The sequence below is a fragment of the Tachypleus tridentatus genome, chromosome 13 (genome assembly GCF_004210375.1).
Source record: "Tachypleus tridentatus isolate NWPU-2018 chromosome 13, ASM421037v1, whole genome shotgun sequence".
Taxonomy (NCBI): domain Eukaryota; kingdom Metazoa; phylum Arthropoda; class Merostomata; order Xiphosura; family Limulidae; genus Tachypleus; species Tachypleus tridentatus.
This window is the reverse complement of record NC_134837.1, coordinates 200,377,445-200,582,755: the sequence shown is the minus strand read 5'-3', so window position 1 is coordinate 200,582,755 and position 205,311 is coordinate 200,377,445. Positions and strand designations below refer to the sequence as shown.

The 205,311-nt window shown below is 32.5% G+C and overlaps 1 protein-coding gene and 2 long non-coding RNA genes across 8 annotated transcripts; 2 read left to right on the top strand and 1 right to left on the bottom strand.

The window, feature by feature from the left end:
* Positions 1 to 9,113: 9,113 nt before the first annotated feature.
* On the top strand, positions 9,114 to 161,766 carry unc79 (UNC-79 domain-containing protein). 5 transcript variants are annotated; one of them, XM_076483500.1, is made up of 53 exons: positions 9,114 to 9,202; positions 11,115 to 11,205; positions 11,713 to 11,833; positions 13,985 to 14,145; positions 16,645 to 16,815; positions 17,434 to 17,523; positions 19,344 to 19,399; positions 20,197 to 20,326; positions 21,357 to 21,421; positions 23,560 to 23,721; positions 25,468 to 25,682; positions 26,571 to 26,760; positions 28,095 to 28,161; positions 28,520 to 28,557; positions 29,321 to 29,424; positions 32,715 to 32,802; positions 33,627 to 33,715; positions 37,316 to 37,439; positions 40,067 to 40,333; positions 43,443 to 43,673; positions 47,586 to 47,919; positions 48,743 to 48,912; positions 52,260 to 52,408; positions 54,052 to 54,209; positions 65,178 to 65,359; positions 66,685 to 66,886; positions 74,123 to 74,299; positions 80,099 to 80,224; positions 81,613 to 81,734; positions 83,422 to 83,481; positions 84,791 to 84,873; positions 86,302 to 86,344; positions 92,175 to 92,357; positions 93,934 to 94,072; positions 99,460 to 102,585; positions 107,341 to 107,446; positions 110,936 to 111,193; positions 115,842 to 115,889; positions 116,158 to 116,273; positions 121,934 to 122,019; positions 123,234 to 123,476; positions 123,772 to 123,882; positions 124,275 to 124,379; positions 124,627 to 124,710; positions 125,556 to 125,645; positions 127,506 to 127,681; positions 136,127 to 136,316; positions 138,734 to 138,784; positions 139,726 to 139,866; positions 144,530 to 144,544; positions 154,426 to 154,503; positions 156,473 to 156,517; positions 161,440 to 161,766. In XM_076483500.1, the coding sequence occupies exons 2-53, from the start codon at positions 11,184 to 11,186 to the stop codon at positions 161,617 to 161,619; spliced, it is 9,768 nt and encodes a 3,255-aa protein (XP_076339615.1). In that variant the 5' UTR covers positions 9,114 to 9,202; positions 11,115 to 11,183; the 3' UTR covers positions 161,620 to 161,766. The 5 variants fall into 5 exon arrangements, with proteins under 5 accessions (XP_076339615.1, XP_076339617.1, XP_076339616.1 ...); XM_076483502.1 differs by lacking the exon at positions 115,842 to 115,889; XM_076483501.1 differs by lacking the exon at positions 144,530 to 144,544.
* A 3,954-nt stretch (positions 161,767 to 165,720) lies between these two features.
* LOC143239072 (uncharacterized) lies at positions 165,721 to 185,221 on the bottom strand. Its single transcript, XR_013021013.1, has 2 exons — positions 184,854 to 185,221; positions 165,721 to 166,324 (listed from the first exon to the last, which is right to left on the bottom strand). It is a non-coding gene; the product is annotated as an uncharacterized LOC143239072 (long non-coding RNA).
* Positions 179,579 to 191,942, top strand: LOC143239073 (uncharacterized). 2 transcript variants are annotated; one of them, XR_013021015.1, is made up of 3 exons: positions 179,579 to 179,884; positions 180,854 to 181,250; positions 190,895 to 191,942. It is a non-coding gene; the product is annotated as an uncharacterized LOC143239073 (long non-coding RNA). The 2 variants fall into 2 exon arrangements; XR_013021014.1 differs by lacking the exons at positions 179,579 to 179,884; positions 180,854 to 181,250 and adding an exon at positions 189,136 to 189,217.
* The last annotated feature ends 13,369 nt before the right edge of the window (positions 191,943 to 205,311 follow it).

Below are 205,311 nucleotides of genomic sequence, written 5' to 3'. Positions count from 1 at the left end.
CTCTTCACCTGTTTTAATGTGTACCCATCCCAGATCTATATATAAGCTCTTCATTTTTGTTACTGTTCATTTTTCTTGATGGTGGAACATTATGACAATGGTTTAATGTGCTTGCTGTGGATTTCTCTTCAATATTAAAAGGATTTCCTTATAATACTTACACTTTAGACAATTCCCCCTTTTTTTCAGATCTGACTCTTTGGGTCTGGAGTTTGTTGTCTCTTTTCTTTAATTTGCAAAATAAAGAAAATGAAATTTCAGAGTAATTTCTGCAATATTTTGTATAACTTCTCTTCTTTGTCGGGCACCCTTTTGCTATTTCCATTTGGAATATATTTGGTGGCAGGTGTTGCATGTTCAAGTATGCTTTCTTCCAAATCTGCACTACTTTTCAAAAAAAAAATGTTGTCCACCTATTGCAGTGTCTCCAGAGCATCATTCCTTTGGATCCCCTAACATGGCACTCCCCTCCCATTTCTTCTAGTGAAGTGTTTGTGTCACTGTAGTGGTGGACAGAGGTTTATTCTTCACGAGTGATGTTTGAACTCAAAATTCCACTGAGAGAGAAGAAAGTGAAGCTACTAATGACTCTGTATGGTTTTCCCAGAGGTATGATGGGAGTAGGACCAGCTGATTCCAAGTTTGGTAATATTTTCTGTGGGTTGAGTTCAGCATGACAGGTCCCATAATTCTGAGTTCAGTTTGTCACATATTGCACTTCTTCAGGGTTGGGTGAGGGTGTGCCCACTTTTCCATTGCTTACATTCTATTTTTAATTCCAGTGATTCAACTTGCAACATTCTGTAACTTTCAGGTTGGGTTTCAATAATACTACATTACTATAAACACTAAGTCAACAGTAGTGCTTATGACCTTGCTTCCTATGCTTTGGATTTATATTTTGGTCTAGAGCCCTATAATTCCAATGATAATTTGTGGGACCTCGTCCACCTGACTGGGGTCTGGAAGAATACTTGTTCTTCTAACAATGCTAACATTTTGCTTCTGTGATTAGTCAACCTATACTGCCTAGGACTTAAATTTTATGTTATTTGGGTAAAGAGCATGCATGTTCCAGAAGTAGTGTCGACCCCACTAATGTGCTGTTACTACATCTTATTTTTGTAAACTTATTTTCTATGCAGATGCTTTCTCTGTGGATCTTGCCTTCACTGTCATCTCAATCTTGTCAGTGTTGGATTCTAGCTATAGTGTGAGAGGGGGGTGAGTGTGTTTTAGAGGTTAACATGTACTTCCTATAGTTTTTAACTCCTCCCACTCTCCTTCCCACATGAATAAGAAGTAATAATGCAGAGTTTATATAAGGATCTGGTATAGGGGTGTATGGATGTTGGTGGAGAGAATCAGAAGATTTAACGTATTTTGAGCAATATAGTGGGGTATAAAAACTGGAACAAGTGAGGTAAGATTCATACCAATGCTTAGATGGGTGGAGAAGAGAAACTTTCATTAAGACAGAGCTATAGGGTGAGAAGAGATAAGTATTATTGGATAGACAATTTTGATATAGGAAACTGTTAACTAACTGACAGTGACAGATAGACTTAGTTAGCCATAACAAAGATTGTGCAAGCACAAATTACTGACAGTGCAATCTGCCTTAACAAAGACAGAATGAGCAAATTTAGTGGTCATGGAAATAAAATCCAGAACCCTTAAATCATCAAAATTGAATGAGCTTCAAGTAAAGAAATTAACTACTTACAAGACTGTAATTGTACAGAGCTTAGGTAGCTAATTATGCAGCTTTGTGCTTAACAACAAATACACAGTTTTTGGTTACTTGGATAGTTAGTATAATCAGAAACTAATTTTGTTTAGTTAATTATTTGTGTGATAACCAACTTAATTTTGATTACTCATTCAGTTTTTGTGAATATTTGATGTAATCCTTACCAGCTGTATATTATGAAATGACATGGTTTTAACTTCTACTCATGTAAAAGTAGATGTTTGCCAGAATGTCCATGTGGTACAGGAACTGTGTTACTAAGTTGACAGCATAAAATGAGATGATGTCGAACAAATGTTTTTAGCTATGATGTACTGTGAAAAGGTTGGGTTTTCAGAGATAAGTTTATCAAAAGTCATAGGCTAGCTTTGTTTTAAATTAACTAATAAGGATGGCACATGAATATGTACATTTATTAACACATTCTCTTATGGGTTATGTGGGACCTAATGGTTACTATAAAGAGGTAATTGTTTGTAATTCATTACCATAAAAGTATCAATTTTTGCTTTTGAACTGTGGGTACATTACAGGAGTGATGGTCAAATTCTAGTGTTCAATTACAGTAGTCCAAGAAATGGTGGTGGGTGCTGTTGACTAGCTATCACACTACCTATTTTATTAGATCTAAATCATAGATGGTTAACAGAAAAAAGCCCTTGTTTATCTTTCAAGAATATTGGAAACAATCAATCTATCATTTATTGATTTTGGTTTACTATGGCTTTAGATTTTGTGTCTCTAATGTAGAGGAAACCTCTGAAACGTATTTTTAATAAGTATTTTTTTCTTTTAGTGGTGTAGGTATATGCCATGTCATCCATTCATTGTATGTTGGTTTCTACCACTGTTCTTTATTGTTAGTACAAGGCAGTTTTCAGTATGTGAATCATGTGGTTGTTTCCATACTTGTATGTGATCATGTGGTTGTTTCCATACTTGTATGTGACCATTAATTTCACCATACTTTCATAACTCAACATTTTTGCTTACCCTTTTGGCAAAATTCCAAATGTTTATGCTCCTTGTATGGCCAGGCAGTGGTATACATCATAGGATGGAATGTGTAATGATCACTTTTTTAGACCTGTTGAACTGTCAGATTTTGTTTAATGCTAATTGCACAGTTTGTTTTGATGGTATTTGGTCACAGATCATAGCATGGACCTCAGTGAAACTGACCTTTCATCATTTATTGACCACTTATATGAGTACATGTTTATTTTATGTTGATGTCACTGAACCTCTACCTGGATGTTACTTAATTGTGTTTTTACCTTCAACTATTTCTCTTCATAACAATGATGCATGGTGGCCATATGATGGTCACTCATTGCCCTAATTATGCATACTAACCTTCCATACATATAGCAATCCACAGTGACTCTCTTGTCTAGTAAAGTTGAGTGCCTGGGGCATTATATCAGTTTTATACACTACTTGATATCTGATAGTAGCAGTATGTTGGCCAGCATTTATAAAGGAGACATCTCTTCTTCCTTAGAAGATCAGCCCTGCACCCAGAAGGATGTCTGTATACTTTTGGCAGGGTGGTGTATATAGTTAGTTCAGATGTTTAATAATTTAAGACAATAAAACCTTAAATATGCTGGATGTGAAGTCAGGTTTACGTCTAAGGCAGCACATTACTTATAATTTATGTTCATTGTTGTACTTGTGTATCACCTATGATTTATGTTCATATTTATACCTGTACAATAGTTGAAACTTTTGTTTACCTTGCTTTTTAGTTTCACCATAAGCAACCAACCCTGTTTTTACAGTAATAAGCTTGAAGGATTATAATGCTAAAATTTAGTGTTTGACTCGTATGTAGATAGCCAACTGTGCAGCTTTGTGCTTGAAACAAAACAGAATTTATATAAGTAATTTTTAGGAGTGAATCCCATGAAGGTTTAAAATGCAAGGAGTGGACTACACTAAATTAATACCAGTAAGTCGTGTTTCAAACACAATGGATATAAAGCCATGTATTAAAACATTTTAACATTGTACATATTGTGGTTTTACTTTTGGGAAGGTTTTATATTAGCTCTTTCTAATATAAAATATTCGTACGCCCAAGAAAGACTTGTTCAAATTGAAAATTTAGAATTTCCAAGATGAGGATGCTATTGAACTCAATGGAAATAAAGGAATGTTGGTTAATTTGTGCCAATAAAATACCCCCCCCCCTTCAAAAAAAAAAAAAAAAAAAAGAAGAAGAAGAAGAAAAGAAATATGGATCAGCTATCAGCATTAGGGCCATTTAGAAAAGAATACTCATCTGCAAAAGTGACACAAGTAATGCTACAACTGGAGAATTAAATGGGAATTCATATAAAGACATACTATTCAAAATTACCTGATTTAGTGCCCATGTATTTGAGTGAAATTGGACTGTTGAAACAGGTGATGAAAAACTGTCCTCATTGTACACCAGATGATCTGTGAAGGATGAGCAGGGAGGAGTGGCATTCTTTCAAGTTGAGAAATTTGTACAGAAATCTTTGTAATAGGAACCATGTTGCAGTTCTATTGCCAAGATGCATACTCATTAGATATGGACTGAATATAGTACTATGTATTGTAATGACATAGCAAAGCACCAAAATGATTTGGATATAATGTACATAATATCTGTAACAATTCTATCCAGTTTGTGTTCACTATATCATTTTCTGGGAAAACACCTCTATTTGACAGACTTTTCTCATTTTAGTGTGAAAAAGCTTCAGGTGATAACTAAGGTGAACAACTCATAACAATACAAAACTATGTTATAACTGTACACACCTGTATACATAAAAACACATCATCACCTGAAAATTACACATTTTTTGTCCAAACCATGTCTGTGTGTGTATATGTGTAAAGTATGGGATACCAATGACATGCACAGAGAGTGTATGGTTGGGCTCAAGTCCTTTCTCCTTGCACATGTGCCTTAAAAGAGCACTTTTTTTCAATCATAAAAAAGTTCCACAGTTGCTAGAAGACAGTTGATTATTCAGTGTATACCAGTTTCCCTCAACACTACCTCCCAAAGTCTTGCTGTAAGATACTTAAAAAAGTACCGTTTTTTTTGTCAGAAATCTGTTGTATGTTATTGTAGGATACTTCTTGTCATAATGATTTAACAGTTACTAAATATGTCTATATACCTGCAGGAAATTATTATATTACAAATTAAGAGAAACTCATGCTTCAGCTGAATCTCTTTTGACACGTATTGGAAAATAAATTAATTTGGTGGAATTTTTGCTTTTATGATGTGACCTTCCCTTCTTTCTAAAGAATTTACTGTGATTTTTGTACTAATGTCAAGTAATAAGTATTGAAGAAAATGTGAGCAAATATTACACTTGTGATAACATTTTTTCCAAGAACACTGACACTTTCTAGTTATACTAAAGATGATATAAAAACAGGTTTACTATATTTTATTATCTTACTTCAAGAACTATTTTTCTTTTATTTGTCATCTAATAACTGTGTACAATACCAAGAGCAGTAAGTTATGTTTTCATTATTTTAATTTAGATGTTCAATACATGGAGGTAATTGTGGTGATAATGATGCAGAATTATACAGAAAATTCATGGCGACACAATAATTGAAAAGCTTCATGTGATGTGTAGAAAATGAGTACTGCTATAAATACAACAATCAGTAAATGAATGAGTTCATGATCTGTGTTTCATATCAGTGTTAATAGAGGTATCTTGTTTATTCAATTGATTATTAGCAAAACAAATTTGTAAGTAAGTTATTTTTAAGTTGGGCATGAGTATCATTAGTCTCAGAATTTCTGTTGCAAAGTTGTTTGTGTCAAAGTGAACACAGCCTGTAAAAAGCTTTGTTGAATAAATAAACTATTTTATTATCATTAGGTGGACTGGACTTGGCACTATTTTCACCAACTAATAACATAAAACCACCTAAAAATAGAACACGTTATAACATTTATGTCAGAAGCAAGATTATGATAAAAGTGAATTGGAACATAGTTCTTGACTAAGATTCAAATGTTGAGATGACAACCCAAGAAAAGAGCAAGATCTTGCATCTGTTGGAAGTAACTAAATTGTGGAAATAAAACTAGAAAAATGAAGTGGAAAATTTTAAAAAATTGTAGAAGATTAAGAATACATATATAAAAAATTGACAGAAATTCAAGAAAGGGGTTAACAGAAAGAGACATAATATTTAAAGAAAAATTAAGGACAAAAATAAATATGATTGAGCATAAGATCCATGAATGGAGGGATTACAAATCTGAAGAAATGCAGAAAGAAATCAACAAAGTATTGGAAAGCTGTAGTAAAATCAAAAATATTGCAAAAAGGTATATTTTAGAGGTATAAAAGAACATTTTGACCAAAAAAAAATGGAAAAGGAATCTGTAGATGTCGGAAATCAAGTAGGCTGAACTTTTCTTTATCTGCCAAAAAGTTTTACCGTTAGACACGTTTATTAATTATGCAAAGAAAAAACATATTTGATCCACATCTGTTACCACTGCTGCTGTAACTGCAGTAACTTCCTGGACTACTCTGGCAAGAAAGCTATCAAATTAAGCTCTATAATTTAACTGGTAAGTTTAACAATATTTCACTATAATTGAAGGGTACCATGGGAAGCATATCAAGCAGGCTATCAACTGGCCTGTTACATTCAACTAATATTTATACAGAAATAAAAAAGGAATCTCAAAAAGCAACCTCAGTTTGAAATTGTTTCAAAAGTGAACTGGTACAATAGTGAACAAAGAAAGTACTTTTCTTGTGTCTATTTAAAAAGACCACTTTTTACAACATTAAGTAATATTTTTGTTGAGCGATGCAACAATTATCAAGTATTGGTAATTGCTTTACCCAATAGATTTGGAGTGGTATCAAGGAAAGTAGAGACTTTGAGTGAACTTATAGAAAGGCTTGTCCTATTATCTTATCCAAATACTCCTAATTAATTATGATGGATTTATTAGGATTGCATGCAGGTTATAGCTGTTGTGATCATAACAGGAAAAATATGAGAACTGAGTTGACGAAAATTTTCCTTTTGGTAATGGAACTTGAATTAATTAAAGTTGCAGATGTCAAAACTAAATCCAGGATTTAGAAGTTACAGGATGTCATATGGACTAGTACTGAAGCACAAAGTCTTTCTGGCAATAGTCTAAAAGGATTATTTAGAAAATGAATCATACAGAATGGAGGAAGTAAACTATACAATGATCATTGTTTCAAGTATAACTTAAAATGACATATTGCCCAGAAGTGCAGATAAAAGCCTTTAATAAAAAATAACACCTCCTAAAGGAAAACAGAAAGAGGGAACTGAAATAAATGTTGAACCTGGCTATTACAGCAGATACTGTAGAAAATCAACACTGTTATTAAGCCAAAGGACAATGTCTCAAGGGTGTATCTCAGAGTACAACCACTAAAGGGACAAGAAAAGGCTAAGCAGATATGAAAGAAATGGTTAGATGGTTCAAGGAGTTATCATAAGACTGAATAATAAAAATGTTATATGTGACTTTAACCATGAAAGGCTTATTTTAGTTTGTGAAAACAAAAGGTCAGTATAATGTTAAATAATACTTATTTCATAAGATGACACAATTTGGATAAGGAATTATCATTGTAAAAGAGTTAGGACTTCAAAGTCACATAGGTGTTAAGAAAAACCACTTACTGCACTGAAAAGATTTGATTATGTGATTTACAAAATCTAGAAGAACAGGTACTTTAAGTCAAAGGTCATCCTATATGAAATTTTTGGTAGTACTTTGATGATAGAATTGTCAACTGGGTAACTCCAGAGAGGATTTGCTAGCAGAAAGTAAATTTATAGAAATCACCTGGTTTGATTTGTTTTGAATGTTGTGCAAAGCTACATGAGGGCTATCTGCGCTAGCCACCCCTAATTTAGCAGTATAAGACTAGAGGGAAGGCATCTAGTCATCATTACCCACTGCTAACTCTTGGGCTATTTTTTTTACCAACAAATAGTGCGATTGACCATAACATTGTAAGATCCCACGGCTGAAAGGGCGAGTATGTTTGGTGTTAAGCGGATTCGAACCCGCGATCCTCGGATTACAAGTCGAGTGCTTTAACCACCTGGCCATGCCGGGCCCGAACTCATCTGTATAACAACTCTAGGAAGAGAAAAAAAAAACACCAAAAGAATTAGTGAATAGACAGTTTAATGCACTGTCTTATTGATGTATTGGTATTGTACGATGGATTTTATAATTAAACAAGGTGGAACATTATAACCTATATTTTCAATATTTTAATTTACAATTTTGCCAGAGAGAAAGTTCATAATGATGTAATAATCGACAAGGTTTGTGTAATATGTAGAAAACATGAATGATTATAAATACATGAATTATTGAAGCAGTGAGTTAACGTGAAATTAATGATAATTGGTGAGTGTTTCACATCAATGTCAGTTGTGAAAATAATCACGTCTAACCAGTTAATCAATCATCAACAAGGAAATTTTGTAAATAAGTTACTTGGAAGTTACGCGTAACCATCATTGATGTCGGAATTTCTATTCTAAAGTTGTTTGTGAATTTAAATCTACAACTTAGGTCAAAGTGAGCAGGCGTTGTAGAAACGTTATTTTTTTCGGCGGGATAGTGCGGTAAGCGATAAACTCAGGGGTTTTATTCCCCTCGGTGAATTATATTGCAGAAATAGCATAACTAGTCCAATGTTTTTTCTTTAAGAAAAACACACATATAAAACGTTATAGAATAAATAAACTGTTGATTTTCGTCACTTGGAGTTGTCTTTATTTTCCATTATAATTATAAAGCACGTGAACAAAGATAGAACACGTTACATCAATATATTTAAACACAGACAAACACTGAAAACATACGCATAATATCGAATTAAAAATGGCCCTGGAAAATTTCAAACGTTTCTAAACACTGTCAGTAAACTATATGACAATCTTGATTATTTTTATTCAAGGATAAAAAACACACTTGCTTTATTTCATGAAATTTTCTCTGTATTTGCGCATTACGAAGAATGTTAACTATAAATGTGACACGACATAAAACACTATAGTTTTCACTGAGACGTGCTAATTTTTTTGTTTTACCTTTTACGTGAAAATCAAGTGTAAGCCAAATAATTTAATTGATAGAGAGTAGAAGACGTTGAATTATTTGATTTTGCCACATCAAAAAATAATTGTCCCCGGTGGGACAGCGGTAAGTCTTCGGATTTACAACTCTGAAATCAGGGAGTCGATTCCTGATGTTACTTCATTATCTGAAAACGCATGTAAACCAATTGGCAAAAATAAAAAATTGACAGCAGAGGGCGCTAAATTAGTATAGATTATATAGCAGGAATAAGAAGTTAAAGATGTAAACATGTTTTGTTAATAATTTATTAGAACTAAACTAGAAAAGTAAGTGTTCGTTATATTGTACAGAACATATTTTCTTTTTCAGTTTTCTATTAATAATGTAATAACTGAGGTTAACTTTTGAAAGTGAAATATGAGGTTTTTGTTACGACTTTAGATACATCGGTTTGTATGTCTACATTTTTGACAGATGATACATTGCCCTAACATAGACATGACATTTTGTTAAGCGTACGACATCAGAACTTCAAGTGAAATACTTTAGTAGGTCTTCAGTTTTAAAACCCATATTCTACAATGCAGCATATTTGTAGTCTTACATCTTCCCCAGTGCACAAACTACTGTTTACTTATAGAAACGATAATTAAAACTGGAAAACACAAATATAAAGTACTGAGTGAATCACTGGTATTCATTGTAGTTTTACTTTTAGCTTTGGAATGATACAAGATCGTTATGGAAAGATCAGTGTTTCTTTCATTGTTGGTTGGTCAATGGACAGACGTCTGAGCTTGTGCTAAGTGTGTTTTTATAGTGAATGATAAGACTGGAAATTATGATCGAATTAGTTTCCATCTCTCTAATGGGAAAGAATTCTAGAGGGAGTTATAAAATAAACTTGGCAAAATCACTGATATATACGACAATCATTTTTTTTTTTTTTTACAAGAAAGTGAGTATGAATTTATCATAGAGGAATCTTGTCTTAGTTATTTGTTAATGTTCTTCAGGAAGTTACTTGTTCTCTGGGTGTGATGTACTTAATATTTTCAAAAATATGTTGAAATGAACTGCAGAAGATAAATTATACTCTGTCCTCAATGTTTGTGTACATGGTGATGTCTTCTTGCTTTTAATTTTTTGTTCTTATCTTTATGCTCTTTCTGTTGAGATTATTAGCACTGTGTAATTCAGTTGATTACTCAGTTATGTTCAATTATATATGAACAGCAGTTATATTGATAAGAGTCATGTAAACAAACTGATTAATTGAAATTACAATTTAATTGTTTTGCAAGTAAATAACTAATTGAAATTCAGGTTTCAGATTATCACAATTTTGGATTATTCTAACTATCCAATTTATTGAAAGACTGATATGTTTGTTTGTTTTTAAGCACAAAACCACATAATGGGCTAATTTTAAATTACTGACTAAAGGAAAGGCAACTATCTTGTAGTACTTGATGCTAACCTCCCTGTTCTGTTTTACTTGTACATATCATGGTTTGAGGAGCAGTGTGTTAACTGAATGGGTGTTATTCTTCACGGATAGTACTATAATTTCAAACAGAAGCTCATTGTTTTATCTACACTAGTCACTCCACCATCTTATTCACACGAGATTCTAGTTCTTTGTTCTGCAGAAAGGTGAGTTTTGTTTCTAAAGTTAACATTTTTCTTAAAATGTATTTAGACAGATACCTATCTACAAAACTGTCTACCCTTTCTCCTCACTTTTATTGTGTTTGTTTTGACTTTACAGTGGGTTTACTGTGCATACACGATATGTCACCCTCCTTTTGATGAAAGAGTGTAGTCTAATAATAACATCACACGATGGAATAGTTCATGTTAGTATGTAGGAAGGAGTTCCATTCGTGGCTTGTGGCACACACACACACACATATCATTCTTGCTGATGTGTGTTGTAATAGCTCTTTCTTCTGTAGAAAGGTATCTATCTGAAACAGTTTTTCTGATAAGGAAAATGTTAACTTTGTGTTGTTGTTCAATGAAAGAATGGAGTGGATTGGGATTGATGGTTTGTGTTGGGAAAGCTGTTTATTTGGAGATAATTGTTTATTTTTATTCCATTTTTCTTTCAAAGGTATCACTTATACTAACAAATAACAGAGCACTTAATGCTAACAAGTAGAACAACTCAAAGAATTAAATATTTTTTTTTTGTTGTATAATCTGTTAGAGTTTCACACATGTTTTGTAATATAGGAAACTGTGATAACACAGGAGCTATATTTATGTTGAAAAACTTCACCAAGATTTCCAAGAAATAAGTAGATGGGGACCCGAGCTGCAGCATGTAAGTTAGAAGCATTTAATGATCTTTGATGACTATTATTTCTTGTGTCTTCTTATTTTTAATATTGCAATTGAATGTTTTGAGTGAAGTTTTAAAGCATAATATATGTTATTCATCTTTCAAAATGCTCAGATATTGAAATTTTTCAAATTCTCATTAAACTCATTTCATTTGTTTGTTTAACCAATCTACACAATTAATTGTTAGACCTAATACCTAAAATTGAAACAGTGAAATTTTCTTATAAAGTAATATTCACTAACAGGTGATTTTAAACGTAACTTCCATTCCTTTTCCTTCAAAACCCAGAGAGTTTGCATTGAAGTAGACCTCATTCTTCATGTATAGGTGACTAAACCATTGCTCTGGCTTGGAGGTCAAGTTTTTCTGAAAGTTCTTTATCTGCTCTAATATAGAGTAATTTTTATGAAGATCACAATATATATATATGTGTGTGTGTGTGTGTAAGTTTTTTTGATATTCATTGTTAGGAGTTTTCTTTTTTAGTTGCAGCTAAAATCAGAAACCTTCAGGACTACCACACAAGAATACAGAAAGGAACTGTTCCACTTCCAAATGGCATTGATGTTGCTAATACTTTGAAATACTTTTCACAGACACTGTTAAGGTAAATATTTTAAATTTTCAAAATCACTGTTCAGGTAATCTTTATTTTAAATTTTCACAATCACTGTTCAGGTAATCTTTATTTTAAATTTTCACAATCACTGTTCAGGTAATCTTTATTTCAAATTTTCACAATCACTGTTCAGGTAATCTTTATTTCAAATTTTCACAATCACTGTTCAGGTAATCTTTATTTCAAATTTTCACAATCACTGTTAAGGTAATCTTTATTTCAAATTTTTGCATGCAATACTAAGATATCAATTATTTTAATTTTTTACAGAGACTTTTAAAGTAACCATTGTTTTAACATTTCATACTTATTTTTAAGGTAATTATTGTTTTATCTTTTCCATAATTGTTGAGGTAACCATTATTTCAACTTTTGGAATAATTATCTTAGTAATGTTTGGGAAAACATAATTACCATCCACTGATGAAATAGCTATTTTTTGACATTGACTATCCGAGCATTGGTCTTGCATGATCCAGTCCTTCATACCCCACTTACGTGTCCTTGGCTATATCTAATATTCTAATTTCTCCATCCTTGTCAGTGCCCCTATATCCTGGTATTGTATATAAGCACCTTGCATAGATAACAATCACTTTTTATCAATAAAGAGTTGATCACTGATTTCTCTGGTGAAGTTTATGTTGTGTACTGTTATGGGTTGCAATTTTTTGTATAATTTGTCACTCTCCTATCTTCTACTCCTATATCTATTGCTACTCTTTTATTTCTATGTGAGACTGGTGAATGGAGGTTAAGACTGAAAGACGGTGTATTCCCATAGCAATGTGGGTCCTACTTCAGCAGTCACCTCCAAAATCTAGGGTACATCTTATAATTACACATTATAGCTTGTACTCTGGGATATTTTCAATTAGTGCAGAATTTTTTGTTTAATTTATTTTTTCAGCTTGTTTTTTAAGCTGTAACAAACTAATATAGTTAGTTAGAGGTTTGGATTTGCTATTTTTTATGCAGTCTTTCCTTGTTATTTTGCTCATTTAATTTCATTAAAATGTATTCATTTTCACTAAAATATATATAGATATATGTACACCTAACATCAGATGGATTTGATATATACACACGACACATTGGTTATGACCTTTATTAGGCTTGGATCTGCATGGTTTTGCAATTTGTTTTTGGTGCACTTTCTCAGGTTGATGTGTATGTGAAAGTCCAGTTGTCACAAAGATAGTATGTTCCTTTTGTGAATGTGTTTCAACTGTCACAAAGATAGTATGCTCCTTTTATAAATGTGTTCTAACTTTCACAAAGATAGTATGTTCCTTTTGTAAATATAGAACTAGCAGCTTAACTATACCAACACATTCAGGGATGATTTTTTAAAATTAAACATGAAACTATACTTGGAATAACATTTGGTAATGTTGCTTATTAAAATCACACCAGACACTCAGTTCATTACTAATTTGGAGTATGTGTAAGTGCTAGGTACACAGCTAAGTGATTAACATAGGAATCACACCATATATTTAATTAGTTAATATTGTGGGGTGTATGAAGTATTAGGTACACACTGAAGTGATGAACAGAGAAACCACACCAGACATTTATTTGCTTGATAATGTGGAGTGTGTGTAAGTATTAGGTACACAGCTAAGTGGTTAACACAGGAACCACACTTGATATTAGTTTTACAACAATAACAACAACTTGTTGTTAGTATGAGATAAAGTTATTTTGTTATTGGTGGAAGACTAAACCATCGTGTTGTTAGTATGAGATTAAGTTATCTCTTTTCTGATAAAAGATTGGTGCTTGGTGCGAAGTTAGTATTTTATCCTGTTAGTTATTCTAGGTTATTCTACCATTGGACTTGCAGCTTAATTACTTAAAGTGGTAGCAAATGATTTTAAAGGACTTCAACTGTTCTTGCATATAGTTCAAGTATACATGAATTAATTAGATACCTCACATATTTATTAGCTTTAATAGGGAGATAAAAGGGTTGACATTAAATCTTTAAGATAAGACAATAACCTTGCTTAAATTGTGTTTCTTTAAATCAATCATTGATATCAAGAGAGAAAAATGATGGGTTGATAGTTTTTAATTTATAGAATAAAATTTTACTAATTGAATAAAACTGATGGATTAAATTGTTTTCCATAGTGTTTTGAGGGATGTTCCCAGTATACCACTCGAGGTCTTACAGGCACCTGATAAGGATCATAGCCGAACAACTCTTTTCCCTAGTCTTGATTATAAAGGTCTTTACCATGTAATAGTTCAACTTGTGGACTGTGTTCCATTAGTGCAGTATGGAGCACACGGTTTGTTGGTTTTTATATGTTTGTAAATTTTTGAGATATTTGAATTTAATTATAGCTCTAATCATGTGTCACCAGTGATTTTAGTTTTTGTTTGTTTATTTTCATGTACAAAGTTACACATTTTGCTCTCTGCATTATATTCACGAAGAATATTGAACCTAAAGTTTTAGTGTGATAAGTCCACTGAAACAGTGAGTGAGTGGTAAGTTGAGTTATTTAAAACAGTGCCAAAAGAGGAGACCTAGCTGTCTTAGATTATATCTTCAAGGTTTCTAAGGAAAATGCTTTAAAACATGTCTCAGTATATGTAGGTACCTTCTGTTTCGTATAGTGAAATCATGCATTTATTAACAAAATGTGAATAATTCAAGTTAAAAAGTGGGATTAAAATCACATGTTTAACCTCAACAATATTTACTCAGATCTGTATTTTTTCTTTAATTTCATTGGTGATAATTTATTTTTCTGATTGAAGATCATGCTAACTAAAGGTGAGGAGGTAGCAATTAAGCCCTACATAATTATTTTGATGTTTAGTCTTAGTTATTAATAAGTTAGGTGGAAGGATATTAGTATACATTAAAATGACAAAAAATATGAGTTGAAATTTTTATTTCTTGAAATAAAATGTTTAAAAAGATTGGCTTGACATACCCTAGTGACTAGTGGACCTAGATTTTGAATGCTGAGATTTAGCCATAGAAATGTGTTTGATATCTTGGAGTCATGAGTACTGTAATATTGTTTTTTTTTTCATGTCCCACTATCTGATCAGATAATACTAGCCAAGGAGTTATTAATAGCTGATATTTACTGTCTTTCTCTAGTTTATTAGTTGAAAAAGATGGCTTTGTTTATATAACTTTTAGAGTAGTTTTGCACAAAGAATCAGGAGTGAACAATGATGAAAAAACTAACTTCCCAAACAGTTTTACCTTTACTCACAGAAAGTTTCCTTGATTTTGGACTGCCTTCTGAGCGTTGCTAAAATTTTTTGTTAACAGTGCACCAGTCTCTTAAAACCCTACAGTTTTGTACCATTTTACAACATGGTGATCATGTGACTGCCCTCCACCAATCATACTGCACCCTCTATACTAGTGCAGCTAGCTCCCTCTACTATTCTAGAGTAATGCTCACTTTCTCGATTGGTATTCTAGGGTGTAGATGTGTTTTGTAACTTGCTTGTGATGTGACTACAAAACCTTGATAATGCTTGATCACAAATTTACCTGAATTTCAACTTTAAGTTTTGACTTTTTGTGTTTGGTTCCATTGTTTCTGCTTGTTTGTTTTAGAAATATTTCTGTTTTTTTGAATTCTGTTTTGTTTATATGAATTAAAAATTAAATATGACAAATGATGAAATTCCTATGATAGTCCACAGTGGTTTTCATGAGTTCACAGGTCTCAGGGTTGACAATGTCTCCTGGAGAAGTACAGCTTTAGTTTGTGAGGAGCTCATGTCTTATATTCAGCTGATGAATCCTTTTTTTTACACTCTGATCTTTTGTGTGGATGGATATAACTTCTGAGCAGAAATATCTTTCTACTGCACCTTCCACCCATTACTGTGCTTCCTTTTAAACTCCTGGGTTAGATATTGTTCTTTTTCCCAGGATATCTGTTTTCATATTTCCAGCATCCATTCCTCACTTCCTGTGGGTATACTCATGTTTGCCAACCAAGTTGATGTGAGCTTGTGGGGATTGACTTACCTTCCTCACACAATAATTTAGGTCTTTCATGTCTTCCATGCTCATTATCGTTTAATTTAGATTTCTATAATTCTTTTACCATCTAAGTTACTTTAGTTTAAATTTGCTTTTGTAGTTTAATTATTACTTTGTGTTCATTTAATGTTCAGTGTATGTATAGGTTTTGTGTGGTAGTACTGTTTTGGTAATTGTAACTTTGTCCAGTTTTGTAGGTGTGTTAATTTGTTATTTGCGCTTCCTTTTACTGTTTATGTTCCTTAGTTGTAAGTTTCTTTTTTCTTAACTACTGGTCACCTCTCATTGGGGAGTAGATTTGAATCTTATTTTATTATTGTTAAATGGGTGCCTTTTCATTTTTGTGTTTCTTCAGAGTGGGTTTTACTTTTGAGTTCTTTGTCTTGTCAGTTCTTTGAGTGGGCTCATAATTTTGATATTTACATGAATTTTATCTTCTAAGTTCCTTTAGTGGTTTTGTACTTTAGGTGTTGCTTATTGTTTTGTGTTTTAGGTCAAATTTCATTGTTTTACAAATTAATTACATTTATGTACTTGTAGACTATAAATTCAGCATAAAGATTACTGGAAGTCTGAGATGTTGAGTCTTGTGGATAAATAAATCCTTGCATTTTAATATGTTAAATTTCTTTTTATGTTCATATATATTAAGAATAAATAAAACTTTATATGTGATAACATACCAATACAGTCTGTAAAGTAGATAGTTAAATTCTCTGTCTTTTAAAGAGTGGGAATCTAGCTGTATTTTGTTTTTCTACTGTAGCCTTAGGTTCCAATATTCTACAGACTCTTGCCTGTCTTGTTCCATTTCTGGAACATGAATATATAGATACCCTGCCCTACATAGTTGCTTCTTCCTTGGCATTATTTCCGCCCTCCTTACAGGATGGTATTGTGGAATTGTTGTGTTATCACTTGCTTCCATTTACAATTGGTAAGTAATACTTTGTGTTTTCCTCTTGGAATTTTTCAGTTTTAAGTCTGTTGTTGTTCACACTATTATTATGAAACTATAAGTTTGCTCCTCAGTGTGGTTATTAAAGAGAAACATTTTACAGTTTAGCTGAGAAAGAAAGAGAGAGACAAACTAGCTTTTTGAAACAAATTATTGGGATTTTTAAAGCAGATCATTATATTTTTTTGCTATGAAAAACAGCTGTGGATTTTAATCCATGTAACTTTTCTGAAGTAAGAGGTATAATAGGTGTGACAGGAGTTGTTTGTCAACATGTTAAAAAACTTACTCTTTGTCAAGTTTCTTTTGACTGATAAGATGATCTTAGTTTCAACAATATCTATTTCTGTTTCCTTTCTACATTCACTTCCTAGATTAGCAGCTAATAATTCTTTCCAGTTAGCACATTGTGCTCAACCATAGGTGACCCAGAGAGAAATTTTCAGTTGTTTTTTAAGAATCCTAGTTTTTTTCTTACTAATAGCCAGACTGATTTGTGTTGGTTGTTTTTTTGGTTTGTTGTACCTCAGTGTTCAAGCTGTTTTTGCAACTTAATAGAAATAGATTTTTGTGACAAAAAGTGTTTCTCTTCTCTAGTTGCTTCCAGTGACTATGACAGCCAAAATTATGCAAATATGTCCACTCCAGCAGTAATCATGATGGTATTTCAGTATGCAGAGAATCCAGGTCAGTTTAGTAGTGTTGGTTTTTATTCTATATGTTTTATGTTGCAAATGTGTATCTAAAATTTTGAAACTGATGTGACTTACCTTAATCACCACATATATATTTAATTGGTTTGGGTTGATCTACTAAACAGTTTGCTAGACTGTCATCACTTGACTTAAAATCATACTCAAGACTTTAGAGCCTTGGTGATATTATTAAAGTGACAGTCAAATCTCACTCTTCAATTATATTAGCTCCAGAGCTGGATGTAGTTACTGTTGATTAGCTGGCAGTGGGTACTGTTGATTAGTTGACAGTCAGTGGATACTGTTTATTAGCTGGCAGTGGATACTGTTTATTAGCTATTAGTGTATACTGTTTATTAGCTAGTAGTGGATACTGTTTGTTAGCTGACAGTCAGTGGATACTGTTTATTAGCTGACAGTCAGTGGATACTGTTTGTTAGCTGACAGTCAGTGGATACTGTTTATTAGCTAGTAGTGTTTACCCTTTATTAGCTGACAGTGGATGCTGTTTATTAGTTAGTACTGTTTACTGTTTATTAGCTGGCAGTCAGTGGATATTGTTTATTAGCTGACAGCCAGTGGATACTGTTTATCAGCTACCAGACTGCTAGTATTCAGAAGAAATAAAAACTTTGTTTCTCTTAGTTTCAGCTTTTGGTTTTCTTTATGTTTGTTAAACTTTATAGCTAAATGATAGCTAGTTTAGTTCTCTATCATGTACATCACCTTGAGCTTGAAGAAACCATAGTGTTATATCCAAGACTGGGTTAAGATATTCTGGGAGCCTCAAGCCAAGATAGAGCAAAGACCCTAAATACAGGCCCAAGTGTATGACAAAAAATATTTTTATACAGACAGTATTTGCATGTTCAACATTCCAAGTTAAACAAATGAAAACAGTAAAACAACAGCACAAAATTTATATTCATGTATAACATGTATATATTTAAAAGAACAACATTATATTTGATGTGTCTTTTTATAGACAGTAACATGAAACTAGTTTTTTCATGAAAGGATCAAACATGAAAATTATGAACCTTAATCATCAGTCATACTACTAGAAGACATTTAGGACTCTGAGGATGTTCCACTTTTTTTTGGTAGTGATGGTTAGGGTATAGCTTGGTTAGGTTCATTATTTCAGCTTTAGTTATGTCTTGGTAGATACTGCTGTTTTCTCTGCAGAATACATTAATTTTCAACTACAGTCTGTATATCAAATTTTGTTGAGAAACAATAAACTAATTCTAAAGGTGCATAAATGAATATAATTTATAAAGTACTACAGTACATAGGTAAGAAGAAAATCTAAAGTGTGTGAATCAAATGTTTTTGGTAAAGTGCAAGAGTGTTTTGTTAAAGATTGTATATGAATATATAAGCTATTACTTTGTACCAAACATGCACCAAATTTAAACACTCCATTTATCGAATTTTTAATAAACAAATACATGTATTGCTAAATCTTGTGTCTTTAATTTCATCTTAGAGTTTGTAGAGACACATGTTACTCATTTAAGCTCTTTACTTTATGAAGTTTAATTACTGACAGATATGAGCTAATGTTTATTTGGAGAGTATCTCTTTTATTACAGATAAATTGTAAAAATATGAAGTATTTTTTTGTTAAAATCATTGTGTTCAATTCTGTAAGAAAATAATGTAGAAGTGTGTGAAAAAAATGTGTATTTATGTATATATAGGTTTTTAAGGTAATTAAGGTGACTTACTTGCTAGTACATAATTTATGTGTAATTGAGTAATGTATGTGTTAAAATTTTTTCACACTGAAAGTGTTTACACTTTTAGCTCATCATGCACATCTGTTGGAATGCTTAATGAGTCTGAAAAGGAATATAATCAAGGTGAGGAAAACAGTATTTGTCACACAGATTAGGTTTAGCTTAGAATCAGAGCATTCATTTAGTATGTGGTGAAATTAGGTTTGAGTTTTGCAGCATCTATTATCCATATTGTAAAAATCAAACTTTGGTAATTAAAGCTCTGTCTGTTAGTCAGCCATGTGGCACCAATTAATTCTAGGCTGATTAACACACTATCTTTCAGCTATGCAGTACAAACAAGGTGTAGATTGTTGATCATTATACTGTTTGTTAGTCGTGGGGTGTAAACCTTTGCATAGGTGTTTGATTATCATAGCATATTTATGCTACATGGTACAAGCTAGTCCTGTGTTATTATCAGACTGTATGTCAGATATGTGATATACAAATTAGGCCTAGGTAATTTATTATTACACCATATGTTATCTTTCTGATACAAATTAAACCCATGTGTTTCATCACAACCAATCTTTGTTATATGGTACAATCTAAGTTTAGGTGGGTATCACACCATCTTTTAACCATTTGATACAAATCTGTTCAAGGTAATTATTGGTGAGGTTTCTCAATATTATTTTTATGCTTTTTGTAATTCTGTATATTTTTAAAACTTAAGAATTAAAACACTTTGGTATTATCATAGGGTATCAAGTAATTAAGGTAATGAAATAAAATAGGTCCACCTATAAGTACTAATTCAATTTGGAGAAACATAATTTGTATGTCCTTAAATTAAATTTAAAAATACAGATGTTTTTACTAAGATCCAAGTAGAGGTATAAATAAGCTTATTTGAGTACATCATTTTCACTGTGCAGGATCTGCTGTGTGTGATTGGTCATGGAACTGCTGATGCCAGGAGACCTGCAGTTGAGTTACTGTTTCACTACTGGCCTTCTTTGAATCCAATGATCCAGGAGAGGAGAAGTACCAGTATTAGACATGCTGGTGAGTAATTAAGATTGATTTTCAGTTTGTAAACTGTATTGGTTTTGTGTTATTTTGTTTTTGTTTTCCATACAGATTGTGAATGTCTATAAGTTATAACATGTTATTTATTTAATCACAAAAGTTGAACATGCCACAATATTTAGTGTACCAGATTTTGGTGCTGAGACTTTGATAATAGGGGCTGAACATACCTTAGTGGTTAATTTACGAGGTTCTGGTGCTGCATCTCCACAGTTTATATGAGTAACAGTCAAATCATTCTATTCTGCCAGACAAGAATAGTCTAAAGCTTTCTGGAGCCGACTACATTCCCTTTCATCAATAATTTCAAAATTAGAGCTAGTTAGTACTGATACTTTGTGTACTGTTGCACCAAATATAATAAATGACAACAGACAGACAGAAAGATTGATAGAAAAATTATTAGATAAGAAAATACTAAGCTTAAAGGTAAACAAGTTTATCTCTAATGGAGAAAAGTTTACTTTTTGAAAATCTTGGATTCTGGGTTTCTTTTTTTACTTTGTTAAGCTGATAAAGTAGGTTTTGTTTAAACATGTATTTATGTAGAGTAGGGCTATTGTATACATCAGTTTATCTTGTAGGAAGGTGCCATCAAAGGTGACTGTTTTTCAGCTATTAAAGATAATACAGTTTGATATATTATTAAAAATGTTCTAATAATAGTGACATACAAAAATAAGTTCTAAGTATGAAAATAAATCTAAGCCCTACATTTTAAGAACTATTTTTTCCCAGCTTATAAAAGCTTTGGTACCTCGGTCTTTTCTTTTCTTAAGTAAAAGCATGTTGAACACAACATCAGTGAGAGTTTTAAAACAGCCTGTACTGGAGTAAAACTTTCTTTAATAAAACATGATTTCCAGTGTGCCAGTGTTGAAATTTAGTTTTCCCTAAGAATGAGTGGATTTTAAGTCATAATAATGTTAAATGTGGGATTTTCTTTAAATTCAGTCAAAACTTGATGATATGTATTGTGTGTACTGACTGTTCTACTTGTTTTCAGGATGGAAACCACTGGTTTGCCAAAGAGAGAATTGTGTGAGCACAGTAAACAATGATGCTGTCAAGGCAAGGAGTTTATTATATAAGTGCATATATTTATAAATAAATTCAATAGGATGCAGATAAACATTTTGGTTCATAGGAAATCCTGTATTTCCATGTAATTAATTCCAGATATGGACACATTTTTCCCAAAGACATATATGGAGTATAACTGTACATAATTGGACAGTTAAAATTACACCTGTATTTTGCCATACTATTGTACCTCATATTGTACTATAAGTGTACCTCATAGTGCTGGTTTTAATATTACACTTTTATCTTAACAATCAAACTGTCTAGGATTATTGTGTCTAATTTTAACCACCAAAGTAACTATGTGGGTATCAGTAAATTTTAAAAGTCTCTTGTACACAAAAATCAGATTTTTCATTAAGTATTTCTACTGAAATTTTAGAACCAAGCTCATTTAAGGTGTTGACTAGTCCGAGTACAAAGTGATTTTCATGTTAAGGTTAATAATAGTTTTATTCACTCGAAAATTGTTAAATTTAATTTGTATGATGTTGAAAACATTATATAAATATCAAACTTTTGTTTCATGAAAAGTTTGTATTATATGTATTATTTTCTTTTCCCTTACTCTTTATGGGGTTGGTCAATATGACCAACCTCATAACCACCATAGAAATTAGGAAATAAATCTAATTTATCTTTTTTTTCCTGAAAACTGCACATTCTAACAGAAAATTGCAGTTGTTTATCCTATATAATTTAAAACACATAACAGTGTACATTTGTTTCTATTTGAATTTGAACTGTTAAACTACTAAATTGCAAATAACTCATTGAACATATAGCACATCTAATAGCATAATACACGAGCTAGTTGTAAGCTGCTTCTAAAGAAAGTTTATTATTGCTATTTTTCTTTATCTTATGTGACCCAATCTTATAACCTAAAAAGTTTCTAATTTTTTACATTGTAGTCACTTTTATAATAATAATTAAAGGATAGACAACTGTTCTCAACTGTCACTGAAACTTAAGTCTAATTTTTGGACTAATGATATTACTATACTAAATAATTTTTATTTAAATGGATAATACACCTAAGAACACAGAATATTAACATGTAAAAAGAACTTAGTGTCCTGTAACTATCATAATATTTTTGGTATTCTAAATTCTTTGATAAGTTTCTTTTAAAATTCAGCTAAGCTCATTTATGTGTTTCCAATGGGAATAAAGTTAAATTTGACATCCTTTTTAAAGTCTATATCAGTGTTTCTCAAACAGGTTTCTATGGTGGTCATGAGCTTGAGGTGTCTGAGAGGTGCATATGCCACTGTTGTTATGAACTGTATCTAAAAACACCAAGAATTTTTTTCATTCCTGTAGAAATAATGGGGAGTTGAAATGACCAATGCTCAGATATGTTGGTCATTTGACAAATTTAGCAGAGAAATACTGGTGTATATGTATGTCTAGAAGTAGCAGTTGGAAATTAAATTATGATATTTGAAACCATTACACTTACTATATAAATAGCATTTCATAATACTTTTTGTCTCTCATCATCCAGCTCATCTGAAGAATTCTGGTATTGAATGAAAAACCTATTGGGCAGTGATAAGTAGGAAACAAAAGATAGGCCTAAATTGCTATTTTTTTACACACCTCTTATTTCAAGTTGAAATGGATAAATTAAGAGGAATTAAACAGAAACAACAATAAACATCTGTATTAATTTATTTTTATAATAATGATGACTAAAGTTAACTCTTTGGGTGTGCCAGTCACCACATGGTGACCACATAATGTAGTTTGAAGTTCCTGCTAGAACTCCAATTGGAAACCACTAGACAAAGCCTGATCTGCACAGGTGATGATCCAGTTGATAACTGATGCCTAACGTGACATGTGTTGCTATTCAAAACATCAGTAATATTTGCAGCTTAAAGTTAATTAATTTTTGTGAGAAAACTTACCTGAAATGACATCAAATTGTTCCAGTGTTTTCACACCTGAAGAAACAAACTTGTACAAATGGAGAACAGTTTTGAGTTTGAACCTAAATTACCTATCAAACAATGATTTTGAGTGTGACATGGTTGATAGAAAAGTACTCACCTAAAGAGTTAATTTGAGTTGAGAGTATGAGATGTATCAAAGTTTGAGCTGTCTTCTTTGTGTTATAGTTGTGCATGGACCACTCGTTGTCTATTGGAACGGGAGAACACCCTCCACCATTATATGTGTGTCAAGGTTGTGCTGATCAGATTCATCGGGAGAACAGCACAGAAAACTTGGTTAATGTCCTTCTTCCTCTTCAACAGGTTGCTCTGCTTTGTGAAAACAAAGTTAGTAAGATAATGTGGTGATTTTTTGAGTAGACTCATAACATTAGTGTACAACATTTGTAACTAAAAATAAATAGTCTTATAATATTAGTGTATGAGGTAAGTGGTTGACAATGAAACTGTGTAAGAGCCAAGTTGGTAGTAATGTAAAGTAGTTTAAATTTTTAGTTCCATTAGTAGAGCACTCATCTGGCATTTTGAGTCTTGCTAGTCCTTCAACACAACTGCAACTGTTACTGGTTCTTCAACACAGCTGCAACTGTTACTGGTCCTTCAACACAGCTGCAACTGTTACTGGTCCTTCAACACAGCTGCAACTATTGCTGGTCCTTCAACACAGCTGCAACTGTTGCTGGTCCTTCAACACAGCTGCAACTGTTACTGGTCCTTCAACACAGCTGAAACTGTTACTAGTCCTTCAACACAGCTGAAACTGTTGTTGGTCCTTCAACACAGCTGAAACTGTTACTAGTCCTTCAACACAGCTGCAACTGTTGCTGGTCCTTCAACACAGCTGCAACTGTTGCTGGTCCTTAAACACAGCTGCAACTGTTACTGGTCCTTCAACACAGCTGCAACTGTTGCTGGTCCTTCAACACAACTGTATTCTTATTAGTCCTTTTTTGCATGAACATTTTCAGGTATAATAAAAACTTTAATATAAGGTGTTTGCCAGAGCAGAACAGTGCCAGATAGGCAAAAATTCTGGTCAGGAAAGCATTTTCCTTAAAATATTTGAAATGTTTTTAGAATAATAAATGAAAGCAAAAGTGTAAGTTGTATGAAAAAAATTATGATTACACCATTTTAAATGTGAATCACAGAAAAAGCAGGCAACAGCTGGAACTTGGTGGTGGGAAAGGATGCATGAAAACTGCAGTAGTACCACTAAACTGCAGTGAGCATTTATATCTGGAGACATTGAAATTTCTGGTTGCAGAAACTTTCTGGATGCAAAGATGCCAGAGAACAAACCTTTAGATTCTTGATGACAAGAAACCCACTTAAAGTATGAAATGTATATTAGAATGGCTGGTATGGGTATTAACAGTTTTACTAATAAAGATCGAAACGTTGTTCTCTGCTTTATTAGTAAAAGTGTTAATACCCATACCAGCCTTTCTGAGACACATAAATCTTTCGATTAATTGTGGGTTATAAGTAGATTCATTAGTTTTTTTTTTTTTCTAATGAAAAATATGTTAGTGAAATGGGTGATTTGATTGTTTTCTGTGAGTTTGGGGTAACATGTCAAAAATATGTTTTATAATGATTTATATCTAATTTGAACTGGTCTGTTCTCTTGCTGTTGTAGTTAGTGTTGCTTTGTTTTAAGTACAGATCCAAGATGAAACTCACCATACAAACTAGAATCATATACTTAGACTTATTTTTATGTTGGTAATTTGTTTATAATCTAGGTTACTTTTGTTAAATAAAACTCAGTTTCTACTCATTACATCTATCTGATCTTCAATTATTTTTCTCTTCCACTTTCAGCTTTGTTGAGATCTTCTTTTCCTTTTGGCACGTAAAACAAAAATGTAGAGTAAATCATTATAGTTTGTCATTTACTTTTCAATACTAGATTACAGAATAGGCTGTGTGATTGTTAAAAAATGATCCTTCAGAGGTGCTACATGTAGCTTTTTTTGTTGCATATTTTGAAATGAACACAGCATGCCTGCTGATTAAGTTTACTAATAGTTAATGTATTATGCTTTAAATATTTATTTTGATATACAGAATTGTCAGAGCATAAACAAGAAGGCTACAGTAACTTGCTTTTCCATTGAATGTTCAAGTTACAATGGAAATCATCCAATTCGTTACTGTATCCAGTGTTATAACTTACGGCATAAGGGCAAGCAGGGAAGTGATCACGTGGTCCACGGTGAAGTTCCAAATCCCTGGACAATGGATCCTGAAACCCAGTCGTACATGGTGGAAGCAATAGTAAGGTATGTAGTGTAGTTTTCTTCATTCATACTATGAGAATAGGGATCAAGCTCAGTCTGACACCAAATACAAAGTTTATAAAATGTACACTTCCATTTGATGCATCTAGAGTTAATGTGACACAACCTAAGCCCTTACTCTAAATCTTGTAATTTATTAGTAATCATAAATAAAGTTATTATTCTGAGGAACTATATTTTTCTATTTTAGCAGATTTAGAATCAGTAGAGTAAAAGTAATTTAACCATCTTTTATCTCTCCTAGTTTATTACAGTTATCTTTAAAGACAACCCATCTTTCTAGTTACTATTCAATTTAAAACTCCTATTGATTATGTGATCCTTATTGAAATATGATATTTTGTAATTATATTTTAAATGTTATCTACATTTATTGGCAGAACATCTAAGAGGGTTAACCTTTGTAATATATCAGATGACTTTATTTGGCTGTAGAGTGTAATACAAAAAGATATATGTAAGAAGTTGATTAAATTCTGCATTTTTCAGTTTTTCTAGTCCCTCAGCATGTCAAAATGTTGTTTGAGCTTGAGTTTATTTTGAAGTAAATAAATTAGGTTTTAATCTGAGACTTTGTTTTACTGTAACTGATTGTTTTACACCTGTTACTAATTATTAGTTTAACTTAGTCCTTCATTTAGGTCAACAGTAAGTTTATGGACTTACAGCATTAAAATCTCTAGCTGTATTTCTACTGTGAACAGAACAGGGCCCAGCAAACAAACAAATAAGTTCAATTATTGGCTTAGAACGGGGTGATGAGAGGGTTAGTGAGTGTTAAAAAACATCTAATGTACAGTTCTTGATGGACGTACTGCTAAGGATGTTATCTGTGTTTTTCATTGCATTATTACATTGTTAAATTTCCAGTTTGCTACAAGAAGCCCGTCCATTTTGTGAGAATGAAACACAGGTGACCACAGATCGTTATACTCGAGCAGGGGTGTTGGAAAAAGATGATAGTATGGAGTTTCTTGCATTAGAAGAAAGACAACTTTTGAGTCGATATGGCATTTGGTTACTGAAAGGGCTTTGTACACCAACTGATGACACACCTGTGGTATGTAAAAGATGTACTGTAAGCCTAAACTGATAACACATTCACTTACAAAGAAAAATTTGGTGTATGACTGTAAAAGTACGAGATTTGCAGCTAAAAGTATAATCCTTGTAAAAACATGTCAGAGTTTTGGTAAAGTGTAGCAAAGTTTCATTATTATATAAATTTTTGAATCATAATTGTGATTCATAAACACTCTTTGTGATTTCTGTGTTTATGTGTATAATGTTTCAGAGTGTTATGTTTACTGGGTTTAAGTGCTTAAACTTATTCTAAGTATAATTTATAGTATTACCATTAAACTGTTGAATATGAAACCACAAGGCAAGTCAAGGACAACTATAATTTAGTATAATATTAACTTAATCTGTTGAATAGATAAAACTACCCATCAAGTAAGAGAAAACCATAATTTAATATAGTATTACCTTAATCTGTTGAATAGATAAAACCACAAATCAAGTCAATTACAACTATAATATAATATTAACTTAATCTGTTGAATAGATAAAACTACCAATCAAGTAAGAGAAAACTATAATTTAATATAATATTACTCTTAAGCTGCATGAATAGGTAAAATAACATATCAAATTTGAAACAGCTACATTTGATTCTGACAGGTAATAGTTTTATATATTACTACCGTTAATTAGAGACTGTGATTTAGTTATGTATATCTTAACTTGTTTGGTTTTTAGCTTTATATATTACTACCCTTAATTAGAGACTGTGATTTAGTTATGTATATCTTAACTTGTTTGGTTTATCAGTTAATTTAGTTTTGTGACTGTGTGTATGTATGAGCTTAACAGAAGAAAGACTCCACAGGATTTGTAAATGAATACCTTTGCAAATAAGGATTTCTGAAGAAACACGGAACTTGAAGTTATTTTTATCATTCTGAGAATGTTTCAGGTCTTTATATTTTACGACTCGTCCTTTAGTCAGTAAGATCTAGTCTGATATTGTATCTAGCTGTTCCACTTTTAAACAGATGTATCAAGTTATAAACAGTTTTATGTAAACTTTTAATTAACTTTAAAATCCTCAATACAAACATTTACAGCCAGTTTATTGAATGTGTCAGAAAGTTTATTAAACCACATGGTATCAAGTTATCACTACTCTCCAGACTTGGTTGGTGGACTTTTGAGAAGGAACAGTATTACTGAAGTTATTTATGAACACATTTTTCAAATTTAAAACCCATTTTTTTTTATTTTGACATATTTAGCACACATTTCAAAATCTCTATTTTTGTAGGTGGTGAAGTTTCCTTTAAGGTTTAGTGCCACAAAACTATTAAAACATTGTAATTTTATTTATTGTAGGAGACTCTAGGGCGTCTTTTGAGTGTGTTGTTTCAGTGGTTCCATTATACTGCATGTTTACCTGATGGTGAGTCTTAACCTCGATTTAATAGTAAATAATATTGATATCTCATAACAGGTAATTTTAATATTTTACTTTTGTGTATCATTACTACTGAAGACTGTTTAATAGTGGTTTGTTCTTCTAATTTTGGTAGATCTGTATTTTACCAAACAGCTCAGTAATATAAAAATAAATATGAAACTGAATCTGTCACTAGGTTCAGTATTTACCACAGAGCTTCAGTGATTCAGCTTGTCATGAGTAATCCTTGACAAGGACATCTCAAAAGGACAAAAATAAGTAGCATGTTTTATATGAAGGGAATTCATATATTGTATATTTAATTTAAAAGGATGTTTAAATTGTTTATTTCCTTTTACAGATCATTCTGGAAATGCTTTAGAGAGGTTGAAAACAGAGGTATGTAAACCAGAAGTAAATAAAAAATGTGTGAAGTCATTTGTGATGTTGTTAATTCTGATACTCAATGTATACCTATCATTGTTTGGTTGCTACTTGTGTAGTTACTTCAGCATTTTCTTACTTTTCATCATTGTATTTATCTTTTATATTTTTAACTTTCTTTTAGGCTAGGCCTTGTTAGAAAAGATTTTTTAAAATGCCACTCAGGATGTAAGGAGAAGCTGGTTTTTTACTGTCTCTTCTAGAATCTAAAGTTAACACAAATGTTGTATAAACTTTATAAATATAAATAAACAACCAAATGAATTCTGAAATAATAAGAAATATATTTCCTGGAAAGTTCAAAGTTGTTAACCAAAGTAGGTAATGGATAATGTCATGCCAGCTTCTTTTTAGTGTGGTAAAAGGTCAAAGGAAATGTCTTGTGTTGCTAAATAACCAATTAAAGGTGTAATCATTTTTTGTTTTACAGTTGCAAGAACCTGGTAATATTTTCTTTACAAATCAGTAGCAAATTTACTGCTGAGATCACTTGATTGAGAGGAACTAGGAGTGGCTTAATTGTCATTATGTCCAGACAATGAATTTGAAGGTGTGCTGTGAGAGTGACAGTCAAGTATAGGCTAATAGTAAATTATTCACACTAATTATTGCTGCTTTCCCTCTATTCTGACAACTGAAAATTAGGGGTGGCTCTATAGTTGGTAGTTTTTATAGTTTGACTTGTGCTGAAGGAATGTTATATTTGTGTTTTTTCTAGTACATTCAAGGGTGGCTAATGGAAATAATCAAGTCGCACTTTGAAGTTTTTGTGTCCTGTTTGCTTCCACATCCTGCAGAGTATGCTTGTGTTGGAGGTTATTGGTAAGTAACACAACTTGAACCAGTCAGAAGAAAGTCCATAAATGTATAAGTGTGTATTTCACTTATGTTGACAAAACTAATAACAATAGATTAAGTACTTCATTTTATAATGTAGGTCAGAAGATGGTGTAGAATTATAGAAACAATGATACAGTAATTGATCATCTTAAATCCAGATATTCAGTAATGTATATCAAACAAAATAACATAGAAATTTCCTCAAAACATAGTTTTAATTTTTTGTTGTAGGAGCCAAAAAAGTTAATATGCTTTGCATTGCTGTGAACAACACAGACAAAAATAAGTGAACGACACGTTGGAACTGAAGTTCTTTACTAATGTGAGCTGCTAAGGTACCTTGTGATGTTGCATTTTAATGGTTATATCGGTATTTTGTATTTCCTTGAAAAAATTATGAAAAGACATACAGAGTTTCAACTTGTATTGGTAATTATTTTTCTGATTCTGATCTGTTTATTGCTTACTCTGAAATTACTGACATTGCAGTTTTTTCCCTTATCTAAAATTTGTATCACATACATGTTTAATTTGTGTTTGCAGATAATAGAAATTCAGTTCCTTAAAGGTTGGTTCACAATATAGCAAATACATGGTTTAGTAACCAAGAGATTTAGAAGAGGATTTTAAAAGAACTTCTCCTGATGGCTTTTACCATCATTTAGTGACAAAGAAACAGATTACTCTGCATTGAACGTCATTATTATAACATTATAATTTGAAGCTTTTATTATTGATAATTATTCAAGTGTTGTTAAAATTTGGCATGTTGAAAAATTATACTTCCTTGGTGGCTTGGTGTTGTCATCAAGAAAAGGTTAATTTAAGTTTCCATGCATGGACTTGCTTATAAAACCATACTGTTAACTTGTATTGTAATAAATGCATCTTCACAAAATTTGGTAAACTTTTGCAAAATGATTTTCTTGTTAAGATTGAAAATACTCTGTTCATCTTACTTTTTTAATATTTTGTGTCCATAACCTCTTAAAACCTCCTAAATTAATGTTTAGTTTTTTTTACAAATAAAATTATATTTTATTTCCTCTCTTCTTAGACTGTATAAGGGCTTGGTCCATTTGACCTATCTTGTAACCACGACGTAATAATATAATATGAAATAAATGTTTGTTGAAAACAACTGATCTTAGTGGAGAAGCTTTGTATAACAAAGGATCGAGCTGTATCTCAAGATGGCTGGTATGGGTATTAAAATAAAGTAGAGAACAAAGTTTCAACCTGAAGATGACCTAAAAAGGTCAAAACATTGTTCTATACTTTATTTTAATAAAAGTTTTAATACTCATACCAGCTGCCTTGAGATACATATTTACATCAAGTGGGTTTCTCGTCATCATGAAAGGATTGAGCTACTAGCACATCTAGAGAAATTACTACCATGATTATTCTTATTTAATTTTTCATACTGAATAAGTTTCCAGTTTAATATTATAATTACAGCAATAAATAAAAAATAAGCATAAAAAAACAAGAACTTTAGTATGTACATGAGGGTTTTGTACTTTTTTGCTCTCTAAGTCTTTATAAAAGTTAACCCCACTTTTTGGTAGGATTGATGGTAGTAATTTATTTAATTTTTATTTATTTCAAATATGCAGTTTAGAACACAAATTATTAATGCATAAAACGTGCAGTATTTTAAAACTAGTATAATGTAGGTTGTTATAAGTGGGTTAAAAAATAATTTTGTTATCTGATCTTGGTGATAGCAAGAATGAAACTGCACTCTGAATAATTGAAAAACTGTCGTAAGAATGAACTAGTCTTACATAGAATTCAGTACTTGGTTTATAAATAATTCAATGGCAAATGTCAGAGAAAATTACTGACATTCTTTGAAAGACAGGATGTAGTTGGAGAAGGTGGAATGTGTGTTTCATTTTATGGTTTATATCTTGGTAAAGTGAGGAGATTGTATTTTATGAATTAATATTATTATGTCCAAGAAGTATCTATGTTACAAGTGTGAAATACTGTTGCTAAACTGAATAGATCATACAGGGGTAGAAAGAAAATTAAAATGGATAATTCAGACTGAACAAGTACATCACAAGATACGGAAGAGTAAAAATTGAGAATTTCTTTAAATATTTTCTCTTGAAATTAAGAGATTAAAATGTAGATAATATTCAAATTTGAATTATAAGTTAAATTTTTATGCCAATCATATTGACATGTGTTGGTAGTAAAGTACTTCAAAGAACTTTTGAATTTAAAACTGCAAAAAGATGTGACATACAAACTTTGATTTACAGGCCCTGGCATAGCCTGGTGATTAGGGCTCTTGACTCACAACCTGATGGTCGTGATTTTGAATCCCTCTCCCAGGTTTGCTGATTCAGCTGTGGGGGAGTTAGATTGTGGTGGGCAATCCCACTATTTCTTGATAAAAGAATATCCCAAGATTTGGTTGTTAGTGATGATAACTATCTCTTTTCCCGTAATCTTTCACTGCTAAATTATTGCTGTCTAATTCAGATAGCTCTTGTGTAGCTTTTCATGAAGTTCAAAACAAACACTTTGAACTACACTTATCCAGAAGGATAACACCTTTATCTTTAGTGTTAAAGATGTCTAAAATTTATTTGTCATAAGTTCCACATTTATTTTCTACATTGTAGGAGGGTTATCAGTACATAGAAAATATTATGTAAGTAATTTTAACATCTAATCATAGCAACCTATCTTCATAGACCAGAACTAATGAATAAAGCTAATTTAATAAAGTGTTGTTTTATGTTCTCTCAATGATTACTGTACTGGTAATTTTTATGATTCCATAAATACTGTTGTCCAAAGTTAACAAAGTTACTCATTATTCTGGGCCTGGCATGGCCAGGTGGTTAAGCCACTCGACTTGTAATCTGAGGGTCCTGAGTTTGAATCCACATCACACCAAACATGGTTGCCCTGACAGCTGTGGGGGTGTTATAATGTGATGGTCAATCCCACTATTCATTGGTAAAAGATTAGTCCAAGAGCTGGCAGTGGATGGTGATGAGTAACTGCTTTCCCTCTAGTCTTACACAGCTAAATTAGAGATAGGTAGCACAGATAGCCCTTGTGTAGCTTTACACAAAATTTAAAACAAACAAACAAACAAACAAACAAACCTTTTATACCTTGTTGATATTTAAAAGTAGTTTTGGTAGGAAAGAAATTACACTGTTTTTTAAGTAAAAATTAGTTTTATATTTTGTGAAGAAATAGAGTTATTAACAGCTTAAAAATGTTTAATTCTATTACTTTAGGGAGAAATGGCCATCTCAGATGAACTGTATTAAAGAAGGATTTAAGAGGCTGCTTTGTTTGGTACCTTATGATATTATTACTCTGGAGGTAAAGTTTTTTATATCTTATAGATACTTTTGACAAAAGTTAAGGTACCTGTTTAAATCATTACTCTAGAGGTATAGTTTTTGTATCTAAAAGATATTTCTGGTAAAAGTTAAGGTATCTTTTTATGTCATTATTCAAGAGGTATAGTTTTTGCATCTGAAAGATACTTCTGACAAAAGTTAAGGTACCTTTTTATATCATTGCTCTAGAGGTATAGTTTTATATCTTATAGATGCTTCTGACAGAACTTAATGTTGTTTTATGAATTATAATATTCTGTTTTAAAAGCGATGAAGTTGTCGTTGTCTATTACAGACTCACTTATTTGTTATTTCTTCAAAAGACTAATTGAAGTACTTTTCTCTTGTTCATAAGCACTAGTAAGATAAGTTTTTTTTAAACTTAATTTGATGTTTTGAATGAAACTTTTTATTACACAATCTGACATTTCCTTCAAAGTTATACATGTACTGTTGATACACTTCTGGAGGATTTGAAATTACAAAACCTACTAATGTATATGAGACAGAAATGGTTGAAGAAATGTGCTAGTTTCTTCAATTTTAAGTTTTCCAATAGTCTGTTCCACTTATTGTAGTTTGTTATTAGTTGTTACACGTGATATTGTGTTCTTTTACTTGTAAGAAGTGTAATTAATTAATTAATAATATTCTACATTAAAATAAGAAAGTAATAACTTCATGATTTTATTTCTCTTGGTACATTAAACAAAAATAAAGTTTCAGTATTATACTATTTTTTTGTAGTTTTTTGTTCATCATGGTTTGACTTGCCTTTGTAAACTTTCCGTGTTCACCTGACAGGTTTGGAATTACATCATGCCGTACTGGATGGAAGCATTTCGCAGTGAAATGTCAGAGGAAGAACTGTCTGAAATGAAAATACTCCTCAGGTAGTGTGAAATAAAAAAGTATGGGTGAATTATACAATAATTAATAATTGGGGTGGGGGATTGGAAATATGTATTGGTTAGCTTCTCTATCAGTTGGTATAGTGTTTGTACCAGTTAGCATGCATATTGAGTATTGTAATGTTAGTACCAGGTAGCATGTTGATCAAGTGTTGTAGTGTTTGTACCAGTCAACATGTTGATCAAGTGTTGTAGTGTTTGTACCAGTTAACATGTTCATCAAGTGGTATAGTATTTGTATCAGTTAACATATTGATCAAGTGGTGTAGTCTTTGTACCAGTTAACATGTTCATCAAGTGGTATAGTATTTGTATCAGTTAACATATTGATCAAGTGGTGTAGTGTTTGTACCAGTTAACATGTTCATCAAATGGTATAGTATTTGTATCAGTTAACATATTGATCAAGTGGTGTAGTGTTTGTACCGTTAACATGTTCATCAAGTGGTATAGTATTTGTATCAGTTAACATATTGATCAAGTGGTGTAGTGTTTGTACCAGTTAACCTGTATCAGTTAACATACTGATCAAGTGGTGTAGTGTTTGAGACATGATAAGACATCCTTAGCACAGTTTCCAAATGATTGGATTAGTTGCTGTTGCTGCTGATTATCTTTCTCTAATCACTAGAACAAAAGTGGAGCAGCTGTATTTGATGTTGTGTAAACTGTTTGGTTTATACACTGGAACAGCTATAGTTGATGTTATATAAACTGTTTGGTTTATACACTGGAACAGCTGTATTTGATGTTGTGTAAACTGTTTGGTTTATACACTGGAACAGCTATAGTTGATGTTATATAAACTGTTTGGTTTATACACTGGAACAGCTGTAGTTGATGTTGTAGAAACTGTTTGTTTTATACACTGGAACAGCTGTAGTTGATGTTGTAGAAACTGTTTGTTTTATACACTGGAATGAATGTAGTTGATGTATAAACTGTTTGGTTCATACACTGGAGCAGATGTAGTTGGTGTTATATAAACTGTTTGGTTTATACATTGGAACAACTGTTGTTGATGTTATATAACCTGTTTGGTTTGCAAACTGGAACAGATGTTGTTGATGTTATATAAACTGCTTGGTTTAGTTTATCACTTGGTTCAGGCACTGTAAACAGTGGTGTTGTATAAACTGGTAGTTTAGTTTATCACTTGGTTTATATATTGTAAACAGTGGTATTCTATAAACTGCTTGGTTTAGTTCATACATTAAACAGTGGTGTTCTATAAACTGCTTTGTTTAGTTTATCAATTGGTTTACACACTGTAAACAGTGGTGTTGTTATAAACTGGTGGTTTTGTTTATCACTTGGTTTATATATTGTAAACAGTGGTATTCTATAAACTGCTTGGTTTAGTTCATACATTAAACAGTGGTGTTCTATAAACTGCTTGGTTTAGTTTATACACTAAACAGTGGTGTTGTATAAACTACTTTGTTTAGTTTATCAATTGGTTTACACACTGTAAACAGTGGTGTTGTTATAAACTGGTGGTTTTGTTTATTTTTTGGTTTATACAATGTAAACAGTGGTATTCTATAAACTGCTTGGTTTAGTTCATACATTAAACAGTGGTGTTCTATAAACTGCTTGGTTTAGTTTATACACTAAACAGTGGTGTTGTATAAACTACTTTGTTTAGTTTATCAATTGGTTTACACACTGTAAACAGTGGTGTTGTTATAAACTGGTGGTTTTGTTTATTTTTTGGTTTATACAATGTAAACAGTGATGTTCTATAAACTGGTTTATACACTGTAAACAGTGGTGTTGTATATACTGCTTGTTTTAGTTTATCACTTGGTTTATACACTGTAAACAGTGGTGTTGTATAAAATGGTAGTTTTGTTTATTACTTGGTTTATACACTAAACAGTGGTGTTGTATATACTGCTTGGCTTAGTTTATCAGTTCGTTTATACACTAAACAGTGGTGTTGTATAAACCGCTTGGTGTAGTTTATCACTTGGTTTATACACTAAACAGTGGAGTTGTATAAATTACTTTGTTTAGTTTATCACTTGGTTTATGTGCTGTAAACAATGATGTTTTATAAACAGCTTTGATTAGTTTATCACTTAGCTTATACACTAAACAGTGTTGTTGTATAAACTACTTGGTTTAGTTTATTATTGTTTTTGTTGGATGGTCACTAAATGTTCATATGTAGAATATAATGTTTTGGTTGGTGTAATCACTAGGGGATCATTGTTTATTATTGTATAATGTTTTTAACTGTAAGGTTTGTTAGCTAACCTTTTGTTTGTTTTCTTGACTGAATCACCTGAGTTACTAACTGTTAGTGTATCGCAAGTTTTAGTAATGTAGTGGGATGATAATATATTGAGGGTTTATATATAAGCTATAAGGTTGCTTTTAATTATAATTTGTATTAGCAGCCATCAGAGTGAACAAGTGTGTTTAATAAAAAGATTGATGATGAAGAGAACTGAGAAGTTAAAACAATAATTCTATGGCATGACCAGGTGGTTAAGGCTCTTGACTCGTAATCAAGGGTCGTGGGTTTGAATCCTCGTTGCACCAAAAATGCTAGCCCTTTCAGCTTTGAAGGCATTATAATTTGATGGTCAATCCCACTATTTGTTGGTTAAAGAGTAGCTCAAGAGTAGACATTGGATGGTGATGACTAGCTGCATTCCCTCTTGTCTTACACTGCTAAGTTAGGGACGACTGACACAGATATCCTGTCATGTAGCTTTTCACAAAATTAAAAAACAAACAAACTACTAACTGTAACACCAATGTTACCATCGGTTATGTGAGCAGTTTTTTACAGCAGTGCTAATCATGGCAAAAACATTTCCTTTCATAACACAATATTATAAATATATATTATATGTTATGTAGCATTATGGTTTACACCTTTTTACGTCTTCTTCTATCATTGAATGATAAAACCATTTTACACCTAGAAGGATTGTGTATTTTGTTATGTATTGCCACAGGCTATGTCATTTTTTAATGAAGATATGCTATCCTTCTAGGTACGGATAATATTGTATTGGGTTGAGGAATAATTCGTGAGCGTTATTTCAAGTTAACAAAATATATTCATAAATGAAACGCTTTCGCAAAATATTTCATGTCATTTGGTAGATAATTTTTTGCTCTAACAGATGGTGTGTTTGATTTTCATATGTCTTTAATTTTTGCTTTCATTTTCAGCTCATAAATGGAATGTCAAGTGGACAAAATCGAGCATTTTCGACACCATCTGCTTTTCACATTTAATTTCTTGTAATTTCGTTTCAACAATGCATACTATATACCTAGGTATTACATGAAATAAAGTATCATAATAAATGTTTTGGGTGTAATGTGTTCATGCATTGAAGTATTGTATAGTCTTGCATGTAATGCTTGAATGAAATTATTTAAAAACGCTCACGAATTATTCCTCAACCTAATAGATATTGTTACTGTAATGGACTGAACATCAAGTATCTTATATAATTCAAGGCTACCCTGTGTACTTGTCTTCAGTCTTATCTTGTATATGTTTATTAATATTTTGAATAATATTACTAATGAGCATTGTCTTTTTCTTTACTTTAGCAAAGTCTTAGATCCAGACCTCAGCCCTCTTGGTCTTAACACAACCCAGATGTACAAGTTTTTGAGTATAAGATTTGAAAGTGATTCACCTCTTGTACAGGAACAGGCATTACACTGGTTACAGGTTAGTATTACACATCAGTGGTTACAGGTTAGTATTACACATCAGTGGTTACAGGTTAGTATTACACATCAGTGGTTACAGGTTAGTATTACACAGCAGTGGTTACAGGTTAGTATTACACAGCAGTGGTTACGGGGTAGTATTACACATCAGTGGTTACAGGTTAGTATTACACATCAGTGGTTACGGGGTAGTATTACACATCAGTGGTTACGGGGTAGTATTACACATCAGTGGTTACGGGGTAGTATTACACATCAGTGGTTACGGGGTAGTATTACACATCAGTGGTTACGGGGTAGTATTACACAGCAGTGGTTACGGGGTAGTATTACACATCAGTGGTTACGGGGTAGTATTACACAGCAGTGGTTACGGGGTAGTATTACACAGCAGTGGTTACGGGGTAGTATTACACAGCAGTGGTTGCATGTTACTATCATGCAACAGTGGTTACAGGTTATTATTAGATATCTGTGGTTACAGAGTAGTATTACACAGCAGTTTTACAGGTTAGTATTATACAGCTGTGGTTACATCCATGTGTGAATAGTGCCTCCTAAAGTCTGCTCCTCTGTGTAAGTAGAGCTTGTTAGAAATACTTATTTTTTCTGGTAGTTTAACAGTGGTTACCCTTATAGTAGTTCCTTGCTAATATGGGAAGAATAACTTTTGGCATATTTTGTTTAAGTATGGAGATACTCAGTGTTAAGATGATAGCACTTATGACAAGATAAATAAAGGTTATTTAAAGATATATCAAGGTATCTCTCAACAACTATTAATGTGGATTTAAAAAGTTGATGTCTTAGGAAACAAAAAAACATGTTAAAAGGTGACTTGGAGTAATCTAACAAAAGTTGTCAAATTGTCAAGTTCACTAAAAAAATATTAAAACAACTGCTATGTTCAACTGATCATTAACCAGTTTAAACATGGGATCTTTGAGTGGGAATTAGCTCTAGACTAGTTTCATGCAAATCTCATAGGCAGATGCATGAAGGAATTCTGTATAGAAAGGTGCATATTTAGTTGAAATACACTTTTGAGTAAGGAAAATGTAAACTTCTGTCTGTCAACATGTTTTTGTATTGCTTTTTTACAATTGTGATTTTTTGCTTTTTTACTGTTCCTTAAATATCATGAACCATGGTAGTTTCACAAAATCGTAATAGGACATTCTGGTAAAAAACATCTTAAATAGTAAAGGTTTAGTTCAAGCAACACTTTGAAACCTTTAATATTGACTATTAAGGTTGTACACATAGAAAAATGCACAAAAAAAAACATGTATGTTAATCTTACAGGGAAAAAAAATCTGTTCACAAATGCTGTTTCTCTTGCCACACTACAGCACAAACAGTTTGGTATGTTGCACCTAAATCTTTTGTGTAATATTAAACAAACATAGTGTGAAGGTTATAGGGGTGTTTAAAAGTCGATTTGTTTCTTCTGTATTTTACATAAGATTAAAAGCATCATGATACTAATGTAAACGATGTTATAAGTGCACATTGAAATTAGCTTTTGTACATATATTTTTGTCCTTTAAAAAACTTACATATAGGGTAAAACAAGAATTATCCAGTAATGGATGAACATTAGATGACTGTAACGTAGATATGCAATGCTTTGTACACCATACAGTTGGTGTCTTAAGGGAGTTAATCATTTATAATATGTATGAAGTGAAGGAGTAGAAAAAAATCATTACACATAGTATTAAATTTTATTAGACAAATTCATAAAATAATGATTTTAAGAGACTTGAATGTTTATATAAATTGATGTTTAGGACATACCTGTTTTATTTAAAATAATGCTTGTGTAATGGTAAAACTATACTTGATTAGTGGAGATTGTGTTGTAGTTTAGGCAAATATTTCCCAGTTGCCGTGCATTATAAATGGAGAATTTAATCGGACAGAAACTATAAATTTTTACTGTATTCCCAAATAAATCTCCATGATAATCTTCACCTGCAGCTTAACATTTTACATCTTGAATTAATTTGATCAACTAGTCATTAGCTACAGTAAATCATCATGAACTATGTCAGCTAGCTACTAGCCATGTTTATTATCATTACAGTGCATAAAGTTAACTTTCATATGAAATAATCTTTTGTCCAAAGTTGAGCACAAAAAAACAGCAAACAAGATTAATAAAAAGCTTGTAATTTAAAAACTTACCAAGAAGGATTGTAAAAAAAGTTAGAAAATAATGCTATAGATATTATAGATGTTATTTACTCAATCTATAAATTCCTATTTTCACTCAACCAAATGTAATTCTAGGTAACAGCATAGAGCCAAAATAAAGATTTGTAGTTTGAATAAATAATACCTACCATGTCTCAAGCCATGTCCCTTACTTTTTTAACAATCTCTGCTTGTGAATTTTTAAATTTACAGTTTTTATTTACCTTGTTTGTATATTATTTGGAAGATAATAACTTGAAAGTCAAATATTTTAAGGTTTTTGTGATAAGAACTAGTATTTGAGAAAACACACATAATGCCAAAGCTGAAGAAATTTATACTATTTCTCTGCTTTTAAGGTTACTTGAAGTAAGATTTTGTTATAAAAAAGGGCTCCAAGAACTTGTATGTTTTTTATTCTTGTAGGTTTTGACTATGCTTGAAGTACCTTTTCCTTTGAACTTCTTGCTCTGCTTATTTTCATCAGGCATCGAGTCTTTTAAAGGGACAGAATTAGGGAAAGCTAATTCGGAAAAGGTTGTTACTCAGGGGAATATATTGTGGCCTGACTATGATGGAGTATGTGGTCACAAGACAGAGATTAGTTGCCCACAACAGCCTGCAGAGGGCAGTTCTGATATGGATATTAATGTTAATTGCTTTATTCTCATGTTAGATGTATTCATTAAACAGGTAATTTTTCAAACAGCAAGGGTATTGTAGTTTTGTGTTTTTAATTGTCACAAAGAATACGTTATCTTTAAGTGCTGTTGTAACACTAGTTGTTAGCTTAAAGTACTGTTGTAACACTAGTTGTTAGCTTAAAGTACTATTGTAACACTAGTTGTTAGCTTAAAGTATTGTTGTAACACTAGTTGTTAGCATAAAGTACTGTTGTAACACTAGTTGTTAGCATAAAGTACTGTTGTAACACTAGATGTTAGTTTAAAGTACTGTAGTAACATTAGTTGTTAACTTCATGTACTGTAGTAACACTAGCTTTTAGTTTAAAGTACTGTAGTAACACTAGCTGTTAGTTTAAAGTACTGTAGTAACATTAGTTGTTAACTTCATGTACTGTAGTAACACTTGCTATCTTCAAGTTCTGTTGTAGATTTACAGAGATACCAACCATTACAATTTGAGCGTAATCATTATGATTTTGGTGTATAAATTACGACTATACACTCATACAGACAAATATTACAACTTGTTGCAACTTCCAAATTATTATATATTATATAAGCCTATACAATAAAGTGATAAGTTGTTCCCCCAGGGCTTGAGAGGGGTGAAAAGAAAATTTTTAGTGAGATACAAATACATTTTGGTAATAAATAAAAGACATAGTCCAAATGGTTACTTGCAATAATCATGTTTGTGCTTGAAATAATAAAAAATATTTGTATCTCTGACGTCTACCAATAGTTTGAGTGCGGTGCTTTTCCATACTGGGTACGTGGGGGAATCCATAGTTACGTCATCAATACTTGTCAGCCAATCAGCGCTCACATAGATTGGTATTTCTCGTTTTCTAAGCGGCATAGAAACACCAATGCAGTCATTCACAAGATAGAAAAAAGTAGGCCTCGTTCACCAGATTGTTTTGTTTCTTGCAAATTTAAAAGGACTAAAACTGTGAATCAAAAATTTAGGAAAGAGTATAGTGCAAAATATCCGGTTATTGCATCAAAAGTCAGTGACAGTCGTGTGTTTTGTACAGTTTGTCACATCGATTTTTCTGTGACCACAAACTGACAAAGAGGAAAATTCCATGAGAAAACTGTCTTAGTTTTTTTTCAGACAATGCCTCAGTTTTGTCTGGTATAGGTAAAGGTGTGATGGGACACATCTCAAGACGACAGCGTAGCATTTACTTCATGGGCTGTGCCTGTCACTTTATGAATATTGCTGCCCAGAAAGCTTCCAGAGAACTGCCCTGCCAAGTTTCTGATATATTGATAGATATTTACTATTTTCTGGACAAAAGTGCTTGCAGAAAACAACATTTAAAAGAGTTTTTAAGGACTGTATGACAAAGAAACAGGAAAATTTCTACAACTTGTTAACACAAGATGGCTATCAATTGGGGTGTGCCTCAACAGAATATTGGATATGTGGAAGCCATTGAAGACGTATTTTCACTGTGAAAAGGAAAAACTAGATTCAAAAGGATCTAAATGTGCAGCTCAGTCAGGCAGCAAGACTTTTAACAGTTAGGATATCCTCTCAGCCACACAGGGACACAGTCAAGACACTCTCCTAGCCACACAGGGACACAGTCAAGGCATACTCTCAGCCACACAGGGACACAAGACAACAGTCTCCAAAAGCAGACAAAGAAACATTTGATATAACTCAATATATGTTTAGGCAGTCTGACCTTGAACTAAAGAAGAGACAATCAATGGAAAAAAGAGAAGAAAACGAAAGCTGGCAAGGAAGTAACCAAGAAAAGTTATGCATAGAGCAAGTTAGATAAGTTAACAGTTTTCTTGGACAACAAAATGAACTTGTTATTTTCTCTTTTTCTTCAGTCTGCAATTCCTCTATTTGAGCAAGCCAATTTGATATTGCAAAGAGAAGATCCTTGCATACACATTGTGCATAGAACTCTGATTACACAAGTTAAAAATATACTTGTCAGATACATCAAGCCAGAATATCTTGAAGGCAACATCGCTGAATTTGACTACAACAATGAATTTTTACACAAATCTGATGAGGCAGTTTCTATTGGAAATGCTGCCAAGGAAAAGGACCTGGACCTGATCAGCTTCTACACCAGTGTCAAGAAATACTATATTGCAGCTACAAATTACATGATGAAACATTTCCCTGTAAGTGATGAACTTCTGCTTCACGCAGAGGTTGCTGATCCAAAACTGAAAGTCGGCAAAGATTTATCTTTATGCTTCTTCACAGACAGGTATCTTGTCCTTGCCAATACATATGAGCACAACACTATTGACAAGTTGGAAGGGCACTATTTGAACTATCAAATTGATACTTTCTCCGAAACTCTTCTTCAGTTGAATGTTGACAAGTTTTGGGTTCGGCAGTCTACAGTTAAGGATGGAAATGGCAACCAGAAGTATGACATTCTGTGTGGGGATATGCTTTGAATTCTTACAATCTTCCATTCTAATGCTGACAGTGAAAGGATATTTAGTTTAGTGACTAAAAACAAAAGCAAGTTCAGACCAAACTTGAGCACCTCAGTTTTGAGCAGTATTATAACACACGAGATGTGTATTTCGTCAAATGGACAATGTTGTTATAACTCCCAACCATCCAGAGACATTCTCATGAAAGCAAAGGCTGCAACAGCTGCAAAGCTATTAAAATAAGTGTCATAAACATGATATAAACTAGTTCTTACACAAGGCTTTTTCTTCATACTGTTTGTGCATGTTCAATGTTGTTTTACCAGTATGTTTGTTACTCTGAACTAAATAAAAGACATAATTTCAAAAGAATTTTTTAAAATTTATTTATTAAATACACAAAAGACAGTTATAAATGAGCAATCTATAGCAGTAATAAATAATAATAGTTATAATAAGAATATAATAATAAACAGCTTAGAGACATTGGTCAGGCCTAGTAGCCGCAAATGATAAAGGTCTCTGTCTAGAATCATTATGCTCAGTCATTTGAAATAGTTGGCATCTCTGGATTTAATATACTCTGTATTTAAGATTAAGTTTGCTTTTGAGTACAAAACATTATAGAAATCAAAGTTTTTTTGTTGTTTATATAATGTTTTAATTTACTGATTTGTGAGTTTTTTTTTCTGAAGTTGGAGTTACAAGAGGTGTCACCCCACAGAGGGTTAGAAGGGAAGGAGGCTCAACAATCCATGACAGTAATGAGAAACATGCTGAAAGCACCTTGGCAGGGTATACATACATGTCAAGAAAAGACAGATGACTCCCAGTGTTCTTTCTGTGAGCTTTGTTCCATATGGTATCAGCTTGCCTTGGCTTTGATAGAATACTTCTGCCCAGTTATGGAGGTTACTATGTCAGATGTAAGTGCTTGGTAACATATTTGTCCAGGGGCCTTAACAGCTCCATATGGACTTAAAGTAGCCTAATGGTTTTAACCTCCCCCCAAAAAGTTATATGTTCTTATATTATATTAAAACAATATTACAGTATTGAAACACATTTTTTTAAAACCTTTCTTGTGATTATTTAAGTATGAAAATATTTTAATAAACATTAAAAGTAAGCTAATACAGTAAAATAACTTTTATGAACAACCTATATTTTGTGTTTAATGGATGTGATGATTCTGATTGGGTTAAATCTGATTTTATCTTACCATGAACTGAAATATATAACCATTGTTTCTTTATGTAGATCGACAGCTCAACTATGCAAAGAAAAATTTACAGAAAATCAAAATAAAAGACTGATTTACTCTCTAACTAGTTTTGTTTCATACTATGAATGATAACTTTTTGAAACTGAACTGAAAATTAATTTACGTATAAATTTAAATGTCCCCATTTGTGCCAAGGAGTACATAGGCTTGTCCAGCAGGTGGTTAAGTGCTTGTATGGAACAAAAAAGATAAACCAGTAGTTTCTTGCAGTGCTACAGAGTGTTCTCTGTATGTAAATGTGAGGTTTCTGATAATTTTTGTACATTAAGTAGAGCTACTGATTATATTTATGGGTGGAACACCTGCTGATTTCTAATCTAGGGCAAGCTTTAAGTTAACCAGGTTAAACTTTTTTTTACACTGAACTGTAAGTTGTTTATAATATTGTTTTTATGCTGATGTTGTAAAGTATTAAGTTTCACTTCTAGTTTCCTTTCTATGTACATAAATCAGTAATAAACTACAGTACATTTCTTCTGAAGTCAAATTACCAGTGAACAACTTCTCTAAACTTTTATAAAACTAAAGTGTAATATAATTGATTCTGCATATACTTTAAAGGAGAACTCAAGAATTCTCAAAAGAAGAGAAATATGAAATTGTATGTTGTGTGTTTACAGGGCAACTGCCGTTTTATCAAAAACACACAGAGGTACTTATCAAAAATCCGTTTGGAACATTGAATTTTAAACATATTTCTACAAGAAATAAAAAAAAATGTGTTAGAGCTGTAGTGTGAAAGATCAGTTATGGGTTCCTCCTGGTGGGTTGACACTAAGTTCCCAGACTTAGTGTTCAACTCTGGGGCTCAGATGGTCCATTGTATAATTTTGTGGTAAATGAGGAACAATAAGTGATAGCATCTCTTTATAAAAATGCTAATTTATTCCTGAGAAGTTCCCATTATAGTTTTATGTGAATTATTTGAAAAGATCCTTAATAATCACTAGGATTGTTCTACCTTGACATATGACAGTGCACTGCATGCAGCTTTTCACATACAGCACATGCTACAAAATGTTTTAATAGCTTGTTCTTATTTAGTTGTTCCATGTTGTGTAAATGTCTTTTGTTTCACTGTTTAGTCAAAGCTGCATCTTATATATGTAAAAACAGCTCATTTGGGTTGAGAAAATATTTTACGTAGAGGAGCGAACAATGTTTCGACCTTCTTCGGTCATCATCAGGTTCACAAAGAAAGAAAGAGGTAACTGACCAATAGCTGACCACATGTTTGAAGGGGGTTGTTTAACTGAGTGTTGGAATTTAGAGGGCGTGCTTAGATGTTGGAATATATAATTTTATATTATTTATTTTATTATTATTACTTATTATATTATTTTTAATATAGGTATAAAGGTGTTTTTTGTATTGGTTTATTTTGGGCTTAAGTTGTTGTATAAGTAAGGCTTCTTTAATTTTGCATTCGTTTATGTTTGTTTCTTTATTTAGTATTTGAGTGTTTTCTATGGTAATGTTGTGTTTATTTGACTTGCAGTGTTCGAAAACGTGTGAAGGTGATTTTTTTTTATGTTCTTAGGGTAAACCAATACAAAGGAACACCTTTATACTTATATTAAAAATAATATAATAAATAATAAAATAAATAATATAAAATTATATATTCAAACATCTAAGCATGCCCTCTACATTTCGACACTCCGTTACACAACCCCTTTCAAACATGTGGTCAGCTTCCGGTCAGTTACCTCTTTCTTTCTTTGTGAACCTGACGATGACCGAAGAAGGTCGAAGCGTTGTTCGCTCCTCTACGTAAAATATTTTCTCAACCCAAATGAGCTATTTTTATATGTATATTTTTCCCTACAAGTGGGTTTTCTTGACATCACTGAAGCTGCATCTTTTATTGGTTTAAGAGAAGACCAGAAAGCCCTTAATTCATGTTCATAAGGTGCATGGTAATTTACCTTTATATGCAGACTTATCTATTCTTTATTTATGCTTTACTAAAAAAATGATATCTGGATATGAAAAACACAGTCTGGTTAATCAGTGGTTCTCCTTTCTTAGGCAGTTATAAATAAAAAAATATTTGCATAATACAAGAGAAAAACTGAGAATTTCCAGAACAGTTACTTGTACTAAAATTATGTAATGCTTAATTTTCTGTTCAATAAAGGAAGAGTGCTTAGTAGTTAGCATTACATCATTTTAATATAAGTAACTAACTGTTGAGGAAATTCTCAGTGTTTCTCTTGTATTTTGTAATGAAATATTTGATATACAAGTATCAAATATTACTGGCATATAATAGATTACTTTAATCCCATCATGACTGGCATTCTTTAGTGTGCTTGTCATGAGGTTTTAGAGACTTACATTCTACCTTTTATTAATCTAATTTTTACATTACACTAGTTAGTATAGTATAAAATCTTAGCTAGTAACCAATTTTTTCAATAGTAAATAAGTTTTAAGTTCTTAATTTTATGAGGCAATATTTAAAAAAAATCTTGAATTTCACCTAGGGTGACACATTTTATCTATTTTATCCACCAAAGCTTGAAAGAATAAGAAATTAAATGTGAGTTATTCACTATAGAATCGTAATTACTCATAGAAAACAATTTTGTTTGGTTACAGAGCAGTCAAGTAGAAAATCAGAACCCTCTTGCCACACCCACCTGTTACGTCTCTTTCAGGATTTTATGATAGTTCTTTCTTATGTTTAATTCTAAATTATTCATAATCAATAGAGAGCCAAGATTTTCATCTGTCAAATTACATTGAATCATGTAGAATTGTTTTGTGAATGGAGAATTATCAGTTTCGTTCTTAGTACAGGTTTCATTCCCACGGGAAACATAAAGACTGACTTGGATAATTTTATAATTATGACAGTTAGAGGAAATTATCTACTTTATGCATGTTATTAGTTTATGTTGTTTGGTGTATTATTTAATTAAACATAACATATTTTGTGCATTATTACCATTAGTATAAAAAAGCATGGTTAAATGTAATCAACAGTGAGAAAAAAGATTTGGTGTTTTATTTCTTGTTTTTCATGTTTATTCTTTATTAATTATTATGAAAGTAACTTAAATGTGAAAACATTGTTTAGGGTTAGGTAAAATAAATAATAATAATAATGTTTCACAAGGCATGCGTGTGAGCAGCTCGTAGGTAACACAGTTCGATAGTGTAACATGATCTCCATGCTTCCCAAATGAGTAACAACTTATAATAGCATAAGTAGTAGTTAGATACAGTTCAAAGGGTAATGAAACTTAGTTATAAATATACTGTTATGAGTTTAAAACTACTTAAGATAAAGGAATGTAGACATCCTTTTGAATGATGTTTTACTTTCTGATTGACCTACTTGAGAAAATGTTACTAATGCTCTTCTACTTGTGTAGTAGTATGAAAATAAAGTGTATTTTTTATTAAGTGTAATTCAGTTTTATCATCAGTTAATAGAACATTTCAAGTTTATGTTGTAAATTTTTAAAACTTGAATCTGAGAGGATTTGATATTGAAGGTACATTAAGATTTCTAGCCTGTTTCTGTAATGTGTTTTAATGTTAGATTCCGTCAGAACCCCTCGTATCAGAAGGATTCACAGGCATTTCTCCAAAGCATGCTAGCAGAAAAAGTGATTCAAGAAAGATTAGTTCTCCTCTGTTTGAAAGAGAACAGAAGATAAACGAAGAAACTGTGTCATTAGAGATTTTAAAGCCTAGTGAAGTTACCCACTCGGAGGAAAAATCATTAGGTAGTCCAGGTGGGGACTCACTTCCACCAATCATGACTGCAGTAGTACAGGAGTGTGAAGCAGAACTGGATACAGTGGCTATAATGCCAACAGAGCAGGTGGTTACAGCCTATGCTCGAGCAGTTACTCTCACAGAAGATGATGTAGGTACGTTTTATCTACTGGCATGAAGAGGTATCAAGCAAATAATTAATGTTTTAAATAATTTTTATAATCTCTATTATAAACATGACCAATCAGAGAGATTACATTCTGTTGCCCAACTACTTCCTTTTGAGGTTATATGCATTATATTAGATAACATCAACTTTCACCTTCTTAAACTTAGAGAATCTATCTCAGATCCAGAATGATTAATGATATGGACCTTTTTCTGTTTTGTGATGAACAGTCTTGATCTTAAAGTATCTGAGAAATTTGGTACAAATCCAATCACACTTTATGGAGTTGTTAACCTAAAAGCATAAAAATTCCATATCTTCCCAATATAAAAATACTTCAAAGTGATCAAGAATCTGGACCATATTTGATCTCATGCTGACTCTCAATCATGTGTAAAGTTTTTGTGCACACTGGTTTATTAACTTTTGAGATATGGGCATGGAAATGTAGACAGTTGCTCACTAACTGGATTGTAATACCCCTCCTCTCACCATTATTTAGGTAATATACTACTGTACACATAGTATGACTATTTTATTATTTTCAAATGTAGTTTTTAAAAACATATTTTCATGGAAGTGTGAGATGTGCTGAGGGTGAAAGTTTTACGAACAGGCAGACTGATTTATGTTTATTGAAAAGTTTAGCAGGCTTGTTTTTAACCCATAATGAAAGGTTTTAATAAATAATCTCTATATTGAAGTACTATTTTCAAGTGAGTGGTAGTTGTATTTTCAGTGAAACTTTCATTTGAAAGCATTTTTAAAAAGACAGTTAAAGTAACTTTTAGTTTTATCATCTTTTCCAGCTGTGGCTAAATGTAATGTAACGTCAGCCACCCTTGTAGATGAGAATGATCAGACGGTACTTCCACAACAGGATGATGATCACATGTTTTGGCACACTTCACAAGGAAAATTTAAATTCACTTTTGATGAGCTACCAGCTCAACTGCAGTTATTATATTTCATGTTGAAAGTAAGTTTCTATTCAGCATATTTTCTTTTAATTGGAAGTAATGTTAATTCATGATTGGATTCTCTTGGAATCTTTATTTGCATGCCAATGTTAGTAGATTTCTGTATTCTTGGATAAGCAATGTTTTGTTTAAATGACATATGAGTTCCAAGGTGAGTACTTGTGATTGCCTTTTATTTACCACTAATCACTAGTTCCAAGAGAGAACTGTCGATTACTCTTTATTTACCACTAATAAATGGTTCTGAGGTAAGCATTAGTAATTACCTTTTATTTACTGCTAATAAATAGTTTGGAGGTGAGCACTAGTCATTGCATTTTATTTACCACTAATAAATGGTTTTGAGGTGAGTACTAGTCATTATTATTTATTTACCACTAATAAATGGTTTTGAGATGAGTACAAGTGATTATTTTTATTTACCATTCTCCTTGATGACCCATTGCTTTCTCCTGTTGACATATGGATGTTGTTGTTTGGATGTATTTGCTATTTATGTCCACCATACCTTGTTCCCCAGATCCCATGTAGTCCTCTTTCTTGATTGTGCTTTTTTGCCTAGAACTTTGGGTATTCGGGAGGATAATTCAACCTCCCCACTTAACTACCTTCCTGCCATATTTCGCAATTCAAATTCTGATTGACTCCTCTTTCTGGTCAGAGCCATCTGCTGATACATGGCAAACACTGAATCTTTCCATGGTTCTCACTCCTCATTCTTTATTCATTGGAATCTTTCCCTCTCCTATGATCTTTCTCCCATTTTACTCTTGTGGATTGGAATTACCAGTTTGATCACCTGGCTTACTCTTCCCTTTCACTTTAAAATTGTCGTTTTTTTTATATCTTCCAATCACATTTGTCACCATACCACGTCCCTGATTGCTCATTTCCTTCATCTATTGAAGGATATTATTAGTGCCAGTATGTGCTCATAATCTTCATTATCTAGCTGTTTCTTCCTCTGTGGGGTGTTGTCTTTCTCACATCACTATTTGGTGCTCCACATTGTCTTTCTGGGAAGGTAACTGTTCCTTTTTTATTTCATTTTCTTTGGAGGAGCTTTTATCACATAGTGGATCCTACTAAGGGTTGAATATTGCTTGACCAGGTTCACTTATTTTTAAATCTGCACTGTAAAATCTCTGTGCCATATATGCCCACTGTTGAGATGGAATGTTCTGCAAGATCACTTGTAGGATGCCTCATGATGTTTTGCTTCATAAAGATATTCATCCTGGACCATACACTCATGGGCTAACATTATTAAAGCTGACAGAAATTACTATTCATCCTAAACAATCCATGTTACAGGATTGATCTGTTTTTCATTTTTGGGTATCAGTCACCCATTGCACTATGTTGGGTACAGACTGTTATCGGACTTTCCAATGTACTGTTCCTTCAGTCTTCCAGTGGTGTATGGGAGACTTTGCTACTTACTAGTTAGTAACTACTGAGGTGGTGGACTGTGGTGGCTTCCTGCTGAGTGTGGTCAATCCTATTCAGTTGAGAGTTGTCCATTGGTGTACTGTCAATGTAGTTAGCCTTGTTGCTCTTTCTGTCATGCCACAGATGTTGGTTTCTGAAAGATATGGTGATGGTTGGAAGTGGACTAGCTATGTAAGTTCTCAGTGCTGTCTAGTGATGGACTGGATGTACCTCCACTTTGCTGTCTGTCTTTTACCATCCCCTGGACTTTGGTTCCTGGCAAATGTGGCAATGGTTTGGTTGGATGAGTACATGTTTCAACTGAGGAGGTCCCTGTTTTGTTTCTTCCCCTTTTATAACAATTTTTCATGTAAGTGAAGAGTATAACTTAACTCAGAAGTGATGTTGTCTCCCATGAGTGTGCTGACTTTTATTTGTACCTCCCATGATTTTCCTTTTAGTGCTTTTTAAAGGGGGATAATCTTACCAGACCCTCTCCCAACATAGTGTGGAATTCTAGTTTTTTGTGGTAAGATATTGTATTAGAAGTTAAAATTTCTCCAAACTAAAAATTTACTTCTGATAGATACTTGCATCTTCTTACATTTCCATTCTGTCTCTCCAACTGCTAGTGTCGGTTGGTATGTTACTGCCCAATTTTGTAGTGATTGCATGTTACATGGAAGAGAGGGTGCTATTGATGTATTATTTTGTTGAACACATGAAGTTATTTGCTGCTTTATCTCTGGTAATGACAATTTTTGTGTGTGTCTGTAAGGAATATCTTTTTGATCAGAAATGTAATTATGATTATAAAAAGTGTTTTCTCAGTAATATGATCTACACATTTTAAATTACTTTAGTTCAATCCCTGGAGATAAACCAAGGTTAGCAACAGTACCAGTACTCAAGTGTCTCCAATCATCAGACTTGAGCAGTTAAAATTTATCACTTTTTCCCAGTATGTTCTTGTGGGAAAATGTTTTTTCACATCAAACTAAACTGTCAGTTAGATGTAAGCCTACATGGTATGATGATTATGGCAATGAATCAGTTGAAATTTAAGTTTTCTATTCGTTATGAATTTAATAGGAGTCAATGCAGAAAAACCTGTTAACAAACTAAATTAAAGCATGTCATAAGTAGGCGTGTAAAGTGGTTTCTGAGTTTTTTTGATTGCTCTTTATTTTTATAAGATAAAAGAATATAAAAATATTCTTAGAATATTGATGATAAAATTATAGAAAATATTTTGCATTACTCTTTATAGTTTTCTAGGACAAAAAAATCTAGGAGAGATGGCTGAAGAACAGATATCCAAATTCTCACACAAGGGAAAGTTGAGGTGTATATTTCCTTTTACACTTACATTAAAATTTGATTTATTTTCTATGGCTTGATGTCAAATTTCTTCATATACCATGATAATTAAGTAGTTTAATTAAATTTTCTACGTAACTCACTGAAATGTTACGACATGCGCACTTTGACAAGCCCAAGTGCTAAGGGTTAATCATGCAAGCACCTACTTAATGTGTAATCAATCATGTAAGCACATTCAAATTCTCATGCTCTTGGTAGTTTTCAGGACACAATTTGCTTATTGACTGAAGTATGAAGTTAAAATTACCACACCAAACATTTATAATTCTGTGCAAAGCAAAGCTGAAATACCAGAGGAGGCATTTGGTTAAAACTTTGAAGATGGGACCTGATAACATATATTACTCTCAACATATGGTATACCAGAAACCACTACCAGTACTGCCAGTGCTCATGGTGTGGAGCCAGTACCAGTTGCAAAACCTTAGACGCATTTTACTTGTTTAGAAGATTCCAGTTTAATTTTATACACTTGCAAGTTTGGAACCTTAGAAAATGCTGTATACATACTTATGCTGTATTATGTTTTCAGGAATTGGCTAATTTTGATGATCCAGATGTTCTTTACCATTTGCTTTTTTGCCTGAAACTATTGTGTCTCCATGCTGAGGTCCTGAATAAAGCAGCTCAAGACCATAAAGGTTTCTTAATATGGTGTCAAGAGAATCTTCTTGTTGAAAGGTGAGAGACTTTATAGATGGTGTAAATGTTTACTATTACTTGATTTTTTCTTCCCCTGACTCGTTAGGATAAGTCTACTTGCACAAACTAGTCCTTTCTGACATATTAAGTCCTTCTTCAGACTGAGTCCATTAATACAGTCTGGTCCTTCTTCACTGACTGAGTTCACTTACAGACTAGTCCTTTTTTACTACTCTATACTCATGAACAAAGTAGATCAGAACCATGAAGGATTTTTAATATGGTACCCACAACCCATTATTTATAGGAGCCAGTGTTTACTACCAGTTGTTTTTGATTATTCCAATGTTTTCTATTCTAAGTTTTATTGGCTGCATCAAAAGAACAAGAAATGTATATTGTAAGTAATGATTATAATGTAAATTCAAAACAGAAAGGACGTGTTAGTTTCTAAGCTTTCAGATCAACATGCTGTATGTGGGAATTTAGCTATATGCTATTTTCGTTTTTTAATTTTTTTAAATTTAATAAAAAATCTTGCTTTGTTCTATATTTTGGAAACAAATAGCCTTTCAAAGTTTACAAGAGTAAACTTGTTTATTAAGATATGTATAAATCCTAGTTGATGACAGCAAACCTTCCATAGTTCACCTGAGTAAACTTATTTATCATGAATTGTATCAATCATAGTTGATCACAAGGAACCTTCCATAGTTAACCAGAGTAAACTTGTTTATCAAGAACTGTATAAGTCCTGGTTGATCACAACTAACCTTCCATAGTTCAGCTGAGTAAACTTGTTTATCAAAAATTGTATGAATTGTAGTAGATCACAATGTGGTAAAGCTGTATATCTAGAAATGTATATAAATCCTCCAGTGGATCATTGTGAGCCTTCCCAGTTCAAAACTTTAGAGTTGTATCTCAAGATGTATATATAAATCTAGTGGACCCAGTTGACCACTTTGAAGTAGTTATTAAAATCATCTTTTGTTTGTATATATAAATCCCAGTTGATCACTCTCAAGTGGTTATTGAAATCACTTTTTGTTTGCTCACCTGATCAATAACAAGCTGTTGTTTGGAAGTGTTAGGAGTTGGATTAGTTGTATTTCCATAGAGTGATTTCAATATGTGCATGATACTATACATTGAGGTATTTTATGTACCTACAGTTGGAAATTACAGAGATCCTTCATAACTGTGTTATAACATGTACATTAGTAGCTGTACCCATTGTTGGAAGATATAATAGAGGATCCTTATAATTTGCTATAACATACATTGGTAGTTGTATCCACAACTGAAAGATACAGTCACTGTATGAATAGTGGTTGAGATTTTATTCATAAGATGGCTGGTATGGGTATTAAGATTTTAATTAAAATAAAGTACAGAACAATGTTTTGACCTTCTTAGGTTAACAAAGAATGTTTGCAACCTAAGAAGATGAAATGTTGTCTTGTATTTTAATAAAAGTTTTAATACTTGTACCAGATGTCTTTAGAATACAGTTTTTACTTCAAGTGGGTTCTTGTTTTTATGAAGTGGATGAGATTATTTTATGTTGAGATTTAATTATTTATAACTTAAATTCACTGCAGAGTAATCCTTTCCATAAAGATATATATAGTAGATATAAATACAGCATTTGTTCAACTTTGGCACGTTTAATTTGATAGCATATGGAAGCTTCTGCAGACAGAGTTTTCCCACATATCCCAGATTGCTGTCCCACTGCTGTTACATTGTGTTACACTACCTTCTGGTGCTGACATGTTTTGGAAAGTTGTTGAAGATGGCTTTCATAGTAAAAGCTGGAGATCAAGATTTGCTGCAGGTAAGAAAGCAGTTTGAGAATGTACTCCAGTTTTGTTAATTTAATGAAAAATCTTTTTATTTAATTTTGTTGGTAATTTATTTAATAATAAGTTATGTAGGGTATAAGGCTAATAAAGGTGCTAGCACAAGTTTCATAACATACTTGCTTTTTAAGGTTGTCAGGTTATTTCATTATGTTAACACTAGCTAGGTATGTAACAATTTGTGATTTTTCAGAAATGTTACATGTTTATATTTTTCTTGGGAATCTGTGAGTTTTGTTGGCTATTATTTTTTTTTTTTGACATTTCTCAATATTTTACCTAGTGCTAGTATAATGTTTTGTACTCCATGCTGAGTCCTTCTTCATATACTTAGTCCACTTATAGAGACTGGTCCTTCCTGACATACTAAGCCCTTCAGAACTGAGTCATTTATACATACTGGTCCTTCCTGACATACTAAGCCCTTCAGAACTGAGTCTACTTGTACAGACTGGTCCTTCCTGACATACTAAGCCCTTCAGAACTGAGTCTACTTGTACAGACTGGTCCTTCCTGACATATTAAGTCTTTCAGACTGATTTCACTTATACATACTTGTCCTTCCTGATTTGTGATAACATTTGTTTACTTATGTGTAAAGAATGAGTTAATGTTAACACTGGAAGTAATAAGACTAATATTATGGTAACAATAATACTTCTAGACTATAATGTTTTAGTACCATCTTGTGTATAAAACAACACTGATTTGTCAGTCTGTTTGAAGTAATCCCTGAGTAAAAAGTTGAATTGTGAATAAATTATTGTTGGCTATTTGTTTGGTAATTCAATCTATTACACAGTTACCAGCTCACTGGAACAAGTAGAGATTTAAGGAACTTGTTTGAGTAAGGACAGATGTAGTGGTAGTAGTGGACTGAAAGAAACAGAACATAATGTGAAATTAAACTCATTACTTACTGAGGATAACTGAATAATGACACTTTTGTCTTAAGAATAGTGAATTGAATGAAGAAAACCATTTAAATGGATGAAGATGATTTAAATTTAAACAAAGAAACACAATCATCAAGTATTGGACAACCCAGAAAACAGAGAAACATGCAATAAACAAGTGTTGGAGGACCCAGAGATCAATGAAGCTCATAATCATCAAGTTTTGGATGACCCAGAAAACAAAGAAACACGCAATCAGTAAGTTTTGGAGGACTCAGAAAACAAAGATGAGCCTTTTAAAACAAGTCTAGACACTTTCCTATCAGAAACAAATTTGTCTGAGGAGGTCAAACTACATTCACCTACTCTCTGTTACAAACCAATCAGAAGACTGGACCTCCAGAACCTGGAAGTATCTATCCTCTGTGTGGTGATCTTAGAGCATTTCTTTCTGCAAAATAGTACCATATGGAATGGTAAATAGTTTCCACAATTTTATGTTGCTACAGAAAGTAATACCTAGAGGTGAATTTATTCCATGACATTGACTAATTTAGGATGTTTCAAGTTAGAACTGGAGGAGAGGTATTTATATACTAAAGTTTCAAGTGAGAACTGGAGGAGAGGTGTTTATGTACTAAAGTTTGAAGTGAGAACTGGAGAAGAGGTGTTTATGTACTAAAGTTTGAAGTGAGAACTGGAGGAGAGGTGTTTATATACTAAAGTTTGAAGTGAGAATCGGAGGAGAGGTATTTATATACTAAAGTTTGAAGTGAGAACTGGAGGAGAGGTGTTTATGCACTAAAGTTTGAAGTGAGAACTGGAGGAGAGGTATTTATATACTAAAGTTTGAATTGAGAATTGGAGAAGTATATATATACTAATGTTTAAAGTTAACTGGAAGAGAGGTATTTATATACTAACGTTTGAAGTTAGAACTGGAAGAGAGGTATTTATATACTAATGTTTGAAGTGAGAACTGGAGGAAAGGTATTTATATGCTAAAGTTTGACGTGAGAACTGGAGGAGAGGTATTTATATACTAAAGTTTGAAGTTAGAACTGGAGGAGATGTATTATATACTAACGTTTGAAGTTAGAACTGTAAGAGTGGTATTTATATACTAAAGTTTGAAGTGAGAACTGGTGGAGAAGTATATATGTACTAACGTTTGGAGTTAGAACTGGAAGAGAGGTATTTATATAGTAATGTTGGAAGTTAGAGCTGGAAGAGAAGTATTTATATACTAAAGTTTGAAGTGAGAACTGGAGGAGAAGTAAATATATATATACTAATGTTTCAAGTTAGAACTGGAAGAGAGGTATTTATATACCAATGTTTCAAGTTAGAACTGGAAAAGAAGTGTTTATATACTAAAGTTTAAAGTAAAAACTGGAGGAGAGGTATTTATGTACTAAAGTTTGAAGAGAGAATAGGAGGAGAGGCATTTATATACTAAAGTTTGAAGTGAGAACTGGAGAAGAAGTATATATATACTAAAGTTTGAAGTGAGAACTGGAGGAGAGGTATTTATATACTAGAGTTTGAAGTGAGAACAGGAGGAGAGGTATTTATATACTAAAGTTTGAAGTGAGAACTGGAGGAGAAGTATTTATATACTAAAGTTTGAAGTGAGACCTCGAGGAGAAGTATTTATGTACTAAAGTTTGAAGTGAAAATTCGAGGAGAGGTATTTATATACTAAAGTTTATGGTGAGAAATGGAAAAGAAGTATATATATATACTAATGTTTCAAGTTAGAACTGGAAGAGAGGTATTTATATACTAAAGTTTGAAGTGAGAACTGGAGGAGAGGTATTTATATACTAAAGTTTGAAGTGAGAACTGGAGGAGAGATATTTATATACTAAAGTTTGAAGTGAGAACTGGAGGAGAAGTATTTATATACTAAAGTTTGAAGTGAGATCTGGAAAAGAAGTATATATATACTAATGTTTCAAGTTAGAACTGGAAGAGAGGTATTTATATACCAATGTTTCAAGTTAGAACTGGAAGAGAGGTATTTATATACTAAAGTTTGAAGTGAGAAATAAAGGAGAGGTATTTTCATATTGAAGTTTGAAGTGAGAACTGGAAAAGAGGTATTTATATACTAAAGTTTGAAGTGAGAACTGGAGGAGAGGTATTTATATACTAAAGTTTGAAGTGAGAACTGGAGGAGAGATATTTATATACTAAAGTTTGAAGTGAGTACTGGAGGAGAGGTGTTTATATACTAAAGTTTAAAGTGAAAATTGGAGGAGTGCTATTTATATACTAAAGTTTGAAGTGAGAACTGGAGGAGAGGTGTTTATATACTAAAGTTTGAAGTTAGAACTGGAAGAGAGGTATTTATATACCAATGTTTCAAGTTAGAACTGGAAAAGAAGTGTTTATATACTAAAGTTTAAAGTAAAAACTGGAGGAGAGGTATTTATGTACTAAAGTTTGAAGAGAGAATAGGAGGAGAGGCATTTATATACTAAAGTTTGAAGTGAGAACTGGAGAAGAAGTATATATATACTAAAGTTTGAAGTGAGAACTGGAGGAGAGGTATTTATATACTAGAGTTTGAAGTGAGAACAGGAGGAGAGGTATTTATATACTAAAGTTTGAAGTGAGACCTCGAGGAGAAGTATTTATGTACTAAAGTTTGAAGTGAAAATTCGAGGAGAGGTATTTATATACTAAAGTTTATGGTGAGAAATGGAAAAGAAGTATATATATATACTAATGTTTCAAGTGAGAACTGGAGGAGAGGTATTTATATACTAAAGTTTGAAGTGAGAACTGGAGGAGAGATATTTATATACTAAAGTTTGAAGTGAGAACTGGAGGAGAAGTATTTATATACTAAAGTTTGAAGTGAGATCTGGAAAAGAAGTATATATATACTAATGTTTCAAGTTAGAACTGGAAGAGAGGTATTTATATACCAATGTTTCAAGTTAGAACTGGAAGAGAGGTATTTATATACTAAAGTTTGAAGTGAGAACTAAAGGAGAGGTATTTTCATATTGAAGTTTGAAGTGAGAACTGGAAAAGAGGTATTTATATACTAAAGTTTGATGTGAGAACTGGAGGAGAGGTATTTATATACTAAATTTGTAGTGAGAATTGAAGGAGAGGTATTTATATACTCTAGTTTGAAATGAGAACTTGAGGAGAGGTATTTATATTCTAAAGTTTGAAGTGAGAACTCGAGGAGAAGTATATATATACTAACATTTGAGGTTAGAACTGGAAGAGAGGTATTTGTATTCTAAAGTTTGAAGTGAGAACTGGAGGAGAAGTATATAGATATACTAACCTTTGTAGTTAGACCTGGAAGGGAGGTATTTGTATACTAAAGTTGGAAGTGAGAACTGGAGGAGAGGTAGTTCTATACTGAAGTTTGAAGTGAGAATTGGAGGAGAGGTATTTATATACTAAAGTTTGAAGTTAGATCTTAAGGAGAAGTATATATATACTAACATTTGAAGTGAGAACAGGAGGAGAGGTATTTATATACTAAAGTTTGAAGTGAGATCTGGAAAAGAAGTATATATATACTAATGTTTCAAGTTAGAACTGGAAGAGAGGTATTTATATACCAATGTTTCAAGTTAGAACTGGAAGAGAGGTATTTATATACTAAAGTTTGAAGTGAGAACTAAAGGAGAGGTATTTTCATATTGAAGTTTGAAGTGAGAACTGGAAAAGAGGTATTTATATACTAAAGTTTGATGAGAACTGGAGGAGAGGTATTTATATACTAAATTTGTAGTGGAAGGAGAGGTATTTATATACTCTAGTTTGAAATGAGAACTTGAGGAGAGGTATTTATATTCTAAAGTTTGAAGTGAGAACTCGAGGAGAAGTATATATATACTAACATTTGAGGTTAGAACTGGAAGAGAGGTATTTGTATTCTAAAGTTTGAAGTGAGAACTGGAGGAGAAGTATATAGATATACTAACCTTTGTAGTTAGACCTGGAAGGGAGGTATTTGTATACTAAAGTTGGAAGTGAGAACTGGAGGAGAGGTAGTTCTATACTGAAGTTTGAAGTGAGAATTGGAGGAGAGGTATTTATATACTAAAGTTTGAAGTTAGATCTTAAGGAGAAGTATATATATACTAACATTTGAAGTGAGAACAGGAGGAGAGGTATTTATATACTAAAGTTTGAAGTGAGAAATGGAAAAGAAGTATATATATATATACTAATTTTTCAAGTGAGAACTGGAAGAGAGGTATTTATATACAAAAGTTTGAAGTGAGAACTGGAGGAGAGGTATTTGTATACAAAGGTTTGAAGTGTGAACTGGAGGAGAGGTATATATATACTAAAGTTTGAAGTGAGTACTGGAGGAGAGGTGTTTATATACTAAAGTTTAAAGTGAAAATTGGAGGAGTGCTATTTATATACTAAAGTTTGAAGTGAGAACTGGAGGAGAGGTGTTTATATACTAATGTTTGAAGTGAGAACTGGAGGAGAGGTATTTATATAGTAATGTTTGAAGTTAGAACTGGAAGAGAGGTATTTGTATACTAAAGTTTGACGTGAGAACTGGAGGAGTATATATATACTTATGTTGGAAGTTAACTGGAAGAGAGGTATTTATATACTAAAGTTTGAAGTGAGAATTGGAAGAGAGGTATTTATATACTAAAGTTTGAAGTGAGAACTGGAGGAGAGGTATTTTATACTAAATTCGTAGTGAGAATTAAAGGAGAGGTATTTATATACTCTAGTTTGAAATGAGAACTTGAGGAGAGGTATTTATGTACTAAAGTTTGAAGTGAAAATTGGAGGAGAGGTATTTATATTCTAAAGTTTGAAGTGAGAACTCGAGGAGAACTATATATATACTAACATTTGAAGTTAGAACTGGAAGAGAGGTATTTGTATTCTAAAGTTTGAAGTGAGAACTGGAGGAGAAGTATATAGATATACTAACCTTTGTAGTTAGACCTGGAAGGGAGGTATTTGTATACTAAAGTTTGAAGTGAAAATTGGAGGAGAGGTATTTATATTCTAAAGTTTGAAGTGAGAACTCGAGGAGAACTATATATATACTAACATTTGAAGTTAGAACTGGAAGAGAGGTATTTGTATTCTAAAGTTTGAAGTGAGAACTGGAGGAGAGGTAGTTCTATACTGAAGTTTGAAGTGAGAATTGGAGGAGAGGTATTTATATACTAAAGTTTGAAGTTAGATCTTAAGGAGAAGTATATATATACTAACATTTGAAGATAGAACTGGAGGAGAGGTATTTATTGGGTTGAGGAATAATTCGTGAGCGTTTTTTCAAGTTAAAAAAATATTTTCATAAATGAAACGCTTTCGCAAAATATTTCATTTCATTTGGTAGATAATTTTTTGCTCTAATAGATGGTGTGTTTGATTTTCATATGTCTTTAATTTTTGCTTTCATTTTCAGCTGATTAAATGGAATGTCAAGTGGACAAAATCGAGCATTTTCGACACCATCTGCTTTTTGCATTTAATTTCTTGGAATTTCGTTTAAAACAATGCATACTATATTCCTAGGTATTACATGAAATAAAGTATCCTAATAAATGTTTTGGGTGTAATGTGTTCATGCATTGAAGTATTGTATAGTTTGTATGTAATGCTTCAATGAAATTATTTAAAAACACTCACGAATTATTCCTCAACCTAATATATACTAAAGTTTGAAGTGAGACCTGGAGGAGAGGTATTTATATACTAAAGTTTGAAGTGAGAACTGGAGAAGTATGTATATACTAACGTGTGAAGGTAGAACTGGAAGAGAGGTATTTATATACTAAAATTTGAAGTGAGAACTAGAGGAGAGGTAGTTATATTCTAAAATTTGAAGTTAGAACTGGAAGAGAGGTATTTATATACTTAAGTTTGAAGTGAGAACTGGAGGAGAGGTATTTATATACTAAAGTTTGAAGTGAAAACTGGAGGAGAGATATTTATATACTAAAGTTTGAAGTGAGAACTGGAGGAGAGGTATTTATATACAAAAGTTTGAAGTGAGAACTGGAGGAGAGGTATTTATATACTAAAGTTTGAAGTGAGAACTGGAGGAGAGGTATTTATATACAAAAGTTTGAAGTGTGAACTGGAGGAGAGGTGTTTATATACTAATGTTTGAAGTGAGAATTGGAGGAGAGGTATTTATATACTAAAGTTTGAAGTTAGAACTGGAGGAGAGGTATTTATATACTAAAGTTTGAAGTGAGAACTGGAGGAGAGGTGTTTATATACTAAAGTTTGGAGTGAAAATTGGAGGAGTGCTATTTATATACTAAAGTTTGAAGTGAAAATTGGAGGAGTGCTATTTATATACTAAAGTTTGAAGTGAGAACTGGAGGAGAGGTATTTATATACTAAAGTTTAGAACTGGAAGAGAGGTATTTGTATACTAAAGTTTGAAGTGAGAACTGGAGGAGTATATATATACTAATGTTGGAAGTTAACTGGAAGAGAGGTATTTATATACTAACGTTTGAAGTTAGAACTGGAAAAGAGGTATTTATATACTAAAGTTTGAAGTGAGAATTGGAGGAGAGGTATTTATGTACTAAAGTTTGAAGAGAGAATAGGAGGAGAAGCATTTATATACTAAAGTTTGAAGTGAGAACTGGAGAAGAAGTATATATATACTAAAGTTTGAAGTGAGAACTGGAGGAGAGGTATTTATATACTAGAGTTTGAAGTGAGAACAGGAGGAGAGGTACTTATATTCTAAAGTTTAAAGTGAGAACTGGAGGAGAAGTGTTTATATACTAAAGTTTAAAGTGAGAACTGGAGGAGAGGTATTTATATACTAAAGTTTGAAGTGAAAATTGGAGGAGTGCTATTTATATACTAAAGTTTGAAGTGAGAACTGGAGGAGAGGTATTTATATAGTAATGTTTGAAGGTAGAACTGGAAGAGAGGTATTTGTATACTAAAGTTTGAAGTGAGAACTGGAGGAGTATATATATACTAATGTTGGAAGTTAACTGGAAGAGAGGTATTTATATACTAACGTTTGAAGTTAGAACTGGAAAAGAGGTATTTATATACTAAAGTTTGAAGTGAGAACTGGAGGAGAGGTATTTATGTACTAAAGTTTGAAGAGAGAATAGGAGGAGAAGCATTTATATACTAAAGTTTGAAGTGAGAACTAGAGAAGAAGTATATATATACTAAAGTTTGAAGTGAGAACTGGAGGAGAGGTATTTATATACTAGAGTTTGAAGTGAGAACAGGAGGAGAGGTACTTATATTCTAAAGTTTGAGTGAGAACTGGAGGAGAAGTGTTTATATACTAAAGTTTAAAGTGAGAACTCGAGGAGAGGTATTTATATACTAAAGTTTGAAGTGAGAACTCGAGGAGAACTATATATATACTAACATTTGAAGTTAGAACTGGAAGGGAGGTATTTGTATACTAAAGTTGGAAGTGAGAACTGGAGGAGAGGTAGTTCTATACTGAAGTTTGAAGTGAAAATTGGAGGAGAGGTATTTATATACTCAAGTTTGAAGTTAGATCTTAAGGAGAAGTATATATATACTAACATTTGAAGATAGAACTGGAGGAGAGGTATTTATTGGGTTGAGGAATAATTTGTGAGCGTTTTTTCAAGTAAAAAAAATATATTCATAAATGAAACACTTTCGCAAAATATTTCATTTCATTTGGTAGATAATTTTTTGCTCTAATAGATGGTGTGTTTGATTTTCATATGTCTTTAATTTTTGCTTTCATTTTCAGCTGATTAAATGGAATGTCAAGTGGACAAAATCGAGCATTTTCGACACCATCTGCTTTTTGCATTTAATTTCTTGGAATTTCGTTTAAAACAATGCATACTATATTCCTAGGTATTACATGAAATAAAGTATCTTAATAAATGTTTTGGGTGTAGTGTGTTCATGCATTGAAGTATTGTATAGTTTGCATGTAATGCTTGAATGAAATTATTTAAAAACGCTCACGAATTATTCCTCAACCTAATATATACTAAAGTTTGAAGTGAGAACTGGAGGAGAGGTATTTATATACTAAAGTTTGAAGTGAGAACTGGAGGAAAAGTATATATATACTAACGTTTTAAGTTAGAACTGGAAGAGAGGTATTTATATACTAAATTTGAAGTGAGAACAGGAGAAGAGGTATTTATCTACTAAAGTTTCAAGTGAGAACTGGAGGAGAAGTATTTATATACTAAAGTTTGAAGTGAGAACAGGAGGAGAGGTATTTATATACTAAATTTGAAGTGAGAACTGGAGGAGAAGTATTTATATACTAAAGTTTGAAGTGAGAATTGGAGGAGAGGTATTTATATACTAAAGTTTGAAGTGAGAATTGAAGGAGAGGTATTTATATACTAAAGTTTGAATTTAGAACTGGAGAAGTATGTATATACTAACGTTTGAAGTGAGAACTGGAGGAGAGGTATTTATATACTAAAGTTTGAAGTGAGAACTGGAGGATAGGTATTTATATACAAAAGTTTGAAGTGAGAACTGGAAGAGAGGTATTTATATACTAAATTTGAAGTGAGAACTGGAGGAGAGGTATTTATATACTAAAGTTTGAAGTGAGAACTGGAGGAGAGGTATTTATGTACTAAAGGTTGAAGTGGGAACTGGAGGAGAAGTGTATATATACCTAAGTCTGAAGTGAGAATTGGAGAAGAGGTATTTATATACTAAATTTGAAGTGAAAACAGGAGAAGAAGTGTTTATGTACTAAAGTTTGAAGTGAGAACTGGAGGAGAGGTGTTTATATACTAAAGTTTGAAGTGAGAATTGGAGGAGAGGTATTTATATACTAAAGTTTGAAGTGAGAACTGGAGGAGAGGTGTTTATGTACTAAAGTTTGAAGTGAGAACTGGAGGAGAGGTATTTATATACTAAAGTTTGAATTGAGAATTGGAGAAGTATATATATACTAATGTTTATAGTTAACTGGAAGAGAGGTATTTATATACTAACGTTTGAAGTTAGAACTGGAAGAGAGGTATTTATATACTAATGTTTGAAGTGAGAACTGGAGGAAAGGTATTTATATGCTAAAGTTTGAAGTGAGAACTGGAGGAGAGGTATTTATATACTAAAGTTTGAAGTTAGAACTGGAGGAGATGTATTATATACTAACGTTTGAAGTTAGAACTGTAAGAGTGGTATTTATATACTAAAGTTTGAAGTGAGAACTGGTGGAGAAGTATATATGTACTAACGTTTGGAGTTAGAACTGGAAGAGAGGTATTTATATAGTAATGTTGGAAGTTAGAGCTGGAAGAGAAGTATTTATATACTAAAGTTTGAAGTGAGAACTGGAGGAGAAGTAAATATATACTAAAGTTTGAAGTGAGAACTGGAGGAGAGGTATTTATATACTAGAGTTTGAAGTGAGAACTGGAGAAGAAGTATATATATACTAAAGTTTGAAGTGAGAACTGGAGGAGAGGTATTTATATACTAGAGTTTGAAGTGAGAAAAGTAGGAGAGGTATTTATATACTAAAGTTTGAAGTGAGAACTGGAGGAGAAGTATTTATATACTAAAGTTTGAAGTGAGACCTGGAGGAGAGGTATTTACATACTAAAGTTTGAAGTGAGAACTGGAGGAGAGGTATTTATATACTAAAGTTTGAAATGAGAACTGGAGTTAAATTGTTATGAAATTGTTTTTTTCTTGTTGCTTAATTTACAACATGTCAAAAAAAAGAGTAAATTACAAAAGTTTTTCTGGTCTTGTTTTATTTTTTATTTTACACTTGTAAAGTTATAATTTAGAATTACATATTTAATTTCATGGCTTAAGCCATACAGTAAGTACATTTGTATTCAGAAGTGCACAGAAATTGTCACTTAACTCTAGCAGGTATTAAATTTTATAAACTTCACATCATTTCATCTCGATTTTACTTTCAAGTGCAGTAGGGATAAGGCCATTAATAGCTGGAAATATAAAGTCCTGGTACTTTTGGTAACATATTGAATTGTTTTTATAGTATATCTTGATGATATGTGTGTAAGTTGTATGAACAAAGATATTTTACTTCTGTTCTAGTGGAAAGAGTTACAGTAATTGCCCATTTCATTGAGTCTTCAACTGTGAAAAACAGTCCCCTTCTACAGTCTTCTCTGGCCAATGCTTTTTGTTATTTTGTGCAATCTGTTGATGACATTCAATCAATAGTAGCACAGAGAGCTTTACTGAATTTAAAATCTGTTAAAACGTCTTCATTGAAGGTGAGTTTGGCTTTACTTCTTTGTTAATGATCAGCGATTATTTTTATATTCACACGTTTTAAGGTTTTTATGCCTACACATTTTTATGTTAGGAAATTTATTCATTCTGTTCTGCTTGTTTAATTGTTTATATTTTCTAAAAATGTTGAGACTGTAAAACAAGAATATGAAGCCAGGTTTACTTAACTAAAAAAAAATTGGAGGATAAAATTGAGAGACATTTTTACATTTTGATAAACAAGCTTATAATGATTAATCTTTATAAACATTATTTTGATGAGAATATAGTATTCTTCCATTAGTGACTAAGTGCTTAATATGACTTGAAGTTTTAGACATTTGTACACACAAAGAAACTTGCATAGTAGAGATATAGAAAATTAGTCTAGTTAAAAATAACTTGACATAAATTACTGTTGAATGAACATTGTATTTAACATAAATTCATACATTTACTGATGTATGCTGAAGAACTGATTTATGTAAATTAATTTTATTTCTCTCTTAATGTGTGTAGAGAACTGCAAAAGCTATACTTCTAATAATTTAGTAGTGTTAACTGGTATCCAAGTTTTTTCTTCACTTTAAAAAATTTAGGAAAATATCATTCTAGATATTCTGAATTGCATTTCATTTGGCATTGGTCTGAATAAGATACTAGTTTGGAAAAACATGTTTGACCCCTTACCCAGCTCCTTGAGTTGACACTGAAATACTTCTTTGACCACTTACTCAGCTCATTGAGTTGACACCAAGAAACTTGTTTGACCACTTATCCAGCTCATTGAGTTGATACTGAAAAACTTGTTTGACCACTTACCCAGCTCATTGAGTTGACACTGAAAAACTTGTTTGACCACTTACCCAGCTCATTGAGTAAGTGTTGAAAAACATTGAACTTTATGCTTCTCTTCCAGATTTTAAAAGTTTCTTGTGTAATGTTCTTTCATGGTTTGTGTCTGCTTGTTGTGAATATACACTCTACACTTTGGATGTGCCATATGAATCATTGTCAAATCCCATTGCTTGATCAGACAAAATAAGTTTAATATATGGCAGTGGGTGATGATGTTTATTTACTCAAAATTAAAGATGACTGTATACAGATCTATAACCCTTGAGTAGTTTTGGTTTAATATTCTTAAGTATAAAGTATGAAGGATCTACTTACACATTTGTTGTCTTAGTGTGTAAGTAATTCTTCAAACTATTTAAGATTTTTTTTTGTCAAGATAATATTGGTGAATACAAATCAGAGTTCTGGACAGATAAAGCTAACCAAACATTGACTTATATGTGAAGTTCTGAACTATTTTGCATTTCAGTTACTGGTGTGGTGTCTTGAAGCACAGTTTGACACAATGATTATTGATCGCCCAATGATTCTTCATACAATTTATCAACTGTATAATCACTTGTATGATCGCAGATTTATTACTTGGGACTTTTTTCTCAATCGATTTGATACACTGTTTTTGGAAGCTCAGTTGAGTTTAGAGAGAATAGGAGAGGTTACATATGCCAGAGGTAAGTGAAATCTTTATTGATGTACTAAGTTATTGTTAGTTAGTGTAGGTTTATTAAAGACAGTTCTCCTTGTTATGAGTTTTTGTGTGATAAAATAAGTTGGACATTCCCAGAGTCTTAATTCCGGGTGGGTGGATTTGTCCTTCCTAAGTGATATCTAATGAATAAAAGAACAGTTTGGGTGTATGATGGCAGATGACAGTTCACCATGGATGGAAGATGACAGTTCACTGTAGTCTTTAATTAGGTACTGACAAGCTTCTTCTACTTTTCCTTTGCCTAGGTTGATTTCCACAAATCCCGGTGTGGCATAAGATGTTTATTTCATATCAGGAAATATTAAATATTTCAGCTGTGGTTGTAGCACCTGACCACCTTTTGCTTTTTTCTGAGACACCTTTCAAGTATTCTTATACTTGTTTAGTGTCTGTGGGTTATTGTATAGTTGAAGTGTCTAGCTCAAAGGAGGTGTTGCTCAGTGTTAGGATGAATGGCCTGTACAGTCCGAGGTTCTTTTAAGGAATGTTACATTGTAACAACTGTTAGTATTCTATGACACTGTTGAGCCTTGTGAGAGTAGCTGAAGTATATCCTGTGACACCATTGAGTCTTGTGAGAGTAGCTGAAGTATATCCTGTGACACCATTAAGTCTTGTGAGAGTAGCTGAAGTATATCCTGTGACACTGTTGAGTCTTGTGAGAGTAGCTGAAGTATATCCTGTGACACTGTTGAGTCTTGTGAGAGTAGCTGAAGTATATCCTGTGACACTGTTGAGTCTTGTGAGAGTAGCTGAAGTATATCCTGTGACACTGTTGAGTCTTGTGAGAGTAGCTGAAGTATATCCTGTGACACTGTTGAGTCTTGTGAGAGTAGCTGAAGTATATCCTGTGACACTGTTGAGTCTTGTGAGAGTAGCTGAAGTATATCCTGTGACACTGTTGAGTCTTGTGAGAGTAGCTGAAGTATATCCTGTGATACCATTAAGTCTTGTGAGAGTAGCTGCAGTATATCCTGTGACACTGTTGAGTCTTGTGAGAGTTGCTGAAGTATTTCCTGTGACACTGTTGAGTCTTGTGAGAGTAGCTGAAGTATATCCTGTGACACTGTTGAGTCTTGTGAGAGTAGCTGAAGTATATCCTGTGACACTGTTGAGTCTTGTGAGAGTAGCTGAAGTATATCCTGTGACACTGTTGAGTCTTGTGAGAGTAACTGAAGTATATCCTGTAACACTGTTGAGTCTTGTGAGAGTAACTGAAGTATATCCTGTGACACTGTTGAGTCTTGTGAGAGTAGCTGAAGTATATTCTGTGACCAATATTAAACAAGTGTTTTGTATTTTATTTAGCTCGTTGTTTGTACTTTATAATCCAGGATGTTGTGGATAAGACTTTGGTAGAGCATAAGAAAGAGCATTATTCAGTTATGTTTCTTGCTGTAACTTTAAGTGTATTGATTCCTCTGATAGCTCTGGTTAATATAGTAGATGAAGTTGAGGTTTTTGTCAAAGGCTACCATAAGGTACATCAGTGTTTCTACCAGTGCTCGAAAAGGATGGTGATAACTTCTCTTCATCACTATTTCTGTTGTAAAGTGGGTAGAACATGACTGTGACTTTGATAGGATTGATGACCATTCCTAGGTTATTGTATAGTTTGCTTATCCTGTTAAGAGATAGTTACACCTTCCTTTCAGATTCAAGGTTTTTATAACAACTACTGTATACCAGAATGTCATTAGTGAAAGATAGTTAGCCTCTGGTTAGGCTGTTAAGTGGGCAAGATCCATGATATAGATATTGAAGAGGACTGATGATCCTTGGCACTAACTATGATCCAATCTGGTTGTAGATATTGTAGAGGACTGATGATCCTTGGTATTGACCATGATCTAATCTGGTTGCCTATTTCCATGAATCTTGATGGATTTTCTGATTGTTAGTGTGGCTATTTATTTGTTTTCCAGTGACATTAAGTACAAGAATATCTACTTGGAAATTCTAAATTTTCACTTTGAATCCATCTTCATGGTATTGAATGTGTGACTATGGCATACCCTACTTATGGTGGTGTCACGGTTTCTAAACAGTTTTAAAATATAATTCAGATACACATTGTTCCACCTTGATTTTTATATTTAGAATTGTTTAAGTGTAATGTATTTAACACATTGTATTTTTTTAAGGTAGATATGATATTAACATCCATTAAGCTGTCAAAAACTTCGTTACTTTAGATATGAGAAAATCCAAAACATTTCTTGTTTTATTTGTTGTCCATTATATGTGAAAATTTAGTATTTTTTAAAAGTATTTGTGTAATATTTGTACTATAAAATAATTAAAGTTGAATCAGTTTCAGTTAGTAAAACATTTTTCACAAATCTTTTGTAATTTCAATCAAGTGTTTTATAATCTATAAATTACATCATCAAAAGTATATACATTGAAGATGATACATAAGATATGTACAAATATGTGTATGTTGTGAATCATTTTCATTGTATATACATTTCTGTAATCTTTTTATTTAAATATTGTATAACACTTTATGTATGTTATTTTGATCACTGTAAAACATAAGTCATTCATTTTCCCAGCTTTGTATGAATATTTATAATCTGTATAACATTCTGAGATTGCTGGTAGCATCAGACTTTTCTGGAAGATGAAGTCAAATAGTGGTTGTTTTTTACTTTTATTTTCATAAACAGTTTCCAATACAGTGCTTACCCTGTCTCACGAGATTATTTTTGTTTATTGCTTCCCTCTATGCATGATCGTTTTCTTTACACATGTCACAAGCTTTTTACTTACCCTGTTAGAACTGTTATATTGCACATGTCTTCCATGGAAATCATCATATGTCACCTCTTAACCACTAATAGCATGATATGCTCATGTGATGCCTTTCTGCAATTCTCTACCAAACTACCACTTCTCATTTGTTAGTAATTCAGTTAAGACGTCTTGTCTTGTGTTTTGAGTGACAGATATTTTTTTTCCACATGAAGTGTTTAATTTTCAACTTTATATTTATTTATTTCACTAGTTCATATATTAATATTTATCAGTTCACTCTTGTCACTACATTTCTGCATCTAAATATCGTGAACCTTTTCTTCTGTAATAAGTTCTGATGTTTTTTCCAGGTTTCAGGTACAGGCAACTCAATGGTGTATTTATCAGCTTTTATAAGTCAGGAGATCAAACATTTCATTGCCCAGGATCCTCCTAAGTTGGATGAACCTGTACAGAATGACTCAGGCTTTGATTATGTTTTCCTGTCTCCAGAATTTGCTGTTCCTACCCTTTTACAGCCTGAGGAATCACGTAGGCCTAGTTTGGTCTTTATGGATTTTGTGTCTCAGCTTTGCTACATTTTATTCTTTCTCCTATATATTGTTCACCTCATCCTTCCTTATTGCATGAACAAGCTTCTTTGGTTTTTCATCTCTCCCCTGATCTTTGGGTATTCGTGTACATGATAATAAATTTGTCTTGCAATTAAGTGAGTGATCAGTGTGCTGCATCTTCCAAGGACTTTTGATCAGTTTGCCCTCTCTTACCATTGTGTAGACTATCCAGTTTTAAATCTACAGTTGTTAAGTTCCTCATTACTTATTTGGGGACAGCTTGTGAATCAAATGTAGTCTTGCCCATGCCCATTATTCTCACCTTACAGTAACCACTCTCTTAAACTATCTTTCTTTTATACATCTATTTGAATCTATCAACAGAAATCCTGGGTGATTTTATGCAGATATCCTTACCTTTTTGTCTTCCACTTTAGCCCACATTTTATCTTAGGCTGTGGTATTACATATGTGTTTTTGTTGTTGTTGGAACCTTATAGGTCGGAATGCAGTTTTGGTTCTGGTAAATTTACCTTACACATATCTCAGTGAATTATGTCTGGCACCTTTTCTGTGGCATTATGTACTTGATATAATCCGTGGAAGAAGCAGTGTATCTCTTTAGGGATAAGGAGGGGCAATTCAACAGTGATGCCACATATTAACCACCAAGGGGGCACCTTGTCCAGAGGTCTATGTTTTTGGACATTGGATTTATTATACTGGACCCATGCACATCAGATTCAAGTTAGAGCATGTCATGGACTGTGCTTTCAATCTAGTCATGGATTGTCTTTTGTGCTCTGACTGTATCTATTCAAGTGAGTGAGCATTAGATCCACTTGTTTTCAAGGATCTTTGCCATCAGTGAGGGTTCTTCTCAAGTGGATGCCTTTACCATGGGTGTCAATACCAGGTTGCTCCTCATTTGGTCACCTATACTACATTCACAGGTTTTGGAGGCTGATGCCTTCAGCCAGGTTTGGTCATAGATATATTGATGTGTACCTCCCATCCAGTTGCTTTATTGGGTGATTTCTTCTTCTCACTCCACTCCTTTATGGGTTACCATAAGTGCTCCTATCTCCAGCTGCCCCTTTTTCACTTTCTCTCTCCATTCTTCACTGACCTCAATCCCATATTCTACATCCTAACCTGTGTCTTCATACTCGGTGATGTTCAGTCCTTGGCAAGACAATCTAGTTTAATATGTTGAATTTCTTTCTTGTTTGCTAGTTCATTATGGTCATCTTACATGGAAGTATATTAATACAAATGGAAATTATTCTGCTTTTGGTCTTCTAACAGCGGGGGTTCTAGTTGACAAGCTTATGGTAGCTTGTGTGGTAGAATTTCTCATCTGGCTTTCTAGTCTCTTTTTGCTCACTTTTCAGATATCAGGTGGCCTTATCCTATACCTTTCTTTTTTCCAGATACCATGGGGTTTACTTCCACTGTTTTAACTGTGCTCTTGTATTCATTCCAGATAATGTTTCCCTTCTGAGCATGCTACCCTTTAAGATTAAGACATTAATGTAGCCTGTGTTTGAATTACTTTTCTTGTGTACCTTGTTTCATCTGTCCCTTAAAACATATCTCCTTCTCTTAACCTATGGATACCAATGGTTGAATTTGTTTGCTATTTAAATTTCATGTACCATTCATTTATTACCCTACCTGTTTTCTCCTTAATTCTGAACAATCCTTTGTTCCGAAAGCTTCAGTATTGTGGGAGAGTTGTTCATTATTTCCCTATTTCCTTTTCTTTTATATCTTATCTTTACTCTCAACCAGATGTGGATAGGCTTCTGTATTCTGTCAGGACCCTTCATTATTATATAGCTCACACTATTGTTTTTCAGGATACGTGCTCCTGATTTTTTATCCCGGAGCAGTTCTTCTGCCTTTCTGATCTCTCATCTTTAACCCATACCAATTGGGTCCATGTTTTGGTTCAATTAGCTTATTGTTCCCTACCTTTTTCCTCCTTTACTTTGTTATATGTTTCCTCACATGATGTGGACACTTCACTCTTTCCCTTGCTTTTAGTTTTCATCATCTGGTGGAGGAGGTTATAAAGACTGGCATGTGGACCACTCCCAGTATGTTTGTCTCCCACTATTTTAATCATATTATGGTTTCCTCTTAATCAGAGTTTTGTTTACCATCTGTAATCATTCTTCAGGCTTCAGTGTGACTCTTACTGCTAAGGTTTTATTCATACTTTCCTTCTTTCAGGGGTCTTTCTCTAATTCTTTATAAATTAATCCTGTACTCTGGTGCCTGACCAGGTATTCTTGAACTATAAATCTGCTCTGCACAGCCATGTTACTTGTGCTTTATCTTCCATGGCTTCATATGCTCATCATAGAGATGGGGTGTTTCACAAAATTGCTTGAGCATGAATAACATAGCAGTATTTTATTTCACAAATTTGCTTGTCCCAGCCTGTACCATTCATGGACTGCAAGGGTAAAGCAGAAGGGGATTGCTGCCCATCCCTGCCCTGCCTTAAGTGAATAACTCAGTATGGTGTGCTTTTCAAAATAATATTTCATGATCATCCATTGCACTGTATTTGGTGATAACATTCTGTTGGACTTTCCATGGTAATGGCTTCCACTTTTTTTCCAGTTCCAAGTCACTGGGGTGGCTGACCATGGAGGCACCCTCCTGAAAGGGTTTTACAGAAAGATGGCTATAACTATTCAGTCAAGAGTAGAGCAATGGTGGTTTCCTGATATAAATCTGACATGGCCTCCAGATCAGAGATAATTCTTGTGTCATATCCAGGAATCAATGGGAGTATTAATCCCAGGTGAAAATGGTATGATCCTCATTTTACAGTAGGGTATCCTGGGAGGAGTTTTCGTACATTGTTGACTTACTGAGCATGGTCTACTGCAACTTAGCCACTATATCCAGGTGTACATCCTTGTGTAACTACTTTTCTCTTAAGATTAACTTCCCTTTGCTTGTTCTTGTTAGGATCATTTTTCTGCCACACCACTCTATTTCACTTGGATGTGCTTTTTTCAACTTCCACCCATATTTCTTATGCACATCCATGCAAGAGTGAAGAATATACCTGGTTTAGGAGTGGTGCAGTTCTCTTCTACTGATCTTCAGATATTTCTCATTCTTACAGGTGTACTTAGGATTCTTTCAGGGATACTTCTTTTGTTCCCTCACACTGGTCTCTCATCCTATTCAGTGTGGAAATCTATTGAATCTTGGAAGTGGAGGGAAATCCCATATTTGAAGTGGTAATTTTACTATACCAAAAATGTATTTCCAATAGGTACCTGCCTCCACTCACACTTTCCACTCATTCTCCCAACTTCTCTGGAGCTGACATGTTTACCAAACTTTGAAGGGATAGTTTGGTTGAGGAGTGTAAAAGTAGTAACTTGTTGCATGAGCATATGATGTTACTATTTGTTAAAAAATGATGCAAGATGAGTTACATGAGAGATGTGTTGGAATGTAGTAGTTCCAAAAAGGGAGAGCAGAAGGCCTTATTGTATGTATAAAGAAAAAGTTCACCAGTACAGCTAATCTTGTGACTGGTGGTAACATTCACTTGTATCACTATTACTGATGATAGTTTTTATTAACTTGTAAAATACCATTAAAATAATAACAAAAAGAAATTCTCCATTTTGTTCTTCAGGAAAGATTTGATAAAGTAATTAATGAAAATTGGTTATTGATGTGATATTGCTGTTAAGTTTAATGCTACAAATATGACTACATGAAGTCTGTGCTTGTATTCTTGTACTCTTTTGCTAACTGTTCTTTGATTAATGTGTTTTGATTTACTCTGGACTTTCTCTGTTATTGTTATTTCTCTTTACTTATAACACATAATTGTTGAATTCCAGACTTGAAAAACACCAATATGAACAGTGAGATATTTCAAAAGAAATTGAGTCGTGCTCATGAGGCTCTTTCTCTTTCGACCAACTCTCGATCTCTGTCGGCCAGTGTTGGGATTAAGTGTCCTTATAAAAGGGCCATGTCTGCACCTGGTGGAATGATTTACAAACAGGATAAAAGTTGTAAGTACAGTTTGTTACAGGTGGAATTAAAGAAATGAGATATGATGTTGAAGTTTTTATATATGTTAAAATAATTTATCGAGGTTAGAAGAAGAAGACATCTGGTCCTGTTGTAGCACTGGTTACTGTGTCCCATAATACGGATTTAATTAAACCAATTTTTGAGGAATATTGAACTAAAAACAGGTTTAACTGAAAAAAACAAAGGGAGATAAAAATTAGCAAATATGGTGACAGGTGGAAAGTGAAGACCGGATTTGCTTAGCATGTCTTCACTTACTGAGATAAGGTACAAACTACTTGCATTTACGTTTTCTTTGTAGCTCAAAATGAACTGTATAATGCTCCAGTTGTCAGCCACAAGCTCTCTTCCCCATCACAATATTTTGTGTGTCAGCTACAAGGTACCTCCAAACATAAAGTAGGGTATGAAACAGCAGATAGAGTTCTTGAACAGACTAAAGAAAGTAACTCTTAGATTTAGGATGTTCCAAATGATGACTTAAGGAAGTAAAACATTTTTTTATATATGAATTTGTTTGTAAAGTATGTAGTATTTGTATACTGTCAAATTGACTAGCTTTTTCGTTGATTGATCATTCATTCATAATCCTTAAATTCACTTCACTAAAATGTGTTTTTATCTAGTGACTGAAGTATGTATTCTCAAACAAACAACAACAAAAATACTTGTTCCCTTAGAATATAGTTAAAGATAGAAAAATCTAAAACAATACATACCTTACATCAAACTTTTTCATCTTACTGTAAAATCATTCTTTACAATAATACATACCTTACATTAAACTTTCACTCAACAGTAAAGCCATTCTTTACAATAATACATACCTTACATTAAACTTTCACTCAACAGTAAAGCCATTCTTTACAATAATACATAACTGACATTAAACTTTCATTCAACAGACATTAAACTTTCACTCAACAGTAAAGCCATTCTTTACAATAATACATACCTTACATTAAACTTTCACTCAACAGTAAAGCCATTCTTTACAATAATACATAACTGACATTAAACTTTCATTCAACAGTAAAGCCATTCTTTACAATAATACATAACTTACATTAAACTTTCATTCAACAGTAAAGCCATTCTTTACAATAATACATACCTTACATTAAACTTTCACTCAACAGTAAAGCCATTCTTTACAATAATACATAACTGACATTAAACTTTCATTCAACAGTAAAGCCATTCTTTACAATAATACATAACTTACATTAAACTTTCATTCAACAGTAAAGCCATTCTTTACAATAATACATAACTTACATTAAACTTTCACTCAACAGTAAAGTCATTCTTTACAATAATACATAACATACATTAAATTTTCACCCAACAATGAAGCCATTCTTTAAAATAATATATTACTTTCATTCCTACATCAAACTTTCAATAAAGTCATTCTTTACAATAATACGTAACTTACATCAAACTTTCAGTCAACAGTTTTCTCTGATCCAGATTTGAACTGTTGCGATGAAGTACTTTTCATGACTTTTTACAATATTGCATCCAAAATGTATAACCAATGTTTATAACTAATAGAATAGCAGATTCTCTTCTATATAAGTGTTAAAATTCTGCATTAAGTTTTTCTGCTTTAAACCATTAGTAACTGAGAACTGACAGACTTTGTTGATGAAAGTGTTTATTCTGATGAGAAACTGCTTTGTAAGCTATTGATAGGTTACTTAGAAAAAGGAAATTCTGTTTCAGTGCTAGACTAGCTTTCTAGTTGATTGATCATTCATTCATAATCCTTAAATTCATTTCACTAAAATGTGTTTTTATCTAGTGACTGAAGTATGTATTCTCAAACAAACAACAACAAAAATACTTGTTCCCTTAGAATATAGTTAAAAATAGAAAAATCTAAAACAATACATATCTTACATCAAACTTTTTCATCTTACTGTAAAGTCATTCCTTACAATAATACATAACATACATTAAACTTTCACTCAACAGTAAAGCCATTCTTTACAATAATACATAACTTACATCAAACTTTTTCATCCTACAGTAAAGTCATTCTTTACAATAGTACATAACTTACATCAAACTTTCAGTCAACAGTTATCTCTGATCCAGATTTGAACTGTTGCGATGAAGTACTCATCACGACTTTTTACAATATTGCATCCAAAATGTATAACCAATGTTTATAACTAATAGAATAGCAGATTCTCTTCTATGTAAGTGTTAAAATTATGTGTTAAGTTTTTCTGCTTTAAAAAATTAGTTACTGAGAACTGACAGACTTTTATTGATGAAAGTTTTTATTCTGATGAGAAACTGCTTTTTAAGCTATTGATAGGTTACTTAGAAAAAGGAAATTCTGTTTTAGTGCTAGATATATTTTTGTGTTTTAAAGTGTACATTTTAAAGCTTTACATATTTCTGGGTATACAAATTGTGAATCAAGAAACCTTAAATGAAATCTCAAATATATTTACTCAAGAGTAAACAAGCCAGAATATGTAGTGAGTATGGGAACTCCTTGGTTTTATAAATATTATTTATTGTTATATATTTTTAATAAAAGCATCTAAAATCTAAATAGTACATAATTCTTAGCTTAGCCTAAGAGAACTAAAATGTCTAGAATCACACCAGTATATCACACTAAATCAATTGTTGTTTATATTAGTTTTATGGTAAGTGCCTGATGGACTTCCAGTTTTTTTTCACATGATGCCTATTGCTACAGTAATAAAACCAAGAAAATTAAAATGGATCATGCTCTTTCTATAGCTAATAGAATAAAGACTGAACTTTTACAGCATAGAAATAATTTTCTGTATATTCTGTTTGATATCATTTTAAAAACTAATGGAACAAAAACAGTTCTTATAGTGTAGTGAAACATTCTACATTCTCTATAGCCTGTATTTGATGTATTTTTTTGTATAGCTAATGAAACAAAGACACAGTTTTACACTACAGAAAACATATTTTCTGCAGTCTGTATTTGGTGCCTTTTTTAAAGTTCTATCCTTATTTAAAATATTTTCAGTGTCATCACAATAACGATGATCTATGACAAGTATAAAGTCATTTAGTTCTTGGTTTAGTCTTAATTTCTATTTGCGGAATAGTTTTCAGGTTATGAGCTTGCTTGGTGGGTTCACTGGCCTGATAACATATCAGAAAACTATTTTGTTTGGAACGTATAAGCAACAGTCTGTGTCTTACTGGTCATTATTAAATACCTGAAAAAAATGTAATTTAAGTTGAACATTATTTTGAAGGTGTTTTCCATACCTCACTTTAATTTTTTAGAATTCACACATCTGATCACTATTTTGTTTTTAATTTATTTGTGTGTGACATTTCTCTTTCAACAAGTTTTCAGTTATGTGTATTTTCCCAAGTTATTGAGAATTATATCTGGACAAAAATGAAGTACCTTTTAAAGAAATGGCAGCTGTGAGAACGGAACTGTAAGTTTGGAGGACACAACACAAACTCCGAGTCTTTGTCACCATATCCATTTAAGTAAATGATCTTGGTCAGTTTGACAGACCTTATAACCACTATGTAACCATAAAATTATATGTAATATAATTGTGTTTACTATATGTATCTTGTTGATCATTTCCAGTCTTTTTGTAAACATTACAAGTATGTTGTACACAAAAATTAAACTTTTTAATAATGCATTTTCATACTACAAATCTATATATGAATTTGTGAAACTTTTACTGAGTTTGATTACAGTGCAGTTTCCATGGTGAAAAGGGAAATATGTTTAATCTTTCAGTTTTTGTATTTCATTTACAAAATCTTCAGGACCTTTAAAATGAAATCTACCATTATTTATTTCTTATTTTCTCTTGCCTAACACTAACTGAAGTGAAATCATAAAAGTACAATGAATTAAAATTTAAACAATGAAGTAAAATAAGAATTACCTTTTGTTCTTGTCTAGTGCTGCCCTCTACATAACAATATTTTATTTACACATGTTACAAGTCTTCTGCTCTCCCTTATTGGAATTGAATAATTCCAACATAACTCTCAAGTAGATCATTGTGTGTCACTTCTCCACCAAAAGGAGCATAAGGGGATAGCTGCCCATTCTTGCCATGACTTGTATTGAATAAATCGGTATGGTCTGCTTCTTAAAAGAGGGTTTGATCATCACTCATTGCACTGTTTTAGTGATGACATTCCTCCAGACTCTCCACTGAGATCTTACCTTCCTTTCTTCTCGTCAAGTATGGGATTCTTTACCACTTTCCGGCTCCCAGCACCTGGAGTGGTTGACTGAGGAGGCATTCCCCTGAATGAGTTGCACACAGAGATGGCTATAAACATTCAGTGCAAAGTAAGGAAGTGGTGTGCTGGGGTGTATATGATGTGTTATCCTCCAATATGCAGTATACACTCACAAAGTAGTTCACCCCTCTGATTGGAAGCTCTCATTTTACCCCTGGATGGATGTTAGTACCCTGTGACTGGGTTTTGGATTTAGAGTTGAACCAATCAAAATACATCTTCAGATGTTTTTAAGATTGTCTGTATTCCTCCCTTGATCATACTCCTTTGGTGTTGTGGGTCACAGTGGGGGGTGAGGGGAATTGATGTTATTTCTTTTTGTATGGTTTTGATCAGCTTCACTGTTGGGAGGAGATTATTTATATTATAAAGATGTCTTTTTAACACAAAATATTGAGTCCTCAAATTAATATATCAAAGCTGACATGTTTCGTACTTGGAAGTCAGAGTGGTTTTAGATTCTCTCTGGTTTCTTAAATTTCCACATACTTTTTCTTTTAGTTATAGATATGTCCAATAGCAGTGTCACAGAATATTATAGATTTTTGTAAAAGACAGGATATTGGAGGGGCTTATCATGTGGGTTGAACAAATATAGTAATGCAAGAATAACAGAGGTTCAAGTTTTATATTGTGGCTTCTTAGTGTATTTCTAATTAGTTTAATAATCTTAAACTATTATAAGGTAAGAGAAAAAATATATGTAAATGGGAAGCTACAGTATTAGTACATCATATGACTCACAGGTGGAGGTATACAGTACTAGTATGTCATATGACTCACAGATGAAGGTATACAGTTCTAGTACATCATATAACTCACAGGTGGAGCTATACAGTATTAGTACATCATATGAGTCATAGGTGGAGGTTTGCAGTACAAGTACCTCATATGACTCACAGGTGGAGGTTTATAGTACTAGTACATCATATGACTCACTGATGGAGGTTGAGAATTTTTTTGATATTTCTTTTTGAAATTAAAAAAAAATTAGAATTTAAATAATATAAAAATTAGTACTGTAAACTATATTTTGATGCCAATTGTAGGAAGATACACTGATAACAAAGTAGTTTAATTAAATTTTGGATGTAAGTCTGTAAAAGTGAAGTAGTGACACGCTCACTCTAATTCTTCCATGTTGATTAGTTAAAACTTATTTTCAGTGAGATATTTAGCTTTTAAGCAAGTAGAATCTAAAGAAATGTGGTATCTTTATTTTTCACTCTGTGAGCACTGTAAAAAATGTCTGTTTGATTAATTGTTTGGGATATTTTTTAAATCTAATATGAATGTATAATTTAATCTGTAGTTTTGTTGTAGTGTACACTTGTGTTTATTAAGAAACAAAGAATTAATTAACAAATGCAAGACTCTTGGGACTGGTCTTTGGGCTTGGTGATTTATTTGCAGTATTTAAACTGTAACTTATGCACTACTAAAAGAAATATGTGTTTTAAGATATTAGAAACTTAACATTACAGCCGACAAGGAAAAGATTTATAGTCGTCAGTCATCTGCTCCTGTTCTCAAAAGAAAAAGTTCCAAACTGGCTGGTGCTCCTGGTGGAGGACCCTCCCTGCAACACCTTCCAAACAGCTTTTTCCCAGGTATTGATCATGGTTGTATGAAGAAAATAATTCTTTGTTCATAATTATAATAAAGTATCTTTTTGTCTTTTTAAAGGAAAAAAAGTTTCTTTAAATATAACCTTTTAGCATTACTAATGTAATACTCTTTTGTTTATTTTTTAGGCTAGGTGTGGTTTAGAGGTAAGTATACCAAGACTATGAATATAAGGTGTTATGTTTTGCACCTTGTTGCTACAGAAACAGGGATTTTGTTTACAAGTTGTGGGTGCATTGTAAAAGTAATTGTCAAATCCCACTGTTTCATCAGAGATGATGGATTGTGGTCACTTCATCCCTTTCAGTTTGATAATAAGTTCAGTTAGTGATATGTGCACGTTTCCACATGGGAAGACAGCATACTTGTAGTGTGTGTGAAATTCATTCTAAAAAATTAAAGATCTTATTAAGAAATTTAAGTTACTATTTTATCAAAACAATACAATAAGCTTTAATTTTCATATAAGATCTTTTACTCAAGATAAAACTAACTTATAGTACAGGTAATGTAGACTGATGCTGTGTAAGTATGAAGTACTGTCTTCCATATGCAGTCAGGTTGATGCTGAAGATAAAATGCATGTATACACATGCATCACATGAGTGATTTACAAAGTAAAGCTATTACTGGGTGTAAGAATGCCTGCCAATTAGCACAAGCTCAAGATCAAACATCTCATGGGATTCTCTGACCAAATATTGGAACAAATTGGAACATATGTTTTATTTTTTTCCCATATAGACTTGGACTTGTGTTTGTGTACTGGATGAAGATGGTAGATTACATATCTAGTTTGACTTGGATCTGTGTTTGTGTACTGAATGAAGATGGTACATTACACCTCTAATTTGACTTGGATCTTTGTTTTTGCACTTCATGAAGGTGGTAGATTACATCTTTAGTCTGTCTTGGATTTGTGTTTGTGTATTCCTTGAAGGTGGTAGATTACATCTCTACTCTGACTTGGACCCTGTTTGTCTACTCTATGATGGTTACTGGTGAAATCTCTAGACTGAGTAATTTCTACTTTATTACAAGAATAATACATGTTGGTTTCATTTTTAATATGTTTTAAAATGTTATAAAATATATTTTCAATCATATTGTAAGAAAAAGCTTATGATACATGAACATTTTTTAGTTTTTGATGGTGTTACACTATGTCTGTCAGTGGTTAATACAGTTTTATTGATGGTATTCAGGAATATAATAACTGTTCTTACCATATGTTTCTAAGAAACGTTTGTTCATACCATAGACATTTAGAAGAGTCTCTGTTTGTTATCTAAGATGCTACTTTTAGTATTTTTATTTTTTAGGTTGCCACCTTAAAGAACTGGTTACTTCTTTTAGTATTTTGGTTTTTTAGATGGCCACCTTAAAGAACTGGTTCAAGAGGAATACCATTTTAACCAGGTTCTACATCATGTCATGGACTTGGAAGACCATGACAAAGATACTCTACATTTGCTTGTATTTTTACTTATGCAGGTTAGTTAGTTATTTGCTGTTTTATATGAATTTTTTATGTTTTAAAGCTAAAATATTTTCAATTACTGTTTAAATAAAAACAAAAATACAAAAGCACAATGCAACAACGCCATTGGTCGCTTGGAAGCAGGCGAATCTCTATCAGATGTTGCCAGAGCTGTGATTGTCCACCCAAGCATCATCACAAGGCTATGGAATCGTCTCCAACAACATGGATCAACTCGTGACCGTCCACTATCTGGCAGACCTCGTGTGACCATCCCCGCACAAGATCGCAACATCTGGTTACGTCACCTTCGGGATAGGACCACCACTGCAACGTCTACTGCCTCAACCATACCAGGGCTGCGTAGGATTTCCGATCAGACTGTATGCAACCGTCTACAAGATTCTTAGGCCCCATGTGCAACCCATCATGGTGAACGTCAACGACATTTTTCAACATGACAACGCCCGTCTTCACACAGCCCGACTCACCACTGTCTTATTGAGACACCACAACATCAACGTTCTTCCCTGGCCCTCCAGATCACCAGATTTAAACCCCATCGAACATCTTTGGGACAAGTTGGATCAATGTCTGCGACAACTTCAACTGCAGACTCTACCTCAGCTTGCAGCAGCTTTGCAGGTTGAGTGGACAGCCATTCCACAGGATGTGATTCATCATCTCATCACTTCCATGGGCAGGAGATGGCAAGCAGTTATTGATGCTCACGGGGGGCATACTCGTTATTGACGTTGAGTGACGTTAAACTTCACCTAGTGAGCGTGGACTTCGCCTTTGCAGACTTTGGATGTTCAGCAGTAAATGTGCAAAGTTTCACACATGTCATACAGAACTACCTGGAATAAACTTGTTAACAATTTGTCTCATATTTTGCCTTTTGCGTTTCTTTTTTTGAAGAGTATATATTAGTTGTTCATACTATGTACATTCTTATCTTTTTCTACAGATTATTACTGATAAAAGTGAAAGTTGTTCATAATAATGTTCCTCAGCAAACATGTAATGTTTATTTGTTCTTTTTATAGTGGATTTTGTGTCTAGGGTTTATGGAAGAAGAAACAAAAAAACTTTTGAAAATATCTGGGCACAGAGTTTTATTTTTATTTTTAGGGCATGTTTTGCAACATGGTAAAGAGTGTTAGCTTGAAATGTTATCTTCCCTAAATAAATGTATAAAAAATGTAAAAAAATTGATAAAGACTTCTGTAGTCTTTCACAAAAAATGAGCAATTTTAAATGTTTTGATCAATTTCTGCCTGTTGTGTGTTAAGTCCAAATTCTAACATTCTGTTTATTAAATCAGCTTTAAGCAGTTTAACTGACATGCTTTTATCTTTAAAGGTTTTCAACAACTTTAATCACATGCTGAAGATTGCACTTCAATGTTTTTAGCAGTTTAAACTAATTTCTGAATCTTAGATATTACTGATCTTTTGTCATCAAAATATATTTATTTTTATAACGGTTACAATACTTATTGTTTTTTAATTGCTTGTATAATGTATTGTAAGAAATGTGTTTAGAAATGATTATGTTAAAATTATGTTTTTTTTTTCTAAAACTTAATTCTTGGCACTTATGTAAGTATTTTCTCTTTTTCTCTCTGTCTTTTCTTTTTTATTATTTTGTTGCTCCGTTTGGTTTGTTTTTTCCTTCTTTCTTTCCTCACCACCTCAGTTTTTATCTAGAGAAGATCACTCTCATCCATCTGAAGAAAAGGCTATGGCGAGGAACCAGGTGAGCTGTCAAAACGCATTTTAAAACTTTTTAAAGTTTTCTTTTCTTAGCGAATTAAATGTATCTGAGATACAGACTGTTTGATAAGATGTGCACAGTGTCTCAACAGAATGAAAATTGTAATTTTTTTATTTATTTTATATCTGTTTGTGTGTTAAAATGAATTAATTTAAAATGCTCTCTGTTTCAAAATTGAAGTTTCAGGAACAACTAGTAAGTATACAAAGTTATGTAGTCATCCTGTGAAGTTAGATTATAATTATGTTAGTGATTTATTTAAACATAAGTAAGGACAATAAATTTTAACTTTGGACCTGTATGAGTCCATAAGCATTATATAAGCAATAAGGAATAGTAAAGGTTGAACATGTGTATCATGTTTAAAAAAATGATACACATTAGTATGTTTGATTAAATTTTATCAACTTGCATATTTATGTCAGTACTGCTTTTGCAGACTGCAGTATGAACATCTGGACATACATCTAGTTAAGTCCTTGAGATTGTATTTGGTTTATTAAAAAAATCAAAATCTAAACATCATTAGCAATGTTTACTGGTAATGTAAACAGTTTCCTAAAGAAATAACATACGTATTTGTTGACATGGTTGCTACAACAAACTGTGTAAATATCAGTATTATAAAAGTTTTTTAGAATATGTAATATCTGTCATGACCTAATATTGTTCTAAACCTTTAATCAAGATGGAATTTGCATCTGTAGTTTATCTTATTTGTAAAGCTATTTATTAGAAAAGTTTGTAAAGAAAATATTGTGAAATTATTCAGTGTATTCCTTGTTCTATGTATCGTGAATCTGTCAGTGAAGTTTGATAAATATTAGCTTGTGCATTTCAAACCTGATATGTGATAACTGCACATATGCAAGTTATGTTGGGCACTTGAATTTCAGGTGTGAGCAATGTTTGTACTGTGTAGTATAAATTGGAAGTGGAAGTAACCTTTTTTAATGAATTAACTAAACGTGATTTGAGAAAGCAACATTTTAATTGTTACGTTACAAGCTTGATGACTTAATCACAACTGGATTTGTTTCCTGATTAATATTCCAATTTTCTTTTAACAGTTTGTATTAAGTCATCATGACTTTAACTTGGCAGTCAGTATCTCACTCTCTTTTGAAAATGTCTTTTCTCCAAATTAGATGATGGTAGTTAACCATGAAGATTAAAGATGAAGGTTTATCAGTTTTATATCACTTGGTTATCATTTTCCAATAAAAGCAAAACAAAGCTGAATAATTGTCAGATGTGAGGTAATTAAAATCATGTAATGTATAAATTTCAGCACATAATTTTACGCCACTTGAATATATTATTGGGCTACAATCCTGCAGAGAAAGGATTTTTAATACCTCCACACAAATTAAGGTGAGATATTTAATTGTCATCTTTTGGTTTAAACAGCATTAGTTAATTAGTATTTTGTAAGTATTTACTCTTTAATATTTAACCCATTTTTCAAGCTTTAAAGTAAATAATATTTTAGTAATTGATTCTGAAAAACAAACTATTGAACCATTGATTACGTAAAAGGATAACAAGCATGTACATATTAGGATGGGACAAATGGTAGTTTTGTTTGGACGTCAGATGAAAGATATTTTAAAATTAAATAAACATGAAAGGGAAATTATGAGTGGTAAGAATCTTTGCATAACCTTTCACAGCTTCTTAGTAAAACTAACTTTTCAACTTGATAGTGATTTGGACTCAAAGAAAGAAATACTGTTTAATAATATATTGACAGTATAGTGAAGAATAAAATATTCCATTAACTTGTGAACTGTTTTCTCATTTGAACATAATAAAATAATTTTTTTTTCTTAAATGATTGATGTCAAATCTAAATAAGTTGCAAGAAATACAGAGGGTTGTATGAGGAATGTATCAGAACAACATTTTGACATTGTTTGGCATTTCATAGGTGGTGGTGTGATGTCAAAAAAACCTTATTGCTTTTGAGAAGTGTATGTAATAGCACTTTCCTAAACAAATATTCTAACACTCATATTTGGGATTTAGAATTTCCAAGATGGCAATATCTGTTCTACTTAGTGACATTTGAAAACAAAGAAATATGGATCAGTGTGGGGTCCCAGCAAAAACAAGAAGAAAACCTTCAGTAAATTCTGTCATAACTATGGTTAGCAAATTATGATGTCTTATAACAAATTAATGTCCAAGAACTCAAAAGTCAGTGGCAAATGTCATTCACATGTCCCATGTAACAGTATGACATGTCAAGAAGGATCTCCATCTGCAAATGAGGCTACAGGATATTGGTTCACAATGGTAAGATTGTTGTTATACCTCCTGTTCAACTGTCCCATACCTCAGGTAGCTGGAGAATGAAATGGATATTTCATACTGTTTAATATGAAAATGTTCTGGTCAAGTTGTTGGATGCAGCACTGATGGATTTCTATGCAATAAGATCAAGAAAATGAGCACTAGGAAAGAGAAATTGTGTGCTTTGGACTCGATGGTCTTATGACGTGTTTTTTGCAATGGAAACTGTACTGCAGTGGCTTTTTTACAAGATGCTTGGTTATCAGATAGAATATGACAGGATTGATGGTGAGATAATTTAATATAATGTACTCAATCTCTGCACACAATACCCCACATATAAACTTTTTCTGTTACATATGAAGAAACTTATTAGATTGCCCATAATGACTGAAATGTACATTATTGTAGCCTAAGTTTAAAGTACTGTGTTGTAGTACAAAATAAGTGTTTTGTTGCATAACAACTGACAAGATAATATTCAGTGTGTCTTGTATTTTTACCCAGGAATTCTCCAGTATTTCGAGCATTCCTTGTGTCTTTGCCAAAAGTAAGTTGCCATTGTTTTATTTTTCATTAGAGTATTATTTTTAAATTTACAAAATTTCTTCCATTTTGTTTTCTTCATAAATTAATTTAATTTACCTAATTTTTCTTAAAAACTGTAATTTTAAACACAATTAATTTAAGATGTCATCTTTTGAAAATAAATAAAGTGATTATGATTTCATGGATTTTTTTAAAGTTGAATAAAGGTTAACCCTTTTTGGAATGAAATTTTCCATTAATTGCAACATGCTCGTGCAAAACTTAAATAATTGTATTTGATATACAATCACTTTGTTATAGAACCTAATAATCAATGAACTTTTGAAGTATCTCATACATTTTTGTGTATGATATACAATCACCTTGTGATACAATCAAATGATCCCTTGGTGTGGATTTCTGTACATGGTGAGGGGACCTCCAAGGAAAGGTTCTGTTCTTTCATTTTAATTCCTCTGAGATCTAAACATTCACCCACGTGTTTGCCGTGCATGGTGACCCGTGAAGGGAAGGAGAGAATCCTGGTGGTTGAGGGGTCCAATCCTAACACACCACTTTGGCCTTGAATTCCTGTAGATGGGTGGCCTTTGGGTGGCTCCCCTTGGGTCAGTTGGCTTGTCCAACCAAGTACCAGTGTTGGAAGTTCTCAACAGGTGTTGTGGACATTATTTCTGATGCTGGTGTTTGGGTATAGTGCTCATGAAACCCTGGCATTACTGCAGTGTCCTTGGTTGACATTGTAGTGCATCCCCTTGTAGGGCTCCATGGTGGGTGGAGTCAGTGGGCACCAAATTTCGTTTTTTCTTATGGATCCTCCAAATAAAAATGTAAATAAAATAGTGAAAAGACAGGTAAATGACCATGTCTTGAAGTTTCTGAGCAGCAATCTTCACCATCTGTAATACCTATTGTACCTCATTTTCTTATATTGCACTCACTTTTAGACAAACCTTCAGGGCATATGTCTCCCTTTTTCATTCAGAAGGGACTAGAGGGACTTGCTGGCTCTCAAAAGTCAGTAAAAAAGCTTTGTTTCCTACAAATTTATTGATTCCTACCATCCTGTATGTCTTTCCATACAGGAAACATTTCTGAAACCTGCCAATACAGTCACCTTTTGGCAGTTTTCTTTGTACAGAAATGACAGGCTGTGTGTTGGATGAGTGCATGGAGGGGTGGCTCTGTTGGTTGATCAACATGTGCCCACCCTTTCTTTGTCACTCAACACACCCTTGAAGGCCATAGCCATCTGTGTTTCCTTGGGTCATACCATCACTGTTTGTTCTCTCTACCTTCCACCTAGAGAGACATATGATCAATAAAACCTTGATGCTTTTATTTAACAGTTGCCATCTCCCTTTTTAATCCTGGGGCACTTTAATGGACATCACCCCTCTGGGGAAGTGCTGTTATTGATAGGAGGGGTCACTCTGTTGAGCGTATGCTCTCTGATCACAACTTTTCTCTTTTCAATACTGGTTCTTCTACTTATTTTCCCAGACCTAGTCAGTCCTTTACTGCTACTGATCTCTCGTTTGCTCCCCTTCATTATTCTCCCATTTTTCATGGAGGGTTGACAATAATCCACGAGGCAGTGATCATTTTCCTGTAATTTTGAGAGAGACTGGCCGTGGTCATTGCCACCCTACCTGTGTGCTCTGGTGGAAGCTGGATCAGGCAGACTGGCCCACTTTCACTGCTCTTGCAGAACTTGATCTTGCTATCGTCTGTCAGCCATCAATAGATGACTGTGTGGTAGCAGTAACTGATTGTATTATACAAGCAGCTGCTCAGTGTATTCCTAAACCTCGACACATTTTCCACTATGTCATCATCTATGGTGGAATCCTGCCTGCCTCATGGCATGAAAGGCTCAAAAACAGGCCTGGGATACTTTCCGTGGATATCCCACACTTTCAAACCACATCGCTTTTCAGCGGGCCCATGCACATACTCAGTGGATAAGACGTCAAAGCCAGAAGGAATCTTGGATTAAGTTCACAACTAGCACATCTTCTACCACCAGTTCTATGGTCATATGGGACAGGGTTTGAAAAGTCAGTAGGCACTATAATTCTGTCCCCTCTCGATCTACTCTATGATGGTCAAGAAGTAGCTGATGTCTGGAGCATCACCAATACTCTCGGTGAAAGCTTTTGCCAGGTATCTAGCACTTCTGCTTGTTCCTCCACCTTCATGGCCATCAAGACTCGAGCAGAGCGTTCACCTCTTTCCTTTCAAACTATCTCTTTGACTATAATCATCCCTTTACACTGGTGGAACTAAAACTGGCCCTTTATCAGTCTGGCAGTACATCTGTTGGATCAGATGATGTACACTATGACATGCTTCACCATCTATCTCCTGCTTCTCTTGATATTCTTCTAATTGTTTATAATCAGATCTGGCAGGAGAATGTTTTACCTGATGCCTGGTGCCAGACTATTGTCCTATCTTTCTCTAAGCCTGGGAAAGATCCCATTATTCCTTCAAACTACCATCCAATTGCTTTGACGAGCTGTCTCTTTAAGATCTTAGAGAGGACGGTTAATGCTTGTCTTGTTTGGTTCCTTGAATCAAACAACTTCCTATCATCTGCCCAGTGTGGGTTCTGATGACAGCGCTCCACTTTGGACCACCAGATTCGACTTGTGACACCAATCAGAGAAGCCTTTCTCAAATGACAACATCTCGTATCAATATTTTTTGACATTGAGAAGGCTTATGACACAACATGGAGGTATGGCATTTGGCAAGACATCCATATATACAGGTTACATGGCCATTTACCCATTTTTATTAAAAAATTTTTAATGGACAGGAGATTCCAAGTTTGTGTGGGTTTGACACTTTCCCATTCTTTTCTACAGGAACTTGGAGTCCCTCAGGGCTGTGTTTTAAGTGTCACACTTTTCAGTATAAAGATTAATGCCATCATTGAACAACTCCTTCTTACTGTTGAAAATGGGCTCTATGTCAACGACTTTCACAACTCATGTCAGTCATCGAACATGAGATATATTGAGAGGCAACTATAAACTGCCCTCAATTGTGTACTGAAGTGGACCACAGCAAACTGATTTAATTTCTTCTCTAAAACTATTTGCATGCACTTTTGCTGCCAACGGAGTATTTACCCTGATCCTGAACTCCGTATCGGTGAAATTGCACTGCCTGTGGTCCCTGAGACCAAGTTCTTGAGGCTTATCTTTGACTATAAGCTGACCTTTATACCACACATTAAGCAGCTACGGGTCAAATATACAAGAGCATTTGAACATCCTCCATGTCTTCTCTACCACCACTTGGGGAGCGGATCATTGTTTTATGCCAAGGATATATAATGCTCTTATTTGATTGAAACTTGACTATGGATCACTTGTGTATGGCTCTGCCAGATCCTTGGCCTTAAAGATACTGAACCTCATTCATCATCAAGGACTTTGGCTCTGCACTGGGGCTTTCTGCACCTTCCCAGTTCAGAGCTTATACATGGAGTCTCATGAACCTTCTTTGCACCTTTGCTGCATGCAATTGTCTTTACTATATGCTTCAAAACTTCGTTCCTTATCAAAGCATCTCACCTGTGGATGTGTTTTCCTTCCTTGATGGACCATACTTTTTCACTTCACTTCACGTTGGTTCACACCCTGTTCTCGCCACTATTCAAAATCAACTGTCCCATTTCTCTTTAACATCTACTTCTGTCGTAGAAGATGGCCGTAACATCAAATAACTCTAAACTGGGACTGGAAAGGCCAACTTTGGGTGACTAACACTGCTGTTTGAACTGTCTGTTACTCATCCTGAGGAGTTATAATTCAAATTTTGCTACAAGTCTTTTAAAACGTTTATTACTTTTTTTTCTGAAAATGGCCATCAAATACCTCAAAAACAGAACTGGAAAGGCCAACTTCAGGTGACTAACAGTGGTTTTTAATTTACCTTTTGTCTTCCTGGTGAGTTATGATAATTACAGTTATGCTACAGAAAGTCCTTTACAGCTTGTATAACTGTAGTTTTTCTCTTACAGCTGTAGACTAGATGTAAGAATTGGGTTTAATGCTATTTATGTTTATAATTCAAATATTAAACTTTGTTTTGTTTTACCTTAATTTCCTTTTATGAATTTTACTTTAATTTTAACTTTTTACTGGATGTTTAGTGTAGATAGCCTAGTTGCTTTGTGCCATAAAACACCAAACCAACCAACCAGCCAGAATAACCACTTGTAATGTGATGTATGGTTTATGTATTTGGTTTTTCTTGAATAACCACTTGTAACATGATCTATGGTTTATATATTTAGCTCTTCTAGGATAATCACTTGTTACATGATGTATGGTTTATGTATTCAGCTTTTCCAGAATAACCACTTGTAACATGATGTATAGTTTATGTATTCGCCTCTTTCAGAATAACAATTGTTATTGGTGATGGTGACACTGTTCACCTTGATAAAGTTTTTAGTTTTTTAAAGGTCATTAATCTTTTTAATGTCATTTAAGTTTTTTAATTTATACATAAAATCTTTTTTAATGTGGTTCCCTTTTAAGAATCACAGTGTCTCTAGTTCGATTTGAAATTAGAAAATGGCTGTAACATTAAATAACTCAACACCAGGACTGGAAAGGCCAACTTCAGGTGACTAATGCTGTTGTTTGAACTCTGTTTGAAGTACTTGTTAGTCATCCTGGCATGTTATTATTAAAATTTGGCTACAGGTCTTTTAAAACTTTTATTTCTTTACTTTTTGAAAATGGTCATAATGACACATAACTCGGAACCAGCACTGGAAAGGCCAACGTCAGGTGACTGATGGTGGTTCTTGTACTTACCTGTTAGTCTTCCTGGTGGGTTATTATAATTACCATTATGCTACAGAAACTCCATTACAACTTTTCTTACTATAGTTTCTCTCTTAACATTGTAGACTAGATGTTAACATTGGTTTTATGCTATTTATGTTTTTAAACTCTGTTTTGTTTTACCTTCATTTCCTTTTATGAATTTTACATTTACTTTACTTTGACCTTTTTACTGGATGTTTGGCATAGATAGCCTGGCTGCTTTGTGCCATAGAACACTAAATCAACCAACCAACAATCAAATAATCAATGAACTTTTGGCTGCACATTCGTTTCTGTTTTTTTTTCAGTATAATTCTTGTTTATAGAAAACAAAAACCTGACAGATAAGGTGTATACTTCTATTTTTTGTGAATTTAGTCATTAGCACTGTGCCACATTCTCTGATTGATAATAACATAGCTGTTTTTGAGTTAGCAGTCTTGAGGGAAAGGGTTTGTGTATGTAAAACAAAAATTATCATTTCAATTTTTTTAAAGGATGAGAAGGTGAAATCCTTATAACCTTTGAGGTTGAAGAGAAACCATTTAAATCGTACCTGCAGAAGGATATGCCAGTTGTTCTGACGTTTTTGAGATCATGTGATGAATGCTTGACACCTTGGCTTAATAGACCAAATTGACAGTTTTTATCAGAGTATATATTATGGTCTGTAAACTTTCCTACCACTGGATAGTACTGTGCTAGTAAAGTGCAACAATGTGTCTTATGTTTGTTAATCCTGTAGACTTGAAAAATTATAGTTTTGCTGATGTGGAAAGATGAAAGTGGACTAATGGTCGTTGAACATCTTTGTCCTTTGAAAGGTTTCATGATGCTTTTGTCAAATGTTTGTGAATGATATTTCTATATTGATGGTGTATAAGAAAATACTGACATTAGAAAAAAATATTTTAAATTGATTTAAGTAACATTGTTATTCAGTGTAAGTAGAATTAAGAGTACTTGTTTGTTAAATTTTAGGTCCTAGACTACAATTTCAAGATTGGAAACATACTTCTGAACATTTGTCTTCCTGTTCTGATTTATTGTCCATCTCCCCAGAGGTTTGCATACGAACATCAGTTACCTAGCTTCTCATTATGGTTGCTGGACTCACATGCTCGACACTCGTGGTTGGTGGCTACTCTTGTAATTTTGTACAAGGTAAAAGTTAGCCATGAAGATGTGCTTTAAAATGTATTTTTAGAAGATATTTAAATAAAACTTAAGAAATTTCTTAACTCATACATAACAGATGAGTTGTAAAGCTGTGGTACAGTTCAGTGCCAAATGATATATTAGTGTAGTTTCACTTTAGAGTAATTGTAGACCTCTGTAAGTACTCCTCACCCCTTCTCCTCATTCTACATCAGCTATCAAACAGGAAATATGAAGTATTCATAAATGAGCATGCAAAGTGGGCAAGGTCAGAAAGGCAGAGAATTGAGAGTGACACTCTAAGGTTATGAAAGCCAAAGTCATTGTACAAATGTTCTTTTCCTGAAAAGTACTAATGTGGGGTTGTATTCTGTTACTGTATTCTTAATTAAAGAAAAAAACCTTTAAAATAAAATTTTGCCTAAAAGATCATATGTTTAAAGATTAACTTCTCTTCAGACCGAATCTCAAAATGTGTGATAACAGATAAACGTAAAATGTTTAAATGCTTCTTGGAAAAAAACCGTGTCATTGAACATTTAACAATACCAACGTGAAATGTATTACAAATTAATAATTAACCAAATGTGTGACCACACTTGGATTGAACTAAACTGTAGGAAATATCAAAGAAGGAATAGAGGTTATACTGATCCTGCAGAGGTTATATTGATTCTTCATTTATAAGTGTTTAAAGAGTAGGACCCTTATTAACATTCCTACAAAAATGTTGAACCATTTATTTTCCATTTGTAAAAAATTGTTCACACTCATGGTGTTTTGAGCCAATGGTGTGCTTGCACACTTTTTCATAGTGCTCTACCCTTCTAATGTGAATTTGTTTGTGACTTTAAACAAACAAACATTTCAATTTCCTATTTTAACTGTTGTTGCTATATTATTTAACAACAGTAAAATTTGTACAGCAGTTTTTAAAACTGGTACATTATTTACCCATAGGTTTTTTGTTAAGCCATACATTCTGCAAACAGTAATGCATTGTTTATTCAATCTTTACATTAGGTCACATTCTTACCTGATTTTGAAAAGAAGAGCATTGTTTGCCCCAAAATACCTCGGATCTTGTCTTCTAATATTAAAATTATAAATATGTTGTAATTCTGTTATCCCAGTAAACTTTTACTTGAATCATTTTAGTACAGATGCAGTGTTATATTCTCTTTTGTAAAAGGGGAATATAATCAAATATTATTATATTTTTCATAAAAAACTCCTTTCATAGATTTAAAGTCTCTAAGTTAAAAGAGTCAGAAAATATTAGTTGTTATGTGGCAGAGTAATATGTTTAGTTTCATATTCGAAAACCAAAAGGACTATTTAAATGATTTAAGAAAATGCAAGACAAAAGGCACAGCTTCACACGTACCTAATATCAAGAGGTACTTTGTTATTCCCAAAATTATGATTTAGTTTTTAAGGACTATCATACATAGCTTCTCTAATATGCATTTCTAAATAAAGATGTGAACTTTAGATTTTTTTCCATTTTTATGCATATGATTTATGAGTTTGTGAAAACATTAATTTATTTCCTGTATTGTTTACTTGGTTTTGGTTTTAGTATCGCTACAGTAGTCCACCATACTGCAAGCAGGTACAGATGCTTATTCATATAGTTCTCAACACTTTAGAGGCTCAACACCATGTGTGCAAATATGCTGCTGGTCCTCTTCTAAGTCCCGTACCCTCACGATTTAGAGGTATTTAGTCTGACCATTTTTACCATTTAATTTGAAGTTAGTTAAACGTGTCTGAGAGAAAACGCATTCCATGCCAGTTATTTTGTGAGTGTTGATTTTCCTTTATCAGTTAAAAATACCCTTTTATAAGGGTATTTTTAAAAATTTATAAATACAGTAACTTTTGGTGTTAATTATAACTGTTTCATCTCAAAGTCGTGTCTGTGTGTTTATTCTGTAGCAGAATTAGTTAATGGATGAAACAATAACATGTGTCATTAGGGAAATGTGTGTGTCTAAATTCATAACGTACAAACACTTTCACTGGTAAAGTATTTTATCAAAGGCAATAAATTATTACTAATTCTTTACAATTGGTGTCTTCTTTTATTTGTGGTGTTATTTAATAACACCAGTTTCTATGAGGTTTGACAAGATAGGTTCACAAAAAAAAAAAGAAAAGTTTCATGGGAATAGTTGCTATTAAGTAACTGTAATTTGTCACTAAGTGAATCTATGAGAAATAGAGAGACTGAATATTTATGTAAAAGCACAAGAAACAGTCTTTATTCCAACAGCAAGTGTGTACTATACTTTTCACAGTTAACAGTTGCTATTATTGGAAAGTAAGTTTGAAGTCATTCCATGATTCTGCTCAGTTACTGCTTCATACTGAATATATCTCTCGTTACTTACTTAACTAATTAACCTTTTTACTCTAGGTAACCTTTACTATACACAATGCAAAGTTTTTATGTCTTACATTTAACATTTTTATTAAACTACTTTTTGTTTATGCTATAAAAATTAATATAGCATAAAATCTTAGCTGATAATTCATATTTTAATAGTATATAAGTTTTATATTCCTAACTATACTAGGAAATAATTTAGAAAATCCTGAATTTCCCCTAGTTACATTTTTTCTCTAGGCATCTCCTATGTTTTTTCCACCACCCACCCTTGGAGAGAGTAAAAAATTCAACATAAATTATTCACTATAGAATTGTCATTGCCCAGACAAACTATAATTTTTTACATCCTTCAATTTTTATGATTACAGAGCTATCAATAGAAAAGACCCTTCCTGCCACATTCATCTTTGTTTTGTACTTCTTTCTTATGTTTAAGTATGTATTGCATTTAACCAATAAAGTGCCAAGGTTTTCAACTATTAAATGACATATTGCATAACATTGTGTTCTGATCAGGTAATAGTTGATTTCAATATAGTATAAGCAACATTCCAGTGAGAAACTTGATTAGCTTGGATGAATTTGTAACAGCTCTTGTCATACAGTTAGAAAGCCAAAAAAATTGTGAGAGCTAGGGGAAATTATCTGCTTTTTATATGTTATTAGTCTATGTTCTTTGGTGTATTAATTAATTAAATAAAAAGTATTTAGTGCATTACTACCATTAGTATAAAAAGTAGGCTTAAATATCCTTGACAAATGATGGCAAGAGAAAGAAGACTGGGTTAGTACTTTATTTCTTGTTTTTTATATTTATTCTTTATTTATTAGCATAAAAGTAACAAAAGTATAAAAACAAGAATAGTTCTAAGTTAGATAAGGTAAATAAATAATATTAATAATATAATAAAATGTTTCATAAGGTACAGTGCATGCACATGAGTAGCATACAGGTAATGTAATTTGATACCTTGACATGGGCTTTATATACTGTGAGTTATTTACAACTTATAATGGCATAGATATTTGTTAGACACAGTTCAAAGGACAATTAAAAGAGCAATAAAACAATAAAATATAATTATAAATAGATGTATACCATTACAAGTTTAAAGCTACTTAGGGTAAACAAATGTGAGTTTCATATTACAAATTGAAGTCATAATAGAAAGAGAAAATAAGGTAATTTAAATTTATTTTGGAGGCTTCGAGATCAGTCAAATTGATCAACCCTATTTTGAGTTAGAGTAGAGAAAATAACAGAGAGAGTATAATGTTTTACTGAAAAAACGTTTTAGAAATTACATAAGGGAAATTAGAGATTTTTGAGATGTGGAAAAGTATCTTTAATCTCAACAGGAAAATCAATTTGCACATAGACTATTCAAACAAATATTATATATATTAATGGACAAATGTTTATTTTAGTTTATTAAAAATACTTTATTAAAAATTTGATTTTTTATATGTGAAAGACATAATGTTAACTGAAAGACTGCTAAGTTTTGTGAAGATATACATATATACTATATCGAAAGTTAGAAACATAAAATCTACAAAAACCTTAAATGACTACAAGGAGGTTACCTGGTTGGTCAAATTGATCGAGCTTGTGTTGAGAGGGTTAATGTCAGACTTATCTAGAGCAACTAGTATTATCAACATGACTGATCATTTCCAATGAAACATAAGAAGCCATTCATTAACTCGAGATCATGTGATTACTGGTTGAAAATCCAAATGTCTTAACATTGCATATTACAGGTGCCCTTGCAGCTATCTTTCTTTACTTCATGAAGATGAAAGGTATTGTAGGTGAAAGATGCAGAACATTGTGTGGCTAGAGCAAAAGAAGCTTATCAGTCTTCTTGAACAATGTACTATTGCCCATATACAGAGAAAAAAAGTTTTGAAAAAAATCACTGTATTAATACAAGCAGGTAGCAGACTTGTAGTATAAATTGCCATGTAATGTGTTGGGATAAGTCTTTGGCATTTCAACCATATTTCTGTGAATAAAAAAGTACTTAAGTTCCTGATGGTTTATAAGTGGTAGCATATATGGTAGGTCATTAGGGATAATTCTTGTGTTATATCTGATGGTTGTTTCAATATTGAAGTTCCTAATGGTTTGTAATTGGTAGTGTATATGATAGGTAATATTGTATATTTGTATATTTCTGGTACCTAAGTTTGGGAAACAGTGGTATAAGTAACATATGTAGTAACTTGTTTTGCACTCACTGGTTTATGTTGGGATAAATGTTTCCTGTTATCATTAATTTTCTGATATTTGTTGATCACACAGTGTTGTCTCTGTCTGGCACGGTAGAAAGAATAGCTACTCTTGTGTTTGACAAAAATTTAGAAGAACTAAACACGACCTAAAGTTAGATTTAAGCAACAAGAAACGTTTTTTGTGTACAAATAATAGAAAAAGCAAAAAAATATACAAATGTTTCAATTGCAAACTATAGGAATGAAATGGAGAACAGACATTATATTAAAAACAAGGAGTTCTTGTGTTAAGATTAAAATAATGATGTTATATAAAACAATACCAGTTCCATCATTTGAGGAAATGTGCACTTTTCAAAATCATCAAACGTACATTCATGGAAACTTCAAGAATTGAAGAGTTGATGAACTATGTTCAGGACACCTTTTATTTGTATTTCATTGATATTACAACTATGGAGATCCCACACTTGTTTGATGTGATTCAAATCTGATGAGGGTTAAAAACTGAACCACTTTGTCAGTGTTTTCATTTTTAAGCAATTTTTAAGTCAGTATGTGAAGGACAGTACATTCAACAATGTTCTTATCTGTCCAGACAGTACCTGTACCACTACCATATACATCTGATTTCTGTATAAAACTGGATTGAATCTGGTTTAATAATTTTACATACAAGTATTATACAATTCTATGTCAACTACAAAAGGAACATAGCTTCACATGTTAGTCTTCTGGATATAATATTGCACTAACGTGTTATGTATATTGCTTTGGGTGGACATCTCATTGGTTTAATTTCTAACTGTACACTGTGATGACATCCACTTGTGACTGTATGAGGTCTGTCTCTTACTGTCTGTACACTGTGGTAACATTCACTTGTTGCTGTATGAAGTCTGTACACTGTGATGACATCCATTTGTTGCTGTATGAAGTCTGTTTGTAACTCTGTACACTGTGGTGACATACACTTGTAACTGTATGAAGTCTGCCTCTAACTGTCTGTACACTGTGGTAATATCCACTTGTAACTGTATGAAGTCTGCCTCTAACTGTCTGTACACTGTGGTAATATCCACTTGTAACTGTATGAAGTCTGCCTCTAACTGTCTGTACACTGTGGTAATATCCACTTGTAACTGTACGAAGTCTATTTCTAACTGTCTATACACTGTGGTGACATCCACTTGTGACTGTTTGAAGTCTGTTTATAAATGTCTGTACACTGTGATGACATCCACTTGTGGCTGTATGAAGTCTGTTTATAACTGTCTTACACTGTGGCCGTGTGAAGTATTTGTAGTTATAAATAATAAGTTTTTGAAATTCTAGTAGGTTTTCTGATGTAATTTTAAGATAGTGTAACATGAATTTTTTCAGTTAATAAGAAATTGAAAGTTTAAGAAACTTTTTCTACATTTTAAATTTCTGTCAATTTAAAGTTATACATTTTAGACGTGTTTTGATAATTTCTTTTATTACTTGTAAGCATTATTTTTAGGAGGTACATCATAAAACATGACACATTAAAATGATTGAGCAGCTTTAGTACTTTAACATCATACTGCAGGTGAAACACTTACAACAATGATTATAGTGTTGATTTTTAATTTTAACATGAGAGTTTTATATGTACAGCTGTTGTGAAAGTTATAAACATGGGTAGAGTTTGGTCTAACTAGAGTTATCACACATAATATCTGATCTGTCATCATTAGGTAGATAGATATCTGTGCATCATTGATTCTAAATTAATTTGGCTGTTTTCATTTTTTGTATTTATCAATATCATTGAAATTTTCTTTTAGGTTATGATGCATTATGTTTGACACTTTATTAATAAATTGTTGAAACTTATTTAAATGTATAAATAGAACAATACTGGACTTTTTTAATACATTGTAACACTCTAGAAAGTCTGGAAACATTAGCATGTTGTTTACCAAATTCAATGGAACAATTCAAACTTATTCCTCGTACACCATTGAAAGTATGTTTGAAACAGGACTGATTTCCTTTAATTTTGTTTATGTGCTAGTTGTTACTGTGTACTTTAATACAGTATTCTTTTAAACATAAAAAAAAAAGAAACTTAGAAATTCTCAGGTCATCAACAAATGGAATGTTTCACGGCTGAATTACATTAAGAGTTTTCCTTTTTAATTATTAAAGGATTATTATAAGTCAGAAAAAGGTCATTTTGTCTTGTACACATTATAAAATGTATTTAATGAAACTATAAAAACATTGGGAAGTCTTCCACATTTATACATCTATATGTACTGCTGCAGTTGTCAAGGAAGATGTATCATCCACCTACATTTTATAAACAACTCTGGTTGGAATGTAAATATGTAAAGAATTCTTTAATTATAAAACACAAACAAATTGAAGACTTTCATAGTAATATAATTTTTATATATTTTAAGATTCCACACTGAAGCTTCTGATTATATATTTTCTTTGGTCTAGATTTCAGTTGTGTGACAGGTGATGTTGAAAACTTACAAGATCACTATACTCCTCCAAATGAACCACCTTCTTCAACAGATGAAGTAAAATTGACTTTTAGTGGAACAGTTACCAACCTTAGAGGTCTTCACCACAAAGCATTAGGAGAAAATTCTTATTCAGAATTAGGAAAAGATCAATCACCAATGATTTATAAAGAAAAGACTGACTGGAAAACCAAAAAGTTATTAGATTATGGCTGTTCTTGTGATGATGATGTTGAACCAGAATTAGAAGCAATTCCTGAAAGCCCCAAGTCTGAAAGTTCTGGAAAAGATATTGGAGAACTTGAACTATCTTCTATTGAAACTGTTTCTGTATTAACAGAACAAGCAAGAGTTAGGGTGGTTAAAGAAAATGGTCTGACAGATCATGTCGTTGTATTTGATCCTTCGAAAACTACCAGTGTCTGCTCTAATCAGACACCAAAAGATACCTATATTTCACAAAATAGCTTCTCAGCTTTTCCTGTTTCAGAAATTTTGGAAACAGATCATGGCAATTGTCAGTCAGTCAGAGATGCCCCTGTTGAAAAGTTTGTTCATGAATCTATGGAGAAAGATGAATTAAAAATGGCATTTACATGTACCAGAGTTATGGACACCGAACAAAATAATACAGACATGAAAATGCTTCAACCAGTGCCATCAACTGAAATCTATGAGGACATTGAATCTTATGACATATACAACTCAGCAGAAAAGACCTGTCATCTTAATAAGCCTGATGTTTTTTACAATCAACGAGAAATATCGAAAATTGAAACTGAAGTGTGTTCCAGTGCTTTTCCTCAGTCTGCATCAGAGGGATTGTTGGTTCCAAAATCAACTGGTTACAAAGAAGAGCCTTATTCCTTGTCTGTATCATCAAGCAAACAGTTTGTAAACAATTCTTCAGGAACTTTACAAGTTTCTGTCGGTGGACCATCAATTGTCAGTATGGGGCCAGCATTTCCAGGAGAGATAGCTAGCAAGACTGTACAAACAAAAGAAGCAGGAGTTGGTAAAGATGTCATTATGGGGCCAGTATTTCCAGAAAAGGTAGCTAGCAAGACTGTACAAACCAAAGATGCAGGAGTTGGTAAAGATGTCATTATGGGGCCAGTATTTCCAGAAAAGGTAGCTTGCAAGACTGTACAAACAAAAGAAGCAGGAGTTGGTAAAGATGTCATTATGGGGCCAGTATTTCCAGAAAAGGTAGCTAGCAAGACTGTACAAACCAAAGATGCAGGAGTTGGTAAAGATGTCATTATGGGGCCAGTATTCCCAGGAAAGGTAACTAGCAAGACTGTACAAACTAAAGATTTTGAAGTTGGTAAAGATGTCATTATGGAGCCAGTATTGACAGGAAAGGTAGCTAACAAGACTGTACAAACTAAAGATGTCATCATTATGGGACCAGTATTCCCAGAAAGGGTAGCTAGCAAGACTGTAGAAACTAAAGAGGGAGAAGTTGGTAAAGATGTCATTATGGAGCCAATATTGACAGGAAAGGTAACTAACAAGACTGTACAAACTAAAGATGTCATCATTATGGGGCCAGTATTCCCAGAAAGGGTAGCTAGCAAAACTGTAGAAACTAAAGAAGGAGAAGTTGGTAAAGATAACAGAATTGTGTCTCTTTTAACATTGAGGGACTACACACATAGAGTACCACATTCCTATCCATCTGTAAGTTCTAATGCCAAAACTGTTTCACATGTTCAAGGAGAGGAAGTGTCTAGCAGCACAGGAGAATTTAGTTCTGGAATTACAGTATCCAAAAGAAAGCTAAAAGAACCTTATCATCAAGAAATTGTTTCTTCTAGTCATGATGCAGGGTTAGATAAGTGTACTATAAGTTATACACAAACTGATCCATTCAAACAGAAGCCTCGAATCCAGAGAATGGGTGCATTTGATACAGGATCAGTTAAAGTGAAATCTTTCCATGATACAAATTTGAAAGTTTCTGAAATAGAAAGTAAAACTGGTGAAATTAAAAATGTCAGTCATGAGAATTTATATGCAAAACAGTTTTGTAGTGTATTTGGAACAGAAAGCAATGTTTCTTCATTACCTGATCATAATGACAAAAAGGCTGTCTCTACTAGTGATAAACAAAATGAACAATGCAAGCCTCTTTGGCATGTTCAAATTCATAGACCAATTCATCTAGAGTCAATTTCAAATAAACCAAATCCTGAAAGATTACTGCCAGTTGGAATACCAGAGAAAAATCTGAGAGCAGCATCATATCCAACTAACAGAAGTATTACTGAGGACACAGTTTCAAAATGCCATCCACAGAGTTCAGTAACTATAAAGTCTTCAGAAGAAGCACCAGAAAGAAAGATATTAGAGTCTTTTGAAACAGAAAAGGCAGTTCAAACACCAAAGTACTTAGAGTGGCCTGCTCACAAGGATATACATTTTCCAGCAGAAGAAAGACTTTTGCCCATTGGAACTCCTCCAAAGAGAACAAGAAACAAAACCAAGTCATTTGATGAATCAGAAGGCAGTGTTTCACTTTACTCTGGTCCCCATTTTGCTCAGACACAAATTTTCAATAAGGTTCCTGTTATGGCTCGTATTGAAACCATTGAGACAGGACCTGCAAATCTTAAAACATTGGTAGTCACAACAATACCATCGTCTTTTCAGAACTCAGCTAGCACAAAAGGAGAAGAAAGCAATATAGAGACAAATGAACAGTCAGAAAATGTACCTTGTGATGCTTTGTATCACACAGCTTGTTCTTCTGTTATTGAACATATTGAAGAGGAACCTCAAACAGATGGCATAAAAGAACAATTTCCAGAAGTAACCACTAATAAACTTCCAGCTTGGTCAAGCTTTACTTTTCCTGAGTCAAAGTCCAGCATTGACATTGAGTGGAACAAGAATGATGGCATGTTTGAAGACTTATTACCTCCTGAATATTCAGGTAGTGATTCATTAGAACGCAGAATAAGTAATGATGATTGCATAGAATGCCATTCTGACAAAGAGTTAACTGATGTATATCCAGAAAAAAGCTCTTTAGAAAAAAGCGACAGCTTTGACTCCAAAGACGATGATGATCATGGAAAATTACAGAAAGAAAAAGGTAATTCATAAACTTTCATGACTCACATACTGTTAAACTACTTAATAATGTTGATGTTATGGGTCCGGCAATTTAAAAAAAAAATTTATCTTATGAACCAAAAGTCAATTTTTAGTACTTTTAATGCTTAGTCAATAATATTAAAAGTACTACAAATTGGTTCTTGGTAAAGCACAAAGCTAAATGATGGACTATCTGTGTTCTGCCCATCATGGGAATCGAAACTTAGTTTTTAGTGTTTTATGTCTGCAGACTTACTACTGTGCCACTAGGAGGCTTGATGTTATGGGGCAAGCAGTTCTTGTTTATTTCATGTTATGGACCAAGTCATTTTTATCAGTTGAGCAGTTTCTGCAGTCTTGCAACAGCTCTTAAACAAAGAAGTTATTAAAAGTATTCTGTTTGTCAAAGTCTGTGGATGTCAGGAAAGCTACAGTAGTTGTTGTTTACCCAGCTGTAAACGTAACTAATTTAATTTGTAGATCAACAATGTGATCTTGATTTCTATAGTATTAGTTGTAATGACAAGTTAATCAGTTTGTTTTCTTGGTGCTGTTCAAGCTATAAGAATTCATTGACAAAAATGTTTTGTTTCAATTATAAAACTTCTTGTACTATATTAGATATTTCTATGTTGATGATATCTTAAAATGTTAACTGGAGAATTTTACATTTTTGGACAAGAGGTGGTCAAATGAGTTAATATATAGGTTTGATTTCCAGAAACTTGTTCTTATCTGTAAAAAAATCAAGGTTAAATTACAGGAGTTGGTCTTGATTTGAAAAAGTAGGTAAAAGCATTTGGCTGTTGAAAGTATCTTCCTTAGAATTTAACTTGTTCATCTATCATACTGATCCAAATCCCATCAAACATGCTCACTCGTTCAACTGTGGGGACATTATAATGTGATTGTCAATCCCACTGTTCATTGGTAAAAGGGTAGCCATAGATTTGGAGGTTGGTAGTGATGACTAACTGCCTTTTCTCTAGTCTTTTACTCTTAAATTTGGGACTGCTAGCACAGATAACCCTCGTGTAGGTTTGTGCAAAAAACACACAAAAAAAAAACCATCATGCCATGCATAAATACTTCTTTGAATGTAGTTGTGTAATTAATGTAATGTGACATTGAAAATTATATGGAATCACAAATATAAAATTATAAGAACAAATTTAGATTTTTGGATGGATCTGCACCTGAAATAGATACATTACAGCTCACACATGTTGAAGTTTGCAAAAATATTTTACAGCATTGGAAAAATTGTAGTCCAATGACAGAATAATTTTAGATTAATGAAAAATACTGTCAGGGATTTGCTTAAGATTAAAATGAAACTACCATAATTTTCTTTAACACAGGCATGTTATAAGTTCTGGAATAGAAAAAGTGTATATAATCCTAAGAATTGTTGACATGTTTATGCATGTAAAACCCATTTATTGACATTGGAGTCACAACCACTTTGTCCAGTTTAGAAATGAGAGGTGAGCATGGATCAAAGAGACTGGCAGATAGGCTATTTGACTTTAGTTCTACAGTGTCAAATGTGATGAGGTGGACTAAAGTCAGTAACAGATCAGCTTTTGAAGTATGTCAATCAGAGATTGACATTGAACACAAAGGGATGTGATTAAAGTTTGTACGTAAAACAACGTCAGTTGAAGAACTTACGCGCCAGGATTGAAACAGAAAAAAAACAAAACAAATAGCATTATTTGTTTTCTGATTTAACAGAGTTCCAAACATTATGTTAACTGGCAAGGTATCAACTGACAATGTGTACAGATTTTTGTGATATTACATTGAAATTATATAGTTTTGTAGATGAAGTAAATCATACAAAAACTTATATTACATATAATAGTAACATTTTTCTAAAAATTTTTAATTCAGACAGAAATTTCTTTATTCTATAAATATTTATGCAAATAATATTTTAAATATTAATAAAAAATACAACAATAAAAGTATTACAAAACGTATTTAACCTCTTCTTACACTACAGGGTTCCTTCCTTTGCCCATCTGGGTTTTTTTTTTTTGCTTGTGCTCTTTTATACCCTACTTAATCACTCTGTGATATTTGTCTTGTACTATATATGTGCACCTCATTCAGATAATATTATCACTTTTTTAAACAAAGTGTTTACTAAAGTGTCTCTATGTACTATAATCTTTGGAAATAGATACTTTGAGAGTTCTACATGGCAAACAGATATACAGCAGGAAATTCTGGATTAGTATTTCTGGCATGGAGGCAAATGAGGCCTTTTATTTCCCAGCTCTAATGTCTGGTTTTATTCCTAATGGGCATTTTGGAGAGAATTTAGATTGCTTTTTCCTGTACCTCATTTTATTCTTTTGGCTTCTCATAGAATAAACTGCTTCAGGTTCAGTCCTTCAGTTGGTTCATTGGATGTGGAATATTTGGGATCTATTCTCAGTTGCTTTCAAGAATGCATACCTGTGATAGCTGTATGTCTGGGAGTAAATACTTAGTTTTCCTTTCATCCACTGATATTGTGGTTCATGAAGGGAAGTTTATTGCTTGGCTGTGTGAAGTGACAACTATGTCTTGTCCATCACAGTTGTCAGAACTACATGGTTTAGCCTACCACTTTCAAATGTAAGCATGTTCCAACTCTTAGAGAATACATCTTGTCCTGGAAATTTGGGGTTCTAGAGAGGAGTTTGTAATTACACTGAATAGATCAATGTTTCACAAAAGAATAGCTATAAGTCTACAGACTTTCAACTTTAAAATCCAGTATTTGATTCCCTGCAGTGGACACAGTCCAATGTGTTTTTTTTTTTTTTTAAACAAACAACTTTCTAGGATTTGTTTCACCTTATATATGGTACCAAGTTATTTATTATCCCTTTATAGTTTATTGGAAGGCTCTATGGATCACAAGATCCATTTATGAACTATTGTCAATACTTTGGTTCTATTGCTGGCTTCTACATTTATATCTGTTGTCATTGGTGTCTTAACATTCCTTGGCTCCTGCAGGAGGTCAGAGTTCTACCCCTATTCAAAGGTTCCAACATCAGCCATTTGGTCCATTGGTACCCAGAAGGATTATGCTGCTTAGTTAGGATGCCGTTAGTGGTGTCAGTGGCAACTGTATGCCTTTGGGGTCTCGGCTTTGAGAATTTCTGGATTGATAGTAAATCTTAACAATGGACCCATGGACACTACAGGTCCTTGAATCAGAATTAGGCATTCAGTTTACATCTTCACCATTATAATCCACTCACCTTGTAGGGTTTCCATCTCCTGCAGATGCTTGGATTCCAAAATTTAGTTCTAGGGCTATTAGAATTTGAATGCTAATGCCAGTTCTTCCAGGGTTTTATTTCCATTGGTTTGTTTTGCCCAAGAAGACAGAAGATTGGTGTCTAGATTATTGAAGGTTGACAAGTGACTCATTCCCACTTTGAGTTGGTTTTTTTCTACTCGGATTGTGGATGTCCAAACTCAGCTCATCAGCTCCTATTTACACTACACCATAGTGGTGATGTCCTTTGAGCACAAGGGTCAGGTATGACAGTTCAGGGTTATTACCATTGGATTAGCATCTGTGCCATATGGATTCTGCCAAATCATACAAGCTTTCTCTTGTCACCCCTTTTCACACACCATTCCATGGATGACTGGTTATTGCTGGCACATTCTCATCAGTTGTCAGAATGTTACACCCTGATTCTGCTTGTAGAAACAACTAAGGTAGGCATCACTATCAGAGCTGAGACATCTATTCTTACTCCAACACAGTATGCCGTCAGTTTGAATATTTTTCATCACGTATCTCAGTCGGGGTCAACCAGTTCCCATCCAGCTACTCCATATTAATGGAACAGGAAGACTGAAGTGGTAATAGTTTTAAAGTGAAACCCAAAACTTGTGCATTTTTGAATAGTTCACTATTTATCTTGTGGAGAATAAAGACTCTTTTGGATATCATTTTTAAGTTTATATATGTATATATAGCAGTCCAACTGCTCTCGCCACCAATGTGGGAGAACTCGGAGCAGTAGAACCTCTTTTTCTGGTTGGGGCTTGGCCAGTAGTGATTATAACTTATATGGTGTTACTGGTAGTTGAATAATAGCTGTGAGAAGAGGTAAGTATTTTTGGGAATACATTTTCAATTTAAGAAATCATTACCTTTTAGTTGTAAGCATTACAAAATTTCTATTGTCCATTTCAAAAGTTGTATATTTCAGATTATTACAGTGAACATTGATGTGGGTGAATATAAGGTTCAGAAGTATATCTTTTACCTTGAGCCCTTTTAGTTTACTTTTCTGTGACGAGAACATTTTATGTTTTTAATATGTGATCCATGTTTGTTGCACTTTTGTTACTAATATCCTCATTTCATTAAAATCCCATATCTGGGAGTGTAAACCAGTAAATTTGAGGATTTTTAATTGTTTGTTGAGACATTTCATAATGTCTTTTAAATTATTGTACCTTATGGTTATGATTTTAATCAACCCCAAATGTATTTTAATTTCTGAAGAGATGTTTCAATCAGATTGTTTTTGTATATTTGCTATTAGGGTTTGAACTACATTAAAATAATTCTTTTAAAAGTAGTATAGTTTTTGGTAGACATTAACATGTAGTCTTGAGTACAAATTTTGTAAATAAACAATTTTTAAACTACATTTAATTAAGTTATTAAGCATTTTTGTTCTACTTTCCAGTTGAAATTTTCTGTGATTCTTATTATTATCTGTAGAGGATGTGAAGAGTAGGCTTCATTACCGACCTAAGAAACAACGGAAAATGGGTCTCAGCTCCATGGAAATTCAGAGACTGGCTGACCCAAAGTCTGCAAACAGTAGGTATGAAGCAAATTAAATGTGTATCACAACTCTTCATGGTATTTTGATAATGCTAATATTATAGGGTTACTGGTATCCTGATGTGAAATATAGTCTAGATTTTAACAACTGTCTGAGTTATATGCATTGATTCCTTAAGAAGAGATAGAATGTTAGAGGAAGAAAAGAGGTTTTCATTGTTGTTACCAGTGGTCGTCTGGCTGTTACTGGAGGTGGATTACTTAACAGGTATTACCATTGGTCTTCTGGCTGTTACTGTAGGCAGAGTTACTTGAACTGGTATTAACATTCTGGCTGTGACTGGAGGTAGAGTTGCTTAGCTGGTGTGTTGAGTGGACTTCAGACTGCATACTGTCCTGTTTATTTTACACCTTTTGTTTTTCCTTGCTACACCATATGATACTTTGTTCTTCAGTAGTTACACTCATCCTGAATATTAAACATTTTCTGTGATTGCTGCAGAAGGGATTGATATCCTACCAAAAGAGTTGTTCTGGGTTTGATATCTTTCTGTGCTTGTGGGCTTTTGTGTTCAGCTCCATTTGTGTATGGCTAGCATATACATTTAGTTGTTGATTTTTCTATTTAGTTTCTTAGCTTACAGAAGCAATGAATATCCTTCATCAGGCAAAGGATCTGTACATAGTAGAGGACTTGTACTCAGTGGAGGACCTTGAGTGTCCATTGAAAGTTTAATGTATAATTCTTCAGAATAACTCCTTATCAAATGAAACTTTGATGTACACAAAAAGGATCTGTATGTATTAAGAAGTTCGCAAAATATATGACAGAAATAAGAAGTAACGTTTATATCAATGATGCATAACCACATAACAGAATCTCAAAAAATGAACATGTAAGAATATTTAAACCTTAAAGTTTGGAGTTGTTTGAAAGATGAGCTCACAGTTAATCTTTTTTTTTTTTTTAATCTCAGTTACATATCAAGCAAGTTGTTACTAGTGGGACACACAACTTCTGACCTGAGAATTCTAGTGTGTTTAAGATTTATTATAATCTCAGTTACATATCAAGCAAGCTGTTACTAGTGGGACACACAACTTCTGACCTGAGAATTCTAGTGTGTTTAAGATTTATTATAATCTCAGTTACATATCAAGCAAGCTGTTACTAGTGGGACACACAACTTCTGACCTGAGAATTCTAGTGTGTTTAAGATTTATTATAATCTCAGTTACATATCAAGCAAGCTGTTACTAGTGGGACACACAACTTCTGACCTGAGAATTCTAGTGTGTTTAAGATTTATTATAATCTCAGTTACATATCAAGCAAGCTGTTACTAGTGGGACACACAACTTCTGACCTGAGAATTCTAGTGTGTTTAAGATTTATTATAATCTCAGTTACATATCAAGCAAGCTGTTACTAGTGGGACACACAACTTCTGACCTGAGAATTCTAGTGTGTTTAAGATTTATTATAATCTCAGTTACATATCAAGCAAGCTGTTACTAGTGGGACACACAACTTCTGACCTGAGAATTCTAGTGTGTTTAAGATTTATTATAATCTCAGTTACATATCAAGCAAGCTGTTACTAGTGGGACACACAACTTCTGACCTGAGAATTCTAGTGTGTTTAAGATTTATTATAATCTCAGTTACATATCAAGCAAGCTGTTACTAGTGGGACACACAACTTCTGACCTGAGAATTCTAGTGTGTTTAAGATTTATTATAATCTCAGTTACATATCAAGCAAGCTGTTACTAGTGGGACACACAACTTCTGACCTGAGAATTCTAGTGTGTTTAAGATTTATTATAATCTCAGTTACATATCAAGCAAGCTGTTACTAGTGGGACACACAACTTCTGACCTGAGAATTCTAGTGTGTTTAAGATTTATTATAATCTCAGTTACATATCAAGCAAGCTGTTACTAGTGGGACACACAACTTCTGACCTGAGAATTCTAGTGTGTTTAAGATTTATTATAATCTCAGTTACATATCAAGCAAGCTGTTACTAGTGGGACACACAACTTCTGACCTGAGAATTCTAGTGTGTTTAAGATTTATTATAATCTCAGTTACATATCAAGCAAGCTGTTACTAGTGGGACACACAACTTCTGACCTGAGAATTCTAGTGTGTTTAAGATTTATTATAATCTCAGTTACATATCAAGCAAGCTGTTACTAGTGGGACACACAACTTCTGACCTGAGAATTCTAGTGTGTTTAAGATTTATTATAATCTCAGTTACATATCAAGCAAGCTGTTACTAGTGGGACACACAACTTCTGACCTGAGAATTCTAGTGTGTTTAAGATTTATTATAATCTCAGTTACATATCAAGCAAGCTGTTACTAGTGGGACACACAACTTCTGACCTGAGAATTCTAGTGTGTTTAAGATTTATTATAATCTCAGTTACATATCAAGCAAGCTGTTACTAGTGGGACACACAACTTCTGACCTGAGAATTCTAGTGTGTTTAAGATTTATTATAATCTCAGTTACATATCAAGCAAGCTGTTACTAGTGGGACACACAACTTCTGACCTGAGAATTCTAGTGTGTTTAAGATTTATTATAATCTCAGTTACATATCAAGCAAGCTGTTACTAGTGGGACACACAACTTCTGACCTGAGAATTCTAGTGTGTTTAAGATTTATTATAATCTCAGTTACATATCAAGCAAGCTGTTACTAGTGGGACACACAACTTCTGACCTGAGAATTCTAGTGTGTTTAAGATTTATTATAATCTCAGTTACATATCAAGCAAGCTGTTACTAGTGGGACACACAACTTCTGACCTGAGAATTCTAGTGTGTTTAAGATTTATTATAATCTCAGTTACATATCAAGCAAGCTGTTACTAGTGGGACACACAACTTCTGACCTGAGAATTCTAGTGTGTTTAAGATTTATTATAATCTCAGTTACATATCAAGCAAGCTGTTACTAGTGGGACACACAACTTCTGACCTGAGAATTCTAGTGTGTTTAAGATTTATTATAATCTCAGTTACATATCAAGCAAGCTGTTACTAGTGGGACACACAACTTCTGACCTGAGAATTCTAGTGTGTTTAAGATTTATTATAATCTCAGTTACATATCAAGCAAGCTGTTACTAGTGGGACACACAACTTCTGACCTGAGAATTCTAGTGTGTTTAAGATTTATTTTTTATTTACCATTTAATGTGTTAAGATTTCTCTAACCATGTAAGAAATATGAAATTTTTTTTTACATTTTAGTTTTAAACTAACATTTTATCTGTTGAGATTTTTTTTTCAGTCAGTCAAAGACATTTAAAATATTTTTATATTCTGATTTCAAATTACCATCTCATCTAACAGAGAAAGGAAGCTGAGGTTTTTTCATTTGAGATCTATTTTACTGTGGTTGGTATGATGCTATAATGTTTTATAGGGATTGGGAGGATTCTGTAATATGTTGCTTTGATTGGTGGGATGATATAATACTTATTCTGTGAATGGTTATTTACAGACGCAGAAAAACTGAAGTTGGTAGTAACAATAATAGTGTTGGATTTTTGTCAAAACGCTCCAGCACCAGCCAGTCATCAGGTGGTGGTCATGTTGCTGAAGATACTGTCACGGAACGATGCAGTGAATGTGGTGGAGTTCTTCAGGAATTCAGTAATGAAGAACTAGGGTTATGCATTGTGATTTTGTCAACCTATGTTCACCGAGAGCCTATCCTGGCTTCCAGCCTATTGCCAGAAATGTTTCAAGCTGTTTCCAAGTAAGATTTATGTTATATTATCTGATATATCAATTTAGTGAATTTTTTGGGGGTTATATATACAGGGGGGTGAGATGCAAACATTAACTCTCTTACATTGCTTCTATAGCCTAAATATTAGGGTTAGTGAAAACGAATTTAACAGTTTGCCAATTCCAAGCAGACACACATTCATACCTGTGCATTTTGTTAAATAATGATTTAGTTCAGTGAAACAGTCACAACCATCTAACCTTTCAGTGGGATTTCACTTAAAGAAACAAACAAAATTTAAAAAAGTGTTCTTGCATTTTTTGTGATCTGTGGTAGTTTAGGAAGATAATGAGCCCATTTTTGGTATTGGAAGGGTTTTGTAACACTGGTTATAATGACAAAATTATGTAAGAATCTGTTTGAATTTTTATGTGTTATTTTCTCAAATACAGTCAAAGCTTTCAGTAATAATGTTCTTGACAGCTCCATGGGCCTCTATAATTATACCTATTGCTTTTAATGTCAGCAAAAATGACTTTGAGATCTTAAATGAGTAGTAGTTAGTGTAAAATGAATGTTGTATATTGTTAACATCACTAGAATGTATTACAAAATATCTCCAATACATCAGTGATTAATTGTTGAAACCTATTTTTACTCCAGTGCTCTCATAACCACTTTTTTATCTAACCCTAACTTGAGCATTTGAGAGAATTGGTGGGCCTCATCTTAGTTTTAATATCATAAAATAGTATTTCATCTTTATATAAGTTATTTCTTTAACCTTGTCAACATAGGTTATGTTGTTGTGTTTGTTGACTTGCATTCAAAGTTTTATTGAACCATTTTACAAACATATGTCAGTAAGTTTCATATCAAATTGAGGATTGTAATTCAAATTTTAGTATTATATATTAGATAATTTCTTATTTTAAAGATAGATATTAAAAAACACACCAAAATATCGATCTTTGTATCCTGTGGTATGCTGTATGCAACAGTTTTTCAGATTGGATATTTGTGATGTCCAAATTCAAAGCCTACAGTTTCTCACCAATTAGAAATTTAACTTACTGATATTGACATGCTAGAATGTAAAATAAGAATCTCCTATCTCTTCTATTTGTTGAGATGTCTCAACATGATCAAAAGTATGTGGACACTTCTTCCAATTTGTGGGTTTGGCTATTTCAGTCACATCCATTGCTACAGGTGCATAAAATCAAACATACAACTATGCAATTCCCATAGGCAAACATTGGCAGTAGAATGGGTTGTACTGCAGAGCTCAGTAATTTTCAACGTGGCACTGTCATAGGATACCACCTTTCCAACAAGTCAGTTCATCAAATTTTTGTCCTGCTAGAGCTGCCCCTGTCAACTGTAAGTGCTGCCATTGTGAAGTGGAAATGTTATAGGAGCAATAACAGCTCAGCCTCGAAGCGGTAGGCCACACAAGCTCACAGAACAGGATCACTGAGTGCTGAAGCATGTAAAATTCATCTGTTCACAGTTGCAACACTCACTACCAAGTTCCAAACTGCTTCTGAAAGCAACATCAGCACAAGAACTGTTCATCGGGAGTTTCATGAAATGGGTATTCCATGTCCAAGCAGCTGTACACAAGCCTAAGATCACCATGCGCAATGCCAAGCGTTGGCTGGAGTGGTGTAAAGCACACTGCCATTGGACTTTGGAGCAGTGGAAATGTATTCTCTGCAGTAATGAATCACGCTTCACTATCTAACAGTCTGACAGACGAATCTGGGTTTGACATATGCCAGGAGAACTCTACCTGCCTGAATGTGCCAACTGTAAAGTTTTGTGGAAGAGGAATAATGGTCTGGGGCTATTTTTCATGGTTTGGGCTACACTCTTTAGTTCCAGTGAAGGGAAATTTTAATGCTGTAGTATATAATGACATTCTAGAGAATTGTGTGCTTCCAAATTTGTGGCAACAGTTTGAAGAAGGCCTTTTTTGATTTCAGCATGACAATGCCCCTGTGCACAAAGTGAGGTCCATAAAGATGTGGTTTGCTGCGAATTGTGTGGAAGAACTTGACTGGCCTGCACAGAGTCCTGACCTCAACTGCATTGAACAGCTATGGGATGAATTGGAATGCCAACTGTAAGCCAGGCCTTCTTGCCTGACATCAGTGCCTGACCTCACTAATGCTCTCATGGCTGAATAGCAGTGAATTCCTGCAGCCATATCCCAAAATCTAGTGAAAAGCCTTCTGAAAAGAATGGAGGTTGTTAGAGCAGCAAAGGGGGAAATCAACTCCATATTAATGCCCATGGTTTTGGAATGAGATGTTCAAGAAGCACATATGGGTGTGATGGTTGGGCATCCACATACTTTTGGCCATGTAGTGTAACTCAAAATTTATTGAATAAAATATGCCCACCTTTTTTTGTTTTTGGAAACACTCCCTTGTATACACTTTTTTCTAAATATGACACGTGAATAATCATTTGAAATCTCAGAATGTCCTTCTAGTGGCTTGTTTAGCCATTAAGTATTATGACATCAACTTATTCGTTTTTGAAACAATATTTCAAGGAAGTAGCTTCTGTTTGTAGTCTGCTCAAAATTTCTTATTTTTTTTACACACAAATACAACTTAGTTACTGAGCATGAGAAGTTATAGTGAAATTCTATAGTATTGATATACTCATTGATGATTTTTTTCATCAATACATGTTTATTTGTTTTTTAAATTTCATGCAAAGCTATACAAGGGATATCTGCACTATCCATCTCTAATTTAGCAGTTTAAGACTAGAGGGAAGGCTAGTCACCACCACCCACAGTCACTTTTGGGCTACTCTTTTACGAAAGAATTGTGGAGTTGACTGTAACATTATATCCCCCTCCCCACGGCTGAAAGGATGAGCACGTGTTTGGTGGGATGGAGATTCTAACCCGTGATCCTCAGTTTGTGAGTCTAGCACCCTCACCACCTGGCCATACATTACCTGTTATTTCAACCCTCCAATAAACATCAGAGCATAAAACAGTTTCCCTTATACTAAGGTAAAGTGTAATTATAAAGGATTTTACCAGATGAACATGGAAAATATCAAATGTTATCAAGGAAAGTCTGGAGTGTGTTGTAAGAAGGTCTTGTTTTACCGAATATCTAATTTGAAGTTTTAACAAACTAACATTACTCTTTTTACTAATAATACAAAATTAGTGATGTTAATAAAAATTTGTGAGTGTAAGGGATCATACAAATAAGCCTACAGAATCAAGGTATTTTTATCAAACGTTGTGTACAAGTTATAATATTCATTAAAACACTGGGTATTACTCAAAAATTTCATTAAAATACTGTGTATAAGTTATAATGTTCATTAAAACACTGAGTACAAGCTATAATGCTCATTAAAATACTGATTATAAGTTATAAAGTCCACTAAAACACTGTATATAAGTTATAAAGTTCAATTTTTTGTCTTATAGAAGAATGTTGCTTAGTAACAAGCAAGTCAGTTACATTTTTAGTATTTTAATATTATCAATCACAATACAGAACTATGAGTAATCATAATGCCATTTTGTGTAGAACTTAAACTTGTATAAATTCTGCAAATTTGTTTTCATTGTTGTGTGAAGGTTTGAGTAGTTAAACTTTAAGTTTTTTATCTAGTTGTAGTAATGATGAAAAACTGTGAAACCTATAAAAACAGTTTATTAGACCTAAAGTAATTGGAAAGTTTAACTGTGTATCTATTACTGAATTTAGAGATATTTTTATGTTTACTTTCTTTTAAAAGTGAAATTATTTTTATGCAAAATATTACAGTAGTTCTGAAAGATACACACTTGTGTGGACTATAGAGGTACAGGTGACTTGTATACCCAGGGCTTTAAGTTGTTTGCAGTTAAATGCAACTAAGAGATACCTTATGTTGTGTAGCAAACAAAAGACTTGTTATATAAAGCAATATTGAATATGATATTACTTAAAGCTTATTTGAGTAAGATATGTGTACTTGTAATGTTAAAAGAATTTTATTTTTCACTAACTCTAAGTCCTAACTGTAGTATTTTGATTTCAGTGTAGCATAACTTTTTTTCCATTTATTTATTTTTTATTTAGATACTTTAAAAGTCATGCCAATTATTGTGTGGAAAATATAACAATGAAATAATTAATTGGATTTGTTAAACACAACACACTAATAATTCAGTTTTAACATCAAACTAACTTGGTTGAGGCTGACTTTGTTGTTAACATTTTGTTTCTCACATCAAACTAACTTGGTGGAGGCTGACTTTAGAAACAAAATGATAATTACAGTGTCAAACTAATTTGGTTTAGGCTGACGTTGTTAACATTTGGTTTCTAACATGAAACTAACTTGGTGGAGGCTGACTTTGTTATTAACGTTTTGTTACTAACATCAAACTAACTTGTTTGAGGCCAACTTTTTTAGAAGATAATCCTTAGCTGGTCAGGTTGTTCAGTGAAAAGTGTTACACATTATGTTAACCATGTAAGATTTGTTGTTTTTGTGAAAATTGTTTAGTCACAAAAAATAAATTTTTCGTTTTGAATACAGAAGTAAATATATATTCAGTATTTCATAAAATTGATAAAATCATTTATATCATTTCTTTATTTATATAACCAAATGATTAATGTCTATTTTATTTCACTTACAGAATAGCTTCTAGTGCATCATACTTGTCTTATTCTTGGCAGTATGAAACGTAAGTTAAAAATGAAAATTTATCTTCAAAATTAATTTTATTAAATCTTTCTTGCATTGATGTTTCTCTTCAAATTTTGTATAGGTATAATCACCCAGAAACAAAATTAGAGCTTATGTGTGAACTATTTTTGATCAGGTATTGCAGGTTCCATTACAAGCGTAACTTTAAGTTATGTGTTCACAGTAATTTGTAGTTTATTCAATTTTTTTCTTTCTGTGTTAACTCTGTATAAATAGATCTTTATTTAAATAATATTTTTTTGCAGGAACACCTACCTTCCTGGAGGGGCAGGTAGTGTTGCAAGACAGTTTCTTCGTTGCACTTTACATCAGCTTGCACCGTATGGGGTTTTTACTCAGATATTCAGTGCTGAATTTGTTGGTAAGTGTGATATTTATTAGTAAGTTCAATGCTCAATGCTGCATTCACAGGTAAGTACAATACTCATACCTAAATTTGCTAGTAAATAATATATTCAGTGCTAAATTAGCTGGTAAATAAGTGTATTCAGTGCTAAATTAGCTGATAAATAAATATATTCAGTGCTAAATTTCATGGTAAATAATCTATTTATTACTAATTTTGATAGTAAATAATATATAAAGTGCTAAATTAACTGATAAATAATATATTCAGAACTAAACTTGGTGATAAATATTCAAGTATTGTAAGGAGCTTCCTCCTGAGCAATGAGGACCATTTCTTCTCCTCTAGCTCTCTTTACTTTTTATGTAACTTAATTAGAGTGCTTTGATGTTTTAATCAGTGTTTACTTTATTGCTCATTTGTCATGTTGAAATCATTTAGTTTTGTTTCTACCTGTTAATAAGGTGTTTTTGATGCTTTTAGTTCTGTTTCTACTTGTCAATATGGCATTTTTGATGTTTTTAGTTCTGTTTCTACATGGTAATATGGCATTTTTGATGTTTTTAGTTCTGTTTCTATGTAATAATGTGACATTTTTGATGATTTTAGTTCTGTATCTATTTGTTAATATGGTGTTTTTGATGTTTTTTGTTTCCACCTTTTAATATGACAACCAGAATTTATTGTAATAAGAAGCAAAGTTATTATTTCACTACAAAACTTATATGTACATTCTGCTGCAATATTAGGTTAGCTTTGTACACTTTCGTAGATTATGTAAGGAAACTCTTATGGTTTTGTGATGTGTGTACTGTGCACCAAACTGTCAGTGCCACATCTGTGTTTGTCACTATGAAGACTCAGCCATTTCTGACAGAAGAATCTTCTTGTAATTTATTTTATATTATAGAAATTATCCATGGAAGCCAGCAGTGAGGATAATAAAAGATGTTATAGGTTATCCATAGAAACCAGCAGTGAGGATAATAAAAGATGTTATAGGTTATCCATAGAAACCAGCAGTGAGGATAATAAAAGATGTTATAGGTTATCCATAGAAACCAGCAGTGAGGATAATAAAAGATGTTATAGGTTATCCATAGAAACCAGCAGTGAGGATAATAAAAGATGTTATAGGTTATCCATAGAAACCAGCAGTGAGGATAATAAAAGATGTTATAGGTTATCCATAGAAACCAGCAGTGAGGATAATAAAAGATGTTATAGGTTATCCATAGAAACCAGCAGTGAGGATAATAAAAGATGTTATAGGTTATCCATAGAAACCAGCAGTGAGGATAATAAAAGATGTTATAGGTTATCCATAGAAACCAGCAGTGAGGATAATAAAAGATGTTATAGGTTATCCATAGAAACCAGCAGTGAGGATAATAAAAGATGTTATAGGTTATCCATAGAAACCAGCAGTGAGGATAATAAAAGATGTTATAGGTTATCCATAGGAACCAGCAGTGAGGATAATAAAAGATGTTATAGGTTATCTATAGAAACCAGCAGCGAGGATAATAAAAGACGTTATAGGTTATCTATAGAAACCAACAGTGAGGACAACAAAAGATGTTATAAATTATCCATGAAAGTCAACAGTGAGGATAACAAAAGATGTTACAAATCATCTGTGGAAACCAGCAATGAGGATAATAAAAGATATTATAGGTTATTCATAGAAACCAGCAGTGAGGATAATAAAATATGCTACAAATAACAGAAAAACAACAACAATATATGTTTCAATATCTAAACATACTACCATACTACTGATGTTTGAATATTAGTTTTCAATGCTGACTGTGTAGTAATATGTATAATTTTTAATATTTTCAAAAGAATGAAACAAGATAAAATAGTTAATAATGACAACTAACTGCAGGATGTCGATAACAGTAACTGACTCTACAGGATGTCGACAACTGTAACTGACTCTACAGGATATTGATAACAGTAACTAACTCTACAAGAAGTTTATAATGGTAATTAACTCTACAGGATGTTGATAACAGTAATTAACTCTACAGGATGTTGATAACAGTAACTAACTCTACGGGATGTCGATAACAATAACTAACTCTATGGGATGTCAATAATGATAACTAACTGTACGGGATGTTGATAATGGTATTTAAGTTTATAGGATGTTGATAACAGTAACTAACTCTACAGGATATCGATACCTGTAACTGACTCCACCAGATGTCGAAACTGGTAACTGATTCTATGGAATGTCAGAAACAGTAACTAACTCTATGGGATGTCGATAACGGTAACTAACTGTACGGGATGTTAATAACAATAACTAACTCTACGGGATGTCGACAACAGTAACCAACTCTAAGGGGTATTGACAATGGTAACTGACATTACGTGATGTTGATAACTGATTATTGGTAACTGATTCTATGAAATGTCAGTTACAGTAACTAACTCTACGGGATGTCGATAACAATAACTAACTCTATGAGATGTCAACAATGGTAACTAACTCTACGGGATGTCTACAACAGTAACCAACTCTAAGGGATGTTGACAATGGTAACTGACATTACGTGATGTTGATAATGGTAACTGTCTTTATTATATGCTTCAAAACTTCGTTCCTTACAAAAGCATCTCACCTGGGGTTGTGGTTTCCTTCCTTGTTGGGCCACACTTTTTCTGAACAGATGATCTGTTATTGCTCCTTTTGGCCTGCGTATCCAGGCGCATCTGGATGAATTGGATCTGCCCTTGGATAACATTGCTGTTTCCACTGGTCAGCCCATCCCACCATGGCTTATTACGGTCTGAAAATGTGACCTTTATTTAAGTCATCTGAGAAAAGCAGATACTCCTGATTAGAAGTACTATCTTTTATTTACTGAACATCTTTTGAACCATCCTACCATTCCTATTTATACAGATGGTTCAAAATCAGCTGACTATTTTGATTTCTGCCATGGTTTGTTGTGGTTTGGTGGTTGTGCACAGAATCTCCTCTACACCTTCTGTGTTTACTGCTGAACTGTACGCTGTTTTTCTTGTCCTGGATCACATAGAAGCTAACCAGTACTCTAATTGCACTATTTATACTGACTCCCTTAGTTTCTACTGTCCCTGGAATCGCTTCACGTTGGTTCACACCCTGTTCTCACCACTATTCAAAACCAACTGTCCCATTTCTCTTTAACATCTACTTCTGTCGTAGAAGATGGCCGTAACATCAAATAACTCTAAACTGGGACTGGAAAGGCCAACTTCGGGTGACTAACGCTGCTGTTTGAACTGTCTGTTACTCATCCTGAGGAGTTATAATTCAAATTTTGCTACAAGTCTTTTAAAACGTTTATTACTTTTTTTTCTGAAAATGGCCATCAAATACCTCAAAAACAGAACTGGAAAGGCCAACTTCAGGTGACTAACAGTGGTTTTTAATTTACCTTTTGTCTTCCTGGTGAGTTATGATAATTACAGTTATGCTACAGAAAGTCCTTTACAGCTTGTATAACTGTAGTTTTTCTCTTACAGCTGTAGACTAGATGTAAGAATTGGGTTTAATGCTATTTATGTTTATAATTCAAATATTAAACTTTGTTTTGTTTTACCTTAATTTCCTTTTATGAATTTTACTTTAATTTTAACTTTTTACTGGATGTTTAGTGTAGATAGCCTAGTTGCTTTGTGCCATAAAACACCAAACCAACCAACCAGCCAGAATAACCACTTGTAATGTGATGTATGGTTTATGTATTTGGTTCTTCTTGAATAACTACTTGTAACATGATCTATGGTTTATGTATTTAGCTCTTCTAGGATAACCACTTGTTACATGATGTATGGTTTATGTATTCAGCTTTTCCAGAATAACCACTTGTAACATGATGTATAGTTTATGTATTTGGCTCTTCCAGAATAACAATTTGTAACATGATCTGTAGTTTATGTATTTAGCTCTTCCAGAATAACCACTTACAACATGATCTATGGTTTTAGTGTTTTATTCTTCCTGAATAACAACTTGTAACACAATCTATGGTTTATGTATTCAGCTCTTCCAGAATAACCACTTGTAACGTGATGTATAGTTTATGTATTTGGCTCTTCCAGAATAACAATTTGTAACATGATCTGTAGTTTATGTATTTAGCTCTTCCAGAATAACCACTTACAACATGATCTATGGTTTTAGTGTTTTATTCTTCCTGAATAACAACTTGTAACACAATCTATGGTTTATGTATTCAGCTCTTCCAGAATAACCACTTGTAACGTGATCTGTAGTTTATGTATTCAGCTCTTCCAGAATAACCACTTGTAACATGATCTATGGTTTTTGTGTTTGATTTTTCCTGAATAACAACTTATAACATGATCTATGGTTTTTGTGTTTGATTCTTCCCGAATAACAACTTGTAACATGATCTGTGGTTTTTGTGTTTGATTCTTCCTGAATAACAACTTGTAACATGATCTATGGTTTTGTGTTTGGTTCTTCTAGAATAACCACTGTAACATGATTATGGTTTTGTGTTTGGTTCTTCTAGAATAACCACTGTAACATGATTATGGTTTATGTATTTAGCTCTTCCAGAATACTCATATTAACAGAGAATATGTTACATAGAATTCATGAATGATGCTTACTCGCAAGTGGCCACATTAGATGCATTAAAGTGATTGTGATTTATTGTACAAGTGATATCTAATACCTTAATATATAACTTATCAAACATCTGTCAAGCTCTTACAACTTTTGTGACCAGTCTTAATGGTTATTGATGTTGTATATCAGTTTGTTAGTGTTGTTGAATGGTTTCAAGCATTTGTAACAATTTAGTGTAACATTTGCACAGTTTAATAAACTCTGAGTTTTCATGTTAAATGAGCCATAATAACTTCTTTGACTGAATGTCTACATTAAGATCCAAACATTCAGTAGGCACAGAAATATTCATTGTTGTGGAACCTAATGCTGTTACAGCATATAATGATCAATGGAATAATTGCAGCTGTTACTCCAAGGTCTACAACACTGAAAAATTGTAATTTTATTTAGAAAATATTTAATATTTTAAAAAATAACATTGAGTTTATTTATAATGATAATATATTTGTACAGCAAGGAGTATTTTCTATTGAGTGACATCGCTGATGTCATGAACTTATTTTGTAACAGCCCTGTATACCTTCAAACGCATTACCCTCTGTTTTTTTTGTTTTTTGCTGGCCCCTTGTGAGTTTTGTTTATGCAATCTTATTTGGGATAAGGAGTCAATATATTAGTCAGTTCCAAGGAACCCTCTAGTGAATAATTGTTATTTGGATGAGTCTAAAGTGCTTGAAATAGCTGCTGAGAATAAGGTCAGCATCTAATGTTCTAACATGTTTGTCATACAAACTGATGTTGCTTGAAATACCTCGTAAGGCAAGTAAAACTTGTGTGTCAGTTCTGCCTGATGAATGACCATTTCAAACATCATATCCATGTTTTGCAGGTTGAATAAGCAATCATTTTTCAGCTCTGAATGCAGTGTATATGATGTATTAAGTCTTAACCTCACATTTTATTAACACTTGTGTTTTTGATAATTTTTAAAACATATACTCAGTTTTTGTTACAAAGCTGTCTTAAACATGTTTAAAACATTTGTATAATACACAATTTCATTTTGTCTTTCTAGACACTGAATTCTTTAAAACAATGGCACAAGCTTTGACAGATTTTTGTGAGCTGAACCAAATTTCACCTCTCATATATCTGTTTGAGGTAAATATGTTTTTTTATGTGTAGTATAATTGTGCATACTGTATTTAACCAATTATTTACTGATGAATTAATTTATTCATGAATAAATAAGTTTATAATTTAAGTAACTGTTAAAGTCTAATTTGCCTATTTCAATCAGTATTCTGGTTACCATTTTTTTTTTTTTTAAATAAGTGCATAAACATCTGTTTCTAATCATCCAGAACTCTTACATGTTGAAATTGTATATCTTACATTTTCTTTTCTATGTGCACATCTTTCATTGACTAAATACATTGCTAATAGAATAAAATAGAATATATGTTTCAGTTTCAGTTGGTGTGTTCTATAAGAGAGTGTTATTTAGTCACTTTAAGTTTGAGACCTGGTGCATAGTAGAAAAGTACCCTAATAACTTAGTTAGATGTTAGTGCTTTTAAGTAATGCTTTTGTAATTACTTAAGATATAACAGTACTTCCATGTCACTAACAAGGCCCATCCTTAGAATTAACTTCAGGGTCATGGGATGACAGAACATTAGGCATTAATTTGTTTTTTTCATTGTTGGATTTGAACTCTATCCTGTTGCACACTGGATGGGTGCTTCACAAACTGAGATGAAGAGCTAGCCATCTAATTACAAAAGATTTGTAACTACTCAGACTCCAACATTAGTATATTTATTTCAATGATATATTAAAGTGTAGACTACAAGGAACATGTTTACTCTGTCTCAACTAGTTGATTTACCTAGCTGTAGAAGGAGAAACTTCAAGTATACCTTGTCATTATGTTATACCTTACACAGCTGTTTAAATACAGAACTCGGTGGTGTGTCATGATGCCCTTATTTGTACTTAAAAAAAAAAAAATTGGGGATAGCTATGTCTACATTATATGATAAGTGCAAGCTATGTACATTATCCCAGTTGTATCTTTAGCTTTTAGTCTTTTGTGTCTAGAATGAGTTGTAAGATGTCATTCTTTTTTCACATTGATTTTCCTTTCTGTTTTGTCCCCCACTGGTACAGTAGCAAGTCTACAGATTTACAATGCTAAAATCAGGGGTTTGATTCCCCTCAGGGGACTCAGCAGATAGTCTAATGTGGCTTCGCTATAAGAGAACATACACCTTTCTGTTAAACCAAAATAGCTGTATCTATTCATTATGGTTACCTGAGAAACTTTTAAAAATCAAACAACAATTATGTTTTTATTTTCTGTTTTGTTGTAGAACCTGAATGAGAAGAAACAAATTCCACATGATAATATATTCCATATTCTTGAAAATGTAACCACTTATATGGAATGTTTACCCTTGGAAAACTGCTCTCCATTGTGGGGTGCTTTCCTTCCTCAAGTTGAGATTTTCCTGCGTAAATTACTTTTGACACTCCCTACAGGACCATGTAATTTGACTCCAGCAATTCGTATAATGTTGGCTGTAATCAAAATGCCTCCTTTGTTATCATATAAGGTAAGAAATAATTTTGTACTGAAGATTAAGACTGTGGATATATGACTAATGAAAGTGAAGTATCAAAAGTTGATTTATATATGTACAATAGGACTGCTTTCATTTACTGATAGTCTAAGATATTGGTAACAGTTAAGAGAGTGAAATGAATTTTCAGTGTCTTTGGAACAAAGATCAAAACTTTTAAAACAAATTGTGGTATGATAGCAAATTTTATTTTTTGTCTCTTCTTGAACCCATTTCTAAAGCGTTGAACTTAGCTAACTGTCCTAATGATATTAAATTTTATTTTCAGTCTCTTCTTGAACCTATGTCTAAAGTGTTGAGTCTGGCCATACAGTTTTCACCACTATGCTACAAACACCTGTTGGAGCTTTGCCACCTTTGTAATCGCAATTTTGCTCGGGTAAATTTATGTGATGCTTTTGATGTTGGCACTTTTCAAAGTTATGTTTGTTTCTCCAAAACTTTACCAAAAAAGAAAAAAAATTCTTATCTCTAAAATATTTAGTGGGTTATTTGAACCTTTGTGTACATTATGGTCAGTAATTAAGAAAAACAAACTTCGCTGCTAAACATTTCATAATTATGCTTTTCAAGTTGTGTTTATATGTGGGTATTTGTGTGTAAACCTATCTCAGTATATATTACTGTGCCTTAGTGGTTTTTATTCAACATGTAAATCTGTTGATTTACAGATGCTCTACTGTAGACTCTTACTTTATTATGTACTTATTAACAACTTTCATGTGTTTACCTAGTACACAATGCATGGTTGAAATGCATGTACACTTTCAGGAACGTGACAAACAGATGATGACAAGAACAACAGTATTTGAGCTTGTCCAGGCTCTCAAGTTCAAGTCTACTGTTCCAGATGAGAACTTGCTCATGCTAGTACAGGTAAGAAACTGAAACAACTGTGTTTACCTTCAGTGGAAGTTGCCCACTACAGGTAAGAAACTTAAACAACTGTTTATATTCAGTGTAAGTTGTCCACTACAGGTATGAAACTATGTTTACCTTTAGTGGAAATTGTCCACTTCAGGTAAGAAACAAAAAACTGTGTTCACGTTCAGTAGAAGTTGTCCTTGATGTTTTTCATTCATGTTTAATAAGAATAATTGACTACAATTTTTCTTTTCAACAGTTTGTTCTGCAAGATGTTGGTGGGTGTTTAGGATCATCAGTTATGCTTGGAGACTTTGTTCATCCCTCAGAAATACCCAGTGTGGTGAGTGTGTAATGTATTGTAAAAATTAATTTTCTTTATTAAAATAATGTTGTAAAAGAAATAGTGGCTTTCATTTGAGAGCAGTATGCTTAGAGAATGAAAGACATTTAAAGTTGAGAAATTACCCTGAATGTATATAGATACCAGTTGAATCACATTCTTAGTAATTACATAGATCGGAAACTTTGTTTATATATTTATTTTTTTACTTCTGAATTTGCAAGAACTTATTAAGATATTAGGAAAATAAGTAAATTTTTTTTTTCTATTCAATACATATTGAGTGGTTAGTTTAGCTCTCATTGTCAAATGTGATAAGCATAGTTGGTGAAACATAAGATGAGCTACTTCAGTTTTAGCTCATTATAATGTCACCAACAGCTGTTATAAACTACTAGCACAAAAAGGGTCCCTTGTTGATGATCTGAGGCAGAGTGGACATAGAAACATTTTGTAATTTATAGTATTAATTATTACTTATAATTAATACTATAGAATATTAGCATCTCTTTGAGTAGAGGTTATTATATAGTTGTTAAAGTGTTGTTACTTTGTTTACTGGTTTCTAGAATGAAAAACTCATTAAAACTAGAGCATGTAGAGCTGAACCGTTTTCATATTTGAATTTAGCAGGTCACAAAGGGTAAGAATAAGTAAAAAAATCTTATGCAACTGAGATTTCGAAAAAATTTGTTGACCTGTGTTATTACTTATAATTAATACTATAGAATATTAGCATGACCTCTGATGCATTTATTATAGTTAGTTGTTTGATGACTTTGTTAAAGTATACATAATTTTGTTACAAGTTTTCTCATGACAGATTGTGTGTTAATGTTTTTCAGTATTCAACTGGTGCCAGTGAGTGTATGAGGCAGAACTTACATGATGCTTTAGAGTTTATCACAGATGTTCACACTTTAAGTAAAATTAAGGTGAGTTTAGAACATGTGTAATCATGGTGTTACTTTTATTTTACAAGATTATTCCAGTGTTAGATAAATATAATTACTTGTCAGTACAAAACATCTGTAAGTGTTTCGTTTATGTTAAAAAAAATCACAGACATTTGAGGTCAGGTGTGGTCCAGTGATTAACATGCTACAAGTTGCAATTCGGTTAGTTCATCGATATCATCCTGTTGCCATAGAAACGTGCTCAAACATTAATGATACCATAAGTGTGACTTATAAATCTTACTGTCTGATAAGAAAAGAATAGCCAAACAGTTGGCAGTCAGTGGTGTTGACTATGTGTCTTGTCTGTACTCTAGCAGTTTGAAATTAGGGATAGCTATGCCAAGCTAACTTTCATATCACTAAGTATTAATCATAAACCAAAAAAAGTCTTTCTGCATCAGTTTATAACAGACACAAAATTTTAAAATTATATATGTTATGTAGGCAACAATTTATTGTTCGAGAACACTGCAAAGGAAATTACATTCTAATGTGCATAATTTAGATTATCTGTAAAAATGTATTAGAATTTACATGTGTGAAAGTTTTTTATATTTTCTGTTCTAATGAGAATATTCTGTGTTATAAACATATGACTTTTACAAAAAAGATGTCACAAATATTGTGTGTTTTTTAGTAATGTGTATTAGATGAAGTAAACTTCTGTAATTTTATTTTGATGAAACAATTATAGATCTAGTGTTTATATAAATGAGAATGTCTGGTAGTTCTATGGCAATATTATTGCAATTCAGGGATAAACCAAGCATGTGTGCTCTTGATCTCTGCAAAAGTTAAGAGATTCAGGGGCATAGTATGTGAAAAGATAGGTTTACAGGTTTATTATGGGTGAAATGAAAGAAGATATTTTATTTCTTTAATGATCCACGAATGTATTGTAAAATAAAATAACTTAAACTGTATTTGAATGAGATTAAATAAGATATTTAATTACAACTTTGTAGGTGTACTTGAAGGTTAATAAGATATTTAATTATAACTTTGTAGATGTACTTGAAGGTTAATAAGATATTTAATTATAACTTTGTAGATGTATTTGATGGTTAATGAGGTGTTTAATTATAATTTTGTAGGTGTACTTGAGAGTTAATGAGATATTTAATTATAACATTGTAGGTGCAGTTGATGGTTAATGAGGTATTTAATTATAACTTTGTTGGTGTACTTGATGGTTAACAAGATATTTAATTATAATGTTGTATGAGTACTTGAGGGTTAATGAGATATATAATTATAACTTTGTAGGTGTACTTGAAGGTTAATAAGATATTTAATTATAACTTTGTAGATGTATTTGATGGTTAATGAGGTGTTTAATTATAATTTTGTAGGTGTACTTGAGAGTTAATGAGATATTTAATTATAACATTGTAGGTGCAGTTGATGGTTAATGAGGTATTTAATTATAACTTTGTTGGTGTACTTGATGGTTAACAAGATATTTAATTATAATGTTGTATGAGTACTTGAGGGTTAATGAGATATATAATTATAACTTTGTAGGTGTACTTGATGGTTAAGGAGATATTTAATTATAAATTTGTAGGCATCTTTGAGGGTTAATGAGATAATTAATTTTAAATTTGTAGGTGTACTTGATGGTTAATGAAGTATTTAATTATATCTTTGTTGGTGTACTTGATGGTTAATGAGATATTAAATTATAACATTGTATGAGTACTTGAAGGTTTATAAGATACTTAATTATAGCTTTGTGGATATTGTTGATATTATTGTTTGCCTTATGCCAATGTTAATGTTTGTCTGATGACAGTTTTATTGTTTGTCTCATCCAAGTTTTATGTTTTATTACAGAGTAGTCTACATGGTACTTCAGCTCGTTTAAATGAAGAAACTTTGGGTGGACAACTTAAAGCAGGAATAGCTCAGTACCTTGCTATTGAAATATCTAAAGGTAATGGCCGTGACAACCGAGCTATTTCAAAATACCTACCCTGGCTATACAACCCGCCATCAACTTTGCAGCAAGGGTTTGTTTTTTCTGCTGTTTTCAGTACTTAATTGAAACTAATTAAACAATTTGATTACCTTTTATAACTTTTAATTATCTGAATATGGGCTTTGTCAATTTGACGGACACGGTGACCCTTTTGTACTTGTTCAAAGTCTTTATATATTTGGTACTACTAACTTTTATTATAGTGCTATATCTTCAGTCTTTAAGTAAACATTATACGTCTTTCACATACAAAAAAAATCTTATATTTTAGTGAAGTATTTTTTAATAAATGAAAAACAAGATTTTTCCATTGATGTCTTGAGTATTTGTTTTGAATAGTCTGTGTGCAAAGTAATTTTCATCTTAAGGTTAAAAATACTTTTTCTCATCATAAAAATCTCAAAGTTTATTTATATAATCTCTAATTTCAGATGTTTTCAGTAAAACTTTATATTTTATCTGTTATTTGCTCTACTCTAACTCTGTACAAGGTTGGATAACTTGGCCACTACAAACAAAAAACGAACAAGTTAAAATATCCTATTTTTCGTTTTAGAACGACTTCAAATTCTAACATGAAATTACACTTATTTATCATAAGTAGCTTCAACCATTTCACATCAGGTATTCTTTACAATGCATGACAGGAAGTTTCAGTGTCTTATATTCAACGTTTTATTAAACTACATTGTGTTTATATTATACTAAGTAATATGATATAAACACTTAGCTAATATTCCATATTTTAAAAGTATTTAAATTATTAGTTCTTATTTCTATAAGGAAATGTTTTAAAAAATTCTGATCTTCCCCTATTGTTACACAAGAACACCCTTTTTCTAGATCTCTTCTCTGTTTTATCCATCACCCTCTCAAAATGTATGAAATTAAACATAAATTGCTCCCTACAATATCATAGCTTTTCAGACAAACCATAATTTTTATAGCCTTTAATTTTGTTTGGTTACAGAGCTATAAATAGAAATACATAACCCTTTTGCAACACCTACCTGTCACACTGTCTCTTTCAGGCTTTGCTGAGAGTTCTATTTTGCATTTAATTATGTATTACCTGTAACTACCATAAAGTCAAGGTTTTCATCTATTAAATGACATTTAACGTTGTGCTCTGAACAGACAAGTATCTGTTTCACTCATGGGAAAGTTAACAACTAGTCTGAATGAATTTGTAACAGCTTTTATTGGACAGTTAGAAAGCCAGAAAAAAATTAGTGTAGGGTTAATTGTCTATTTTTTGCATGTTATTATTTTATGTTTTTTTGGTGCATTATTTAATTAAATAAAAATTATTTAATTCACTACTACTATTAGTGTGAGATGTGTAAGTTTAGGTATAATCAACAATTAACAAGAAGAAAAGTGAAGATTAGATGAATACTTTATTTCTTGTTATTTCATGTTTATTCTTCATTTATTATTAAAATAAATAGTAGTAAATTAAAAGTATTTCATGAGGTGTACATACGAACAGCATGTAGGTAATGTAATTGAGTAGCATAACATGAGCTGCACATGCCCTAAGTGACTTACAACTTATTATATTGAGGATAGAAGCTAAACATTGTTCAAAGGGCAGTAAAACAATAACATTTAATTATAAAGAGATGTATACTGTGACGAGCTTAAAGCTACCTATGTCTTTTTACATTAGAATTTGAAGTCATCCTAGAAAGAAAAAAAAGGGATTTTTATTTTTTTTCCGGTAAAACATTATATTTTCTCTTTTTTTTCTATCCTAACAGGATCAATCAATTTGACCGACCTTGTAACTACTCCAAAAAATTAAAATTTAAGATATTTGAAATGAGGAAGAGTAATTTTTATCTTAACATGAAAATTACCTTGCACATGGGCTATTCAATATATTCATAGACAAATCTTTAATGTATTAAAGTATTCAGTTAAAAATATGATATTTTATATGTGAAAACTGTATAATGTTTACTGAAAGTTTGAGAACTTTTATGCAGATATACTCACTTTGTTGAAAGTTAGAAGTATTAAATCTGTAAAGACTTGAATTGAGTACAAACAGGTCATGGTCAATTGAATTGACTGAGCAATGTTGAGAGTATTAAGTTGTTACAATTAATATCTATTTTGAATTAAGTTTTATTATTTTATTGTCCTTTGAACCTTGCCTAACTACTGTTCATACTATTAAAAGTTTATAAGTTGTAAATTGATTAAGGAATATGGAGTTTACATTAGGGTATCAAGTTATGTTACCTACAAGCTACTCTGAGTTAATCTTATGCTTAGCTCATGAAATATTTTTATTATAGTATTATTTAACTTACTCAATTTAATCACAATTAACATAAAGATATTCTTATTTTTACACTTTAGTTACTTTTTATAATAATAAATAAAGATTATACATGAAAAACAAAAAATAAAGTGCTTACTCGTGTCTTCTTTCTCATTGCTGTCAACTGTTGATGACAATTGTCAAGTGTTAAATGTTGTGTCTGTATGATTTCATAGCATAAATATATACTGTATTTATGTTAGGCTTAAGATTATTCTGTAGTAGGTGTCTGTGACTTGTTGGTGATAAATTCAGAGATAAATGAACAGCATGCACTCTACTTGTTTACAGAATTATATATACAGTCATGTGAAAAAGTTAGGACACCCTATGAAAGCGTGTGTATTTTTGTAACATTTTTGGATATATAGATATTTAATCTCAATTTTAACAATACTATGAGATTATAGGAATATAACTAAACAATTAAAACTGAAGAAAAGACTTTTCAAAGTCTTTTGTAAATGTAATTCTACAAAAATGCATATTCCAACTGAGGAGAAAGTTAGGACACCCCCACATTTATTCCCACTTAAAATGGCTCAACTTACAGACAGGTGTATCACACCAGGTGCACATGATTAGAAGATTGTTACTCAGCATTTTGAATGAGGCTTGCCCTATTTAAACCTCAGACATTTAGTTTGGTGTGCTCCTGACTGTTGAAGTGAGAGTGAGCACCAGGGTGAGAGCAAAAGAGCTGTCTGAGGCCTTCAGAAAGAAAATTGTAGCAGCTTATGAGTCTGGTAAGGGATTTAAAAAGATTCCAAAAGGTTTTGAAATCAGCCATTCCACTGTCTGGAAAATAGTCAACAAGTGGAGGGCTTTCAAACTAACTGCCAACATGCCAAGGTCTGGTCGTCCAAGCAAGTTCACCTCGAGAGCAGACTGCAAGATGCTAAAAGAGGTCTCCAAATACCCTAACATGTCATCATGGGATCTACAGCAGGCTCTGGCTACTGTTGATGTGAAAGTGCATGCCTCAGAAAGAGACTGCACAAGTGTAACTTGCATGGGAGGTGTGCAAAGAGGAAACATTTGCTCTCTAAGAGAAACATCAAGGCCAGACTGAAGTTTGCCAGAGAGAATGTAGGCAAAGACCAGGACTTCTGGAATAATGTTTTTAGGACAGATGAGTCCAAAATTGAATTATTTGGACACCAGAACAGAGGACATGTTTGGCATAAACCAAATACAGCATCCCAGGAAAAGAACCTCATACCAACTGTGAAGCATGGGGGTGGAAGTGTCATGGTTTGGGGCTGTTTTGCTGCAGCAGGACCTGGACAGCTCACAATCATAGAATCCATCATGAATTCTACTGTGCATCAGAGGGTGCTGGAGGAATATGTGAGACCATCTGTAAGAAAATTAAAGCTGAAAGGAACTGGACCCTGCAACATGACAATAACCCAAAACATACCAGTAAATTCACCAAGGACTGGCTGAAAACTAAGAAATGGAGAGTCTTGGAATGGCTGAGTCAAAGCCCAGATCTTAATCCCATTGAGATGCTGTGGGGTGACTTGAAACTGGCTGTACATGCAAGAAACTCCTCAAACATCTCATAGCTGAAAGAATTTTGCATTGAGGAGTGGGGCAAATTTTCTTCAGACTGATGTCAGAGACTGGTAGATGGCTACAAGAAGCATCTCACTGCAGTTATTTCAGTCAAAGGGGGTAACGCTACCTATTAGGGGGTAGGGTGTCCTAACTTTTTCTTCAGTTAGAATATGCATTCTTGTAGCATTACATTTACAGAAGATCTTGAAAAGTCTTTTCTTCAGTTTTAATTGTTCAGTTATATTCCATTTTGTCTCTCAGTATTGTTAAAATTGAGATTAAATATCTATATATCCATAACTGTTACAAAAATACACAGGCTTTCATAAGGTGTCCTAACTTTTTCACATGACTGTATATGTATGAACTAGTTAAATGTGCACAACAAATTCTTTATACTGCAGAGGCCATAGGGATATCATAAACACTTCTATTTGATTCACTTCTTGTCAGAAGTCCATTTAGACCAGTTCAGTTACTTTAGAATTTTAGTTGACAAGCTAAACTTTTATTTTCCCTATTTCTGTCACACTAGTATTCTGTGCTAATTTCTATTACAAGTTATGATTGTGGTGTGTGTTATTGCAGTTGTATATTGTTCTTCCAGTAATTGTTTGGTCTTCTTTCTTTAAAATATCCTCTGTTTATTTTGTTAAAAAGGCACTCAGTCTGATTCAATTGCTTCAGAAACACTTTTTGATGGAATAAATTATAATTTTTTTTATATTTTTTTTTACTATTACTCTAACATATTGAACACTAGGCTCATCACTTCTGTCACAGTTAACATTAAACTTTTTCTTGGTGTCTTTATTTGTCCATTGTTTCCTATTCATCTCATACTATTGATACATTTATTACTAAATTGTTTGCTCACTATATTCTTAACATTAATTAGTTACAAGTACAACTTCCAATAGTTGTATGCTTTTAACTCTCTTATAATAAAAAGAACAACAACTAAACAGTCATAAAATATTCATTCATCAAATAAAGTAACTAATAATATCTACACAAAAAAGTCTTATACTATAATGACACATAACCCTACTTTATAATTTAGTAATGTACCAAAGAACATAGAATAATAACATACAAAAAGTAGACACTTTCATCTTACTATCACAATTTTTCCACCTTTATAGCGATGCAACAAGAGCTATTACAAATTAATCCAAGCTAGATGGTTTCCATTCTGTAGGAATAAAACTTGTACTAATAGAGAAATTGACAATTGTTTGCTCAGAACATAATGTTACACAAAACGTCATTTGATAGATGAAAACTTTGACTTTCTATTGGTTATATTTAATATTGTATTACTTTGAATTTAATACACCCTCTAATTTAAGATACACCCCACTTTCAAAAAGGGATTTTCAGGAAAAAATAATTTAATGATAATTAGAAAGGAGTAAATATGTTTTAAAAGAGTTTATTAATGAATTAAAAATGTTAATAATGTTTTTGAAATGAAATATAATAAAAAACTACACAGGAAATTTAAAATTTTCATTACAATAACATTTCTTCATGTTTTCTTTATTTAATCAGAATGTTACTCTTATGTTTCTTCTGACTCACTATTATATTCTGAAGTTGAAGCATCTACATCACTTGATTCACCATTGTCCCAAAGAATGTCATCTTGTGTTACATCTTTTGCATTGGATAAACAACATTTTAAAAACGATTTTCTAATAATACCATCTGACACTTCTTTCCAAACTTTTGAAATCCACTTCACTATTGTTGATGCTGATACCCTTTTTATTTTGCCATTCGGTGTCAAAGCATGATTGTCTTTATTCAGCCAAGCATCATATTGTTTAAGGATATGATCTTTGAATTACATGTTAATGGACACATCAAGAGGTTGTAACTGACCTGTCATTCTGCCAGGAATTATTACCAGTCACTGTTTTTGTTCCTTAACCTACACTTGATTGTATTGGAGTGATGGCAACGAAATGCATCCATTACAAATATGTTTTGTTGTTTCAGTAATGCACCAGGCTGACATTCCCATACGCATCCCAACCACTCTTCCATTAACTCTGGTGTCATCTATGCATTTTTTTGTGAATGAACTATTACATATTTGCAAAAATTTTCTTTAGTCAATGTTTTTCTGCTTAATATGACATATAGTGATAATTTATTTCCATCTGCAGTTACACATAGCATGACACTAACTCTTAACTTTTCATAACCAGTGGTTGTGATCAGGAGAGTAGATTTTTTACACCCAATGGGGAGGGGGGATGATTTTTGTAACCACTTATGTGGACTGTTCAATTTGCAAATTGGTGATCTCTAATTACGTGAACCTGAAAGCTGTAAACATGCAGTCACAGAGTAATCTTGTTGCCACGATACTTGCATGTGTACTTAGGCCTACTGACTGATACTTACGAACTATCACTTAGATTGAAAAGCTTAGAAGCATGCCTATATTAAAGGTGTACATTTTGGCTACTGAAAAAGCCTACATCTAGGCAGGCCTGATTATGTAATTCGATTGGTAAAAACATGAGAATCACAAGAACAAGCACACAATTTGTAGGCCTGTGATGCAATAAAACAATTCAACAGAACAAACTGTAGGGGGATGATTGTATGCACCATATCCCCCACCTAAAATGAAGGGGGATGTATACCCCATCCCCCCAGGATCTATGCCCCTGGTTGTGATTGTTACCTGTTTTTCACCTTTGACATTTACAGTGTAGTTGCACGGCATGTTGAAAAAAAGATACCATTTCATCTGCGTTACCGTTTTGTTTCAGGGAATATTGGTTCTTTTGATGTAGACCAATAACATTACATTGATATTCAATACATTTTGTTTCAAAATCTGATGACAGTTTTTGACTAATTGTTGTCCTTTACTGTAATGATAAACCTTCTCTTTTTATAAATTTCTCACACTAGCCATAACTAGTCTTGAAAAAATACCATTATTTCTTGCATATTCTTTTGCTTTTAGCATTAGGACTTTTCTTGTTACAGGCAGTCCTTTATTTCGTAACCCTCTGAAATACATTGAAGCGGCAGCATCAATTTCAGGATGTCTTCCTTTCTTAGGCCAGAAAATGACCTTGTACTTTTCTTACAAGAAAACAACTTGGTTTTCATACCACACCAATGACTTACATTTGCCTCACTCACTGATACTTTTTACTGGATGCATGATTCCCAATCTGTTTGATGCACAAAATAACTTTTCTTTTATATTTGGCATAGTATTCAAAATGCTTTACCATGGATAAAAAACTCGGTAAAAATAAAAAAAACAGTAAAATAGCATCTGAACAACAGAAAAGTCAGACAAAGAGTGAGGACTGTGATATTCAACTACACAGCTAGAGATACTGACATCAACAAATTTGATGTTTTGTACACATATTTTTAGTCTTTCTAAGCTAAATTATTTTTAAAATTTGGTCCAATCTGTTTGTTAATGCAAGAATTTTTCAAAAATCTTTGTTGTTCAAGGAAAATGATGTTTTTGAGACTTTTGAAGAGTGTAAAATAATATATTGAATTTAAGATGTACCTAATTTTCAGTTAATAAAAAATACAGAAAAAGGTGTGTCTTAAATTCAAAGTAATACGGTATATAATTAAATGTAAGAGAGAACTGTTAATAAATTTTGAAAGATTGGACTGACAGGTGGGTGTGGCAAGAGGGGTTTAATTTTCTGTTCAATAGCTTTGTAACCAAACAAAAGTTGAAGACTATAAAAATATTGTTTGTCTGAGCAATTACGATATTATAGAGCAAGTTGTATTTAATTTCTTATTTTTTTGAGAGGTGGTGAATGAAACAGATAAGATGCCTAGAGTAAATGCATTATGTGTGTAACACTAGGGGAAGTTTAGAACTTTTTCAAATATTGCTTTGTAGAAGTAAGAGCTTAAAACTTGTATACTGTTAAAATATAAATTACTAGCAATAAATTTTTGTTATACTGATTGATATAACATAAACAAAATATAGTTTACTAAAATTGTGTACATAAGCTTAAAACCTTATGACATGTTCAGTAAATGATGCCAGTGCAAATAGGGTTAAATAAAATAGATGTAATCTCATGAATACATGTATACATACATGCAGGCTTTCTTTAAGTGAATTCTGCTGTCATTAACCAGCTATGTATTTTTCTAGATCCTAAAATTTAAGCACAACTGTGTTTTTCTTATTGAATATATATAACCATTCTGTGGTTATACCATATTCTGGTGGTAAGGACGCTCAACTCACAGTCTGAAGGTAGTGAGTTTGAATATCTGTTGTTGAACATGTTCATCCTACATGCTTGCCTTTTGATCTGACAACCTGGATGTAAAAATTGTTGGCTTGTAGAATTACTAGCTGAACCTAAAACTAGTTAGAATTAAGGTCGCTGTGAAGGAGAAGATATGTAATCATTTTTCGTCTTTATCAATACTTTGCTAATAAAAATAGGCAGTAAGTATGCATGTACTCAGTTGTACTTTTTCTTTATTGTTGCAGTTTTAGTTATTATGGTTTTTAACATAAATGTGTGGTTTAAAAGTTCCAAATTCTCTTAGTCCAAAGGAGTTCATAGACTGTGTGGCTCACATCCGTCTACTCTCTTGGCTACTACTTGGTTCTCTGATGCACAGTACACTGTTACACAGTGCAACAACTTTTGTTTGTCAGCCTGTTCCACTTGAAGCTAACTGTCACATTGCTGAACATATTCAAGTTATTCTTGCAGGATTTGCAGAACAGTCTAAGGTTTGTCAGTAATTTATCCTTCTTTTACAAACAAGATATTTAAAAAGACATGAAATAGTAACACGTGGTTGTATTGATAGAAACTGTTGTGTTAAATGTCTGCTAATAGGATTTTTTCCTCCAATTTTCATTTGTCTAAAACTGTCTAAGATGTTGTCTGTTGTAAGCTGAAGTGTTGAGATATATGTTACTAATACAGCTGTGGAAAAACAAAAATGCAGTAATTCACACATAACTTGCAATTTTGATAGCCAAAACCTTCACTAAAAATATAAATGCCTAAAGGAAATGGTGTAAAAAATTATTTAGAGATTAACAATTAATAATCAACAATTAGATTCAAAGATGTAACTGAAATGTTTGTAGGTAACATGCAATGTATGAACATGATGATTGTTTATGTTTTACTAAACCTATGAATCTTAGCATTTCTCTTCTGGTTTATTAAACTATCTTATATTTGTATACCAAAACCATTACTATTTTAAACAAATTGCTCATTATCTTACTAAAATGGCTTGAAGTACCAAATCCAGATAAAAAAAAAAAAGGTATATTGTTCCTGGTTCTCTTGTTAATGTTGTGTTGGGTTTAGTGTGTTCATGATATTTTGTGTATTGTGGCTTTAAACCTATATTCCTGCATAGATGTATATCTTGGCTGTACACACAATCCATTTCATATCTTAGTACAATAACATGCTTTCACAGAATTATAGGTTAAGGCTTGGAGTTTCTTAGAATTTCACTTCTTTAAGTATGTAGGTGTTTAAGCATGATACTCTGAAAAAAACAAAAAATATCCTGTAGAAATCAAATTAGGTTGCATGGATAGGCCTCAAGATATATCCAGTTTTATATATTCAATGCAAGTGGAATGAAAGTTGCTAATTTTTAATATTCTGTATACTTATGAACAGAGGTTTTGTTTTACATCTCAACTCTCAGTTAACGTTTTTATATTTGTAATAAAAATGCAGAATTATTTAAAACAGTTTTTATGTAAACTTTTATGTGAATTTTCAATAGTTGATCAATAAAGAAACAAGTTCTAATTTCATAGCCCTTAACCCTACTTTACATGCTCTTTTGATCAATGTGCTGATTGTATAGGGTCAAAAGTGCAATAGTGGTAGAAAATTGTGTTAATGCTTATTCCAAGAATGCTAATAAATAAAAAAATGGCAGAGAAGGAGGTAAGTTCCTGTATTGAAATGAATATTTAGGTAATACGTAAAGGATTTAATCAGAAACCGAAGAATTCCCCAACATTTTATGGATAAGCTCTCTCTTCAGATATAAATTCAATCATTTATGAAAATATAAGACTAAAGAGAAGATGACATTTCTTCTCCATATTTCTATAGAAGGGAACGTAGAAACATTTGTCACACAACAGTTATTAGGTGAGGTTTAGATGTTGCAATTTGATAATATCACTGAAGAAAACTTTGATAAGTTTCATTACCAATAAAGGTGTAGTGTCAAATTTAAGAAGAAAATCCTCTAAATTAAATATATGATGTCATTATATTCATAACCTGCTTGTGTTTAACCTTATTTTTTTATATTACCAGGAACAAAATGATGACATGCAAAGAAAAAAAACACATAATTCACTGGTTGCACTTGCAATAAAGTTTTTTTTTGTTTTTTTTTGCAACTTTTGTATTGTTAAGTTCCCATTTGAAGAGTAAGTTACTGTAAGAAACTATCCACTGATAGATAAACCTTGCAATAATTTTAGGTTTCAAATAGTTTGAAAGCAGTGAATTGTTGAAGTTCTAACTGTTTTTACATTTTGTTTCTAAAGCTGAAGAAATCCTAAATATATGTTTGTCTAAACTGTAAGATTATTTATTTCTACATGAAGTAATTATCTTAACAGGTAATTATGTTTACAATAATTAATAACTTTTATAACTGGAAGCAGTTTATTAGTTTAAGCTCAGTAAAGTGTATTGCCCTTGGACATGGCTATATGTATGTAATTTAGTAATAAGAAGGCATAAATAAGTTCTGTATATAAACTAGATTTAAATAAATACTATCTGTGTTTATGTTAGTTCAATGCTGTAGATGATTTTTTAATGCACCATTTCTTTTAATAAAGTGACATTGCACATAAGGTTGTTGGGTCTGTTATACTATATGTATGATAATTGGCTTTCATGTGAATAGTTACGTGATTCACACTTGATTTTGTTATAAATAACTATGTTACATAGTAGTTTTTTTGTAAGATAAACCATAAATTGATGAGGAAATTAAGGCTGTGTTTCAAAAATTCCCATAGCTATCACGTTAGTCATTTGACAAAATAGCTGTGGTTCGGCTTTGTTTAGGTTTGTTAGTTTTTTGTTGTTTTTTTTATTAGAAGGTACTTTAAAGGGTTAGTCTGCTTGATGTGTTTTTCAGGCTTCCGTCTTGCACATGTCGTCATTGTTTCATGGATTTATCTTATGTCAGGTAATGTCTACTTCATTTATCTAGTTATATTTAAAATTATTGCATGCAATTTATTAATTAAAAACTTGGATCTCAATAAGACTCTTGAACTGTGTAGAAACTGTGGCAAATCATAAAGTTAACGCTACATTTGTGATGTTATTGTGTCTTTATGTAGAGAATGTTCAACTTCAAAGCTGCAAATAATAGTGAAAGTCAAGTGTATGTTATTATTAACTTCCCCTCTGGTTGCAAGAAAACAAAGAAAATATTTTTTTTTGCCAGTTATTGTAGTCTTGTAAAGTGTGAATTAAAATGATTATTTTGTGTATGTAACAATAAATTGTTTACATTTCGTAATCACTCTCAGAGTTCAATTGTGAAGATAATTAGATAATTGTCTACAACAAATTCATGTACTATGCCAGTACTTCATTATCACATTAATTGAAGGAACTGTATTGATACTTTATTAGCTGATCCCTAATACTGGAGGAATTATGTTAATATGTTAGTTACTGTGTCATTCCAGCATGTTTGTGTTTTGGGGTACAAATAATTGGAAATGTATTTTTTTATTTATTTTTGACAAACTTTTCCTACTGTTTTTAACAGTGTAACCCATGTTTTAGTATGGTAATCATTCTTAACTACAGACATACAAAGCTGTGTGTTTTGTTCATAAGTACTGTATTTTCATCTTTATTTTTAGTGCCATATTGTTTAAAAGAGTTATTGTTGTGCTTGCCATTATATTAAGCTAAATATATTGTTCACTTTTAAAGTATATTACTGTGATAGTAAAAATTATACAACTTTCTACATGCTTAAAATGAACAATTATCAAATAGTCTTAGAAGTGAAGCCTTCATTCCTTTCAACCTGTGGTTTTTGTATAATTACTGTTCCAATTAAAGATGACCAGTAAAAAGTTAAGATTATTTATGTTATGTTTTATGTAGCTCTGGACAATGTACTGTGAACACATGGTTTCGTTAAACCCTCCTGGAAGTGAACAGAACACGCAGTGCTCTTTAACTCTTGCCGACTTCTGGGCCAAGGTAACTCCAGGTATCCTACAGCTAGTATGTCACTCGAAAGTGGTAAGTACTGTGTACTATGTAGAAGATTGTATTGAATTAATAATGAATTAAAATGCATCACTTTACACACTGAACACAATATGCTGATACTCATATCATGTATAGATGTATTTCAGTTGTAAAACATACATCTCTGTTTATTATCTTATTGTTTCCTCTCTGTGAACAACAAATACATACGTCTAATCTATCTGTTTATTGTCTTATTGTTTCTTCCCTGTGAACAACAAATACACACGTCTAATTCATCTGTTTATTGTCCTGTTGTTTCTTCCATGTGAACAACAAACACAAACATCTAATCCATCTGTTTATTGTTCTATTTCTTTCTTACCTGGGAAAATTAAACGCACATAGCTAATCCATCTCTCTATTATTCTCTTGTTTGTTTCCCTGTGAACCTCAAACACGTGACATTAGTGTATCTTTGCCTATTTCCCTGTGAACCATAAACATGTGAAATTAGTTTATCTTTATTTATTATCTCCTAGTTTTTTTACTTGTGAACCAAAAACACATATTGACACAAATAATGAAATTTAAAAAATGTGGAGGTGGTTGTAATTGTTTATTGTTACTTGTATTCTTGTTTCTTGTATTTATTTCACTTCATTTGACTATTTTTAGATGGGTTTTGAAACTTTCTAATACATTAGACTACAATTGTTTAATACTGTACATATTTTTTATAGTCATTTTTAGAGTGAATTTAAAAGTTTTTTTAGGTGTAATTTCTGTTGCTTCAGACATGTGAATAATCAACAGATGTTTATTTGAACACTGAATTGAACATTTCTCTCTAATTATGATGGTTAATTAATGGATTAAAGTCTTCCAGTTGAGTTCAATTGTTCAATTGATTTTAGGATGAAATATTGATATAGTGTTCAGTTTAGTGTTCAGAATGGAAGTTTCTTTATTCATTCACAGGTTGAAACAGTTTATTGCAGTGGATATGAAACAAGCCATAAACAAACATTGATTGTATTGTATTTTGTTAAGGAGATATCTGTTGAGGAAATTTAAAGCAAATTTATAACTTTCCTATATTTATGCTAGTCAGTTTGTTTCTTTAACTGGTAATTTAGTGACTCTTTGGTCATTGTGATTAATTACAGAGTATCTTACAATATTAAACTATACACATTATTTTGTGAAAATATGTTTTCCTGGTGTCACAAGTTGTTATGAGGAACTGGTTTAACCAGTGGCAGAAAATGTGGCTTGTGCCTTTATTTATGTTCATACCTTTTAAATTCAACAGTTATAGTCATTGTTGCAGCCAGTTGAACATTTTTGTTCTATTAACCATCTTAGAGACAGTATTGACAGCTGATCAGATGTTTTAAGAGTTCTTAATAAGTTACATACAACATGGGCAGAAAGGAAATTAAACTGGTTTTTTATTCTTAGTGTTTTGAATCTGTTGCTCAAGATTAGAGTTTTTGAAAGCTAGTATAACTATAGGTAAAAAAACAAAAGTTTAAAATATTTGCGTATCAAAAAAATAAGTTCTTACTTTAAAACCTGTAAAATGTGAAATAGTGTTAGTGTGAAGATTCTACAGATGTTTAATGTGTACCAGTCTTGACTCCTAGAGTGATACAGATCTGAGGAGAAAAGTTGGTTGTTGTCTATTGTGGTGGGGTATACTTTTCTTTTGACCTGTTTATGAGCAGCACCTGAGGTCGTCTTAATTTATCAAAACACACTGTAGTGTGTCGTATAGCCATAAAAAACTTGCAATACACACAATGTATTATTAATAGCAGCAATAGTTTAGTGTTTTCCACTTTCTGTATCTTAGGCTGTGGTAACTCAAACTATTACATATTTTCAGTGGATGTGCTTTACTGAACCCCTCACTACATGTACCAAGGCAATTCATTAAGAAATACCTTAGATATTAAGTCTCCAATTTTGATTGGATTTTTTCCTATTCTTTTTCATCACACTTACAGAAAATGTATTAGATAAAGTAAAACATAATTAACTGTTAGGGATTTTTTTCAAATTTGGTAAATTGATAGATCTTTTCAATCTATAATTAGGATTATCATTTTATTCAACAAAACTGCTGAAATTTGACTAAAATTTGTGCAAACACCTACACAAAAAGTCATGTGAGCTGTCAATCCAAAATATTTATTACTGCTTTACTTAAGTGTACAAGTGGACTGTTTTTAGTTTTCTGTCAATCAAATAAAAGGTGGCTGGTTTAGAGCAGCTAAATTATGGGATGAAAGGACACACAGATACATTAGTACTGGTTAGGTCAACAAATCTAGATTAGCAGTTTCAAGTTGAAATATTCAAAAGAATCATACTGGTAAATAGTTATTGCAACTTTTAAACATAAGTTTGCTAAATTTGATGAAATTCTCCTAATATAAAAGCATTCAGCATCATGTGGTATTAGCTTAAGCAATTATTATAAATAATGATGCTTGGTATGTCTGTAACAATTGCATGGGTGTGATAACAAGAAACTGTTAATCTATATTCCATAGTGTTACTATAGAAGAAGCTATTAATACACACATCTAGTTGGTTCTGTAAGTATAGGTTGCAATCTTAAAATTAGCATTGGTTATTATCAAGTGTCACTTTCTTACTTGCTGTTGTTATGGATGTGTATTGACAAAAGGTCATGATATTTAATGAAAATCACCTCAGATGTGAAAGAAAGGTGTGGCTACGAAAGGATTGAACATGCAACTTAATAGAATAAAATTAAACTGAGCAGCCAAACTTGTAGCTACACATTGATAATAATTTTAGTTGAATGTTCATTCTGTAGTTAGGTAGGCCTAGTATTTTGATTTACCAGTTACGAAACATCATGCCCCAATTTGATAAACAAAATGCAGCTTGGCTATTTAATTGATTAATATTTGCTGTAAAGGATTTATCACTGTTATAAGTGTAGCTGTCAGTTTGGTCACCAGTTTTGAGTTCATTTCTTTAAGTTGCACGATCAATCCTTTTTAGTCCATGCCTTTTTTCACACTTAAGGCATTTTTTATTAGATTACACACAACAAGAGGTGTAGGCTATCTGTAGTTTAGTTGTGGTAGGAGTTCTGATAACATTGACTGTAAATTTAAGCATGCATTAGAGAACCTCTGTGATGAATGATGAGGTTCTATTTGTGGCAAAGCAGCTGTTTAACTACAAAAATATATTTGTCTAATACACAACAGTGAACAGAACAAGAATCTTGTTGCGAGTCCCTCTACTGAAAGTAAAGAAACTTAATGAAGTATTTATAGGACTGAAATAGAGGTCATTAGAAGTATGACATAGATCTTTAATTAATCATGACATTATTTTGTACAGAAACTTAATGAAGTATTTATAGGACTGAAATAGAGGTCATTAGAAATATGACATAGATCTTTAATTAATCATAACATTATTTTGTACAGTTATCTGTAATTATTAAGAATTACCATTATAGAACACAAACAAAGGGTATGCTAAGTAAAGGCCTGGTTGTACAACCAACATTCAAAAATGTTAAAGGGTTGCTGTATGCTGTTACTAATTTGACATCCCTTGATGCAGGTTCCAAGTGGTGGAGGGTAAGAGTGTGCTTGATTGTTTTCATTAGGCTTAACTGCAGAATTTCATAAAATTATCTAACAAAATACAGTTGTACTCTTAAGTATCAAGTGTAGTATGTCATGTAAGCAAATATAATTTCATTCATCAACTTATAAAGCCATTTGTGAAATAATATGTAATATCATGCCTATTGAACTGTGGCTTGAAAGAAGGAACTTTAAATAGTCTGATGGTTTTGAAATTGGTTCTCAAAGTGTGAAGACTCCAGTGTATAAAGCTGCATATAAATCCAAAGGAAAAGTGGACTGAACACTGAATAAAACATTTCTTAATGTGCTCGGCTATATTTAGCTACATTGAAAAGTATAGTAATGTAATCAGTGGAACAAATTATGTTTTACTGATATTTAAAGTAAATGTAGGAATTTTACATTAATGTTTTAGAATCATAATGATACTGAGTGAATAACATAAGAAAATCACGACTGAAAAAATTGTGTCAAAAATAACTAAATGAAACCAAATGTAAAAGAATTTAGTTTGTTCTAACAGAATATCCAATGGGTTAACCTAAAAATATGTTGTCAAAAGGACTGCAGCAAAACAGATGAGACCTGAAAGAAAAAAAAAATTGATTTCTGCTAAACTGATGCTAAATGAATTAACATCAAATACACCAGTGAAATGAAATATTTCATCCATTCATGTTTGAGACTGTTTATTGTTTATTCTGTTCATGCCATTCCAATATGCTTGTTCAAAGCTACTATTTTGATGTATTTTTCTATTATTGATATTATCTGTGCTTTGTTAAATTATTGTTTTAACTGAGTTCCCACATTTTAGTTCAAAATTTTTATTGGTGTTTTTGATAATGTGACCAGTGGTTTGTATTTGTATGTACATGGTTTAAAATTATAGTCAGTGGGAATATTGTAATATACTTAACATAAAACATTACAGTCTGTGATACTTTGTGTTAGTTTTAATTATGCTTTAGAGCTGTTAGATAAAACATAGTGATGGTAATTGTGAAGCAGACCTTGTGCTAGTTTCTTTTATATCTTTGTGTTTTGTATATTCATGCTGCTGCTAGGAGGGGCAATATCAGGTTAGATTGTTTTATCTTTATTAACTGTCCAGCATATACTTTCAGAAGTTATTTAAAGATCTGAACAGAAACAGACTAAATGAATATCCTTCAGGAAGGATATTCTTATGAGTTTGAAATTTCAACTTTGACTTCCTTTGATAATAACTTCTAAAGTTAATGTTTCTAACAAAGCAGTCATTTAAGGTGTGAACAGTACTAAAATCAAATGCACTAATATTATTAAACTAAAGTATGAACAGAATACTAAGTCTGTTCTGTAACACACTACAGAATGTAGAAAATTTATTAGTACAAAGATTGACTTGTATGAACAGTATTAAGAGAAAGAATTATGTTAAAACATCAGAAGTATTAAGTTAAATATATATAAAAGCAGTAAATTTGCAGATATTTGGAGAGACAATTTCTAAGCACAAATTATAAGTACATAGATTGTCTTGCAAACAGTAGAATGATGTATTAGACAGTTATGGTATAAGTACATAGATTGTCTTGCAAACAGTAGAATGATGTACTAGACAGTTATGGTATAAGTACATAGATTGTCTTGCAAACAGTAGAATGATGTACTAGACAGTTATGGTATAAGTACATAGATTGTCTTGCAAACAGTAGAATGATGTACTAGACATTTATGGTATAAGTACATAGATTGTCTTGCAAACAATAGAATGATGTACTAGACAGTTATGGTATAAGTACATAGATTGTCTTGCAAACTTTAGAATGATGTATTAGACAGTTATGGTATAAGTACATAGATTGTCTTGCAAACAGTAGAATGATGTATTAGACAGTTATGGTATAAGTACATAGATTGTTTTGCAAACAGTAGAATGATGTATTAGACAGTTATGGTATAAGTACATAGATTGTCTATTAAACAGTAAAATGATGTACCAGACAGTTATGGTATAAGTACACAGATTGTCTATTAAACAGTAAAATGATGTACCAGACAGTTATGGTATAAGTACACAGATTGTCTTGTTAACAGTAGAATGATGTTTGATATAGTTATGGTACAAGTACACGGGTTGTTTTGTTAACAATAGAATGATGTACTAGGTAGTTATGGTATAAGTACATAGATTGTCTTGCAAACAGTAGAATGATGTATTGGACAGTTATGGTATAAGTACATAGATTGTCTTGCAAACAGTAGAATGATGTATTAGACAGTTATGGTATAAGTACATAGATTGTCTTGCAAACAGTAGAATGATGTATTAGACAGTTATGGTATAAGTACATAGATTGTCTTGCAAACAGTAGAATGATGTATTAGACAGTTATGGTATAAGTACATAGATTGTTTTGCAAACAGTAGAATGATGTATTAGACAGTTATGGTATAAGTACATAGATTGCCTTGTTAACAGTAGAATGGTGTACTAGACAGTTATGGTATAAGTACATAGACTGTCTTGCAAACAGTAGAATGATGTATTAGACAGTTATGGTATAAGTACATAGATTGTCTTGCAAACAGTAGAATGATGTATTAGACAGTTATGGTATAAGTACATAGATTGTTTTGCAAACAGTAGAATGATGTACTAGACAGTTATGGTATAAGTACATAGATTGTCTTGCAAACAGTAGAATGATGTACTAGACAGTTAGGGTATAAGTACATAGATTGTCTTGCAAACAGTAGAATGATGTATTAGACAGTTATGGTATAAGTACATAGATTGTCTTGCAAACAGTAGAATGATGTATTAGACAGTTATGGTATAAGTACATAGATTGTTTTGCAAACAGTAGAATGATGTATTAGACAGTTATGGTATAAGTACATAGATTGTCTATTAAACAGTAAAATGATGTACCAGACAGTTATGGTATAAGTACACAGATTGTCTATTAAACAGTAAAATGATGTACCAGACAGTTATGGTATAAGTACACAGATTGTCTTGTTAACAGTAGAATGATGTTTGATATAGTTATGGTACAAGTACACGGGTTGTTTTGTTAACAGTAGAATGATGTATTAGACAGTTATGGTATAAGTACATAGATTGTCTTGCAAACAGTAGAATGATGTATTAGACAGTTATGGTATAAGTACATAGATTGTCTTGCAAACAGTAGAATGATGTATTAGACAGTTATGGTATAAGTACATAGATTGTTTTGCAAACAGTAGAATGATGTATTAGACAGTTATGGTATAAGTACATAGATTGTCTATTAAACAGTAGAATGATGTACTAGACAGTTAGGGTATAAGTACATAGATTGCCTTGCAAACAGTAGAATGATGTACTAGGTAGTTATGGTATAAATACACAGATTGTATTGTTAACAGTAGAATGATATACTAGATAGTTATGGTACAAGTACATAGATTGTCCTGCAAACAGTAGAATTATGTACTAGACAGTTATGGTATAAGTACTAAGATTGCCTTGTTAACAATAGAATGATGTACTAGATAATTATGGTATAAGTACGTAGATTGTCTTGCAAACAATAGAATTATGTATTAGACAGTTATGGTATAAGTACATAGATTGTCTTGAAAACAGTAGAATGATGTATTAGACAGTTATGGTATAAGTACATAGATTGTCTTGCAAACAGTAGAATGATGTATTAGACAGTTATGGTATAAGTACATAGATTGTCTTGCAACCAGTAGAATGATGTATTAGACAGTTATGGTATAAGTACATAGATTGTCTTGCAAACAGTAGAATGATGTATTAGACAGTTATGGTATAAGTACATAGATTGTGTTGCAAACAATAGAATGATGTATTAGACAGTTATGGTATAAGTACATAGATTGTCTTGCAAACAGTAGAATGATGTATTAGACAGTTATGGTATAAGTACATAGATTGTCTTGCAAACAGTAGAATGATGTATTAGACAGTTATGGTATAAGTACATAGATTGTCTTGCAAACAGTAGAATGATGTATTAGACAGTTATGGTATAAGTACATAGATTGTCTTGCAAACAGTAGAATGATGTATTAGACAGTTATGGTATCAGTACATAGATTGTCTTGCAAACAGTAGAATGATGTATTAGACAGTTATGGTATAAGTACATAGATTGTCTTGCAACCAGTAGAATGATGTATTAGACAGTTATGGTATAAGTACATAGATTGTATTGTTAACAGTAGAATGATATACTAGATAGTTATGGTATAAGTACATAGATTGTCTTGCAAACAGTAGAATGATGTATTAGACAGTTATGGTATAAGTACATAGATTGTCTTGCAACCAGTAGAATGATGTATTAGACAGTTATGGTATAAGTACATAGATTGTCTTGCAAACAGTAGAATGATGTACTAGACAGTTATGGTATAAGTACATATATTGTCTTGCAAACATTAGAATGATGTACTAGACAGTTATGGTATAAGTACATAGATTGTCTTGCAAACATTAGAATGATGTATTAGACAGTTATGGTATAAGTACATAGATTGTCTTGCAAACAGTAGAATGATGTATTAGACAGTTATGGTATAAGTACATAGATTGTCTATTAAACAGTAAAATGATGTACTAGACAGTTATGGTATAAGTACACAGATTGTCTTGTTAACAGTAGAATGATGTACTAGGTAGTTATGGTATAAGTACACAGATTGTCTTGTTAACAGTAGAATGATGTACTAGGTAGTTATGGTATAAATACACAGATTGTATTGTTAACAGTAGAATGATATACTAGATAGTTATGGTACAAGTACATAGATTGTCCTGCAAACAGTAGAATTATGTACTAGACAGTTATGGTATAAGTACTAAGATTGCCTTGTTAACAATAGAATGATGTACTAGATAATTATGGTACAAGTACATAGATTGTCTTGAAAACAGTAGAATGATGTATTAGACAGTTATGGTATAAGTACATAGATTGTCTTGCAAACAGTAGAATGATGTATTAGACAGTTATGGTATAAGTACATAGATTGTCTTGCAACCAGTAGAATGATGTATTAGACAGTTATGGTATAAGTACATAGATTGTCTTGCAAACAGTAGAATGATGTATTAGACAGTTATGGTATAAGTACATAGATTGTGTTGCAAACAATAGAATGATGTATTGACAGTTATGGTATAAGTACATAGATTGTCTTGCAAACAGTAGAATGATGTATTAGACAGTTATGGTATAAGTACATAGATTGTCTTGCAAACAGTAGAATGATGTATTAGAAAGTTATGGTATAAGTACATAGATTGTCTTGCAAACAGTAGAATGATGTATTAGACAGTTATGGTATCAGTACATAGATTGTCTTGCAAACAGTAGAATGATGTATTAGACAGTTATGGTATAAGTACATAGATTGTATTGTTAACAGTAGAATGATATACTAGATAGTTATGGTATAAGTACATAGATTGTCTTGCAAACAGTAGAATGATGTATTAGACAGTTATGGTATAAGTACATAGATTGTCTTGCAACCAGTAGAATGATGTATTAGACAGTTATGGTATAAGTACATAGATTGTCTTGCAAACAGTAGAATGATGTACTAGACAGTTATGGTATAAGTACATATATTGTCTTGCAAACATTAGAATGATGTACTAGACAGTTATGGTATAAGTACATAGATTGTCTTGCAAACATTAGAATGATGTATTAGACAGTTATGGTATAAGTACATAGATTGTCTTGCAAACAGTAGAATGATGTATTAGACAGTTATGGTATAAGTACATAGATTGTCTATTAAACAGTAGAATGATGTATTAGACAGTTATGGTATAAGTACATAGATTGTCTATTAAACAGTAAAATAATGTACCAGACAGTTATGGTATAAGTACACAGATTGTCTTGTTAACAGTAGAATGATGTTTGATATAGTTATGGTACAAATACACAGGTTGTTTTGTTAACAATAGAATGATGTACTAGGTAGTTATGGTATAAGTACATAGATTGTCTTGCAAACAGTAGAATGATGTATTAGACAGTTATGGTATAAGTACATAGATTGTCTTGCAAACAGTAGAATGATGTATTAGACAGTTATGGTATAAGTACATAGATTGTCTTGCAAACAGTAGAATGATGTATTAGACAGTTATGGTATAAGTACATAGATTGTCTTGCAAACAGTAGAATGATGCATTAGATAGTTATGGTATAAGTACATAGATTGTCTTGCAAACAGTAGAATGATGTATTAGACAGTTATGGTATAAGTATATAGATTGTCTTGCAAACATTAGAATGATGTACTAGACAGTTATGGTATAAGTACATAGATTGTCTTGCAAACAGTAGAATGATGTATTAGACAGTTATGGTATAAGTACATAGATTGTCTTGCAAACAGTAGAATGATGTATTAGACAGTTATGGTATAAGTACATAGATTGTCTTGCAAACAGTAGAATGATGTATTAGACAGTTATGGTATAAGTACATAGATTGTCTTGCAAACAGTAGAATGATGTACTAGACAGTTATGGTATAAGTACATAGATTGCCTTGCAAACAGTAGAATGATGTACTAGACAGTTATGGTATAAGTACATAGATTGCCTTGTTAACAGTAGAATGATGTACTAGATAATTATGGTATAAGTACATAGATTGTCTATTAAACAGTAAAATGATGTACTAGACAGTTATGGTATGAGTACACAGATTGTCTTGTTAACAGCAGAATGATGTACGATATAGTTATGGTACAAGTACACAGGTTGTTTTGTTAACAATAGAATTATGTACTAGGTAGTTATGGTATAAATACACAGATTGTCTTGTTAACAGTAGAATGATATACTAGATAGTTATGGTACAAGTACATAGATTGTCCTGCAAACAGTAGAATTATGTACTAGACAGTTATGGTATAAGTCAGTGGTTCCCAACCTTTTTTATGCCTCACACCCCTAAAAAATTTTAATATGTTCTCACACCCTTCACAGTAATTATTTATTTAAGAATAAAGTTGAAGGTGGGCAAAACAAATTTTTATAATTAGTTTTTAATGATATATAAACAAAAACAAAATATCTGGAAAAGAAAAAAATATTACAACAAACTAAAAGTTGCATAAACCCTACATGGTCTAGAAAAAATAAATTTTCATCCATGCATGAAATGAAATCTTGCACCCCCTGGAAAGCTATTTCGCGCCCCTGATTTGGAACCACTGGTTTCAGTACAGAGATTGTCGTGTTAACAGTAGAATGATGTACTAGATAGTTATGGTATAAGTACATGGATTGTATTGTTAACAGTAGAATGGTGTACTAGATAGTTATGGTATAAATACACAGATTGTATTGTTAACAGTAGGATGATGTACTAAACGGTTATGGCATAAGTACATAGATTATCGTATAAACAGTAAAATGATGTACTAGATAGTTATAAGTACATAGATTATTTATTAAACAGTAGAATGAGGTACTATATAGTTATGGTATAAGTACATAGTTTGTCTTGTTAACAGTAGGATGATGTACTAGGTAATTATGGTATAAGTACATAGATGAGTAATTCATTTCTTTAGTATTCAAGAAACTTTGAACTTTGCATCGTTTCAATATAATTTAATTTTTCCTATCCTGTCTAGTAAGATCTGTTTTTACCATCTTTATAAGTGTAATTATTTAATGTTCAGGTGTTATAAATGTTCTTAGTTTGGTCACTTTGAATATTCACCTGTATCTGGTGACTTTTGAGATTCACTTTCAATACTTAACCTATCTTCTCTTGACTTGTAACTGTTATTGAAGTTTGCCAATCAAAAATAGGCTAATTATATTGGCCAGAAATAGGGTACCCTAAAAGTAATATGTATGCTAATGAATACAGCTCTGTGCTACAGTGTTGTATATTAATATAGAGCAGTTGAACAGGTTGTTTTAAAGCATGCTGTTTGTGAATTGAAATGTATTCCCTGTACTTAGATGATGTTATGTGACTGTAGTATGACTAACCAACAAATTAATTCAGTTGCTGCCTCTGCATTGAGTCTACATTGTCTGCACAATTATTCCAGATGTGTTACTGTGTAAGTGCTTATAGATTGTCCACTTTCACTTCTCTTACCTTAATGGTGACCATTCGAACAGTCAGTTGGTTAACCAGTTTATACTGGACTATACTTCTTCTGAATGCCTTCAAGACATATTTGAGACATGACACTCCAAATCTAATTTATCTCTTATTGCCAGATTGATATTCAAGGTATTTTTTGTGCTCCTCAAAATTGGTGACCAGATCCCACTTGTGCTCTTGTTTTTGTTTTATTGAGCTGTAGCAGCAGTACTCATCACCAATCCTTGTTCATATGCACCTGTTGCATCATTATTGAAACTGATATACTTGTTTACCTTATTGTTTGCAATGTGTGGGAAGTTTATTAAAAAAAATGGCTTGATGCTTTACAGTTAAAAAAATTGATTTCCCTTCTAGAACAGATTTCAGCAGAGTATCTAGTAGAGGTCAATGAAGTAAAGTGTGGGATTACCTGTCCAATCACTGAATACTGGTATGATTTCATTACTTTGATCAGGTGAGTGGGTGATTGATGAACCTTCAGCTAGACTCTAACCTGGCAAGATGTGGGTGTCTGGGGAAGACAGTTTGTCTCACTACAAGTTTCTTTCTTGCAATTGATTCCAACTGCATTGTCCTAAAACACCTTTGCAAGGGTGAGAATGTCTCTCATACCTTGGATAACATTTCCATACACTTGTTTATAAAGATGTTCTCAATACAAGGAAACAATGTTTATTAATTCACAAACATAAACATTGTGTGTGTATGTACTTTATGACAAGAGGCAATCACTTCTGTTGGATCGAATAACTTTCTAAATTGGTAGTATCATCTACAAGACTGCATTTAGCATTGAGGTTGTGCAAAGTGACTAGTGTTAACCATGTAGTTGGTCATTCTCTTTATAGCACAGAGGAAGTGGCCATAATCCTTTTAATATTACTTGAGCTACATTACTGCATGACACCAATTTTATTAATTTATTGCCTACATATCCTGTGAAACCTGCACACACCATATACATACATATATATACACAAAGAGAGAGAGTGTAAGTGATAAATGTTGAACATTATGGTAATAATACAGGAAAGTAGAAACACGTGTCAGTTTTCTTACTTTTAGCCTCATGGAAAAAATTTTCTTTGTTTACTTAGCAAAACAAAAGTTTTGCAGCACATTATATATATTTAATCCTTTCATGACGGCCTCAGTATAAAATACGAGTTCATTTACACATTTGCACATGTTAAGTATTTGCACTATAACTTTTAATACAGCATGTGTATGTTCACAAAATTTGGTAGACTTTTAGTAAATATTAGAAGTTTTTGTACTGAAAAAAATTTTTGATGAAATATTTTTACTGAAGATTTTTTTATGAAAACTGTTTTTTTCATTACTAGTCTGTGTGTAAAGTAATTTCATGTTATAATTAATAAAACTGTTCTTTGTTTCAAAAATCTTAAATATTATTTGTGTACTCTCTAAAATAAAACCTCCTAAATACATTTCAAATGTTTGTTTTCAGTAAGATTTTATATTTTGTTATTTTCTATACTCTATGTTGGGTTTGTTATTTGACCAACCTCGTAACCATTGAGAAAAATTAGGAAATAAATATAAATTTTGCTTTTTTCCTACTAGAGTGATTACATATTATAACAAAAAAGTACAAATGTTTAGTCTAAGTAGATTAAACCTTATAATGATATATATGAACATATATGTTTATTATTTTTTATTATATTGACCTTCAAGTTATGCCTAACTAATGTTACGTAACTTCTGTTGATGTGGTGCACATGCCTCCTGTATTACATATCCGGTAATATAAGATTGACATATAGTCTTCCCTGTCTTGGTTTTGCTTTAGTGGACTGGTATTTTGTAATATACAGTCACATTTCAATTATTATACATTGTATATACATATATAGATTATTACTATTTAGAAATAAATTATTAGACTTATTTTTCTTAAAACATAGAACAGTAAATCAAGAAGTAAAGCAAACAATTATCTTTGAACTCAGTTGTTGCTGGACATTGGCTGCAAAGTATTTCAAAATTTTATATGAGGAGGATATCAAACAAAAAATATTTTTAGGTTATATATACACTTGTAGAACCAAAAGATCATAAGTAACTCTATTGGTACCATAGGATTCCACTGTAATTTTTTAAGCTCAGTAACTAAGATGTATTTAGATTTTTAAAAAAAATCAAACTTTGAGCAGATGAGCAGACTAAAGACACAATCTACTTCTGTGAAATCTTGATTGAAAGAATGTGGTAGCCTTTTCACCTATTAACATGGCTGTGAAAACTATTAGGCAGACATTCTAAACTGTCTAATGGTTATTTACATCTCGTGTATTGAAGTAAGTGTATATAAGGGACTGTTTTCAAAAATTGAAAGATATAAACAGGGCCATCATGTTTGATTTATTACATAAGCCATATGTCAGCAAAATAAAAAAGATATGAGGTTCTTATTTTACATTCTAGCTTATCGGTATCAGTCATTTGAGTTCCTAATTTGTACAGAACTATAGACTTAGTATTTTGATATCACAAAATATAGATTTTAGTGTGTTTTTAATATTTACATTTAAATTAAGAAATTAAAGAATGTATAATGTTAATGTTTAAATTATAATTTACAATTTTATTCCAAACTTATTGACATAAATTCATAATAAAGAACTTCAATAACATTTTGAATGCAAGTCAACAAACTAGATGATGTGGCCTTTGACCTGTGACCCATCAAGAAGAAAGTAAAATCTGAGTTATAAACAACAGAAAAGGATTCATCTAATAATTCTCATATTCTTTATTTTGTTTTTTAGCTTGCTGAAATGGTTACTCTTCATTTCCTTAGCCTTATGGAAGCTTTAATGGAATGTAATTCAACAGGCCTGGCAAGAGTAAGTTTTTTTTATTTCTCAGTTGTTAAGAAAAAGTCGACTTTACTGAAAATAAATTTTACAAGGGACATTTATTACTATTATTTAAATATCCTATAATACAAAGTCTGCTGTTTGGTAAACTAGTGGGTATATTTTGACCTCATGGTAGGTTATATGGTTCTGAATGTAGTTGGTAGTATAACTGGTCATTTTAAATGTACTATGCCAAATTTTCAGTTCAAAAGCTTATTCAAAAACCATTTATATGTGGGTTATTCCTGTTCATACATACCTACTGAAGAAACAAGACCAGTCATGACATATAACTAAATGCTCTGCTACAATTCATCACCACTAACTAGGTTATATATACTAACTTGTAACTAATAAGTAGGTTATATGCACTAACTTGTTACCACTGAGTAGGTTATGTGTATGAATTTGTTACCATTGAGTAGGTTATATGTACTAACTTGTCACCACTGAGTAGGTTATATGTACTAACTTGTCACCACTGAGTAGGTTATATGTGCTAATTTGTTACCACTGAGTAGGTTATATGTACTAACTTGTTACCACTGAGTAGGTTATATGTACTAACTTGTTACCACTGAGTAGGTTATATGTACTAACTTGTTACCACTAAGTAGGTTATATGTACTAACTTGTTACCACTAAGTAGGTTATATGTACTAACTTGTTACCAGTGAGTAGGTTATATGTACTAACTTGTTACCAGTGAGTAGGTTATATGTACTAACTTGTTACCACTGAGTAGGTTATATGTACTAACTTGTCACCACTGAGTAGGTTATATGTACTAACTTGTCACCACTGAGTAGGTTATATGTACTAACGTGTCACCACTGAGTAGGTTATGTGTACTAACTTGTCACCACTAAGTAGGTTATGTGTACCAACTTGTCACCACTAAGTAGGTTATATGTACTAACTTGTCACCATTAAGTAGGATATATGTACTAACTTGTTACCATTAAGTAGGTTATGTGTACCAACTTGTTACCACTAAGTAGGTTATGTGTACTAACTTGTCACCATTAAGTAGGTTATGTGCACTAACATGTTATCACTGAGTAGGTTATATGTACTAACTTGTCACCACTAAGTAGGTTATGTGTACTAACTTGTTACCACTGAGTAGGTTATATGTACTAACTTGTTATCACTAAGTAGGTTATATGTACCTACATGTTATCACTGAGTATGTTATATGTACTAACTTGTCACCACTAAGTAGGTTATATGTACTAACTTGTTATCACTGAGTAGGTTATATGTACTAACATGTTATCACTAAGTAGGTTATGTGTACTAACATGTTATCACTAAGAAGATTATATGTACTAACTTGTTACCACTAATTAGGTTACTGATTTATCTTCATTAGGTTATATAGACCACTTCTAGTATAGCCTACTGACTTATCATTAGGTTGTATGGATCACTTCTAGTATAGCCTACTGACTTATCATCATTAGATTGTATAGACCAGCAATGATCACTAACAAACATCTTTTATAGCATAATTTGAAAGCAAGTTGTCACAGGAAGGTTAGGATGAATATTTTTTTACTTTTTGCTTCTAAGCTATATTTTTCTGCAAGACCTAATATTAAATTATTCAGTAGACATTGGTGTTTTGTATAAAGTAACAGTATAAAAGGACAAGACCTAATATTACATAATCCAGTAAACGTTGTTTTGTTAGTAGTAACAGTATCATAGGACAAGACCTAATATTACATTATCTAGTAGACACTGGTGTTTTCTATATAGTAACAATATCAAAGGACAAGACCAAATATTACATTGTCCAGTAAACGTTGTTTTGTTAGTAGTGACAATATCAAAGGACTTTGCTGTTGAAATCTCTTTCGAGCAGAATTTCTTTCTTTTAGTGATGTCACTTTAAATTCAGTTGTGGATGTTTTTTATTCATAATACTTTCATATTGTATTTGTTTAAGCTTCTTCCAATGTGGACTCCAGTTCTGTACACGTACAAGGGTCAGGTGAGTTATATCTACAGTTATATTGTTCTGTTCTATATGTCTACATAATCAGGTGAGTTATATCTACTGTTATATTGTTCTGTTCTATATGTCTACCTAATCTGGTAAATTATATCTACAGTAATATTGTGTTCTATATGTCTACATAAGCAGGTGAGTTACATCTACAGTAATATTGTCCTGTTCTATGTGTCTACATATTCAAGTATGTTGTTATTATCATATGTAATATTTCTCTGTGTTAATGTTAAAATACTTTTTCATGGTAATTATAACTGTAATATTTAACAAGTTGTATTAGTTACCTTTTTATACATTAAAGGTAATACTACATTCTCTTGAAAATGTACTCAAGAATTATTGCACTGGTATTATAATTAATTTTCCTTGTAAAATATTGTTTATGTTACTGTGAATTTGAAAGTGAATATGGATTATGAAAGAAATGCAGTTTGTGGGTAAAAGTGGATATAGATTATGAAAAAAAAATGCAGTTTGTGGGTGAAAGTGAATATGGAGTATGAAAGAAATGCATTTTGTGGGTGAATGTGAATATGGAGTATAAAAGAAATGGTTTATGGGTGAAAGTGAATATGGAGTATAAAAGAAACAGCTTATGGGTGAAAGTGAATATGGAGTATAAAAGAAACAGCTTATGGGTGAAAGTGAATATGGAGTATAAAAGAAACGCAGGTTATGGGTGAAAGTGAATATGGAGTATAAAAGAAACAGCTTATGGGTGAAAGTGAATATGAAGTATGAAAGAAACAGTTTATGGGTGAAAGTGAATATGGAGTATGAAAGAAACAGTTTATGGGTTAAAGTGAATATGGAGTATAAAAGAAACACAGTTTATGGGTGAAAGTGAATTATGAGAATGAAAGAAACAGTTTATTGGTGAAAGTGAATATGGAGTATGAGAACAGTTTGTGGGTGAAAGTGAATATGGAGTATGAAAGAAACATAAATTATGGGTCAAATGTGAATATGGAGAATGAGTTGTTTGCTTTCTCCTATATACACACTTATTTTGCTTGCCACTACCCTTGAGGCTTACACCTAAACTCACATTTTGTAACTATTGCTGAATTTTATCACACAAATTAGTACGTGAAACTCTTACCTAATGGGTGTGTCACACACACTCCTTGCTCTGCCATCTTCCTCTATATTTATTGTTCAATCACCATCTCTTGATTTGGTACCTGTGTGTAATACTGTGGTTTTTTTGGTTTGTTTGCTTGTTTTTTTTACTTATGAAAGTTTCATGTATAGGCATTTTTAGTGGAAGTATCTACAAAGATATTATCTGTTGTGAAAGTATCTAAAAAGATATCTGTTGTGAAAGCATTTCTTGTTGAATTTTTAATTTTTGAACATTGGCTGTTCTTCCAGACTTTTGGTCTTTTATTTCCACATTATTATTTTTTAAATGTCAGTAGCTTTCACTTTATTAGGTGTGAGACAATAAGATGTTATCATACTACTCTAACAGCTGGTGACTGGTGTTTGGTTCTTCTCTGTCCATAGGGAAAGTGACAGCCTTTGTGTGCTAGGTAGTGGAGTCTTTCATATCTTTTGTACCTGATATTTCTTCAACTATATTTTTTGCTTGTGACAGTAGGGATTGTTTCAGTTTTATTAACTATCACCTACTTTGCCTAATCTCTCTAAGCATTTTTCATTATTTAGGGACTGGGTTTATCAGGTTTGTTTCTTTTCTTCACTTTTTAATTGGCTCCCTGTTTTTTACTTCCTATCCAGATTTGCAGGTCTGTATTCAGTTACTTTTATTACTAATTTGGTGCATGCATTCCACATCCTATTTCCTGTGTTACCTCATATGATTAGACATAAATTTGTGCTGTGTTATCTTTCTTTGACTGCAAAACTGGAGTATTTTCTCAGAAATGGGTGTCCAGTCTTACTTAGGCTTAATTTATTTTACCTTCATCTTAATCTCTGTACTCTTTTCCATTATTTTTCTCACTTTCCCTTTCTTTTGTTCATTATTCCCCTTAGGTTTTTGACAGATACTAGTTCAATTACCTTTTTTTACAGGGGCATATTTACTTTTATATTTGGTTGATTTGATGCTTAAGCTTGTTGGGGTATGGTGCCCTTGCTATTCAAATGCTGTTGCCTTCATTTTATCTTGTATGCCTGGTTTGGTTCCTTGTGTCTACCAGTGTGATTTTTATTGAAGTTCTTGTTTCTATAGAGTCACATGTTGGAGCTGCATGCCAGTGTTATTCCTTATCCTTCACATATTTTTTTTCTTTCTTCCATGCTCTTTTATATTTTTTTCTCTTCAGTCTTCGTGCTTCCTTTTCTCTCTCTTTTTCCACTTCCTATTTTTCTGTTCCCATGCTTTCCATCACTTATAGACTTTAGAGTTGTCAGTCTTAGCAGTGACTACCTATAGGTTGAGGATCATTAGGGTTCATTTAATTGAGTTTATGGACTTTTGACTTCTGTTTGCTGTCAGTTATTGGGTTCTGGGAGTTCTGTCAGAGTGTCTCAACTTTCATCTTTTTCCTCTACCTCTCCATTGCCTCCTCTACCCATTCTTTTCCTAATTCCAAGAAGTATTGTTTATTGCCAGTGTTCAAAATGTAGCAGTGTTGGTCCTAATGGAAAATAAAATAAACAAACAACAACAACACTGTTGAATGCGTTTCTCATCTTTCTTCAGGATTTATTCCTTTCTTTTCATGGTTCACATGGAATCTGTTGATAAGCATCTAGTCTTGCATGTTTCACGTCTTAGTCAGATTTGTGTTCTTCAATTTACTATGGGGACGTTTCTCCCCTTAATGTGATTTTTTGTCCCAAGACTTAAAATGACTGAATCAGACATCTTGGATGTTTATTTTCTCACATGGTTCTGTCCCAACAAACCTCTTACGGCCATCCTTCTCTCATCTTGTAGGAGATAGTACACCTGGGTTGATTGGTCAATCTGGATAAGTCACATCTTACAACTGCTTAACAACTGGGTGTTACCAGTTTGCATCTCTTCATTTGAACTACATTGAACAGTTAGTTTATCATGCTGTACCCTCTTTTCCTCTCACTGTAAGATATTCTTTCTCTTTTGACTTCCATGAAAATCCTCATCCTTTTAGGTTATTTACAAGGTCTACAATGGACTCTGCGTGGCTACCTGTTTTCACACCAATTCCCTTGTCCCCCACCATCCTCCTTTTTCATTTAGACTTCATATGATGGCTTGACAACACCGATACCACAATGTGAGGGCCTTGGCATCCATCAGTTTCCAGATGCATCTTTAATGAGATGGAGGCATTTCTCAATTCATAAGTGATTTCAGGTTAGTGATCCCACAATCAATTGCCCCTTAATATCATTCTCATAGAGTTTTTCATTGTAGGTCAAACTTTGGGTCATTTAGTTGTAATGGTTTGTGGATGTCTTGTGATGATCCATACAACCAACTCTATGATTATTTCTATGGGTGACCCAATCTCACTTTTTGTGTTTTCATTCTCTCAAACCTCTTGTAGTGGGCTTGTTCTTTACATATGCATTTCATGTGTTTTCATATTCCGATTGCTCTGCATCTTGTTGAAGTTTGTCTATTGAGTCCTGACAAGATATTACCCACTTGTCTGTGCCTCATTCCTTTGGTGTTCATGTAGCTGTACTCAGATTTGTGCATTTCTTTTCTAGGTTTTTGGTCACTTTTCTTGACAACACATTTCCCCTTTACTGGTTTTTATTTCTCATCCCTCAGCTCTAGTTGTGGATGCATCAGTCAAGATTGGTCCAACTTTTTCTCTCTACATACCCATTTATTTTTTCCTGTTATTGCTTTCCCTCATTAAGGAAACACTGTGCTGAGCCCTCAGATAGCTCTGTATTGGCCAGTTCTGCTGTTAAGCATGCTCCAGTTCTCTCCTCCTCTTCTTCAACTTCTGTCACAGTCTCTTTTTATTCAACTGTATTGCTTTCTCTCATATCTGTGGTATCAGCACTCTGTCTTTATATGTGGGCTTTGTCTTGTTTCTTATATGACTCTCCAGAATCTCTTTACGTGTAGCCTTTTTTCGTTCTTGTTCTATTTATTCTACGACCCTCATTCACTATCCAAGAACGTGGTACATATTTTGTACTTGGTCTCTGTATCATGGCTTCTCCTCATCTTGGCCTTCTACCCTCATTTTTCTGAACTATTTCATGTGGCTTCTGACCAAGACTTGTATCTCTATACATCTTACTGGCTCTTTTACTTTCTTTCTTACCTTTACAGAAGGGCGCAGCATGGCCAGGTGGTTAAGGCACTCAACTCATAACCTGAGGGTCGTGGGTTCAAATCCCCATCACACCAAACACACTTGCCCTTTCAGCCATGGGGGCATTGTAATATGATGGTCAATCCCATTATTCATTGGTAGAAAAGCAGCCCAAGAGTTGGCAGTGGGCCATCCTTCTACCACAGATTAAATGAAACATACCTGATATTTTGGTCTTTAGTTGGTCCACCAAATATGATCTTGCCTTTTCAGTCAGTACAGAGGGTGTCAACTGAGAGGGTATGCCACACTCCAGTTGATGGAGGGTTGTTGTATATTTACTTGCATGCTACATTGAATCAATAGCATGTGGATACATGTGAAATTAGATGGGAATCCACCAAGCTAGTGGTTAGCAAAAAGTGGGAATATAGAAGGCAGCACAAACTTGAGAAGTGCTAATCTGGAATCAGAGATAAGTATCTATTAAAAGTAAATTTTTAGTGTTGGAAAATGTTAACTTTTGCTTATAAAAGATACACTTGTTTTGGGTGAAAGTGAATGTGGATTTGAACTACGAATGTTGAAGAACATTAATTATTTGGAGAAGTTTTAGAAATGCTATAACCTTGTGTTGGGATTTATTGCAAATTGTCCATTTCCTAGCTTCCTGGTCATTTGAAAGTTCGACTACAAGCCTGTTTGAACTGGCAACCTTCAACACACACACACGAAGAAGCTGCTGCTATTACGAGTACTTTCTTGAAATGGTTGCAGCGTCTGCAGTTCAAGATGGGCCAGATTGAATTACAGTCATCAGCTGCCACTCAGTTTTACTCTGTCTAACAGTATAAAAATTATCAGTGTTCTAATTAGTATTCAGAATGATCATCAGTGTATTGTTAACTTTAATTTATTCTGACATGTAATAGGTATATCATAGTTTGTGAAACCATCTGATAAACTGAAATAGAACATTGATTTATTGTCCTACGTACTGTATGTGGTATAGGAATTTTGTCATTATATTTGAAACTGTAATGTTTCTAACACCTATACAAACACATATAAAGCAGCATGAGCTTCAAAAACCCGATATGCTTTCCTGTGTAAAATGGTGAATACGTCAAAGTGCAAATGTCACAGAAAACAAACACCTAGTCATTGATCAAAACCTTCACATCTTCAAGAAAACATGATACAGATAAAAACTAATGTAAGAAATATAGAGATCTAAAATATTAATTTTTCGAATCACAGATAAATATAACTTTAGCCGTAATCAACAGATGCAATAAAAATTGATACACATCAATCAATCTATCTCTAAAATATTTATTTTTCGTTTTCGAATCAGAAGTTAATGGTTTAATAAACCTCTAATCATCAAGTGCAAAAAAGAAGTTATTACGTTTTCTGTGGAATTACAGTTAGTCATTTTAGGATGGTAGGATTCAGCATAAAATAAATATTTTTCCTTTGCGTTCCAAACTCTTTTGAATTTTTTTCTCCATAAATCAGACATGAATTACCTGTTAAAAAGAATCATCAATGAACAGAGATCAACAAAGGTTAATCTAATTCTAATATGATCGCCTTGAATAGGAAATTAATCATCAATCACCAAATAGTGAAATTTCTTGTACTTTATTTCTCATTAATAAACAGACAACTAGGCTTAAAGTTCATATTATGGAATTAAAACAACAGAAATCTGAAGACCATTACGTTCTTGTCTAAAATTTGAAGGTAATGAACGTTGTTCTTAGGTTTTATAATACCTCATCTTAAGTTTTCCTAGGAAATAAACAGTTTCTAATGTTTCATTATACATTTTACATAAAAAATAGCATTTTTATTTTCTGTTTAAAAATTTCATATTTTTAGCAAAACACGCCTGAAATTTTCAAAAACTATCTACAAATTCGATTTTTAGGATATGGCGGTAGAATGGTGTAATGGTTGTACACTTTTCAAAATGGGTCTCATTTTACTAAAATCCTCTATATTAAAGCTTTGATTTGTTATCAGAATTCCAGATACCTTATTTAGTACATTATTTATGAGAAAAGGGAAGTAAAAAGTGGTCTAAAATGAGATTTCTTAACGGAAATGGCAAAATCAGAAACACCATTATGATATTTTATCAAAGTAATTTCAGCTTTTGGATTTGGTTACTTTGGTGAAAGATAATGTTTTCATCTTAGCTTCTCAAGCGACATTACATTTCTCTGTAAAGTTATAATGATCTTCAATTTTAGTAGGAAATAAATATTCTTCAGTATTATACTCTTAATTGAAACACAAAATACGACGTTTTTGGTCTGTTTCTAAAAACCGAAATTTAAAAAAAAGACACGAAAAATATAGACTTTGTAATTTCCAAAAAATTTCCTAGAAATTCAAATTTCATGATATTACGAAATAATGATGAAATTCTTGTGCAATTTTGAAAATGCGTCTACTTTCAACAAGATATATAATAGGAAAGCTTTGATTTTTTATCCAATGTTATGTACCGTCTTCACTACTTTATTTGTGAGGAAAAGGAAGTAAAAAGTGGTCTAAAATGAGACTTGTTAATGGAAATGGCAAAATGAAAAAGACCAATACGACTTTTCTGAAATTAATTCTAACTTTTGGATTGTAGTTATTTTGTTGAAAGGTAATGTTTTCATGTTAGCTTTTCAAGCGACGTTATATTTCTCTTTAAAGTTATAATGCCCCAATCTTCAATTTTTCTCGGAAAACATTCCTTAATATTATACTATTAATAGTAAAACAAAATACGACGTTTTTGGTCAAATCGAAAATTTGAAATAAACTACCGCTTTGTAATTTTCAAAAAAGGACAAAAAATTGCACTTGTTGTACACTTTTCAACAATCTTCTATTTTTCTGGAATAAAAACATTCCTCAGCATTACACTATTAATTCTAACACAAAATACGACGTTACTGGGCAATGTGAAAAAATTAAATTTTGAAAGAAACTTCCAAGACCCAAATTTTTTAGTTTTGCCATATTGCAGTAGGATGTTGTATTTGTTGTACACTTTTCAAAATGGGTTTCATTTATCAAAAATATCCTATATCAAAGGTTTGATTTGTTATGAAATTTATACACACCGTTTTTAGTACTTTATTTATGAGAAAATGGAAGTAGAAAAATGGTCTAAAATGAGATTTCTTAATGGAAATGGCAAAATCAAAAATACCATTACGACTTCTTTTCAGATTAATTCCAGGTTTTGGATTGTGGTTACTTTGTTGAAAGATAATGTTTTCATTACAGCTTTTCAAGCGCATTATATTTCTCTATAAAGTTATAATGCCCAAATCTTCAATTTTTCTGAAAAAAAACAAAACATTCCTCAATATAATACTAGTACTAGTTAAACAAAATACGACGTTTTTGTCAATTTAAGAAAAAACATTGAAAATTTTAAAGAAACTATCAAGACTATAGACATTATGGTTTCAACAAAGCACTAAAACTTCGATTTTTGTCATAATGCAGTTGGCTCTAACATGTTTTGTACAATTTTCAAAATGCGTTTAATTTCACCAAAATATGTGATATTAAAACTTTGATTTGTTATTAAAATGCTAGGCTCCGTTTATAGTACTTTATTTACGAGAAAAGGGAAGTAAAAAAGTGGTCTAAAATGAGATTTCTTAATGGAAATGGTAAAATGAAAAACACCATTACGATTTCTTCACATATTAATTCCATCTTTTGGACTGTGGTTACTTGGGTGGAAGGTAATGTTTTTTATCTTTGCTTTCCAAGCGACTTTATATTATAAAATTATAATGCTCCAATGTTCAATTTTTATAGGAAATAAATATTCCTTAGTATTATACTATTAATTGCAAAACAGAATACGACGTTTTTGGTCGATTTCAAAAATATCGAAATTTTCCAAAAAATTAATTAATTGTAATTTCCATGAAACGGCCAAAAATTCGATCTTTCTTATATTGCTGTAGGGTGTTGCACTTGTTGTACACTTTTCAAAATTAGTCTCATTTTTCAAAAAATATCCAGTATCAAAGCTCCCATTTGTTATGAAAGTTATAGACACCGTGTTTAGTACTTTATTTATGAGAAAAGGGAAGTAAAAAGTGATCTTAGATAAGATTTCTTAATGGAAATGGTAAAATGAAAAACACCATTACAAGTTCCTAAATTAATTCCAACTTTAGGATTATGGTTATTTTGTTGAAAGATAATGTTTTTATCTTAGCTTTTGAGCGACATTATATTATAAAGTTATAATGCTCTGATGTTCAAGTTTTCTTGGACCTAAACATTCCTAAATATTATATTATTATTTGTAAAACAAAATACAACGTTTTTGGTCTGTTTTATAGAATCGAATTTTTAGACGAAGCTACCAACTATTTTTTTCTATGTAATTTAAAAAAAAGGTCCAAAAATTTGATTTTGTCATGTTGCAGTAGACTGTTGCACGTGTTGTACACTTTCCATAACGAGTCTCATTTCTCAAGAATATCCAATAATAAAGCTTTGATTTGCTATCAAAATGTTAGACTCCATCTATCGTACTTTATTTATGAGAAAAGGGAAGTAAAAAAGTGGTCCAAAATGAGATTTGTAGATGGAAATTGCAAAATCAAAAAGACCATACGACGATTTCTCAAATTGAATCCAAATTTAGCTGATCTAAGTGAATGTTTTTGTTTTAGTTTTTGAAACGACATTACATTTCTCTTTATTTTGCCCCAACCTTAAATTTTATTAGAAAATAAACGTTACCAAAGTTATGCTATTAATTCAAATCAAAATACATCTTTTTTGTCTTGGAATAGGTGAAATTTGTTTGTAATTTTCATAAAATATAAAAAAATAATGTTACGATATTGCGATAGAATGATGAAATTCTTGTGCACTTTTCAATATGGATCTAGTTTCACCAATGTATCCAATATTAAAGCTTTTATTTGCTATCAGAATTTCAAGTTTCGTCTTCAGTACTTTATTTATGAGAAAAGAAAAAGAAAAGAATTGGTCTAAAATGAGATTAATGAATTGAAATAACTGAATCAAAAAGGTGATTATTTTTTTTTCAAATTCAATCTAAATTTTTGAATGTTTTAAGGTAGATTACATAAGTCGTCCCTAGTGCACAGCAGAATGTCTTTTGATCTTGATTGTTAGGAGTCAGGTTTCCATACTTGTAATGAGCAGAGAATAGATAGCGCATTGTGTAGGTTTGTTGTTATTTCTATACAATGTATCAATTGGTAAAATAAAAATATTTTTATCTTAGGTTTTGAAGTGACATTATATTTTTCTTAGTTATAATGCCTCAGTATTGACTTTTAGAAGTAAATAAATATGATCAAATACAATACTATTGATTTTACTACAAAATTCGACCTTTTTTGTCTGTTTGAAAAACTGGAATTTTTTTAGCGAAACTACCAAAAAATGTTCAAAATGCAATCGTTATGATATTGCGGTAGAATGATATCCTTGTTGCACACTTTATAAAATGGGTCCCCTTTCACCATGTTCTTTATTTCTGAGAAAAAGGATAGAAAAAAATAGGTTAAAAATGAGATTTCTGAAGTGAAATACATAAATAAGAAAAAAAATCTTTCGGCTTCTTGTTAAATTCTATCCAAGTTTCAAATCGTTTTTACTCTTTTCAAAGAGAAAGTTAGCTTTTGAAACGACATTATATTTTTCTTTAAAGTTATAACGCCTCAATCTTTACTTTGGAAATAAACATTACTGAATACTTTAGTATTAATTATACAACAAAATACCACTGCTTTTCTCGCTTTTCTCTGTTTGAAAAAATCGAATTTTTCAGGAAACTATTTTTATAATTTTGTAAAATAATCTCAAAAAACGATGTTTATTTTATTACAGTAGAATGGTACACTTTTGAAAATGGATCTCCTTTCACCAAAATTCCGCGGGTTCGCGCCCGAGTCGCGCCAAACATGCTCGCCCTCCCAGCCGTGAGGGCGTTATAATGTGACGGCCAATCCCACTTTTCGTTGGTAAAAGAGTAGCCCAAGAGTTGGCGGTGGGTGGTGATGACTAGCTGCCTTCCCTCTAGTCTTACACTGCTAAATTAGGGACGGCTAGCACAGATAGCCCTCGAGTAGCTTTGTGCGAAATTCCAAAACAAACAAACAATTCACCAAAATTCCGAATTTATATCTAAAGACATATTTAATGTAATGTTTGAATAACTTTGTGTTTCGTATCTGATAGTTATCATCCTCTATCACGAACTGTCGCTAAATTACTAAAATAAAGTGAAATAAATATATGATAAGTCTGATATCAGATGTGTAAGAGTGTTGAATTACACTCCGTGCATGGTCGTAGCATACACACTTTGACATTCTAACCTGCTCATGGTGAATGTGAACTGGATTGTGTCGTTTAATCTCTGACTTTGGACTGTGTGTAACAACTCCAGGATCATTGTTGAGTTGGTAACTTTTCGTTACTTGATAGAAATCCCCAGTTTCTTTTGCAAGTTGACCAACTGACTGTTGGAGTTGTACCATTTTTTTGAAAAATTCCTTTCGAGATTCAGTGAGGCGATAAATTTAATCACTACGTGGCCAGCAGAGTTTCACTATTAAATTACAGTTCAAGTTGTTCTGTGTTGGGGATAATAATACGAATTTTTAATTTATGTATTTAATCTACAACGCTAGTTGGCTGGTTTGTTCCTTGAATTTCGCGCAAAGCTATACGAGGGCTACCTGCGTTAGCCATTCCTAGGTTAGTAGTGTAAGACTAGAGTGAAGGAAGCTTGTTATCACCACTCATCGCCAACTCGTGGATTATTCCTTTTTCACTACTAGTAAGATTGACCGTCACATTATAATGCTCCCACGGCTGAAAGGAGAAACATGTTTGGTGTGACAGCAGTTCGAATTAGCATCCCTTAGATTACCAGTCGAGCGCACTTAGCAAGTCGTCATGCCGAGCTGGTCCAGTTGACTTATTCAGGTAACATGTTTTCTTTGTACGTTTATTTGGTTGCGTTTAGGGTTAAGAGTTCAGTTTTGTGTTACTACTAGCACAAAGCTTGTGATTTCCTTGTATCTGTTAAGTGTTCAACGGAGACTTTCTGTTGTTTTTCGCTTACGTTAATTTTGCTTTAGAGCAAGAGAGTGCAACCAGTTATCGAGTGTTCCTACATAACTTGTTTACATATTAATCTTTATTAATTTTATTAGAAAAAGTTTCAAAAGTGGACACTCGAAACTAAAATAGCGCGTTAAGTGTTAGAATCGCTCACAAATAATGCAATGACTACAGCCACAAAGTCGTGACAGTAAATACTATATCAAGTATTTGTTGTAAAATGAATAAATAGCAAATACGTGTATAACACATTTACCTTGTATAGACGAGTCTGAGCTTTAATTCTTGCATTCAGTCGTAGTTAACCACAAAGCTATGCAATGGGTTATTTGTGCTCTGCTCACAACGAGTATCGAAACCCACTTTCTAGCAGACATTCCGCTATGCCAATAGAGGGCTAAATTGTATGAATTTATCTCATTAAGGAACGGCAATACTCACGTTTATAAATACTAAACTTTGGATACTACATTGTGTAGTTTTGCGCTTAGCTACAAAGAAACACAACTTCAGTAATTTAGAAAAACCTCAAGGCCACACTTGGTTAGAAGTTAAAAATTACAACACGTACATGGTTTATCTTATTAATGGTTTTGTTATTGTAAACTGAAGATGGCAAGAAATCAAGACTTGCAGACAGTATAAAACGAATTTTGGTTTTGTTTTTGCGGTGGTGTTTTTGTTTGATGGGATAAAAGTTTCGTGACCAATCAGGAATACTCCTATAAGTCGCTAACACGCAAATACAGACAACTGTGTAAGAAACTGTAACAATGAAAGACAGGACTTTAAGTCCAGTTTCGATTACCAATTGACGATTGATTCCTCCATCTGTCATTCATTTAACGTTACCAAGGTAACAGAGTGTGACGTCAAAAGTATGCGGAAACAACATTTCCCATGACTCTTGTATGGATCAACACATTCTTTAATCATACTCCAACATTTGTTTTGTGTAGCTCCAATCACCGAAACTAAACTAATAGGTTATCATTCGTTTCCAATTCAATTTATTGTGATAAAGTTGAACATACTTTGTGTTAAAATATAAATCTCCAAGGAAGTGATTAAAATAATTAATATCTTACACAACGTTTCCCCTCCTTCCCTCCCATTGTCCGGTACTTTGTGCTTACACTGAAGACGAAAGGCGGAAGGCTTTCGAAACGTCATCCTCTACACTTGTGCCTCCAAAACAAGCAGTTGCCGTCCATTCTACAAAGTTTCAACTTTACGTTTTGTTTGTTGTTGTTACATAGCAGTACATGTATTTAACCTTCGTTGTGCATTTGTTATTTATTTTGAATAAGTTCAGTATGGTGGCTGAATGGAAGAACTCCAGCGCAGCTGTAAACTGTTGTGAAACATGTAACTTTCAACAGAACGCATATGCAGGGATGTAGCTAAAACTTTAATCTTAAGAAATGGATATTAAGAAACTTAAGAAACAATATTTGTAAAGAAAATAAATTTAAGAAAGAGTAAGCTTCATATAGTGATGTAACATATGTGTAATGTTTGAGAAACAACATAAATATACAAAAGTTGGAGCTCCGACAATAATCCTACAGCAATGTGGAACTAACTTCAGAAAATCTTTAGAATCTTTCCTAGAACATTTTATCTCTATGCTTTCATTTCCTTTGGTGGAATCACTGATGGACAATAACTCTTTCATTTTTCTTTGGCTTTATAACTGTTGCTCGTACTGTAGAACAGCATGTCCTCCGGCGTCGAAAGCACGCCGAAGTAAGAAAACCATTTATGTGCAGAAAAAAAGCCTGGAGGCTTTCTCAAAGCCACATTTTCCCGCGTCTATTCAGTTCAGCAGTAATACATGATTAACTCTAGTATTTTAAACTAGAGATGCACAGGAAAAACAAAGGCAGTTTCACTTTTGTTCTTTTACATCCTGGTGTTTTCAAGATTAACAAAAATCTAACCTTTGTCATAAGTTGAAATTATGTTGAAATCTAACTATTCATTGCAAAACAACAGCAACATCAACAACAAACAACCAATAAATTACTCTATTTCTGATAAATAATATTTTAATAGCACTATTCTGTTCCCGAGTTCTTCCAGTAGTGATAAGTGTACTTTTGGATTTTTGTTCCTCAGATAACTGTACACTTACAACAATACACTCGTTTCTTACATAACTGTACACCTATACTTGTTAACACATACTCGTTTCTTGGATAACTGTACTCCTAGACCTATAACTTACACTCATTTCTTAAATAACTCTAGTCTGAGATCTAAAATAATTTATTTGTTTCTTATATGCAATACACTTCTGATTCTAGAGCATTGTGTCTATATCTTTAAAATATTTTAACACCAGTCCTAATAAAATTGACTCTTTGGTATTTGTAACCAGCATTTGACATTATGGTAATATTTTTGCCATTAGGACTAAATATATAATATTGTGGTCATTATCGTTTTTCACTGTTTTGTTATCCTAAGCCTAGAGATGATTACATAAAACGTGTATAATAAATCAGATTAAACTGAAATCCACGCTTTGTTTGGAAATTTGATGAAAACCTCATAATTACTTTCCCATTTTCCCCTTGGTCATCTGTGTTTCTTTCTTTGTGAAACACCATCTTTATGAGGACAGCACTGATTATTTTAAAAACAAAGGTACACAACAAATTATATGTGCTGTGTTTAGCACTGGTATTATTATAAAAAAGGTTTGGATTTTATTTTAAATTTGCTAAGCCTAATTACTACCATCTTCTTTGTAATTAATTAAATCCTTTTCATGCCAAGATGTCGCTAGGATCTGGTGCTTAACTCCGACATAAGCAGGTGAGAATGGTAACATATCACTCCGGCCGTCGCAGCTACATTCTAAAATTATTTTTTCAAACACAATGTACGTTATAACTGTTACTAAACTGTATTGTTATTATTACCTGATAGCTTTAATGATGACAACAGAAATCGTTTTATTTAAGCTAAAACTCTCTCTAAGTTACTTTAAAAATATAGATTAGTTAAACAAAAACATGTAAAATTAGATTTATTACATTTATTGTGATAAAGTTGAACATACTTTGTGTTAGAATACAAAACATAGATCCACGGAAGTGATTAAAATAATTAATATCTTACACAACGTTTCCGCTCCTTCTCTCCCAATATCAGGTGCTTACCTGTGCAACAGACATTAACCCTAACTGCAAGGGACCATTTCAATACATATCCCATACTGCATCAACCTGTGATATTTTATCAACCTTGCGTCCATGGCTTTAAGCTCACCCGCCCTTAGATTGGACAATTTTGTGTATAAAACACTTCAAAAATATTTAATATTGTTGTCCTATTAAATTGTTTACGTTCTACAGTCATCCATCTATGTAGCTCACAAAGTCACTGTTCAAATGTATTTATGGATCTCACCTGTCAAGTAAAATGGCTGTATCATGGTTTTCTTGCGTGACAACTTATAATATTTCGAAAAGAAAAGGAGGAAATTTATAGATATTTCCGTCTTCTACACAAGTTTACGGTCATCATTGAGACCAATATATAACATTTTACTTTTTCAACTTAAACGACATAATAGTTGGTTCAGAATAAAAGCCCAAGCACACACAGTTGATTTCATACACGAATAATAAGATAACATGTATAATAATTGTAGGAAATACTTTGGAATTTGGTCCATCACATGTTATAATGTTTCTTTAAACTCGTGCACCATCATCCACGAACGACGTAGACTCTTTACTTAGAAAAATCTCAATCAGTCATTACTGACGTGCATTACCTTCAGATTATATATAGAAACTGGTTCGTGGATATAAAAGTGAACACTTTAAATAGATCCATTTGTCTTCTTTTTCAGTTTAATGTGTTCGGATATATAAACCCTTGGCACTATCATATATTTACTACCATTTTAAAAATTTTAATACTTTTACCATTTTACTTGATGTATTGGTACTATTAGTCTTACAGGGTGTACCATCTTAAAATATCCAGGGTGTTTTGGTAATTAGTATGATATCTTACAGGGTGTCTTGGTACTATTACCATTTTAAAATATCTTACTTGATGTATTGGTACTATTAGTATTTTAAAATATCTTACAGGGTGTCTTGGTACTATTACCATCTTAAAATATCTTACAGGGTGTTTTGGTACTATTAGTATCTTAAGATATCTTACAGGGTGTCTTGGTACTATTACCATTTTAAAATATCTTACTTGATGTATTGGTACTATTAGTATTTTAAAATATCTTACAGGGTGTCTTGGTACTATTAGTATTTTAAAATATCTTACAGGGTGTCTTGGTACTATTACCATTTTAAACTATCTTTTACTGGATAATTTTCCGTCCCGGGCCAATAAATATTCAGTACAAACTGTTATACTTGACAATATTGTGCTATTATCGACAGCAATATTACCCTACTCTGCACAATATTATGCTATAATCAACAGCAATATTACCCTACTCTGTACAATATTATGCTATAATCAATAGCAATATTACTCTACTCTGTACAATATTATGCTATGATCAACAGCAGTATTACCTCATTCTTGGCAATGTTGTTTAACCGTATCTTTGTGCGTTTCATTTTTTTTTATACTCTATTGGTGAGGATCTGTAAGCACAATATAATTTGAGAAGTATGATTGTAACTTTGGTTGTAAATGGGTGAAAACCGTTGGTTACATTTCGGTATGTTATTGACAGAGCATCAATACCGGTTTTTAATGTCGTGGTACAATACGATTTACAATATGTCTTGTTATACTAATATTATCTCTGGTTGACAGTGTTACACTTCGGTTCCATTAAAGGATGTTTGTTAAATTTCGTCCTAAGCATAGAGATCATAAAATGTATAATTAGGGATGCCGACAATCAGAACGGTCGTATAATAATCGCAGTAAGTGAATGAAATGAAAACCATTCACTCACATTTCTTTGTTAGCGATTTCCTGAATTTTCAAATTATGTAAAGGTATTTTTCCCCATTAGCAATACATTTCATGCGAAGGAAGAAAGAAAACGTTTTTCTCATAGCGATATATATATATATACATTACCTTGTTGCTGTTCTTTTTTCATAATTATTTGTTCGTTTTTGAATTTCGCGCGAAACTACACGAGGGCTATCTGCATTAACTGTCCCTAATTTTCTAGCGTAAGACAACAGGGAAGGCAGCTAGTCATTAATTCTTAGGCCACTCTTTTGCTAACGCACAATGGAATTGATCGTCATATTATAATACCCCCATGGTTAAAAGAGAGAGCATATTCGGTTTAACCGGGATTCAAACCCGCAACCCTCAAATTACAAGTCCAGTGCCCTAACCAACTGGCCATGAAGTTTATGTATGTGAATATGAAACTTCAGGATAACAGCTACCATACGTGGGTTTTTTTACTCATCCTAAACCTTTTTTAGTTTAATTCTTCTGCATTTATTTGCTCACAACAGAACTTGTCCTGAGGTTTGAATAATTAGACCAATCATACAACCACGCCACGTCAAAATGTATTTCCTCTGATGCTTCGATCATCGTTGTCGAGGCTTACGTTCCATTCATTCCTGTCTGATGATAGCTGCTTTCCAGAGAGTCAAACGTGGTCTAAGAAACAAACTTATTCCTCAGGTTGAACACGTTTATAAACCCACCGCAAGTTTTTATATTCTGAAGAGGGGAATATTCTTGTTCTCGTCACGTAATTACATAATGTGCTTCAACAGCGACTTGTTGTTCTCGTCGCGTAATTACACTCTATATACATTTGCTGATGCTGTAATGTGTTTAGATTTAGAGCTTTAGTTTCAAATGAGATTGGCTAGCTACAACTCACGTGTCATGTCAGTTAGAAAAGCAGCATTTCACAAATGTTAGAAAATACTAAATACAAATACTAATACTTTTCTATAGTCTTAAAAATATTTTAAGATAGCATATGTTCTTGAGTTAAAACTAATTTCTTTGTTGTAACACATATACGTATTAGACGATCTATATTTCGGCCCCGCTCCAGCTCTTCTCTGTCCTTTGTGTGTGTATACGATTTAAAACAACAAAATAAAAATTATAACATAAGTCAGAATGAATTTCTCTGGCTCAAGGTGAAAATCTGAGGATGCACAGCGCACCCTAGCGGCGATATTTATAATATAATAACTTAGTTTATTTCTTAGCATTTTGATACAATAGTTTAGAATAATATTTAACTTTTTTACATAAGAGTTGTCAACAGATGGTAAGAAACCCGGACAAGTGAAGATAAGTATGACTGATGTTTAGTTTTAATAAAACCTACATCATAGATGGTAATGATGTAATGAAGTTCCTGACTTGTTAAGAATATTGTTCTGTAATTCATTAGTTAGGCCTACCAGATAGGAAATGTGCAGCAAATGATTTTCGAATTTATGTGGCTTGTAATCCGATCCCGCTCTAATAAAAATAAATCATAAATCTTCCTTCCTACATTATATCTTCTATTTCAAACTCACAGTTCTACACGTATAGGACAACGTAGTACGAATGCTGTCAAAATAAACTTTTATATTATTTTTTTTAAACTGTTAGTTTTGTAACATTAATTAAAGCACTGATTCAGCTATGAAGACTTAAAGATGTGAACACCAGTCGTTCAGTTTTACACGAAACATTTCGGTCACGGCACGAATGTAAGCCTACCAGTATAAAATCGCTACCTCTGCCAAGTGGATTCTGGAACCAAACATAAGCAGCGAAACGTCTTCGTAAAAAGAGAATAAGAAGTCTGTAACTCTCATTTAAGATAAAGGTTTGTGATTTTACTAGACGCGTAGCAAAATGAGAAGCTTGAAGTCTCAGAAATTTGACAGGAGAACAATGGATGACGTCATTAGTTACGAAAGGTGTGATAAAGTGTCTGTTCTAAGTGATTAGAAGGTTAGTTTATTGACCACCAGGGCGTCATTTATCTGATGTCGACTCAAATCTCGCTTTAAATGCAAAATCAGCATCATTTACAAAACCTTTTTTACTATCTTTGAAGATTACTTTGAATTTAGTGATCTCAAACTTGAATAACTAAAGATAAAAGAAAAAAATTAAAAAGTCGCCATGGAAGCAAAGAAAAACAAATGAATAATAAAATAGAAGGAATACACGAGAGAAACGGTAGTGTGTGTGCGAGAACAAAATGAACAAAACGACTGATATAGCGGTGAGATAGTTACAAAACAAAATAATAAGATGAGAGGAACAAACATGAGAAAAGAAAAAAAAAATCGGTAAGATTAAAGGAAATGTGAAGCAAAAATTACATCAGGTTTTTCGGTGAAGAAAAACTAGAAAATGCAGAAGCAGGTCTGAAACAATGGTATTAACTATACTAAGTGAAGAGTAGTGGCAGTTTTAAATATAGAATACATGAAAGTGAAGTGGGAGATTTAAATATAATGTATAAGAAAGTGAAGTGTGAGATTTAAGTATATAAGTGTATTGGGAGAATTTATTATAACATATAAGGAATTGAAGCGGGAGATTTAAATATAACATATAGGGAAGTGTAGTGGAAGATTTAAATACAAAATATGAGGAAGTGAAGTGAGAGATTTAAATATATAAGGAGGTATAGTGGGAGAATTTATTATTATATATGAGGAAGTGAAGTGGGAGACTTAAATCTAACATATAAGGAAGTGTAGTGGGAGATATAAGTACAATATACAAGGAAGTGTATTGGCAGTGTATGTAAGGAGGTGTAGTGGGAAATTTCAATATAATATATAAGGATGTGTAGTGGGACACATAATTATAATATATAAGGATGTGTAATGGCAGATGTAATTAATGTTTCACTTTAATTAACCTATTTTCAGCCGAGTCTGATTTGTTTTTGAATCGCTAACAGATAGATGCACGAGGGAAGTTTGAATCCAACCGAGCGATGTTTAAATAGTTTTTTTTTTATTTTATTTAATAAATCTCCCACAAAATCGGTGTGGCGTGCCTGGCGTACAAAGATAAGTACAAAAGTAAGTAGTAACCTTCTACTCCAGATTGACGGAAGCATGATAAAGGATTTACTCTGTGATTCATCCAGCGAACACAAGTATGTATACGTAGATGGTTTAATTAAGAGTTACTCGAAGCCATAAATCTATGTGCCGACTCAATTATCTATCTTTCTATAGATTTGTGAACAAAGACTGAATCTCTTTATAAACAATAGGATAAAAGTTTGTTTTGAGAATTAAATAAATACTTTTATAACTGGTAACTGGTGGCTCAAAAAACAAGAGCAGTTACTAGAAGATCAGGTTTCCTTCAATCCAGGTGGATTCGTGATTCCAGAACTTTTACTAGTCTGTTTATTCAGCAATGTAGCACCGATACTGAAAGTGTAAAAAAGCGTTTCTCATTTCAAAGGGTCAAGTGACGCATATAATGAGCTAGTTATTGGAACTGATAAGTAAAAACTCATTGTAACCATTAACAAAAGATCTTCAAAGTGTTATAGGAAATTTGACTTTGGTGCTTGGCTCGAAAACGCACCAAAACGGAATTTTCAAGGTTTGAAAAACTGATTTACTTGTTTATATCTACGGGATTATGGTGAGATACTTGTAATATGTTGATTATCATTAACCGAAGACAACGTTTCTCCGGTAGGGATTTTGTGCTAATGAAATATGTGGGTACAGATGTTTTATTAAAACCAGGTAACTTTTCCGCTGTAACTATTCTAGTGTGAAGTTTATTTTAAAGTATATTATAAAAACAAAAGACACGAGTAAACATATCCATCACTTTACACTAGAAAATAGAATACAAGAAAGTGTTTAAAAGGACAAACAGAACCTTATTACACTAGAGAATAATGAACATGTCCCTATGATAATACTGTAAAGGAAAACAGACATTCTATTGTGGAAATATCCAACAGCAAATATATATACCCAAAACTATGGAAGAATACCAATATGTCCCTGTGACAGTACTCTAGAAGTCAGATTTGTATCTATTTCAGTGCTATAGAAGATGATATATTTATATCTATTACAATGCTATAAAAGAGGATATATTTATATCTATTACAATGCTATAAAAGAGGATATATTTATATCTATTACAGTGCTACAAAAGAGGATACATTTATATAAATTACAGTGCTATAAAAGAGGATATATTTATATCTATTACAGCGTCGTAAAAACGGATATATTTGTCTATATTACAGTGCCATACAAAAGGATATATTTATACTTATTATAGTGCTATAAAAGAGGATATATTTACATTTATTACAGAGCAAAGAGGATATATTAGTACCTACTACAGTATTCTAGAACAGGGCATGTTTATACCTACCACAATACTCTAGAGTGTACAGTAGTGCCATAGGGACATGTTTGTTCTATACTTGAGAACTGTCAGGAGAACATGCTTATCTTCCTCTACACTACTGTCATGTGGAGATGCTTGTCGTCTTGCAAAGTAGTGTCATGAGAACATGTTTGTCTTTTCTCAGTGTTCTGTCGTAGGGTTATGCCTGTCCTCCTATTGATAACTCTTATGTGGACATGTTTTTCAACTACTACAGCAATGTCAAAAAGACATATATATCCTCTAGACTCTAGAATAAAACAAAACATTATAGTAGATGTGATGTCTACAAAACACTATAAATATAAATTACCTGGTGCTGTAAACGAAGCACTGTGGGAGAATTAATTACGTTGTACTATCAACAAAACACCGTGGGAGTATAATTACCTTACTGTAAACGAAACACTGAATTAATTACGTTGTAAACGAAACACTGTGGGGTATAAATTAACTGTAAACGAAACACTGTGGGAGAATTACTATTGTACAAAACAACACCGGGAGTATAAATTACCTGGTGCTGTAAACGAAACACTGTGGGAGAATTAATTACGTTGTACTATCAACAAAACACCGTGGGAGTATAAATTACCTGGTGCTGTAAACGAAACACTGTGGGAGAATTAATTACGTTGTACTATCAACAAAACACCGTGGGAGTATAAATTACCTGGTGCTGTAAACGAAACACTGTGGGAGAATTAATTACGTTGTACTATCAACAAAACACCGTGGGAGTATAAATTACCTGGTGCTGTAAACGAAACACTGTGGGAGAATTAATTACGTTGTACTATCAACAAAACACCGTGGGAGTATAAATTACCTGGTGCTGTAAACGAAACACTGTGGGAGAATTAAGTACGTTGTACTATCAACAAAACACCGTGGGAGTATAAATTACCTGGTGCTGTAAACGAAGCACTGTGGGAGAATTAATTACGTTGTACTATCAACAAAACACCGTGGGAGTATAAATTACCTGGTACTGTAAACGAAACACTGTTGGAGAATTAATTACGTTGTACTATCAACAAAACACCGTGGGAGTATAAATTACCTGGTGCTGTAAACGAAACACTGTGGGAGAATTAATTACGTTGTACTATCAACAAAACACCGTGGGAGTATAAATTACCTGGTGCTGTAAACGAAACACTGTGGGAGAATTAAGTACGTTGTACTATCAACAAAACACCGTGGGAGTATAAATTACCTGGTGCTGTAAACGAAACACTGTGGGAGAATTAATTACGTTGTACTATCAACAAAACACCGTGGGAGTATAAATTACCTGGTGCTGTAAACGAAACACTGTGGGAGAATTAATTACGTTGTACTATCAACAAAACACCGTGGGAGTATAAATTACCTGGTGCTGTAAACGAAACACTGTGGGAGAATTAATTACGTTGTACTATCAACAAAACACCGTGGGAGTATAAATTACCTGGTGCTGTAAACGAAACAGTGTGGGAGAATTAAGTACGTTGTACTATCAACAAAACACCGTGGGAGTATAAATTACCTGGTGCTGTAAACGAAACACTGTGGGAGAATTAATTACATTGTGTTATCAATATAATAATGTGAGTTTTTGTAACAATATTATACATGGGTCAAGGGAAATCTACCTAATAGATTCAAAATAGATGCGTATAAAAATCATTTTATTTAGCTTAATATTATAAAATGTTATAAAATTGTACATTTAAATATGATATTCAAAATAGATGCGTATAAAAATCATTTTATTTAGCTTAATATTATAAAATATTATAAAATTGTACATTTAAATATGATATTCAAAATAGATGCGTATAAAAATCATTATATTTAGCTTAATATTATAAAATATTATAAAATTGTACATTTAAATATGATTTATTACATAGTCAGGTTGGATATTTCTAACACCATAGTAGGAGTTTAAGAAAATAGTTTGTAATAATATTTTAACAATATAATAGCAATATTATACATGGGTCAAGGGAAATCTAACTAATAGATTCAAAATAGATGCGTATAAAAATCATTTTATTTAGCTTAATATTATAAAATTGTACATTTAAATATGATATTCAAAATAAATGCGTATAAAAAGCATTTTATTTAGCTTAATACTATAAAATATTATAAAATTGTACATTTAAATATGATATTCAAAATAGATGTGTATAAAAATCATTTTATTTAGCTTAATATTATAAAATATTATAAAATTGTACATTTAAATATGATTTATTACATAGTCAGGTTGGATATTTCTAACACCATAGTAGGAGTTTAAGAAAATAGTTTGTAATAATATTTTGTTCGTGAGTACGTGTCTTTGCAAAACTCTTTCTCTCAGTGTTTCCAGAGTGATCTGACGCTAACAAGTAGAAGAGTCCTTTGAGTTCACTGACATTCTAACTTGTACGCAATGTCGTATTTTCTATGCTCACGTGCTCTGAGTAAAGTGCATAAACATTCATCCTTCATAAAATAGGAGTTTCTGGTGTCAAGGTGTAGACTGTAGAACATTGCACTGAGCGAAAATAGCCTCTTTCCGTGTGTTATTACTGCTTTAACATAGGTAATGTACCTAAAACGAATCTAATATCTCTTTCGAACACTTAGAAAGCTTTTGTTAATTAATTATATGAAAAACGTATAATAATTGCCTGTATTCTATTAACTTGAAACTAATCAAATATTCTATACTTATTTAGTTTCTTACTATCTTCTAATAGTAAGACTCTGTTCTTTGTTTATTAATACTAATTATATAAAATTAGATTTATTTTAAGGAATATATTTTTAAAGTGTTTCAATTGATCGAAAACAGCCAGAAAGATTTTGGTCAACGTTATTATAGCGGATCTTTTAGCCTCGGCCTAATTTAACTCTTATTATTCGTTTTAAGCTAGATATTAGGTAAGCCTAAGCCTCGTGTATCTTTCAATCTAGGTTTGATGTAAACGTAAGCCTCATGTAGCTTTCAAACTAGATCTAATATAAACCTGATTAATCGAGATCTGATATAAACCTAAATCTCATGTAACTTTTAAGCCGCACCTGATATTAACCTCTGGTACCTGTACCTGTTTATCTAGATCTGATGTTGGCCTAGGTTTACAGTGGATCTAGATTAAAAGGTGCACTAGACTTTAAATTTGTAAGTAATTCAAATGTAGGCCTTGTATGTCTTTTGATCAGTAACTAATTTAAATCTAGGCTTAGAGTATCTTTTAATCTAAACCTCATACAAACTTATAACTCATGGTGTCTATTCTTTTGTAAACGGTATGGTTATATATGTTTGTATGTACACAAAGCGAAGGAGTAGTCTAGTAAGGGGAAATGTTCTGAACAATTAATTACCTCGGTAATTTCTCCTCACACGTTTTATATTCGATGTGTTTGACTGATTTCTCTTACATCTGTAGTAGATTTAAATTATTGCATTAAAGTATCTACTCAATTCTTGTAATACCTTTTCAATAAAAGTTTTCAGCTGTGAATGTAAATTAGCGTTTTATTTAATAGACGTTTCTCTTGACAGAGTTGACGCTAGGGTTCCGTTCACCTGAACTGTGCGTGATTTTGAAGAAGTTGTAAATCGATAATATTTACTGACAATTATTAAATCGAAGACAGGTCTTTAATCGGCCATCTTCGATTTTTACTATAAGAGGCGATGCTTTCAACGCGTCTCAAGTAGATATATGGGAACTGGTTGTTGTCAATCCATTGTAAATCTATCATTGTGAATTACGTTTACTTCTGGATAAAAAGAAGGAAAATACACTGTATACTGGGCATTAAAAGTCAAACACTCGAAGAATTAGACACGCAATTGCACAGACGGCAGAATCAAGAAAGGGGGCAAGTGTTCCCGATATTTGACCTGGTCATGAAATACTGCTTTGATGAGGATATACTTCTATATAATTAGCAGGGTATGTTGTTGTTTCATTTTTCAATAGAGTGGTTACTATTAATTATAGCAAATAGGATGCCTCCTCCAACTCAGGTCTGTTCCTAACACGTTTTCAGTAAATACTTATACGTAACTCTCTTTAAAACATATACATGTGATCTAGAGTAAAACAGTGATTATGTAATACCTGTGACAATGTAAGCCAACTCTAGTCCCAGATTTCTTACGTAAAAGAATTGCTTTATCAAATAAGACAAATGGTTGATCCACGTGCAAATCACATGTTCACTGTAGCCTTTTTTGTTCTCGTTATTGTCTAGCGCAAAGCTACACAATTGGCTACTAATTATGTAACCATTACATGTATCGAGGGTGCTACAAGTCTAATTACTTTACTGTTAGGCTAAATTCCAAGTCTTCGAAGAAAGGTAGGTTTTCATAACGTTTCGAAACTATTTATAAGTGAAACAATATAAAACAGTAATATAACAACTCACAGTAATTGTATAACACTTGAGATCAAGTCAAAGAGCCTCCTGGGCTAACAGCAAGTTTAGGGGGTTACAACACTAAATAACATGGTTCGATTAGCGGCGAATGACAGAGCACAAATTATTCAAAGTGTGACTACGCGCTAAAAATAAACCATAAACCAAGACAAAAAGAACGAACGAATAAGTAATAAATCAATCAAACCCATCCAGTAAAACCAGTTGACATAGCAAAACTAGAAACCATCATAAAACTTCAACCTGAAACGATTTGAATGTGATACGTCAACAGCTACCTTCAGAGTTAACTGTATTTTTATCCACAACATTCAAAAGTGATATTCAGGTTGTTAGAGTTAAATGTAAACGTTTTCCTTCTTCCTTCTTTTTTTATCTTTAGTTACGAACTATTTTGTTATGTAGGGCAGTTAATAACATTAGACAGTAGGATAAACAATGAAGACATATCACTTTGCGGTCAAAACAACTTGTAGGACACAATGTTTGTTATAAACAGGAGTGATAGTTTACCAGTATTTCTCATCCTTTAGCCTGTAATCTGAGGGTCGCGAGTTTGAATCCCCGTCACATCAAACATGCTCGCCCTTTCAGCCGTGAGGGCATCATAATGTGACGGTCAATCCCTCTATTCGTTGGTAAAAGAGTAGCCCAAGAGTTGGCGGAGGGTTGTGACGACTAGCTGCTTTTCTTCTAGTCTTACACTGCTAAATTAGGGACGGCTGGCGAAGATAGCCCTCGAGTAGCTGTGCGCGAAATTCAAAACAAAGGAAACCAAACTTCCTTTAGCCCGGGCTGTGATAATCCAAACTATTTTTAGAGCATATGCTCTAATGGATCCTTACTTCACAAACCAAATTAGAACATCATTTATTAGGAAATAAATGAAAAATGAAATTCGCAATTTAGATTGAAGTTCTTTCTTTATATTTTCCTTTTGCACCGAAAGTGTGGAAACTATAGGATAGTAAAATATACTTAACATTTACGTATGTTTTTCATATTTACTACACTAAAATATTTACATTTAGGTGTAAAATGTGGTCTAAGTATGAACAAGATGTGTACAGTTAGACAACTAAATACTTGCGCATGTCTTCTTGAAAAATCACGTGAGTTATCAGCCTCAAAATATTTACCACAGCTTCACCTTGGACTAAAAGTGGACCGCTTATAGTTTTTGTTATTTGGATTAAAGGTGGCTAATTTAGATACATAAGTATTGGTTAAGCTAAGCAAACTAGATTAGCAGTTTATAGCTCAAAAGAATAATACGGGTGGATATTTATTCCTTAAAATTCATAGCCAAACATTAAGTACAAATTTTCCAAATTTGATGAAATTATCCTAATTAAAAAGCGTTTACTGTCATGTTATATTAGCTAAAGCAATTAGTATAAATAACTGTACGGCTGTACCGAATGAATACATGTGGTGCTGACGAGAAACTCTTAATCTAGATTCCGTAGCGAAACTATAAATTACCACCATATGTTCTTAAATAATCAATTGGTTCTGTAAAGTGTAAACCTTTCCGAGTAAAAGGGTTACGATCCTAAAGCTAATGTGGGTTATTAAAGAGTGTAATTTTCTTACTTGCTCAGGTTTGTTGGTGTTTATTGGCCAAAACATTATGATATCTAATCAAAACAACCTCAGGTGTGGATAAAAAGTGCTATAAAAAATCATTCAGTGTGCGACTTTAAGAAATGAAATCAAAATTGGCGGCTTAACTGGTAGTTACACTTATAGCAGTGAAAACAACTTTACACAAACATTCATTCATTAATATAGACTTTTACAAGCATATTTACAACGTAGACAGAAACACAAACATTTACATGTACATCTAGTATACATAGAGACACAGACTTTTACATGTATATTTATAACGTAAACACAACCAGAAACATTTACATCTACATGCAGTATACACCACAGAGCCACAGACTTTTTAAATGTATCTAATATACACAGAGCCACAGACGTTTACATGTATACTTATAACGTAGACAGAACCATAAATGTTTAAGTGCACAATTTGTAATATGAATAGTACAATAGATGTTTTTATGTTAATGTTGTAAAATAAACACTAGAATTGACTTTTCTACGTTTACATGTTGTAAGATAAACACTAGAATTGACTTTTCTACGTTTACATGCTGTAAGATAAACACTAGAATTGACTTTTCTACGTTTACATGTTTTAAAATAAAGACTACAATTGACTTTTCTACAGTGGCGACGACAGGATATTTTCGTTGGGGGGGGGCTGAGGTAAACTGTGGAGGAGCTTCCCAAAATGCCATCAATATGAAGTATAGATGGTAAATTATAATAATGTAAATACCAAGGTACATTTCAGAAAGGTGTGCTATTTTGAACTGCGTTTTCAATGTAGTTTTCATTGGAAACTCATACTATGATTAATAATTCATTATTACAAATTAGAAATAATCTGTTTATGAAAATATGCGTATATGTAAAAGAGGAAACTCACCTAAATTCCATTCAAGGTAATACATAATAATAAAGAAAATCAAGATTAGCGTAGATTGAACATTTAATATACCATTAAGAGTAAAGCTACAAATCAAAAGAAATATAACATAAAGACATAGTTTACATAGCAGAAATTAATTATCCTATGTGAAGTTCATACACTCTGAGGAAAAGTAAGGTCACTATCAGACTAAGTATCTTTCATCATGTTTGTGATTGTGATGTTGTTTTTATTATCATAAATGTGACAAGCACCTGTTACAATAATGTAACTACTACATTACATTAAATTAGGAACTTCTAAAGAGCCCAATGACAATTTCAAAATTCATTCTAGAATTGTTTAGAAATATTATTTGGTCAGTTAACATGTAAGGTTATTATCTAATCATAAGTATAACATTAATTGGATTGTAAGTCACAATTTTAAGTATATGCCACAATCATCAGTACAATTTTGGATGGCTGATACACAATGCAAAATGATCTCACAGAGGACACAACACCGGCTAAATGCTTTATAGTTTTGACCTATACACAATACTCTTATACATGCATGCTATGTTTTACTTTTCAATAAAATATTAATGAAATTAATGGATAAATACCTGTGAAACCTCTGATTTATCAAGTAAAATCTCTGATGATCTGTTGTAACTTGAAATCAACGTGGTTGTCTATTCTTCGTCACAGCTCAAGATAGAATGGCATTACACAGGGAGCGGCAATACAGCGCATGAGTTTCAGTGCATTCAGTACATTACTATGGGACGCACGACACATACTTCTGTCTTAATGAAGACGTTGAGTTCTACAGATCTATGTCTCTTTTATGTTAATTGTTAAGCAGCAACGACGATTGTTTTCAATATTTTACGAATATATGTAGGTAACAATATTGGGGGGCTGAGGGGGCTTGACTCATTTTTTTTGGGGACTCAAACCCCCCAATCCCCCTCTTGGCACCGCCACTGCTTTTCTACGTTTACGTTTTGAAAGATAAACACTACAACAGACTTTTCTACGTTTACATGTTGTAGATAAACTCTATAACAGACTTTTCCACGTTTACATATTGTGAAATAAACACTACAACAGACTTTTTAAGTGTATACTTTACAGTATGAACAGTACAATAAGCTTTATTTGTTATATTTATAAATGTGTGCCTTTAATTTTTGTTTACTTATAATTACGAGTTTAATTTTAGACATAGTTATTTATACATTTAACTACATATAATGTTAGTTATGACTGTACAAAGACTCTTGACTTTGCCTTAATCAGTCCTTCAAAGTACTAAAATTAACCAGTCAGCAACATTGAATGACCACGAGTTTTGAGTAAAACACTTTCTAACTTTCTGACACCTTCTATTCACGTATACAGGAATTTCGGTCATACTGCTGGTCCCCCAAAGAACGTGGGCGTATTTTGGATAACTAAATAATGTTCTTTCTTCCTTTTTCATTACTATTATGTTTAATGTGTTTTTTAAGTGATACATATTGTTAACCGTTATTTTTTATGTTCGTTAATATACATTTTAGTTATTATTAACAGAAAAACACTGCACATCAATATACTATTTTAGGTGTTAATTTTTTAATACACACTTTCTTACATATATATGTTATAATTTAAACACCACTATAAACTATGTTTAGGTGTTAATTTTTTAATATACATTTTCTTGTATGTACATTTTATAATTCAAACACTACAATAGATTAATTTTAGGTGTTAATTTTTAATATACAATTTCTTCCATGTATATTTTATAATTAGTCTATTGTTGTGTTTAAATTATCAAATATACATGCAAGAAATTGTTTGTTCTTTGTTTTTTGAATTTCGCACAAAGCTACTCGAGGGCTATCTGTGCTAGCCGTCCCTAATTTAGCAGTGTAAGGCTAAAGGGAAGGCAGCTAGTCATCACTATCCACCACCAAATCTTGGGTTACTATTTTACCAACGAATAGTGGAATTGACCGTCACATTATAACGCCCCCACGGCTGAAAGAGCGAGCATGTTTGGCGCGACGGGGATGCGAACTCGTGACCCTCAGATTTACGCCTTAACACGCTTGGCCATACCGGGCCACAAGAAATTGTATATTAAAAAGTTAACACCTAAAAATAGTATACTGTAGTGTGTAAATTATAAAATATACATAGAAGAAATTGTATATTAAAAATTAATATTTAAAAATAGTCTATTGTCTATATACTTGGAAGAAATTGTATATTTTATAATTTAAACACTACAATAGACTATTTTTAGGTGTTAACTTTTTAATATACAATTTCTTGCATGTACATTTTATAATTTAAACACTACAATATACTATTTCATCTGTAAATTTTATAATATAAAGATCACAAGTTTTTCTTACCTGTAAATTTGTGATATAAAACAATAATAGACATTTTTACTTGTAAAATTCGTAAATAAATAATATAAGTATTACAACAGACTTTTTACATGTTAATTTTAGAAGTTTAGTTGAAACAAAAAATATTTTAGACTTACCTATACACTGTGTGATATAAAGGAAAATACTGGATGTTTCATATTAAGGAAGACAAGTAGGTATACATTATTATAACAAGCCACTCTCAGTTTCTATAATCACCAAAAACTAAACTGGATTTAATTCTCTAATAACTCTGTGACCGAGGTGTGCTGTGGAAAGATTAACTATATACCAGAAATACGTCTAGATTACTTGTTGTGTCAAGATCAAATAGGCCTACATGTATCTGCACGAGTTATGTATCTGAATTACAATCACTTTGCCGGATTAATCCACGGACTTGGAATTCTTGATTAGTTCATTATTCGATTGTGACAATAGTGCCTTAATTAAAAAACGACCCAGTATTTGTTTGTTTGTTTTGAATTTCGAGCAAAGCTACACGAGGGATATGTGAACTAGCCGTCCCTAATTTAGCAGTGTAAGACTAGAGAGAAGGTAGCTAATCATCACTACCCACCGCCAACTCTTGGGCTACTCTTTTACCAATGAATAGCGGGATTGACCGTAACATTATAACGCCCCCACGGCTGAAAGGGCGAGCATGTTTGATGTGACGGGGATTCAAACTCGCGACCCTCGGATTACGAGCCGAGTGCCTTAACTACCTGGCCATGCTGGGCTACGAGCTAGTGTATTGTGTTTGGGAACCAAAATTATACACATAGCAAACAATCAAACCAACAAAAACTGAAGAACAGAAAATGCCTAATAAAGAAATATGTTTATGCGAGAGAGGAAGAGAGCCAATGTGAAACGTCGTTAATATAAATTCCCCTTTTCAGCTAATAACGTTTTGAAAACCAATCTGTATGTTAGTGTTTCCATTATAAAATGTATATACAAAACTACATGTTGGTGTCTATCTATAGGTAAAAATCCATCTCTCTTTCCACTTCGACCCGGCATGGCCAGGTGGTTTACGCGTTCGACTCGTAATGTGAGGGTAGAGGATTCGAATTCCTGTAGCATCAAACATGCCCGCTCTTTCAGCCGTGGGTACATTACAATGTGACGGTCATTCCTTCTATTCGTTGGTAAAAGAGTAGTCCAAGAGTTGGCAGTGGGTGGTGATGACTAGCTGCCTTTCCTTTAGTCTTACACTGCTAAATTAGGGGCGGCTTGCGCATATAGCTCTCGTGTAGCTTTGCGTGAAATTGAAAAACAAACAAGTACTCTCTGCACATAACATGATATACACGTGACTAATGTCTGTCGCTCTGTTTACTTTACAAAACGTGCTGTACTAATGAATGCATTAAGTTTACATCAAGTATAAGAACAAGCCAGAAAATACAAATTTATCATGAAAAGAAAACAGTAGGTATTCAGGAACAAAACCGACTGAAAAACAGTAGATGGAAGTTGTACTGGATGTTAATAATAACGTCTAGCTTTATTAACATAAAATGCTCAACAGTATTCCCAAGTAAACGTGTTAGCGTCTTCTTAAGATACAATTTGTACTGAATGCTAATAATATGCCCAAGTCAACATTTCAATCCTTCCTCAAGATGCAAGTTGGACTGTATGTTAATAAGGTATGACTTTATCAACAACCACATGTCCATGTCAACATTTCAACCCTTACTTAAGATGCAAATACAAATGGAAGTTCATACTATTTCATTCAAAAATATGTATCGTTGACTTCTAGTCTTTTGACCGTTTAAACTGACCATCAGAGGTTGTCGTAGCCGCATCACTGAAGGATTTTGGAAATAATTTAAAGAAAGGAGCAACATTAACGCCAGTGGACAACGTCTTCCTGTAGTGGGTAATGAACTGAATAAAATGTAGTCTATAACCAGGACCATCACAAAGAGTACCATCAGGACTATACATTACACTTGTCTGGTCACCAAAGACCGAACCCTCTATAGCCAACAGTGATTGTAATGCCTAGACATTATCATGGTATGATCACCAAGGAATGTACCCTCTGTAGCCACAGGGAAACGAAGAAGGATAAAGTAAAGAAAAATACAATCAAAAGTAGCACAGTCCTATTTAAAACAGTGTATGTTAAAATTAACAAAGTTTTAGTTGTCATAGTTTCCTGGTCATGCTGTCGAATACATGCAGACTCACATACAAACCAACAAACAATCAGTAAACGTAAAATGCATGAAAAATATTCTTTACGGTTTTGGTGTTTTTATCTCAATCGTAAGCACAAACCTTTATACGATAATTACTTTTTGTTGTAAGAAGCTGTTACTTATGAAACAAAAAATCATGTCGTCGTTAAACCTGATGATGTTTGTAGTCTAAAAATGAACATTTCTCATCCAAGCCAAGGAACTGCTACCAAATATGAGATAAAAGCTTCAGTTCTTAGCGTTCTAGAAATAACAGCTCATGACGTTGGTATTTAAAGTAACCTAAACACAAAAAAGTTGATGTTCGTGGAAGATATCGAGCAGAAAACGAACGTAAGTGAATTTCTTAAAATAGCGTTCCCACTTTATCCAGACCTAAAATTACCAAATGTTTGTCTTACAGTCTACTGAACAATCTCACCATGTATTCTTTAAACAAGTGAAGGTATACTCGTACCTTCATTTTTAGCCCTCGCAATAAATGTTGCAGGCATAAATATTTCTATAACAATAATTGATATATTGTTTCCATGCAATTATTGCATATTGTTCAAATATTTCTTGCTTAGGTGTCATTATGTATTTGATATATTGTTTCCATGCAATTATTGCATATTGTTCAAATATTTCTTGCTTAGGTGTCATTATGTATTCTCATCCAGACTTATAGAAAAATATTTTCATCTAAGGCTTTCCAAATAAAAATGCGTTTCGTTCAGTAAATGTTACACGGCGATATTTGATTAAGTTATTGTCAACGATTGGTTTGGTTTGGTTTGTTTTGAATTTTGCACAAAGGTACTCGAAGGCTATCTGCGTTAGCCGACCCTAATTTGGCAGTGTAAGACTAGAGGGAAGGCAGGTAGTCATCATCACCCACCGCCAACTCTTGGGCTACTCTTTAACCAATAAATAGTGGGATTCACCATTACATTATAACGCCCCCACAGCTAAAAGGGCAAGCATGTTTGGTGTGACTGGGATACGAACCCGCGAGTCTCTGATTACGAGTCGAGTGCCTTAACCACCTGGCCATGCCGGGCCTATTGTAAACGATAGTACTACATTTAATGCTACTCCTACAGTTAAACTATTCATATACCATTATTCAGGCAACATACGACACAGAATACTTTCGTAAGAACACGCTTTTTTCTATATTAATACGTTTCATATCACACTTTTGTATGCAAAAGAATATTCAATAGAAAGTTTCATATAATACTAGGTTTCACGGACCACCTTACACTAATACATTTCACAAAATAGTATTTATATAATATTATGTTTCATAAAACACTGTTTATCCAACAGGACGCTTCACGGAGCACTTTATAAAAGAACACTTTCATAGATCGTTATTTACAAAACATTACGTTTCACAGAGGAATTTCATACCAACTTCTATACAACGATAGTTTAACTCGCGTAATTATTGTTTTAAATCTACCAATCAAATACGTAATAGTCTTATAATAACAAACACTGATTTCCTTTGTACTTTTTAAATATCACCCCCTCACCAGCCAGACAGGTGCTAGACAATAACACCCTTGCCACTCACTTTACCCAAACTTTTGTTTCATTAAATGTTAGAGTTAAGCCTAAAGTTTCCTTTAAGCCTACTATTTTTATACTTTTAGGCCTAAAAAAGCATTCATTTCAGTTTAAATCCTCTAATGTTCACCTTACATTAGGACAGTTGAGACTAAACTTCGCATTACAAAATTTTAAAACGATATATATTTTTTTCTTCATTTGTTATTAACTATAGAGTAGTTTGTATGCAGTTATTTTTCAATGTTATCTCGGAATAAAATTAGTTTCTGTAAATATCTGATAACACTTTTGTCTATTATATGTATCGTAATATGCTGGACTATTAATTGTGTTTCCATAAGATAATGTTGAATTATTCACAGTAATATTATCGTTAAACTCTTCGTGAAAAGACCAAGAGACTTCTTATGTCCTTTAACTTTATTTATATTTAATTTATTTGTATATCAGCTTCAAGAAAGGCAACGCCATTTTTTCTTCACTCCATAAAGAAGGACGAGACCAGAAGATTACTCGAAGGCTTTCTGCGTTAGCCGACCCTAATTTGGCAGTGTAAGACTAGAGGGAAGGCAGGTAGTCATCATCACCCACCGCCAACTCTTGGGCTACTCTTTTACCAATGAATGGTGGGATAGATCGACATATTACAACGCCCCCACGGCCTAAAGAGCGAGCATGTTTGGTGTGATGGGGATTCGAACCCGCGCTCCTCAGATTAAGAGTCGAGCGCCCTTACCACTTGGTCATACCGGGCTTGGTGAAATGAAATGACCAAAAAAATACATCTTAAAGGACCTAAGTTTCCAGAGACCAAAGACCTAGCTGTACACTACCGTAGCAACAAACCAAATGAATTGGATCATTGACCAACACTGTGAAAGAAAACCAGCCACTGTGGATCTCCTATAGAATTAAACCAAAATCGAGGACATAATCCGTTCAACAGTCATTAGTATCTCGATAATTGTTACCTCCAAATACGAATTGTAGTGGCTGCAAATAATACTTTAACTATTATTACATTATATTATTATTACTATAACTATTAATTTCATTTTTAATGGAGTATATTCATATAAATACTAATTGGTTTGGAAAACCTGTCGCTCTATGAGGGTATTTAATTCTGTTATAAAAGTGCAATAATTCATTCCACATAGCAGGACATCACCTCACCACAACAAGATATGACTTCATCATAGCATAATAAAGTTTCACCATAGCAGGATGTGTATGACCTCGTCATGGAAAACCGTCATCAAACCATAGTAGTATATAACAACATTAGTCATATATTGTCTCAACATGGCAGGATATCGCCACATCAGTGGTATACTGTCACATCATATCAGCATACGACACAGATTTTGTTGATCTAAAACAACAATACGTCACATTAACTAATTAACACCTTCACATTTTAAATAAAATTAATAAAAACGAAAGATCAACGTTTCTTACTTGCACAATAATTTATTTGTAAACTTTAAAAATAAAAGTTTAAAAGATATTTAAAAACTAGAGGTTTCGGTAGTTCACCATCTTCAGGAGAATAAACCAGGTACCTAAACTTTTAAAGCTATATTTTTAAACACTACAAATAAATTATTGTGCAAGTAAGAAACGTTGATATCTCGTTTTAGAAATTTTGTTTAACATATTTTGCACAATAACAGTCTGTTTCACATATTGTGGGAATTTGCTGAAGCCATGTTGGTTGGGCAATAAAACATAATTAAACTTAAATGGATCATATTTACATTTATTTTAGCTCTTCCCACGAGGGTTCAAGGAACAGAGTGGAGTACTGCTGAGGAGAATAAATAACTGAACAAAACTGTAACTTATAAGACTTCAAGTTAATAAGTAACTACAGAGAAACGATTTAAAACAAATATATGCCACCTTTTCCTTATACCAAAGCCAGCAGTTGGTGACGTGTTTATCCAGGTACAATGTGTGAGATTTATCAAGAATAGCAATTATTGTTCAAATCACTAGAAGTGACGAAAGAATAATCTTAAGCTACAATATTTGGAGTTTATAATGTGTGGTTCATATCAAGTGCTAATTTGTATCGTTTATTCGAAGTAAAAGAGTGTAAGTTTACATAAAATTGTATATTGTATCGTTTGAGTTTCATAGTGTGTGTTTTGTCAAAAATGTACCGTATATTTCAAGTTGTAAAGAATCTAGTTTATATGACGCTATAAACTGTGATTGATTTGTAAGTTGTAAATCATGTGATTTATATAACGTTATAAGGTGTAATTAATTTGAAGTTGTAAAGCATGTGGTTTATATAACATATAAGGTGTGATTGATTTGAAGTTGTAAAGCATGTGGTTTATATAACGTTATAAACTGTGAGTGATTTGAAGTTGTAAAGCATGTGGTTTATATAACGTTATAAATTTTGGTTTATTTCATGTTGTGAAGTGTGTGGATTGTTTCAAGTAAAAAACGAAACGGTTTGTTTCAAGCGGTATACTGCTGTCGGTCGTTACTCTTGAACAAGTTTATTAATATCGACACTTATCAATAATTTAACCGAAGCAGTATTTCATTGACAAAGCAGGACCATTTGGATCACCAACCTAATGAAACCCATGACTAATGTTTAACTAAGAATTTTTTTTTTTAATGAATCAGCTGTGATTCATTTTATTTATCACGTGAACCTCAATAACGTTATTTGTTTTAAATGGTGTTGTAAGGTGTTATATATTTAGTTTACAAGACAAATGAACCAAGTGATTATGGTGTTAGTAGTTGTTGTAAGGTGTTATGTATTTAGTTTACAAGACACATGAACCAAGCGATTGTTGTGTTAGGTGTTGTAAGGTTATATGTATTTAGTTTACAAGACACATGAACCATGTGATTGTTGTGTTAGTAGGTGTTGCAAGGTGTTATGTATTTTGTTTACAAGACACATGAACCAAGTGATTGTTGTGTTAGGTGTTGAAAGGTGATATATATTTAGTTTACAAGACACATGTACCAAGCGATTGTTGTGTTAGTAGATGTTGTAATGTGTTACATATCTAGTTTACAACATACGTGAACCAAGTGATTGTTGTGTTAGGTGTTGTAAGGTGTTATATATTTAGTTTACAAGACACATAAACCAAGTGGTTGTTGTGTTTGTTGATGTTGTAAAGTGTTATGTATTTAGTGTACAAGAAACATTAACCAAGTGATTGTTGTGTCAGTAGATGTTATAAGGTGTTATGTATTTAGTTTACAAAACACATGAACCAAGCGATTGTTGTGTTAGGTGTTGTAAGGTTATATGTATTTAGTTTACAAGACACATGAACCATGTAATTGTTGTGTTAGTACGTGTTGTAAGGTGTTATGTATTTAATTTACAAGACACATGAACCATGTGATTGTTGTGTTAGTAGGTGTTTCAAGGTGTTATGTATTTAGTTTACAAGACACATGAACCAAGTGATTGTTGTGTTAGGTGTTGAAAGGTGATATGTATTTAGTTTACAAGAGACATGAACCAAGTGGTTGTTGTGTTAGTAGATGTTGTAAGGTGTTATGTATTTAGTTTACAAGACACATGAACCAAACGATTGTTGTGTTAGGTGTTGTAAGGTGTTATGTATTTAATTTAGAAGACACATGAACCAAGTGATTGTTGTGTTAGTAGATGTTGTAAAGTGTTATGTATTTAGTTTACAAGACATGAACCAAGTGATTGTTGTGTTAGGTGTTGAAAGGTGATGTGTATTTAGTTTACAAGACACATGAACCAAGTGATTGTTGTGTTAGTAGGTGTTATAAGGTGTTATATATTTAGTTTACAAGACACATGAACCAAGTGATTGTTGTGTTGTAGATGTTGTAAAGTGTTATGTATTTAGTTTACAAGACACATGAACCAAGTGATTGTTGTGTTAGGTGTTGAAAGGTGATATGTATTTAGTTTACAAGACACATGAACCATGCGATTGTTGTGTTAGTAGATGTTGTAAGGTGTTATGTGTTTAGTTTACAAGACACATGAACCAAGTGATTGTTGTGTTAGTAGGTGTTATAAGGTGTTATATATTTAGTGTACTAGAGACATGAACCAAGTGGTTGTTGTGTTAGTAGGTGTTATAAGGTGTTATGTATTTATTTTACAAGACATGAACCAAGCGATTGTTGTATTAGGTGTTGAAAGGTGATATGTATTTAGTTTACAAGACACATGAACCAAATGATTGTTGTGTTAGGTGTTAAAAAATGATATGTATTTAGTTTACAAGACACATGAACCAAGTGATTGTTGTGTTAGGTGTTGAAAGGTGATATGTATTTAGTTTACAAGAGACATGAACCAAGTGGTTGCTGTGTTAGTAGATGTTGTAATGTGTTAGATATCTAGTTTACAACATACGTGAACCAAGTGATTGTTGTGTTGTGTGTAGGTGTTAAATATTTAGTTTACAAGACACATAAACCAAGTGGTTGTTGTGTTTGTTGATGTTGTAAAGTGTTATGTATTTAGTGTACAAGAAACATTAACCAAGTGATTGTTGTGTCAGTAGATGTTATAAGGTGTTATGTATTTAGTTTACAAGACACATGAACCAAGCGATTGTTGTGTTAGGTGTTGTAAGGTTATATGTATTTAGTTTACAAGACACATGAACCATGTAATTGTTGTGTTAGTACGTGTTGTAAGGTGTTATGTATTTAGTTTACAAGACACATGAACCAAGTGATTGTTGTGTTAGGTGTTGTAAGGTTATATGTATTTAATTTACAAGACACATGAACCATGTGATTGTTGTGTTAGTAGGTGTTGTAAGGTGTTATGTATTTAGTTTACAAGACACATGAACCAAGTGATTGTTGTGTTAGGTGTTGAAAGGTGATATGTATTTAGTTTACAAGAGACATGAACCAAGTGGTTGTTGTGTTAGTAGATGTTGTAAGGTGTTATGTATTTAGTTTAGAAGACACATGAACCAAACGATTGTTGTGTTAGGTGTTGTAAGGTGTTATGTATTTAGTTTACAAGACACATGAACCAAGTGATTGTTGTATTTGTAGATGTTGTAAAGTGTTATGTATTTAGTTTACAAGACATGAACCAAGTGATTGTTGTGTTAGGTGTTGAAAGGTGATATGTATTTAGTTTACAAGAGACATGAACCAAGTGATTGTTGTGTTAGTAGATGTTGTAAGTGTTATGTATTTAGTTTACAAGACACATGAACCAAACGATTGTTGTGTTAGGTGTTGTAAGGTGTTATGTATTTAATTTAGAAGACACATGAACCAAGTGATTGTTGTGTTTGTATATGTTGTAAAGTGTTATGTATTTAGTTTACAAGACACATGAACCAAGTGATTGTTGTGTTAGGTGTTGAAAGGTGATATGTATTTAGTTTACAAGACACATGAACCAAGTGATTGTTTTGTTAGTAGGTGTTGTAAAGTGTTACATATCTATTTTACAACATACGTGAACCAAGTGATTGTTGTGTTAGGTGTTGTAAGGTGTTATATATTTAGTTTACAAGACACATAAACCAAGTGGTTGTTGTGTTTGTTGATGTTGTAAAGTTTATGTATTTAGTCTACAAGACACATGAACCATGTGATTGTTGTGTTAGTAGGTGTTGTAAGGTGTTATGTATTTAGTTTACAAGACACATGAACCAAGTGATTGTTGTGTTAGGTGTTGAAAGGTGATATGTATTTAGTTTACAAGAGACATGAACCAAGTGGTTGTTGTGTTAGTAGATGTTGTTAGGTGTTATGTATTTAGTTTAGAAAAGACATGAACCAAGCTATTGTTGTAAGGTGTTATGTATTTAGTTTACAAGACACATGAACCAAGTGATTGTTGTGTTAGTAGGTGTTGTAAAGTGTTACGTATTTAATTTAAAACATAGTGAACCAAGTGATTGTTGTGGTATAGATGTTGTAAAGTGTTATGTATTTAGTTTACAAGACACATGAACCAAGTGATTGTTGTGTTAGGTGTTAAAAAATGATATGTATTTAGTTTACAAGACACATGAACCAAGTGATTGTTGTGTTAGGTGTTGAAAGGTTATATGTATTTAGTTTACAAGACACATGAACCATGTGATTGTTGTGGTTGTAGATGTTGTAAAGTGTTATGTATTTAGTTTACAAGACACATGAACCAAACGATTGTTGTGTTAGGTGTTGAAAAGTGATATGTATTTAGTTAACAAGACACATGAACCAAATGATTGTTGTGTTAGGTGTTAAAAAATGATATGTATTTAGTTTACAAGACACATGAACCAAGTGATTGTTGTGTTAGGTGTTGAAAGGTGATATGTATTTAGTTTACAAGACACATGAACCAAGTGATTGTTGTGTTAGTAGATGTTGTAAGGTGTTATGTATTTAGTTTACAAGACACATGAACCAAGTGATTGTTGTGTTAGTAGGTGTTATAAGGTGTTATGTATTTAGTTTACAAGACACATGAACCAAGTGATTGTTGTGTTAGTAGGTGTTATAAGGTGTTATGTATTTAGTTTACAAGACACATGAACCAAGCGATTGTTGTGTTAGGTGTTGAAAGGTGTTATGTATTTAGTTTACAAGACACATGAACCAAGTGATTGTTGTGTTAGGTGTTAAAAATGATATGTATTTAGTTTACAAGACACATGAACCAAGTGATTGTTGTGTTAGGTGTTGAAAGGTGATATGTATTTAGTTTACAAGACACATGAACCAAGTGATTGTTGTGTTAGTAGATGTTGTAAAGTGTTATGTATTTAGTTTACAAGACACATGAACCAAGCGATTGTTGTGTTAGGTGTTGTAAGGTTATATGTATTTAGTTTACAAGACACATGAACCATGTGATTGTTGTGTTAGTAGGTGTTGTAAGGTGTTATGTATTTAGTTTACAAGACACATGAACCAAGTGATTGTTGTGTTAGGTGTTGAAAGGTGATATGTATTTAGTTTACAAGACACATGAACCAAGTGATTGTTGTGTTAGTAGATGTTGTAAGGTGTTATGTATTTAGTTTACAAGACACATGAACCAAGTGATTGTTGTGTTAGGTGTTGAAAGGTGATATGTATTTAGTTTACAAGACACATGAACCAAGTGATTGTTGTGTTAGGTGTTGTAAGGTGTTATGTATTTAATTTAGAAGACACATGAACGAAGTGATTGTTGTGTTAGGTGTTGAAAGGTGTTATGTTTTTAGTTTACAAGACACATGAACCAAGTGATTGTTGTGTTAGTAGATGTTGTAAGGTGTTATGTATTTAGTTTACAAGACACATGAACCAAGTGATTGTTGTGTTAGTAGGTGTTATAAGGTGTTATGTATTTAGTTTACAAGACACATGAACCAAGTGATTGTTGTGTTAGGTGTTGAAAGGTGATATGTATTTAGTTTACAAGACACATGAACCAAGTGATTGTTGTGTTAGGTGTTGAAAGGTGATATGTATTTAGTTTACAAGACACATGAACCAAGTGATTGTTGTGTTAGTAGATGTTGTAAGGTGTTATGTATTTAGTTTACAAGACACATGAACCAAGCGATTGTTGTGTTAGTAGATGTTGTAAAGTGTTATGTATTTAGTTTACAAGACACATGAACCAAGTGATTGTTGTGTTAGGTGTTGTAAGGTGTTATGTATTTAGTTTACAAGACACATGAACCAAGTGATTGTTGTGTTAGTAGTGTTGTAAGGTGTTATGTATTTAGTTTACAAGACACATGAACCAAGTGATTGTTGTGTTTGTAGATGTTGTAAAGTGTTATGTATTTAGTTTACAAGACACATGAACCAAGTGATTGTTGTGTTAGTATATGTTATAAGGTGTTATGTATTTAGTTTACAAGACACATGAACCAAGCGATTGTTGTGTTAGGTGTTGTAAGGTTATATGTATTTAGTTTACAAGACACATGAACCAAGTGATTGTTGTGTTAGGTGTTGAAAGGTGTTATGTATTTAGTTTACAAGACACATGAACCAAGTGATTGTTGTGTTAGTAGATGTTGTAAGGTGTTATGTATTTAGTTTACAAGACACATGAACCAAGTGATTGTTGTGTTAGGTGTTGTAAGGTGTTATGTATTTAGTTTACAAGACACATGAACCAAGTGATTGTTGTGTTAGGTGTTGTAAGGTGTTATGTATTTAGTTTACAAGACACATGAACCAAGTGATTGTTGTGTTAGTAGATGTTGTAAGGTGTTATGTATTTAGTTTACAAGACACATGAACCAAGTGATTGTTGTGTTAGGTGTTGAAAGGTGATATGTATTTAGTTTACAAGACACATGAACCAAGTGATTGTTGTGTTAGTAGATGTTGTAAGGTGTTATGTATTTAGTTTACAAGACACATGAACCAAGTGATTGTTGTGTTAGTAGGTGTTATAAGGTGTTATGTATTTAGTTTACAAGACACATGAACCAAGTGATTGTTGTGTTATTAGGTGTTGTAAGGTGTTATGTATTTAGTTTACAAGACACATGAACCAAGTGATTGTTGTGTTTGTAGATGTTGTAAAGTGTTATGTATTTAGTTTACAAGACATGAACCAAGTGATTGTTGTGTTAGTAGGTGTTGTAAAGTGTTATGTATTTAGTTTACAACATACGTGAACCAAGTGATTGTTGTGTTAGGTGTTGTAAGGTGTTATGTATTTAGTTTACAAGACACATGAACCAAGTGATTGTTGTGTTAGTAGTTGTTGTAAGGTGTTATGTATTTAGTTTACAAGACACATGAACCAAGTGATTGTTGTGTTAGTAGATGTTGTAAGGTGTTATGTATTTAGTTTACAAGACACATGAACCAAGTGATTGTTGTGTTAGTAGATGTTGTAAGGTGTTATGTATTTAGTTTACAAGACACATGAACCAAGTGATTGTTGTGTTTGTAGATGTTGTAAGGTGTTATGTATTTAGTTTACAAGACACATGAACCAAGTGATTGTTGTGTTAGTAGATGTTGTAAGGTGTTATGTATTTAGTTTACAAGACACATGAACCAAACGATTGTTGTGTTAGGTGTTGTAAGGTATATGTATTTAGTTTATAAGACACATGAACCAAGTGATTGTTGTGTTAGTAGGTGTTGTAAGGTGTTATGTATTTAGTTTACAAGACACATGAACCAAGTGATTGTTGTGTTAGGTGTTGAAAGGTGATATGTATTTAGTTTACAAGACACATGAACCAAGTGATTGTTGTGTTAGTAGATGTTGTAAGGTGTTATGTATTTAGTTTACAAGACACATGAACCAAGTGATTGTTGTGTTAGTAGGTGTAAAAGGTGTTATGTATTTAGTTTACAAGACACATGAACCAAGTGATTGTTGTGTTAGTAGATGTTGTAAGGTGTTATGTATTTAGTTTACAAGACACATGAACCAAGTGATTGTTGTGTTAGGTGTTGTAAGGTGTTATGTATTTAGTTTACAAGACACATGAACCAAGTGATTGTTGTGTTAGTAGATGTTGTAAAGTGTTATGTATTTAGTTTACAAGACATGAACCAAGTGATTGTTGTGTTAGGTGTTAAAAATGATATGTATTTAGTTTACAAGACACATGAACCAAGTGATTGTTGTGTTTGTAGATGTTGTAAGGTGTTATGTATTTAGTTTACAAGACACATGAACCAAGTGATTGTTGTGTTAGGTGTTGTAAGGTGTTATGTATTTAGTTTACAAGACACATGAACCAAGTGATTGTTGTGTTAGTAGATGTTGTAAAGTGTTATGTATTTAGTTTACAAGACACATGAACCAAGTGATTGTTGTGTTAGTAGGTGTTGAAAGGTGTTATGTATTTAGTTTACAAGACACATGAACCAAGTGATTGTTGTGTTAGTAGGTGTTGTAAAGGTGTTATGTATTTAGTTTACAAGACACATGAACCAAGCGATTGTTGTGTTAGGTGTTGTAAGGTTATATGTATTTAGTTTACAAGACACATGAACCAAGTGATTGTTGTGTTAGTAGGTGTTGTAAGGTGTTATGTATTTAGTTTACAAGAGACATGAACCAAGTGATTGTTGTGTTAGTAGATGTTGTAAGGTGTTATGTATTTAGTTTACAAGACACATGAACCAAGTGATTGTTATGTTAGGTGTTGTAAGGTGTTATGTATTTAGTTTACAAGACACATGAACCAAGTGATTGTTGTGTTAGGTGTTGAAAGGTGATATGTATTTAGTTTACAAGACACATGAACCAAGTGATTGTTGTGTTAGGTGTTAAAAATGATATGTATTTAGTTTACAAGACACATGAACCAAGTGATTGTTGTGTTAGGTGTTGAAAGGTGATATGTATTTAGTTTACAAGACACATGAACCAAGTGATTGTTGTGTTAGTAGATGTTGTAAGGTGTTATGTATTTAGTTTACAAGACACATGAACCAAGTGATTGTTGTGTTAGTAGGTGTTGTAAGGTGTTATGTATTTAGTTTACAAGACACATGAACCAAGTGATTGTTGTGTTAGTAGGTGTTGTAAGGTGTTATGTATTTAGTTTACAAGACACATGAACCAAGTGATTGTTGTGTTAGGTGTTGAAAGGTGATATGTATTTAGTTTACAAGACACATGAACCAAGTGATTGTTGTGTTAGGTGTTGAAAGGTGTTATGTATTTAGTTTACAAGACACATGAACCAAGTGATTGTTGTGTTAGTAGATGTTGTAAGGTGTTATGTATTTAGTTTACAAGACACATGAACCAAGTGATTGTTGTGTTAGTAGATGTTGTAAGGTGTTATGTATTTAGTTTACAAGACACATGAACCAAGTGATTGTTGTGTTAGGTGTTGTAAGGTGTTATGTATTTAGTTTACAAGACACATGAACCAAGTGATTGTTGTGTTAGTAGATGTTGTAAATGTGTTATGTATTTAGTTTACAAGACACATGAACCAAGTGATTGTTGTGTTAGTAGATGTTGTAAGGTGTTATGTATTTAGTTTACAAGACACATGAACCAAGCGATTGTTGTGTTAGGTGTTGTAAGGTTATATGTATTTAGTTTACAAGACACATGAACCATGTGATTGTTGTGTTAGTAGGTGTTGTAAGGTGTTATGTATTTAGTTTACAAGACACATGAACCAAGTGATTGTTGTGTTAGTAGATGTTGTAAGGTGTTATGTATTTAGTTTACAAGACACATGAACCAAGTGATTGTTGTGTTAGGTGTTGTAAGGTGTTATGTATTTAGTTTACAAGACACATGAACCAAGTGATTGTTGTGTTAGTAGGTGTTGTAAGGTGTTATGTATTTAGTTTACAAGACACATGAACCAAGTGATTGTTGTGTTTGTAGATGTTGTAAAGTGTTATGTATTTAGTTTACAAGACATGAACCAAGTGATTGTTGTGTTAGGTGTTAAAAATGATATGTATTTAGTTTACAAGACACATTAACCAAGTGATTGTTGTGTTAGTAGATGTTGTAAAGTGTTATGTATTTAGTTTACAAGACACATGAACCAAGTGATTGTTGTGTTAGTAGATGTTGTAAGGTGTTATGTATTTAGTTTACAAGACACATGAACCAAGTGATTGTTGTGTTAGTAGGTGTTGTAAGGTGTTATGTATTTAGTTTACAAGACACATGAACCAAGTGATTGTTGTGTTAGGTGTTGAAAGGTGATATGTATTTAGTTTACAAGACACATGAACCAAGTGATTGTTGTGTTAGTAGGTGTTGTAAGGTGTTATGTATTTAGTTTACAAGACACATGAACCAAGTGATTGTTGTGTTAGGTGTTGGAAGGTGTTATATATTTAGTTTACAAGACACATGAACCAAGTGATTGTTGTGTTAGTAGGTGTTGTAAGGTGTTATGTATTTAGTTTACAAGACACATGAACCAAGTGATTGTTGTGTTAGGTGTTGAAAGGTGATATGTATTTAGTTTACAAGACACATGAACCAAGTGACGATTGTGTTAGTAGGTGTTATAAGGTGTTATGTATTTAGTTTACAAGACACATGAACCAAGTGATTGTTGTGTTAGTAGATGGTGTAAGGTGTTATGTATTTAGTTTACAAGACACATGAACCAAGTGATTGTTGTGTTTAGATGTTGTAAAGTGTTATGTATTTAGTTTACAAGACACATGAACCAAGTGATTGTTGTGTTAGTAGGTGTTATAAGGTGTTATATATTAAGTTTACAAGACACATGAACCAAGTGATTGTTGTGTTAGGTGTTGTAAGGTGTTATGTATTTAGTTTACAAGACACATGAACCAAGTGATTGTTGTGTTAGTAGGTGTTGTAAGGTGTTATGTATTTAGTTTACAAGACACATGAACCAAGTGATTGTTGTGTTAGTAGGTGTTGTAAGGTGTTATGTATTTAGTTTACAAGACACATGAACCAAGTGATTGTTGTGTTAGGTGTTGAAAGGTGTTATGTATTTAGTTTACAAGACACATGAACCAAGTGATTGTTGTGTTAGTATGTATTTAGTTTGAAAGGTGATATGTATTTAGTTTACAAGACACATGAACCAAGTGATTGTTGTGTTAGTAGATGTTGTAAGGTGTTATGTATTTAGTTTACAAGACACATGAACCAAGTGATTGTTGTGTTAGTAGGTGTTGTAAGGTGTTATGTATTTAGTTTACAAGACACATGAACCAAGCGATTGTTGTGTTACGTGTTGTAAGGTGTTATGTATTTAGTTTACAAGACACATGAACCAAGTGATTGTTGTGTTAGTAGATGTTGTAAGGTGTTATGTATTTAGTTTACAAGACACATGAACCAAGTGATTGTTGTGTTAGTAGGTGTTGTAAGGTGTTATGTATTTAGTTTACAAGACACATGAACCAAGTGATTGTTGTGTTTTTTGATGTTGTAAGGTGTTATGTATTTAGTTTACAAGACACATGAACCAAGTGATTGTTGTGTTAGTAGGTGTTGTAAGGTGTTATGTATTTAGTTTACAAGACACATGAACCAAGTGATTGTTGTGTTAGTAGATGTTGTAAGGTGTTATGTATTTAGTTTACAAGACACATGAACCAAGTGATTGTTGTGTTAGTAGGTGTTGTAAGGTGTTATGTATTTAGTTTACAAGACACATGAACCAAGTGATTGTTGTGTTAGGTGTTGGAAGGTGTTATGTATTTAGTTTACAAGACACATGAACCAAGTGATTGTTGTGTTAGTAGGTGTTGTAAGGTGTTATGTATTTAGTTTACAAGACACATGAACCAAGTGATTGTTGTGTTAGGTGTTGAAAGGTGATATGTATTTAGTTTACAAGACACATGAACCAAGTGATTGTTGTGTTAGTAGATGTTGTAAGGTGTTATGTATTTAGTTTACAAGACACATGAACCAAGTGATTGTTGTGTTAGTAGGTGTTGTAAGGTGTTATGTATTTAGTTTACAAGACACATGAACCAAGTGATTGTTGTGTTAGTAGGTGTTGTAAGGTGTTATGTATTTAGTTTACAAGACACATGAACCAAGTGATTGTTGTGTTAGTAGATGTTGTAAGGTGTTATGTATTTAGTTTACAAGACACATGAACCAAGTGATTGTTGTGTTAGTAGGTGTTGTAAAGGTGTTATGTATTTAGTTTACAAGACACATGAACCAAGTGATTGTTGTGTGTAAGGTAGGTGTTGTAAGGTGTTATGTATTTAGTTTACAAGACACATGAACCAAGTGATTGTTGTGTTAGTAGGTGTTGTAAGGTGTTATGTATTTAGTTTACAAGACACATGAACCAAGCGATTGTTGTGTTAGGTGTTGTAAGGTTATATGTATTTAGTTTACAAGACACATGAACCAAGTGATTGTTGTGTTAGTAGGTGTTGTAAGGTGTTATGTATTTAGTTTACAAGACACATGAACCAAGTGATTGTTGTGTTAGTAGATGTTGTAAGGTGTTATGTATTTAGTTTACAAGAGACATGAACCAAGTGATTGTTGTGTTAGTAGATGTTGTAAGGTGTTATGTATTTAGTTTACAAGACACATGAACCAAGTGATTGTTGTGTTAGTAGGTGTTATATATTTAGTGTACAAGACACATGAACCAAGTGATTGTTGTGTTAGTAGGTGTTGTAAGGTGTTATGTATTTAGTTTACAAGACACATGAACCAACTTATTGTTGTGTTAGTAGGTGTTGTAAGGTGTTATGTATTTAGTTTACAAGACACATGAACCAAACGATGGTTGTGTTAGGTGTTAAGGTGTTATGTATTTAATTTAGAAGACACATAAACGAAGTGATTGTTGTGTTAGGTGTTGAAAGGTGTTATGTTTTTAATTTACAAGACACATGAACCAAGTGATTGTTGTGTTAGTAGTGTTGTAAGGTGTTATGTATTTAGTTTACAAGACACATGAACCAAGTGATTGTTGTGTTAGTAGTGTTGTAAGGTGTTATGTATTTAGTTTACAAGACACATGAACCAAGTGATTGTTGTGTTAGTAGGTGTTGTAAGGTGTTATGTATTTAGTTTACAAGACACATGAACCAAGTGATTGTTGTGTTTAGGTGTTGTAAGGTGTTATGTATTTAGTTTACAAGACACATGAACCAAGTGATTGTTGTGTTAGTAGTGTTGTAAGGTGTTATGTATTTAGTTTACAAGAGACATGAACCAAGTGATTGTTGTGTTAGTAGGTGTTGTAAGGTGTTATGTATTTAGTTTACAAGACACATGAACCAAGTGATTGTTGTGTTAGGTGTTGTAAGGTGTTATGTATTTAGTTTACAAGACACATGAACCAAGTGATTGTTGTGTTAGTAGGTGTTGTAAGGTGTTATGTATTTAGTTTACAAGACACATGAACCAAGTGATTGTTGTGTTAGGTGTTGAACCA

What these genes read in the sequence shown, in the direction of transcription:
- unc79 (XM_076483500.1), top strand. Translation starts at nt 11,184, where the DNA reads ATGGGGACCCGAGCTGCAGCAT. An exon ending in TTTTCACAGACACTGTTAAG is followed by an intron (nt 11,834 to 13,984) that starts GTAAATATTTTA and finishes TGTTTTCCATAG; the next exon opens with TGTTTTGAGGGATGTTCCCA. An exon ending in GTAATCGCAATTTTGCTCGG is followed by an intron (nt 123,883 to 124,274) that starts GTAAATTTATGT and finishes GTACACTTTCAG; the next exon opens with GAACGTGACAAACAGATGAT.